Source organism: Mytilus galloprovincialis, chromosome 9 (genome assembly GCF_965363235.1).
Source record: "Mytilus galloprovincialis chromosome 9, xbMytGall1.hap1.1, whole genome shotgun sequence".
Classification (NCBI taxonomy): Eukaryota; Metazoa; Mollusca; class Bivalvia; order Mytilida; family Mytilidae; genus Mytilus; species Mytilus galloprovincialis.
Genome location: NC_134846.1, coordinates 20,068,021 through 20,356,378, shown reverse-complemented (window position 1 = coordinate 20,356,378; position 288,358 = coordinate 20,068,021). Strand labels below are relative to the sequence as shown.

Below are 288,358 nucleotides of genomic sequence, written 5' to 3'. Positions count from 1 at the left end.
ATTCATAATATGTTTCAGGTACTAGATTTTGAAGTTGATACATGCGTTGTCCATCATCCCCTTTCAATACATCTTCAGAATAGAATGTTCTAACAGACCAGTCATTTGTTCCTTGAGGACGATGATCAAGTTCATACGATATGCACTCGTCTGGAACATCACTTAACCATTCAATGGTTATTGAACAATCAGTGCATTCAACTATGTCAAATTTTCTAGGAGCTGTAAATAGATACATAAAAGTGTCATCAAACTACCTAGAAATGTTGAGAGAGTGGAAGTATTATATTGACAATATCTCAAACCATCCGACTTCAAACGTTTAAAGTTCGATGCCGCAAAATCATTCAGTATCTGTTAATTAATTCGACATGTCATATCGATGCATGGGTTCAATAAAGATCTGAGGAACCTCGTTTTTTATCATATTTACGGAATGAACCGTAAGAACAATATGTATACTCAATTGTTCTAAAAATAACAAAAACGACCTTATCACTAAATCGTAAATATGACATTTTCTACTAGTTTCGCTGCGTCAAAAGCGACGAAAAAAGGACGACAAGAAAACCTCCCGACTGTGTTCACAAAACATCTGATGATATAATATACTCGCATATCATGAACATTTCAGTTAAGTTACACTAATGTTTTTATCCCATTAGGATGTTCGCTACACTTTTTCAAAATAACAAGCTTTTTAAAAGACTGTTATAAATTCATAGTATATGAATGAAGGAACTAAAAAAGCATAAAAATGAAGGGTCCGTGTGCTTGTTTTTGATATATAAGCCATTGGAAGTTTGGCGGGACATGACTCTCTATATTTTTCATACTTTTAACATTTGCACTTTTTTATTTCAAAAACAATGAAAAAACATCATGGATCTTATAAGGTTTTCAAATATGGCTTTGTAAACTATATGTCATAACATTATGAAAAATAGGGGTTAGCGGACAAAATTCTAAATGGCACTACATGAATAAAACCAGAGGATTTCGAATATTTGGCAAAAAATCAAAAACAAAATGAGCGAACATCCTCAATATTGTTTTTCATAAGAGGGCCACTGGATATACATGCATAAATACAGTCTTATACCACATCTTCTTTTTTATATTTGCTTGATAATCATCAATTTTAATAAAGGGAAAACAAATAAGATGTCATCTGCAATTATTATTGAGGGTTACTGCTAACTTTGACAGACGTTTTTATTAATTGTTTACTGAATGTCAAGTGCAAACATATTTTTACATGCTATTATAACATAATTTGTTAGTTGGTTCAAACCCGATTTCGGGAGGGAGAGGGCGTAGACGGCTTGGTCTTAAAAAGATATCACATTAATGCATAATGATACAGCGCATAGCGAAACAAGACGAAAACAATCGTCAAAAGCTTTCTACGTCTTTGCTTTAAAGGTCTAGACATGTAAGTATTATTTAGTAAAACATTTTTCTACAATGTGAAGATAGAGAAAAAACATTTCTATGTGTGTAACGCTTAATAAAATTAAACAACGTTTAAATTAAAATGTGAGTCCTTTATCGCCATCCTTTACGCTTAGTTGGCATTACATTATTTTCTGCAAGGATTTTTCTTCAGGTACATGTTATTTTTATTATCGGAGATTTACCGATTTAAAGTTCCAATGATTAATACATATTAAACGAAACAGAACAAAATATTATCTTTCTTCCTACTTCAACTATTTTTGTGTGTTATTCTGTTAAATATTGATCGATTTATTTTAGATCTTTTCGAGTTTGGCTATCGTTCTTGAAGGAAACAGGTATCGCATGTAGTAATCTACAAATGACCATAGACGTTTCCGTTTTTATTTACCCCGTACTTGAAAAAATTGGTTCACAGATATGGCGTGATCGTAAGTTTACAACGAATTCCGCTCATACTGGCATCCCAGACGCTCCCTTAGGAATTTTATGCGACTGTCATACAAGTGAGAGGTTAAGCTAGCTATAAAACCGGGTTTTATCCACCATTTTCTACGTAAGAAAATGCCTGTACCAAGTCAGGAATAGGAGAGTTGTTATCCATTCGTTTGGTATGTTTGAGCTTTTTATTTTGCCATTTGCTTAGGGACTTTCCGTTTAGAATTTTCCTCGGAGTTCGGTATTTTAGTTTTTTTTTTCAACTTTTTAGGATTAAATGTCCATAAAATGTGAAAAATTAAATGACGTTTGTTTTCATTCGATGCTACTTCTTCGGGATTCTATGTTATTAGGCTATTGACACATTGACTATATGTTGAATATTCAAATAAGTTACCAAACAGTTAGTGTAGTGGGATTTACAACAACAAGAACCCCAAAAAAAAACGATGGTGTTCGGTGCTTTATCTATGGGGACAATCTTTGAGAGCATGGAAACCAAAAATACTTAAAAACAGTAACAGGCTGATACCCAGTTGAAATTAAACAAAAGAGTAACAGCGGGATATTCAGTTAAAATTAAACGAAATAAGTAGAACTCTTTATTAGAGAAGGTAAAAAAGGCCACGATGATGTATTTGAATTGTTTATATCTGTTTCTATCGGCTAGAATTGTTTAATGAGGGTGCAAAATTTATGGTTTTATGCATCTTATTTACGTGATTTTACTCAAATAATAGTATGGACCTTCGAAGTATTTGTTAACTCTGGGTGTGGATTACATTATTTGAGTCAATACTCTTTGATGCTGCAAAATAAAATAGCATCTGTAGGGTTATGCTATTACATATCACATCGGAGTTCAAGCGAGACTTTGTTACGTCCATTATGGACTTTTAACTATTAAATCAAGTTAAAATGTTAACCAAATTCTGAATTACTTAACGTATTTTTATAATTTTGTTATACATACTTCCAATTCATTTTACTTGTTTCTTCATAAGTCTTTGACAGTTAAAAAGAAAACCAAAACAATTATCACCAATATATATAAAAATGAAATATATAATACTCCCTACGGTTAAACAATATTTTGCAAAAAATAATTACATGAAAAATTGCATTCCGAGAATAAACTCGAACCCCATATAATATGTATTTACCGTTATGATTTTCGTATCCAACTACCTAATGGTGACGGCTATTAGCAAGCTGGTATAACAAACAGTAAAATTAAAATATTTACACATAATTGCCTTAATCTTAGGTATATTGAATGTCTAATATTTATGATAAAATATACTCTTGGACCAATCGCATAATCAACTTGTAAATTATATTTAACTGTTGTTAACCTGTCTGATTCCTAAATCAAAATGTGAACGGTGTGGATATAATCCTTTCCAACCATTAAATAACAAAATAGACCAGATATCAGATATGAAATTATCTCTATGTGAATCTCTTGACATATTGTTAAAATGTAGTCAGTCTTTTTACCAGAAATGGGTTAAGTTAGAGAATTCATTAGTACTGCATTCCATTACTTCTTATAAATTATCTAGTACTGTCATAATGGGCCAAATTAATATAGTATGAGGGCAATTAATTAAGTTATTTTCAACTTGTCTATTTTTGAGATTGCCATCTCAAAGAGAAAACAATATCCTGGTCTAACTGGTACTTTAAAGTATTTCCAATTTTCTTATTAAGAATATCCAAAATATAAAAAAATACCTGATCTGTCTGGTACATTTAAGTTAACATATAATTCTGCATGTTCTGTTGTATCGATTTCCGCTTCTGATAGCATCGTTGACATAAGTTTGTTAATTTCGGAACGAAGCTGATGAACATTACATAGGACCTGTTTTGCTATTTCTGCATACATGTTAAGGTCATCAATTGAAATAGCTTTAATTCTGATATTCATGTCTGGTGTTCCGGTTAATCTGAATTCATCTATAGCGTCAAAAACCTTTGTTTTATTCCACGAAGTCGGAATGTCAAGTTGCATGAAAACCGGTATAAGGATTCTCTTGTTGTCTGAAACATCAGAGTAAAAACTTATCAATAGTTTTCTATATATCGTGTTGATCTACAAAGATCACAATACATTGACATAATCTAGTAGGATATTTGATATTCATAGTGTACCACTTAATTCGAAATAATACATAATTTAGAATATTGAAATAAAATCTTCTTCGTTGAATGCATACCTTCCGTTACTAGTTCAGTATCTTCAAATATTTCCACATTCTCCCCTTTATCAAATATGTTAACCATTACATTTATCTTGTCAACCATACTATCAATAATTTCTGTAAAAATAAGAAGGTACTTGCGATATTCAATAATAACGCGGTTGGTGTTTTGGTATTTTAGCGTTCAAAATTTTCAAACAATACAGCAATGACAAATGAATAAATGATAATTCATGTCAACTTAAGAGGCTTCCTACTGGTCTGGTGATATCCTCGGAGACTAAACGTTCAACAGCAGTGGCATCATCACAGTGGTTGTAAAAATGACAATTCATCATGTAGATACCCGGCTTATAACTGTGCACGATATACGCGTGTATTATCTACATATTCATCGGTGACACTCGAATCAAAACAGTTTAAAGGCAAATCTAAAAAAACAAGCTTTTGATTCTTGACAAAACAAGGTTTTAATTGGGTTTTGTGTCCATTGCAAAATAAGCAATATAACGTTGGGTGTTAATACTCGATCATTTTTAGGTTTTAAGAAGAGAAAAGAAAGAGTCACTTGTTCATGTTTTGCTGAAATTCTAGTTGGACAAAATTGTATATTAATACGATTATTTGGGACTTCATGTTGGTTTATATACTTTGTTTCTATATGAGTTGTAACCCCCCTTTTTTGTGGTAAAAGCAGTACACAACGGAATCAATGAATTGTATATGTCATACTAATACTCATAACACTTGAGTGATTTTAAACCATATAAAAAATACAGACATTCTTTTCTATACAAATTGTAGAACTCAATCTGATAAAAGTCATAAATATTTAACCAAAGATACATTGAAATTGAACTATTGATATGTTCGTGAACTACAATAAGAGTGAGTACAAGTGTTTCGAAAGGGTAAAGGTCTGCTGCTATGAGTTCGGCCATGTGAATCCACACACAGACAACATGTCACATTCAAGAATAAGAAACAGATCAGACAACTAGTAGAACATCTAAGATTAAATACTTAACAAAAAACAAAACAAACAGGAAAGCAAGAAATAAACGACATCCACTGAATTGCATACGTCTTACTTGAGACAAGCACATTCAGAAGGTGATGGGATTCATCATGACTGACTGATTCGCGACTGCTTATTCCTTGTCATGACTTGAGATACTGTGAAAGTACTTTGATTCGTGGGTTTCAATTTTCGTGGTTTGAGCAATATTTACATGTTCGTGGGTTTTTAAAGTCTTGGACTTCTTTAAAAAAAAATGAAAAATTGAAGCCAAAGAAACGAAAGACACAAATTGTCTAGATTGAAGAAACTTGCAAAGTAAACATTGACCCGGTAAACTGGTTAATCGTAGTGACAACACTAATTAACCCAAGATAAAGTGATCAACAGATTCGAGACCTTCAAAGGTGTTATTTAGGCCATAAATATGTCACCTAAAGAAAACAGTAACATAAACAAATGCTATAAACGTATCTTGAATTGTGAAATGATTCTTATCAAAATTAATCCCAGCATGAAATTATTATTTCCATTATGTACGAGAATTTTGAGGATTTAAAATGAACACTTTATCATACAAGCATATCCATACCGGAAATCTGACTTTCATCGATCAAAAATATTTTTATGAGAATTAACAGATCAAAAGTTGTACAGTTAAGGTTATTCTAAAAAGATTAAATGGGTATCATCCTTCATGCAGATGTAGTTCATAGTGCGTTTGCCCTGTTACTACTAGTTTAGTATTTTCAGATTTGGCATTATTCAATATATTCTCTAGATCATATCAGTAGTCAAACCTATATGGGGATCTTTCCATGTCGTGATTTGGACAATGGTTGTTTTATTTCGTTGGACACTTAAATTGGACACGAAAACCACGAAAATGGGTACCCAAAGAATAAAAGTACTTTCACAGTTGTGCAGTAAAACTACAACTTAGAACTGTACGAATCAGGTAAAAAGGCTTGATCATCTGCCTAAAACTATCATGTGCCACATCACGGGTGTCACATGTGAAGCAGAATATCATTACCCTTACGGAGTAAGTAAGACCAACCTTGTTTTTTTTTTATATAGTTCGTATTCAGTCTAGTTATCCATAGTAGTTCTGTAGACCGTTATTTGCCTTTTTATCATGTCATGGTGTTGTATGGGTCTCTTTAACCTATACTTTTAAAAAAAACTACAAACCGCACATAGTATTGATCTACTAGAAGTTACTATAATCTAGTTCAAAGACAATTACAAATTATAAATCAAGTCAACCTATCATCCAGTACGATTCAAATGATTTTTGTATAAATACTTGATAAACAGCCCGATTGAAAAATCTAGTTGTTTGAATAAATGTTTAGTTATACATATTAAGTTATGTTTTAATCTATTGAGAACAAAATCGTTTTGAATACCAATAAATATCTAAACAATACTTAAGGTTTATCTAAAGTGTTTGAAAAATATGGCAATGTTTACACCCAAAAAAGTACTATGAGTACAGACAAACTGGTGCATCTTGGAAAATTGTAAGGCTTGCCTGAACCTCGGTATATAAAAGTTATACGAAGTCTATGTTTCAGGAAATTAATGACTTACCTGGATTTTGACGTGCATTGTATTTTCAGTCTGCAGGATATAGCAAAATAAGCCAACACACGAGTTTCATTTGATATGGTCCACTAAGTTACACAGTTAAAATCACCTATTGTTTACAGGTGTCTATTGTCCATATATTGTTCAATTAAATCAATACTACTCACAACATCGTTTATATGAGGGCAGCTTCGCAAACGTTTTCCCAACTTAGTTTATTTTTGCACCTTCTGCAGGAATGACAAAAATGAATAGCAAAATCGAGAAAAGTGTATAATTTTCTGAACCATATGCATTTAAAAATTAATTATCTAGGTCCAGCCATGCCTCAAAACTTTCGCAAATGCACATGTTTTGCTGTACTTAGAGTAAAATTGATGGTGTAAATACGGATATTTTAGCCAAAAGGTTATGATGAATCTTAAATATATTACCACCGTGTTAAATTAACAGCTATAAGTATAAGTTTATCCAAAGTATAAGAGAGTTTAATTTGAATTGTATCTCAGTTTACGGACTATTTTAACGTCATATTTCTTTCATCCTATTTTGTATGACTTTCCTGTATTAATTGTTGGTAGTTTCTCGTTCTGAATATGCATGAAATCATTACAACTACTTTAAACCAATAAGCCGCGGGTGTAGCGAAAGGGATGAGAAATATACACACCGTTAGAATGGATCAAATTAACAACATTGGAAACCTTTTACTAAACAGTCATGAAAACTAATGGTAGAAGTCTTGTAATTTTTTCCATATTTTCTTTACAATAGAAGTGTAGTTTCTTTACTCTGTTATGTGTTATGTTTATGTTTAGCGCCGTATGGAGACAGTAGAGTGCCTTCCCGTGCTTCAGGTTAATGTTCTTATAATATACTAGATTATGGAGTGTGTGTCCGACCTCTCCGAGTGCGGGGGTTTATCGCTGCATTGAAGACCCATTGGTGGCATTCGGTTGTTGTCTGCTCTATGGTCGGGTTGTTGTCTCTTTGACGTATTCCCCATTTGCATTCTAAATTTTATGTTTATATGACTATGAATATACTATTATTATGTATTCAATTTAGGATTTGATAATATTAAATGAGGTTTAGATTTTACTATGATGTTCTTGAATATGCATGTAGTAAGTTACAGAAATTATCCGCAAGATAAAAAAAAACAGAAACAGTAACAGAACCGCGATAAGAACACTGCAAACCACAAAAAGCAATATGAGCCCACAAATTGCTACACATGAAACTAACAAGTGAGTAACACAAACCCTAAACGAACTATAATGGGCTCCAGATAATCAATAGTCAGTCAATCTGAAAGAATTTATTCATATCCGAAAATTTAGGAAAATAAAAGAGATGCTTTATGTTTTTTTTCCATATAATATTCACATTTAAGAACATAAAGTGTTTTGAATATTTCACATTAAATGGACATTCCATTCACAATAGCTTTTTTTAAAATCCTGAGGTAAAAGCACATTATAATATTTGTGTTATAAAATAGAGCATATTTACGTATTCTTCTCATAGTTTGATGGCAATCTTTTTCCAACGATCTACTAAACAGCTGAGGCATGGTATGTTGTAAAGCAGCTGCTTTCTCTTCAATGACTTGATTTTGTGCTCTCTTGATAACATATACACGATATGAATATATGCAAATATAAATACACAAAATATAACTGCAACAAGAGGAATTAAGATCAAGACATCTAGTCGATATCCTTTCATGCCTTTGTTGGACTGATAAATAATAAGTTTATGTGTTATTGTTGTACAGGTTGGGGACAACTCGACGAATATGGAACTATTCCCGTAGAGAGTAACTCTCACTTATTTGAGTCATCTTTTGATATTGCCATAAACTATTTTTTAGCTTGAGTCTCTAAACTTAAAAGTGAAAAAAAATATAAAAAAGAAACATCCAATTCCATATTTTTTATTTTTTTTTTTTATTTTGGGTTTTAAAAAATTTAGCAGCCTGAAAAATTTTCTTTCCGGTTGCTATTTCGGCTATACTGCTTTTCACTGCAATGAAGCTTTACAAATATGATATAACAAATCTTACCTCGAATTCAGCACATTTATTTCTCCAGTAATCTCGACAAACGATTTCATACTTTAACATGTAATCGCCAATTATTGTTAGTTTTTTTGCTTGCATAATATTTTTCTCTGTTTCTTCAGCACATGCACGGCTTATTACTTTAGCTATTCCCATAATGGATCCTTCAAGTGTTGTCCATTTTCTGCTAAATTCATAATCCCTTAATTCTTGTATATCTGACAGATGGAATATTTCGTTCCGGACGTTTTTAATTTGTTCTATCCAATTAAATATCCCTAACGCGTGTTTTCCACATTTCTGAATTATGAAGTTTGCTAGTGTGATATCAACCACTCTGACATCTATGTGTGCTTTTGCAGAATATTCACAAATGCAAATTTGAGTCAATTTGCCTCTGGCATATCTTTTGTGATCACGAATCAGGTTCCCTTTGTCTGATTTATACAGTATCAGTAACTGCTTCCTTGTTATCAATTTCTCTTTGTTGATGCTTGCTATTTTGCATTCGCAACATTGAGATGTTTCGTATATATGCACCAACTTGTGTTTCTCCTTATTCAGAAATGTTTCAAAACTATCGGATCCGAGTATCTTTTCTTTGATATACTTAGAGATAACAAGGTATGCGACATCAACAATGAGGGCCACTAATTTAAAGTAGTTGTTTCTATGTTGTTGTGTCATATCTATATCTAAAGAAAAATATTGATTTTCATCAAGTAGTTCTTATATTAGAATAGAAACCATACCAAGAAAGTTAAACATAAATTTTAGTTAACGATTTATCATTATCTAATGTGAGATAAGGAACTGTATGATTGGGCAAAGGTTCTCCAACATAATTACGTTACCGATACGAATCTGTTGACCGATACGATATCTGTACGTCTCAACACACAAGCGACTTTTTAGCGGCGGCAATATTTTGTTATATACCAGAATAGTCGTCTAATAAGATAATTCATCGCTTGTGACATTTTCACTTATTTTGAATTCGCATGACAAGTGATGCAGGCAAGGCAAGAGACGATTACCATGTATACAAACCCTGTTTTGCTTGTTTTTCAGTTCGTTCGATTCCATTGATTTTTATGAATTAATCAACTCTCAACATAAGTACACAAAAACAGATAACTAAATGTCCCTTTACGGAATATTTGATATCAGCAATGCTATCATTGAGCTTCAGAGAACGTACTTTCTTTGTTTATCATGAAGAGTAAAGATAGAATCTTTACATGTGTATACGGTTAACAATATGTGGGAGGTGTCGGGTGGGTATGAAGTTTTAATGCCATAAATTCTTTTAAAAATGTTGTGACGATCGAAATGTACTTTCACGTTTTTTGTATAGCATATCGAGTTTACAAATTTAGCAATCATACGGAATTTATTTTACCGTCATGTACTTAAAATCATTCGAAAAATGGTTGAAATACTCACGGGGTCAGACATTAACGGATTTATCAAGATATATAACTGCAGATAATCCACATAGAAGTATAAGATGAAGATAAGGCTTCTTTTTAGGGATTGGAATCCATAAAGAGATACACCAAATAAAAGTCCTTAACTCTGACCTAAAGCAACCAATGTACCATACATGTACATAAAACTGTCAACTACAACTCATTTGCTACTGTCAAATGTATTTGATAAATGACCTAGAAGGATTGTCAATAAACGCTGTATAGGTATCGAAGGTTGTCCAGGTATGACGAACATAACCGTTTTAAAAATACACATTTAAAACACCACTATTTACCATAGTATAAATAAACTCTTTTTCTTGTAACAAAAGAAGCGATAAAGTCGGTTTGAAAATTGTTTCGATCGTTATGTATACGTGTTGTATTTGTTGAAGTAGGTATTCGTCTTCAATGCAGTGCGAAAACATTTTGTGTTCCGTCTGTTCAATATTGACAAAACTATAACGATCCTCAAATTCTTTAAAATGATTAAACGAAAACAAGTTTGAAGACACAATTATGAATTTACAAAAATGACAAAGTTCTTTGATCATGTTGATAGAATCGTAGTGTATTTAATTGTTTGAAACGTTTACAACATTGTTTTTCAAATATAAATATATCATATTTGTACTGTAATGCCATATCATAATTGTTTATTGTATTCTAAATTGTATATAATCTTTATATATCATTAATATTGATGCATTGTTTATTTTTAATGTAATTATTATTGTATTAAGAGAGCCTTATTGAAAATTGGTGTAATCGAAATGAGTTACTCTCTCTAAATAAAGATATTATTATTATTATGTCTTTCCACTTTTCTGTGGAAAGAACTATTGTATTTGTTCTGATTATTAGGTATTTTCACTTTTCTGTGGAAAGACGTATTGTATTTCTTCTGATTATTAGGTCTTTCCAATTTTCTGTGGAAATACCTATTGTATTTCTTCTGATAACAAGGTCTTTCCACTTTTTTGTGGAAAGACCTATTGTATTTGTTCTGATTATTAGGTCTTTCCACTATTCTGTGGAAAGACCTATTGTATTTGTTCTGATTATTATTTTTTTTTTCTTCCGCCAAATTTTGTTCTTGCGATAAATGTTTGTTTCGCAATATGTCGCTTAGATATTTCTCATATTGTATCGAATAGTTTATGCGCTTTTAAATTTCACCCTGCTAAGCCAACCATTTTCTTTGTAAGAGTTATCTCCCTATTCACTGTTTATCATCAGAGTGCATCCCCTTCGTAACAAAAACAGATATCGACAAGATTCTTTTTACAAATTGTCAGGAACTTTTGGCTAATTTGGATCGAAGCGATTCGATGACATTTTATAGGAGTTATCTACCTTTTCAAAAACAAATTGTCGGTATGTTTTTTTAACTCATAAACAATTAACCGTATAACCCTGGAATATTATTTTTTTGGGGGCCCCTAGGTCCTAACTTAAAAAATGAAGTCAAGGTCAAAGGTCAAGGTCAAATTCTCAATTGTGACTTTTGCTTGTTTTTGCATTTTCTCCGACATTTTGAAAGATACATATAAAGAACAAGTGCAAGATGTCTGCTTTATTGTAATGAAGATATGCTACATTTAGTCTTATACAATTTAATGGCATCTTATAGGAGTTGGTGCCCATGAAATGTCTTGTTATGAGGTTATATCATAATAACTTCAACTAAGTTCATTATAAAGTCATTTGACCTTTTGCAAAAGGTAAGGTGATAAATAACCTTGAAAAATGACTACCGGAGGTGACCTTGAGAAAACCGGAAGTAGCCTTTTTTGCAATTTTTACATATAAAAGTACTCAGAATCCATATATTTTGTCATATAGATACATAAACTGATTACTGAAGACTAAAAATGACTTCCAACAAACCAGAAGTGACCAATTATCTCCCATTCTACATACAAAAGTATATAGAAACTATATATTTTTGGAATCAGTGTGAAAAAAGCTATCATATGAGACCGGAAGTGACATTCATTTTACCGGAAGTAGCATATTATCTCCCTTACATCACTCATAAATATAATTAAACCATAATTTATCGTATAAGTATGAAGAAACTATCTTCTTATCAAAATTTCTTTGATGTGGAAAGACTTTCAATTGTTCTCTGAACATTTGGTTTTTAATTAAGTCTTTCCACTTTTCTGTGGAAAAACTTATTGTATTTCTTCTAATTATTATTTTTTTTTTCTGCCAACTTCTGAAATTTTTGTTATGCAATATGTCGCTTCGATATTTCTTGTATTGTATTGTATAGTTCATGCGCTTTTAAATTTTATCCTGCTATGTCGAACCATTTTCTTTGTTAGAGTTATCTCCCTATTCACTGTTTATCAAGTAAGTGCATCTCCTTTGTAACAAAAAAAGATATCGACAAAATTCTTTTTACAAATTGTTAGTTACATCCTCAGTAATTTTTGGCTTATTTGCTTCGAAGCGATTCAATGAAATTTTATAGGAGTTATCTATCTAAACAAAATAAATTTGTCGGTTTGTTTTTCTAACTCATAAACAATTAACCGTATAACCCTGGAATGTTTTTATTTGAAATCCCTAGGTCCTAACTTAGAAACTGAGGTCAAGGTCAAAGGTCAAGGTCAAATTCTCAATTGTGACTTTTGATTGTTTTTGCATTTTCTCCGACATTTTGAAAGATACATATAAAAGAACAAGTGCAAAATGTCGGCTTTATTATAATGAAGATAAGCTAAATTAAGTCTGATACAGTTTAATGGCATCTTATAGGAGTTGGTGACCCTGAAATGTCTTGATATGAGGTTATTTGATTATAACTTCAACTAAGTTCATTATGAAGCCATTTGACCTTGTACAAAGGTAAGGTGATACATGACCTTGAAAAATGACTACCGGAAGTGAAGTGACCTTGAGAAAACCGGAAGTAGCCTTTTTTGCAATTTTTTCATATAAAAGTACTCAGAATCCATATATGTTGTCATATATATACATAAACTGATCACTGAAGACTAAAAATGACTTCCAACAAACCGGAAGTGGCCAATCATCTCCCATTCTACATAAAAAAGTATGTAGAAACTTTATATTTTTGGAATCAGTGTAAAAAAAGCTATCATATGAGACCGTTAGTGACATTTATTTCACCGGAAGTAGCATATTATTTCCCTTATTTCACTCAAAATTATAATTAAACCATTATTTATCACATCAGTGTGAAGAAACTATCTTCTTGTCAAAATTTGTTTGATACTGAAAAACTTTTTAATTATTAAGTCTTTCCGCTTTTCTGTGGAAAGACTTATTGTTTTTCTTCTGATTATTAGGTCTTTCCACTATTCTGAAGAAAGACCTATTGTATTTGTTCTGATTATTATTATTTATTTATTTTTTCCGCTACATTTTGTTCTTGCGATAAATGTTTGTTTCGAAATATGTCGCTTAGATATTTCTTATATTGTATCATATAGTTTATGCGCTTTTAAATTTCACCCCGCTAAGCCGAACCATTTTCTTTGTGAGAGTTATCTCCCTATTTACTGTTTATCATCAGAGTGCATTTCCTTCGTAACAAAAAAAGATATCGAAAAAATTCTTTTTACATATGTTCGTTACATCCTCAGAAATTTTTGGCTAATTTGGATCGAAGTGATGCGATGAAATTTTATAGCAGTTATCTACCTTTACAAAATAAATGTGTCGGTATGTGTTTTCAACTCATCAACTATTAACCATATAACCCTGTAATGTTTTTATTTGAGGCCCTTGTGTCTTAACTTGGAAAATGAGGTCAGGGTCAAAGGTCAAGGTCAAGTTCTAAATTTTGATTTTGCCTTGTTTTGAGATTTTCTCCGACAGTTTTAAAGATATACATTGAAAAACAAGCCCAAAATGTTTGCTTTATTGTAATGAAGATATGATCTAAAACAATTTAAGTGCATCTCATAGGAGTTAGTGCCCCTGAAATGTCTCCATTAATTAAATTGATTAAACCATTATTTATCGCATCAGTATGAAAAAACTATCTTCTTATCAAAATTTCTTTGATGTGGAAAGACTTTCAATTGTTCTCTGAACAATTGGTTTTTAATTCTATATACTATCGGGTTTTTTTTAAAGGTGCTAATATCTATTATATTTCTTGTAGATTTAGGAATGTTTGTTATATTTCTTGTAGATTTAGAAATATTTATTATATTTCTTGTAGATTTAGGAATATTCATTATATTTCATGTAGATTTAGGATATCTTATTATACATTCATTCATATTTTGACACTATGGCCGATGAGAAATATTAACAGCTCGTCGACACCCTTAAAGGAAATGCATATAAAACCAAAGGCCGATACACCTGAGGCATTACAAGTGGATTGAGGCTTACGCAATAAAACACTACAGATATGAAAACAGACGCAACCTATTAAGAAGGAACCATCAACATCAACGTTATCCCATTATACTCACCTAGAATCAACCTTTTATCTGGTAGTGGTGAAAAGAAAGGAGGTGAAACAACATATGAACTTTGGAAAGTACTTGGACTCATGAAGGATAAGATCCACTCAGAGGAAGCTATCATCCAAGCCATACGCAGAGCTTTGCGTGGGGAAGCAGGATTAGTAGCAATGCGTTTAGGAACAGATGCATCATTAACTGAGATCATGAGCAAGATGGAAAGCATTTTTGGCAATGTAGATGAACTTGAAACCATCATGGGTGACTTTTACAATGCAAAGTAGAAGGAAACCGAGGATGTTTCAGAATGGAACTGTCGCTTGGAAGGAATACTTGATAAAGCCATCCATTCAGGGAAAGTCAGTAAGCCACAAGCAGATACTATGATGCATGACATGCTTTGGAAAGGGTTTAGACCAGATATAAAGCATATCAGACACTATGAGAAGGAACGCTTTAAGACATTTGAGCATTTGCGTGTAGCTTTGAGAAAGATTGAGAAAGAACATAATCTTGATGAACTACCAAAAGTGATAGCAAGATCAAAACAGGTCATTGCTAATGACATGAATGAGAACGAGGAGGAATCTGAACTTGTTACAACACTGAAGCAGATGAAAACACGCCTCGAACACTTAGAATCTAGACAACATGATAAGCAACAATTTGAAGATCAACCAAATCAACAACAACAAGACACACAACCACAACCGTACCAAGAGACATTTAATCAGTTTAGAGGAACAGGATATAGGTGGTAGAGGACATAGAGGTTATGGAAGAGGTTATGGCAGAGGTTATGGTAGAGGTAATGGCAGAGGTTTTGGTCAGAATCAACATCAGGCAACTCAATCGATTACGTGTTACCGTTGTGGTAGAGACTCGCACATTGCCAGAGGATGCCGAGCCAACACTGATGTAAACGGCAAACCTTTAAACTAGATGATGTCATCGATAAGGGGCAGCCGATCGACATGAACATACAAAGCCCTATTCAACAGAATTTATGCATATCAACAATACCACCAGGACTTTGTGGACAACCAACTGAATCAAAAATTATCATCAATGGCATTGAAACTTCATCTCTTCTAGATACAGGGTCCACTTATCAACGTCTTATGCAAGATTGCCTCAGAGATCTTCACATGCGTATATGTTGCGTATTTATAGACGATGGCATCATAATTGCTAAAACGTATGAGGAACACCTAGAGCGACTTGAGATGGTCTTTGGCAGATTTCGACAAGCCAACTTAAAGCTTTCGCCATCAAAATGTTCTTTTTTACAGCCAAAAGTCAAATATGTAGGACATATTGTATCTGAGGAGGGAGTAGAAACAGACCCAGAGAAAGTTGAGAAAGTAATGAATTGGTCTACTCCAAAGTCACCTGAAGAAGTACGTAGATTCATCGGATTCGTAGGATACTACCGCAAGTTCATCCGTAACTTCAGTCAGATAGCAAAGCCACTTACTTCCATCATGCCAACTTCAAATGTAAAGAAAGGAAAGAAGAAGACTAAGAAACAACAAAAAGCAGCATTTCAGTGGACTGATAAGCAAGAACCAGGTTTCACAACATTAAAACAACACTTATCATCAGCACCGATATTTGGATATGTCGATTATTCCAAACCATTTGAACTACACACCGATGCCAGTGGTCAAGGACTTGGTACCGTACTATATCAAGAGCAAGACGGACATCAACGTTTAATCGCATATGCTAGCAGAGATTTAACAAAAGCGGAACAGAACTATCCAGCACATAAGATGGAATTTCTTGCGTAAAAGTGGTCTATAACCGACAAGTTCCATGATTACCGCTATGGCCATGAGTTTAGAGTACTCACAGACAACAACCCACTCACAGATGGACTTACGTCTGCAAACTAGATGCTACTGGACACCGTTGGCTCGCTGCACTAGCCGCTTACGATTTCGACATCATCTATCGTCCAGGTAAAACCAATGCAGATGCAGATGGACTATGCAGATTGGCAACTGTCAGCAAAGACTCCATTAAAGGAATATGTGGAGGCATATATACACCGTTGATTGACTCCTATGCCATATCACCAGATTCCATCGACATCAGTAATTTGGATATGCACCTAGAGGTTTCAACTGACACCAACTGGTCAGAAATCTAAGCTATGGATCCACTACTCCACGCATGGAAAAAACAGCTGAAATCTTGACAGAAACCAGTAAAAGGAAAGATATCATCAAGTCCACTGAGTAAACAGTTCAACCATCTCAGACTTATAGATGATATACTTTACAGAGAGTTTACCATCGACGAAAAGATCATCAGCTCATCATACCATCTTCACACATCAAATTAGCATTAGAAGCACTTCATGACGAAATGGGACATCCAGGCAAAGACAGAAACACCAGTCTAATAAGAGAACGTTTTACTGGCCATGGATGAATAAAGATATTGAAGAATGGATTCAACTTTGCGAAAGATGTATTAAGAGAAAGAAAGATCCAGGAAGAGCACCACTAGTCAATATCACAACAACTCAGTCAATGGACCTCATATGCATTGACTACTTTACTCTAGAGCCGTCAAAGGGAGGAATTCAAGCCACTTGGTAATCACCGACCACTTTACACGTTATGCACAGGCCATACCAACACGCAACCAGACTGCAAAGACAACTGCAGAAGCATTGCTCAACAACTTCATCGTGCATTATGGTTTACCTAACAAAATTCACTCAGATCAGGGTCCATCCTTTGAAAGTAACATCATTCAGGAACTTTGTCGTCTAACAGGAATAAAGAATTCAAGAACCACACCATACCATCTGATGGGCAACGGCATGACTGAGAGAATTAACTGAACATTACTGTCAATGCTTGGAACTTTACAGCCAAAAGATAAGACCAACTGGAAAGCGTACGTAGCTCCGTTAGTGCATGCGTACAACTGCACTCGACACGAAGCAACAGGACATTCACCTTACTTTCTGATGTTTGACCGACAACCAAAGCTTCCCATCGATTTAGCATTTTGACTTGTAAAGGACAAAGATAGAAAACCACAAACTAAGTACATCCAAGAATTGAAGAACAGACTAGTAGATGCATACAAGCTTTCTTCAGAATCAGCAAAGAAGGCACATGAGAAACAGAAAGAACATTACAATTTGAAAGTTAGAGGAGCAGTCGTAGAAAAAGGGGATAAAGTATTAGTGAAGAAAGTTGCGTTTGATGGTAAACATAAGCTGAGCGATAAATTGGAGAACGATATTTACCTAGTACTAGAACAACCAAACAAAGATATACCCATCTGCGTTGTACAGAAAGATAGTGGCAAAGGGCGTAAGCGAACATCACATAGGACTCTTTTATTTCCTGTGGGATATATTTCAAGTCAACCACTAACGACAGAACCATTACCTAGACCAGTTCCTAGACCGAGAACAAGATTGCAAAAAAGATCAACAAGAACAACTCGAACACAGACTGTACCATGGAGGAAACCGATATCGATAGCGATGGTGATTATGAGATATTTGTACATCAACGACCAATGGTTGACAACACTCCATCCAGTGTTGATGATGATGAAACAGAGAGTCTTGATGGTCACGAAGAAGAAGTACTACAAACTCCGGAGTCAGATGGGGACGCCTATGATATAGATATAGATGTACAGGAACTAGATTCCTTACACGAAGATGAAGAGCAGGAGTTGCCTTTAGAACCAGAGACGCTTGATCCAGCTCATGATGAAGATGACACACCTCCAGTTTTGCCTCGTCGATCAGGTCTAGAGAAGACACAATCTAAGTGGTTACAGTCTGGTAATTTTGTGACGAAGTCTGCAGTTCCACCTACTGATACATCTGTAGTGACACCAGCTGAGTGGCGACAGAAGGCAGATTACCTATCTAGCTGTATTGCTAGAGGTTTATTTTCAGGGATAAAGCTAGAAACAGGGAAGGCTTCATTAGCCGATCATTGATGTTTTATATTTTAGCTTTTCTGTTGATACTATAAATCTTATATTTGATAATATTTCAGTGGATTATCCTGATTGATTCCTACTGTATTTATTAGGGATTGTAGTAACAGTACATTGCAGCTTCAGATATAATACTGTTTCATTTTTATTTTTCATAGATACTATGTTGTATACTCTGAAATGACGTGGACGTCATTTTAGATGCCAGGGGATTATGTAGTACAGTGTTTAGCATTAATATTTATTTTCTTTTAGAATAATTGATATTAATTAGTAGTTTTATTATATGTTTATTAAGAGTTCATCAATTCTTCTATTCTCTTATATCTTCTTAGTACAGTTCTACTCTACTTTTCTGGTTCATTAGACAGTCAGTCATGTGTCATTATCTTGTCTACTATTGGTCACAGTCATTGAGTTCATAGTTTTTGCCACTCTTTTTGATATACCTTGAGAGAAAGCTTTACATATAGCAGCCATATTTAAAATAGTTATATAGTTTAATATTCTGGACACTTATTTCATATTAATCAGGTCATTTACTAATATTTCTAAGTCTTTAATATTTGCACAGTATTCCTTTAGTTTGAATCTGAGAGAATATGTATTTTGAATAAGGCAGAATGATTGTGCATGAATGATAGATATTTTATTTTAAAGAAGTATTCTCATGAACTCAGAGAAATAATATATCATATATATATTGATGATACATGTATTGGTACAGTTATTTTATTATTATAAAAGGTCTTAAGCAATGTCTACTGAACATTTTACTTATTGTTTATAAATGCTATGCTGATATAGTTAGTTCATTAGACTTATGTAGGCTATATTTGTATTTTAACAAGACCAGAATATCTTCATATTATATTAATCTGGTGATGTTTCCAAACAAGAGGAGATAGACCTTTGTACCATATACATGGTAAGATCAGTGTAACATGTATTTTTAGTTTACTGTATTGCCTGTGTTTGTCTATTTAATTTCAGTTCAGTATATGTATTGTTTGTGTCTTGTGAATAGTAGTTACTTGTATGTCAATTATTACATGTAAAAATTATAGTAAGAAATTATAGTTCAATGAGTAGCGTAATATAATTGGACATCATGTAGCACTTAATCCTGACTTGGTTGATAATTGAGTTTGATTGAATTCATATATTTATAATGTATACACTTCAATAGTATTGGTTGTATTCTTACAGAAAAGAGCTAGTTTATCGTATTTTATACATGTACTTTCAACATGTCCTTTCCGTTTTATGATTTCGAGTTATATCCCTTTGTACACTGTACTGTCTATGTATTTACGTTTTGTTATTTGTGTACTTTCAGGGTTAATTTATTTATGTCGTATGAATAAAACATCTTAAACTTGACGAATCCTTTTATTCTGTCTAAGAACCCTATAACATATAAGTCTAGTTTCTCGTACACTTGACCAAAAGTGTGGAATGCTCTTCCTAATTCAATAAAAAAAAATCAAATACAGTATCAGAATTTAAACATACATACAAATATATGTACTTTTAACATTACCATCGTATTTGTACTGTAATGCCATATCATAATTGTTTATTGTATTTTAAATTGTATATAATCTTTATTTATCATTATTATTGATGCATTGTTTATTTTTAATGTAATTATTATTGTATTAAGAGAGACTTATTGAAAAATTGGTGTGATCCAAATGAGTTACTCTTTCTAAATAAAGATATTATAATAATTATTATTATTATTATTATTATTATTATTATTATTATTATTATTATTATTATTATTATTATTATTATTATTATTATTATTATTATTACTGTAAATTACGACGCTCGCTGAGTCTAGATAGCACTCGACAATAATGTTGATATGCCAAATCTAACTGTATATAAAGACGCACACTGAGTCTAGATATCACTCGACAATAATGTTGGAAGGCAAATTCAAACTGTATATTACGACGCACGCTGAGTCTAGATAGCACTCGACAATAATGGTGGTAGCGCAAATCAAATTGTATATTAAGACGCACGCTGAGTTTAGACATCACTTGATAATAATGTTGGTAGGCCAAATCAAACTGTATATTAAGACGCACGCTGAGTCTAGATAGCACTCGACAATAATGTTGGTTGGTCAAATCAAACTGTGTATTAAGGCGCACACTGAGTCTAGATAGCACTCGACAATATTTTTGGTAGGCCAAATCAAACTGTATATTAAGACGCATGCTGAGTCTAGATATCACTCGACTATAATGTTAATAGGCCAAATCAAACTGTATATTAAGACGCGCGCTGAGTCTAGATAGCACTCGACAATAATGGCCGTGGTAACCCAAATCAAACTGTATATTAAGACGCACGCTGAGTTTAGACATTACTGGATAATAATGTTGGTAGGCCAAATCAAACTGTATATTAAGAAGCACGCTGGGTCTAACTAGCATTCGACAATAATGTTGGTTGGTCAAATCAAACTGAGTATTAAGGCGCACACTGAGTCTAGATAGCACTCGACAATATTGTTGGTAGGCCAAATCAAACTGTATATTAAGACGCATGCTGAGTCTAGATATCACTCGACTATAATGTTAATAGGCCAAATCAGACTGTATATTAAGACGCGCGCTGAGTCTAGATAGCACTCGACAATAATGGCCGTGGTAACCCAAATCAAACTGTATATTAAGACGCACGCTGAGTTTAGACATTACTGGATAATAATGTTGGTAGGCCAAATCAAACTGTATATTAAGACGCATGCTGAGTCTAGATATCACTCGACTATAATGTTGATAGGCCAATTTAAACTGTATATTAAGACGCGCTGAGTCTAGATAGTACTCGACAATAATGGTGGTAACCCAAATCAAACTATATTAAGACGCACGCTGAGTTTAGACATTACTGGATAATAATGTTGGTAGGCCAAATCAAACGGTATATTAAGAAGCACGGTGGGTCTAAATAGCACTCGACAATAATGTTGATAGGCCAAATCAAACTGTATATTAAGACGCACGCTGAGTCTAGATAGCACTCGACAATAATGTTGGTAAGCCAAATCAAATTGTATATTAAGACGCACGCTGAGTCTAGATAGCACTCGACAATAATGTTGGTTGGTCAAATCAAACTGTGTATTAAAGCGCACACTAAGTCTAGATAGCACTCGACAATATTGTTGGTAGGCCAAATCAAACTGTATATTAAGACGCATGCTGAGTCTAGATAGCACTCGACAATATTGTTAATAGGCCAAATCAAACTGTATATTAAGACGCGCGCTGAGTCTAGATAGCACTCGACAATAATGTTGGTTGGTCAAATCAAACTGTGTATTAAGGCGCACACTGAGTCTAGATAGCACTCGACAATATTGTTGGTTGGTCAAATCAAACTGTGTATTAAGGCGCACACTGAGTCTAGATAGCACTCGACAATATTGTTAATAGGCCAATTCAAACTGTATATTAAGACGCGCGCTGAGTCTAGATAGCAATCGACAATAATGGCCGTGGTAACCCAAATCAAACTGTATATTAAGACGCACGCTGAGTTTAGACATTACTGGATAATAATGTTGGTAGGCCAAATCAAACTGTATTTTAAGAAGCACGATGGGTCTAAATAGAACTCGACAATAATGTTGGTTGGTCAAATCAAACTGTGTTTTAAGGCGCACACTGAGTCTAGATAGCACTCGACAATATTGTTGGTAGGCCAAATCAAACTGTATATTAACTTAGACGCGCTATGTCTAGATAGCACTCGACAATAATGGTGGTAACCCAAATCAAACTGTATATTAAGACGCACGCTGAGTTTAGACATTACTGGATAATAATGTTGGTAGGCCAAATCAAACGGTATATTAAGAAGCACGGTGGGACTAAATAGCACTCGACAATAATGTTGATAGGCCAAATCAAACTGTATATTAAACATACATACAAATATATGTACTTTTAACATTACCATCGTATTTGTACTGTAATGCCATATAATTGTTTATTGTATTTTAAATTGTATATAATCTTTATTTATCATTATTATTGATGCATTGTTTATTTTTAATGTAATTATTATTGTATTAAGAGAGACTTATTGAAAAATTGGTGTGATCCAAATGAGTTACTCTCTCTAAATAAAGATATTATAATAATTATTATTATTATTATTATTATTATTATTATTATTATTATTATTATTACTGTAAATAACGACGCTCGCTGAGTCTAGATAGCACTCGACAATAATGTTGATATGCCAAATCTAACTGTATATAAAGACGCACACTGAGTCTAGATATCACTCGACAATAATGTTGGAAGGCAAGTTCAAACTGTATATTACGACGCACGCTGAGTCTAGATAGCACTCGACAATAATGTTGGTAAGCCAAATCAAATTGTATATTAAGACGCACGATGAGTCTAGATAGCACTCGATAATAATGTTGGTTGGCCAAATCAATCTGTATATTAAGACGCATGCTGAGTCTAGATAGTTCTTAACAATAATGTTGGTAGGCCAAATCAAACTGTATATTAAGACGCACGCTCAGTTTAGACATTACTTGAGAATAATGTTGGTAGGCCAAATCAAACTGTATATTAAGACGAAAAAATCAAATAAAATATTGAACGGATAGTGTGTTAAAAAAACTTTGCTGTAACAACATTGTGGAATGTATTTTACATTCAGATATAATTATATCTCTTCCATGCAAGATATGTTTCCTAGCTCGGCCCTCGGTCATACTTTAAAAGAGAGATGGAAGATACCAGAGGGACGTTCAAACTCATAAGTAATAAAAAAAAAAATCCGACTGCACCATTGCTAGAAAAAGACCAACAGCCAAACAATAGTACACAAAACACAAATTATAAACAAAAAGACTGAGTAACACGAACCAAACACATAATTGAAATAATCGCATGAGCTCCAGACGGATTATCAGATCATTTATGAAACGAATAATGCAATACGGCCAACCAACTTGTGATAGTTTTCGTTAAATTGACAAAGGGATAAATTCGATTTCATTACTTGAAACTCATGTTTTGTATAGCTTCATTGTGAGCAGCATCTCTTTATCAAGGAAATCGTGATAGGTAATACAAGCCCTGAAAAATTGTATTAACTGTGAAATATATAATTCGCATGTAGACGCTGCTGGAATGATGCTACATAGAATTTTAAAGTTCGCAATTGGGAAGCAGAAACCATCTCTTTTACACCGACCATGATTGTCAATGTATATTTGTAAGTAAATACTTGTATAGCTAAGGTATCTGTTGTATCCTTTATCTCAAATTCGATGGAAAATATACGTTCAACATAGTCACCAAATTTTTAAATATTTAATGATAGAACATCACCTATATAGCAGAAAGTAAATGTAAGATAATTCCAACTTCTTTTGCTACTCTTTTGTATGGAAACAGTAGGACTAATTTGTCTTTTAGTTTGGAATGGGGAACAGTTGTATAAAGTGTGAAAAGTATATAAAAAAAGGTTTAATACTATGGAAAGATGAAAGACTTATATTCTAAGTACTCTATAAAATATTTGAACTTGATTATTTTTCTCATATGATTCACGACACCTTTAGAAAAGGGTTCTGTCGCAATACGTATTTGGTGATCATCAGTTTGCAAAAAAATGGTAGAAGCGTCTTAAAAGGACATTGAAAAGATGGTGTTTTTGCTTTTGCTCCATTGAAAGACCTCATTGTGACTTTGAAAGAACAACAATTAAGACGATGATCGATTCCTTTTTTGTTGTTTTTGTTGTGTATTTACGGATATGGTGTCTTCTCTCATATCATTTCTTTTTCGACTACATTACAATTTCTATTTCTACAAAGTTCAATATTAATGTCACAACTATGTGGTCAACTTCCTTAACCATACTCTTTAACCCGAAACAATACGTAAAGTTATACATATGTGTCAGATATAATTGAAACATACCTGCAGAAGGAGAGTCAGTGGTGTTTTAAATGTGTATTATTAAACCGTATAATACACATTTATAACACCACTATTTACCATAGTAGTAATAAACTCTAATCTTAATAATAAAATATGAATATCCAATATTCATGTATGCAAATCATGATACATTTCTTTACCACACCATCTTGTGTTGCATCTAGTTTAAATCGCTCGATGTTTTGTGGTTGTTCATATAACCACTTGTAAAAAGAATATGAAGCGATCGATCATATTGTTATAACTTCAAATATATAAGTCAAACAACTTGTAAAAATACCAATTTGAAATTACTTATAATTTGTTCTAAACTAGATAATTCGAGTTAAATGTATGGTCATCAAATGTTTTTTTTTTTAAATATAAAAAAAAATGTTGAGATTGCCAATGAGACAACTCTTCACAAGGGACCAAATAACTCAGAAATTAACAACTATTTATCACCGTACGGCCTTCAACAATGAGCAAAGACCATATTGCATAGTCAACTATAAAAAGTTCCGAAATGACAAATATAAAATAATTCAAACGAGAAAACTCACTGCCCAGTTTGTGTTCAACAAAATGAACAAAAACAATGTATATCACAGCAACAAACGACAACCGCTGAATTACAGGCTCCTGACTTGGGTCAAGCACATATTTTAGCCAGGTTAAGACTTGTAAGTTAGATAACAAAATTTACAGAAACACCCCATGAAAGATATTAAATACAGTATTGGATTGGTCACATCTGTCATCTGAAACGTCTAACAATAGAGATATCAAAGAGAAAAAAGAAGGTTGTAATGTTTGTATACCTGCTTCAAGTGTCATGACATAAGACACATTGGTGGTGATACAAGACAAATTAGTTAGAAGGTGTTTGGTTTTTTTTGCAGGATTGATAAACGTGTTGAGAAAGGTTATAACAAGTCTTGATAAGACCATCAACATTTTAATCCCTAACGTTTCAAATGATTTTAACATGCAAGGTATTTTAACCCAAAATGACAAAAAATATAGAAATAAATTTGGTATAAATATTTGATTCACAAGGAAGACGAATGTATATACTAGTGAAAATATCGATATGCACATTTCTATATTGATAGTAAGTTTAAATTCCACAGACTGTTTATGACTCGTGAGTTCAGGTATTGATTAGAATATAAAGCATTGTAAGTACGCCATATACTTTAAATCTTTATCGTAATTTAACAAAACTAGAGGCTCTAAAGAGCCTGTGTCGCTCATCTTGGTCTATGTGAATATTAAACAAAGGACGCAGATGGATTCATGACAAAATTGTGTTTTGGTGATGGTGATGTGTTTCTACATCTTACTTTACTGAACATTCTTGCTGCTTACAATTATCTGTATCTATAATGAACTTGGCCCAGTTAAGTTTCAGTGGAAAATGTTAGTAAAAATTTACAAATTTTATGAAAACTGTTAAAAATTGACTATAAAGGACAATAACTCCTTAAGGGACTTATTTTTAGGTCTTACTTTGTTGTACATTATTGCTGTTTACAGTTTATCTCTATCTTCAATAATATTCAAGATAATAACAAAAAAAGGCAAAATTTCCTTAGAATTACCAATTCAGGGGCAGCAACCTAACAATGGGTTGTCCGATTCATCTGAAAATTTCAGGGAAAATAGATGTTGACCTGATATACAACTTTACCCCATGTCAGATTTGCTCTAAATGCTTTCGTTTTTGAGTTATAAGCCAAAAACTGCATTTTACCCCTATGTTCTATTTTTAACCATGGCGGCCATCTTGGTTGGTTGGCCGGGTCACCGGACACATTTTTTAAATTAGATACCCCAATGATGATTGTGGCCAAGTTTGGTTTAATTTGGCCCAGTAGTTCCAGAGGAGAAGATTTTTGTAAAAGTTAACGACGACGGACGACGGACGCAAAGTGATGTGAAAAGCTCACTTGGCCAGGTGAGCTAAAAACATGAAAAATAACACAAATACCGAACTCCGAGGAAAATTCAAAACGGAAACTCCGTAATCAAATGGCAAAAATCAAAAGCTCAAACACACCGAACGAATGGATAACAACTGTAATTTTCCTGACTTGGTACAAGCATTTTTTAGCTAGAAAATTGGTGGTTTTAATCTGGTTTATACCTAGTTAAACCTCTCACTTGTATGACAGTCGCATTGAAATCCTGATGCCTAAATAGGTGAGGTGGTTTTAGTATAAAATTCTATCTCTATGTAGATCAACTATAAATATCTGAATTATCATTTAAATTACATAAGACTAATCAACCACTGGTAGATATTTGTCTCATCGGAAATCATACCACATCTTGTTTATTCATTCATTATTGCAAAGTAAAGAGGCAACACACTTATTTTATAAGTAAACAAAAATGTGCTGATACGAAAGATGCATCTATAACCTTCATGTTTTTGTTGTCCTCTGTAAATACAGTCAAATGTATACTGTTATACAATCAACTCATTGAGGCACTGCCTCACTAGTTTTTTTTGGCAAAAAAAAAAAAAATATGAAATATTTTCATGTACTTGACACTTAGTTTTATTTCAAATAAGAAAATACTAGATCATCGTCTTTTTCTGTGAAGCTTTTTTACGGAAACATACATTGTCACCCGTCATTGGTATTATAAATTTGTAAAAAGTTGTTGACGATCCAAAATTGGAAATCATGGACAAATATCTTATTAAAAAAAGAAAGACAGTCACTGCAGAATCCACGGATAATATGGATCCGGGTAAGTTAATATATAATAGTTCTTTAGTATCATGACAGCATTATATCCGATTTATTGTGTATAGATCGTAGATCTTTAAATTGTGTATGACACAGGCGCGGATTCAGATGGAAGAAAAAATGGGGGAGGGTCGGACCCGGCATACGCCCCCTAAACATGCACTTTTCTCTTTTTTTAGCATATACTTGTCATTGTTTCGCCCCCCTAGTATTTAAACCTGGATCCACCCCTGTGACATACTAATGTGTGTTCCCAATAAAAAAAAGAGAAAGTCCGCGGTCGGAGACTTTTGTTTTTAAAGTCGGTAACTACATGTACAAATAACATAAGCTCTGTAGGGCTATTTTAAACCGACACACAAACATGAGACAAATATACAAACAGTACAATATTAAAAATATATAACATGTATGTCTGTCTGTCCGTCCTTTATAACACTTTGATAGGCAATATTTCATTTTCTTACGGAAAGACGGTCGTATCAGACGTTCATGATGAGCAACAAAAAAACTGTCAACGATTAACTTGCATGAACTTATTTTACAATCTGACTTTTTTTTTTGCAGTTATATCCAAAACCCATGAAGAAGCTTCATGTAGCGACTCTCAAGATTCTGAAACAAACCCAAATACAAAAACACAAACACAAACACAGTCTTTTATAGGAAAATCTTTAAATGATACACTTAAAAGTACAATTCTTGGTTCAAAATGGACACCAGAAAAAGGAAAATTTTCATTTCCTCTTACACACGGTAGAAGATATAATGTAGCCTGGGAAGATAAATTCAATTGGCTAAGGTATTCTCCTTCTACAGATTCTGCTTTCTGTGCTCCCTGCATAGCGTTTGGTGAATGTAAGTCTTCTGGTGGCTATTCAGACAAATTTTCCTCGTCTGGAATGAAAGACTGGAAAAATGCTGTCGGGGCTAAAAGAGGAACTTTTTTGATACATCAAGAATCTAGTGGCCACAAGGACGCTTTGCTCAAATCGTCGAACTTTCTACAAATCATTGAGGGAGGGGAAAAAAACATCAAGTGTAGTATTTCTAAGGCTTACGAAGATAATATTAAGAAAAATCAACAGATAATTCTCAATAGATTTGTTGATGTGAAAAGTATTGTGAATGAAGATTTCATTGGATTTGTCCCTCTAGATAAGGTAGATGCAGCATCCATATCAACAGCCTTGCTTAAGATAATGGAGGATTGTAAATTAGATTTGCGAAATTTACGGGGGTCAGGGATATGACGGAGCAAGCGTGATGTCTGGGTTAAAATCTGATGTAAGTGCCCGAATTAAAGAACTACAATCCCGTGCAGAATACCATCATTGTAGAGCACATGCGTTAAATTTGGTTATTTCGTCATCATGTAGAAGTGTTGATATGATAAGAACCGTATTTGATGATGTTAATCAATTAACGTGGTTCCTTGGTGGCAGTCCAAAGAGAACAGCAATTCTTAATCGACACTTGCCCGATGCAAAACAAGTTGATTATTTAGTAGGGGATACCGATGACGAGAAAGTTGAGAGTAACATCAATATTGCAAATGCCTTTTCCAAGAGTTTGCTTCCGAAATTGTGTGAAACAAGATGGTCTGCTAGAGTTGACACACTGTCCGTTATTTTGGCTAAATACAAGGCAGTTCTTGCATCTCTTGAAGATGTAAGAAAGGAGAGTACGGCAACCGAAGCTCGCACAAAAGCCACTGCATTTATACATATGATGGAGAAGAGCACTTTTGTTGTTGCAATAGTAATTGCCCATCATATTTTAAGTTATACAAAGCCCTTAAGTCTTGCATTGCAGAATGCAAAATGTGATGTGTTCAAGGCCTTCACAGATGCTCAGACATGTAAAAAGGTAGTTGCTGCTCAAAGGTCGGACGAAGTGTTCAACAGATGTATAATGGATGAAAGCAGCTGCGATCGCCGAGAGCATAGACATCGAGCTCGGTAAACCAAGAACAGTTGGGCGAATGCGTCATCGGGCTAATGCTGCATTTTCCGACGATTCGGTACACGGCTATTATAGAGTGAACGCATACTTTCCGTTTGTCGATCACTGTTTGAATGAGTTGAATGAACGATTTCCTGAACAAACACGCCCATCTTTCTTGGCGTTTCAGTTGCTGCCATGTCGCCTTCAGAACATAACTGAGGAGGAAATTGCCGATATCCAAGTCAGATATGAGGAGGATATGCCAGACTCTCCAGGGTTTGTTAGAGAACTTGAACGGTGGAAACTGTTCTGTTCCGGACTCCAAAACAGAGATAAAGATACCGGTAATCAGTCTTTGGAAACGGCAATTCAACTTGCAGACCCCAATTATTATCCCAATGTTCATGCAGTATTTAGAGTGCTGCTCACAATGCCTGTAGGATCCGTGCCCTGTGAGAGGTCTTTCTCTGCGATGAGACGATTAAAACATTGGAGCAGATCTACGATGACCGAAGACCGACTTTCTGGACTGGCTAGTCTCTTCATACATAGAGATATCGCCGTTTGTAGAGAGAAGATTATGAGAAAATTTGATGAAACCAAAAAACGTCGCCTTGGACCATTACATTTCTAACATTAATGATAATTTGATAACTACATGTACTTGTACACAGGTGTTAACTTATTAAAATTGCAAAAAATAGTACACTGTCATATTATTTACATGTGAAAAGAGAATCCCATACAATGCATAAGAGGTATACTTTCGAGACGAATACACTATTTATTTAATATTTAGTACTTGTCATCCCAAAAGACAGTGTTGTATCAAGACTAACTTTCCTCATATAGATATGTTGCGATATGGCGATATGGCATTAGGTTGTGATCACAAATCATACATTTAAATCCAGGAAAACGCGTTTCAGGCCCTCAAACACCCCTAAAAAAAATTTCGCCTCGCTTCGATCGGCGAATTGCCTCACTATATATAAGACCCAAGCTACGCCCCTGCATCATAGAGACCACCATAACAGGTATGTACGCTACACGTCCTTTTCGTTTTCAAAAAATTACATTGACACTCGAACCGATTTGTTTAAACTCTGAAATAAAGTGTTGTCTGCAACAAAATCAACAGGTAACAGTTGTCATTAATATGTCTCTGTATATCACAGGCACTCGTCTCAGATTGTTTTCCCCCTATATACCTGTTATATAAAGGTATATAGGTATCATTCCTGTTTTGGAATATAAACCAATAAAATTATTTGATTTGATTTTTATGTAAACCCATTTAAGTTCAAAAAAATAAATTCTATGAAAATGAGAATCTGAATACCACTTTTTAAAATAAAATTTACAAATTCAGCATGTAGTATAAAAATTATGTCTATGAGCTGATAGACAAATATCTTTCGGCCAGTCACATGTGACATGCAAAATCAAATTTCATGTATTTAGTGCATATGAAAATGAAAATAATAGTTTGAACAACATTATAAATTTCGTTGGTCTGAACCCCCTAAGCTGTATTTACTTTCATCATGCATGGCCAAACCCAAAAGTGTGAAAGCCAATGATTATAAAAAAGAAGATGTGGTGTAATTGCCAATGAGACAACTCTCCACAAGAGACTAAACGACACAGACATTAACAACTATAGGTTACCTTGCGGTCTTCAACAATAATTAAAGCACATACCGCATCGTCAGCTACAAAAGACCCCGAAATGACAAATGTAAAAAAAAAATCAAACGAGAAAACTAACGGCCCAATCTATGTACAAACAATGAACGAAAACCAAACATATAACACATCAACAAACGACAACCACTGCATTTAACGGGATCCAAACCCTCCCAATAACCTGGGACAGTGGTGTAACAGTACAACATAAGACCGAACTATAAAAATGTATGTATATGTATATACTTTAAAAACGGGGCGCTTTATAACTGATCATAACTCAAATGAATCTAAATCGAACAGTCAAATCCACTTAAATTCAACTTTGACTAACAGTTAAACACTTCTTCTTAATACATATAAAATATCTAAAATTATATATGGAATTATCAGAAAATTAACATGTGTAAGAAAGTTTATGCTATAAATCATGTAAGTACTGAAGAACTGACTAATTCAAAATCTCATATATATAATATATTATTAGCACAAATTATAATTGTTAAATCTATAGTAATCTACTCATGGCACTTATTCTAGTATATAAAAAACCACAATACATTTAATAATATCTAAATAAATACTAATACTTAATTCTAAATTGGTATTTAAAATTAATTAAATATCACGATTATTGCATTTTATAAAAGTCTTTAATATGTATACTACTCAGTACTTAGTGCAATTGCTAAAAATAGTAACTTCCACGTTACAAAAACCAACATTGAACTGACTATGACATAAACTAGACAAGGCAGTATTCATCTTATTATCATTCATTTAAGTTACCCGTCATTTCTTTTTAAAATAGATGATTCCACAAATACATTTCTGTGTAGTTCTAACCTTATGTATTGTAGTGTATAAATTAACTATTCTAAATTTATATGTATGTCTCGTTCATATCAATAACTGTGTAAACTAATGGGGAACGTTCTTTGCGATGAAGAACCGCAATAATAGCGCTGTTGCTTAATCCTATTGTGTTGTTTGATGTGCATTTACTGATATATTTTTTACGTGGATGGATACCAAAATTCCTTTCTTTTTTATTATATATGTAGTCTTGTATGCATGTTTCATAAAAGCGTTTTGTTTTTCAAAATCAAGTAATTAAATCATTCTGACATCTTGAATATTAGTTGCATAAATTATCTATAAAACATGTACTTAGTTGAGAGATTGTCGTGTTGTATTAAAAGGGCTCTAGCTCTAGAATGTCTTCAAGATCAGCATTAAAAGCATTGTAACGGTTATTCTATATGGGTGAAATAGAATTACATTCTGTGTAAATGTGTTGATACACGATCAAAATATCTTCTCTTTTCGGGCCGCTCTTTTCAATGTTTTTTTTATGATGTTCGGGTTGCTCAGTCTTTAGTTACCTCGTACTTCGTATTTCATGTGCTGTTGCCGTTTTGTCTTTTTCTTTTCTTTTTTTTTTCTTTTTTCTTTTTTGGTCGTCCATGGCATTGTCAGTATGTTTTTGACTAACGAGTTTGAATATGCCTTTGTTTTTAAATGCTTCGAAAATTATGTTCTTAATATTATAATGCTTTTAGTAATTTCCTCGGACCTTTTAAGATGTCATATTTATAAATTCTCACTTTGAACGCCAAAATTATGATGAGTTGGGTATTGCTTTAATGAGAATGAATAAAGTTAAATGCCAGATACATTTTGTTGTATCGTTTCTTTTGTTGACTTGTATATATAGGTTGCTAGCAGCAAACATTTCACTTATAGGAAACTGACAAAAATGGTTTACATGAAGTACATCATATGCATAGGGCACAACATTTTAAGACCGCCACCGGGCTCCTCATTGTAATAATCCCTTGGTTAAATTTAGTAGTCAAAGTGATATTCATGCACACTCCACATCGGAGTTCTACTGACACTCGGAAATCATGACGCTTTTGTGCGAACTATCATAATTTTCCCAATATGATCTTTTATCTTTACATATATACAAATTGTTCAAAAATCGTTTTCATCTTTGTCTTCTTTAGAAATTGCTTTGTGAGTAAGGTGTGTCTATCTCATTTTGTACGTAAAATAGATTTACAGTGGCGGATCTAGAACTTTTCATAAGGGGTGGGGACCGGTCCCGCTGACTGACCTAAAGGGGGGCGCTCCAATCATGCTTCAGTGATTCCCTATAAAATCAATAATTTTTCCCCCCTCAAGTTTTGATCCGCCTATTTATGATATGGGGCCGATATGTTTTATTCATTGTATGTCGATAGAGGGTTTCCGTAGTTATATCAAGCTATGCTAATCTAAAATATTTCAGATCAATACATCTCAATATAAATATATACGGTATGAGTTGACAGCCATGTTTCTTTTGAAAGGTTTAAGAAGAGGCGTCCTCATTGCCATATCAACACAATTACTATCAAATGAAATCAGAGAATTACAAAGAGACTCTGAAAGCATATGGGCAGAAATAAACAATCCAAGAAAACGTATATTAGACTGTTACTATAGACCACCTTCAGATAATGGCATATCACTTGAAAATCTAAACATCTCACTTAATCGCATCAACAATAATACAAAAACCACTGTGATGCTAGGTGGCGACTTCAATCTCGACCACATTGACTGGGAAGTACCATACATTATTCCAGGCAAACCAGAAATTAAACTGCACACACATTTCTTAGACATCATAAATGACCACTCTTTAGAGCAAATTGTAAATAAGCCTACTAGAGGTGACCAAATAATTGACCTCCTACTCACGAATACATCAAGCATAGTTAACAAGACCGAAACCATGCCCCCTATTGGGAATGCGGACCACGATATTGTCTGTTCTGGATGCAATGTATCTTTAAAGCTCTTTATTTGCAAAACCAATTTTGGTTATGGCAAATACATTGACAAAACAAAACATGATCAAACATATTGAAAACTCGACAATATTATAAGAGATATGATAAAAACAGTCATTGTTCTCCTTTCCTCAGTTCTAATGACTCTTTAATAAAAGAAACAACTGCTTTTACATCATTTGGTGTTGATGGATTTAGTATAATCACGAGTTTATCAGTAAAATTAAGTGTATTAAAATTTACATATTTTTGTATATAATATTTTAGAAAGATTTCTCTTTTATTTTTATTTATTTTACAGTTAAAGAAAAAATGGAATTCATCGTCCAAGACATTACATATTTAACATTTTCTTATATTTCGTGGTATTTTGGTATATCGTCCAGTTTCTATTAAGAGGCAATGATCGCTTATTCTAAATTTGGTTAACATTTTTCTTGTTTCTTTACTTGGGTGCGATAGGTAGTATAAAAAGAAACAATAACAACCAATTAAAGTACTACAATACATCAAAGCTGACTGGAGTAAAATAAAAACAGATTTAGGAACACTTTTATGCAAAATTAGAGAGCAATTTAAAGAATCAACCTCAAATACTCTATGGAATACAGTCACAGAAGCTCCCACACAAAATCGTTACCAACAAGAAAAAATAACCATGGGTTTATAACAAACTTAAAATTGACATCAACAAAGCTAAAGAACTTCATAAAAAGAACAGAAAAATGAACAACTGAAGAAAAAGTACAAGCATCTAAAAAAATCAATTCAAACAGATATGAGAAGATCTTACTGGAATTACATCGAGAACATGATATTTGATCTCCCAGTAAACGAACCAGATAATAACATAATTAAAAGACAACCTAAAATTTTGTACAGTTACATTAAAAACATGCAAAATGACAGTTCAGGCATTTCAGCATTAAGAAAAGATGGCATACTTACTGATTACATCGAAGAAAGGGCCAATTTGCTAAACAACCAATTTCAGAAGGCATTCTCAACAGAAACATCCAGTGAAACAATACCTGACATGGGAATTTCTAACCATCCAAAAATGAACACCATACAAATTTTAGAGAAAGGCATACTCAAACTATTAGAAAAGATTAACCCACACAAGGTCACAGGGCCAGATGGCATATATGGGCGTGCTTAAAGAATTAAGTACTGACATCGCACCCATAGTATCGTTGATCTTTGAAAAATTCCTGAACACCGTAAAATTCCTATTGACTGGATGCATGCCAACGTTTGCCCAGTATTTTAAAAGGGAGATAAACATAACCCTATCAACTACAGGCCTATATCCCTAACATGCATCCTATGTAAGATCATGGAGCACATATTAGCAAGCAATATCACGGCACATCTAGAAAATAACAACATTCTATACGATCTACAACATGGGTTTCGCTCCTCAAGATCTTGCAAAACCCAGTTAGTATCATTCATACAAGAACTGGCAAAATATAGTAATGATAACATTCAAACTGATGTAATTATGATGGACTTTGCCAAAGCATTTGGCAAAGTCCCTCACAAAAGACTACTTCATAAACTTAAACACTATGGTGTCGATGACAAAACATTAAACTGGATAGAAGACAAGTTTCTCTCACTTCACACAAACGGTGTTACTGGAAGGCACCGAATCTGAACAAATACATGTCACATCAGGAGTACCTCAAGGAACGGTACTAGGTCCTATCCTATTCCTGGTGTACATAAATAAACGATCTGAATGATTATCTAAAAAACATGGCACTCTTAGACTTTTCGCAGATGACAGCATAATTTACCAAACCATAAAAAATAAACATGACTCAGAAAAATTACAAGAAGACCTAAAAGCAGCAGCATAGTGGGAAGAGGACTGGCTCATGTCCTTCCATCCGGACAAGTGTTCAGTCTTCCAAGTAACATCTTACATGGGCACACTTTGCAACAAGAAACATCTACTAAATATCTTGCCGTAACAATACAAACTGATTTAACCAACGCAATCATAGGTTTGAACGTAGTTTTCAATTTAGACTCGTTTATATATATAAACAAGTCTAAATTAAGTAGAATAGTAGAAAAGAATGATCTACAAATAAATGAAAATTATATTTAGCTGTTCTACAAATATTATTGATATAATATCTAACAATAAACCAGAGTATGTATACCATCAGATAACAGATGATTATATCACTACAATTAATTTAATAGTTATTACAGTGAGGTTAAATTCCCTGTCATTTATTCATCATCCACACAGTAACGTTTATGTACTTTAACCTTACTTTCAGGTATAGAGATACATTCATTTTTCTGAGACAAGTGCTTGTGACCATCCACCAGAACTTGCGTCATCCGATGTTCAGTATTTCAGTACTTTGATCCCGTTACGTTTATCGCTTGGTGTTATCTTTTGACCTATGAAAGTAGTATTTAAATATTTACTTCCATGGTTGACCTGTATTTGTATATCATACGGGAAGGTAAATTGAAGATAAAATCTAAACAACTTCCTGATAAGAAAATGGCGCAGATATCGACAACTAAATGTGGTTTGTGTAATACAAACAATGGCATGAATTTCTGCTACGAATGCGAGGCAGCAATGTGTGGGCCTTGTCGAACGACTCACGATAAAATTCCTGCGACTAAATACCATTCAATTACAGACTTGAAACGTATAGATCGGTTAAGTTTTAGCTCAATTTCTATATGTTCCACCCACAAGCAAGAATTTTCTCTGTACTGTACAACGTGCAAAATATTGATATGCAGTAAATGCGTGGCTATCAAACATAACGGGCACGACTTTTCTGAAATAGAGACTATCGTGAATGACGTTCGCAGTTCTGTAAAGAGACAAATTGCCGAAATGAAAGTAAAACTGCAAAGTCTTACAAGCGCTATCGACGAAATTCGTTCCGTGGCATTGAAATCAGTTGGCGAAGATGCACAGCACCTTCGATCAAAAATAGATTCGGCGGTTATGGATGTTCAAAGCGTAATTGAACAAAAAAAAGCAATACAAATTTCAGAAATAAATGATTTTGAGAAATTTGAGAAACAAGAAATGCAGAATACAGTGGAAAGTAAAGAACGAGTCCTGGCTTCTTCAACCGCTATATGTTCAAGTTTAGAGACAGTTTTAGCTGAGGAACATGGGGTAACATTTTTAAATGGATACAAAGCTTTAAAAGTGGAAAATGACGAACTTGATGATAGTTTAAACATGTTAAAGGAACTAAAACCATACAGCTGTAAAGAGCTAAACCTATCTGCTTTCTACAAGGAAGTTATAAAGGCAATTATCCAGGCGGCAAACAATGCGTAAGCTATACCTTATAAGTCAGTTTATCGGAAACAACCAGAAAAGTTCCGCAACATTTGAATCTACACACGATATCAGAATAAATCAAAACTTGGATAAGAAAGCTGTCATATTCACGTTTACTTAGATATAGGAAGATGTGGTATGCGTGCCAATGAGACAACTCGCCATCCAAGTAACATTTTTTAAAAGTAAACCATTATAGGTCAATGTACGACCTTCAACACGGAGCCTAGCTAGCAAGCTATAAAGGGCCCGGGATTAACGTTTAATGGTACCAAACCTTCTGAAACAAAAGTATACCATCACAACATAGAAAGGCACACTATAAAATATCAATTGAAAGGCTTAACAGAATCAAAATTAACACACAATTGCAATTAAAGAATAAATTTGATCTGTGATACCTGAATGCAAATTCATATGTTATAAAAATTATTACTAAAAAAAATTAAGGTCACAAGTCAATAAACAGGTTTAAACATAGTTAAAGTATGATATAGCACTGTTAAATATTAAACAAATTTTAGAAAATCATCACTTTTGAAAAATCCTGCGTCATATTATACACAGGTAAATGAAAATAATTTTGTTATATTGTTAAGTACTTCTGTGTGTATAAAATCTTCCGTTTGGGAAGAACAAGAAATTTCTTTGATATCAATAAAACTAGTCTAACACTTGGTACATATAGAGTGAATATTAATTTTCTTCCTTGAAATAGTACCAGGTTACTTTGACGCATATACGAATTTACAATATTCCATCATTGGGAATTGTTATAAATTCAAACAGAAGTATGACAAAATTCATACAAGATTCAAACCAGTCAGTCTCAGACACGAAGGCAAACAGCAACCCCCCCCCCCCCCCCCCCCGCCATTTTCATATCTAAAAAAATCCTAGCCACAGTATTTTCTAGTAAGCCTGAATCAATTGCATAGGAGAACTACTACTTCTTGATTTATCATTTGGGATATTTAAGATGGAAAAAGGACCTGTTCTCTGCAATTTTCATTTATACTTAATATTTTGTCATTCTCATTTCCAAAGATTAAGGGATGATGGAAAAACCGAAGCTGATCTACTGCAGGAAGACAAGTTAGAGTCGATGGTAAAGTATCGTTGATGTTATATTTGTCATATGATTAAATTGAGATTTTGAGATATTTTAAGTTTCAGTATAAACTAAATAAATTTGAGAAAGGAAATGGGGAATGTGTCAAAGGGACAACAACCCGACCATAGAGCAGACAACAGCCGATGGCCACCAATGGGTCTTCAATGTAGCGAGAATTCCCGCACCCGTAGGTGTCCTTCAGCTGGCCCCTAAAAATATGTTTACTAGTACAGTGATAATGGACGTCATTCTAAACTCCGAATTATACACAAGAAACTAAAATAAAAAATCATACAAGACTAACAAAGGCCAGAGGCTCTTGACTTGAGACAGGCGCAAAATTGCGGCGGGGTTAAACATGTTTATGAGATCTCAACCCTCCCCCTATACCTCTAGCCAATGTAGAAAAGTAAACGCCTAACAATACGCACATTAAAATTCAGTTCAAGAGAAGTCCGAGTTCGATGTCAAAAGATGTAATAAAAGAAAATAAATAAAATGACAATAATACATAAATAACAACAGACTACTAGCAGTTAACTGACATGCCAGCTGTAGACCTCAATTAATCTGATTGAAATATTATGTCTTCATCATATGAATATCAGGCACAATCCCTCCCGTTAGGGGTTTAGTATCATACTATCATAAAATATATGAGAAGAACATATCCTGTGTCATGCCAATAAGTATATAATGCACCACCTCCTGCCAATTAAACACTCATTCTTATATATCTGTTCAACCCCCTCAAATCATGTTGTCCCCTGTGTTTTTTTTAAACTAAATTATTCAAATAATATCCAAATTAATTAAACAGGCGTCCGATTCTCACATATATGATATATTATATAATAAAATTGCCCCTAATATGTCTTTTTAAATGGTTTTATATCACACCTAAAGCATGTAATAAAATTTTGCAAATTTAAGAGAGAAAAAAATTGTCTCCAGGGGTAATTTCCTTCCTGCTACCACTGGGGTTTTTTTTCCTGTGGAAACGTTTACAAGACCAAGAGTTATTTTCACATAATGCATTGTGAAGAGCATCATTTCCTGAATGCATTAGTACAAAGAAATAGTTGGAGAGGCGGCCAGTTTTGAAAATTTAAGCCCATCCAAGGTACGAATTTATAGAAAAATAATTATTGGTGTTCTATCCTGTTACAGCTTTTTCTTGCACTTTTTGATAATATTTTTAAGTGTGCACCACAACAGAAAGTGTTTTTGTTTTATATCATCTTTTTAAAAGTTATATGTAACAGGAAATACACTTACATTTAATGTGATAAAAAGGACAAAAACTATCGCGTAATTCCTTTTCTGTCATGTTACCTGATAAAAGGTAACAGCATAAACATAATCAGTAACAAGAAGGACGTTAAAGACAATTTCACTGAAGAATCAAAAAAGTTAACCTACTATATGCCAACCATTTCATTTAATATAAGTTATCACCACTATATCAAATAAATTTCAAAATAATATACAGTATATTGAATGAAAAAATAGGTTTTTTTGCTTTTGATAACAGCAGAGAACATTGTGCAATTCTAGTATAGTAGATAGTAACAGAAAGGAATTTAATTTAGAATTTTTCATTACCTATGCAGATTTTTCATCTTGCAAATACATTTTCAAAGGATAAATGACATTGTTTGCTGTTATCTTCCAATTCTGACCAATCTAAAATAATGTATTTTTCTTAAACTATAAAATAAAGCAGAAAATTCCTTTCTGTTACCAACTCTGACCTGTTACCGTTGTCCTGTTACTCAAGATTCTTTCATGTTACCGACATATCTGACTATAATAAGTATATTTCTAAACCTTTTGTATTGCGAATGCTAAAATCAATAATTGGCATTTGATAAACTATTGCAGGATATACTAGTAAACCACAAATAGTGTCTAAAACTTATACCTTTTTCCCATTAGAAACTTTTTAAAATTGTTTCACTTTGGTAACAGGAAAAAACTGGATTTTTTTTGTACCATTTTTAAAATTGCCATTGTTTCCTTATTCAACAATTGTTTGAATTACAGACAACAGTTCCTAGATCCCCAATGTGTGTTCTTCGATTTGTGCTATTAAAATACCGGGTCTAAAGATTTTTTTTGTGTTTTGTCTTATTGCCAAAAATTAGACTTTTTCAGATATTGTCTCATATACCGAAACTTTTCTCTACATACAACATAATTCCGGAGACAGTAAAATAAGTTGAACGATGCGGAGGCTTCGAACTAATTGCTTTCTTACTACCGAAAACCTATTAAAAAAGGGGGGATTCAGCTTGTAGCTTATCAATCCTGTACATCGTTTCATTTATAGCTGAAACTCCTGCAAGTTTGTAATGTATTACAAACTTAAAAGCACATGTGATAATTCAACACCACTGTAAACATGTTTAGTCATTATATGAAGCTAAAACTTTTATGAAAACATGGGGACATTTTATTGATTAAAAGAATAACTGATCCAAGAAATTATTGTTAAAAAATATTCAACTTATCGTCAAACAACAGTCACTGTGATAATTAATTCATGTGAACTAATGTGCTGTTTTGTCACTTGTTGAATAATTTTCTATATTACTTCTTGGGTCAGTTATTGTTACAGTTATTGTTAAACTACATCTCTTGGATTTTTTCATATTAGGCTATCACATTTTAGAATTGATTAAAATATATTGGATCTCATAGATTTCGATGAAGTGAGATGCATTTTATTTTATGTTTTTACTTTTGCAGCATGTAAATATCATTGAACTAGTCTCTGGAACTTTAGGTAATAACAGTTATAACATATCACAAATAAATATTAACACAACAAAACCATTAATTTTGCAATTTTGACTTTTTGAATGTAAGCATTATTTAAAATGAAAAGAATATAAACAAGAAACATAAATATTACATTGAAAAGACAAACATAGTTATTATAGTTCATATTTAAGAACCTACACTTTTTATAAACAGAAATCATACAGAAAGAAAAATGTCACAGGAAAAACCCTACAAATTTGTTTTTTCCCAGGTACTTTAATCATGTACAATGTTCAGGAGCAATAGTTCCATACTGTGCTTTGAGTTTAGGTCACGTTACAGTAAAACGGCTATGACATGGGTTTTTCTTAAATTTTGCATACAACTTTGGCACGTTAAATATAATAACATAAATAATAAGGAGATGTGGTAAGATTGCAAATGAGACAAATATGAACAATTCAATCGAGAAAACTAACGGCGATATTAATAGCAATTTATTTTTGGAAAAAAAACAAATATGACAGACATGAACCAACGACAAGCACTGAAGTACAGGCTCCTGACTTGGGACAGGCACATAAAGAAAGTGGCTGCTTAAATCCCCTAACCTGGGAAAGTGATTTAACTGTACCACTAAAGAACACACTATAAACTATAACAGCTAGTTTCTGAAAGTCGAAACAAAATATGCATTTATCTTTTTTATTATCTGAAATATTAATGATTGAAATCTATCAAAATCAGTGATTATTTATAAAGCACATAAAACCGGCGATTTTTTTTTAAATGTGTGTCCAATGGACACCATTGACCGATGGTAAAGTAATGCCAAAGTTATTTTTTTGTTTAATCCAAAATCATTCCAGAGAGAGTCTATCCTCCCCAGAACAAGCAATGTTGTGGTCTGTGATTGTAATGGTCAATTGGAAATTTGCCTAAGTATGGCAAGGGTATCTCAAATTTCGACTGAGAGGATGATCTTGCATTCATAGTAGCTACGATGTCAGTTCATTCGTTTATGAAATGGATGTTCTGATTCGCCAACATACTATGTTTACCACATTAACGTTGTAGAAGATACACAGCATTTGTAGCCTAGCACTAGAAAAAAATCTGTATCAGTATCTTTTCTTTTGTAGCACCAATTTTTAGGTGTCTGCCAATTTATTGTTGTCGCCTTTTTGCATTATCATTGGTCGAGCAAAGCCGTTTTATTCGTATGACCTGGTTGTAGGTAATGCTTGTGGTGCAATTTTCATGATGATAACTCAAAGGAAAAACATCTTGATTTTGTCAATCATAAATTATATGTTAAACAAAATAGTTGTTATTAAAGTAACATGGCATTCAATGTTAATGATCAAACACAATAGAGATTTCAAATTAGTTAGGTTTTAGTGCTCTTCATTAGAACAAAAATTATGAAATTCCACTTTATATAAAATTATTGTGATGAAAGCAGAGATGAGGGTTGAATAAATTGATAATAAGAATATACTAGATTAATATTATGTTTTAGGTTTTGGTTTTAGTATTGCTGGTGGAATTGGTAATCAGCACAACCCCGGGGACAATGGAATTTTTGTAACAAAGATTATTAAAGGTGGAGCTGCTGAACAAGATGGCCGTCTGGCAATTGGTGACAAACTCATAGCTGTAATTATTAGGGGTTACTTTGATCATTGCAATTACATATAATGAACAAGATGACTATCTGACAACTGGCGACAAACTCATAGCTGTAATTATTAGGGGTCATTTTGATAATTATTTATTACAATTACATATAACGAATAAGATTGCTATCTGACAACTGGCGAAAAACTCATAGCTGTAATTAATAGGGGTTATTTTGATAATTATTTATAACAATTAAATAAAACGAACAAGATGACTATCTGACAACTGGTGACAAACTCATAGCTGTAATTATTAAGGGTTATTTTGATAATTATTTATTACAATTACATATAATGAACAAGATGGCCATTTGACAACTGGCGAAAAACTCATAGCTGTAATTATTATGGGTTAATTTGATTATTACAATTACATATCATGAACAAGATAAGATGACCATCTGCCAACTGGCGACAAACTCATAGCTGTAATTATTAGGGGTCACTTTGATAATTATTTATTACAATTCATATAATGAACAAGATGACTATCTGACAACTGGCGAAAAACTCAAAGCTGTAATTATTAGGGGTCACTTTGATACTTATTTATTACAATTTCATATAATGAACAAGATGGCTATCTGGTAACTGGTGACAAACTCATAGCTGTAACTATTAGTTGTTATTTTGATAATGACAATTACATATAATGAACAAGATGACTATCTGACAACTGGCGAAAAACTCATAGCTGTAATTATTGGGGGTTATTTTGATAATTACAATTACATATAATGAACAAGATGGCCATTTGACAGCTGGCAAAAAACTCATAGCTGTAATTATTGGGGGTTATTTTGATAATTACACTTACATATAATGAACAACTGGCGAAAAACTCATAGCTGTAATTATTAAGGGTTATTTTGATAATTACACTTACATATAATGAACAAGATGACTATCTGACAACTGGCGAAAAACTCATAGCTGTTATTATTAGGGGTTATTTTAAAAATTACACTTACATATAATGAACAAGGTGACTATCTGACAACTGACGAAAACTCATAGCTGTAACTATTAGGGGTTATTTTTATAATTACACGTACATATAATGAACAAGATGACCATCTGACAACTGGCGACAAACTCATAGCTGTAATTATTAGGGGTTATTTGAATAATTACAATTACATATATTGAGCAAGATGGCCATCTGACAACTGGCGAAAAACTTATAACTGTAATTATTATGGGTTAATTTGATAATTACAAATACATATCATGAACAAGATAGAATGACCATCTGAATACTGGCGACAATTTCATAGCTGTAATTTTTATGGGTCATATTGATAATTACAATTACATATAATGATTAATATGACTATCTGACAACTGGCGAAAAACTCATAGCTGTAATTATTAGGGGTCACTTTGATAATTATTTATTACAATTACATATAATGAACAAGATGGCCATCTGATAACTGGTGACAAACTCAAAGCTGTAATTATTAGTTGTTATTTTGATAATTACAATTACATATAATGAACAAGATTGCCATCTGAGAACTGGTGACAAACTCATAGCTGTAATTATTAGGGGTTATTTTGATCATTACACTTACATATAATGAACAAGATTACTATCTGACAACTGGCGAAAAACTCATAGCTGTATTTATTAGGGATTATTTTGATAATTACAATTACATATAATGAACAAGATGGCCATTTGACAGCTGGCAAAAAACTCATAGCTGTAATTATTGGGAGTTATTTTGATAATTACGTTATAGTTATTGCTAACATGTCGTCACCCTAGTATTGGACAAAGTATCGTGTTTTAGCTAAAAATAGTCAATATTGTTTTTAGTCTCGCTACACTCGGCGATATTTTTTCAATTTGATAGAATAACGCCCCTTCAAAATCTAGGAACTGCCCCTAAAAGTAAAAATAGATTTGAACTGTGCAGTATATCTGAGGTAGTTAATGCACACCTTTGCTGTGCATTATTCATATTATAGCACAGTAAGAACAAAGAGATTTTACTCATGTCATGTGTTAAACTTACATATAATGAACAAGATGACTATCTGACAACTGGCGAAAAACTCATAGCTGTAATTATTAGGGGTTATTTTGATAATTACACTTACATATAATGAACAAGATGACTATCTGACAACTGGTGAAAAACTCATAGCTGTAATTATTAGGGGTTATTTTGATAATTACACTTACATATAATGAACAAGATGACTATCTGACAACTGACGAAAAACTCATAGCTGTAATTATTAGGGGTTATTTTGATAATTACACTTACATATAATGAACAAGATGACTATCTGACAACTGGCGAAAAACTCATAGCTGTAATTATTAGGGGTTATTTTGATAATTACAAATACATATAATGAACAAGATGACTATCTGACAACTGGCGAAAAACTCATAGCTGTAATTATTCGGGGTTATTTTGATAATTACACTTACATATAATGAACAAGATGACTATCTGACAACTGGCGAAAAAACTCATAGCTGTAATTATTAGGGGTTATTTTAAAAATGACACTTACATACAATGAACAAGATGACTATCTGACAACTGACGAAAACCTCATAGCTGTAATTATTAGGGGTTATTTTGATAATTACACTTACATATAATGAACATGATGACTATCTGACAAGTGGCGAAAAATTCATAGCTGTAATTATTAAGGGTTATTTTGATAATTACAATTACATATATTGAGCAAGATGGCCATATGACAACTGGCGAAAAACTTATAACTGTAATCATTATGGGTTAATTTGATAATTACAAATACATATCATGAACAAGATAGAATGACCATCTGAATACTGGCGACAATTTCATAGCTGTAATTTTTATTGGTCATATTGATAATTACAATTACATATAATGATTAATATGACTATCTGACAACTGGCGAAAAACTCATAGCTCTAATTATTAGGGGTCACTTTGATAATTATTTATTACAATTACATATAATGAACAAGATGGCCATCTGATAACTGGTGACAAACTCATAGCTGTAATTATTAGTTGTTATTTTGATAATTACAATTACATATAATGAACAAGATTGCCATCTGAGAACTGGTGACAAACTCATAGCTGTAATTATTAAGGGTTATTTTGATCATTACACTTACATATAATGAACAAGATTACTATCTGACAACTGGCGAAAAACTCATAGCTGTATTTATTAGGGATTATTTTGATAATTACAATTACATATAATAAGCAAGATGACTATCTGACAACTGGTAAAAAACTCATAGCTGTAATTATAAGGGGTTATTTTGATAATTACACTTATATGTAATGAACAAGATGACCATCTGACAACTGGCTAACAACTCATAGCTGTAATTATTAGGGGTTATTTTGATAATTACAATTACATATAATGAACATGATGACCATCTGACAACTGACGAAAAACTCATAGTTGTAATTATTAGGTGTTATTTTGATAATTACAATTACATATAATGAACAAGATGGCCATTTGACAGCTGGCAAAAAACTCATAGCTGTAATTATTGGGAGTTATTTTGATAATTACGTTATAGTTATTGCTAACATGTCGTCACCCTAGTATTGGACAAAGTATCGTGTTTTAGCTAAAAATAGTCAATATTGTTTTTAGTCTCGCTACACTCGGCGATATTTTTTTAATTTGATAGAATAACGCCCCTTCAAAATCTAGGAACTGCCCCTAAAGGTAAAAATAGATTTGAACTGTGCAGTATATCTGAGGTAGTTAATGCACACCTTTGCTGTGCATTATTCATATTATAGCACAGTAAGAACAAAGAGATTTTACTCATGTCATGTGTCAAACTTACATATAATGAACAAGATGACTATCTGACAACTGGCGAAAAACTCATAGCTGTAATTATTAGGGGTTATTTTGATAATTACACTTACATATAATGAACAAGATGACTATCTGACAACTGGTGAAAAACTCATAGCTGTAATTATTAGGGGTTATTTTGATAATTACACTTACATATAATGAACAAGATGACTATCTGACAACTGACGAAAAACTCATAGCTGTAATTATTAGGGGTTATTTTGATAATTACACTTACATATAATGAACAAGATGACTATCTGACAACTGGCGAAAAACTCATAGCTGTAATTATTAGGGGTTATTTTGATAATTACAAATACATATAATGAACAAGATGACTATCTGACAACTGGCGAAAAACTCATAGCTGTAATTATTCGGGGTTATTTTGATAATTACACTTACATATAATGAACAAGATGACTATCTGACAACTGGCGAAAAAACTCATAGCTGTAATTATTAGGGGTTATTTTAAAAATGACACTTACATACAATGAACAAGATGACTATCTGACAACTGACGAAAAACTCATAGCTGTAATTATTAGGGGTTATTTTGATAATTACACTTACATATAATGAACATGATGACTATCTGACAAGTGGCGAAAAATTCATAGCTGTAATTATTAGGGGTTATTTTGATAATTACAATTACATATATTGAGCAAGATGGCCATATGACAACTGGCGAAAAACTTATAACTGTAATCATTATGGGTTAATTTGATAATTACAAATACATATCATGAACAAGATAGAATGACCATCTGAATACTGGCGACAATTTCATAGCTGTAATTTTTATTGGTCATATTGATAATTACAATTACATATAATGATTAATATGACTATCTGACAACTGGCGAAAAACTCATAGCTCTAATTATTAGGGGTCACTTTGATAATTATTTATTACAATTACATATAATGAACAAGATGGCCATCTGATAACTGGTGACAAACTCATAGCTGTAATTATTAGTTGTTATTTTGATAATTACAATTACATATAATGAACAAGATTGCCATCTGAGAACTGGTGACAAACTCATAGCTGTAATTATTAAGGGTTATTTTGATCATTACACTTACATATAATGAACAAGATTACTATCTGACAACTGGCGAAAAACTCATAGCTGTATTTATTAGGGATTATTTTGATAATTACAATTACATATAATAAGCAAGATGACTATCTGACAACTGGTGAAAAACTCATAGCTGTAATTATAAGGGGTTATTTTGATAATTACACTTATATGTAATGAACAAGATGACCATCTGACAACTGGCTAACAACTCATAGCTGTAATTATTAGGGGTTATTTTGATAATTACAATTACATATAATGAACATGATGACCATCTGACAACTGACGAAAAACTCATAGTTGTAATTATTAGGTGTTATTTTGATAATTACAATTACATATAATGAACAAGATGGCCATTTGACAGCTGGCAAAAAACTCATAGCTGTAATTATTGGGAGTTATTTTGATAATTACGTTATAGTTATTGCTAACATGTCGTCACCCTAGTATTGGACAAAGTATCGTGTTTTAGCTAGAAATAGTCAATATTGTTTTTAGTCTCGCTACACTCGGCGATATTTTTTTAATTTGATAGAATAACGCCCCTTCAAAATCTAGGAACTGCCCCTAAAGGTAAAAATAGATTTGAACTGTGCAGTATATCTGAGGTAGTTAATGCACACCTTTGCTGTGCATTATTCATATTATAGCACAGTAAGAACAAAGAGATTTTACTCATGTCATGTGTTAAACTTACATATAATGAACAAGATGACTATCTGACAACTGGCGAAAAACTCATAGCTGTAATTATTAGGGGTTATTTTGATAATTACACTTACATATAATGAACAAGATGACTATCTGACAACTGGTGAAAAACTCATAGCTGTAATTATTAGGGGTTATTTTGATAATTACACTTACATATAATGAACAAGATGACTATCTGACAACTGACGAAAAACTCATAGCTGTAATTATTAGGGGTTATTTTGATAATTACACTTACATATAATGAACAAGATGACTATCTGACAACTGGCGAAAAACTCATAGCTGTAATTATTAGGGGTTATTTTGATAATTACAAATACATATAATGAACAAGATGACTATCTGACAACTGGCGAAAAACTCATAGCTGTAATTATTAGGGGTTATTTTGATAATTACACTTACATATAATGAACAAGATGACTATCTGACAACTGGCGAAAAACTCATAGCTGTAATTATTAGGGGTTATTTTAAAAATGACACTTGCATACAATGAACAAGATGACTATCTGACAACTGACGAAAAACTCATAGCTGTAATTATTAAGGGTTATTTTGATAATTACACTTACATATAATGAACATGATGACTATCTGACAAGTGGCGAAAAATTCATAGCTGTAATTATTAGGGGTTATTTTGATAATTACAATTACACATAATGAACAAGATGACTATCTGACAACTGGTGAAAACTCATAGCTGTAATTATTAGGGGTTATTTTGATAATTACAATTACATATAATGAACAAGATGACTATGTGACAACTTGCGAAAAACTCATAGCTGTAATTATTAGGGGTTATTTTGATAATTACACTTACATATTATGAACAAGATGGCTATCTGACAACTGGCGACAAACTCATAGTTGTAATTATTAGGGGTTATTTTGATAATTATAATTACATTTAATGAAAAAGATGACCATCTGGCAACTCGTGACAAACTCATAGCTGTATTTATTAGGTGGTGCTTTTTGTGTTGCCTTCTACGAAAGTGGCAGAATGCGAGACATAAGGGTTATATTCCGGTGGCAGCAGTGGCGTACACAATTGGTATTAAGTTTTATTTGTCAGAGGATAGCAGGCATTGAGGCTTTATACATTATATGTTTAATTTTACGAAGTTTTCGTTGTATTTTTCCATATTTTCATGGTTCAGCAACTGCTTATTAGTTGGGTTTTTTTTCAGGTGAATTTCTTACTTATTATGAGTAATAGGATAATTATTTTTGGTGTATGGCTACATGCCTTTCAGACAAGAGTTCACCTTACTTCGACTTCACCTAATATACTAATGATCAAGGCTAAAATTACGTTATTAGGTCCAATTATCAGAATGTATAGAAGTAGGTCAATATATATGTGGTGCGTTGAATGATTATAAGGTGTGCATTTCCTAAGACCTTCTGGAAGGGTTCATCAGACCTTGACTTCAATGATCAAAAGCTTATGTTCTTCCTTACCGAGTACAGTTTTGTATAGCCTGATGCAGTTTTTTGTATTGCCTGATATAGTTTTGTCTGGCCTGCAACAGATGTGTATCACCATTTGCTACATTTACCATTGGCTTATAAAGAGAAGATATGATATGATTGCCAATGATGGGGTTGTTCAAACCCGGACCCCCTCCTTGATCCGCCACTGCAAGCTGATACAACGCTAGCCAATTAATCTGAAACAATTAAATGAGTTTGCATATAATCATAAATTGTGTCTCAATGATTCAAAATAAGAATTGTATGGTTTCAGGTAAATAGTTCAAACTTAGAAAATGTCACACACGAGGGTGCAGTGGCAGCATTAAAGACAACAACTAAAGTTGTACGATTAACAGTAGTCAAACAATCTGATCAACCTAGTAAGCCTAACGAAGAACAGTCTCCACCCAGTAAGTAACTGGCTACTACTCGATGTCAGAGCTGTTATATCAACCATAGTGTTGCACATAATTTTTGTAATTGTGATTTGTAAGGTTGTAAGGTACGCCTTTTTCTATCATATGTTGCATGTTTCCTAATGAATCTAAGATGTTACTTGAAAACTCAATGATTATTGTTTTTTTTTTTTCTATTTTTTACTGAAAATTGTTTTTAGTAATCAAGTAATCCGGTTTTAGACCATTTATAATTGTCTATATTATATTTTATCTTTTATTTTTATTCTTTCTGTAAATGATAACCACTTTAAATAAAAATAAATATAAAATCAGACAGAACAGTAATATCACATTCAAGTATGATTTTTGCTATTTAATGTTTGAATATTTTTGGAATAAATTTCTCTAAACTATACTACAATAGTCTATATATGACAGAATAAGCACTTGTTTTGAATAAATGAAAATTTGCATTCCAAAAACTAAATATACATGTAGTAGTGATGAAGTTTATTTTTAAATTTAATTTTTATGTGACAAAATATTCTATTCTATTTATTTTTAAACACCATCTAGTATGGAGTATAGTTATTTAAGCATTTGTATTTAATGTAATGTATCTTTACAATTACTGTATAATTAATGTGTATATGCTCGGAAACGGGCCTTTAATTAGATTCAATAAATATTCTTATTCTTATTCTCATATGTAACCTTTTTAGCTCACTGGCCCATAGGGCCAAGTGAGCGTTTCTCATTACTTTGCGTCCGGCGTCCGGCGTCGTTAGCTTTTACAAAAATCTTCTCCTCTAAAACTACTGGAGTTATTGCCCTTTATAGTCAATTGTTAACAATTTTCATAAATTTTGGTTATTTTTTTGTAAATTTTTAGGAAATATTTTCCACTGTAATTACTTGGCCAAGTTCATTATAGATAGAGATAATTGTAGCAACAAGAATGTTCAGTAAAGAAAGATCTACAAACACATTACCATCACCAAACACCATTTTGTCATGAATTTATCTGTGTCCATTGTTAATATGCACATAGACCAAGGTGAGCGACACAGGCTCTTGAGAGCCTCCAGTTTTATTATTCAAGAATTCATATATTAACCTTGTAAATATATGACTTTCTAAAATTTTAGATATGGTAATTATTATAGAAATCGTACCGTAACGATAATTGTAGGGAACAGCTGTTGATCGATCCTCCTTTATGTATAGAAGGTACTCAAGCATTGTTTGAAAAAAATCGAAAAATGATAAGATGTTATTGTTTTGTTTATTAGAAAAGGTAGTGATCAAAATCTGCTCGATTATCTGTGATATTTCTAATGTTGATGCCAAATTAGTGGCTTGATCCCAATTCCACGATCCACTGGATATAGAAAAATGACAGTGCGAAAGGATCCTCTGACAAGACAAACACTTTATTCACAACTTGTTACATATAAAATATACAGCTTTTTAAAATACAACTTAACAGGGGCTATAAGGGGCAAAATCAGCACCACTTCAGAATCTATTGATATTTCTTTAAATTGATGTCTATGATATGGAGCTTATAAATCACCAAGAATTTTATAGTTATCTCTTGCTGTTTTCTTGTTATAGCGTCATAAAAATGGTAGGCCGACTAAGCTAAAATATCACATTTTTACGTATTTTATCCTTTTTTATGTATTATGTACATTTTAAAATATTTTACACCTTAAATAATCAACGTGAATACATTATGACTAGTGAATCATTGTATTAATACAAAGAAGAACAAAATTGATATAAAGTTTAACTATTTAATATCAGTAATATAGTTGCTATGGTAACAACAAAGATAACTTCTATGTATGACTAAATTATAGAATTTTTTCACAAGAGGAAATCTACAGTTATTGTTTGTACAAAAAAGAAGATGTGGTACAAAAAAAATGTATGATTACCAATGAGACAACTGTCCACAAGAGACCAAAATGAAACAGACATGAACAACTATAGGTCACAGTACCGCCTTCAACAATGAGCAAAGTCCATACCGCATAGTCAGCTATAAAAGGCCCCAATATGAAAATGTAAAACAATTTAAACGAGAAAACTAACGGCCTTATTTATGTTTTCTTTTAACTTGAATAAAAAGAAACAAAAATGAGTTTGTTTGTACTGTTATGTACTTTGCTGATAAAAGCACAAGAAGGTAGGACATATCACGTACTAGTATACATATAATATAGATTCAATATTTTATTTGCAATTTCATAAACTTTACATTTCAACAATTAAAGTGTTTAACCAACCAACCAAACAATCAATCAATCAATCAATCAATCAATCAATCAATCAATCAATCAATCAATCAATTAATCAATTAATAAATCAATCAATGCATGTTTCCGTTTCATGTGTCCTACAGATATGTGATTGTCCTACTAAGGCTGTCATAAAAACATGTATAACACAGCTCACATTCTTATATATCTACATTCAAAAATTTAAGTTAAGATTTCATCCCAAATCATTAACTATGAAACCGTTCTGAAAGTGGTTTTGCATCTTGACTGAAATTTGAGATAATGACATTATTCCTATTTATCAAAACTAATTGCTCGTTTTAGAAAACAAAAGAAAAGATAAAAAAAAATATCGATACTTCTATGTTATTCTATCCAAAGTAGTCGTTTCATATCTTCGGGGCGAAACCCCTCAGATATAAAAGCATACATCTAATACTTGTGACATATCACATTCAACCAGATTATACGTTACATCTTGGAAGAGTATACTTAACAATATATGTGCTCCTGGTTACATACATGCGCTTGCGCATGTACAAAATGTATGTAAACAGACATTCTCGTTATCAACATCGACATGATGATATAAGGAATCTTATATTAATTTATTAATTTTTCAAACAAGAAGGGGGGGGGAATACCTTTTTGTGTTAACCTGTTATGGCCCTTTTCAAGGTGTTGTTAACTGTTATCTGAGATCCATTTAAGCTGTTAACTGTTTTCAACCCACTTTGTTAACTGCTATCAGCATTTCTGCATTTTGTTTAATTGTTTTTGCCAAAATCGAGGTGTTGTTGTTAACATGTTAACGGACCCCCTAATATTGTCCTCCCTCAAGAAGGGATTTAATTTATACCCCATTTCGATGCATTCCGCTCAAGGCCCCCAGAAGATCTGAGAAAAATAACGCAAAATCGTGCATTATGAGCGTTTCCCGGACTCTTTCTTCCATTAAAACGCAATTAATTTTTAGCTATTTCTTTCGACAATATTCTTGTCTCAAAGCAAAAACATAGATTCATTGTAATTTTAGACTTTTATGTTTACGGGGACAACATTAAAAGTAGACCGATATGTAGGATAAAGCAAAAACCGGAATTCTCATAATCATTATGTCTGTCTGTTCTTGTGCTTAATTCAGACTTTGGTGATTTTTTTTAGTGTGACTAGATTTAAATATAGTGACAATGCAGTATTATACTTTAAGTACTAGTACTGCTTAAGCATGTTAAGTCAACACTAAGGACCATCTTGACCTTGTTTTGCGGTATTAATGATTCTTTTATTGTTGAAGACCTTCCATCAACTATCAAGATGAAGAATAGGAAAAAAAACTTTGGCCAATGGTGATTTGTATTTTTTTTCTATGCATTGACTTTGTGTGAGATTAGGTCCTGTGCACGTTTACTCCATATTCTTTTATTTTCTGTTAAAGAGTCTGCATGAACAAGACTTCATGCAAGTTTAATCCTTCAATGTAAAAGGTCATATGGCAATACATTGACGTTTTTTTTAAAGATGATTTGATACCGGGAAATTGGTGGTCTGACTTTAATTTATACCATGTCAGCTATCTAGTTTTATCTACAAAAAAGAGCCAGTTTTGTATTCTTTGATATCAAGTTCAATTCTCCATGCAGAAACGACATTTTTTTTCTATGTCCAGTAGCATCGTATATTCTTAAAATAGTTTCTCGTACAATGTCTGGACATCGGTAGACTTGCAACATTGCAAAACCCCACTTTACAAATGAAAATCAACACTCTGCAGACTATAGTTATAAAGTAGGACAATAAATGAACAAAAGACAAACCCGGAACACAGAAGTACAAACATTTTTTTTAGACCATCAACTCTGAAAACTAAAAGTAAAATAGAAACATCATCGGGATCACAAAAAACATACAGGGGCGATATCAGAGAGTGAAGAGAACTTGCTTCTTGCAAGACACTTTCCGTGAAAACGATTCAGATTGATATGAAGATAGTCTTGTTTCAGGGTTTTTTTTTAAATTTCCCACATGAGGCATTTGCCTCATTTGACTCCATGTAGTTACGGCCGGCCTGGCATGTTACTGGTTTAATCGGGAGCGTAGCTATAATCCGAACTTAGAAGAATAAGAACAAGACTTATATTTTTCTTCACACCACCAAGTAGAAATATGCCACACGAACTTGTTAATACCATCAGACAGTCGAGCAAGACAACACACTCACATTCACTCAGGCAAAAAAAGACTCATATAAATTTTCATTCTATCCAAGGACAATCATTCAATGGAAACTTTTACCAGTTACTGCTGTCCAATGTACCACAGTTGAAGCCTTCAGAGAACAGATTCCTATATATCTGTTCCTAACCAATACTACACCTAATTGTAACTGTAATCTGTAATATACATTCTGCCAATGTAGGCACACCTCTTCCGAGTATTGGTTTTTCACATCATGAATAAAAATATATCTTCCACCAATATCACTATACACTATATACATTGTACATCATATTCTTGACGATAAAATTGGGCTTAATGTCAATATCATCAAATCATTAAATATTTTAAAATCTAAAATATTTATCTAAAGATATCACTGTTTGAGAGTAGACAACCAATCGACACTTAGGATTCATAAAATGTTATTATCTACTTTCTTTTCTTTTTCTTTATATCATCTAATTGCAACAGTCTATATCTTTCACAATGGAGATTGTAACATAATCGCCTACATTTTGGATCTATAATGTTCTGTATCACTTTAAAAACTTTTTCATTTCTTAACATTGTCATGTAAGTAAAAGGATCTATGATCAGTTGTAAAATGTCAAAATGTTCACCTTTCATATTAAAAGCAGCTAACTCTTCACTACAGGAATTAATTAAATCTTCCAAAATTGGGTTTCTGATATCTTCTAAACTTTTACACGTTAATAAGAAATGTGGTAAAGTTTCTTCTGTTTCATTACACAGTTTGCATATAGACAGTTCTGTATTACTTTTAAACTTGGCTCTAACTGTTTGCAGAATGTAACTCCCAGTAGCTATTTTCAATTTTGTAGGAATTCTAATCATTTCCCTTGAATTCATAGTATTTGTATTTGCAATAGGATGACATTGGTAACAACTTGTAAATAGTTTTATCTTATATTGGATATGTAAAGTGAAAATCAAAAAAACAAGTTATTATTTCTTTATTTAATTTTTGATGTAAATATATAATTGTAAATGTTACCCAATATTATGATGGAGTGCGGAAACTGAAAGAAGAAGAAGATTCCGAAGTTAACGTAACTCGAATAATTCAGCGCCCTCTATCCACTACTTTTCTCGAGGAAATGGAGTGATCGAAGTGATCGTAATATAACGACTGGATTATTCGGGTTAAAGTTAACGCTGAAAGATTTTTAAAAAGCCCGCGCACCTGCATTGAGATGGGAGTTAACTCTGTGTTGTACAAAGTCCGCTCTCGTTTTCTACGAGACTAGCAGATGATATGCACATAACTAAATATAAAACACTTCAGACCTAATTCACTTTGTGATTTATTTGATCAGTTAAGTTGTGACAAAATGTCAGAACTAAGACATAGAGTGAAAGATGGAGAAGTTAGCAGTTCAGATGAGGTGAGGCATCAAACGTTTATTGTTCTGTTACAACGTCCCAAAACATGACCACCTGAATCAAAAACATTGATGCAAAAAAATCAAAACAAACAATTTTGAACATGTTTTGAACTGAAACAATGCTTAATTAACATTTTTAAAGTTGCTGTTGTGCATATCAAATGATGTTAACTTTATAAATTTTAATCAGGAAACTTGATCATGTTGATGGAAACTAGATTTTGGAATTATCATGATCATGTTTTTGCTCCAGGCAAATAAATGTGGTAATTCTTATAGACTATTACTATTTAAGACAGCTGTTGCATGGGACATCATAACTATAATGTATTTGTACATAGGATAAGATCATAAATAGATATTGATACTATCATTCCTTGAGGTACATGCATTTTCGAAGGGAATATATATTTATGACATGTATGAGGGTGGAAATGGGTAATACATTTGTATATAAATGTTGATGAAAATGAATGTTATTCTATATCAAAATATAAAGCTGCGAAAACAGTAACTCCAATAGTCCTTTTGCTATTTTATGATTTGTGTGGACCTTGAATAAACGTATTTACACTTATGGCATTTAGCTGTATTTTGACTCCGAATGACCTTATATCACCTCCGAATAACCTTTTGACGTCAAGCAACAATCACTTTTTAGTTGTGACGTCAAATATTTTGAATTATGAAGTCAAAGTTTACAGGAACCTGTGTGATGTTATGTAATGGCGGACAAATTTGCATTCAAGTGTAAATACGTCTATCTGCAAACATGGCAAATTGTCAAAATCTATCAAAAGAACCTAAAAGCTAGGGTACTGCAACAGCATACAGCTCATTGAAGGTTTCAGAATAGAATAAAGTACATTTGTACCTGTCATCCCAATAACTAAATTCAGTTAAGATTATTAATGTTGCATGCATAATAATACAGTGTTCTCCCCAGGATTTTTGGATAGCGCTGTGGTAAGCGCGTAATTTTCGACAATTCTCAGTAACTTTATTGCGGCGCGCGGTTTGTTTGTAATTGCTTTGTTATGTGTTTTTATTATATCATGCTGTTGATGTTTCCTCTTGTTATGATGTCCTTGTCATGCTCATGGAAGTTACAGTGTATCCCTTAATGATGCTTTGTTTGTTAATGTTATTGTCTGGATATAGAAGTCTGAAGAGTCTTTTTTCTCCATTGTAAATTCATATATTAAATCCTCATACTATCTATGTATAAAACTGAAGGAAAAGTCTTTTTCCATGATGGATCTACACCAGACTGCCTGTGCCAAGATTTCTTAGCATCCATCAGGTAATGTTGCAGAACATGTAGGACCAACAATAAAGTCATTGACAGCTTCTGTTTGGGTTTGTAACAAACTGTAGCAGTGTACTGTTTACCTTACGACGTTTGACAGGAATTTACATTTTTTAGCATAAAGATTTCTCATTTTTATGACCTAAACGTTTTATAATATTGAAATGGCCTCATCCAAGCTGGACATCGAGAAAGTAAAATTTCTCAAGTCGTATCTGCTTGGGGTTTGTTTTGCTAATCATATCCTCTCAAATTGTTATCAAATGGAAGAATTTCTGACTAAATTATAAGTTCGAATAGCGGATAATTAATATTTAAAAGACTTGATCATTTTCGGGGTTCGTATGGATAGTAAACCCGGCAAATAATTTGTAACAAACCCCTGTGTTTGATCGTTTTTAAAATCATCGTTTGTTCAAAGTTCGTAAAACAAGTTTGTGAGTGACGTCGGGAAATGCGGTCAATTCATTTCATCACATTTCATTCATATATGCCTCCATATTTTCTTTAAATTAAAAAAATCGATGTCAATGTTGAAATCTTTGTTTATTTTGATCTTTCAAAAACGCCATTTTGTAAAATTTATTATACTGGTCCCGCGAAGTTACTTTAATACAGCGGAAATAATTCATTCAAAAATCGTAAACCAGTCGATCACGTGATCCGAAGTGAAAAATAAGCGGGAATTTTGAAAAACATTGAAAAATACGGAAAAAAAATATAGCGACGCGGTTGCATTGGATAGCGCTGCGGTCAGTGCAATAGGACAGCGGGGAATTGCAATAGCGCTGAAAAGCGCTGTGCTAAAACGGCCTGGGGAGAACACTGTAATATCAGATTATTACATGGCATTTTTCATATCGCATGTATTATCAGCCCTAGGTTCAATATCAGCCCAAGAGCCGTATGGCTCGAGGGCTGATATTGACCGAGGGCTGATAATACATGCGATATGAAAAATGACATGTTATGATCTTTTTATCATATGCTTCAACAATGGAGAAAAATAATCGATTCATATAGTGAATACAGATCCGTTCATGTGGTTCCCAAATAGAAGTTAAAGAGTTAACATTCACGAACGTCGGACCTCAAATTTAGTACATTGGATATGAAATATTTCTATCATATGCATCAAAAGAGAAGAAAAACATTTTAATATGGACGAATCGACAAAAAAAAAATAATTTAACAATCTACATAATGAACACTGTTTGGAAAAGTCAAATTTTATAAAAGTTACTTTCTAAATTATGTTTGAAACTTTTAAAAATGCATTTATTTTGTTTTTTTTACACAATATACTTTCCACTATCCAAATAATTGTTTTGTACACTACTTTGTGATGTTTTTCACTGAAAACGTAGCATTGAGGTGTATTTTCCGGAATTTGCCGAGTATCACCGGAATGCCATGCGATAACGTTACGGAAAGGCATGTGATAACGTTCGAAGCATGTGATAAACTTTTCATATCAGCCCGCTAAGCACCAATTCGAAAAATATGAAATTTACGTTAATTTTATGCTATTATCATACAGTAAAAAGCATATGTTATTTAGTCTAAGTATATGATAACATCTTTTTATTTCATGTTCTGCTTGATACAGATATACATGTATGTGTATAACTTATTAGGATGGATATTTAGTGCCAGAAATGTGTTTTTTTTTGTCATTCAGTAGTGGTTGTTTATCTTCCTCTAAATAAGTGCCATAGATCATGTATATTGAGTTTGTTGTTTGTCTTTGTCTTTATAAATGGCTGAGCCATAGATTGAGTTTGTTGCTCATCTTTGTCTAAGTATTAAAGTGCCATGCATTGAGTTTATCTTTCAACTTCGTCTATATATATACAAATGCCGTAGATTTGGTTTGTCAAATTAAAACTTATTGCTTGGTCCTGGAAAGAATGTGTCAAATATTCCTAGTTCCTGAAAAATGAATTAAACATGTCATAGGATGAAAGGTGCTGGTATTTTCAGAGTTGAGAAATCAGTATCAGAAGTGAGATAGTCATACATCAATGTACATACATATATACATGATAAACGAGTCTAAATTGAAAACTACATTCAAACCTATGATTGTGTTGGATAAAAACCGCAATTTTTATATGTGTGCATGTAAAACAAATTTCGTTGTAGAAGGGTCTAAAAACAGTACAAACAACATTTTCCGAAAGACCAAAAAAGTGAAAAAGTATATTTAAACAAAACGCATTTGACTAACAGGTCAAACAACTGATGTTCTTTAACCCTGCTGACTGCCATTGGTGATTGCCAAATAAAATTGATCACAAGATGTAACAAAATGGATCTTAATATAAATTTAATACTAAACAGAAAAAAATTAACTTGTGGCCACGATGTTATGCCACAAACATACAGTGTCAATATTTTTATATATACAATGTATGTAAACCTCTATTAGTCCAAATCAGAGGACTGTACTTAGTTTCAGTTACTTGTTCACAGCCTGTTTGACCATGTAAACTAGATGCTACCCTAATTTCATAATTTGCATGGAAAGAATATGTAATGAACCTTTCTTATCTATGGAATATATATTATAATTTATTTCTTTTATTTTCAGATAAATCAATAATATCTCAGGTTAAAATTTTTGTATTTGAACATGTTGAAATGCAGACTTAGCCATTCATATTAAGAATAAGTAATGGAAATTAATATCTGAAAAGTGACTTTAATTGTGAGATTAAAAGTCTGTTCTGATCCCCACAACATCATGAACATAGGCCACATTCATTTTGGTTCAAGTATCTGCATGTAATTTTAATTTGTTTACATTTCATATCAACAGATTATGAAAATTCCTATCAATTTATTTGTAAAATAAACAAACATATAGTTTTTTATTACAAATATATACATCTATGTGCATTTTGTACATGCAGATTTTGTCTGCTAACAATTGGCATAATTAATGTTAGATTGTAGATTTAATGTTTTTGACTCTCGCTTTATTAACATGTTTATGTCATTAAGGATTATATTAAGCTAATCAACTAAATTCAAATATTTACTGCCAATTAACTATTATTAAGTAAAACAAGTTTGTTACATCCAAAATACTTTCACACACAAATCCCTTTTAAGACATACGTATATATACATGTACAAAATAAAAAAGAAATCAGAGATCAAGCAATTATACATAAATACATGTAGTCCTTACTTTTTATTTTCAAGAGGAAAACAAAATGTACCAGTTGTTGTATCCCACTTTGACTACATGTATGAAATGACTGCTTTTCTTTCATTCATACATGTATTTAATAAGTAGAAAATGAGTTTTCAATTTAACAATTCTTTTTGGAGTATTTCAAAAAAGAGGCAAACGATATATATATATATTTAAACTCATAAGCATGATACATTGTAAGTAGAAAACAAACTGACAATCAGAATGCCATTCATTTTCTATGTTCATGATGATCAGTGGACCGTGAAATTGGAGTAAAAAATCAAATTTGTTATTAAAATTAGAAAGTAATAAAAGTCAAATGAAACCTCAAATTAAAAATAAAAAAATATGCATATGTTTTTTATAACTAAATGGATAGTTTTCATTATACAACTTATGTACATATATACTTTTTTCTGAGGAAAATTCTTTAATTTTTCAACATTTAAAAAAAGTTTACTTATTTTTAATTGCTTGCTTCAATTTTAAGAAGCAATTCGCTGACATATTTTCCATATGCATAGTGACCTTAGCGTGACCCTGCTCGTAAAAATCCGGTGATCACACATGGATCTGTCATTAAAATAAACATTTATCTTATTGTACATGTTAAACACGTGCTCAATACCCATGCTTTTTGATGATTGTTTACTATAAGGTGACAATCGGTAAACTTCGGCTCCAAAACACAGCATTTAATGAGCAGCCATATTTGTTAAATCATAACAGATAGAGAGAAAAAGTATTGACAATTATATGATATACTTGCGTAAAAAATGATAAAATCGTGCACAGAGGACTAAATTTATGATACATACATGTACATGCATTGGTTCAAGAATTGGAAAAACATTAATTTTCACCAACCACTCGTTTCATATGACTATAAATATCATAGGAAACGTGTGTAGTAAGTTTCAAGTTGATTGGACTTTAACTTCTTGTCTTCATCAAAAACTACATCGACAAAAAACATCAATCTGAAGCAAGAACAGATGATGAACACACAATCTGAAAAGCATATTGCCCTTAGGTCAGGTGTACGTGTAGGGCATTAAAACACCAGAAGACACTAGTGTACAAAACACATCATAGGAAATTAAGGACTTAGCAAGTGGAACCCCACTAAAAGCTGGGGGTGGTCTCAGGTGTTCCTGGAAAGTAATCAGATCCTAATCTACAGGCGACACCTTCAATGTATAAACTAGAACAGTTTTGATATCAGAAAGCTCAATTCAGTTCAATATAGTCATGAACAACATAACATAACTGTATATTGGATCATCTACATTTTGTACAGGACAGCTAGCAGACCTAAGTAACTTTATATTTAATTTAAGATTATTATGATAATAGGATCAGATCTGATAATGTTCAGTAATTTTTATCTTCTTCAGTTTCATGTTGGTTTCTGTTAAGTGGAAGTTACTATTTTTAGCATTATTACTAAGTAACTGGTACATATATACATACAATGAAATGTAAAACAAATAAAAAGTCTGATGTAAGATATACATCTTAAAAGTGCAATAATCATTATATCTAATAAATTTAAAATACCGAATTTAAAAGTATTAGTATTTTATATTTAATTTCACACGTATGTCATTGTACGTGTGTATTTTTAATTATATATAATATGAATGGTAGTTTTTTAAATACTAGAATTAGCATGATTAAAGTTTAAATTTGATAATGAGTTGGGCTAAAAATATATTAGTTTTAGAATTAGTCAGTGCTTCAGTACTGAGTGACAGTGATTTATTAAATAAACTTTTCTTAAAGCATGTTAAATAATCTGTTTTTTCATGTAAATAATTTTAGATATTATTATACATTTGTATACATGCATTAATGTATTAAGAAGAAGGTTATCTTCAGGCAAATAAAGCTCCCCAAGTATTTAAGTAGGGCAATAATAAGGGCATATATACACCATTGGCTTTTAAACTTTGGGGTAAATCCAGTTAATTGGCTTCAGCTCTATCAAATCTTTAAAGTTATTTATAAATTATTATTTTCATTTCACAAAAGAAACATGGAAAATAAAAAAAAATGTACCGTGTAGTTATTTATTTTCCAGGGTACCAATTTAATTGGTTTGAGTATCAGGCCTCTACAATAACTTTTTTTTCAATTTGTCCAGTAGGACAAGAACATACCAAAATTTACTTGTCCGATTTGAAATTGTTACTTGTCCAAATTTTTTTAATTAAAAATAACCTTTTTACATTTTTAAGTTGATTAAAGGAACAAAATGAATTTAAACAATAGAACAGAATTTGATGTATTTCTTTTGAAATACTTTTCAAAAATATGAGTCAAGTACAACTGAATCAAGTCATGTCACAGGACTTAGGTTCTAGTTTTCATCAATGCCAGTCTCATCAGACTCTAAACATGAGGCACCATCTGATAGGCCTGTACACTCATGATCATTGGATTAAATTTGTATCCTGTTTTTTCTTTAAGTTGAAAATTTTTTATTCAAATGCAATTAATAAAAAGAAGAAGATAAGGTCTGATTGCCAATGAGACAACTCTCTACAAGAGACCAAATGACACAGAAATTAACAACTATAGGTCACCAGACTGCAAGTATTGTTTTTTTCTACTTATGATCAAATATGATTTGGTAAATTTTATGAAATTATGGTAAATAAAAAAAAAATATTTTTGTGAAAAAATTATGGTTGTCTTGGTCCCGAAATGTCTTGCCTTGCCAAAGTGTCTATCAATTATGTCTACTGAATATGTCTCCTACGGTGCCAAACTGTCTATTAAACTTTGAGCTAAACCTAGGTGAGAACTGTCCTGTAAAGTTACCTTATCTACAAAGCCCAGTATTGATTCGATCATAAAATATTTGATTTGATTTGAGTTGATTTGATTAAGACTGGTTTCCAGAATAGTATACCTTTAACCTGTTAAAAGGTACCTGTCAAAGAACCAGTTAAAAATAATCGATTGCAAGTAAACATGAGATTTTGCATTTGAATAAACAAAATACAGAAACATGTCAAATTAATATTTGTTTTTTTTGTTTTTTGTTTATAATTATACTTTGTTCATCAAAGTTGGATGAAATTTATTTTCTTCAGAATACGCGTTAGCGGAGACAGTAAACGGGTATTTGCGACCTTCAAATCCCCAATTGATGCCGTCGGAGCTTAAAATACAATAATGTTATCTCTATTCTAATGAAACTGACAGAAAACAACGTTAAAACATGTATTTAATATACCGTCTGCGCTTGCGCGTAAGTCCCATAGCATCAATTGTCAATTGATGCCATGTAAATAAGTGACGTTAATACGGTTATCCAATCAAAATGAACGGTACAAACGTTGTTGCATTAGAATTGTATTTGTCCCTACGGACAAGCTTGATACAGCTTTTACTTGTCCGACCTTAAAATTTTCCCTCTGGTACCGGACAATCGGACAAGCGTTATTGTCGAGACCTGAGTATAATTATAAACTTGCATATACATGTATGTGAGGTTTTGGCAAAGTCGGCATACATTCTGACATTAAAAAAAATTGTAATTCGTTGAACATTGTGGTTCCCCTGTACCCTTTGAAATACGCGAAAGTTGGTATCCAACGAATATTAATGAATTCACAATAGTAGTTTTAATAGACAAAAAAAAGTATAATTTTAGGCCTTTATTGGTGACTGGCAAACAAACTCAAAAATTTATTTATTTGCTACATTGAAATCATATTGATATATAACAGTCTGTACCAATAGCCACTTACAAAATGACTTACATTTAAGACCTATCACACACTAGACTAGGAAAAATTATTCGGACTATTAACTTTTTGCAATACTCTAATGTTTAGACACTTAACAAGAATGTTTGAATATTAAATATAGTCTTTGGACTAGCAGTCAGAAAAGATTTTGGTGTAGACTTAATTTTTCCCCCAAGCATGTTTAGCATGGATACCATAGACGCCATGCCATTTTTAAATGATGCCATGCCCTTATTTCACTTCTTTGGATGGCATCATTGTCTTTAAATTGCCCCAAATAGAAGCCTTTACAAAAGAAAATTTAAAATGTCTGACTGTAATAAAGTTCATTTTTAACACCCTTTTTATGTAATTTTAGAAGCCTCCACCTCAGAGTAACCCTGAATCAGAAGAAGATGAGCTGCCACCTGGTGCTGACCTGACAACAACACGACAGTTGTCACAATCATCAGACAAAACAACCGAAGCTTTAGATTCAGCTCTTAAAAACCTCAACCCAAGGTAAAGTTTTTTTTAAAGTTTTTGGGCAAGGTAGTCTTTGATGAAGTTGAAGTTCGATCAACTTGAAGCTTTGTGCACATGTTCCCTATAATATGATCTTTCTAATTTTAATGCCAAATTAGAGTTTTGACCCCAATTTCACGCTCCACTGAACATAGAAAATGATAATGTGATTGGGGCATCAGCTAAAGGAGTTGATAAATTCTACATGAAGATAACTTTTGTTATTTTCATCAATATTAAAAATAAAAACTAGAATTTACTTGTATAAAGATAAGAATTATCTCTATTTTCTAAAAATAACTTCCTTCATCTTTCTGTATGATAAGTTGCAACTCACACTCTTTGAGTGAGATAGTGAGTTAGAAAAACAGTGAAAAACAAATTTTTTTTTTATTGTTTATCATGTTTATTGAAACTTGATACATTTATCATCCTCATAGCATCTAAGGATTGTCACTTAGATAAGGAAATGTATATTTCTTTCTTACTTTAATAATCTAGAAATTTCAAACATTGTTATATCAGATCTAGACAACATTCAAGAAATTACTATTGTATTGAAAATATATGATGGTAACACACACATGACACAGGACTGTTTGAATTGAAGATTTTAATATACATGAAGACCCCTTTGTGGCCTATGGCTGTTTTCTGCTCTTTGGTCGTGTTGTTGCCTCTTTGATATATTCCCCATTTCCATTCTGAATTTAATGAGTCATGTACTAAATATTAAATCAGACTAAAAATATATTGCATCTTTTGCAATTATAATAATCTATACATCATCATTACCATGCGTAACCACCTCAGGTTGGAAACATTGTTATAGAACTTGACATTTCATTGGAATAAAATAACATTATAACATTTAAGTACCAGCTTAATTTTATTGTGCATTAACATGATTAAGATATAAAGTAATTACATGATATAGATGCAGGTAGCTAAATGTTTGTTACAACTATTAAGCAGATGATCATATCACATTTTGTACATTTTTCTGGTTAGCTGACTGTTCCATTGTTTAAATGATAAACTAATCTTCCTTGATGTAAATGTATAGATATAGGAAGATGTGGTGTGAGTGCCAAAGAGACAATCTCCATCCAAATAACAATTTTAATAAGTAAACCATTATATGAGGTCAATGTACGGCCTTCAACACGGAGCCTTGGCTCACACCGAACAACAAGCTATAAAGGGCCCGAAAATTACTAGTGTAAAACCATTCAAATGGGAAAACCAACGGTCTAATCTATATAAAAAAACAAGAAACACGTATAAATTACATAAACAAACAACAACTACTGTACATCAGATTCCTGACTTAGGACAGGTGCAAACATTTGCAGCAAGATTAAATGTTTTAATAGTACTAAACCTTCTCCTTTTTTCTGAAACAATAGCATAACATCACAACAAAGGCTTGTTAATTAGTGCATTATATCGTTGATGAATTAGTTTATTGATTCCTGCCAATTCAAAGTCTTTATATGATGGAGAAGAAGATTTTGATTCATTTCAGATAAAAATATCATTTGTGCATTGATTATTAGAGTTTGACCTTTTAAATTAATTAACCAAGGCCTATAAATGAAGGTGATTGAAGGTTAACATGGTTAAAATATTTTGCTTTATAACCCTGCTCTATGATATATCTTGAATGTATCCCTAGCTTTTTGTGACCTTACTACAAATGTATATGGTTATGATGGTATGGGTTTTATTGAACTCAATGTTAAAGACTGTACAGGTAAATTTCCTAATAGAACAAACAAAGATTATGAGGTTTACATCCATGACACTAAATCAGTACATGAACACCAAATAAACACATGAAAATCAAATTAAAGGAACAGTGCTTTCATTTGCTGCTCTTGATCTCAAAGTCACAATGAGGCCTCCAACATGAAGCCAAAAAACCTCACCTTACAGCTAACTTAAGTCTGCTCCTAGCATCGTTTGAAGAGAAATTCTTCGCAAAAATATTCTTTGTAAAATGTAACACCTAAATGATTGAATCGGGTCCAGTATATGTTTTCTTATGGTCCTTTTGAAAGTTGTTTTGGCAATCTCCCTATTGTTCTACTAATAGGTATTTCAAAGTAACTTAAATCTACACTTCATAAGCAACTACTAAAAATTGAAGGTAAAATATTGAATTATTAAAAACATAAAAAATGTATGTATCAGGCTTTATTCAATTTTAGATAGCTGCATTTTTTCACAATACAGGACCTTGATTGTGTTAATGTGTTATGAATTTGAAACTTGTTGGGAATGAAGGAATGTGTCAAAGAGACAACAACCTGCCCAAAGAGCAGAAAACATGGAACTATGGAACTTTTTTTTTTAGGCATTATAATTTCTTTTTTCTATGTGGAGCAATTTGATTTTGCAATGAGTCTTTACATGGTGATAGAGTTTTTGAAGGATTCGTTCTAAATGACTAAATACTAAAGGGAGTTTTTGATTAATGTATTATTTTTTCCTATATTTTCAGATGGAGAAATTGGATTATAAGAGGAATTTTCTCCTGGGCGATGATTTTCTTTTTCTTTTTAATCATCTATTTAGGACCACTGGCATTGGTTATAGTTGTAAGTAAAATTATCATTTTTTTTTACATACATGTAAGTTATTTAAATACAATTGTGTCGATTGTAATGTATTGATATTAAAAGCCTGGCATAGAAAATTAAGGGTTCATTATGTTTTCCAGTTTGTCCTTTCAACCAACCATCCATTATATCTTCAATTTGTTATCCAGTATATCAGGTTACACATTTTTCTAAAGATAGTTTACCATGTAGTAGTGTCACATCAACTTAAAGCTTTGTACTCATGTTCATTTATATGATGTGAAATTTTCAAAAAATATAACCTCACTTCACATGGAAAAATAAAAGTGTTAGCCGGTCCTGATGCAATTGACACATATTCTTGATTACTTAATGGAATTAATTATTTTCATTAATTTTTATTATGCCTCCCTGGCTAGAGAACATGGCCCTATTAGTTTAATCTGTTTTACTGTTGTTCATCTCAGAATTATTTCTACTCTCTAACTTTGGTTTGCCTCAACCGAATGTAATGAAACTTATACACCATGCTTATTTATACCACATTTTTCTTTTATTTATTTATAGACACTGATGGTACAGATCAAATGTTTCCATGAGATTATTACAATCGGGTATATTGTTTACAAATCCTTTAACTTACCATGGTTCCGTATGTTGAGTTGGTACTTCCTGTTTACATCAAATTATTTTTTCTACGGAGAAAGTCTCATCCAGTACTTTGGTGTTCTGCTTCAGCGAACAGTGAGTTTTGTATTATTACAAATTTTGATTGATTATAAAAACAGCTTTTAGATTCAATTGGCCATTAAAAAAATTTGTTTAATAATGTTATTTTTTAACTACATAATTATAGTCTTACATCTAATTTATAAGAATTCATGAAATCAAAATAGATAGATAAACTGACAACATTATGGCTAAAAAGAAAAAAAGACAAACAGACGAACAACAGAACACATAACACAACATAGAAAACTAAAGACTATGCAAAATGAACCCAACCAAAAACTGTGGGTGATCTCAGGTGTTAGCTGATCCTGCTCCACATGTGGTGACTGTCATGTTGCTCATGTTAGTACAAACCCAGTAATAAGTCTAATTTGGAAGTTCCTATTCAGTGAAAGGGGACAGATAGTATTGCAGTTACCACATTTGACATCAGCTGTGAATTTATTATTGCATTTCATATATTTGACTTAAATGTATAATATGTTTTGGATAATGAATTTTTATTATATGACCGCAAAATTTTTTTCGTATATTGGTATCACGTCAGCATCATCCGAAGTCGGATGGTTTCCGGATAATAACTTTAGTATAAGTGAATAGAAATCATTAAAATTTTAACACAATGTTTATAACCACAAAAGGAAGCTTGGGATTGATTTTGGGGGTTATGGTCCCTAAGGTTTAGGAATTAGGGGCCCAAAGGGGCCCAAAATAAGCATTTATCTAATGTCAGTACAAAAAGTTGTGTAGAAGTATTTCAATTGTTCTGAAATTATACCACAATGTTTAATACCATAAGTAGAAGGTTGGGATATATTTTGTAGGTTATGGGGCAAAACAGTCTAGGAATAAAGGGCCAAAAAGGGACCAAAAACAAGCATTTTTGTAGTTTCAAGACAATAAATTGGAGTTATCTTTCTTTGTCCAGAATGATTGTTGAATCACCTAAACCCAATGCTTTATGAAATCTTCTTTGAAAATTCTTTGTCCAGAATAGTAGTTGAATCAACTTAAATCAATGCTATATACAATATACAATGCAATATTCACTTTACTACCAACTGATTAATTAAAGCAGTCTTTACCATTCAGTGATTACAAGCACTTTGATTACCATTCTAGGGTTATGTCCCTTTACAAATGGAAAAATGTTTTTGTTCTCTTAACTTAAGTTTGTCTCAACTAAATTTAATGAAATGTGTATATAATGCTTATTACCTCCAAACTCAGTTTAAGTTCAATTTTTGGCAGCTTCACTTTTACAGTTCTTGAGTTATTTCCCTTTATAACGTTATATGCTAGCGGAAGCATCATCTGTGACTCTGTGTCCCTTTGGACACATTCTCCATTTATTTTGTTGGAAGTTACTATTAATTAATATTAATTTTAACCATGACTGTATGGCATTTAATATTTCAATATTTTATGATGTATTTAAATGAGTAGTTATTGTTTCAAACTCCATTAGAAATTTGAATTGAGATCATTTTTGGAATAAGGGAAAGGGGGAGCTGAAAACAAAATTTGGGGGGGGGGGGGGGGGTCAATTTTTTCATTTCAGATTTCAGAAATTAAAAAGAAAATTTCTTCAAATTTTTTTTTTTTGAGAGGATTAGTGAATTGCTCAATAGCAAAACAAAAAAAAGTTCATTAGACCACATTCATTCTGTGTCGGAAACCTATGCTGTGTCAACTATTTAATCACAATCCAAATTCCAGAGCTGTATCAAGCTTGAATATTGTGTCCATACTAGCCCCAACCGTTCAGGGTTTGACCTCTGCGGTCGTATAAAGCTGCGCCCTGCGGAGCATCTGGTTCCTAATATATTTGCTCTTTAAAACAAAGCACAACAAATTTATGTGTTACCTTTACCGTTTATGTTTACAGGAATTTTTACGTCCCTTAGTATCGTACCACAGATTTATATCATTTTCCTTGTACGTGGCTGGCTTTGTTGGTTTTGTTGTCAGCTTGAAGAAGAAGCACTACTTAAAACAGTTTACCTTGGTAAGTGTATGAATAACATAAAGTAGTACATGTAGTAACAATTATTGATGTTTTCTTAGGTAAAGGAGAAGGTTACATTTTTGGCCTCTTGGTCGAATGAGAATAAAATAAATTTCACATCAAGAAGGAATATGAAAATCAAAAAATATCTTTCAGATGCTCATTAGTCACAGTGTTCTCCCCAGGATTTTTGGATAGCACCAGGGTAACCTGTGTCAAAACTATTTGTAAAATATGTCGTGTTGAATTGCATCGCTTATTTTTTTTTTCTTGTTAGTTTTTTGTGTTAGTAACCTTTTTGTCTTTTGTTTTGTTTACTGTGGTACTGTGTTATGAAGACTTTTGGTCAAAAAAACAATCTACAATTTTTTAACCGAAAATTTTATCACCACAGAGAAAAATTAAACATCACGGTAAGAATGATACCATCACGTAAAAAATTACACAATAAATTAATCATTGTGCATCTGTGTCATATAGGTACCATGCATAGTCGCATTTGTCATCCTTTCTTATGACTATTCAGTTTAGGTTATTTTGGGAGAAAAACGAAAATAAAGGTGTCCGAATATTGTTTCCGTTATCAAACCGACTTTTATGTCAGACATGACTTCCGGATTAAACATTGAGAACCAATTGAATGATAGATAACAAAAATGAAAAATAAATAAGCCAATCAGAGCGTTGTCCATATCTTGGTTTTCATATTGTAAGAACCACTACTTTATACCTCGGTTTTAACCTACAGATAATTTTCATAAGTACTCGGACGGGGACAGGACAATTATTTTCGCGTTTATCTGCATGTATACTGTGATCAAAATACTACTATAATATATAGAGACTCTCTATATAATATAGCAGTGATGGCCATGGAGAAGACACCTTGAATTGATAGTTAAATTAGAAAATTAAATACACTTTAATATTTATAATATAGTATACGTTTGTTCATAGTATACAGAAAAGCGTAAATAACAGAATTTAACAGAAAAAAATAACGAACTTTGGAAACAAGGGAGCTTAAACTGTTTCCAAGTACCTATGAATTTTGACACCATTTCTGAAATACTCTAGATATGAAATTGTTTCAGGCCGAAATTCCCCAGACACAAAATCTCACAAGCTCTATATGCCCGCGATTTCGCTGGTGTGTTCTAGTTATATTTATATATGAGGAACAGCTTTACTCAAAAAGACTTATTATTTATACATTTGTAATATATCATATTAGAAATTATAATTTATTGATATTATTTTAGAAATTATAATGTTATTACACAGAAGCTTTGTACTAAAAGCCTTACTGTAACTTAAAGATTAAATGTAACAATTAAAGAGTTGTTTAAGTGTCAATATAAAAAAGAAGATGTAGTATGATTGCCAATAAGACAACTCTCCACAAGAGACCAAAATGACACAGAAATTAACAATTACAGGTCACCGTACAACCTTCAACCATGAGCAAAGCCCATTCCGCATAGTCAGCTATAAAAGGCCCTGAAATGACAATGTAAAACAATTCAAACGAGAAAACTAACGGCCTTATTTATGTACAAAAAATTAACGAAAAAAAAATATGTAACACATAAACAAATGACAACCACTGAATTACATGCTCCTGATTGTTTTGAAGTACAAAATTTATGTTAAAAATTAAATAAATATTAATTTGTTTGAATCACATTTATTAATCCTTCTGTCTTTTATTTATTTTCAGTTTGGTTGGACACACGTAACCTTACTTATAGTGGTCACACAGTCACACTTAATTATACAGAATGTTTTTGAGGGACTCATTTGGTATGGGATATATATATATCTTGTAGTTTGTAAGCAGTAAGAAATAATTGGTTTAATGTTTCCCGTCTTCGAGAACACCATTTATTCATATTAAGAAATAATTCATGAGGGCTTGAATTTATACTGATTTTACAATATCTGCATAAAGATCCAACTTGTGGTAAAATCAGTATGAATTCAAGCCCCCATGAATTATTTCTATTCTAATGGGACAAAGACTGCAATTCTTTTGGATCGAAGCGCTCTAGGTGGAGGAAAATATTTGCCGTTTTTGTAAATAAACCCACAATAGACAACTTTCGAGTTCGATGCATTTCCATCAAAAACTCTGGTTTTAGTGAACGTCATTTATGCGTTTAGGGGCGTAGTCACTTCCATTCCAATGTTGAGCGAGTGGTTGGAAAACTAGATATCTATGATGTACGAATTATACGGCAAATTGAATTCTAAAAAAATTGACAATCAGCACTGCTGTCATTAGGGAATAATCATTAAGTACCTACAGAACAACCATTATTTCTAGTTTATCCTGCACAATGACGATCACTAAGACGCTTGATGAACGTAAATAGTGCAAGGATACAGGCGATCCCCCCTATCTGGTAAATGACGTCATAAAGGCGTGCATAATTGACGAGTTTTTTCCTGTGACAGATGAACTCGAAAGTGGTCTATTACATTGATAAAAAAGAATGAAGCAAACTGAAGCAATGACATGACATGCTTATAAAAGATACTTATAATAATGTATTTAGTTAGGTGGGGTATCTCATTCTTGAAAAAAAACATATGACGTGTCAGTATGGTCAGAACAACCCATACAAGTAATATATTCATATTTTACCACGGGTCTGTACTAAAACCCTTTGAAGAACGTCATATAAGAATTTGAATTAAATATCCCCAACACACATGACTTAAGTAGGCAGTTGACTCATCATATGAGTTATGCTCTTAAATGGTGGTTTTTACCCGTTTTTACCCATTTCTTTGTGTTTTGGATGCAATTTGGACTAATGTTCAATATCTTTATGTCCCATGATGATATTGCATGATGTACAAATTTATGTATATTGTTTATAATATTTTTTGTTATTTTTCAGGCTTTTAGTCCCAGTCTCCATGATTATTTGTAATGACATCATGGCGTACATGTTTGGATTTTTCTTTGGTAAAACACCGCTGATCAAACTGTCTCCTAAGAAAACATGGGAAGGATTTATTGGTGGTGCTTTGTCTACAGTACTGTTTGGATTAGCAGTAAGTATATTAACTGCCTCGGGTGGAATTTCAATCATATCCACAAAGATACAAGATCATTCCAAATGGAGTGAAGATGCCATTACTTTTCTTTGGTCATTACAATAACACTCACAACACCCTGTTAAGCATAGTTGAGTTTATAAATTCCCTATATTTACAAAATTTTAGGTTTAATGTTAGTCCTTAGTGTTTGGCTGCCTGAAAAGACAAAAGAAAAGAAAACTGACCAAGGCCATGAATGTGTCATCAGAACAGGAAGAATCCCAATGGGGAGGCTGGCTTCAGCTGGCCCCATAACAAAAATGCATACTAGTTCAGTGCAAATGGATATCACACTAAGCTCCAAAACATATAAATATCTAAAACATACAAGACTAACAAAAGTCAGAGCCTCCTGACTTGGGACTGGAACAATAATGCAACAGGATTTGACATGTTTTGTAAGATCTCAACCCTCCCTATACCTCTAGCCAATGTAGAATAATCAAACCCACTGCAATATGCACAGTAAAACTCAGTCTAATGTCAGAATAGGTAAGAGAAGAAACTAAGAAAAAATACTATGAAAACATCTATTAACAAGGGACTACTAGCAGCTACTGACATGCCAGCACTTAAGTTTCCTACCATCATCAGATATATGGGTCATAATGAGAAGAACATTACCGTTGAATGTCATGCAAACAACAGGTTTAAGAATAAATGTGTTTATGTAAGCATTTTAATTTTGATATCAAGCAGCCTGGCATTTAAAAACATTAACTGTTTTAAATTCAAGCAACCAATGAAATTTACTGAAAAAAGTTTTGTTTTTTTCAAATAAACCAATGAAAATGGTCACAGCCATGTAATAAACCAATGAAAATGGTCACAGCCATGTAACAAACCAATGAAAATGGTCACAGCCATGCAATAAACCAATGAAAATGGTCAGAGCCATGTAACAAACCTGGATATTAGTTAGTCATTTAGTCTGATTTCTGTGTCAGAAGTTAGAACAGACAAAATCAAATACAAAACCATTAACAACTGAGCACAAGGCATTAAAAGTCTTTATGCTGTGAATTTCATTTTGTATGACACTTGATATTGTTTATATTTTGTAGTTGTCCTATTTTCTGGTGCAGTTTGATTATTTTGTTTGTCCGATTTCTTACGATGATGTAAATAACAAGATATCGTATGAGTGTGAGAGACATCCTGTGTTTATATTAACAGAAGTCAATCTGCCAACAGTAGCACAGAAGATATTCAGTGTAGTAAGTTTATTTTAAAGTGTTCAATATTTTCCAGAAATTTCACAGTCTTTTTTAGTTTTTTATGACATATTTTTATGTAAAGATTTTCATGCAATCAAAACCAGGGGCTTAGCTACCTAAGGCTCGACTAGGCACGTGCCTATACATAAATTTGCCGATAATACCCCCTTTGAAAAAAAAAAATTAAAAAATTTAAATTGTCTTTGTGTGTTAGGTTCTTAGATAAGAAAAACGATATCATCAGCATACGAGAACAATTTATCGGTTTTAAATATGCCAAAAGTGTAAAAGGTGTTGCCATTTCTAATACGATCGTTGAGTTTCTTGAACATGTAAACCTTGATATAAGGAATGATCAATCTCCGTGCCCAGTGGTATGTAAATATAGTAGTTTTGTTTGATGATCCTTTATGAAACAAATCCTGCTTTATTATCTTTTCATTTACACCTATTTTATATGGGAAGGGTTGTACTTCAAGTTTAAAATATATTTGTATTTTATTTATAGCACAACACAACACAAGTTTATGATTGAGCTATATTTTAATAAGATTTGCATGTCTGTGATAAATAAGTGCATTATTAAATTCACTGTTTCAAATTGAGTACTCATCATAACATACATTAAAATTAAATACTTAACACAACCAAAAAGTCACCATTTTATATTTTCAGTTTGAATACGTTTACATAATATGCAATCCAATATTGCAAATTAAATATTAATGGTTATTACATTGGTTGCAATGAATTACATTGACTTCCCAGTGAAATAAAAACCGATAATTTCACATGTGAAATAAATATGGTTATTTCACTCCTCTGACGTCATACAACAATAGGCGTTGTCAAGACGTCGATAACGGCAGATCAAAACAAATTGTGAATGCGTAGAAAAAAATATATTGTTCCTTACATTTTCTACTTTAAATTCATAAAAAAAAGCTTTTTACCAATGTAATAAAAAGAATAACTAATCAAAGAATTCCAATATCGAAAAATTTTCCTCTTGTGACCGAACAACACTGATAATTAACTCATGCACTGTATATCAAAATGGTTCTGACTTATATCTTTAAAAAATGGTATGCTTGAAAGTATCCCAAAGATATAGTTTGTACAAATCAAGATATTTATCATGTGAAGGACTAATTTATCTTTTGATGCACAAATTAAACTCCCATACTAGAAGTTTATGCTTTGATACCACGAAAATATTCCCATTTATTATGTTTGAAATTGCGCCATTTTAAAAACTATTATTTTAAGCTCATGTTCAAACAATTGATATTCATATTTTGTATAAATTTTTTCAGAGCAAAATTGTGAGTATACAACATGTAAAACACACCAGATAGAAACATGCTTTAGATACTACTCCGGTGCATTCTCAAACTTCTTGGAAATCCTTATATAACATAGTCGTATATGTTTAGCTCACCTTGATATGTGAGATACATGTATCGTCTTCATTTGTAATCTGTCTTTGTCGGTTAACTTTTACCATTAAAATTGTCAATTTTGATAATGTATATATATAAACTGGTCTATTTGATTTTTGAAAACAATTATAACTATTTTAAAAGATGCATTATTTCAAAAATTGTTACAATTCAGATATTCTGTTTTCTAAGTCATTTTATACACATAATCAGGTGATGAGACATCAACTTTTAGTTATTTAGGTCACCGTAACCTATGTTTTCACCATGAAAAGGAGGACAAAATAGAATAGTGTTAATATTTTGTGGAAATCTATTTCAGTCCCTCTAATTTGCATGATTCTCTATCATGTCTATTTGGGAAACTAAAAAAAACGTCACATTTTTTAATCACTACAATGAAACAACAACTATTTTGGAAAACTCCATTTAATGACTCAATGCAACAGTTAATCAGTGCCATTTACAGCTCTTCTATAAAAGCATGCAGAGCAAACTATTGATCAACTTGCTTGCTATGTTTGTTTGGATGTTTACTATATACTGGACTTTGATTGGACAATAAACATTAACTTCAATTCATATCTAATCAAATCCCAGTATGTATTGAAACTCCGCCTACCTATTGTATGCAAACATCCAAGCAAACATAGCAAGCAAGTTGATCAAATTTTTGTTTTGCATGCTTTTATAGAGGAGCTGTAAATCTTTGTAGTGTTTGTCAGACATTGTGGCTGATCGAATGTTTTCTTTATTATGTACATTGATTATAAATGACTCCATATTTCCACTTGTCTACAGCAGAATTACTGCTAAGATCACATAGATTGTACACTTTTCAACTTTGTTGAACTTTATAGTTCTCATCAATGAATTTATAGAAAGCACAAAATCTGTAAAGATCATCTTTTCTTACACCATCATTATCAATGAAATCCATTATTTTTTTGGCAAAGATGGGAGGTGAATGAAACAGGTTCTTTTGAGCCAATAGTTACTATGTGGGAAATTTTAGTACATTTAGTATGAATATATTTAATGTAAAAACTTTAATGCTTGGTTCACATTTCCAGATTTGCTGAGATTTTTTTGTACCGACTTTGTGGATTTTGTGGGTATAGATAGGTAAACCAGAAGTTTAAATGTTGAACAAAATATACATAAACTTTCTATCAGCTTGTCCACAAAATTGGGAAAATAACCAAAATCAAATATGAATGATAATACAATTTTTCCTCACTCTATAGAAACTGATACTCACAAAAAATGTCTGAATTAACATTAATCTGTAAGCTATCTTCTGTTTCAATGTCATTATCTTAATTTTTGTATTTTTTTCTGATATTTGCAGAACAGTTTTCATTCTTTTGCAAGCTTGACATTTTCTAACCATAGAATAGTTTCATCAGCACTTTCACAAACATCTTCTATTCTAAATGCATTATTTCATGTAAATTTATTTTTGATTGGACCACATTGCAACACTTCATGTAAAGTTACTTTTGATTGGACGATATTTACCGTCAATTTCTATGTTTTCATTTTGAATCATTAGCAACAGTGTTTTGCAAACACAGTCAATGTCTTGTTAATTGAACATTTTGATAGTATTGCATTAAAAAAGCAATAACTGTACTGAGTTTTAAGATTTGCCACTATCAATTGGGAGTTTGACTGTTGCAAGTATAGTTTTACTAGTGACAAAGAGTACAGACAAGTAAAATGTATATTTACCACTGTCAAAGCCCTAATTAATGGTGGCAACTGTTTCATTCCTCATGTGTAAACATAAATGACAGTACATGTACTAGCTAGTATTTTATCTTATTGTTAAAAATCAATTTCATTTTACAGTCCGTCTCATTTAATATATATTTATATATATATATTGGTTGTACATTCATGAAAAACAATTACATTTCATCAAACAATATTTTATCTTTTTTATAATTTGGGAAATATTCCATAGAAGACCAACACATTTATGACATTTATCCAATCATGTTTTATCTATTTATAGTTTGATATCCAATGGATGACCTTTACAGATTATTCAATCATATTTTTTCTATTTATAGTTTGGTATCCAATGGATGACCTTTACAGATTATCCAATCATATTTTATCTATTTTTAGTTTGGTATCCCATGGAAGACTATCACACTTTATCCATTCATGTTACATTCTATCAGTATGTCCCTGTTTGCCTCAGTCATTGGACCATTTGGTGGATTCTTTGCCAGTGGATTCAAAAGAGCATTTAAAATCAAAGTAAGTAAAACCAGAAGTTAAAAATAAATTGTACGGTCTTAAGCAGACTGATTTTATGATGAATAAAAGAATAAATAGTATTCAAATACTTAATTATATAAAAAAGAAGATGTGGTATGATTGCCAATGAGACAACTATCCACAAAAGACCAAAATAACAATGACATTAACAACTATAGGTCACCGTACGGCCTTCAACAATGAGCAAAGCCCATACCGCATAGTCAGCTATAAAAGGCCCCGATAAGACAATGTAAAACAATTCAAACGAGAAAACTAACAGCCTTATTTATGTAAAAAAAAAAAATTAACGAAAAACAAATATGTAACACAAAAACAAACGACAACCACTGAATTACAGGCACATACATAAATAATGTGGCGGGGTTAAACATGTTAGCGGGATCCCAACCCTCCCCCTAACCTGGGACAGTGGTATAACAGTACAACATAAGAACGAACTATAAAAATCAGTTGAAAAGGGCTTAACTCATCAGATGGACAAAAATACAAGTGGACGTGGCCGGGTACTTATACATGCACGTATATTTTTTTAGAAATTAAAAGATCTGGTTTATTTCCAACTACAATGTATTTCCAAATACTAAGAAAAGAAAAAAATTGATGGAAAAAAAAAATTGATTGAAAAAAACACATTTAATTTATTTGAGTGCGTTCCGTCCTCTCGCCCATAATTTTGGAACAGCCCCAAACCATAAATTGTAGGTTGTACAGATATTGCTTGCACTTTCTGTATATTATTAGTTCCCTACAGACAAAGTAGTCCGTCTGTCTGTCCATCCATAAGTCCGGCAAATCAGTTTTCCACATTTTTTATGCCCCACCTACGATAGTAGAGGGGCATTATGTTTTCTGGTCTGTGGCTCCGTTCGTCCGTCTGTCCGTCTGTGGTTCCGTTCATCCATCCAGGTTAAAGTTTTTGGTCAAGGTAGTTTTTGATGAAGCTGAAGTCCAATCGACTTGAAACTTAGTACACTTGTTGCTTATGAGATGATCTTTCTAATTTTTAAGCCAAATTAGACTTTTGACCCCAATTTCACAGTCCACTGAACATAGAAAATGAAAATGGGAGTTTCAGGTTAAAGTTTTTGGTCAAGGTAGTTTTTGATGAAGCTGAAGTCCAATCAACTTGAAACTTAGTACACTTGTTGCTTATGATATGATCTTTCTAATTTTAATGCCAAATTAGATAATTACCCAATTTCACGGTCCATGGAACATGGAAAAGGATAGTGCGAGTGGGGCATCCGTGTACTTTGGACACATTCTTGTTTTGTCATTCTTACAGATATTGATTTGATAATGGTTATATAGTTTTATCATGACAAGTTACAGTTCAGTTATGAATTTTGTTCTGTTCTGATTATTTGATGCAGAGTTATGACCTTGCACTTCGAAAATTTACTCAAATAATCAGGTTTCTGTACTTTTTTTTTGTCATGCTGAAAGATATTGATTTGAAATTTGTGCTATAGTTTTATTATTTTTATCATAACAAGTTACAGATCAAGTTCAAATTTTGTTACGATCAGATAGTATTGTGCAGAGTTAATAATTCAGTTTAATAATCAGTTTTCAACACTTTTTTTCATCATGCCTAAAGATATTGGCTTGATATTTGTTATATAGTTAAAACCATGTCAAATTATAGATCAAGTTAGAATTTTGTTCCAATACAAAGAACTTGTAACTGGTAGGAATGCTTGTTACTCCAGGACCATACTTGCCAGTAAATTTTATTAAGGAATGACTGTAATATTTTTTTCTGTCTATGAAGAAATAACATAAAAAATCTGGTGCACACTGAATAACGTGCATAGCGGGTTATTTAACAGTGTGCACCACATTTTTTATGTTATTTCGATTAGACAGAAAAAAATATTACAGTCATTTCTTATAATTTAATTCTAAATTTCATTTTAAACAGTAGAAAACCATTAAAAAAACATTGATGACGTCACGGTCACATGACTAAATTATGTCTATGGGCTCATAACAAAATAACGTCAGCCAATCAGAAGACGCGTTACATCCAAAATTAAATTATTTGCAAATAAAAGCTCCATTTTGAGACATTAACAACAATTATGACCATCTATTTGTAGGATTTTGGAGACACTATCCCTGGACATGGTGGTATCATGGACAGATTTGACTGTCAGTTCCTCATGGCCACATTTGTTCATGTCTACTACACAAGTTTTATCAGGTATAGTATAGCTAGATTGTATAGATCTAATGGTGTTCATTTCAGTCCAAAACAGACAATTTTACAAATTGATAAAATATTCGTCTTTTCAATAGTTATTACAAATAAAGTTCTTTTTCTGAATAATCTGATGGCTTAGGAGTTGTTGTCATTTTTACTGAGGAATGCTGTTAGATAATTACCTCAGATGGTTTGTTTATTTATTATATACTGATTCATTAAAAGATCTGGTTACACAAAAACATTTCCAGAAATCACTAACTTATATGAATACACATATACAGCTTATGAGGTTCCTGTATTGAAGAGGCACATTTAGTTGTAAAAAAGCATCAAAGATAATAGTCAGGCTTACCGTATTTATTCTATTTAAAGCCCCCCTTCTAATTAACGCCCCCCTACCGAAAATAGTGTTCAGAACTTTTGACTTCTAATAAACGCCCCCATTTTGTAGTTAAAAAAATTAATTTAAAACTTACCCATTACAATATTTCAAAGACATCGACCCGGTCACTCAGAAACATGAAACGAAAAATTAATAACGTCCATGGTGGGTCTCATTGGGGTCTAAGCGTGACGTGGGATTGCAGATTTTTTGTAAGCGTAACACTTGAAAATCAAATTATTGTGCCGTGAAAACGGGAAATAAAGTCTAGCGGGACACGGGAAATTGCAAAAAAATTGAGAATTGCTTACGTACATAGTGTAAGCGAGAAACGGGAATCTGACAAAACAGTAAGTGGGATCCGGGATCAGAACCCTCCAATGAGACCCCCTCCATGTTTTAATCCACTCCGATAATACAACACAGTGTGTACAAGTTCCAAAAATAGATCTGTCAGTTACACAGTACGTTATAAATTTTAACAAATTATTAGATGAGGTCACATTACCGATAAACGCTATTTATAGATTATGAAGACAATAAGAAACACGTGACAATGTATGTTACTATAGTCTGTTTCAACAAAATTCAGGTAAAGGTCAATGAAGTAAGGTACGAAATACGTTTCTCTAATTGACGCCCCCCTTTCGGAAATTGTCTTCGCCCCCGGGGCGTTTAATAGAATAAATACGGTATTTATTGTTTGATACACTAGACACATATTTCATCTACACAAGACCCATCCATAAAAGTTGTCAATAAGATAGAAATTATCAAATATCAGCTGCCAAAACTGAATACTTAAAATAACAAAAAACATTAGAAGTTCGTCCTGTTATCGACCTGTCCACTATACATATATACCTACAGGTTGACATGTAAAACAAAGCGATGAATGAATCATAGTATATTTATATTATAGTCTCCTTGTAAACCCCTACTGCTGCAAACGATTTTCAAATCCCTGTATTTGTCACAGCTCAGCATTTAAGTCTTGTTGATTTGTTTCAGGAACAAATTCTACAAATATTGCAATGGGAAACAAACTAAATGTTTAAGCTCAATATTAAATTGCAAAATGAATACAATATTAAGACAGTGTAGGAAAATTTAATTTATTTGTTCTCAATATGAAACCGGAGAAAGCTTGGCGAGCTTTGGTTTTCTTTCTGTTTCTAATGCTTGTCAAACATATTTTCCTACATAATGAAAATTGTATTTGTATTTCATTTGCATTATTACCTCTAATAATATTTTTTTCAGAGCACCAAACCCACAGAAGATCTTACAGAGTATTTGGTTACTTACAACAGAGGAACAGATTCAGATATATAATACACTGAGAGAGAAATTAACACTGAGGGGACTCATTCTCGACAGGGCCACAAATACGTAACACCATTTTCAACTGAATTTTAGAAGATTTTAGATCAATTTTGTAATTTGTTTTAGAAATATATAGCAATATTTGTTACTAGTTTTATGAATGTTTTATCCTGAAGGTACATGTGATATGAATGGGGGGCCAGAAGAGGTGAATGCTTCATATTTTATCATTATTTATTATGGGTGTACATTTTTTTATCATTTTCAGTAATGAAAGAACTGGTGATCATATGATTGGTTTAGATATTTGCTAATTGTGTATATTATATTATATGTATATGTGTAAATTTTAAATACAAATTGAAGTTTTGAGGATGTTTGTCTTTTATTCTATGCTTTGAGTTCATATGAATTATCAGAATGTAGACCCTACTAAATGTTTTTAAAATATTTTTTTGTTTACTTTTTTTGTAGGTTGCAATTTTTGATAAAAGAAATATTATAAGCATAAATTGCCAGAATTGATAGTAAATGTTAATAATCTTAAAGCATTATTATTTTCAAATGGCAACTAATACTGTCTGTGATGTTTAGTTACTTATTTGGTGGTAATTCTTATTCAAATGATTATGAAAAAATATTGATCTGTTGGGAATGAGCATGACTAATATTTTATGAAAAAATTACATTTTACAGTCTTAAGGTGGCTTGGGCCTATTCAAAGTTTCTATCAGAAGTGTCATATTTTTATACGACCGCAAAAATTTTAATTTTTTGGTCGTATATTGCTATCACGTTGGCGTCGTCGTCTTCGTCGTCGTCCGAATACTTTTAGTTTTCGCACTCTAACTTTAGTAAAAGTGAATAGAAATCAATGAAATTTTAACACAAGGTTTATGACCACAAAAGGAAGGTTGGGATTGATTTTGGGAGTTTTGGTCCCAATATTTTAGGAATTAGGGGCCAAAAAGGGCCCAAATAAGCATTTTCTTGGTTTTCGCACTAAAACTGTAGTTTAAGTGAATAGAAATCTATGAAATTTTGACACAAGGTTTATGACCACAAAAGGAAGGTTGGGATTGATTTTGGGAGTTTTGGTTCCAACAGTTTAGGAATTAAGGGCCAAAAAAGGGCCCAAATAAGCATTATTCTTGGTTTTCGCACCATAACTTTAGAATAAGTAAATAGAAATCTATGAAATTTAAACACAAGGTTTATGACCATAAAAGGAAGGTTGGGTTTGATTTTGGGAGTTTTGGTCCTAACAGTTTAGGAATAAGGGGCCCAAAGGGTCATAAATTGAACTTTGTGTGATTTCATCAAAAATTGAATAATTGGGGTTCTTTGATATGCCGAATCTTACTATGTATGTAGATTCTTAATTTTTGGTCCCGTTTTCAAATTGGTCTACATTAAGGTCCAAAGGGTCCAAAATTAAACTTAGTTTGATTTTAACCAAAATTGAATCCTTGGGGTTCTTTGATATGCTGAATTTAAAAATGTACTTAGATTTTTAATTATTGGCCTAGTTTTCAAGTTGGTCCAAATGGGGGTCCAAAATTAAACTTTGTTTGATTTCATCAAAAATTGAATAAATAGGTTCTTTGATATGCCAAATCTAACTGTGTATGTAGATTCTTAATTTTTGGTCCAGTTTTCAAATTGGTCTACATTAAGGTCCAAAGGGTCCAAAATTAAACTAAGTTTGATTTTAACAAAAAATAAATTCTTGGGCTTATTTGATATGCTTTATCTAAATATGTACTTTGATTTTTGATTATGGGCCCAGTTTTCAAGTTGGTCCAAATCAGGATTCCATATCAAGTATTGTGCAATAGCAAGAAATTTTCAATTGCACAGTATTGCACAATAGCAAGAAATATCTAATTGCACAATATTGTGCAATAGCAATTAATTTTCAATTGGAGTTATCTTCTTTTTCTTTGTATAGAATAGTAGTTGATAATATATGTTGGAAATTTGCCAGACATGACTATGATGTCATTTTCTATTTTTATTTGCCAATAACTTTATGTAAATAACTTCATTGGAAATTTGCCAATATAAAATGTTGCTGATGAAGCTTTTTTTCCTTATCTTATCTAAAATGTTTTTAGATAATGTATGTTGGACATTTGCCAGACATGACTATGATGTCATTTTCTATTTTTATTTGCCAATAATTTTATGTAAATAACTTCATTGGAAATTTGCCAATATAAAATGTTGCTGATGAAGTTTTTTTTATTGTTTTATACAATAAACAATGTATATTCACTTTTACTACCAACCAATCTTTACCATTCAGTGATAACAAGCACTTTATTTTACATTTTAATATTTTATGATGTATTTAAAAGAGTAGTTATTGTTGCAAACTCCATTAGAAATTTGAATTGATATCAGTTTTGGAAAAAGGGAAACGGGGATGTGAAAAAAAGGGGGGTTGGGTTAAATTTTTCTTATTTCAGATTTCATAAATAAAAAGAAAATTTCTTCAAACATTTTTTTGAGAGGATTAATATTCAACAGCATAGTGAATTGCTCAAAGGCAAAAAAAAAACTTTTTAAGTTCATTAGACCACATTCATTCTGTGTCAGAAACCTATGCTGTGTCAACAATTTAATTTTAGATTTAAAAAGTTTGAAGAAGAAATCTTTAATTGATTTGTAAAATCTTGACATTTGTTTTGTGTAAAAAAAAACCATGTAATGTCAAAAATTTGATCACAATCCAAATTCAGAGCTGTATCACGCTTGAATGTTTTGTCCATACTTGCCCCAACTGTTCAGGGTTTGACCTCTGCGGTCGTATAAAGCTGCGCCCTGCGGAGCACCTGGTTTGTTATTTTATTCATTTCAGAAAGTTCATCAAATTTGTTGAAAAAAATAGGGGCTACGGACCACTTAAGCTCTAAATTTTATTTTTATGCATGTATGTAAAAGGGACCATTTTTAAATGAAATGATAGGGAAAAAAATAGAGGTGTTGACATATTTTTATCAGTATATCAAAAAAACGTTCTATGACACTTGGTCCAAAACTGTAATATAAAAAGCTGAAATATAGCTACAAAGAATGAGCAAATAAAAAACATAGGTCAATTATAATGGAAAAAGAATATTTTGCCTTAAAACCCAAATTATGGCGGGAAAATGGTGAAAATGGGTGAAATGACATTTTGGGCCTTTCACAGATACACCTAATAACGATTATATTCTTTTAGTGACATAACTACAATGATTTAACATTTCTAATCAATCAAAATATTTTAAAAAATAATATCGAATTTATGACACATACTTTTTGTGTGCATTGTAATATATGCATGAAATTATGCGCAGTCGAATGGTCCCGATCCACCTTAAGTAGATATAAAGGTAGCATTAAATTCTCTGAGATCTCTACAAAGGGGAGATAATTTCATTTATATTGCAATATGCTCTTAATTCCATTGAGAAATTGTGGTATGAGTAGGGCTTTTTTATTTGTTTCATTGTCTTTTTTTCTAATCCAAAAAATACTCGCTATTTGTTGTATCATTTCATCTGTAGAGATTTTCATTTTTCAAGTGATATTCAGTGGCTGAGTATTATTGATAGGTTGTTGTCATCTTCATTTACTGATCACTATATCCTCTAAATCCATTGAAATTGATAGTTTACCTAATAACTTATTTTAGATTGAGGTCCTAAATATGCTTGAAATATTTGACACTGGAAGTTAAACAGAAAACTTGCAATTGTAATTAATCAATTGCTAGGGGATGGAAGTTTTTTTTAAGTGGGATTGAAATTAAGATACATGCCTATATTTAAAGGTCACCCTCATTACCAAAATAATTCTGACCTTGCAAGAAAGATGACGTATGATTGGAAGTTCAAATTGCAAAGGTATTACTACAATTGGACAACGAAAGGGTGACCCAACATTGACCTGTATAGCATGTTTGCTTTTGTTTGATTTTCAATGTATGGGTATATATTGTGGAATTTCTTTTCATTTTCTTTTAATTGAGGGATGGGTAGGTTTAAGATATATTAGCATGGGAAATTGGGTAATCATGGTTTTTAAAACGGGTCATGTTAATAATATTTTTGCATACTTTTTAATGGTGTATATAATTATATTATTAAGCTAAAATACTTATTTATATATATATATATATATATCTACTTAGGGGTGTAGATATTCTGAGCCACATTTACAAATCCAGGGCTCTCGGTCATAAAACTTTACTCAGTACTCCGAGTACAAAATAAGTGCTCGAAACACAGAATCCAGTATTTTGATTCTCGAGTCTTGAGTACAAAAATTGTGCTCGAAAGTTTTATGACCGCACGGCCAGGTATTTCATTTATATAATTCATATAGGTATGCAACATAAATTGGATAAGATTTTTCCTCATTTTACTGAATTTCTCAAGTCAAGCTGAGAAAGAACAAAGATACAAATCATGAAATGACAAATATGACAAAATCAGCTTTGAAATAATATTTTTACAAGGTGAAAAAAAATCTACCTTTTTTCATGCAGGTCAATTTTATGAAATAGCATTATATAACAGATAGGTCTAATTTGATATATTTTATGTAAATCATTTCTTTTTCATAGATGCAATATTTTAATTTTATAACATGTGATTTATAATCATTTTAATAATTTGTTTTGAAAAAACTGTCATCATGTAGGATGCCTGTATCAAAAATATAATGAATTGTTTAAAATGAGGGAAGACAGGCCAGGTTATTCACTAAATTGTATTACCTCATAAATTTATGTAGAAAAAAATCAAATTTTATTACGTTTATATTTTAGTTTTTCATAGAATTTTATAAGAGTTGCATTCAAATCATGATTATTTGCTTTAATTTGAAACTAAGGGCTTTTCTGTTTAAATGGATGTGCAAAAGATGAATAAACGATGAATTCATTAATTTAAAATTCAATCTGTACAGAAGATTTAATGCAAAGTAGCATGGTTTTATAATACTTGTTTTTTGTCGTTCAAGTTTTAATAGTCACAAGTTTACAACTTAGAAACACTTCTTAAAATCTGGTAGCACCAAAAATATTTCAAATTGACTACTAGCTAAAAAAAAAAACAAGACTCAAACTTCATATCATTTTTATTTTTTTTTGTGACAACTTTATGTATGAAATAATTCATTAGTCTGCTGAGGCCAAATAAAAATATATGTGTGGTTCCAGTAACCCTACCGTCCCTACTTTTTCGGCTTGAAAATAGCCTCCCCTAAAGATTTTATTGTCATTTTTCATTAAGCAATGTTAAAGTCAAAATGTTGCCCCCATAGACTCAATGTAAAAAAAAACATAAAATTAAAAAAAATCCCTACCTACCTACCTCAACTTTTTTTCAGATGTAACTGGAACCACACATACTTTTTGATTTGGCCTGAGTGAATTAACTAGCTTGTTTTCATTGTCATATCTATCCCCTTTGACTTTCCTAGGTACTTTGTGAAAGGTCACTATATTGTACTCTACTGAATCGTGTTCTTTTAAAATGTGCATTTAGTGTATTGCTTATCGAAAAAAGGAAAATATTTAGAATATTTATTTGTAAATATATATGGTATTGAATCCAGAAGGTGCAATATTCATCTGCTTCAATGTATACAGGAAATTTCACATTTTATAGAGGACAGTGTTTGTAGTATTTTCTTGAAATCAGTTATAATAACCCATATGTTGTGTATAAAAATTATGTGAATTTGCTATTTTATTTTTCAGGGGGAAATCCATTATACAAAACTTCTTACTTTAAAAAATCATTGAAATAAAAAAATTGAAAATCATATAAAAATATAAAAGTTTTGTATTTTCATCATGGCATTCAAACAATTTAAGAATCCAACCTTTTGTATTGCTGTCTCATTGGCATATGCCCACATTATCTTGTATTTATATGATTTGAATTTTGACAACATTTGGATAGAATTTTTTTTCTTAATAATTTGCACCATTATTATGTTTTTAGTTATACATTCTTTGTGTAGAAAGCACAATCATCTTATGCAATAAACTGCACATTTATCTTAAATTCAATGAAAACGATTGAAATTTAAATAACATGGCAGAATTTTTATAAGCGTGTGTGTGTTTGTTAATTATAATTGGAACATAGAAAATTTGCATGTCCAGAAAAATAAATACTGTGTATGTAGTGTAATTGACAATCAATTAATCCAAAGGAAAAATTATAGCATTTATTACTAATGGGCTGTTTTGCATTGACAACATAAATGTTATCACAAATTGTTCAATATTTCAATTCAAATCAGAAATTCAATCAGTTTGCCTCCAACTTGAGGTAAAGGTTGATAACTTCAACCTCAAATTATGTTAATTAAAAACTATCTTTACAGTGAAACCTATATAAACTAAACCCTTGTGAGTCTTTAAGTTGATATCAAGATATCTTCCCTTTTCACAGGTTGGATTACTAAGTAAATTAAACTGCAATGATTGTTCTGATACTACTGGTGTATAGTTATCTCCCCTTTTTATAGTTATCTCCCTTGTAACAAAGAAGTTTCAGAATGTTTAACATTAAAATTCCAATCCAGTGTCAGTGGTTTAAACTATTTCAGTGGCGGATCCAGGGGGGGTGTTGGGGTTAGAACACCCCTTTTATTGACCTATCAATGCATTTGAATGGGGACATATAGTTGGATCCCCCCTTTATCCTGGGTTGGGAACCCCCAGTTTTAAACTGGCTGGATCCACCCCTGTATTTGTATAAACTGTTGTATTTTAGTACATAGAGAAACCTAATGCTTTTAAACCTAGAATAATATGCCTTTTGTTTGGAAGTTTCTTTCTGATATATGTTGATTGTTTATGACCTATTTACATTGTTTAGAGCCACCAAAAAAAATCGAGTTTTATGTCATGTTAATTACTTACTTATTTTATTTAGAATATGGAGACTGTTCATGTTTGTCTGAAAGGATTCATCTAACTTCAATTTCATTTCATAGGTCAGTGATCAAAGTTAACTTTTAATAGTAGATTCATTCTCAGATACCGAAAGCAGTTGGTCAACAATATTTGATTTATGGAATGATTGGTAGGTGTAAATGTCCACTGGCTGGGTTCATCTGACCCTTGACCTCATTTTGATGTGTGATTGATAATGTTAAGCTTATTTGATACTTAAATGTACTAAAACTTTTATCTTTAAGACTTTCAACATGAATTCAGATCATTAAACAAGTCCAGACTTTTCAGCAAAATTACTTGGGGTTTGGTTGAAACAGGTTTAATTGTATGTTTACTCAGGGTTTGGTTGAGACTGGTTTCATTGCATGTTGATAGATAATTTACAATATGTCATATTAAATAAACTCTCATTCACCGCTGCATAGGGAAAAATTCATCTACATGTATGTGCTTGTATTTATTTACAGTTCGAAATAAATATGATTTTGTGTACAGTGTTTGAATTTTATTCCATTTAAGTGACTTCACTGCTTAGTTCCACACAACTTCTTTATATGGTGTTTCTAGTATCTATATGAATAAAATGTTTGGACAATTTATGTCTTTTAGTTCAACAGGAATCCAACAGTACAGTAAAACAAAATAATACAGTCTTCAACAATAGACAACTTTCGAGTTTGATGCATTTCCCTAAAAAAAATCTGTTTTTTGTCGAGCCTGCAACTTTGGCGGCGGCGGCGGAGTTAGCCAACTTCTAAAAGCTTTATTTTTTAGAAGGTGAAAGACCTGGATGCTTCATACTTTGTATATAGATGCCTCATGTTACGAAGTTCCTGTTAGTCACATGTCCAATGTCCTTGACCTCATTTTCATTGTTCAGTGACCACTTGAAAAAAAAGTTCAGATTTTTTGTAATGTTGAATTCTCTCTTATTATAAGTAATTGGATAACTATATTTGGTATGTGCGTACCTTGCAAGGTCCTCATGCCCGTCAGACAGTTTTCACTTTACCTCGACCTCATTTCATGGATCAGTGAACAAGGTTAAGTTTTGGTGGTCAAGTCCATATCTCAGATACTATAACCAATAGGGCTAGTATATTCAGTGTATAGAAGGACTGTAAGGTGTACATGTCCAACTGGCAGGTGTCATCTGACCTTGACCTCATTTTCATGGTTCAGTGGTTATAGTTAAGTTTTTGTGTTTTGGTCTGTTTTTCTCATACTTTATGCAATAGGTCTACTATATTAATTGTATGGAATGATTGTAAAGTGTACATGTCTAGCGGGCAGATGTCATCTGACCTTGACCTCATTTCCATGGTTCAGTGGTCAAAGTTAAGTTTTTGAGTTTTGGTCTTTTAATCTAATACTAGATGCCAAAGGTCAACTATATTTGGTGTATGGAAATATTTCATGATCTATATGTCAGTCCCGCAGGTTTTATTTGACCATCATCATAACTTACGTTCCAATGTTGAGCGAGTGGTTGAGAAACTATAATGTTATATTGCATGAGTTATTCGGCAAATTAAATTCTCATAATTGACAATCAGCACTGTTGCCATTTGGGAATTGTAATTAAAGTACTCACAAAACAAATTTTATTTCAAGTTTATCCTGCACAATGACGATCACTAAGACGCTTGATAAACATAATATGGTGCAGGGATACAGTTAAGGTGTGCTTAATTGACGAGTTTTTTTCGGTGACAGATGAACTCGAAAGTGGTCGATTAGACTACAGAGTTCATGGCTTTTAAGTCATCTTCATTCTCATGCTACAAGAGAGTTCCTGATTTTTAAGTTATCTCCATTCTGATGCTACAACAGAGTTCATAGCTTTTAAGTTATCTTCATTCTCATGAAACAACAGAGTTCATGTCTTTTAAGTTATCTTCATTCTCATGCTACAACAGTGTTCATGACTTTTAAGTTATCTTCATTCTCATGCTACAACAGAGTTCATGACTTTTAAGTTATATTCATTCTCATGCTACAACAGAGTTCATGTCTTTTAAGTTATCTTCATTCTCATGCTACAACAGTGTTCATGACTTTTAAGTTATCTTCATTCTCATGCTACAACAGAGTTCATGACTTTTAAGTTATCTTCATTCTCGTGCTACAACAGAGTTCATGGCTTTTAAGTTAGTTATCTTCAGTCTCATTCTACAGCAGTGTTCCGTACTTTTAAATTATCTTCAGTCTCAATGCTACAAAGTGTTCATGTCTTTTAACTTATCGTCTTTCTCATGCTATAACAGTGTTCATGGCTTTTAAGTTATATTCATTCTCATGTTACAACACAGAGTTTATGACATTTAAGTTATATTCATTCTCATGCTACAACAGAGTTCATGACTTTAGGTTATCTTCATTCTCGTGCTACACCAGAGTTCATCCCTTTAGGTTATCTTCATTCTCGTGCTACAACAGAGTTCATGGCTTTTAATGTATCTTCATTCTCGTGCTACAACAGAGTTCATGACTTTAGGTTACCTTCATTCTCATGCTACAACAGAGTTCATGACTTTTAAGTTATCTTCATTCTCATGCTACAACAGAGTTCATGGCTTTTAAGTTATATTCATTCTCATGCTACAACAGAGTTCATGACTTTTAAGTTATCTTCATTCTCATGCTACAACAGTGTTCATGGCTTTAAGTTATCGTCATTCTCATGCTACAACAAAGTTCATGACTAGGTTATCTTTATTCTCGTGCTACAACAGAGTTCATGGCTTTTAAGGTATCTTCATTGATCATCAAAATAAGTTTAAAATGCCCTGGTGTGGAATAAATTTGTGGTAAATTACTTATTAAAATATTGAAAACAACACGTTATTAATTTCTTGCGTCCGAAGCGCTTTTCTGGATTTACCTTCATCAGGAACGCTCAAAGCCAAACATTTGAAATCCGAAGATGTATAAGTACAGAAACCGTTGAAGAGCTGAATGTAAAAAAATACCTAAAATAATTAGCCAAATTAATCTAAAGCCAACTTTGCCTGAGGGAGTTGAAACCTTAGTTTCTTAATAATTTATAAATTTATAAACGGACAATTTTAGTAAAGTTTGTTAAATCATGTCAGTACCGAAATACTGACTACCGAGCTGATGATACCCTCGGGGACTGATAGTCCACCAGCAGAGGTACCGACCCAGTGATGTAAAATATTGAAAACAACACGTTATTAATTTCTTGCGTCCGAAGCGCTTTTCTGGATTTACCTTCATCAGGAACGCTCAAAGCCAAACATTTGAAATCCGAAGATGTATAAGTACCGAAACCGTTGAAGAGCTGAATGTAAAAAAATACCTAATCTATTTATTTCAATCAGTTTTAAATATTGAATACTGCCTTAATGATAACATGAATTTAATAACAGTTTAAATTTGTTTGCTGGGCATTGCCAATTATTGATTCGGTCATTTCCGCTAAAAAAAAACCCGACATTTACCGAATCATCTCATCATACATCAATCTCATCAAACATCAAACATCATCATCATCACCTTCATCACTTTCATCAACAAAAAACATATAATGTTGTGACCACTGCATATAATGTCCCTACAACTGCATATAATGTCCCGACAACTGCATATATTGTCCCGACAACTGCATATAATGTCTCGACAACTGCATATAATGTTAGGACCACTGCTTATAATGTTGTGAGCACTTCATATAATGTTGTGAGCACTGTATATAATGTTGTGAGCATTGCATATAAAGGTGTGAGCACTGCATATAATGGTGTGAGCACTGCATATAATGGTGTGAACACTGCATATAATTTTACAAAGAACTAGACTGCGGTTTATAATGCTGATCATCAACATAAGGCAGTCATGGCGTTCCATAATAATGGATACAACCATAAATATAATAGCTGTTATATCTATGATAAAACAGATACAGTTAAGTCTGTCTCATATCTTGACTTACATTTATAAAATGACAATGAGGGTCGGTTAAAAACAAAACTTTACTATAATAGAGATGATGTCAGCTTCCCAATTGCGAACTTTCCATTTCTAAGGCATTCCAGCAGCGCCTTAATACGGAGTATATATCTGCCAATTGATACTATGTTCCCGGGCTTGTATTTTCCATCATAATTTCGTTGATAGAGTGTTCGGTTGTTCACAAGGAAGCTATTAAACCATGAAAGAGTTCCAAATGGTAAAGTTGAAATCATTCCTTCGTACATTAGCCGTTATGGAATATCCGTTTCACAGATGATATTGGATATGTTCCTTATGTCGTAACTACAATCCCGTCCAGGGGCGGATCCAGTCATTTTAAAAAAGAGGGTCCAAACCCAGAGTAAAGGGAGGGTTCCAACTATATGCTCTCATTCAAATGCATTGATCTTCCAAAAAAGGGGGGTTACAACCCACAGAACCCGCCCCCCCCTCTCCCCTGGATCTGATAATGCCGTCCCCTTTTCACATATGTGACCTACCGAATTAGACTATTTACCGGATTGTTAATAACATGAGCAACACGAAGGGTACCACATAGGAAGCATGAGATCACCGCCAGTTTTTGGTAGGGTTCGTGTTGCTTAGTCTTTAGTATTCTATATTGTGTTTTGTGTACTTTCGTTTGACTGTCTTTTTCTGTTTTTTTATCTATGCGTTTGACTGTCCCTCTGTTATATTTCGCCACTTTTTGACAAGCAGTGCAACGTTTCATAATTAAAACGTATAGTTATGATTAATTTATTACATACAATCTGAGTTCAGTATATGTATTGTGACATATTTTATCATATTATTAAGCTTTGGACATACGAGGGTCATACAATTATCGCGTAACTTTAATGTTCGTCAGAAAGGTAAACATTTTGTTTATCATGTTAATACCCGATACCTTCTTCAAACATATCTTCGGACAGTTATTATGTACACCTGCGAAAATAGAACACGCGTACTATAAGTTGAATGGATTTATCAGTATTCACGTCTCAGATTCACGTATCCGGTCAAGGTTGTTATAACCTCCATTGTCGTGTTCACGTACATTATTGTGTTCTTGATTATCCCATAGTAATTCTAGCTTTTTCTATGATACATGTATGTGCATGAAAATTCATTGAATTTATAATTTTGTGCACTAGTAAAATTTTAAACTTTAAAATCTTAAGGTTTCACATCGAAATATTTAATTTAACTTTCTCCTCTCAGTTGTTTCTGGATTAAGAGATCTACCATTTTATTTTGATGAGAGGGTGGACTTTGATGAAACAGTTAGTTCTTTTTTCTAAGTTGTATTCTCTGTCCTGTCTTTTTATTGGTAGTCTGTTTGGTCCTGCCCATTTAGTGTTTATTAGTTTGTCCTTTCTTTTTTCTTTTTTTTTTTTTTACAAAAATCGTTATTCGGCCTGCTCATTCTGCCTTTCTATGTCATGTATATCTTTCGCAAGTTTTAGATATTCGACTACGAATAGTGTGTTTTTTTGTAATTCAGTAATTCAGTTTTATACTTAATTTTGAGAAAAAATCCCGAAATTCTAAGTAAATTCAGAACATGTAACCAACCATACTTTATTTGGAGAAAAATAGAGATGGCAAACCATGGTGCAGTGGAAAGATATGTACTTTATAAACTCCAGCGATATACTTTATGAATTTTATAGGTCAACTGTTTTGCTATTCTCGGTTGAAGTTATAATCGAACGTAGATTATGTATTTGTAAACATAGGTGCTTGAGGACTATAGTCGAGATTCACATTGATAGAAAGCATGCATATTTAAAGTAATTAACATATGGTATATTAGTATATATATATGGTTCAAATAAGAGATGTATATTAAAAAATATGAGATTTATGATAATAAGGGGGAGGGACTATAGGGGGCTCATAACATGATCCTGTCATCAAGTACCTATGTACTATGTTTGTAAATATCTAAATAGTTACAGAAAAAACGATCAGTTTTAAAAGCGTGTTTATTCATTAAATGTATTGATAAAAGGGTGGACCCCTTCTAGTACATGCATGCAGTCATACTTATAAATAATTTCTTAATATTATGTTTATCACGGTTTATCTTACATGTATGATTTTGTATTTCATTTTAAATACGCATGCATACTTCACGTCACTTTTATCAATGTTATGCATATCACTTTCTTACGGTATTAAATTAAAGGAGAGGTTTTTAGCCAATTTAAATCGAAAACAGTACCTTTATATTGTTCCTTATAAACTACGATAAGAATATTTTTTTTAGTTCCACACATACAGAAGAAGAAATCTTCTCCGATGTAACATTTCAATCCTTTATACACCAAAATGCCTTCACTGAATTCATTTGAATTTCGTGGTGATCATGATAGTACATTGACGGCGTGCATAAAGCTGAGTCCACAAAAGTAACGTCTTCAAATTACTAATATCATTTACGACGACGCCCTCCAGAAAACGAAAGCGTAACAAAAACACTGGACACTTAGTTTATAACATATTTTTTTAACATAAACGTTCAACATATTCTTTTTTTCGTACAATAAAGCACAGCAAATGCACATTCTGGAAATCTAAAAAAAAAATATTTTCTAAGAGCATTGTAATGGAAATAAAAAGCGACCTTGTCGTGGACCCTATTCAGAAAATAGCGTTACACGTCGTTTCTTTAAACTGTAACATAATAGCTGGGCATTTAAAAAATTCAGGTGTTCGGCCTGGACTATCGAATCATTCATAATTTGCAGATTTTTTAAACCCCTTTAAATGCACATTTTGAATGTCAAGTCTATTTCAAAATAAGAAAATAGCAAGTACATTTTTTTTTAACGATTCTTCCAGTTTCTGATATTAATCCTTCCAAATTACTACTTCTTACACATAACGAACTACATTCCAAACGCATCAACCATGGCCGTTTTTATTTTGTTTTTGGTAAGTTCGTATGACGCCATAGTCCGAATCCGAAAAATTCTATTGTACGAAAATGCATGACAATAAGTTTAATTTGTACAAATTTCAGGTAAAAAAAAAATAGTTTATGCTTATTTAATGTTACAAGTTTCATACATTTTTGCCGTTTTCTCCATGTTCGTTTCATACTTTTTAGGTTTAATTTTGATAACCTTTTTAATTATGTGGATTTTAATGGCTAGCTTTAATCATTTCATCATAAAAAAACTTCCCATTTAAAAAAATATGTTTACCACGGTTGTATAAAGCTACTTTTAAGGAGGTTACTGGTAGACCTAGGTTAAAGGAAATAACTCTTAAAATCATCAGTACGTTTGTGTCAGCCATTTTCATAAATATGTTCAAAGCTTCTAGGATACATAGATTATTTCCAATCTGTTTCAGGTAAATGCTTAAAATTCATTGACGAAACTTGACTTTTACAAACGCATAACTGATCTAAAGAGTTATCTCCCTGAACCAAGGTCTACCCCTTTAAAAGCGCATTTATATAACAGTTGCCGTCAACTTTGTGCACGCCGTCACATGTATTTTATTTTATCCTTATATGTTTCATAATGCGGTACATTATGTACACGATAATTATGTTGCTGTAGTATAATATTTCGACACAACAATTAGAATTCACAAAACATTTATTAAATTCTGTTGACCAAAGATTTGTAAACTATACATTAACAAATCCTTGTTTTTGCATTCGTAGTATAGTACATTCTATAGTCAGTCACCTGTGTCAAAGAATTCACGTGCAAACTACTGTAACAATAGTTATCAAATGTACCAGGATTATAATTTAGTACGCCAGACGCGCATTTCGTCTACATAAGACTCATCAGTTACGCTCAAATCAAAATATTTATAAAAACCAACCAAGTATAAAGTTGAAGAGCATTGAGGATCCAAAATTCCAAAAAGTTGTGCCAAATACGGCTAAGGTAATCTTTGCCTGGGATAAGAAAATCCTTAGTTTTTCGAAAATTCAAAGTTTTGTAAACAGGAAATTTATAAAAATGACCACATGATTGATATTCATGTCAACACAAATGTTGTTGTATTTGAATATTTCGGCCAATGAAATGAGACGTTACAAGATGTTTGTTTGTGATACGCCAGAATGTTACCAATGAACTATCAAACGCTAAAGTTGACTGCGATTTCAGTGTCTATTGTATGATGGTCGTCGAAGTGACCTCTGTTATACATGTTGTATTTAGGACGCTTACTTATACAACAGCTTGGCTTGATCCTATTTCAAACTCTATTCATATTTGTTAATTTAAAATTTTAGGAGCCTGTAATTCTACCTGAGACGGTAGGCTTGAATTAAATATTAGTAGGTATCAGCCGACCCTGACCTGCCTCTACATCACCGACAGGAATGCCATGTAGCTAGTTTCCCCTTCAAAGTTCCAATATCAGCCGTCACGGAAGTATATACTAACTTGAAAGTCTGCATTGATGGAGTATATAATAATGAGCCAACGTGCAGAATAAAGGACATAAAAATTAGTGAAAACTTGTCCACAAAATAAAGATTAGGGATTAATAGTTGCTAAAATATACAGAATGTACAATGATTGGCACAATAAACAAAGAATAGAGTCCATGGTCTAAAAATATCTTGTAAAATAAAGAATTGAAGGATCCCGCCTCCATTCAGATCCTCATGCATACCATACATCACATACGCATCGGCTACATTTTTGTCGAGTCTGCGACTTTTGTCGCATAAACGAGGCAAAGCGGTCAAACATTCGGTGATCGTAGTCGTCGGCGGCGGCATCGGCGTCCACCAATATTCACTCTTTGGTGAAAGTTTTTGAAATTTTAAGAACTCTCTCAAACTATCAAGTGGTCGATTTCTTTCAAACTTGGACATCTTGTTTATGATGATAGTAAGATCATAAGATAGTATTCAGAAGTAGATTTTGTAAAAGAAAATCATATGTAATTATCCGTACTTTGCTTTTAATGGACTTGTGATTCTGCCAGTTAAAATTACATAAGTCAGCTGTTAAAATTTTAAAAACATTTATTAAATTCATAATCCATTTTGGATTTTTACCAAACTTAGACAGAAGCTTCTAACAATCAAACTGGGATATCTATAGTATTTAGATGATTTTAAAACATTGTTTCCACCAGTTTTATGGAGCCTTCGTCTAAGGGGACAACCATTTCACATTCTGGGGGGGGGGGGGGGGGGGGGAGGATTTGTTTTGGATTGGTTATTGATTTTTGTAAACTAAGAGGACAGATTATTTGTTTTCTGCACTGTTGAAGCAAGATTTTTCATTTTCATTAAAACAAGGGACTGATTATTCATTTTCACAACTATATTTTTAATATTTAAAAACATACAATTTTTAAATGAATTTTATTATACATGTTATTTATAATACATATAACTTTTATGTATAATCATTGTCATTAAGTACCATTTAATTAGAATTAACCATTATCCTCTGCAGGAATGAATCTTGCCAACTGCGTATACATGTATTTCATACATACACAGTATTAAAATTTTGCTGCAACTTGCCTTTTTATTAGTTATTGCCAAACATTAATAAAGCTTTCGGTGGCCGTGTGTTACCTTTCCTCGTCAGTTTTAATCTAGCGGCGTACTACAGTAGAAGATATATAAAGTTCATTAGCATTTAATCTAGCGGCGCTAGACTTAAAACTGACGAGGAAAGGTAACACACAGCCACCGAAAGCTGTATTATTGTGAAGCCCAGGTGGTCGTGTGGTCTAGCGGGACGGATACAGTGCAGGCGATTTGGTGTCACGATATCTCAGTAGCATGGGTTCGAATCCCGGCGAGGGAAGAACAAAAAATTTGCGAAAGCAAATTTACAGATCTAACATTGCTGTGTTGATGTTTAGACGAGTAGTATATACATAATGTACACAGCCATGTATCACCATCATTGCTGGTGATCCGATGGATAATATAAAAAAGAAGATTTGGTATGATTGCCAATGAGACAACTATCCACAAAAGACCAAAATGACACAGACATTAACAACTATAGGTCACCGTACGGCCTTCAACAATGAGCAAAGCCCATACCGCATAGTCAGCTATAATAGGCCCCGATAAGACAATGTAAACAATTCAAACGAGACAACTAACGGCCTTATTTAAATCTGTTTAAGAGTTGTCACTGACTCAGACGTACTTATTAATGTAATTATTTTCTGTGACTGTATCTTGCATTAAATTGTAGGATCCTTTACTATAGATAATTGACGGCTAATCTGTAACATTAACATCTCCATGCCTTATATATCATGTACTGTAGTACGCCACTAGATTAAAACTGACGAGGAAAGGTAACACACGGTCACCGAAAGCTTTATTATTGTGAAGCCCAGGTGGTCGTGTGGTCTAGCGGGACGGCTACAGGGCAGGCGATTTGGTGCCACGATATCTCAGTAGCATGGGTTCGAATCCCGGCGAGGGAAGAACAAAAAATTTGCAAAAGCAAATTTACAGATCTAACATTGTTGGGTTGATATTTAGACGAATTGTATATTTGCAATTATTGTATAATTTATATCATCTGTTCAGTTTTTCCATCTTTGTGCGACGATATTCAACACTTTTTAGTGTTTTGTTTTCCATCAATTTATCGGTATTGTTACACAATCTTTTAGACTCATATAATTTTTCCTCTTTGTGTAGTATTGTCAATTTTGATGATCCAATACCTAGTAAGTTTACTGGTTGGTAGATATATACGAGTCTAAATTGATAACTACGTTCAAACCTATGATTGCGTTGGATAAAAACCGCAATTTTTATACGTGTGCATGTAAAACAAATTTCGTTGTAGAAGGGTCTAAAACAGCACAAACAACATTTTCCAAAAGGCCAAAAAAGTGAAAAAGTATATTTAAACAAGACGAATTTGACACGTGTTACTGGCCTTAAAATTTTCTTTAAAAAATATTGCAACAATTTACAGTTGCTCTCGAAAAATACCGGACAATAACAAACACTGATTGTTTTTATTAAATACAAGGAAATTGAGCTTCTTTGTTGATCAAAACATAATGTAGTATTCAATATAAGATGGGTAGTAATGTTAAAAACTGTTATAATTACGAAATATCCGTTAATTGAACTTATCGCATGTTTTATCACTCGAAAAGACCCGAACTACACTCGAAAAAAAATGGACCAAATCACTCGAAAAACCACGATCCCAACCACAAACTATACCTAACGTGTATGATCGTGTATATACTTGAGTATAACGAAATCGGATATCTCCGTTCTATATATAAAACACCATACAGTATACTATAGCTGACTTGTTTCAAAAAGTCCTAATTCCTCAATATCACATAGAAATATATAGTGTCTTTGCAGAAACAACTTGCGTGCATGCGAGTTGGATGTTAGTATTATAAAAAAAAAGGTTTAATTTTGACTATATTTAGAATAGACCCTCCTTTCTAAAAGTTGTCACATCGATGCTAAAAACCGTGAATTTAAAAACATTATAAACCTATTTCAGAACTAATAGTTTTGCACTTGTTGTATCGAACAAACAAGACAAATATATTTAGACCAAAATTTAAGTCCGGATACGTCACAATGTAAAGAATGTCACACTCCTTCAAATACTACTAAAATTTTACATAGCGGAATTTAAAACTTGTATCTATTTTAGAATGACAGTGTCAAAACATTTCCAACTCCGACAAGCTGGTCCTGAAAGGTGTTACTTACCATGTATCTATTTTTATTGTGATGTCCTCAAGCATTTTTAGGTTACATATATATACATACATATATAACCGTGATAAATAAAACCGCGTATCGAAATAATCTACATTTGTCTGATCTATCTTTTTCTTGAAATCAATAAAAATTCAATTATAGATTACACATGAAGACTTAAAAAAGGATTGGACTTATAGTTTCTTCACACAATTAAAACTATTTCTACTGTCCGCATTGAAACTACAGTAATACCGACAATCACAATTCTCTCTTTGGGATTTACCATCCTAAAAATAAATAAATAACACATTGATAATGATGTAATATATATTTTTGTGACTTTTGTAGAATAGCGAGACAAAGCGATCCTACATTCTCCACAACTATTCACTCTGTGGTTATTTAAAAAAAAATGTTAATCACTTTCTTAAAATATCCTTGCCCGTGATCTGTACCAAACTTGGACAGAAGCTTGTTTGTTGTTTATGATGAAAAGCTATAGTAACTCAGTTTTTGTAAAACTTTATTTCCTGCTCTTCAGTTATCTGGTTATATTACTTATATAAATGGACTTAGATTTTCTCCAAGTTAACATTACATACAGTCTGAAGTTAAAGTTTTAAAAACATTTTTTAAATTCATAAACCATCCTGGATTTTTACCAAACTTGGACAGAAGCTTCTTACAATCAAAAGATAGAATCTAGAGGGAAACAAATCATTTGTCCCTATTTTTGTTGAGCCTGCGACTACTGACAACAAAAGTAGGAAAGACACTGGGTTCTGCTGTACTCTTACGATTTTTAAAATGAAATGAGCAATTGATTTCAGAATCAGGCCTCATTTTTTATAAACTGTCAATATCAGCAGAGATTTCATATAGTACGAAAGTTCATCCTGCTCCACACTTTCCCTTTCGAATGCGGTCTTTATCATGAAACTAAACCTCAAGCAGTAATGGCAGTTTCGGACTGTAATCTTTTTTTTTAAATTCCATGTGTGCAGTAAAAAAAAGTCAACAGGGAAAGGGGTAAAGCTGTTTTGCATATAGTTATATTTTCAAATTTGATCAAATTGATCTGAAACATTTTCAAAATAAGCCGGGCCCCCTTTCCATATTTAATCAATTTCTCCTGACGACTACAAAGACTAATATCATGCATAGATCTGCAAATCATGAATTTTTTTTTTTATTTGAACTTATTCCAATATTTTTGCGTATGCTTATAACTTCCCCCCAAACCAATGTTGAAATAAAACGCGTTCGAAAATACCATGCATTGAGAAATCAAACGATAAACATAGTCTGTAAATGATTAACAGGTCAAGCATGATAACGGCAGAGGTCTCAAAACTTTTCTGATCGTCTGCATTGTCATGTTTCTCAGTGAGATGTTGGTTTAAACTGAGGCAGGCATTGAACATGCTGAAGGCTGCAGGGGCGGATCCAGCCATTTTAAAGGGGGGGGGGGGTTCCTTACCCAGGACAAAGGGGGGGGGGGTTCCAACTACATGTCCCCATTCAAATGCATTGATCGTCCAAAAAAAAGGGGGGTTCCAACCCCCGGAACCCCCCTCTGGATCCGCGCCTGCAGGCTTACGATTTGGTTTTCTGTTCAGTAAAATGTTTACTCATCAGATTGAAATGATCCGGCCCATATTTTCTTATTTTTATTTGCAAGGTGTCTGACCAATTGCAAACTGATGTCTGTTAGACATTATAATAATTCTGCCAATAATGTCATAGTTATTTATTTAAGTTAATTGTTATCGTAATGGTCACATCAACGATTTTGACTCATCAACTTTCACACTTAGGTACTTTGAGACAGGACAGTTTTTTTTTGCCCCTCCCCCTTTTTCAATATCTGTTATTTTTCGTTTTCTATTAGTTTCAATTTTTTCGCGCTTTTCTGTATCACGAGAACATAAATATACTACAAATAACTTGTATTTGCTATTAACTATTAATTCCAAGAAAGTGACCGATGTGGATATAGTAACTAATAGTCTATGCCGCTCATCTGTGATCATCAGTCAAATATAAGAGTAGCTATAACCACTTTATTTTATACTTCCTTCAATTCGATTTACAGAATAACAATACTTCAAGAAAATCAATGTACCATACTCAAACAATTTACGTCCGGTTGTCATATGATGAGATCTTTGACATTGTTCTATTTGTTCACACGCAAATCGGAATTGTAAGTCCGGAACCGATTATTTTTTATACACTCTCCAACTTCCTATATAGATGGAAAATGCCAAATCTCACTCTCATCAACAGTTGACAAAAAATGACAATGAAAAGTGACACAGGATTTTGTGATTCTCCATTTTTGGTAAGTAATTCACGAAATAACATTATGTAATACAAAAAGTTGATATACTTTAGTTTACGTTCATGACGAAATGCTGACAAAAACACTATCATCCCATCATGTTTCCATAATTTTGCCGGCATCGAGGAAACAGAGAAACCATTACCGCCTCTTTTCTGGAATAGATTATATATAATTTTTGTTAAATCTTTTCCCATCTATTGGTTAATTATTTTTTTGTTAATTTCTGATTAACCAACAATTAGATAACAACAGAACTGTAGTGTGTAAGGTCATAATGACATTTAATCATCAAACTCATGGAGTCCTCTTTATTTTAGATGACCCAACCAAATTTGGAATATGGTAGATTAACACCAGTGCCTATACTTAACCTAATAAAGGAATACTATGACCTGCATCCTTCAGGCTGTGTCCTTCTGTCTTCAAACATGAAGAAAATGTGCCCTTGTTATTTGTTACCAAATACACCTTATCACTATTTGTCCGCCATTACTGGATATCACACAGGTTCCTGTAAAATTTTGACGTCATAAAACAAAATATCTGACGCCACAATGGAAAAGTGATTGTTGTATGTGTCAAAAAGTTCAAGCGGCCGGGTCAGCCTGGATTAGCGATAAGGTGTATCCAATGGCAATGCTCAAATTCAACCAATGTCCATAATTAGTTTGACCAACCCCTGTCAAAGGGGGGTGGGTCTTTTCACCACCGAACACCCTTAAAACCACCAAACACTAAGAAAAACTGATGATTTTACAATAAAACGATGAAATAATTTGAGTTGCGTATATTTTTATCAATTTTTATGATTCATGAGCATCATTTGTATTGTAAAGTCGAAAATCAATATAAAGAAAAATGTCTCCGGATTCACGGTGTGTATTTAGTATTTATAATAAAATTCAGAAACATTTATTAAATATTAATTTAATAGTAATCAATTCAAGTATCTATCCTTTGTCTATTTCATCGGTTAGATTTTGATATTTTATTTTATAGAAGACATAGTCATAGAAGGGAAAAAAATGCAATAATAAATAACTAAAATATTATTTTGAGGTCATATTTATAACGATAAAATAATTTTTTGGGGTGTTCGGTTGTTTTAGGCGGTGTGCTGTGGTGTTCGGTGGTGAAAAGACCTACCGGTCAAGGGGATTCATGATTTCAATACTATGTTTATTCAAGACTAATTAGGATTCATTGCTTGTGATAACTTTTTTTTTTGTGTTTTGATAAGCACAACAAATTGTACAAATAATGCCAATAATAATGGTGATAAATGCATAATTATAATTTTAAAGTGACAGAAATATTTAAAATATACATTGAGTACATTATTAGAAGAATATCCATACTTTTTTTCTTTGAAATAAAAATTAATGTTTACTGATAAACATGATAAATTGATACATATACATGATAAACATAATAAACTAATTACATTAAAAAAATTAATTTTATTTTATTTAGAAATGTTTAGGCAAAGAAAATAACCATTTATAAACAAAAAAAGAAAATAAAGGGACTATTACACATTTGTGTGCAGTCTTCACGATGAACTGCTAAATCTACAGGCCCGGGGCTCAATTTTTGAAAATTTTTAGTTAGATTCTGTTGGCCTGTAGATATGATTTTTACAGGCCCGAGAGCAATTTTACAAGCCTGGGCTGCCTGGGCTGCCACTCAGCGTGAAGACTGTGTGTGTATTAGTCAATGTTAGAAAAAAATCTGTTGTTAAAAAGATTGCTGTGCTTAGGGGACTTTTTTTCTTAGACTGCCCTCTGAACACTGTTTCTACATTTTTGTAGCTAGACCACTGACTGAACATCAACGCTTACCAATACATGTAAACCACCTAGCTGTAAAATCTAAACCTTTAATATTGTGAAAATTCATTGAATGTTAATATTTAAGAATTGAATGCTTCTTTTTGTAAATTTATTGGGGTGTAAAAGCGTTGACCGAAGTACATTTTGTATGAAGCGCGGAAGCGCTTCATTCTAAAAATGTGCGTACGGTCAACGCTTTTACAACCCTATAAAGTTACAAAAAGAAGCATTCAATCCTTATAATTACATTTTTAGCTATGATCATGAAAACACGAATTTTATATATTTTTTTTATTTAATTCACCTGTGCACTTTGTTGTTGGACCACGTGTTATCATGAATGAAAAGTTGTATTGAGCAATGCAACTGCTTACAGAATAACACGTGATGTGAAGTTAGCCAGTCAGAATAAAGAATTATAATGAAACATACATCTAATGTAATTATAATATTGTGATACCATTAGCTGCAATATTGTGATTTGAAGGGTGTGCTTTTAAGGAGTATCAATTTAATTCAAAATAAGATCTTCCTTAACTCAACTTTATTAGACTCTCTTTAAACCTACAATTGTATGTACAGCAATAAGTGAAAGTCAAGGATGAATTGCACAGAAAAAAATGTTTAAATAAAATGTAAATAAAAAAATCATATATCAGAGACTGAAATCAACTAAAACACATCCTTGGAATATTTTTATTTTTCAGGCCTTAAATGAAACATGGAACACTGTAGATCCAGATTTTTCACCCTGTTTTCAAAAGACAGTTATTTTATGGATACCATGTGCCATTCTAGTCTTAGGAACTCCAATACGTATATTCCAGCTGAGTAAAAGCCAAGTTCCTGCCTTGCCATTTACATGGCTTAATATAGGAAAAACAGTGAGTAAATCATAATGAAAAAATACCTTCACATTTAGAAACTGGAACACGAAAGAAGGAGGTGTTGTCTTTTTGACATGAATATGTCAACTAGCTAGACAGCAACCAAACCAATATAAAAACTGAAGGTTAAAATGTGCTGTTTGTCTATGGACTGCAATAAATACATTTACAAGCCTCCGGGTGCGGGAATTTCTCCCTACATTGAAGACCTGTTGGTGACCTTCTGCTGTTGTTTTTTTCTATGGTCGGGTTGTTGTCTCTTTGGCACATTCCCAATTTCCATTCTCAATTTTATCCATTATCGATCGAGGTACATATGGGTAGTGAATAGATTTTTATACGACCTCAAAATTTGAAAATTTTTTCGTCGTATATTGCTATCACGTTGGCGTCGTCGTCGTCGTCCGAATACTTTTAGTTTTCGCACTCTAACTTTAGTAAAAGTGAATGGAAATCTATGAAATTTTAACACAAGGTTTATGACCACAAAAGGAAGGTTGGTATTGATTTTGGGAGTTTTGGTCCCAACATTTTAGGAATTAGGGGCCAAAAAGGGCCCAAATAAGCATTTTCTTGGTTTTCGCACTATAACTTTAGTTTAAGTTAATAGAAATCTATGAAATTTTGACACAAGGTTTATGACCACAAAAGAACGGTTGGGATTGATTTTGGGAGTTTTGGTTTCAACAGTTTAGGAATTAGGGGCCAAAAAAGGGCCCAAATAAGCATTATTCTTGGTTTTCGCACAATAACTTTAGTTTAATTAAATAGAAATCAATGAAATTTAAATACAATGTTAATGACTACAAAAGGAAGGTTGGTATTGATTTTGGGAGTTTAGGTCCCAACAGTTTAGGAATTAGGGGCCAAAAAGGGACCCAAATAAGCATTTTTCTTGGTTTTCGCACCATAACGTTAGTATAAGTAAATAGAAATCTATGAAATTTAAACACAAGGTTTATGACCATAAAAGGAAGGTTGGTATTGATTTTGGGAGTTTTGGTCCCAACAGAATAAGGGGCCCAAAGGGTCCAAAATTAAACTTTGTTTGATTTCATCAAAATTGAATAATTGGGGTTCTTTGATATGCCGAATCTAACTGTCATGACTGTGTATGTAGATTCTTAACTTTTGGTCCCGTTTTCAAATTGGTCTACATTAAGGTCCAAAGGGTCCAAAATTAAACTTAGTTTGATTTTGACAAAAAATGAATCAGTTAGGTTCTTTGATATGCTGAATCTAAAAATGTACTTAGATTCTTGATTATTGGCCCAGTTTTCAAGTTGGTCCAAATCGGGGTCCAAAATTAAACTTTGTTTGATTTCATCAAAAATTGAATAAATGGGGTTCTTTGATATACCAAATCTAACTGTGTATGTAGATTCTTCATTTTTGGTCCTGTTTTCAAATTGGTCTACACTAAAGTCCAAAGGGTCCAAAATTAAACTTAGTCTGATTTTAACAAAAATTGAAATCTTGGGGTTCTTTGATATGCTGAATCCAAAAATGTACTTAGATTTTTTATTATGGGCCCAGTTTTCAAGTTGGTCCAAATCAGGATCTAAAATTATTATATTAAGTATTGTGCAATAGCAAGTCTTTTCAATTGCACAGTATTGCGCAATAGCAAGAAATATCTAATTGCACAATACTGTGAAATAGCAAATTTTTTTTAAATTAGAGTTATCTTTCTTTGTCCAGAATAGTAAGCAAGAAATATCTAATTGCAAAATATTGTGCAATAGCAAGATTTTTTTTTAATTGGAGTTATCTTTATTTGTCCAGAATCAACTTAAATCTTTGTTATATACAATATACAATGTATATTCACTTTTTACTACCAACTGATAAATTAAAATAATCTTTACCATTCAGTGATAACAAGCAGTTTTTTTACATCTTAATATTTTATGATGTATTTAAATGAGTAGTTATTGTTGCAAACTCCATTAGAAATTTTAATTGAGATTAGTTTTGGAATAAGGGAAAGGGGGATGTGATTAAAAAAATTGGGTTCAATTTTTCTCATTTGAAATTTCATAAATAAAAAAGAAAATTTCTTCAAACATTTTTTTGAGAGGATTAATATTCAACAGCATAGTGAATTGCTCTAAGAGAAAACAAAAATTTTAAGTTCATTAGAACACATTCATTCTGTGTCAGAAACCTATGCTGTGTCAACTATTTAATCACAATCCAAATTTAGAGCTGAATCCAGCTTGAATGTTGTGTCCATACTTGCCCCAACCGTTCAGGGTTCAACCTCTGCGGTCGTATAAAGCTACGCCCTGCGGAGCATCTGGTTAGAGATTACTGAAATTTATTTCATAACCCCCATTCAAACTCTCACAAAACTGTGCATTTGAAGTGTACTGAAGTCCTTAAAAAAATCCACTTATGTACTGGTCAGGCGATAAATAGATTGAAAGATTTTCCGAGTAACCAGTAAGTCAAAATTGTTTAATTTGACAACACTACTTTGAAGTCAACCAACCAACAGGAAATTGAAACCTCCATCAAAAATAGTGTAGAGCAAGTTATCAAAAGACTATCAAGATGAGATTTTGTATACATTATCTTATATAATTTTTGTCGAGCCTTGAACTTTTGTGAAATAGCAAGACATTAAGCGAATCTTCATTCAGTTGGAGGATGTGTCCAGAAATATTCACTCTGTGGTTAAAGTTTTTGAAATTTTTATAACTTTCTTAAACTTACCTGGTTTTCTATCAAACTTGGACAGAAGCTTGTTAATTAATGATCATAAGATAGTATCCAGATATATATATTTTTTTTTAAATCCGGTTTTACCGTATTTTATTTATAATTAGACTTAGTTTTTCTGCCAGGAAACATAACATTCACTCTGTGGTTAAAGTTTTTGAAATTTTAATAACTTTCTTAAACCATCCTGGATTTGTACCGAATTTGGACAGAAGCTTGTTTATGATCATAAGATAGTATCCAGATGTGAATTTAATGAAAAAAAAAGAAAAACAATTTTTTTCCCCATATTTTACTTATAAATGAACTTTCTTCCAGTTAACATTACATACAGTCTGCAGTTAAAGTTTTTAAAACATTTATTAGATTCATAAACTATCCTGGATTTTTACCAAACATGGACAGAAGCTTCTTACAATCAAAAGATAGTATTCAGAGGAATTTTTTCCTCGTTTTGGTTGAATCTGCGATTAACAGCAAAAGTAGGCAAGACACTGGGTTCTGGGGAACCCTTACACATTGTTGTATATTGAAGACTCACTATTGTTTTTGTACATTTCAGATTTTATCTATACTAATAGCCCTGTTAGCTGTAGCCAATATAGGGAAAAGTATACATGAGTTAGCCACTGGAGATTTAGTGCCAACAGTAGATTTTGTATCACCTTTAATTTTATGTCTTTGTATGGTAAGTATTGACTTGGAATTACACAAAAGTTAAAAGTGTTAATTTGACAAATTTTCAATAAAGGGAAGTAAGATATCAATGCTAAATGTCAACTTGGTCATGTTCCAAAGAAATTTGATAAGTCAAAGGTCCTGCATGCATGCTTACATATCTGAAATTTTCTTATCTAATAATAATTATCATGATTATATATCAATCAAATTGTTTTAGAAATTATCTTACTAAAACATAAAAAAAGCTTGGGGATCCCAAATATTTAAAAAGATAAATGTTTACCATCTTTGGTATAAAGGTTTTTAGCTTATTAATTAATGTTAGTGTGTCTTGTATATTTATATACTTTAAAGGAAATAATACATTTTTTTTGCAAGGTAGTTTTTCACGATTAATATAAAATCATTATATATAACATCTAGAAATATTAACCCTCTCCTTGTTTCTGTTAGGGGAAATAATTCACCGTTTTAGAATCTAATGCATTCTTGGTAATATTTTGTTGATGGAATCCTAAACAATGGATATCTAATTACCAATTGGCCGTTTCAGAATTTAAAGCACTATGGGTAGTTTCATTGTTCGTACCGCAAAAGGAAAATAATGTCACGTCATTGGTTAAATTTTCATTGTTTATGACATTTTTAACCAATCACTACGTTTTGGAATACACTTTTGAAATGATTACCCAGGATGCAATAGATTCTGAAACGGCCAATTGCATAATGTTATTTCCATTTTGAAATAATTGTCATTCCTTTAGACTTTGACATAGTAAATCTAAATATTTTTGTCAATTACTAGATGTCTAGTGAATTAAAGTTGATCTCAAGATTACATTAGTGAGACAGCAATCCAACAACAGAAAAAAATAAATATAAAGGTTTATTTGTACCAGATTTCAAATTAAAATGGTCACAACTTGAAATGAAAAGGTATGACATCACAACCTCTGATGAAAAATGATCACCTCCCCTTGTTAATCTTGATCAGTGGGTCAACAAAAACACACAAAAAATACATTAAAAGTCAATACATGAAAGAAATATATTCATAATGTTTGATTATTTTTTTGATTATTTTACAGATATTAACAGTATTAGTGATACATCATGAACGAAGAAGAGGTGTATTTTCTTCTGGATTTTTGTTGTTTTTCTGGTTGTTACTATTTATAGCAGGAATATTTACATTCCAGTCGTTAGTTAGATCAGCTGTTAAGGTAAGCATCAACAAGGTTATTATCTAGAACATTACCATATATGGTACTGGTCATTTGGATAATTCTGGGGTCAAGCTTTACATTTTAAATTTTAAACTTTAACTGTCTCTAAATGAGAAACATATCATATTTGATGCAGTGGAAGAATCTATGCATTTAAACCAGCTCTGACCTGTTGGGTAAATTTTGATAAACCACACGTTGATTAAATTATTCTCTTATAATTTCTGTCATATCCAGTTGGAACAATGACTACATTTTCCTTTAAATTATTTTAAAAAAAGATTCTAATTTTCTGTTAACTAAAATATTTGTTCACCACGATAAAACTTTAGAACTGAGGGGGTCAGACCAATGTCTGACAAGCTTATGATTGAGTTTTTATTTACTAAATGAGAGTCAACATCTTCCTAGGTTTATATCTTTAATAATAAGGATGACCGATACCTGAAATATATATATACACATTAGTAAGTGATTAGTTATTTAACATAAATTTGTTAATTGAACTGTTAGAATATGTTCTAATACATGTATATTGTATTCTATTGTATCTAATTGTATAATTGTTTGTTTTTGGGATACGAATGCTTTCAAGCAATCTGTAGACTTATACCAGTGGCTCAGGACAATGCCCTCACGTCAACCGTTTTATTCTAAACATTAAGGACCATCTCAGATTCTTATGATTGTCTTGGTTTAAAAGGTAAAAACAAACAAACGGATTGAACTAAACAACTTTCCTATAATGTTCTTTTCATAATCTTCATGTTTGATATTTCCCTTGACTTATATGCATGTTTTTAACAACACAGAAAATCAGAATTAAGCAGTATTTATATTTAGTGTTTTTATAAATTTAGAAACATGTCAGAGGGAATTCCCCAGTTGTGATAAAAATGCGAGAGTTTTCTGAATTCCGATAAATCTATTTCTGTCATATAAGAACTGAAGTGGAGTTTTACTTATATGTCACTGTTATTTAACTGATATTTGATATTGTACTTCCATAAAAAATAGAGAACCATTTAGGTTTAATATACGTTCTTACTACAGGGTTTGTTTAGGTAATTATGCACATGCGTATAGTTTTCTTGACTTCAAGGGGTACTAGGTTAAATGGTTGCTCTGGATTCCCCACTCGATTGATTAATTTATAACTCATGGGATCCTTTCTATGTATGTCTGCTATTGAGGTTATTGTTGTTGCATAATTTTAATCATATGCATCATTTAAATTAAAATAAATTAGTCCACATCATTAAGGTTTATATTCAACACCCCTTCAGGCGAAATGGAGTCTTCCATATTATCGTTTCGAGTTGTCTCCCTTCCGGACGTCACTTCCGTGAATTCTGAATGAAAACATTATGTTGAGAAAAATTAACTCGTTCTGTCGATAAACGTCGTATTATATTAAAAACGATCGCAATTTAAACCGAGGAATTTGTACGGAAAGGAGTCATGATCACTGACCCAAAGGAAATTAAATATTTAAAGAGATAGGAATGGTAGAATTAACGTAGGAAAATAGGTGATAAAATACGAAGTGAAATACTTCTCTCACTGTGACTAGTGAGTCTCAGTGACTGCTGTCGAAAGTAAACTTGGAATTGATAGTACAAAAATAAAACACAATAGGCCTAAGTACATTGTTCATACACTTTTAACCGGGATTGGCTATTTTGTAACTATTCAGATTACGTAAATTACATTTTACATGTGCAGTTGAATTAGTTTTGAAAATAATATTATCCAGCTACATGGATACATGTGTCAATGAAAACAATCGCAATCGTATCCCTCAGAGCATTCTGCTCTTTGATTTATTGCTTGACCCTTATGGCGTAATTTTGCAGTAAAGAAGATATATGGGTCAGAATTTACTGTCATGGAATTTGTGTTACATCTGACAATTTCTTAAAATGTATAGCCAATCAGATTCAGAATGAATAAAACATAAAAAGGAAGAAAACTTGCATGATGATGATATCAATTTCCCCAATAGATTTCCACTTTTTCTGATGCAAGTGTTGCTTATGATAAATTCTCAATCCATTAATTATTTCATGTGTTCTGTATTTTCAGGATGGGGTATCAGATGTGTTCCGTTTTGTTATATTTTTCCTGTATTTTCCGTTAGTTGTTGTACAGCTAGTTTTTTCAGCATTAGTAGATAGTGGAGATGGTATATATCAAGTTAGTCAAAGTGAAGTAAGTCACAAATCATTTATATATACTGCAGGGTTTAAGGAAGGATTTTGAGGGCTTTAATCACTTTTGCACGCTATGAAAATCAACATTTTTTTTGGTGTAACAGCAAGGGACCAAGGATTTATACTACTAGCTTCATCTTTAACTATGTCAGATTTTAAAGGACTTAGGCATGATTGGCAGTCAGTATTGTTTTGACATTCCTGATCAACAAAAGTTTGGTTAATTTTTTTAAACAAGGAATCACTGCAGAAATTAACTTGCAATGATTATATCACTGCATAACCTGTATCCTTAAAAACATCTAAATCGATATTTGGAAATCATTTCTATTAAGTTGGAACTGTATAAAATCCTTTTTGGAACGAGTATAAAGACTGAAAGGAGGTTGTAAACAAATCAAGAATAGATCACGTTTACTACTTTCGGTTTTAAAATGAAACGAAAATGGGAAGTCACACGTGGATGATAAATTCAAAACGAGTCTGGATTCATCAGGAAATTATAATTTTTCGGTTTAATTTCTTATAGTAAGAGATATATATTTTTCCCTCTTGTTTAATTGATTCTTAATGATTTCGTATTTTACATTTTAATCAGGGTCTATACATGCTATAAATAGTCATAAATACTTTCATGCATGCGTAGCACACAGTACAGGAAGCACCTGTTTAACTCGTGAAGAAGACTTCTCTAAAAGTTTTGAATAATAAACTCATCATAGATACCAGGACTAAATTTAGTATACGCCAGACGCGCGTTTCGTCTACAAAAGACTCATCAGTGACGCTCGAATCCAAAAAAGTTAAAAACGCCAAAAAAGTACGAAGTTGAAGAGCATTGAGGACCAAAATTCCAAATAAAGTTCTATATTTTAAATGGAAATTGTCGAAAATTTTTGATGGCAATTTATATTAATTATGACGAAACGCATTTTCGTAAAGGGTTCAAATGACAAATCTATGACAAACAAACTTCAAATTGTGATCGTTTGAGAAATATTGAAATTCAAATGTGAACTGACCGGGGGTAACAATTTCGATCAAATGACGAAACTATAGTATACTCCTGGTTGTTGAAATGCCAACTGACTGATTTTCCTGGGGAAATAATATGATGGTCAATTAAGAGGTTTATTAATAATATAAACAGATTAAGTGACCTATCTGATGACGATAATCAGATAAGTTGTAATCACAACTTGTAACACCTGTTGAAAATGTTAATTACCTGGGGTCATAAACTTGTCATAAACATAAAGACAGGTAGATTTATAGTATTTTAATGCGAAAATATTTTTACACTTTCAAAATTTAAGTGACGAAATTGATTTGAAATACTTTCGTCAATGCGAAAACCCTTTCGTAAATTATGAAAGTGATAAGCGCTAGCAAAATCACTGATATACTGTCAGGAAACTACAGTCAAATCTGTACATTATGGTCACCCTTCAAACCAGATGAAATGACTTTATGATAGAGGTGACCTTTCAATTGATTGATTGGTTTTTTATGCCATTTTCAACACTATTGTGATATTTCTTGGTGTCAGTTTTTATTAAGCTAGAATTCATAATTGTAGAATTTATGCAAACTGTATGAATGGTAGAACGTTTTTGTTAAAATTCTAAAGTCAGTTTTCATTTGTAAAGATACTTTTACAATTGAGGCAAATTAAAAATTTTGGGAAAAAAATGATATTAAACTTAAGGTAAAAAGCTAACTACTCCCTTTTAAACAATAAAAAAGTGGAAAGATTCACTGTTTTACAACATTTTACCATTTTCCTTTTTCAGAATCCTTGTCCAGAAGAAAGAGCTTCATTTTTATCAAGATTAATATTTTGGTGGTTTAATTCGTAAGTACTTTATCAGTGTATGCAGTGTATTAAATATATTGAATGGGCTCTCTGTATTGCTAAAAAAACTACACAGTAACTATTTATTAACTGTCAGTCTTATATATGTATAAGAAAATAGTAGAGATTAAAACTGCAATTTTTGGTAAAAATTTAAATAGCAGGTGTTTTATTCAGAATTCTCATAGTCAATACACTCATCATAGATACCAGGATTGAAATTTTGTACTTGCTCCAGATGCATGTTTCATCTACAAAAAAAACTCATCAGTGACACTCTAATAAAGAAAGGTTGAAAAGGCCAAATAAAGTTCGAAGTTCAAGAGCATTTAGGACCAATAAGACAAATTTGAGGTCAGCCACAAAAGCAAAAACGATATGTGGACCTTGAAACCAAATAAGGTTTAAAAGTTTGTGTCTTTTTAAATGTCTTTTTATTTTATTTTTCAGTATGGTCATACAAGGATATAAACGTGACATAAAGAGGGAGAATCTCTGGTCGTTAAATCACGAAGACAACTCATCTTCCGTGTTTCCTCGATTTGAAAAATACTGGAAGAAGGAAGAAGAAAGAGTTGAAAAGTAAGTTACTGCTTTCAAAAAAAAAAAAAAAGAAGACATAAATTAAATTATGATTTTTTCTCATTGTTGAAGACCAGTTGGTAACCTTCAGGTGTTTTCTGCTTTGGTTTGGTTGTTGTCTCTTTCATGCATTCCCCATTTCCAATTTCAATTTTATAAATAAAGATGAGATTACAGTAGACTCCACCTAATCGGATATCGGTTAAACGAATATATCGGCTATTGTAATATTATTTCAAAACACCGAACCATTCCCGATACATTTCAGTCAAAATACATCGGATAATCGAATATCGGTTATTAGAATATATCGGCTAATTGGATAGGAATATTCATGAAAAATGTGTGAAAACCATGTACAATCGAATATTTTGAAATAATTTCATATTTTTCTTGACAGGAAATGAAGCCGGAAGTTGCGCCATTATGAAGTTTAAGAAAACTTCAGTACAGAAATGTTTCATTTTATTAATAAAACGATCTTTTTTGGTCAAATAAAACATGTTTTTTTCTTGTTGTCTTGTTTATTTTATAAATCTGATATTATATTTTGCCTAAGATGTGTTTGTTATGTGTTTATCCAAATGTGATCGTTATCATTTACTTTACAAACAAGGACACGACAGAAATAATAAACTGTGCGTGATGTTCATCAATATTTTTTAAATATGAATGAAAAGAACCTCTTTCTCAACAATTTATTAAAATATATATAAAAGTCCCGTGTAAAAATAAGGAATCGTGTGTCAATAGCATATCCCAGGTGAAATAGAATTATGTAACTTGTACACACGTACGCCATTTTCCTAATTTACATAATATTCAGCCTTTTATTTTGAACCACGACAGATAAGATAGAAAAGCAAATTAATTTTACTCATCTTGATGTCCAATTTTATAATCATAAAAGTAGTTGTATTACTTGAAATTGGAAATTTGTTTCATAAATAAAAAACTAGAAAGTTCGATCAACTTCTTAAGCTATAAATAGATTTACCTGTGGCCTACTTCCGAGAATTCATAGTTATTTTTAGCTTTTACCTGTTTTAACACACAAATGAAACAAATCACGCAAAAACAACAAGTCTCATTATTTAAGACAAGGATTTGTTTAGTGAACTTTTACAAATCCTTGTTTAAGAGGTACATATTTTATTCAGATAATCAACACATAATAAAAAAATCAACAGACTGACAGATAAACAAAATACATTTAATATAATCAACTGATCGATCTATTACTCAATCAACCGAATTATCCGAACTTGTACCTGAAAAAAACATTGAGATTAGTTACAAATTTCCATTAATAAAGCAGCTATAATAGCTATTGGTATCTAAGGGTTGTGTCTGTCAATTTTGAAAAAAAACCTTGGAGGAATATACGTTCATCGGCTAATTGAATATATCGGACAATCGGATATTTTTAGCTGACATTTTGGGTATCCGATTGGCCGGAGTCTACTGTACTATATATTTTGACCTGCAACATGACATATCTGTGTCATTATCCCAACTGTGCCTCACAATGACAAGCAAAAAATCTCCGTTCTTTCCATCACGATTTTTGATTATTACAAAAGTAATTACCCTGGTTTAATTATTAAGAAAAGCTCCTTTAAGTTTATTTTATGAGTTTCTGTTTTGACATTGAGGACAATGGATCTTTATTTAATTGAAATTATACAATTCTTCCATTTTATTTTTGCAGGAAAAAGCAAAGACGACCTGAGAATGGTGAGGTGGCTGACACCAATGGCATTGAAATGAAAACAAGAACAGAAGATGGACAATTATATACAGAGGTCGAGGTCAAAGATGGAGCAAACAAACCTCCAGAGAAGAAACTTCTAATCTGCTTCATTAAAGTGTTTGGACCTATCTGTCTCTTACATGCATTTTACAAGTTGTTATTTGATATACTCCAGTTTATTAGTCCACTTATTTTGAGGTAATTAAAAATAAGTTGTTTTGGAAAAATTCTCATAAACCTTAAGAAATATTAGTTGCATGACCTAACAATTATATACTAATACTATACTGTACTTGTTACAGTATACTCCACCCCTTCTGATATAGGCTAAAGAAATATATCCTCTACTGTAATGTTATTTCAAATCACCAAACCATTCCATTTTGTTTTGATATTTATTTTATTGATGGATTTTGGATATAATAATATATCTGCACATCCAATGGACATGTATGCAAAATTTTTGTCAAAACCATGCACAATCACATATTTTCAATATTTTCCAAATTCAGAGCTGTATTCAGTTTGAATGTTGTGTCCATACTAGCCCCAACCGTTCAGGGTTCAACCTCTGCTGGCGTATAAAGCTGTGCCCTGCGGAGCATCTGGTTCTAAGTTAACCTATTTCAAAATAAATTGATATCTTTATTTCATTGTTTTTAGTATTCACCTTTTAAACAACAGAATAGATGTCGTCATGGTTACATATTTATTTTCAGATTGTTAATTCGGTTTACCAAAGACAAGGAAGAGTATGAATGGAGAGGATATTTATACAGTGTTTTAATGTTTCTTGTTGCTGTTGTACAGTCGTTAATTTTACATCAATACTTTCATGGTGCTCAGTTGGTTGGAATGAGATTGAGGACTTCTATTATAGCTGCTGTTTATAACAAGGTATGTTTCCCTAGGAAAACAGTATAGGAAAATCACTTATCCATGTTATCTCTGTAGTTCTCGTATACTGGTAAGTACTATGGAAGCATTACCAGTTTTTTGTTTGTTTAGAGACTGACCAATTTTTATACAACCGCAAAAAATAGTGAATTGCTCAAAGGCAAAAAAAAAATTTTAAGTTCATTAGACCACATTCATTCTGTGTCGGAAACCTATGCTGTGTCAACTATTTAATCACAATCCAAATTTAGAGCTGAATCCAGCTTGAATGTTGTGTCCATACTTGCCCCAACCGTTCAGGGTTCAACCTTTGCAGTCGTATAAAGCTGCGCCCTGCGGAGCATCTGGTCTATGGTTTGTATCCATACTTTGGTGAAACTATGAATTCCAATATCCATGAAAATACAAAATTTCCATAATCAACATAAAAATGATACCCATGATGATGTAAATTACTTCTGTGAAAGTACTTTTATTCGTGGGGTACCACTGTTTTTGTGGTTTTTTGGATGATTTTATCCACAAATTTAAGTGTCCAAGAAATTAAACAACCGTTGTCCAAATCAAAACATTAAAATATCCTTATTTAGGTTTGACTACTGATTTGATCTAGAGAATATATTGAATATCGCCAAATCTGAGAATTCTATAATAGTAGTCACAGAGCAAACGCACTATGAACTACAACTGATTGCAGGATTATACATATTTAATCTTTTTTTTTAAATAACCTAAACTGTAAAACTTTTTATCTTGTAATTCTCATAAAAAAAATATTTTTGATGATGAAAGTCAGATTTCTGGTATTGATATGCTATGATAAAGTGTTCATTTTATATCCTCATAGTTCTTGTACAATGGGGAAATAATAATTTCATGCTAGGCTTGCTTTTGATAAGAAATATTTCCCAATTCACACCGAACAGCAAGCGATAAAGGGCCCAAAAAATACTAGTATAAAACCATTCACACAGGAAGACGAATGGTCTAATTTGTATAAAAACTCATAAAGATGATTCTCCTTCTGAATAGTTTTATTTATGATACAAAGATAATCATAACAATTTAAACAGCTCAAAGACCTTAAATCTATTAAGCATGTTTAGGTATTTATGACACTTGACTTTAGAATTTCTACACTTGAACACTTGACATCATACAACAGTCACTTTTAATTTGTAATGTCAGAAAATTTATGCTGTGAAGTCTTAATTTTCCAAGAAAGTCAGTGATGTCCATGAATGGTGAAAAAATAGCGATAATTTGAATTCAAATGTTAAAGATAATCAAATGACAGAATGTCTGATATAAATAAATTTCCTTGTTTTATTTACAGATGTTGAAGTTATCCAGTTCTGCCAGGAGAACTGCTACTGTAGGAGAAATAGTCAACTTAATGGCCGTCGATGCCCAGAGATTTATGGACCTGATGACCTATTTCCATACTATCTGGTCTGGACCATTTCAGATTGCTCTGTCTTTGTACTTCCTGTGGCAGCTTCTTGGACCGTCCATCTTGGCAGGGTTTGGTGTTATGGTGCTACTGATACCTATTAATGCAGTCATTGCCAAAAAGAATAGAGATTTACAGGTATCAAAGCTGTTTCATGAAAGTGTTTGAAAACTTGATGTATTGTTACAAAGTTATAATAAAATTGAAGGAAGGGATTCAATCAACCTCAAATTCTTTGAAGAAAAATTAAAGCATTAAGATAAGAGTAATGTAAATCACTAACAAGATTCATGGGATAGGCCATAAAGCATGCTTTTATGAAATATTGTAACCTAACACTCATGATATAGAAAATATAAAAATCTGTACCTCTCAGAACATTTCAGCAGGGTCATGAATAAATGAAATACTCAAAGGAAACAAAACTTATGTTTAAAATTTTATTGAAAGTTTATTTTCAGTTTTGTGTCACTTATTCTGTGTTCCACAGTTTTGTGTCACTTATTGTGTTTTCCACATGAATTGACTGTCAAACTAAAGTATGTTCACTTGGTAATTTTGCTTGAATTTGAAGGATTTTATTAACAAAAAGATGAACTTATATTTTTCCAGATGAAGCAAATGAGATTAAAAGATTCGAGAATCAAACTGATGAATGAAGTTTTAAATGGTATAAAAGTAAGTAAAATTAACAGATTGAAATAAGAAATATTATATACATGTTGATAAAACACAATTTGTGTTATGATATACCACAAAATGAATTATACCAACCTCTTGCTTTGACCTCAGTAAGTATATATGATATAATATTTTGTTTACTGTAATAAAAATAAATCTTTGAAACGCCAGATCATAACTAGAATTCCTAAATCTAGATTGATGGGACCAAGAAAGTCAGCCATTTAAATACATTTATTGATTTGTTTATTTGACAAACAGAAATACAAAGATAAATTAACAATTTTTATTGGAAATGATATAAAACTCCTGATTGATTTAAAATAAAAAAAAATTGATATATTCTGCAAAAAGAGTTCAGGGAATTATATTGGCTTAGATAGTACTCTCAACAGTCAGGGGACTTACTGAAATAAGTGATTTTTAAATCACTTATTTGAGTAGCAAATTCGAAGTTTTGTCACAAATTTGTGATTTTGTAGTTTTACCAAAATTTTAAACACATAGGTTTAAAAAATATCTTTTCATTAGTAAAATTGAAAAAAAAATGAATTTTTTGCTTCTTTTAAGTATCAAGGTTAATGCCTTTGATGCTTTCATTTAGCTGCAAATTCTATTTTAGTTGATAAATGCTATAATAATGGCTTTACATAATGAACTGATACTTTCATAACAGATTTTTCCCAGCAGTGGGAGTATTTTTCCTGTAAAGTTCAAGGTTTCATATTTCAGATTATGTAATAAAATTCTACTGTTTGCGATAAAAATTTCACTGTTCGCAGGGGGGGGGGGGGGGGTTGAAATTAGTGGGGTTAATAAAAGAATGATACTTAAAGAAGTGATTTTTGGGAAGGAAATTGAAGTATGATACTTAAACAAGTGATTTTTATGTCATTATCCTAGATTCAGTACAAGGTCATCACCTGAAATGACCTGGTCATTCTAGACAACACAGATGTTGGTTCTGATAAGTTTAGAAACATAATTGGTCCCTGGATCATTAGTATTCTATATTTAAAGCTACAGTAAAATTAAATCACTTCTTCTAGTGATTATTTTGTACTACTTAAATAGGTGATTATTAAAGAAAGACAACTCTTACTTTCAACCTTTATGGAAATAATGTTACTTGAATCAGTGATTTAGAAAATCACTCATTTAAGTATTAAAGTCCCCTGACTGCTCAAGAGTTTTACCTAAATAAAGGAAAACTTACAACATTGTATGTGACAAATCAAGTGGTATTTTACTCTAGTTTGTATATGGCCTGTATTTAGGTATATAGCTAATGGAATAAAAGGAAATGAAAAATAACAACTTTTCACAATTAAAATGTTTTTTCAAAGTGAGCTTTGAATTATAAACTTTTATTTCATTTTTAGGTCCTTAAACTGTATGCCTGGGAGCCGTCATTTGAAAAGCAGATTTTAGATATACGTAACAAAGAATTAGTCGTCCTGAGGAGAATGGCATATCTAAATGCTGTTGTGTCATTTACATGGACTACAGCCCCATTCTTGGTAAGATTGTCGTAGGATTAAAAAATGTCCAATCATAGCTGGTTGAACTTTGACCCTGTGACTGGGTGACTTGACCCAAAAGAGGATATCTTCATGATCTTAGAAATCAATCATACGTTGTAGGTTTCTATTAACAAAATGTGATAGGTATATGTTTATATGTTAATGAGAGAGAAACTTTAAACAGCATAGATACCAAAAACCAAAAGGCATTTGTTTATTTGGTACTGATAAACATGTATGCTTTTTATCAATAACTGTTTAAAGTCCAATTTGGCACAAGGGAATCTGTTTTATATCAAATAACACAATCATCACACAGACTCCCTGATGGATGATGGCTGTATCATCAATAGTTAGCTAATACTATGAAAAATATACAGATGCTATGAAATAACAAGACCTTTTTATGACCCATGTTTTCAGCTGTATATCTGATCAGGGCTATTCCAGAAAAAAATGTATGGGGGTGTTGGAAGGCAGTTTTTGTCAGCACCCGCCACCCAGACAATTGTATTTGAGAATTATAGTGCATTATAGTCTGAAAAGTTGCTCTGATACCCATCACCCATGTATTATTAATATAATGTGCCTTCCGATCCCCCATACATTTTTTTCTGGAATAGCTCTCAGCAAGCTTAGCTCTTTGTCTGACAACCTGTGGTGGTGTTCAATATCTCTTTTACCCTTGGTTAAGTTGTAAAAAATCAATGTGATTTTGCAATATTATTTTTCCCATTCTGGATAGACAAATTAACATTTTGATATGCTCACTGGAGCATGAATTTAAGAAAAAAATAAAGTTAGATACCTTCTTAACTGAGAGGAGTAATTTAGTATTTTACTCCCAACTAAAGTCAAATGTATATTATTTTTTTCTTAACAATTTTCGAAAATTCTGTGAACCATACTTGAAAATTTGTGAAATGTATGTTTTAGGTGTCTTTGGTGACATTTGCTGTGTATGTAATGATAGACCCAGCTAATATCCTGGATGCTGACAAGGCTTTTGTCTCGCTCTCTCTGTTTAACATTCTGAGATTTCCCCTATCTATGTTACCTCAGGTCATCTCAATGTTAGTACAGGTAAGTCATACTTTGATATTTCACCTGTCTGTGTTACCTCAGGTCATCTCAATGTTATTACAGGTAAGTCATACTTTGATATTTCACCTGTCTATGTTACCTCAGGTCATCTCAATGTTAGTACAGGTAAGTCATACTTTGATATTTCACCTGTCTATGTTGCCTCAGGTTATCTCAATGTTAGTACAGGTAAGTCATACTTTGATATTTCACCTGTCTATGTTACCTCAGGTCATCTCAATGTTAGTACAGGTAAGTCATACTTTGATATTTCACCTGTCTATGTTGCCTCAGGTTATCTCAATATTAATCAATTGTAAAAAGAATTTTCCTCATTGGAAAAGTAAGTTGGTTACCCCTCAAACAGGTGCTTGATAAGAAGCTTTTCATCACGTCACTTTATGAGATGAGGGGCATTGAATCTGTGATTTGTTGAAATTGGAAAAGTGTAATCAACACAGTATGGCATTTAAAATTCTATTCTTTTCGTGTGAATTCACTATTGTTTATAGATACCAGTATTTACTGATTTTGATTGATAATATAGGGTTATTGCATGAATATAGGGGAATATTGTCCCGAGTAGAATTTTATATTGCACGAGCTTGAGAGTGGCAATATATGTTCTACGAGGGACAACATTCCCCAATATTCATACAATAACCCTTTTATTGTATAGCAATATAATATTTGAAAGTAAAAATTGGTTTAAACTAAGATTTTGTTGTTGATGACGTCATGAATTTTGAAGATTTATTGCAATAGTGCAATATTGGAATTTATTACATGCTAACTTTTGGTTACTTTCTGTATGAAATATTATATTGCTATACAATAAAGTAAATTACAAATTTTAATATTCAAGGAAGTACAAATTTTCTAAAGCATTGTCACACATTGTCACACATTGTCAGACTTTTGCCAAACCACAAAATTAAATATCTACAAATATACACTTTTTCATCAATCCATGAAAATTAATACCCCTGAAAAATAAAGAATAAACAGTATTAGATTTTATTGTATAAACATTAAATTTGTAAAGTTTTGGATTAGCAGTAAAAATTAAGTATAGAAAAGGTAACTGAGGGCTTTTTCAGAAAAAAATGTAGGGGGGGGGGAAGGCAGTTTTTGTCAGCACCTGCCACCCAGACAATTGTAATTGAGAATTATAGTACATAATAGTGTGAAAGTTGCTCTGATACCCATCACTCATGTATTATTAATACAGTGTGCCATCCAACCCCCCCCCCCCCCCCCCCATACATGTTTTTCTGGAATAGCCCTGATTTATCTTTTGTTATAGAATTATAGTAATATTTACACTAAAAAAGAAAGGCTCATGACATACACTATGACATAGTTAAAGTAGTTTAATAAATGAATAATTCTCATATGTTGTTGAGTTACTGCCTCATTAGCATATTTTATGTAAATTGACTTGTTATTTTTCAGGCAAGTGTATCATTGAAGAGAATACAAACATTCCTTAACAATGATGAGTTAGATTATAGTGCATTCTCAAGGGATATCAATGCTAGTAAGTTCTATTAAATGAGCCTCATCATGGGGTTCTTAATTAGTGTTTTACCTGGCTGTTTTTATAGTTATTATTTGATCATAAGACCAAATATTTCATGATTTTTTGTATTATTTGATAATCTAGAACTGTATTTTTGTTTATTTGATTACTTTGTTTAAAAAAATGATTAATGATTATGTGATTATATTGACAAAACATTTGTGATTATGTGATTACTTAGACACCCCATGAGGGACCTCTTAAACATTTGTGATTATATGATTACTTGGACACCCCATGAGGGACCTCTTAAACATTTGTGATTATGTGATTACTTGGACACCCCATGAGGGACCTCTTAAACATTTGTGATTATATGATTACTTGGACACCCCATGAGGGACCTCTTAAACATTTGTGATTATGTGATTACTTGGACACCCCATGAGGGACCTCTTAAACATTTGTGATTATGTGATTATTTGGACACCCCATGAGGGACCTCTTAAACATTTGTGATTATGTGATTACTTGAACACCCCATGAGGGACCTCTTAAACATTTGTGATTATGTGATTACTTGGACACCCCATGAGGGACCTCTTAAACGTATCTTTTCTTTTCTTTGAAGATGTTATACAAAATTCTGTTTAATGACCAGCAGTCAATATAATGAAAATAGCAGAAGAGGCTGGAAATGCTTTCTCCTCTACACCTTCTAAGCTTGACATGCTTGATGAGAGTCGGTATTGGTTAAAGTTTTGAATTCGATGCCCAGATATAAAATTTCCTTTTCTTTTAATATCTATAGTCATTTATAGAGCTATTTCTCATGTTCATGTTCTATGTTCATGAATTTGTGTAGGAATACATCATGAAATTGGTTAATACTCTTTTTAGTAGCAAAGTAATTTAGATTTGTATCTCCATTTTATATTACAGAACATGCCATTACGATAGAGAAAGGAGTATTCTCATGGGAGAAAGATTCTACAGCCACACTGAAAGAGTAAGTTTGGATTGTAGTTCTATAAATTAAAGTAGTATACCAGCAGATATCAATATTTCAAGGGGCATTAGCTTTAAAACTCATGTTCACCAATTTGACTCAAATTCTAATATTGGATTGTTGTTTTTTTTGTTTCTTTGCTTATTTTGACAAATTGAACCAAACTTGGTAAAAGCAAATCCTATCTTTAATATTCTTGTATATATTGTAGGTAATGCCCCTTTAAGATCATTGGTTAAGTTGAAACAATTGCAGAAAAAAACTGAAGAGCTGTTTTGTTAATAAAAGAACAAAAAAATCAAAATGTAAAAAGGTTAATCTACAAATGCATACAAGATTGAGATTTTTAAAAAGCTATAAAGTGCTTCGCTCTGTCCTAATTTAATGTAATATGTATGCATGTGATTGTTGATTTAGTATTGGAAATGTGGTATTTTTAGATATTGATTGATATGAAATGAATGAATTTCAAGAGTGTGTGTTATACACCCATGCTTTTAAATTTTTTAAATTACTTGTTGAAAATTACAACAAATATAAATAGACACAATTCTTCAGGTGTGCCTAGATTGTCAGAAGTTATAAAATACAGATAATAAAATTGAGAATGGAAATGGGGAATGTGTCAAAGAGTCAACAACCCGACAAAATAAAAAACAACAGCAGAGGGTCACCAACAGGTCTTCAATGTAGCGAGAAATTCCCGCACCCGGAGGCATTTTTGTAAACATTGTATAAGGAACTTTGTTCAGCAAAGGAAATCATGCATTTTGCAGAGTATATCAAAGCAAATAAACACATATTAATAATTGATATTTCAATTTTGAATTTATCTGTGAAATATATGTATATATGAAATATATGTATAATTATATAAAATGAACATGAATAATTGACAGTTGATAGGAACTGAAATTGAAATTCACACAAATAATCTAATTGCATTTGACGAGAAAATTTGATGAGTACTGGTTTACGGGGATTCACGCTTCAGACAGCTGACGATGAGTCCTGTTTTACTGGGATCGGAATACCTCTTTTATATTTCCCACTCAAAACAGTGCATACACAAGTTACCTTTCTTTGTTGAATACACGGATGAAAGTGTAAACATGGTGCTTCTGTTTGTTGAAAACTGTGTAAAAATCAGAGGAAATTTATGGAATTTACGAGAATTGGAAATGAGGGAACATTTTTTTTGAAAGAATATGGAAGAATTGAAGCCAAACTTGTATACCTTTTTAACATAAATGTCGTTTTATGTACAAAACACTTGGAATGGACATTGTTCAATGTAAGGAATTTGTACAGCCTCATTATATTTTTCAAAACTTTGCCGTTTTGGGTTAAAAAATTACGATTTTGGGTCAAAGAGCAGAATTTTGAGAATTTCACCTAGATAATGCTGAAAATTTGAAAATTTGAATATTATATGAAGAAAAAATTATCAAAACACGAACAAAACTGGTGTTAGTGAATGAAATAAAGACACAAATAACTACAGACAAGTTTTTATTGACATTTATTATGAAGATCTCCCACTTGAGTAATAGTAGCCAGGGAAGCCATCGTCTCAGAGAAGCTTCTGTCTGGGCAGCTATTGGTGAAAGGGTTAAGCCAATAGTTGTTGCTGTATCTCAGCCACATCATAATGCAACCAATCAGAATCTATTTGTGATAAGTAATTAATTCAAGATGAAGTGTATGGCGACTGGAACTTATAGCTCTGCACCCTGATGCGAAGTAATAAAGCATGAGGCCAAACAAGAAATCTTTGTTGAAAACATTATTGATGATTGGACAAAAGTTTAAGGTGGTACCTTACACTACATCATGTACATGGAGATTACTCTGTAAAATTAGCTAAACAATTTAATTATGTTGTGTTGTTAGGGGAATATTAAGATTCTCAATGATCAAAATAAGTGTTTGTCAAACTGCTATATAACCAGTGTTATTTTTCTGATAAAATGGTTGGTTCGAATTTTTTGAAATTTTGAAATTTTTGTCAAAGATTCAAAGTAAATACTTCGTCAAAATTTTATGAAAATTAAACGAGCCAAATAAATCTTAGCTAAGGTGTTGGGTACCACCTTAAGGGCATACGATACAGTTACATGGGAGGTAATGACATTGCTACATAAAATGTTATTTTCGCGACATCAAACTGTGACATATCGGGAAAAGATGCATTTTTCAACTGATTTTTATCATTCAAACTGATTTAATTTGAAAACGAGTGCATGGACCCTGTATTTTTCAAAACGACATTTTGTTTCATTTTGCAGGGAGATTATTTAGACCAAATTTCATAAAACTGTAAATAGTGCATTTTTTAAAAATTTTATAAATATACATGATATACAGCAAAAAATGACGTTTTTTTAACAATTCATGACCATTTGATAAATATGTGTTATTTCTGAATAAAAAATGCATAAATTTTTATGATACTTATAAAATACAGAAATTACAAATTATTAACAAAAAACAATTTGTGTTTATCTTTTAAAACAAAAAAAAATTTTGAAAGGAAAACTACGGCCACAAATCTGAATTTTGAGCAAATATACAAAATTTCAACCTTATTTAACTCAAAAAGTAGCACATGAAGGTTTATTTTGTATTACATATTTGATTTAATCAGGTAAAAAATAGCCTATGTGCAAATTTTCATCAACTTGTAAATACAGGATCAAATGGTAATTTTTGAAATCTCAAGAAGAGATTTTATATGAATTTATAGGGTTAAATATACTTACCATTGCGATGAGAACATGTTGTGAAAGCAAACATATTCTATATAATATAAATGTAATTTCATGGTAAGTATATTTAACCAAATTCATATAAAAACTGTATCATATGCCTTTAAGGTTAATGATACTATGATTGCAGAAAATGCTTCATACTAATAATCCAAAACAAATTAAAATTTTTAGTCTTTTTCTGTCAAAAAAACTCTTTTGCAGTGCTCCAAATGAAAAAATCACCACAAAATAATTTTGGAAATTTGTAGTAATTGTAGAATAAGTGAAATGTACACATCAGTTGAATAAGTTGCATCTGAGCATAACATATCTTTTATTTATATTTCAGGATGTCAATAGAGATACCTGATGGATCCTTGGTAGCAGTAGTGGGACAGGTGGGTTGTGGGAAATCGTCACTCCTGTCAGCCATATTGGGAGAAATGGATACTATTTCAGGAAAAGTTAATGTTAAGGTTTGTTTATTTACCAATGATTGAATAGAGAAATATATTGAAATTAGTTATTAAATGAATCCAAGAACTTATTATATAGTTTACAGTTTTGTAATTAAAGGATGATATATTTATATAGATTTTCCATAATTTTGTGATTTGTCATTTTATGATAAGTTACAACAGACCAAACTTGATTTTCATCGTTTTTATAAACAAATAGAAAAATAGAAAAAGGTGTACCTCTTCAGCTTGAACATGTCGAAGAACATATGTTTTCACATTTGTACATCTTGTTAAGTTACCAATTTGTGTTTTTGTTTCAGTTCAAACTTTCTATTGCCTGTAGAAAAATATGATAATGTTCATTTTCAGATATTGCTGTAGTTGTTAATTGGAATTATTTATGAAATGATTTGTTTTTTTTTCAGGGAAGTATGGCTTATGTTGCCCAGCAAGCCTGGATTCAAAATACAACTCTACAAAACAACATCTTATTTGGTAAAAATCTAAACCAGAGTGAATATGATAAAGTTCTTGATGGCACAGCACTCAGACCTGATCTGGAGATCTTACCTGGGGGTGATCAAACAGAAATTGGTGAAAAGGTAGAATTAATAATTCAATGGTGTGACTTTTGTACTTAGTTTTTTCTTCTAAATTTTTCTAAACATTGCAAAATATGCAGTATTTAGCTAAAGTTTGACTTACATTAACATTTTATACTTTATCCATGCTTAGGACTTTGAAAAAATGTGCAGTTTTAGGTGTTTGATAGACAGATATGAATAGTTCATCCACATAACCAGTTTTAACAAACATATGAAACTTGACATTCAATTGATTCAGTTCCCTGCTCAACCATCAACAAATTTAGAAAAAGAATATGTATATCCTATCACAATCACAATTTTGTTTCTTACAGGGTATAAATTTGAGTGGAGGTCAAAAGCAGAGAGTCAGTTTAGCCAGAGCTGTTTATCAGGATGCAGACGTGTATCTCCTTGACGACCCTCTCAGTGCTGTTGACTCTCACGTTGGAAAACACATCTTTGATGAAGTTTTGGGACCAAATGGACTTTTGAGAAATAAGGTTAGTAGTGACCACAGTTTTGATAATGGCTTTTATGAATATAAGCATTGGTCATATCATAATTACTAACTTTCATGTTGATTAACTTTTTTCTTTGGATTTTTCAGACACTCTTTTTCAACTAATTACCAATGAAATATTTAAAGAAGTGTCATCCAACCCCCATCAATCTATTTTTTTTTTTAAAAGTATACATGTATCTATAGCTAAGGAGTGAGTAAAATCACTTTTTAAGCCTCATTTATGGGCATAATGTTTTCTGGTCTGTTCGTCCGTTCGTCAGTCCATTCTTCCATTCGTCCGTCTGTCCTGCCTCAGGTTAAAGTTTTTTGTTGAGGTAGTTTTTGATGAAGTTGAGGTCCAATCAACTTGAAACTTAGTAAATATGTTCCCTTATGAACTTTCTAATTTTAATGTCAAATTAGAGATTTTACCCTATTTTCACAGTCCACTGAACATAGAAAACGATAGTGTGGATGGGGATCTGTGTACTTTGGACACATTCTTGTTTCAAAACAAAATTTTCTATTTTTCCAGACAAGAATTTTGGTAACCCATGGAATTAGTTTCTTATCTAAAGTAGATATAATTATAACCTTAGTGGATGGTAAAATAAGTGAGATGGGATCATACAGCGATCTTATCAGCCATGCTGGAGCATTTGCTGAGTTTCTCAAGAATTATCTTAATGAAGAATTAGAAAAAGAAGATCTAGAAGATGAAATTGAAGGTAAAGTATGATGCAGGGTATTATAAAATCAGTTGAATTAAATAAATAAATAAAATCCATTTTATAAAGATGAAAAAAAAAACAGAAATTGGGTGTAGATATTTTTAAAGCTTTATTTTTGTATTTGGGAATAAAATTGCAGTAGTAAATGAATACAATAATCACTGAGAACATAAAATACAAAGAAATTGAAAATGACACTCTAGATACTCATGATTGCCAGTAGCACAAGTTTATGAATACGTAATCTGATATTTTTTACCTTATAGCCTAGTATAGGTATTCACTGGGTTCTTGAATATTTTATACAATTATATTTGCATATACACATGCTGCAATTCTTGTCAGCTTTTTTTTATAAAATTTATATTAAAACATCTTATCTGCAGTGTCTTGGAAGATCAGCACCAATGTCTATTTTTTACTAGAATTATGCCCAAATGAAATTTAATCAATATGGAAATTTGTTATACAATATATTTATATGAATAAGATATTAAACTAGTTTAGAAATCAGCACAGAAGAACTATTGTGAAAGAAGTTATGTCCCTTGAAAATATTAATTACATGGAAAATTGCATTGTAAGTAATTTCACAGCTACATTTTGTAGGACATTTCTACAAGTATATATTGCTGAGATACTCACCTTATTAAGGAAGCTTGCTTGTCATGTTTTGGAATTTTGGTCAGATTTTAGGAATCCTCTGGTTTTATACATTTGAATGCCTTCTAAAATTTTGCCCGGTGACTCCCATTTTTATACAACCCCAAAAAAATTTTGGGTTCGTATAATGGTATGATGTCGTCGTCTGCGTCGTCGTCATCCGAAGACACTTTGGTTTCCGGATAATAACTTTAGTTTAAGTGAATAGATCTTAATGAAATTTTTCAGAAGGTTCAATACCACAAAAGGAAGGTTGGGATTTATTTTGGGGATGATGGTCCGAACCGTTTAGGAATAAGGGGCCCAAAAGGGGTCAAAACAAGCATTTTTCTAGTTTCAGGATAATAACTTGTTTACCAGTATTTCAATTGCTCTGAAAGTATACTGCAATGTTTAAAATCACAAGTAGAAGGTTTGGATTCATTTAAGGGGTTATGGGGCCAAAGTTTAGGAATTAAGGGCCAAAAAGGGGCCAAAACAAGCATGTTTCTAGTTTCCAGACAATACCTTGTGTGTAATTGCATGGATCTCTGAAATTGTACCACAATGTACCATATAACAAAGGGGAGGCAGGGATTAAGTTTTGGGTTAATTGCCCAAAATATGTAGGAATTAAGGGCCAAAAAAGGGCCAAAAAGAAGCATGTTTCTAGTTTCCAAACAATCATGACAATAACTTGTGTTTAAGTGTATGGATCTCTCTGAAATCGTACTACAAGGTTCAATATTACAAAGGAAAGCATGGGATTGAGTTTAAGGGTTATTGCTCCAGGGGGGGGGGGGGGTTTCAATAAATTGGGGGGGGGGGGTCTCAGTTTACCATTTTTTTTAAGGGATTTTTTTTTTTCAACATTTTTCAAATTTCAAATTTTGAAAAGTTTCAATAAGAAATATTCAATTGCACAGTATTGTGCAATAGATGTGTTTGATCTTGAACCACATTAATTTTGTGGCAAAAACCTATATTATGTCAAAAGTTTGATCACAATCTAAATTCAGACAGTATCAAGCTTGAATATTGTGACCAAATTTGCCCCAACTGTTCAGGGTTCGACCACTGGGGTCGTATAAAGCTGCACCCTGCGGAGCACCTGGTTCTTTTTATAATTCTTTTACATGTATAATGATAAGCTGTCTGTTAAAATCTTATAAAATTTTATTAAACCCCCGCTTTAAAAAAGGGGGGGTATACTGTTTTACCTCTGTCTGTCAGTCCGTCCGTCCGTCCATCAGTCCGTCCGTCAGTCCGTCCGTCAGTCAGTCAGTCAGTCCGTCCCATGAAACTTTCGTCACATTTTTCTCAGGAACTACACATCCACCCTTTCTGTAATTTGGTATCAACATTTATATATGTCAGCCACACCGTGTGATGCGTTTTCAGATTCATCACTTGACAACTTCCTGTTTACCGAACACTTGTCTGATTTTACACATGATAGCCAAGTTGAAAATTTTCGTCACATTTTTCTCAGGAACTACAATACAAGGATTTCTGAAATTTGGTTTCAGGATTTATATAAGTCAGCTATACCGTGTGATGCGTTTTCAGATTCATCACTCGACTACTTCCTGTTTACCGAACACTTGTCTGATTTTACACATGATAGCCAAGTTGAAAATTTTCGTCACATTTTTCTCAGGTACTACAATACAAGGATTTCTGAAATTTGGTTTCAGGATTTTTATAAGTCAGCTATACCGTGTGATGCGTTTTCAGATTCATCACTCGACAACTTCCTGTTTACCGAACACTTGCATATTTTTACACTATTAATATTATCCACTTGCGGCGGGGGTATCATCAGTGAGCAGTAGCTCGCAGTTTCACTTGTTTAATTATTTAATAGTTTTTGAGGACTTAAACCTGTCAATGATAAAGCTATGAAAAGTCAACAGAGAACATTTTCCCACCAAAATTTCAAGGCTAATACCTCGAAAACAAGCATGGTGACTATATATTTTTTTTTCTCTTTTGATTCCTTTATTAATCCCCTATCAATATATGCTAGTGTTTTGAAAAGTTAATTATTTTGAAATTGATAAGCCAACTCCCTTAAAAACTTTGTTATAATTTTCGAATTTACAGTAACTCAATTTTATTTTCAGATTTACAAATAGCTGAAGATATGGTTAACAAGTTAGAGAATGTAATGGACGACAATAAGACTAAGCTACTCAAACAGTAAGTGTCAGCAATGGTTCATTGATTGTTCAGGAAGTTATGTAAAAGCTAAAATTGCATTGGTGTTATACGTTCAGTAGCAAATATTACATGTTTTATTAGGACAAGAAAGTACGAGGGGCTGATCTAAATTTGATCTTTAAGGGGGAAGGGAGACACTCAAATTAATTAAATATTGGTGGTTGCATTTTTCTTAGAAATTATTAAAGTGAAATTTTATATTATAAGTGATTTGGTCGGGGAAAATTACCTCCCATGCTACTGTACATCAAATTTAGGAAAAGCTTTAATAATTGGAAATGAATATGAACCCTGATTTGTACAATTACAATAAATTAAGCAAGACTTTCATTGTGCTAGTTTACAAGGTAGCAGTCTTCAGGAGACTCCATTCTGATTTGAGTGAAATAAATGAAAAGTCTCTCTTTTGTCTTAATTAAGTAATATCCTGTTTGTCTAATAAAAAAATCTCATCTATACTTTAATTTATATAGCAAATTGGAAACAGATATAGAGAGGTAGCTATGATTCACAATTTACAGCCACAGAAACATCATTATATCATATCATATTTATTTTTATTTTGATTTGTTTTTGATTTAGTTTGTTTTTCCTAATTTTAACCCATTCAATATTAGTCTGAATAATAGTGTTAGTGACAATAGAAAATGTAGCTGTGTATACATATACTATAGAAAAAAACATTTCTAGTATTAAAGAAAAATATCTTCTAAGGAGTCATGTATTCTCCCATTTTCTTTTTAAATGTGACAGGGTATTTATCAATTATCATTTTTTTGGTGTTATTTTGTTTTAGTAGCATGAAAACACATGTTGTACGGAAATTATTTTAAGGTGGTACCCAACACCTTCACTAAAATTAATTTGGCTCTTTTAATTTTCATAAAATTTGAACAAAGTATTTACTTTGGCCCTTTGACAAAAATATAAAAATTTAAAAAAATTTAAACCAACAATTTATCAGAAAAAATACACTGGTTACATAGCAGTTTGACAAACTCTAATTTTGATCATTGAGAAGCTTAATATTCCCTTAACAACACAACGTAATTAAAACGTTTACCTGATTTTACAGAGTTATCTGCCTGTAGTGTTAGGTACCACCTTTTTTTTTTTTTAAAGAAAACATTGTTGTTTTGCAATATTTGATTGCATCAATTAAAGATTATTGCAAATTGTTTACTGGAAATAAATAAACAGATTAAGAAAAAAGTAATTTGCTGCATTCAAATCAGATTTATGTGCACAATTTTTAAATGCAATACATTTATATCCATTTCTAATTGAAGTTTGTTCACCATAACTAAGAGTGATGTTGACTAATGTAGAATATTTCATTGGTTCCAATTTTCCATTTTAATGTTTGTAGTTCAGATTTATACACAATAATATGAATTATTCCATTTAGGATATATATGTGACTTGTCATGAATGTCAGATGTTTGTAAAAAGGGCAACATTATAACTGAAAAAAATGAGGAAAGAAATACCAAAATATTGGCATCTTAAAGACTTTTGCTGTTTTGTATTTACAATTTTTGTTTGGTTTAAAAGTGTCTAATTGTTTAAGAAATATTCATATTTCATCTAAGCAGGAGACATTTTTTTTTAAAGTGAATTTATGACATTAGGCTGTTCCATATTTATGGCTATCTAAGCAGGAGACATTTTTTTTTAAAGTGAATTTATGACATTTGGCTGTTCCATACTTATGTGCTATTCCTTTGAATTGAAAATGTGAGGGTTCAAGGGTTGGACTGTAAATTTAATTATTTGACATGAGTCATTGTGGTAAGATATATATCCATTGAATGGGTGCAAAATAAGATAGGTGATAGTTGAAGGGAGATTTTGAAAGTTTGCTGTTTAAGAAGGGAACCAGAATGTGTTGTGCAGTTAAATACTTAGGGTATTTGAAGTTCTAACTAAATATAATGAAAGTGATGATGAAAGTTTGAACAGGTCTGATACATTTGAAGTTTTCTCCAATCTAACGAGGCATGTCCAGAAATATTTAATTTTCAATATTTCAGAGTAAAAGTAGTATAATACAATTAGTTTTTAGAATAAAACAATTTGCATGCCTCTAGCTTCCCAAATATCCTTTATTTATAGTGTCAGGCAGGTTGTAGAATTTTTATCCTATACATTTTGTAGTTTTACAAAACAATTTTATCATAAAAAAAAATTACATATATTAATTGAAGCAAGTATCCATTTTGTCATTTTTGTAATGTCAGGGTTAACTAATTTTCTAGTTTAGAATATACAGGTAACTTCATTGACGGTACACCAAAATGAAAATAAGGACATTTCATTGGTTATGTTTCCATTGTTTGAGATGTTTCTAGCCAATTGCAACATTTTGATGTCTGATTTGGAAAATATTACCCAGAATGCAGCAAATTGTTTGATTACAGTTAAATATCGATTACAAAGTTTAAATCTATATTGTTTGGTTATTGTAGGCAAGTGTCTGTTCTTTCTCAGAGAACAAGGACAGAATCAGAAGTGTCTGAAGGTCAAAAGTCAGACACTTTAAGCACTTCCTGGAAGGGTTCCCATGGAGCGCTGACATCTAAGATGGCACCTAAGAAACAGAAGTCAGTAATTGCTGCGGACACTGAAAATCAGAAATTGAAAAAACAAGTCAAAGAAAAGAAAAAGGAAGAAAAATTGATACAAGCTGAAGGTGTAGAGACTGGCAAGGTAGGTAGAATTAGGTGCAAGCATAGATGTTGAATTAGATAATGTCTAAAACGCCAGCAATCAATCAATCAATAAAAAAAGTTTAGAGTTCTGTATGAAATAATCATATTACAAATATCACAAAAGATCCAACAGTGAACATTAAGCCACCACCAACATTAACATGTATTATACAGAATCTGCTCAGGCTGTTCTTGACCTTGGACAAGCAAATAAACACATGTCAAGGTTAATATAAGCTAGTTCTGTGATTATACAACTACTCCATCCTCATAAAAAATGTATTTACAAAAATACCTTATATAGAAAAGGCCAAGGTAAATTCATAAATTCCACAAAACCTGACAAAATCAAATGCTCAACTATATCAACCAATCAAACAGCTGCAAAACAACTGACATACTGATGAAATTGGTGGGTTTAACCTGGTTTTATAGCTAGCTAAACCTGCCTCTAATATGACAAGTTTTTATACGACCGCAAAATTTTGAAAAATTTTTCGTCGTATATTGCTATCACGTTGGCGTCGTCGTCTGCGTCGTCGTTGTCGTCGTCGTCGTCCGAATACTTTTAGTTTTCTCACTCTAACTTTAGTAAAAGTGAATGGAAATCTATGAAATTTTAACACAAGGTTTATGACCACAAAAGGAAGGTTGGTATTGATTTTGGGAGTTTTGGTCCCAACATTTTAGGAATTAGGGGCCAAAAAGGGCCCAAATAAGCATTTTCTTGGTTTTCGCACTATAACTTTAGTTTAAGTTAATAGAAATCTATGAAATTTTGACACAAGGTTTATGACCACAAAAGAACGGTTGGGATTGATTTTGGGAGTTTTGGTTTCAACAGTTTAGGAATTAGGGGCCAAAAAAGGGCCCAAATAAGCATTATTCTTGGTTTTCGCACAATAACTTTAGTTTAAGTAAATAGAAATCAATGAAATTTAAACACAATGTTAATGACTACAAAAGGAAGGTTGGTATTGATTTTGGGAGTTTAGGTCCCAACAGTTTAGGAATTAGGGGCCAAAAAGGGACCCAAATAAGCATTTTTCTTGGTTTTCGCACCATAACGTTAGTATAAGTAAATAGAAATCTATGAAATTTAAACACAAGGTTTATGACCATAAAAGGAAGGTTGGTATTGATTTTGGGAGTTTTGGTCCCAACAGAATAAGGGGCCCAAAGGGTCCAAAATTAAACTTTGTTTGATTTCATCAAAATTGAATAATTGGGGTTCTTTGATATGCCGAATCTAACTGTCATGACTGTGTATGTAGATTCTTAACTTTTGGTCCCTTTTTCAAATTGGTCTACATTAAGGTCCAAAGGGTCCAAAATTAAACTTAGTTTGATTTTGACAAAAAATGAATCAGTTAGGTTCTTTGATATGCTGAATCTAAAAATGTACTTAGATTCTTGATTATTGGCCCAGTTTTCAAGTTGGTCCAAATCGGGGTCCAAAATTAAACTTTGTTTGATTTCATCAAAAATTGAATAAATGGGGTTCTTTGATATACCAAATCTAACTGTGTATGTAGATTCTTCATTTTTGGTCCTGTTTTCAAATTGGTCTACACTAAAGTCCAAAGGGTCCAAAATTAAACTTAGTCTGATTTTAACAAAAATTGAAATCTTGGGGTTCTTTGATATGCTGAATCCAAAAATGTACTTAGATTTTTTATTATGGGCCCAGTTTTCAAGTTGGTCCAAATCAGGATCTAAAATTATTATATTAAGTATTGTGCAATAGCAAGTCTTTTCAATTGCACAGTATTGCTCAATGGCAAGAAATATCTAATTGCACAATATTGTGCAATAGCAAGATTTTTTTTTAATTGGAGTTATCTTTCTTTGTCCAGAATAGTAAGCAAGAAATATCTAATTGCAAAATATTGTGCAATAGCAAGATTTTTTTTTAATTGGAGTTATCTTTCTTTGTCCAGAATCAACTTAAATCTTTGTTATATACAATATACAATGTATATTCACTTTTTACTACCAACTGATAAATTAAAATAATCTTTACCATTCAGTGATAACAAGCAGTTTTTTTACATCTTAATATTTTATGATGTATTTAAATGAGTAGTTATTGTTGCAATCTCCATTAGAAATTTTAATTGAGATTAGTTTTGGAATAAGGGAAAGGGGGATGTGATTAAAAAAATTGGGTTCAATTTTTCTCATTTGAAATTTCATAAATAAAAAAGAAAATTTCTTCAAACATTTTTTTGAGAGGATTAATATTCAACAGCATAGTGAATTGCTCTAAGAGAAAACAAAAATTTTAAGTTCATTAGAACACATTCATTCTGTGTCAGAAACCTATGCTGCGTCAACTATTTAATCACAATCCAAATTTAGAGCTGAATCCAGCTTGAATGTTGTGTCCATACTTGCCCCAACCGTTCAGGGTTCAACCTCTGCGGTCGTATAAAGCTGCGCCCTGCGGAGCATCTGGTTTTGAGAGGATTAATATTCAACAGCATAGTGAATTGCTCAAAGGCAAAAAAAATATTTTAGGTTCATTAGACCACATTCATTCTGTGTCAGAAACCTATGCTGTGTCAACTATTTAATCACAATCCAAATTTAGAGCTGAATCCAGCTTAAATGTTGTGTCCATACTTGCCCCAACTGTTCAGGGTTCAACCTCTGCGGTCGTATATAGCTGCGCCCTGTGGAGCATCTGGTTGTAATATATTGTTTTAATAATACTACTGATGAATTACTGTATTTCAGGTTAAGTTGAATGTGTTTATGGCATACCTGAGATCTGTTGGACTGTTACTGAGTATGCTTATAATATTTTTCTACATATTATATAATGCTGCAAGTATTTACTCTAATATCTGGCTGGCTGAGTGGAGTAACGACAACAGTACTGTAGTAAATGGAACATATGATACGGATCAAAGAGACCTGAGACTTGGTATCTACGGTCTTATTGGCATCATCCAAGGTAGGGACCATGAGCTATACAAACTGACATTATACTGATTTTTTGCATTGATTTTTTTGCTCGAAAAGAGTATTTTAGGGTTTCCTTAACAAAATTTTATTTTGAAGGATGACCTCTTACATTTTCTGAGGATTGCTTTAAAAAAATACCTGTATACCTGTGTTGTAACCTCAAAGGACACTTATATTCCAAAGGGAAGGGACCTTGTAATTGTGATGACCATCTTAAGAGGCAATTTTAGAATTTCTTTTTACACTTTTACTGTACAAAAACACCCATACTTGGGTGATATTTTTAAGTGCCTTCAGTGGATCCCATGCATTTTTTTTAATGGAACAGCCCTAACTTGTTTCATCAAAATTGTGAGGCAAAATTGATAAAAAAAAAAATTGTAAAAATTGTGACTTGCCTTGGGATTATTTATAACTTGCAATTTTCATTTGTTTGTAATATTTTAATCTGGTTATAGGTCAGTATACTCAATATTGTCACTGAAAAACCCCAGACATTTTATTTTTACAGAAGGAAACCCTAAACACAAATGAATGTTTTTTTACCTAATAATGTGGAAAAATGAACTGATGTGTAACCCATTAAACGGAGCTTTAATTTTGTAATCTATTCTTTTATCACAGCATTTCCTGATATAGTATAATAAATACAATACCTCTGTCTTAATTCTATTTAGCAAGTGGCAATTATAACATGTATGAATCCACAAAGTCATTCTTTTCTTTGATTGCCAATTTATATACATGAAATGCTGTTAATTCAGGAATTATTGCTAAGTTTTATAAATGGCAACAATGCTACTGGGTTAGTATCGCAATACATATTTGTAATGAGAACTCACATAATGATATTTGATACAAACAGGAGTATGCAAATTTTTCTGAAATTGTAATTTTTAATCTTAAAATTTTTGTCCATTTCGTCAAAAATCCAAATAATAAATGTATGCAATAATTTCTGAGTTCAGTTAATATAATTTAAATGTTTGGCAGTTTTCTAATCATAACTATCAATCCTAATAAATATTTTTTATTTATGCCAAAAATCGGATACTATTTATAGACATATTTTTCTATTGGGTATTGTTACTTATAATAATAGTAGATATAAGTAAATTATGAAATGTAGCAATTTTTTTTTTAAATTACATAATCAGATCAGCTGGTCACATGACCAGATAAACTGGTCATTGTCTAGAGGTAGGTTTTTGTAGATTGTGTATTACCCAGCTTATACAGATAATCAGAACTATTTATTTTCAGGTATTTTTATTGTTATATCTTCTATCATGCTTTATGTCGGTAATGTAATGGCGGGCCAGCGATTACATTCTGGCATGTTACAAAACACAATGAAAGTGCCTATAGCATTTTACGATACAACACCTCTGGGACGGATCATGAACAGGTTCAGCAAAGATATAGATGTGTTAGACACAGTCATACCAAGAGTGGCTGAATCCTGGCTGGCTTGTTTGTTGAGAGTGGTCTCGGTGCCGTTAATAATTGGTTACACTACTCCCTGGTTTTTGGCGGTTTTATTCCCACTGACGGTCCTCTACATCATGGTCCAGGTCTGAATCTTTTGGACCCTTTTACATCATATTCTGGAGTCTAACTGTTGTTTTGTGTGTTTTACTAATATCTGCTGTTTTGTTTATTTTTCTGATCTTTCTGTAGAAGTCTTGATATTTTTTAGATGCTTCATAGTTAGCTTATGCTTTACTTTTGATAAATACTTTTAGAAGAAAATTGTTAATGCTTAAACAGTGCTGTTTTCTTATCAAAGGAATGATGACAAGATATTCTTTATTTTATTAAAAAAAGTGCATATTTATTTTATATGATACATGTTCCATTAAAACAAATTATTCTTAATTACAATTTTTTATTCAGTAATTTCCAAAAAGTAAAATCTCAAAATTTCTACACAACTTATATATTGTTTTATTTATTATATTCACTCACTTGAGAATGGCATGGTGTATCTTTGTAAAAATCACTGAATTGAAGTGCACAAGTCGTTTGTCACACAGTTTTGTATTATTACCCAATTTTTACAAGGTACCAGGTCAGTGGTTAAATTTACATCCTTCAAAAACATTGACATTTACTAAAAACTATCTGATTGTTTGTATTTATTATAATCTCTCTGTCTCTCTCTCCTTCTCTCTTTCTAATCCCCTTTTTTGCTCCATCAGTCTAACAGTCCATTTGTCTAATCTGAATTTGCTTCAGGATTTTACAAATTATAAGAAATTGTCGTCTTTATTTAACCTAGATATAGACACACACATATTGATACACAGTTTCGGGTATAGTTTTTCCGAGCACAGGGCATGTGTCAAAACTTGCAGGAAGTAGCCCTTAAATGCATGTTTTGGTAAATTTGCTTCAAACCACATGAAGTAATACCGAGCACAGGTCATGTGTCAAAACATTCAGGAAGTAACCCTTACATGCATGTTTTGGTAAATTTGCTTCAAACCACATGAAGTAATACCGAGCACAGGGCATGTGTCAAAACATTCAGGAAGTAGCCCTTAAATGCATGTTTTGGTAAATTTGCTTCAAACCATATGAAGTAATACCGAGCACAGGGCATGTGTCAAAACATTCAGGAAGTAACCCTTAAATGCATGTTTTGGTAAATTTGCTTCTAACCTCATGAAGTAATTCCGAGCACAGGGCATGTGTCAAAACATGCAGGAAGTAACCCTTAAATGCATGTTTTGGTAAATTTGCTTCTAACCTCATGAAGTAATACCGAGCACAGGGCATGTGTCAAAACTTGCAGGAAGTAGCCCTTAAATGCATGTTTTGGTAAATTTGCTTCAAACCACATGAAGTAATACATGTAATAGTTTTTGAAAACAAGTCAGAGTAACCTCCCTTTAAGAGATAGTTTTCCTTTTCATATGCTGGTTAGATTTTTGATAGAGAGATAATTCAATAATTGAGGCAAAGGATAGTTTTGATCTTTGCTTGAGTATTTACATTAAGAAAAAATTCAGACATACGATCCTTGTTTAAAAAACATTTTGAAATTTCAGGTGGTGCGGTCTTTGCTATAGGCTGCACTGTCAATCTTGCTGGTGTTTATGCTGGAAAAATCCTCCATTGTAACCTACTAGCAACAATATTGGCAGCTCCAGCTTTTTTCTTTGATACCACACCAGTTGGGAGAATTCTAAACCGCTTTGCTCACGACACAGATGTGATTGATATAAATCTCCCACGGAACTTCAGGAGTTGGTGTTTCCAGTTCTTGAAGGCTTTGACTGTTCCCATCGTGGTTGGATACAGTACCCCTCTTTTTCTCACAACAATCCCTCCAGCTATTATTGTTTATTACTTTGCCCAGGTAAAAATGTGCAGAGTTGTCTATAAAAGCCAAGAGTTATTTCCCTTTAATGTTTGTTTTTGTTTTCTGTGTTAAATTATTAGTATTACCAGTTACCACCTGTGTATAGCTTAAGAACAGAAACATATCTGAAAATTGAAAATGGAAAGAACTAAATTTCAAATTAACATGAATAAAGTTTTCAATTTACTTTTAAAAGCGATTTTTCATATGCTAAAAGAGGTTGGTTGGGTCAGTAACCCCTTTATTTTCGTTAGAAGTTTGAAATTATTTTAAACCTTGTAAAATTTAATATTTAGACTGAATAGTATTCTTCTAAGTTTATTACAACAAATTTCCATATATAACCATATAAAAATCAAAACGTTTAATGAGTCACATGGCCATAGTTGCTATTGTAGTAAGACAAAAAGAAAAGCAAAAAAAAAAGGGTTATAATATTAGATTTCGAAATTTTCTTGAAACAATTAATGGTTAATGCTGAAGAAAGTTCTTATTATTATTCAAGTGTCTAAGAAATAGGACGTGACAAGCTTTATTTGTCGTCTCTGTCAAACTCGTAGATGGGTTGCATGTGGAAGCCGTCATTGTTGCTTTATTTCCCTGAAGAACAGTGTACTGCTGGTTGGCTAGAGAAAATGTAAAACTGTAAATTTGTTCATTATATTTCGATCATCAATCAAAAAAAAGCCCTGTCCGGGTTAGTTTGCCATATTGAATAGGGGTCGATTTTCATAATGGAGGTAAAAATGGTCTGAAAAATACATGAAAACATCATTAAAACAGAGCAGTTGATTGGAAACATGTATAGGGTTTCCCTTACTATCACATGTATCATAGCAATTTATCTCATTCAAAAAAAATCTGCCCATATTCAATATGGCCGCAATAACCATGAAGTGGCCTATTCAAAGTCTCCAGTAAATATATGGTTAAAAAGAATTGTTTTATCAGAAAGGAAATGAAAAGGTTTTGAATAAAAAAAAAAAACCCAATTGGAAGCAAAGGCATTCATTTCTAAAATATGCTAAAGCTTAATCTTTGTTCGTATGGTTAGGGGAGTGTTGACACTTTCAAACTAGTTTAACACTGCCACATTCTATGTATGCCTGTCAGAAGTCAGGAGCCTTTAAATCAGATGTTGTCGTTTGTTGCTGTATATCACAATTTTTTTCATTCATTATTTTGTACTTAAATCAGGCCATTCTCGTTTGAATTAATTTACATTTGTCATTTCAGAGTCTTTATAAATCTGACTATGCCATGTCGTACAGTGGCCTTTAATGGGGTTTTTTTCTGTGTCATTTGGTCTTTTGTGGATGGTTGTCTTATTGGCAATCATACAACATCATGTTTTTTTTTTCTTACCTTGAGAATCAAAATAACTGTAGCTCATCTGTACATTTAAGAATGTTGAGTTATGGACCTTTACTTGTCTTGCCATTTCTCATGAGTCATCAGCACACTAAAACTGTCCTGACTATTAGATTACAGGCATTCTGTTATTTTCAATAGTAAGTATATAGTACTATTTTCATGCAAACACTTGATTTTGGCTGTAGATAAGCTCAAGTCAAAGGTCACAGTGCACTGATGCAGTCAGTCTTCAATCCTCTATTTTGACCGAATGCTCACACGAAATAATAATTCTGTTTCCAGGTTTTGCCATTCTCCTTCAAGGCCTAATTCACCATACTGCCTGTGTTGATGCATCAAGGAAATTGCATCATGGCATTCTACACAGAATTATGCAAGTGCCAATGATGTTTTTCGACAGAACTCCAACAGGCAGAATCATCAACAGATTTAGTAGAGATATTGATGTGATAGATGTAGTCCTGCCAGACAAGTTGAAATCCTGGTTTGGTTGCTTTTTGAAGTGTATCAGTGTACCAGTAGTGATAGGAGTCGTTACACCATTGATTTTCGCTCCTCTTGTTCCTCTAGCAGTGTTATATATTTTCGTACAGGTTCGATTTTATTCCTCCCTCAATTTTGCAAGTTTTGAATGGTAGTAGTACATATTTGTGTTAGATACATGTACACTTTTGTTTCCCCTCACATATTCCTTTGGTTTCCAAGGGTTTATATATGTTGACTGTATGAACTGAGATCAGTATTGATGATAAAGGTACCATCATGTGTAGCAAGGAAATTGTTTGCTGCTTTGTTTCAAGATCATGAACTTTCATGCCAATAATCTGGAAAACTTAACATTTTTACATGTAAAAATTTTATTAAACAAAACCACTTCAGGTTTTCAAGATCTCAATTTAGTATCTTATTTAAGAAACTTAAAAGTCTGTAAAGACACTGACAAAAAGATACAGTATTTGCAGTGAACAAATACCAAACTCAGCCAGGCTTTAACATGTATAGTTATAACAGCAACAATATTATTAGCTATATATATGGTGTAATTCTCTATGTTTCTGTAGTGTGATTCAATATGAATTAGCAATTTATGTATTTAGTTCTAATGATGCCCATTGGAGGATTCTAAATCCTTTTTTATTTTTTTTTCATTTTATCATCCGTAGAAATCATTCAGCATTATGAGACTGTTTATTACTACTCTATTATTTTTCTATTGTCATTTTTCGTTCAATGCCTTAAAATAAGGAATTTTCAATGTTTCTATTATAGCATTCCAACAAAAATTCAGTCAATTAACTGCAATTTCTGTAGAAGTAAAAATAAAGGAATTTTTCTATGACCTTCATATGTCATGACTGATCAAATTGATTTTCAAAACAAATGAAAAAACAAATGTTTTCTTTCGTTATGTTATCTTTCTTTTAATCTGACTATCTGTCATTTATTCTTAATGAAAATATTGAAAGCAAGATTAAAGAAATTGATTAATTCTCTGTATGGACAAAGCAGCCAGGCAGATACTGTTTGTCATGTTTGTTATTAAAGCATGTTCAGTACAAGTGCAATTTGAGACCCATTTTTGATAAATTTAGAAATAGTCATTATTTATGATAAAATAACATGTTTATAAAAAAATAGACATTGAAAATAATTGAAATTCTAAATTTGATATCATAGAATTAGTAATTCTTATACAGAGACCACTATCATGACTATGCCAAAATTTCGCTAAATATCCAAATTGCACATAAATGTATATGGGTCAATTTTTGTTTGTAATTACATAGCCTAGAGCAATACATTGAAATGTTTGCATAGGGTAAATTTTGAGGTAAAATGTCTTCTATGTAAGAAAATTCATCATTTTATACCACTGTTCTGGAGAAGGACAATTTGGGGTTCGTGTTGTTTATTCTTTAGTTTTCTATGTTGTGTCGTGTGTGCTGTTGTTTGTTTGTCTTTTTCATTTTTAGCCATGGCATTGTCAGTTTGTTTTAGATTTATGAGTTTGACTGTCCCTTTGGTATCTTTCGTCCCTCTTTGATTGTCTATTTCTCCACCTCCATCTGTCCCTAATTTGGTCACATTTTTCTCTGCAAGTCATAGCTTTTCTGGTTATACTATATGGTGTGACACAGTTTGACATGTATTTGTTTCCTTTCATGTTCTTCTTCTGTTTACCATAAACTAAACCTCTTTTGAATAAGCAAATATGACATGATTTTTTTAAAACATTTTTGTAACATCCATTAGTTTTAGTTCATTGCTCCAAAATACATTCCTTAAACTCTTGGTTTGTTTCATATTGAATCCTATGTTTTATTGTGTTGTGTTTTTGATCCCTGCACTTGAAATACTAACAGAACAGAACCTAAAAAAAGGTTTAGAGTTTTTTGTCTATCAAAAAAAAAAGGTGTCAGGAATAAAACAGTCTATCTTAACTTGCTGAAATAGTTTCTATCAGTTAGTTTAAACATTATTCACTTATAATGAATTTGGAAACAAGTTATTACAATTTATATTAATCCCTTTCCACTTTGCTGGTGTTAGAGCTGCTTCGTAGCGGAATTAGTCTGCTCTTTTTCAAATCTACATTCTGAACGTGTATGTCAACTATTTATCATCCCCTTCCAAGGGACTATCATCTTAACGTGTATGTCAGCTATTTATCGTCCCCTTCCAAGGGACTATCATCTTAACGTGTATGTCAGCTATTTATCGTCCCCTTCCAACGGACTATCATCTTAACGTGTATGTCAGCTATTTATCATCCCCTTCCAACGGACTATCATCTTAACGTGTATGTCAGCTATTTATCGTCCCCTTCCAAGGGACTATCATCTTAACGTGTATGTCACCTATTTATCGTCCCCTTCCAAGGGACTATCATCTTAACGTGTATGTCAGCTATTTATCGTCCCCTTCCAACGGACTATCATCTTAACGTGTATGTCAGCTATTTATCGTCCCCTTCCAACGGACTATCATCTTAACGTGTATGTCAGCTATTTATCGTCCCCTTCCAACGGACTATCATCTTAACGTGTATGTCAGCTATTTATCGTCCCCTTCCAACGGACAATCATCTTAACGTGTATGTCAGCTATTTATCGTCCCCTTCCAAGGGACTATCATCTTAACGTGTATGTCAGCTATTTATCGTCCCCTTCCAAGGGACTATCATCTTAACGTGTATGTCAGCTATTTATCGTCCCCTTCCAACGGACTATCATCTTAACGTGTATGTCACCTATTTATCTTCCCCTTCCAACGGACTATCATCTTAACGTGTATGTCAGCTATTTATCGTCCCCTTCCAACGGACTATCATCTTAACGTGTATGTCAGCTATTTATCGTCCCCTTCCAAGGGACTATCATCTTAACGTGTATGTCAGCTATTTATCGTCCCCTTCCAAGGGACTATCATCTTAACGTGTATGTCACCTATTTATCGTCCCCTTCCAACGGACTATCATCTTAACGTGTATGTCAACTATTTATCGTCCCCTTCCAACGGACTATCATCTTAACGTGTATGTCAACTATTTATCGTCCCCTTCCAAGGGACTATCATCTTAACGTATATGTCAACTATTTATCATCCCCTTCCAAGGGACTATCATCTTAACGTGTATGTCAACTATTTATCGTCCCCTTCCAACGGACTATCATCTTAACGTGTATGTCAACTATTTATCGTCCCCTTCCAAGGGACTATCATCTTAACGTATATGTCAACTATTTATCATCCCCTTCCAAGGGACTATCATCTTAACGTGTATGTCAACTATTTATCATCCCCTTCCAAGGGACTATCATCTTAACGTGTATGTCACCTATTTATCGTCCCCTTCCAAGGGACTATCATCTTAACGTGTATGTCACCTATTTATCGTCCCCTTCCAAGGGACTATCATCTTAACGTGTATGTCACCTATTTATCGTCCCCTTCCAACGGACTATCATCTTAACGTGTATGTCAACTATTTATCGTCCCCTTCCAACGGACTATCATCTTAACGTGTATGTCAACTATTTATCGTCCCCTTCCAAGGGACTATCATCTTAACGTATATGTCAACTATTTATCATCCCCTTCCAAGGGACTATCATCTTAACGTGTATGTCACCTATTTATCGTCCCCTTCCAACGGACTATCATCTTAACGTGTATGTCAACTATTTATCGTCCCCTTCCAAGGGACTATCATCTTAACGTATATGTCAACTATTTATCATCCCCTTCCAAGGGACTATCATCTTAACGTGTATGTCAACTATTTATCATCCCCTTCCAAGGGACTATCATCTTAACGTGTATGTCACCTATTTATCGTCCCCTTCCAAGGGACTATCATCTTAACGTGTATGTCACCTATTTATCGTCCCCTTCCAAGGGACTATCATCTTAACGTGTATGTCAACTATTTATCATCCCCTTCCAAGGGACTATCATCTAAACGTGTATGTCAACTATTTATCGTACCCTTCCAAGGGACTATCATCTTAACGTGTATGTCAACTATTTATCGTCCCCTTCCAACGGACTATCATCTTAACGTGTATGTCAACTATTTATCGTCCCCTTCCAAGGGACTATCATCTTAACGTGTATGTCAGCTATTTATCGTCCCCTTCCAACGGACTATCATCTTAACGTGTATGTCAGCTATTTATCGTCCCCTTCCAAGGGACTATCATCTTAACGTGTATGTCACCTATTTATCGTCCCCTTCCAACGAACTATCATTGTTTCTTAAGACCATACTCACAAATGGGATAAAAGGAGAGCTGAAAATTCAGTCCCTGAAATTTTCTCCCTGGTATGGGGATCTAAACCATGTGCTTGGTCTATGATGCACTAACCACTTCACCACAGCTCTCTATTATTTATATTATCTGGTTTTGTCTAGGTATTTAGGCTTTAATGTAACCTTGAACCATGAAGGTTAGGAAGGCTAACACCCAAGAGATACATATATTTATCTGATGTAAATTAGGTCAGCATCTTTATCAGGCCTTTTTTCTCTCTCACAGGTCTCTTGGTAATGTTGTCTGCCTATGTGATGGCCATTGGTGGAGTTATTGCCTCCAGGAAGTTTTATCGTCGTCTGCTGTTTGTGTTGCTTCGGTCACCAATGTCATTCTTTGATCAGACACCAATGGGGCGTATCATGAACAGATACACGGCTGACATTATAGAAATTGACCTTGTGGTGCCATTTACAATGAGATCCATGTTGAATGTGATTCTACAAACCTTTTCAAATCTGGGTGTGGTCATTTACACTACACCTTTATTTGCAACAGTGCTGCCATTTTTTGGAGTTGTCTACTTTATCATTCAGGTAGTCTTTGTTGTTAGAGTTATCTCCCTTTCATGAACTCTTCAGCAGCATTTGAATTACTAACAAGTATACATTTGAAAATAGACAAAATATCAAAAGAAAAGGATAGATTACTGAATGGAATTTACAAGATGTTTAAAAATATCATTGAAAGTTAATTATCTTTTAAGGATCAGCATAAATAGTTCTCTTGGTTAGTTGTTTTCATCATGAATGTGTTCTCAACTAAAATTTGTAATTCTCATATGCTTAAAGAGAATTTTTTGACAATTTTTGAATTTTTAAGGTAAAATTATGTTGTATTCTAATAAATTTTTCAATGTCCAGAGAAAATGTTACGGCCATGTTCCATATTCAGAATATTTCTACTATATTGCATTTGTTTAAGTATCAACATATGCTCATTTTACCAAAAATCATACTGATTCATTTATTTCTATGAATAGTAGATGCTACATAATGAATTTTATTGGGTCTTAAAGATTATGGATGCTCTTTTGATCATATTAACAACTTTTGTAGTTGTGAAATTGTTTTGTATAAAAAGCACTTCTTATTTCTGTACATAGCATATTTCAAAAAAGTGTCTGCGGATAATGAAGAAAACGATTAAAATTGCATCTTCACCTTTGATAGATGCTGATGTAATTCTTTTAATTTCATATTGAATACCTCAACGTTTGGATGCTGGCTTCCAATTATTTATAGATTCTGGCATCCCAACATATCCGGAAACTGACATCCCAACATTTTTGGATGCTGGCATCCCAAAATATCCGGATGCTGGCATCCCAATATATCTGGATGCTGGCATCCCAAAATATCCGGATGCTGGCATCCCAATACTTTCGGATGCTGGCATCCCAAAATATTCGGATGCTGGCATCCCAAAATATCTGGATGCTGGCATCCCAAAATATTCGGATGCTGGCATCCCAATATATCTGGATGCTGGCATCTCAATATATTTGGATGCTGGCATCCCAAAATATTCGGATGCTGGCATCCTAAAATATCGGGATGCTGGCATCCCAAAATATTCGGATGCTGGCATCCCAATATATCTGGATGCTGGCATCCCAAAATATCGGGATGCTGGCATCACAACCTTGCAGACATGTACCATTTTCATTATGACACGAATTTAAATGCTGCTTTCTAATCAATTGGATTTAGTATTAATCCACCAATATAACACCCAGTACATTTCCTAAGGTTTTGATGTGTGTTGAATGCATATGAAAACAATCAAGTGAACATTAAAAAAAAGCTACTGATGAATGCCGGGAAGATTATATTTTTAGTCTTTGTTCATGTCCAGTGGCCAGTTTAATGCATATTGAGAATGTGACATCATAGGTCAGAGTGTGAAATGTATACTTGACCAACAAACTGAGTCTGAATTGTAAAGTGCTAGTTGTCCATGTGAATGCTGATGTCAACAATTTGATATTTATAAAACTATGTCAATGTACTACCGGTAAGTTTCCAATAATTAGCCAATTTTAATGTTATTTTTCTGAATTTGATTACCATTATGTAAGACATGAGTTATACATGTTATTGACTATTGTGGTCTCGAGACAATACATTTATATATGATGACATCAGGACTATAATTTTCAAATCTGATAAAAATTGCTCATGTTTCGAATGTTCATAGAATATTTTTTTTTAAATAAGCTTAATGCAATTGCCAGCTGAAATCATATCAAGTTTAGTAGTTTCCAAGGCTTTCAGAAATCAACTGGACAAAATTTAAAAAAAAATGCTGCTCATCTTGTATGGCATTTTATCAATCAAATGAATTTGCCCAATGACCATCAACCTTGGGAATTTCTGATGAACTAAGTCATCCAGGATAAACACTCTACAAAACGGATTTGTGACTGTACCTTTATTAAAATGCTAAATATGAGGTGCGTTATATTTAAACCTGCATAATAATTTTGTTTTGTGTCTATGAGAAACCCCATTGGCATCCAATGTATAAATTAAGGAGATTTGTTTCCCGCAATTGCCTGTATACAATAAAACGTGTACCACAATGCAATATTTAAAAATAATCTGTTATTGATACTAGTGCACAGTGTCTATGATCTGTACGTACTGGATATTGTCAGTATCTCTGGACTTGCTGTATACATCTTCCAATGAGTCAGTACATCATGTCAGGATCTTCTAGTACTTGAGCCTTTCATTTTATTAACAAATCTTACATTTTCTTTATTACAATCATTATTAAACTTGTATCTTTTTTCTGTATTTTAAAATTTCAATATTCGTTAATCATTTAATCAAATCAGTTAAACGAACTGGAACTTTCAAACTTTTTATTATCATGTATTGCTAGTGATCTGAAATCAGCTGGAATCACAAAAGATCTGGTGCCGTTTGGATGATTCGTCGTCTGAGTTTAACCTGTCCAATAACTATAAAGTGTTGCGATACATTAATACACAACACATGAATAGTAACCAGAAAGGTGAAGCCACTTCTTTACAAATGCTGAAAAGAGAAATAGATAATTATATGAAATGTTATCAACAATAAATTTTCGTTGTAACATCACACCACTAGGGAACGAAAAAACGCATTATTATTCGAAGAAAACCTTCATTTAAACTTCTTTTAAATTAAGTTTTCCACACCAATATATGCCTGTTGTTACTATTCAAAACACATACATTTGACATATGAACCACTAGTTCAATTGATTTTTTTATGGAACAACATCCAGGTCTATACTGTACATTATGAAAGGGAGAAAAGTGGTTTTTTTTAGAAATACATCCTACATGTATTTAGCGACTCTCGTGAAATTTAATTCCCATCTAAGGGTGTATTCGGTTAACACCTTTTTTGAATTTGTGTGTTGTTTTTTTAATTTTAGCCTAGTCCTGGAACACAAAACTCTTGTAGCGATATTTACATTTTCCTTAATTTTCGTATTTTCTTTTCATTTATTTTGCAAATTTGCTATATATATGCATTGCTTTTATTATCAAGCTTCCACCGAGCTCGTTTAAAAAAAAGGAAATAAATCACGAAAATATCAGCTTAAAATTATTTATGAAAAGATGACTCCGAGGCATATTTGTAAGACTAGCTTGACCCATAAAACTATACATGTAACTTATTATTATTAATTCCTGCCAGTAAGCTAAGTACAAAATGTATATATATTAGAGTAAATTTATTTTGAAATCGGTTAATCTGTAAAAATTTTACATTCAATCTGATTCATATATGACTATGCAGTATGAGTTTTGTTCATTGTTGGAGGCCATATGCCGACATTTAATTGTAAACTGCTTTAATAGTCATATTAGTGCTATATTATTTGGTCTCAGTCCGGTGGAGAGTTGTCTCATTAGCAATCATACCATTACTCAAATATTACTTGGACTCCAAACGGCTGTTTTGCAAGACAAGCTAGGCCCATGAGCGTAGGAAGTCAAGACTCCGAGTAATCTCGGACGGGCACAAGTTAACTGGTTTTAGACCCTTGCAAAAAAAAGGCAAACACATTCAATTTTCTAGACCGAAAATCAATCTGAAATTAAGTTTTTCATTCTTTATTTTTCTTGAACTCAAAGGACTCTTACCAGTGATGCATTTTAATGGTTTTCTTATAGGTTGTCTAGGGGTAAACAAATTAATTTTGCGGACCCAATATTTTTACTGGCCATGGCCATATTGTATTATTGATGGTGGTTAATCGTCTCGGTGGGGTTTATGTCGATAATATTTTTGTCAAAACTATTCATAACTTCATGAAAAAGTACATATTTCCATAATGCAAAATAAAAAAAATATAGAGTGGGGTGCTCATATTCGCCGGGGACACAATTTCGCCGTTTTATGATTTTAAGGTGTAAAAACTTCAAGATGGCTAAAATGGAAGGAATTTGCCGGTTCATTATGTTTTTATAACAAATATGGTTATTTTTAAAATTTAGACAAAATTTCGGCACTTACCGCAAAGGACCGATAAACGGACTAGGATTTTCGGACAATTTCCTGAATGAAAAACATGATTTCAAAGAAATATTTCTTAGTAATTCTTTGACTGATTGCCCTATAAATTTCAGTTGTTTACAATTTTGAAATGTCTGCTATCCATCTATAATAAAATTGATTTGATAAATATTGTTTAAAGCTGTATTTATTTGGTTTTAAATAGATGTGTTGACAAAAAATCAGGAATTTTTATACAGCCTTTCATCTAACTTTTCAGATGAATTTTTTAAAAAGAAACACGTTTTCAAGTACAGTCATAATTTCTCTCTCATAGACTCGATGTAAAAAAAATGGTATAAACTCTCATAGTCATATTAAAGTATGTCTGTCTTGGAGGCTCATCGCTACCATAGGCGGATCCAGCCCCCCCCCCCCCCCCTCTTTTTTCGTGTGAAAAAAAATGGTTTATTATACAGACTGAGGTAAACACTAAAAGATGACTTTAGCGGGTCCCTTTGTTATGGCAGTCAGTGCCCCCCTCCCCCCAATCCCATTTATAGAAAGTTCTGGAATCACCATTGGCTACCACAAACGGATCGAAGTGCATCGGCCTCCCCGACAACATGGGTGAATCTGGCGACTGACATTAATCATTGTTGCCTAACCATTTAAGCCTGTAATTTTCCCTCTGGAAGTAATCAGAATTATATTATCCGGCTGGCGTATCAAGTCACTGAAATGCGTCCGAGATTGCTCGGTCTTCAAACAGCTGTTTTGCAAGACAAGCTAGGCCCATGAGCGTAGGACGTCAGAGTAATCTCGGACGGGCACAAGTCAAATCGTCTCCTATTGAAAAATTCGACATCTGATAATATATATATATGAAACCATTAGGCATTACAGACATACAGTTGTCGAGTTGAGTAGAATATTCCTTATGAATGGCTAAATCTGAGAAATCTCGGACTACGAAGTGCATGTAAAATACAAGCAAATATACTTTGTCTTACCTGTATGAGTAGCGTTCGTTTGCGTATATGTTTCTGTTATATCAAAATGATAATAAATTGCGGCATACTGGCCAAAGAAGTGTTTTTCGTCCTTCCCCTTGCAACCATGTTCACTTCGCCGATTTTAAACATTCTTTTTACATGACGTCATGCGGGTGGGATTTGCCGCAATAAGCGTAGAAAAATAGTGCAAGCGCTTTCAGTATTAAACATAAGAAAAACTAACAAATAAGAGAATATTAAAAGGGTTACCTGTTTTTATTACTTTTCAAAAAATATTTATATCGGTATTTAAAGAGATTCTTGAGATTTGATTTCTTATCATGTTTACTGTCTCTGCATGAATCTCTACGCATGATGGTAAAACACCTCTTACGTCATAATATCCCTGACGTCATTAGATAAAGTGTTGGGAGGAAAACAACAAACGGATTTTTGTTGTTGTTTTATTTTTTGCATTACACAAAATTATGCAATGGAGTACATCTATAGAAATTCGGCCAACAGTATATCAAACAGAAGTTGTAGGATTACTGCATTCGGATATTTTGCGATGCCTGCACTCCTACAGTTTTGGATGCCAGCATCCAGCTTTTTCGGGATGCCAGCATCCCAATATAACGGGATGCCAGCATCTCAATATAACGGGATGCCAGCATCTCAATAAAACGGGATGCAAGCATCCCAATATGACTGGATGCCAGCATCCCAATAAAACGGGATGCCAGCATCCCAAAATAAGGGGATGCCAGCATCCCAAAATAACGGGATGCCAGCATCTCAATATAACGGGATGCCAGCATCTCAATAAAACGGGATGCAAGCATCCCAATATGACTGGATGCCAGCATCCCAATAAAACGGGATGCCAGCATCCCAAAATAACGGAATGCCAGCATCTCAATATAACGGGATGCCAGCATCTCAACAAAACGGGATGCAAGCATCCCAATATGACTGGATGCCAGCATCCCAATAAAACGGGATGCCAGCATCCCAAAATAAGGGGATGCCAGCATCCCAAAATAAGGGGATGCCAGCATCTCAGTAAAACGGGATGCCAGCATACCAATATGACTGGATGCCAGCATCTCAATAAAACGGGATGCCAGCATCCCAATATGACTGGATGCCAGCATCCCAATAAAACGGGATGCCAGCATCCCAATATGACTGGATGCCAGCATTTCAATATATAGGAAATCCAGCATCCCCAAAAAATAAAAAAAATATTTAAAAAAAAATATATGCAAAACTAGCATCCTAGTAAAAGTAAGATGCTCCAGTACATTATTATTTTAACAACAGCATCTACATCAAATTTTAATGCTGGAAGCATATAAAATCAAACAGACAGCATATGTACTATAAAAAGATGCTACCTTATACAAAATATGAAAGCAATTAAAAAATTGAGAAATACTTTGACAAATTATTCAAAATTAGCATCTTTCCATTGACATATGCTATTTCCTAGTTATTTCACGGAATGTATGAAAAAAACTGTACATGAGAATTTGAAATTTTAGTTGAGAACGCATTCATTGAATAAAATTTGCACTTCACTGCAATTCATTTGCTATCATTTTATTGGGTCAAGTAAATTATGATTTGTAAATAAATAAAAACTTTTAGAGGTAATTGTGTTGCTACTCATATTTTCAACAATGTCTTAATATATAAACCTTTCTTGGTTTAAGAACTGTTTATCAGATGTTGCTGTGGATGTTATTTGCACTCATGTACAGCTTCTTAACAAATATCAGCATTAATTTTAGTTAAATATAGACATGTCTGGAATGCTTAGCTGACTTATGCCCTTCCTGATCTTTTGTATATTTTATTTCATAAACATTTATTTTATTTACGGTTTTTAGTCAAGATTATTTCCTGAATTTGAATGTAATTTTTTATATCCACATCCTAAATACCTAATGGCATTGCACATAAATAAAACACTTCAAATATCAATGTAAAAAATGGTTATAACACTTTTGGTGTATACCTTTCAAATGTGTTATAAATCTCTTCAGGAAAAAACATTATTATGGTCTATCATCACATTCTTAGTTTCTTTTATAGTTTATTTTAAGTAATGAGTTTCCCTTTATTATTGAAGGCCTTAAATGACCGATAGCTGCTTTGGTCTCTGGTGTAAAGTTGTCTCATTGAAAGTCGTTCTACATCTCTTTATTTTCATGTGGATCCCATTTTAAAATTATTTATATCTATCTAACGGGCCTTGGTAAATGCATTTGAAATTCAAGTTGAATCAACTAGTATTGTTAGTTTTTCTGCCAGAGGTTGTTGTCACTAGGCACCCTTTCTTCATCCACCTGTAAAAACTGACAGTCGCCATATAATTAATATTGCTGTTATTGTCATTTAACACCAACAATCAATCAAATCTTTGAAAGACTTTAGATGATGTCAAACTTGACATGCCTATTGTTGAAGACCTTATTTTGGACTGAAAAAAAGAAGAAAATGTTTGATCCCTGTCCTTGTCTGTATGACTGTTGTTTAGAAGACTTATTTTGTTTTTGTGTTGTGTCAGAGACTCATGGTCATATTACTCACATCTCCTTTTAGTCATACTAACTGATTCGGTAGTTGATATAACTTCTAACATGGTGCTTTGTAGCTTAACATCATCATGACCAAAGCTTAGAAATATTCAGCATGCTTGCTTTAAATGTGTTCCTCAAGCATTTTCCTTTTAGCAAGCAAAATATTGAATAATGCAAATGGTCTTTTTGACATTGGCAAACTACTTGAGAGAGCTGTCTACTTATTCCATTATCATGATTAATGGGTCATTTTGGTCTCTTGTGGAGAGTTGTCTCATTGGTAATCATACCACATCTTTTTTTTTTGTAATTAGTCCAATAAACTTTGTTCTAACAAGTAAAATATGGCTTTTTGCTGGACCATCATTTCAGTAAACATGAACTTCATACTATTACGATTATTTCTTATGAGTTCAGGTAGCTAGCCTGTGTATTTCTTGGATAAAATGTCATGTTAAAAAATATGTGAAACCTTTGAACTTGCTGTCAAATACTAGCAGTTGATTGCAAATTGTTAATTTATCAGATGCTTTGTTTTTCTGTCTCTCTGTCTTACTTCATGTCTGTCTCATGTCATTTACAGTGTTTTGTTGAATCTTGTTTCAGTCGTCTTGAAAGAAATGCAGGGTTTGTTTGTAAGACCATCAACATTAGTTATTTCTACTGTTAATCATGAAGTGAAGAAACCTAAGACAAGCTTTTTACAAAAGCTATATCAATTTCAATGTTGTGCAATAAAAGACTGATAGAATTGAAATAAGCACATGCTATAAAATTGGTTGACATTATTGAATTAGTGTGAAATGGAACAAAGATTAACTATCATAGAATAATGATTTTTTTCTCTCCTTTGAACATCATTACATTTTATTTTTCCATGCAGGCATCTTCACGTTGTTAGCTGGAATCTGTTTAGCAGTTGGTTCCAACATGGCTACCTCAAAGCTTCACCGATCTCTCCTGCTCGGCGTTCTTAGATCACCCATGTGCTTTTTCGATACAACACCACTTGGAAGAATTATAAATAGATTTTCAAAAGACGTGGATGCTATTGATATCCAAGTCCCGGAAATGTTTAAAAATTGGTTCTTGTGTTTTGTTAATGTGTTAGGTGCCATGATTGTGATTACCATGGGAACACCATTGTTTATAATAGCTCTGATTCCAATGGGTGTTTTATATTTTTTTGTCATGGTAATTTTCTTTTTCTTTTTTAAATCTGAAATAATCTAGCTTAGATATCTATATCTCTAGAGGGCTGTTGTACACACTTATAAAACAAAACTAATTATTTGCACCCAGTCATTTTGATTATTGTGAGTAAAGAAATTTAACTTTAGACATAAAACAGCTGAAACACTAAAAATTCATAATGATATCAATATTTTATGAAATGAAATATCCCACTTTTTAATTAAAATAAATATAACAGCACAGGTCACTCAGTTTTGTGTACCAATTTCCTAGCAACTGATCAGGTCTCATTATGATGTTTAAAAAATACTTGCTGTTGAAATCTGAATTATAGAAAAGTCAGACTTGTGTCTCACCTAAGCAATTTGGATTTCAATATGTAGCAATTGATATTTTCAATACCTTAATTTTGTAATAAACTGAACAGAAATGACCAGTTGCAAGAAAATTTGTTAACTAATGAGTGTTTTTTGCTATAAATAATAAATGTATTTATTAATGTGACGCTTTTGAAATGCAATGATGTGCCTAATTGCTTTCTTCTGGAAGAGAAATTAAATCTTTTTAATATATGCTTTTATGGCTTACAATTAACATTTTGGGTCTTATGTTGTCAAAGTGTCTGCTGAAAAATAAATGAATATCTTGCTGCATGATTAATAAGAACACTTATCATTAGAAAGCATGGTAGTTCCCTTGTAGATTTTTTAAGGATCTAATTTTTTAATTAAAAAAAAAAAACCTATGAAATTAGTTACTAATTCTGCTCCATTTATTTGTGATATATATTTGTAATTTGAAAAATCTTATTGATAGAAAAATCCCTGCTTTTTATACGACCACAAAAATTTTAATTTTTTTGTCGTATATTGCTATCACGTTGGCGTCGTTGTCCTGCGTCGTCGTCGTCGTCGTCGTCCGAATACTTTTAGTTTTCGCACTCTAACTTTAGTAAAAGTGAATAGAAATCAATGAAATTTTAACACAAGGTTTATGACCACAAAAGGAAGGTTGGGATTGATTTTGGGAGTTTTGGTCCCAACATTTTAGGAATTAGGGGCCAAAAAGGGCCCAAATAAGCATTTTCTTGGTTTTCGCACTATAACTTTAGTTTAAGTGAATAGAAATCTATGAAATTTTGACACAAGGTTTATGACCACAAAAGGACGGTTGGGATAGATTTTGGTAGTTTTGGTTCCAACAGTTTAGGAATTAAGGGCCAAAAAAGGGCCCAAATAAGCATTATTCTTGGTTTTCGCACAATAACTTTAGTATAAGTAAATAGAAATCAATGAAATTTAAACACAAGGTTTATGACCACAATAGGAAGGTTGGGATTGATTTTTGGAGTTGAGGTCACAACAGTTTATGAATTAGGGGCCAAAAAGGGGCCCAAATAAGCATTATTTTTGGTTTTTGCACCATAACTTTAGTATAAGTAAATAGAAATCTATGAAATTTAAACACAAGGTTTATGACCATAAAAGGAAGGTTGGGGTTGATTTTGGGAGTTTTGGTCCCAACAGTTTAGGAATAAGGGGCCCAAAGGGTCCAAAATTGAACTTTGTGTGATTTCATAAAAAATTGAATAATTGGGGTTCTTTGATATGCCGAATCTAACTATGTATGTAGATTCTTAATTTTTGGTCCCGTTTTCAAATTGGTCTACATTAAGGTCCAAAGGGTCCAAAATTAAACTTAGTTTGATTTTGACAAAAATTGAATCCTTGGGGTTCTTTGATATGCTGAATTTAAAAATGTACTTAGATTTTTAATTATTGGCCTAGTTTTCAAGTTGGTCCAAATGGGGGTCCAAAATTAAACTTTGTTTGATTTCATCAAAAATTGAATATATGGGTTCTTTGATATGCCAAATCTAACTGTGTATGTAGATTCTTAATTTTTGGTCCAGTTTTCAAATTGGTCTACATTAAGGTCCAAAGGGTCCAAAATTAAACTAAGTTTGATTTTAACAAAAATTAAATTATTGGGCTTATTTGATATGCTTTATCTAAACATGTACTATGGGCCCAGTTTTCAAGTTGGTCCAAATCAGGATTCCATATCAAGTATTGTGCAATAGCAAGAAATTTTCAATTGCACAGTATTGCACAATAGCAAGAAATATCTAATTGCACAATATTGTGCAATAGCAATTAATTTTCAATTGGAGTTATCTTTCTTTGTATAGAATAGTAGTTGATAATATATGTTGGAAATTTGCCAGACATGACTATGATGTCATTTTCTATTTTTATTTGCCAATAACTTTATGTAAATAACTTCATTGGAAATTTGCCAATATAAAATGTTGCTGATGAAGCTTTTTTTCCTTATCTTATCTAAAATGTTTTTAGATAATGTATGTTGGACATTTGCCAGACATGACTATGATGTCATTTTCTATTTTTATTTGCCAATAACTTTATGTAAATAACTTCATTGGAAATTTGCCAATATAAAATGTTGCTGATGAAGTTTTTTTTCCTTATCTTATCTAAAAAGTTGTGTCCGTACTTGTTCTCATTTCAGATTTCATAAATAAAAAGAAAATTTCTTCAAACATTTTTTTGACAGGATTAATATTCAACAGCATAGTGAATTGCTCAAAGGCAAAAAAAATTTTAAGTTCATTAGACCACATTCATTCTGTGTCAGAAACCTATGCTGTGTCAACTATTTAATTTTAGATTTAAATAAGTTTGAAGAAGAAATCTTTAATTGATTTGTAAAATCTTGACATTTGTTTTGTGTAAAAAACCCATATAATGTCAAAAATTTGATCACAATCCAAATTCAGAGCTGTATCACGCTTAAATGTTTTGTCCATACCTGCCCCAACTGTTCAGGGATCGACCTCTGCGGTCGTATAAAGCTGCGCTCTGCAGAGCACCTGGTTGGAATTATGAACAGACAATAACATAAAGTCACTGCAGAGCCCAATTAGAAACAATTAGGAAATGTTAGAAAATGTATACATATATATATATAGACAATTATTAAGTGATGAGTTTGATCTCTCTTTTTTAGATTTTTCAATAAAGTTGTGAATAATAGTATGAAGAATTAAGACCCTCTCTGATTATGGATGAATGTTTTATCATTTGATATTAAATGCTTTGTTTGTCAAATAATTATAACAATCAGTTGCATTGATGATAAGCTTCTTTCTTTTTATATCAGCAATTCACTAATTCATATGATTGATATGGTATAAATGTATATGGGATGAAGGAAAAAAGGGATCAAAGTGAACCCTTGTATCATATCCAGACATCAGTACCTAATCCCCTGTTAGGGTTGTGACAAACGGAGTATGGCCTATCAGGAACAGGTTTTGCCGTGTCCCAAAGCATAAGATAGAACCATATATTTTATATATTCCAAGTTTTCTCAAAAAATGATACACTTTGGAATGGATCATAAAACTTGGCAGAACCTTTATATTATCAATAAGATTTTTTTCTTCCTTTTTCTTCTTTGTTATTTAGGAAGGAAAAGGGTTTGATATATATATTTGCTTTGAGTTTAAAGAAAACTTTATATGATATCAGCTTTGTTTTGGGTTTTTCAGTTGCTTCATGCAAACAGACTTTTGTGCTCTTTCCCTTACCTGTTGACCTATTGTATGGGATAAATTCAGAAGCACTTATTTTGTATTTTGTCTTGAAAGTCTATTTGAATTAAATTTCAAGCTCAGTTTCCATGTTGGTTTTGTCTAAACAGAAACACTAATTGTGGATGAACCTCATCAAAGTTGAATTATTCAAGTTGTATCATTAGTTTCATGTTGAAAAAATAAGTTTTCTTACTTTTCTTGAAATGAAATGTTATTCTTGCTTTTTGTGTCCGTCAGAATAAGCCTTTGCATCTGATTGCTTGTGGCACTATTGAAATTTAAAACTTGTACTAAAATTTTCTACATTTTTTTGCAAGATTGTTTCACATTTGTGTAATATTATAATTATTGATCCAGTATATTTTGAAAAATATAATTTAAGCTAGCCTAAGACAGTTTAAAACTATGATAAATTACTTCTTATACAAATTACTTGTTAGTACCGGCCATTGTTATATTTTACATATATATATCTGCATGTGTATGTTTCTAGTCTGATATACAGTGAGAAAAGTATTCAAGATGTCAAAGATACATTCTTTACCTAAATATTATTTGAAAATTCAGTAATGGGGGTTGAAGTCATAAAACTTTGCTCATTGCTCAGAGCACAAAAATCATGCTCGAAACATGAAATCCAGCATTTTGATTGGTTGATTTTGGAGTATGAGTACAAAAAACTGACCAAAAAGTTTTATGACCGCTTAAGGCCTGGTATATTATATTCATTGATCCTAATGACCATATATAGCAAAACATTTTAATATAAGACAATTTTGTTGCATAATGCACTTCCTGTACAATTAACAACCAAAATAATAAGCAGAGTTTTTACACATCATAAAATGGAGTCTGACACATACCTGCCAACTGTCACTATTTGCAGAGTTTTTACCCATGGAGGCTCCCAAATTTGAATTTTGAAAGAGCAATTTTGTCTACAATTTAAACAAAACAATTAATTTTACAATGACTTTAGGCTTATAAAAGTATGAAGAAGCCAAAAAACAACATTAAAATGTATTTGTTGGACCCTTTGAAGTTTTTTTTAGGACTATGACAGACATCTTGCATGCAAAACCCCAATGGGCATTTTGAAAAGTTGGCAGGTATGCTGACAGTTGCTATGGCAATACTTACATTGTTCGAATAGCAATGTTTTTAGCTCTGCTAAGTTTTTCTCTTGAACATTTTTCCTTTTCTTTCCCTCTCACTTTTTTTTATATGTTAGCTTTTGATGATATTCTGCTCACTGTATATCTTTGTATTTATGCTTGTGTCTGATTTTCCTAGCTTTGCATGCTGCTTTGTACTAACCCAAATATATCCTGCATCAATATATATATTAGTATTCAATTAATTATCATCAGTTTACAAATGTAGATATTCAATTAATTATCATAAGTTTATGATTTTAGTAAGATAAATTGAAAGTGAAGTTAATTGAAATTATTGAATTTTTATAAATATTTTACTTTTGTATTTAAATCTTGATTCAAATACATGTATGTATTTTTTAATGATGTAATATTTTAATTTAAAAATGTAGAAAGAAACAATTATTGTATGAAGTTAAGATATTTTAATTTTAGCGAAAATGTCAAATTGTTTTTTAATAAATTAAATATTTATAATTTACAGAGGTTTTATGTTGCCTCATCTCGGCAGTTGAAACGATTAGAGTCTGTGAGTCGATCTCCTATTTACTCACATTTTGGCGAGACAATCACAGGAGTAACAACAATCAGAGCATATCAACAACAACTAAGATTCATTGCAGAGTCAGAAGAGAGGGTAGATGAGAATAATATCTGCTATTTTCCCAGTGTGATAGCTAACAGGTCAGTAGGAGACAACCATCTTTTTTAGGGGGTAAAGATAGCATGAAGACCCTATGGTACTGACTTGATATTTAAATCTTCATTCTAGTGCAAGAATCTAAATACATCTGTTTTGCTCCCCCCCTTGAAAAATTAAAATCTGCATTGGTTTAATATTACTTTTGAGATACACAAAATGTATTGCATTAATCAACATTCTTTACATCGTATTCCTGAACATTTCCATAAATTTATCAGTGAAATATATGCTCAGGTATTCAGGTCACAAAATGATGTTAATACACTTGTCAAGAAAATTACATAACTTTTACCAGTTGCAGGAATCCAATATCTGTTCTAAACATATAAACGATGTCGTTGTTAAAGTTGTCTTTTAAAAATTGGAGTTATCTTCCTTTGTCCAGAATTATAGTTGAATGAACTTCAACCAATGTTTTATCATGTTTGTACATGGTTATATACCACCAGAGTTTGTTTGAAATTGTATTGTACTTTTGCCTGTTTTGTTTTTTTAGATAACAAGCTATTGGACTGGAGTTCGTTGGAAATTATTTTGTATATTTTGCCTGTTTTGTTTTCACATAACAAGCTATTAATTAAACTGAAGATCTTTGGAAATTGTTTTTTATATTTTGCCTGTTTTGTTTTTTAGATGGTTAGCCATACGACTGGAGTTTGTTGGAAATTGTATTGTCTTTTTTGCCTGTCTTGTTTTTCAGATGGTTAGCATTACGACTGGAGTTTTTTGGAAATTGTATTGAATTTTTGCTGGTTTTATTTTTCAGATGGTTAGCCATACAACTGGAACTTGTTGGAAATTGTATTGTCTTTTTTGCCTGTCTTGTTTTTCAGATGGTTAGCCATATGACTGGAGTTTGTTGGTAATTGTATTGAATTTTTGCTTGTCTTGTTTTTCAGATGGTTAGCCATACGACTGGAGTTTGTTGGAAATTGTATTGTATTTTTTGCTTGTTTTATTTTTCAGATGGTTAGCCATACGACTGGAGTTTATTGGAAATTGTATTGTATTTTTTGCTTGTTTTATTTTTCAGATGGTTAACCATATGACTAGAGTTTATTGGAAATTGTATTGTATTTTTTGCTGGTTTTATTTTTCAGATGGTTAGTCATATGACTGGAGTTCATTGGAAATTGTATTGTATTTTTTGCCTGTCTTGTTTTTCAGATGGTTAGCCATATGACTAGAGTTTGTTGGTAATTGTATTGAATTTTTGCTTGTCTTGTTTTTCAGATGGTTAGCCATACGACTGGAGTTTGTTGGAAATTGTATTGTATTTTTTGCTTGTTTTATTTTTCAGATGGTTAGCCATATGACTGGAGTTTGTTGGTAATTGTATTGAATTTTTGCTTGTCTTGTTTTTCAGATGGTTAGCCATACGACTAGAGTTTGTTGGTAATTGTATTGAATTTTTGCTTGTCTTGTTTTTCAGATGGTTAGCCATACGACTGGAGTTTGTTGGTAATTGTATTGTATTTTTTGCTTGTCTATTTGCTGTGGTTGGAAGAGATACCCTGACAGCAGGAATTGTTGGATTGTCTATAAGTTATGCTTTGAACGTAAGATCTTTTAAAATCAATCAGACAACATAAAGTGTTAATCTACTATATAGATATAGGAAGATGTGGTGTGAGTGCCAATGAGACAACTCTCCATCCAAATAACAATTTATAAAAGTAAACCATTATAGGTCAATGTAAAGCCTTCAACACAGAGCCTTGGCTCACACCGAACAAAGTTTTGCAATATTCAGAAAAATTGATTGTTAACCTTGTAAGTGCATCTGTCTGTCCAAAAATTTGTTTGAGTTCTCTAACTTTTTTTGCCCAATTCAAATGTTATGAAAATTATACACACTGCTTATAACCAGGGTTTAAGCTAGGATTTTGAGGACTTTAGTCACTTTTGCGCGCTCACCTGGCACAAAGAGACAAATTCCTTTAGTAAGAGATATATATTTGCAATTTATGGCAATTATGACGAAAAATGCTTTTGAATGACGAATCTACGTTAAACAAACTTCAAATTGTGATCGTTTGAGAAATATTGAAATTCAAATGCAAACCGTCCGGGTTACAATTTCGATCAAATGACGAAACTATACACCTGGTTGTTGAAATGCCAACTGACTGATTTTCAGGGGGAAATAATTATGATGATCAATTATGAGGTTCATTAATAATTAACGGATTAGTGACCCAACCAATGGCGATAAGCGGATTAGTTATAAGCACAACTTGTAACACCTGCTGAAAATGTTAATTACCTGGGGGTCATAAACTTGTCAAAAACACAAAGACAGGTAAAGGACAAGGTTCACTTATGGCACAAAATGGCCTAAAATATCAACTTTATCATAAAACACCAAAAAGGTCTCAATTTGGTTCGTGAATGGGTCTATTTCAAAAGTCTTACTGCTAAATATATTAGTTCTTTTCATAAGAATACATAATATTCTCCAAAGTAAGCCCAATTTGGACATTTTGTCAAAATATGATGATTTTGTGCATTTTTCAGACCTATAAGCTTTAGAAACACCTTGGCCGCCACCTACAATCTAGAATGTGTTGTAACCAAAAGATCCCAATTTTGATATAGATTTCATCAATATAAGAACTTTTTGGATCGTAGATGGCGGCCAAGGTTAATTATGCCAAAAACAATTAAAATTATGAGAAAAACGTACCAAAATCGACCTTTTAATACAAATTATGTTTATTGAAGGGATCATAGCTCCATAAATTGTAAAGGAAAGTATCAGAAACAATATTTTTTTCTTAATAGTATTATCACAAGTATTTCTACGTGAAATTTGTAATTTTTTGGCCCGATTTAAAAAACATAAAAAATTCAGGGCCAATTTTAACCCTTCATGAACCTTCTCCTTTATAGTATTTAAATGTGAAAATATTTTTACACTTCCAAAATTTAAGTGACGAAATTGATTTGAAAGACTTGTGTCAATGCAAAGCGCTAGCAAAATCCCTGCTTATGACAACACAGATCAAGTTTGTATATGGTTTTCTGTCACGTTTACAGTTCTTTAGTTATTTTCTTTTAAAATACAATGATATCTATCAGTGGAGGCATAAGCTCCATTTATATTATATTGTTTTTATGTCACTCTCTTCATTATTAATGACAATTCCTAACAATCTGTAAATACTGGACAAATAATAGATATGTTTATACCATTACAGGTGACACAAACATTGAATTGGTTAGTGAGAATGACAACAGAATTAGAGACAAACATTGTGGCTGTAGAGAGAGTGAAGGAATACACAGAAACTCCTACAGAGGTAAATAGTTCTTATTTTATATCCTTACTCTCAAAAGTTTGGAACCTCTAGCATGGCAGGAATACTTGACTCCAATCCTAATTTTCCTATTGAAGGTGTGGCTTTTTCCACCAATAAAGTCTGACCACAACAAAATAACCAATAGCGCTGTCAATCATATAAGGAGTCGAGTGATTCCATCATCAAACTCAATAAACGGAATCCTAAGTTTCCATAGTTTTAATGAATGATACTTTATTGTTTTAGAGATGTCATTTAAGAAAATTTGTGATGAATTTCAGTAGCTGCCATTTTATATACCAGGATGAACAAGAATGTAAGAACAGAATCATTGATATCTGTTTTCTTCTGTATATAAGTAAGTCGGATTCTGCAAAATTGTTATGCTAATGTTGGATATACTCTGCTTTTTTAGGCTGCCTGGGAGATAGAGGATAAGAAGCCAGCCTCCTCTTGGCCTGATAAGGGATGTGTAGAGTTTAATGACTATGGTGTCAGATATAGAGAAGGTCTGGACCTGGTACTCAAAGGAATATCATGTAAAATAGACCCAACTGAAAAGGCAAGTTTTTACAAATGGAAGCAGTACAAATATTGCAAACAAAGAATTCAAATAATGTCTTTTCCTTATTTTGGGTTACCTATTGCAAAACTTTTGACTTTGACCTATGAAAGGGGTAGCCATCTTTTTTCTTCAACCCTTCATAAATGATGATCTTATTCAATGAAACTTTCTTAGAATCTTTCTTAAACAGGCTATTATTTGAACTTGGAATTATTTTTAATTATGGAATTTGCTTGTTTTCTTGTTATTGAAATTTTTAATAAACTCCCATGTTTATTCTGTACTAAATTGTTCTGTGCTGCCCACAACACTTTCTATTACAAAGAAAAAACTTTATTTTCAATAGAATGTACTGTGCCGCGCACAACACTATCTAACCAAAATACATTTTATGGAAAGTGTTTATATTAAACTCTCAAAAGATTATAAAACCAAATAAACATGGAATTTATTAAAAAAAATTTAAACACAAGAAATTATGCAAATTCCATAATTAAAAATAATTCCAAGTTCAAATAATAGCCTGTTCTTACATTATGCCAATATCCTTTTGCTCTTTTATGTTTCACTCCAAATAATTTTAGGGGTTTTTGTCGAGCCTGCAACTTTTGTTGCAGAAAGCTCGACATAGGGATAGTGATCCGGCGGCGGCGGCTACGGCGGCGGCGTTAGCTAACTTCTTAAAAGGTTTATATTTTAGAAGGTGAAAGACCTGGATGCTTCATACTTTGTATATAGATGCCTCATGTTACGAAGTTTCCGTCAGTCACATGTCCAATATCCTTGACCTCATTTTCATGGTTCAGTGACCACTTGAAAAAAAAGTTCAAAATTTTTGTAATGTTGAATTCTCTCTTATTATAATTAATAGGATAACTATATTTGGTATGTGCGTACCTTGCAAGGTCCTTATGCCCGTCAGACAGTTTTCACTTGACCTCGACCTCATTTCATGGATCAGTGAACAAGGTTAAGTTTTGGTGGTCAAGTCCATATCTCAGATACTATAAGTAATAGGGCTAGTATATTTGGTGTATGGAAGGACTGGAAGGTGTACATGTCCAACTGGCAGGTGTCATCTGACCTTGACCTCATTTTCATGGTTCAGTGGTTATAGTTAAGTTTTTGTGTTTTGGTCTGTTTTTCTCATACTTTATGCAATAGGTCTACTATATTTGTTGTATGGAATGGTTGTAAGGTGTACATGTCTAGCGGACAGATGTCATCTGACCTTGACCTCATTTTCATGGTTCAGTGGTCAAAGTTAAGTTTTCAAGTTTTGGTCTTTTTATCTAATATTATATGCCAAAGGTCAACTATATTTGGTGTATGGAAATATATTATGATTTATATGTCAGTCCCGCAGGTTTTATTTGACCATGACCTCAATTGCACGGTTCATTGCACAGTGTTAAGTTTTTGTGTTTAGGTCTATTTTCTTAAACTATAAGTAATAGGTCAACTATATTTGTTGTATGGAAGCTTTGTTAGCTGTACATGTCTGCCTGGCATGGTTCATCTGACCTTGACCTCATTTTCATGGTTCATTGGTCTTTGTTTAGCTATCTTGGTTAATGTTAAGTTTATGTGACAGTTGTAATCAAGCTTTATACTTAGGACTATCAACATAATATCAAGAAGGCGAGACATTTCAGTGTGTGCACTCTTGTATGTAGCAAACATGGACTTTGACATTTCATACAAAAAGAGGAGCAACAGTATTAAATTTTAAGCCTTTGTCACAGTTTTTTTGTAGTTAAGTATTTTATTGTTTAATACACAACATTAGAATGTTTGAATAAAAGGAGATACCTAGGTAAACATCAAAAAGATAGCAACCAATGAACAAAACTTAAATACATACAGAGGGCAACTTTCACAACAATACAATAATACTATATGTCAAGCTTTGAATTATCCAGTCAAGAAGAATTGTAAGAGACCTGCCATTGACACCAAATTGTTAACTGTAGAAACATTGTATTTTTATGGATATTTGATTTCACAGTTTTTGCCAAAGTCTGTATACAAACCTATTGTAAATATTTACTTTATTGATATTCACATATGACATAACAATTAATTATGATGAGCATTTTTTTACTTTGTATTTACAGATCGGCATAGTAGGACGTACAGGTGCTGGTAAATCCTCCCTGACTTTAGCCCTGTTCAGAATTCTGGAGAAATCTCAGGGTAATATCATTATAGATGGTATAGACATATCAACCATAGGTCTTCATGACCTGAGGGCAAAGATCACCATTATACCTCAGGTAAGTGTCAAAAGTCAAAGGTCACAAATATGTATAGGTTAATAATTTTTAATTATCCTTATGATAGGATTGCCTGAAAACACAGTTGTTTCAGTAATACTTTATAAAGGATCAAATATCATTGTATTTATGATTTGTATGAAATACCTCCCTATTACTGGTTTACCTTGAATTAGTGGTAAAAGAAAAAGTTTTTCAATTTATTTTTTGGGCATATAAGAACCACCCTATGTACTTCTTCAGACCAACTGATAGAGGGGAGATAATTCTGGTCCCAGCATGTTCAATGGGAGATAATCCAATTCACTAAATGGAATTGCAATTGTGTGGAATCCGTGTAATTGTGAGTACACTCATAATTGTGGGTCATACCTCTTCTTTTTCAGGATCCAGTGTTATTTTCTGGAAGTCTGAGGATGAACATAGATCCATTTAGTTCCTACACAGATGAGGACCTATGGAAAGCTTTAGAGCATGCTCATCTTAAAACTTTTGTCAGTAATCTGGCTGAGGGCCTGCAGCATGAATGTAGTGAAGGTGGTGAAAACCTCAGGTAATATTGTATGAAACACAGGGAGAAAATCTTATATAAAATAAGAAGAAAATCATCATGAATGCAATAGTTTTCTCGTTTGAATTGTTTTACATTGTCATTTCAGGGGTTTTAATAGCTGACTTTGTGGTATGGGCAATGCTCATTGTTGAAAGCCGTACAGTGACCTATAGTTGTTAACATCTGTGTCATTTTGGTCTACTGTGGAGTTGTCCCATTGGCAATCATACCACATCTTCTTTTTTTATAAAATCAGAGGTTTGAACTGCAGAAATTGTTGGTTATTATAAAAGAAATATAAAAGAAGAAGTGGTATGTTTGCCAATGAAGCAACTCATAACAAGAGACCAAATCACACAGAAATTAGCAGCTATAGGTCACAGTATGGCCTTCAACAATGAGCCAAGCTCATAGCCAATTAAGGATAACACTTCACAAAATATGCTGGAATTTTAGACAATTGAAACATATTTGCTTTTGGTCAGTCAAGTATTGACCATTCAGTGGTCAGAATGTAAAAGTGTGTGATCCCATATTCAATTAACCAAATCAAAATAAAAACAATGGAGGAGGTTTTTTAAAAGACGATTCTGAAAAACGACAAATATTTGTGTATTTTACAGGTAAAAAGGCTTTTTTTTTGCTAAGTTGTCTAGATTTCATCTTATTAAGTTTCCTGTAGAGTTAGTTGTGTTTAATCAAGATTCATCATCAATTCTGTTTATATTTCAGTGTTGGTCAGAGACAGTTGGTGTGTCTAGCCAGAGCCTTGTTGAGGAAGACCAAAATACTAGTTCTAGATGAGGCTACTGCAGCTGTCGACTTGGAGACAGATGACCTCATACAGAACACGATCAGGACAGAATTCTCTGATTGTACTATATTGACTATAGCTCATAGACTTAATACAATAATGGATTATACACGGTAAGAATAGGAACCAGTATGTCTAGGGTTCAATTTAGCCTGGTTTTTTAAATAAAGGGAATACCAGTATACTTTGATGAGACAGCAACCAAATGAAAACAAAATAAATGATCAAACAAAGAAAATAAACAGTGAATAACAAATTGTAAAAAAAAGATTTTAGATTGTTTATATATGTGACATATTTTAATTTGCATAAGAAAGAAAAATAGAAAATGAAAATTTAGAGTAGTCTTTTTAATTGGTGAATAATATTTGTCCCAACACATGTTACAATAGAATGTTGTCAGATTTTTGCAAGGGAAGCGTTTGATCAGATTTATTATAAAGCTTATTCATTTTACTTTCAGGGTAATGGTATTAGATGCTGGCGTCATCAAAGAATTTGATTCACCAAATAACTTACTGAAAGATTCAAACAGTTTATTCTTTGGTATGGCTAAGAATGCCGGACTTGTGGCTTGATAGAATATGGTGCAAGACAAATTGAGCTTAAGCTGTACATGTTGAATGCCTATCATGGAGATCTCTTGTAACGCCAACAACTTGTATTTATTATTAAGAATGCATATGAAATACTGTAGAATGAATAATGAGAGTCAAGAAGAGTGAATTGTGTGTTACATTTTGTGAAAATATGTTTCAGTTTTGTATACTGTGAATTCAGAAATTAATGTGGGGTTTTTAATATTGCGACAAAGTTGTAAACACAATAATTTAAACTCATATTTTGAAATATTTCATATGAATTATACAGGATTTTTTTCAATATCATAAGAATTAAAATCGCATTAAAGTCTAAACAAAATCGCAATAATAAATGCACGCAATAATTTCTGAATTTACAGTAAGTTCCTGTTGTGTAAATGACTTCCAAATGTTTGAACTGTCAAGTATCATTGTAAACAATTTGCATAAATTAAAAAGCAGAAAAAAGGTAGTTTAAGTTAGAATTATTTTGCTTGCAATAACTTTTGTTAAATTGCTGGACACATCCTGGTTCTTTTTGTTGCAAAAAGAGTGGGAGGTTCCAGCATCATCCATAACTTTTTGAAATCCCTTTTTATTATTCATAATAGTGTGTATTCTACAAAGTTATTTGAAGTTATCACTTATCCTTAAACATATAGATAACTAGTATCACAGGAACAAAGAGCTTAAATATCACATATCTCAATGAATACAGGAGTTGAGCAAACACTTGTTAAGGCTATTCCATCAAAATGGACGTGGGAGGGTTTAAAGGGACTGTCAAACCCTTCTACAACTTTAATACTGTTGTAGTAATTTTGTATACATCAATTGACATACTATTGTAAATGACACATTACTTACGTCCATTGATAAAACTTTCCTTCCTGCCCTCCCACATTAAGTCTAATGGAATAGTCCTTGATCAGAGTCAATTGTTCATAAAATTTTATTGTCTAGTCTATTATTATGAATGAATTCCTTTTTTCTGCATGTGTGAGAGGGGCCTTTTATTCTGTGAATCGTTAAGAATAAAAGTCATTTTGTTAATCTACATGAGAGGGGCCTTTTATGCTGTAAATTGAGTTGGATTGTTAAGGATAAAAGTCATTTTGTTGATATTCATGAGAGGGGCCTTTTATGCTGTAAATTGATTTGGATTGTTAAGAATAAAAGTCATTATGTTTGTTTATTTACATATTGTTTGTTATGTTTATTATATAATTTGTTGTTTCAATTTTAAAATAATTGCTTTAACTTTAAGGAAACCTGGCCCACTCTGAGGCAAAGAAATAAAAAAAACTTTGTTGGTCCCTCTTGTTGTACTGAGTAGGACAGAATATTGATTTGATTATTTTTTTTTCCCTCTAAAAATGGTTTTCAAATTTAGCAGAGGGAGGGATAACTGAAATTTGACATGTTTAAATTCTTGCAAAACAATGACACCTTAAAAGAGATAGCTTAATGTGCTACAGTAAATATTTATTACCGAATAATGTTTGTAAATTATATCATAAAATGACTTGTTTCATTCTAATTACTTAGAGATGTACTTGAGTATGAACTGTACAATTAAAACCTTGACATTCTCTTTTAACATGGATAGTTATTTTATAATTGATACAATTTTTTTTTAACTTAACTTGTTTTTCTGGTTGTACAAATTGTAAAAGAGAGGTAATCATGTTTCACATTGAAATATACAAATATTTTAAATGAAAGAATTTGTTTTTAATGTCATCTGAATTTTTGATAAATTTGTTTTAATGTCATTTTAAGTTTAGATTCTTTGTTTTTATGTTATTTGAATCTGGGTAAATTGTTTAAATTTCATTTGAAGTTTGGATGATTTGTTTAAATGTCATTTGAATTTTGGATGATTTTCTTAAATGTCATTTGAAGTCTGGTTTCTTTGTTTAATTGTCATTTGAAGTGTGGACAATTTGTTTAAATGTCATTTGAATCTTGATAGTTTGTACAAATGTCGCTTGAAGTTTTGATTATTTGTTTGAATGTCATGTGAATTTTGAATTACCTACTAAGTATATATCATTAAAAAGTATAGGTCTAATAATTATTGCCCCATCTTGCCTGACATTTTTAGGGAAATTGGAAACTTTAATTTATATATTAATATGTTGACACTGTAAAAATAAAAACACATCAATTATATATATCCACATAATTTTCTATGTAATACGTCAATTTTAAGATAAAGATTTAGGGCCTTTGTATCTGTGTTTTATAGGGTAAATGTGAGTTGAAGCCAAGTTATTGTATAACTCTGTCTTTGGGTGATGGTATATTAGTGAGTATAGTATCAAATGAATGTAGGTTAAACAATATATTAAATTTAAGGCATATCAAAAGAAGAAAAAATGTTATTTGTCTATTAGTTTTAGGTTTATTTTATATTGTTCTCTAGCTAGGAATAATTAAAAGAAAATAGTACTTGTTTTTAGAAATTTTTATATTATTTTATCTTGAATTCTTAATAGTCCTCAGTTGTATAATTGTTTATATACAATCCTACGTATCTTTTATGTTTTAATGTCTGTTGATCGCTAGTTATGTAAGAATTCTTGTTCAATTAACTGATAAAGACTGGATTAAAGGTCATGGCAGTTTAATTTACTGCTCTCTTGGATGTGCTCCAAATTCTAGATTCCAAAGTCTCCAATGTACAGTTACAAAGATATAACTTCCATTTTACATCTTGGTGGTGTCAGTGAAAAACTATATGAAAATTAGTTTTTTATCCTACATTGAACTTTTCATGTTGTCCTTTCAATTGTAAGCTAGAGCCATTGATCTGGTAACTTCCTTAAGTGTGAATGGTTAATTGCATTTAATATGTGTTACAGATTTAACAGCTGCTGAAATCGTAATATAGAGACATTCTACAAAATATTTTATTTAAAAATCCTACACCATCACATTTTTATTCCTCCTAACATTATAAAGAATACATTGTAGATAAGAACAATAATAAGCAATTCAATTTGTGAGGCAAATTTTACCGTAGATGGAATGCAACTATTCTTTAAAGGCTGACATGTTTGGGCAGCTCTTTACTGGTTTATTATTTCTTTGGATCCAAAAATTATCTTTAGCATCCAATCCCTGTGTTAGGTTAATCCAGCAAATCACTTTGAAGGAATAATGGCCCTTGATATAGTATCATTTGTAATGGTCTTGAAATATTGTTTTCATAAAGTAATTTCACTGTCATAAATGAGCTTTAAGATATCATTGATCATTAATTAGACAGTGAATATTAAATGATTTTTTTATATACAGTGAAGACATGAACATGATAAATATTTTTAAGCATCAATTTGATCTTTTACTTGAATTGCATATATGCAGGTATAATATTTAAATTTTTATTTCTTTACACTGAGTTGTTAGATTGCTGTTCTAAGTTTTAGTTTGATTAAGTTTTGCTGAATGAGTTGTTGATTTTTTAATTTGTTAAATAATTTTTGGCAAGTCAAGTACACTACTTTTATTAATTGTTTGGGCGTTTTTATGATATTTTTGAATAATAAACATCCCTTAGCTACTAATGATAAGGTACTCTAGCTGCTGAAACTGTTAGTGGAGTACTCATGTAAATAAATCATGGTTGAAATCATAGTTTTTACAACAACAAAAATCAAAATACCATCCAAACTCTACAAGGTTTGATACCCAAGAAAATAAATGAGTCCAGTGTAATTTAATATTATCTTCAAATTTATATATTGTATTTTTTTACTGCATTATTTTCCCCCCTAATCATAATTTTTCTTGAACCATTAAAGATTTATTAAAATATGGAAATCTGTATAAGTTTTGCTTTGTTCTTTCTCTTTTCCAGAGATATAGCTCAGGTAAATCAAATATTTAGCGAAATGGAAATATTGTATTTGTTTTAAATTTAATTGATAAATGTGAAGAGTTTTAGTTCATCTTTACTTAACTGCCGTTATATTACTCATCTTTAAGTTTAAGATTTGAGTGTTACTATTTCATCAATGGAAGATTGTTATCAGGAATAACTGGGTTGTAAGGAATGCTTTGTATGATGCGAGTTTTACTAATAAACAACATCTCTGTTTGTGCTTATTTTTTCATAGAAATAGACCAAATGCCAAAAATACCAAAAGAGGGATTAAAAGATAGTTCAAAGAAAAAGAAGAACAACCAACATTGGTCAACTAACTGTACAGACAAATCATAAGATTATAGCATAAATTCCCCACAAAAAGGCTTAAACTTGTGTGCTCTGGAAGATAGATATAAGAAGAGTCTGCATTTCGTTCTGCACTAATTTCATCGACTGTTACTCCTCCAGAAAGAATTGTTATGAAACACCATATCCAGTGGTCATGCATCTTATGGAAGTATATTGATTAATGGCACCTGTCATATCTGAAGCTTTTGGTTATAACAAACATACCATAGCCCTATATATATACAGTTCAATACGTTTTATAGAAGAATATGATTTTCATACTTTCTAACAGAAAATAATTTCGCTAGCACAGTCCAACAATTAGTACTGACATACTAAACTCTGAAATATATATATAAAAAAAAACTTAAATTAAAAATCATACAGAACTAACATAGACCACAGGCTCCTGACTTAAGACAGGCGCAAAAAATCGGCCGGGATAGACATCTGTTTTGAGATATCAACCCTCCCCTATACATCTAGCCAATGTAGAAATGCAAAAACAGCAATACACGAAGTAATACTCAGTTTAAATGATGTCTGAGTTCGAGGAGACCGATTGATTAGAAGATGTTTTTACATTTATTTCAATGGCCTCAGTAGGCAATATAAGCAATCTTGTTATAAAGACAAAAAACAAGTTAATCTACAGTGATCACACTATAAAACTTAGGATAAGTGGAGTAAACATTGATTACTAGTAGATAGCAAGCCAATGGCACACAATTTGTAAAGACATCTAGAGTTCAGCATATTTTGTGATGCTTTCAACGCTACCACTTGAAACATTTGGTTAAATAGCTGCCGTGTAAGAAGCAACTCTATATACTTGAAAAAAGTGCACGATAAAAGACGCAAGCTCTGGCCAATCAAATCAAATCAACTTGGAGATGTATTTTTACATGCAGGGGGTACTGGAATATTAACATTGCAGAACAGAAATATAAATTCACAATTGAGAAGCCGAAATTATTTCTTTTATCGTACACTTTTGTTTTCAACTAACGTTCATTGACAATTTCTTACTGTGACCTGACTGCAAGTGTTTCCCCCGCCTTATGCAATGTATTCAAAACTCTGAACAAATTGCAGTTTGTTTTATAAACCAAACTGTTCAACTACTTTTCGTTATTTCTACCTATTATGCTTGTTTGTCCTGTTCACCATTTGGAATTCTTGGTAAAAAATCTTCCTTGTTAGCAATAACCCTCTATTCCCTTGAACAGTTTTTACTATTTTGACATCGGCAAAGAAGAAGGAGTAATAAAAGCCATTGTTTGAACCATGAAATAACAAAAATAATGAAACCTTTCAAAATTGTGTTAATTGTTATTCACAGAGGAACATGTTGATTTAATCTGGACACTTTTAACAGATATTCAAGTTGGTCTTTTTAACTTTTTGGATTCGAGCGTCACTGATGATTCTTTTGTAGACGAAATGCGTGTCTGATGCAAATACTGCTTTTCAATCCTGGTAGCTGTCTTGAGTTTATTTAGTGTAGAAAGTGGACTAGTGGTATCAATAAGACTTCAGACATGACAAACATTGCCATTTTATACACACTGTTTTGTAAAGATAAATCTGAACAAAGTCCTTACCGTACACATATTGTATACACCTAAGCATCTTAGTAAAATACATCAGGTGGCAAAGCAGTCGCGCATATTAATCACAAGATCTCATAATGAATCAGTTGGCTCCTTATCTCAAGCAGTTTAAAGACCTGTGGCAATTATGCAAGACAAACTTTACAAACACACATATGTTTCATCCGGAGGATATATTAAACAGATTTATGGTACTTTTAATTTTCGAATTCAGGGGATTAAAACATAATTCCTTGTGATTTATTCTTACATTAAAGCATGAACAACAACTACCACTCTCTACAATACAATACATTTAATGGAGTTGAGATGTCCATAATTACTGTTTAATTATATTCATTTTTTACAAAATCTTGAACTTGCTTGATGTTCTTTAAAAATGAAAATACTCTGCCATAGAAACAGTTATGTTCTTCTAATCATCATGATACTAGAGACAATGGATAAAGAACCCTGCCAATACATTTTTCCGGACTTGTATATTTCATTTATCCCGGACCATCTGCAGCCTCCATACCACCATGCTCCGTGGAAATTTTGAGCACAATTGGAATTATAGGAATCGTTATCTCTATCTTTGGTTGTAAATTTATTCATATTACCACCAAAAATTCCACCGGAACTAGACATGTCATCACCTTGACCATAAAAAAACAACATGTATCGTTAGTTCTAAAAAATAAGATATTTTGAATTTTTATTGATGTTAAACTGTACTAAAACACAAAAAACAACTCAATCAATCTGCCATTTTTGTGTACAGTGCCGAATTATCAGTGTTTTCCCTCCTCACCTTTCAAAGAAAGATAACTTAACAAAACATGGAAAAGTATTTACACGTGAAAAAGAACGAATTAAAGTTTAAGTCCTTTATCAAATGGAAAAACCAAAATCTCAAACACATCAAACAAAAGAAAAGCAACTGCAATGTTCTTGACTTGATACATGCATTTTTTTTGTAGAAAATGATGGATTGAATCTGGTGTTATAGCTTGTTTAATCTCTCCTATGTGTGGCATTCACAGTGAATTTCATTTCATTTAAAACGATGTATGTGCAAAACAGGTATTATAGGTGAACATGTAAAAACACAGAAGTCATCATTATGTTATAAAGTGAATCATTATAACATGTATAAGGGACAATGACAAAAAGACAGACCCAAAATCATTTACAATACATTTGTAAGTACACATTTTACAGGTTTTTCCTATTAAACTTGTTTACTTTCACATGCATTTAGGACAACAATAAATTCATATTTACATGAATTGGTTCACACATGTTCAATGGTGTCAAGAACAGTCTTGAAATTAGTTATCAAAGGGTACCAGGCGTATAATTAAATACCTCAGACGCGCATTTCGTTAAAATAAGACTCACCAGTGCACTCAGACCAAAATAGTTACAAAGCCACACAAGTACAAATTGAAGAGCATTGAGGACCAAACTTAACTACTCTTTACAAAATATGACGTACATGATTCATATTAATGTTTGTTTTCAAATTTGAACAATAACAATGCCAATATAAAAACAAATAGAGCTCTTTATTAAGTGCTACTGATAAAGTGCTATATTCCAAGCCTACATGATATTTCTTAGAATACCGAAAAGTAGAACTGACCGCGGTTAATGTATGCTATATATACATAAACGAGTCTAAATTGAAAACTACGTTCAAACCTATGATTGCGTTGGATAAAAACCGCAATTTTTATACGTGTGCATGTAAAACAAATTTCGTTGTAGAAGGGTCTAAAAACAGCACAAACAACATTTTCCAAAAGACCAAAAAAGTGAAAAAGTATATTTAAACAAAACGCATTTGACTAACAGGTCGAACAACTGATGTTCTTAAACCCTGCTGACTGCCATTGGCGATTGCCAAATAAAATTGATCACGAGATGTAACAAAATGGATCTAAATATAAATTTAATACTAAACAGAAAACGATAAACTTGTGACCAAGATGTCATGCCACACACACAAGGTGTCAATTGTTTTTTTTGTACACCAGATCTAGATTTCGACAATATATGTCTCTTCAGTGATGTTAGGGATCGAAACGGTATTTGGAAAGCCATATAATTTACCCTCAATTTCAGATCGACTCTTGAATTTTAAGAGTCAATATAGGATGAACGGATCATATAAACCGGAGGGAAAATATGATACAAGCCCAAACGAAAAAATATAAACGAGTCTAAATTGAAAACTACGTTCAAACCTATGATTGCGTTGGATAAAAACCGCAATTTTTATACGTGTGCATGTAAAACAAATTTCGTTGTAGAAGGGTCTAAAAACAGCACAAACAGCATTTTCCAAAAGACCAAAAAAGTGAAAAAGTATATTTAAACAAAATGCATTTGACTAACAGGTCGAACAACTGATGTTCTTATATATATATACGACTGACGAGGAAAGGTAACAAACGGCCATCGAAAGCTTTATTTTGCAGCCCAGGTGGTCGTGTGGTCTAGCGGGACGGATACAGTGCAGGCGATTTGGTGTCACGATATCTCAGTGAAATGGGTTCGAATCCCGGCGAGGGAAGAGCAAAAAATTTGCGAAAGCAAATTTACAGATCTAACATTGTTGGGTTGATGTTTAGACGAGTTGTATATACATAATGTACACAGCCTTGTATCACCATCATTGCTGCTGATCTGATAGTTAAATCTATTGTAGAGTTGTCACTGACTCAGACGTACTTATAAATATAATTATTTTCTGAGACTGTATCTTGCAATAATTTGTAGGATCCTTTACATGTACTATAGATAATTGAGCTGATCTATAACAATAACATCTTCATGCCTAATATATCATGTACTGTAGTACACCGCTAGATTAAAACTGACGAGGAAAGGTAACACACGGCCACCGAAAGCTTTATTGTGAAGCCCAGGTGGTCGTTTGGTCTAGCGGGACGGCTACAGTGCAGGCGATTTGGTGTCACGATATTTCAGTAGCATGGGTTCGAATCCCGGCGAGGAAAGAACAAAACATTTGCGAAAGCAAATGTACAGATCTAAGATTGTTGGGTTGATGTTTAGACGAGTTGTATATATATATATATACACAGAAATGTGTTCTTATCGCAAAAAAGCCCAAACAGAGTTATGAGGAGAACATTTTATGACCCGTATCACGATTTGTTTGATCTATGCAATGTGTCTGTTTGTAATCTAATAAACGATACTTTTATCATATCGTAGATTAAGGTTAACCATTGTCGTCGTATAGTCTGCTTAGTTCCGAACGTGACCTATTTTCGAACTCGACTTATTTTGCTATCCGCCTTTTTGGTATTTTGTTGTTACTTTCTTATTTGGTACATTTCACGTTTGTGCTATTTGTCAGTATAGTCGATTTAACAGTGGTTTGTCTACACGGGTTTTGTTTTGTGTTGTTTGGTTTCGTGTGTTTTACATTTTGTTTTTACAAATTTCATATTCTATAAGTATGTTAAAGTTATGATATAAAATCAGCTAACTTATTTCTTTGATTTTAAATTAAAAACAACTGCACATACAGAGAGTTTTTGTTTATAAACAGTTTTGATTGAGAAGAAACACCGTCATGGTAAGAAAATACAAATCATTTTTTTTTTTACAAAAATCATACGAAAACTTTAACTTCGAAACGAAAATATATTAACATTGTTCCATCAATATCACATTTTGAGTATGCTATAAACTATCTGGACATAATGTGTTCTAGATGACATTTGTCATGATTTGAAAATAATTCATCAGGACTAAAACTTGAAGATTTAATGCTTAATAATTGTCAACTCTTCATATATTACAATCAGTACCATAGAAATTGTTTTGTTTTTCTAATCAACACAATACAGGAGACAATATATGTAGAAAATTACCGATACAAGGTACCGGACTTGTATGTTTCTTTAATTTCGGATCACTGGCAGAATCCGTACCACAATCCTACTTTGCCGTAACTGTTAACACAATTGACTTCATCATAGGAATCTTTATCTCTATCTTTGGTTGTAAAAATATCCATATTACCACTTAATATCTCCACCGGAACTTTGCATATACAAATGTCAAAGTTTATAATGGTATATCATGTATATGGGTACAACATTTGATGTTATTTTAAGTATTGTTTGAATATTCTTACCTGCATCTCCATGGTAACCAGTTAAATGTAGAAGAAATTGACTGTGCTCATCTGCGACACTAAACTTCGAATAGTTTGCATATTTCTTAATTCCGTATATATCTACCAATAATACACTGAGTTCGTGAGCTCCATATATTAACTATTTCCTGCAAAACAACATTCTATTATATATTTTCGCATACACATTATTTGCAAAAATATTCCTTTTTTCCATGTTTTTTGTTAGCGAAAAATGATTATACCATTGATTATATAGATATGGTTCTGATGTCGTTGATGAATATATTTACTGTAAGATGTTTGTTTCAATCAGATTATAATGTCGTTATAAAGGAACGCTTCTTACAAAGCAACTTTTTTTTAAATATTCAAAGAGCAGTCATGTCATACTTCCTGATTTACAGCTTGTTGTAACGGAAAAAGTACGTTAAAATGACGACATTGCTAATGTTCTAAAGTAATATAAAAAAAATTGTATGATTGCCATTAGACCATAAACTTTCAATCAGAGTTGACACAACACTTATATGATAACTGAAATCTCAATGTCCGATTTAAACAATGAGAAACACTTTATATGTAGTACATGTAGTAAGCTATGAAAGACCAAGACATGAAAAATATTTAACTGCTAAACGAGAAAAATAACGACCTTATAACTTACATTAATACAATTCACGAAAATAAAACAAGCCTAAAATGCATGACGAAACCCTTAAATTACAGGTTCCTGTTTTGGAATATGATACCTATGATTGAGTACGTTGTCTTTTATCAAAATTAGTCCAGTGAATAAAAAAAAATTGATCACTTTATGGTAAAAGCATGAAACACTTGGTATAGTAAAAGATAAATGAGTATAATCAGAATATAGATACGAAGCCACGGAAAACAAAATTGCCGCCAAATCAAAATGGCCGACATTAGGTACTGCAAATACAACATCAAACACTCGATGAAGTTTAAATATATGCAATAGTTCAGCAGATATTATAAATTCAAGGGAGTACATTGAAGATATGCCAATAACTATAAATACAGAATTAGTCAAAATGGCTTCTTAATTCACATGGCACCGCCAAAAATATCGGAGTTTGGCGATTTTGATATATATGCACTATCAATGTGTTATATAAAGTTAACAAAACTGTGAAACTGTTGTTAAAATAAGGACGCAGGACTACAATTTATTTATTATATCAGGCAACATAGAATATATTTTCAAAAAGGCGCCGCCAAAATTATCAAAATTTGACGGTTTTTGTTATGATGCGGTATTATATATATCTATTGATACAAAAATAAGGAAGCATTTATCTGGATGCAAATGCAAACCAACATATTATTTTGTTTGTAATAGTTATTTCAATGTATAAACTATGGAATAAAAACGACCGACACATTTCAAAATGACGTCTTTGAAAAGATGTTGATTACCACTGTTATAGTGAATGTTTACATGACCTCAGAAATCTTTCAAATTATTACCAATGAAAAATATGCGTGGAACCTTACAACGATACAAGACAAGTATTTCTTGTTTCAATATGGCTGCGACAATAACATTGGTCCCTCAAAAGCAACTTTAAAGAACATTGATATCTTAAATTTGATTTAACTTGCTGGATTTTCAGTCTCAATCCATTTTTTTGTACCAGTCTGGGGAGCAGTTACATAATGCCTCCATTCCAGTTATGCTTTCAAGAATGTATATGTCCCTCATAGAAACAGTGAATGTGCTCTTGACTTGACATTGCAGCGTCAACAATTCCTGACCAGAATGGTACTAACGTACCATATTCGTTTTGCTATCAAATCTGGTGATGGCCTACTAGCATTTGTTATTAAATAATTACTTCAAATAACACAATATAAGTAAACTATACGTTTCGTATGTTGCAGAAGGTCCGCTCTTGTCGCTGGATTATTGTTGTTATCTTTTGAATGAAAACATGCTTACTTAATTATTCACTGTATTAAATAAACATCGTGACGTAGTTTTTCTCATCATACATAGGCCAGTCCCAATTTTTTAGTGTTACTACTGTGAAAAGTGGTTGGTGAAAAACAACAAACGGTATTAAATTTCGTACTACGAATACGTTCAATGCATGTCGTATAATTGCAAAATTGCAAAAAATTGAGCCTGTTTGTAAAAAAGAAGTAGATATAGGGCAGACATTATTGGTAGTTTATTCTCTTCTGATAATGGTGGAGCATGATAAGCGGACTTTGAAATATTGGCCTAGCCTCAGCCTTTATACTTGAAATACCGCTACATATTTGAGCAATTCGACTTCCCCTTTTATTGCACTGGGACTGTAGACATATCAAATGATAGTTCTCCTTCCATTAATAGGATGGCTTTTTATTCAAAAATGTTCATTGGCAACATTACTAACACTGCGCAAAATTTCATGTTTATAATATAAAAAGGAAAATTATACAATCTATTAATTGGATAAAACCAACTATTGGCGGCTATTTTGAATTTGACAGCCTTTTAGGAATTTGTTTTAGATAGCTCTATATCCCAAACTGATTATAAGAACCAAACTAACACCGTCTGTGCAAAGTTTCATCATTTTACTTTTAACTGACCAATCATACAAACATATAGTACTTTATCTCTTGAAGGGTCGCGGTCATCTTGAATTTGGTAGCCATAATCGATTGTTCTCTTTGCTCCATATATAAAACTGTTGATAAACATCGAAACAAAAGTTGTAAAAAGTTTCATGCTTTTACTATAAAATAATCGATGATACAAATATATTGGACTATTGGCGGCCATTTTGAATGTTTCGGCCATTATTGAATTTGTTAGGTGGCTCCATATCGTGCATGAATATGCGCATCATAACTAATGCTGTGAAAAGTTTCAAGATTTAACATTAAAGTGACCAATTGTGTCAAAATATTAGACTTAGCAGCCTGACTATAGTTATACTCTAGATAAAGAAACTTCTATATATGTTCACTTGGCCCATGATATTGTTTTTAGACCAAAACTAGGAAATACTCTGTCTGTAATCACAAGAAAGTTCGCTAAGTTAACGAACTCATCAAATTGTTTATCTGATTGTCCTGGTTGTCTGGACGGTTTGAAGTTGTTTTTCTGAATGTTGGTAAATCATTTGAATTTCATAAGGTCTGCAGACGTGGTATAGATATTCATTAAAAGAAATTTACCCCATGCTTTCCCTACTTATAAAATACTACATTTCAGTTTTGTTCATGTAACACGATACATGAGGTCTTTGGTTTTGTAAGTAATGGCATATGATAAGGAACGGAAAAAGTTAGTCCGATTTTTATGTCATGCATACAATTTTTCTAGTTGATTGAAATAGCCACCAAAAAATATTTCTATTAGATTTTGGGAAAAAACGGAAAATGCATAAACAAATTCTAAATTGTCATGAAAGAACGAATGATACAGGGAAGGTAATGACATTGCTGACATTAAATATAATGTTTTTGAGACACTTAAGACATATTATCAAAAGTTATTTTTTAATGAATTTAATAATTAGTTTTAAAACGAATAACTCGACCTTTGTTATTTTTAATGTTATTCGGTTTGATGATTAGATATGAAAAGTATTTGTAACAAAAAAAAAATCACAAAAATACTGAATTCCGAGGAAAATTCAAAACGGAAGGTCCCTAATCAAATAGCAAAATCAAATGATAAAAACAAGTGTCATATTCCTGACTTGGTTAATCAAGAAATCACTGATGAATTTTTATAAGAAATTAGATAAATATACAACAAAAATACCTGCTGTTTATTCAAACAGGAATATATACTCAAACGAATTATGCATTTTCCCTTTTTTTCTCAAAATTTAAAAGAATTAAAAAAACTTTAAATGGCAAAATGATTATTTTTGCTATTTGATGTCTCTCTCTCTCTCTCTCTCTCTCTCTCTCTCTCTCCCTCGATCGATCAATCTCTCCATCCATCCATCCATCCATCTATCTAATCTCTCTCTCTCTCTCTCTCTCTCTCTCTCTCTCTCTCTCTCTCTCTCTCTCTCTCTCTCTAACTATCTATCTCTCTTTACAAATTTGATTAATAACACTATTAATTGTTACATTATGATATGGTACAAAAATCGAACACAAAAATCAACTCATTTTATCCCCAGATGACTTTTTTTTAGAAATGTTTACATCATTGAAAAAGCTCCAAATTATCTCCCTTCGGTTAAAAAATGCCATCTTTTTTTTGCATAAAAATTGAAATAACTTTTTTATTTCATCGGTGACCTATATTTTTTTATTATTTTATTGAACTGTATTAGACTAAACTGTTGTAAAATTTAAGCGATTTCTGTCATTTAGTTCCTTTTTATTTCGATTTTACCTTTTTTCTCCTATTAGTTCATCAGATAAAAAGGACGTTAACAAAAATGCATGCTTCTTTCATAACCAGATTGTGAGCTTAAATGAACGGTGACCCCATATTTGTTTTTATTTTTTTCCATTAATTAAGTAAAGTATAAAGTTTTTTTGTAGAACAAAAATAGCGAAATCCTATATTTAAAAAAAAATGATTTAGACCCGCGAGCCCCCTTATGTTAATTTCAACAACGTTTGATTATAATAAATGTATTAAATTCAGAGGAGATCATTTCTGTTAAAGTTAACAGCCGACAACGAAGGACAACGGACACCAAGTATGAGAAATATTCACTTGACCTTCATGTCAGTTGAGCTGAAAACATATTATTAGTTTTTTTTGTGCAATAGATGTTTCAGAACGCATACATAATCAAAAAGGAGTCCAAGAAACTATTTAAAAAAATACATAACAAAGATTTGGTTTAGTTAATGTATTGAAAGCTTTGAGACACTTATAATATACGGGGTCATTAACATGTATCCTGGATGTTTCAAAGAACTATCATCGTTTCTATAGAATATTTCGTACATTTCAGGTTACATGGATACTACAGCTTGTACACAGAAAAGAAATGGTTGAAATTTGATAGGTTAACTTCCAGTGATGGTTATTTTCTTATATGCAATGAAATTTTATGTGATATTTTGTCTTTAGTACTGGATTTCGTACAACTTTACTAATTTCAAGTATTTTTGTATTCAAAACAGAGATAAATACTTCACGATTTTCTGAAGTTTGGAAATTGCCATTTTGGTCCTTTTTGTTAATCTTAATGTTAGCGGAAGTTGACTTATCTATTGATGTTTATAAAAATATAGGTTTTAAACTTTAGAAATTAAGTATTAAAATTTATAACATTCCACTTTTAATTTGAATGAAAATCGGGGCCGTACTCTGATGCATATCGTACCATGTCCTTAAGCAAGGACTAAAAGACGGAAATCAATAGTGGTATTACACCTTCACTACATGTAGTTTATAAATTCGAACAAAAGTGTAAAGTTATCACTGGAACCGTGTTATATCGCAAAATAAATATGTCATACATGTTTACTTAAGGTATGATTTCGTTTTGTATGTTTAGGAGTATAACTCGTTTTCATAATAGTTATATAGTTTTACGTTTGAATCTTTGGGGATTGTTTTTTGACAACTTAATGATTTCAGATTATTTTTTTTCCTGGATTATTCCAAATAATTGGTAGACTACATTTGGTATCTCATGTTCATCACAATAATAAAGTGAATTAAAATGGACAATATAATGAAAATATAAAAAGAAATAGGTGTAGGAATTCAAAGATAGACACGAAAAAAACTGTCAAAGCAACGAAATAAAAGTGAAAAGACAAATATGCAAATACAAAAATCTACCTAATTTATGAATTGTCATGTTATGATTCCTCTTTCTATCTGATATACATACGTATTTATCTTTGTTTTTTTTCTCTTTGAAATTATAAGAGAAAGTAAACAAATGACACAAAAACCAATGGTTGCATAATAGGGTAAAAAATACTCAATGATTTTATAACTAAGAGTTATAATATGTAAAAGCTAATATTTATAAGACAATTACAGAAGCTTATGGCTCATCAACTGGTTCGATTCTTCAACATCCTTTGGCCCTCAACATTTGGCTTTGAGCGTTTCTGATGAAGTAAGATACAGAGAAGTAGATTCAGAGGCATGCAATTTATAACGTGTTGTTTTCATTCTAAAAAAAAATATAAACAACTTCTGAAATATGCTTTTTGTTTTTCTATTTATTCGAAAGTCAATTATACTGTGGGAAGTGGACTCCCTTACTCGGTAGTTCTTCATTTTTTGGTATCATAATCGTTAACCTAGTAACAAGGATTTGTATAGTAATAATAAATTTTGTTATTTCATTTTATCTAGACAGTATTTTGACATCAACCTCTTAGGGTATTTACGTGCATTTGGACTAATATAATATCTATCACCATCACAAACATTTACTTAACTCATAAATACGACGACACTTACAGTCCATTTTTTTCCGTTTTCCATGATACATAAAGCTTGTACCGGCTGTTGATCACTGGTAGGGAAAATAGTGTAAACTCCACTCTTGTTGAATGGTAGATCTTCGCATTCTTTAGCAACTAAAAATATACAATATAATCGTGTCATTATGCATTTGGAAATGTGCCTCTTGTAAATTTTTGCAAAAACATATCTAGAAGTTTATCAGAAATTTTGTAGCATGTTAATTATTATATTTTGTGTTTCGCTATAAACCATTCTGTTATCTTAAGTTAAAACAAGAACTATCTTTAAAAAAGATATCCGACGTATTTAAATTTGAGTATATGTTTAAAACTATCATTTCGATAACCTTCAGAAGCACAAAGATACCATTTACATAACGTTTTCTCTATTTGTGTTCAGTATTCTCGGTACTCGTATCTTTCTGTTTACATTCACAAAAACCCCGCTGAAATCTCACATGCGTAGATGCGTTCTAAAAGTCATATACGTTCGTACAACAAAGTTTACATTAAAAATTATATAATTGTCCCGAATAAACAGCTGTCACGGATGCAAAGAGCTATCGGAGAAACAATTATTTTAATAAAAATATAAATCTTTGTAAGATCTAGTTCAGATATTTATAGTTTTTCACTTGCTTTCCATCACGATATAATTAACGAGACGTTTTTTTTAAACACAACCAAATCACCCACTATGACAGCATTTTGTCCAATCACAGAAAGGATTTTCGAGCATGCGTATTCTGTCGCCACAGTTAAGCGACCTTAAGTTCAAAGGGCACAATCCGAAACTATACCGACTACGTCGGAAAAAGGGACGAAAGATACCAGAGGGACAGTCAAACTCATAAATCGAAAATAAACTGAAAACGCCATGGCTAAAAATGAAAAAAGACAAACAGACAAACAATAGTACAAATGACACAACATATAAAACTACAGAATAAGCAATACGAACCCAACAAAAAAACTAGGGTTAATCTCAGGTGCACCGGAAGGGTAAGCAGATCCTGCTCCACATGTGGCACCCGTCGTGTTAAAGATTGCCTGTTATGATGACCTTGTATCTTCTTTTGTGCTATTTGTTTTATAATCTCCTGGTTCAAAGGTAAAACGGGTGCGACAACATACAGTTTTACCCTGCCACATTTTCATGTGCTCATCTAGATCTGAATTCAGGATTTTCGTGAGTAGTTGTCGTATGTCATACTAGTGTTTTTAATTGTTTTAGAAATTTCGATAATTTTCAATGGCAGACCTGATAAATTCATTACCACCTTTAATAGTAATTGGACGAATAAGAACTTTTAAATTGTATGAATAAATGTTAAAACCATAGGTCAATTGTTTTTTGTTGTTATGTGGCTCTTTTGACGTATACCTTGACAATCTTGGATTATATAAGTTACAGATGACTACGGATGTACTTCGCCTTTAATGGATAAAACATCAAATGCAACTGAAGCCCATAGCAAGTAACTTTGTAATTTTACTTACATCTGTGTTGTTTACCACATCTCATATTCCCGTTACAATAATTGCTTCCCGAACAACATGATCCACATATAAGATGGGTACAGATGCGCATTAGTTTTTCCATAGGCCGTAATGGTAACGTTTTCTTCTGTTGCTCAGTCCATATCGTTAACTTGGATATGTGTGATGGCTCGTTTCGAAGCTGAGACATTTTGACATTTGTGGTTAAATTTTCGGGGTACGAAGTGAGATTACTTTTTCCGTAAATTAGCAAACCCCGAGTATCCTTTTGTGATGCGGCTCCTCATGGTAAATAATCCCATTTTTAACACAAAAAGTTCTTTGAAAATTTAATACTTTGAACACATTTAATAGCTCCATAGATTTTACACATTTATTCTGTGTTCCCCTACTTTCTAAATTAACTCAAATGGTTAAGCTCAGTCACTTGTTTATCATAGAAAAGTGTCAAATATCACTACACAGAGAATTTTTGTTTACACGTGACTTTTGAGTTCCTCATTTCAAGGCGCATTAGGGATCTTGTCCCATATTGAAATCCATACTTCTGATTTTTCCAAATATTTTTATGTGATCTTCATCGGTATAACATTCTGAATAAATCTGTGTATTTTTGTCCATTTCTGAAAAAAAATAAAGTTGTTTTAGCACTATAAGGCAATGACACTTTCGTCGCTATATTCATTTATTTTGAATACAATGAGTATGTATAAGTAATTTCTTCCAGAATACCTTCACTAGTCAAAACAAGGACAAAACTTCTGATTATAACCTCTTATTACAATACACAGACCCTGTTAAAGCATTCTACAAAATTTTCTTGTGCCTTAAAGTGCATTTTGACAGAGAAATTATGCAAAAATGAAGGTTGTATAAAAAAAACAACACCAAAATAATTATTCTTACTAGTGGAAATCTGGTATTTAATACTGTTAAAACCACTCTAAACTACTTGGAAATCATCCATATCATATAATTAGAGTACAATATAGTGCAAATTTTCAAAACTTGTCCTTTCACATAATTCTATTTGAGAAAAAAATGTTTTTTACATGTATTTCAGTGAAAACCTTTTATCAGTGAGAAATCCACAAGAGGTCTTAACGGAAACATTGTGACATCACATGTATAATGGCGTCATTAAATAACGACAGATCCAAGTAGTGCTAAATATAGTTTGCAGTGTTACATGAGAAACAGTTGCCGCAAGATTTAACTCGAAATATTGAGTCGTAACGATCTGTAACTAAGCCTTTTCATTTAATACCAAGACCATAGCAACAGTTTTCATATTAGCATGTTTTTAACATCCCGACTGTAATTTCAATTGCATAAATATCATAAAAAACAATTTAGAGCTTGCCTAATAAAACAAAATGCTTACCAGTTATTCAGGACTTTTTAAAACCTCTAGTTTGCCATCTCAGGTTGAAAATAATGATACGTCTGGAACTGAAATAAGACAAAAAAAATACTCAGGCTTTGTTATCATTTGATTTAAATACATAAGTATTATTGAGAGAGAAAAATCTTATTCTTGAAAGTTTAATCACAAAGAAAGACAAATGCTTCTTCCTTGTGGCTTAGCCACCTTCATTTAAACCTTTTGTATTAGAAGCAATGGGTAGTAGCTAACTAGCTTAATAATTGAATAGGTGCAGAAATATTGTTTTCAAAAAAGTTTGACCCTCCCCCTTTTTCAGTGCTGAGAAATGACAATATCTTTTGTTTTGCTCATGTGCATTAAAAATAATAATTCATGATTTTCTTAAAGCATGTAAATGTCTTCCTTCTGATGATCGATGACCAAACACATTTATGTTGTTGTTCAGACATAACTGTAATAACAAGTCTCATCAAGCAAACCATTGCAAACTGAACTTAACTTTATCAATTGGTAACATATACTTAGATATCGTGTTTGACAGCTTGATAAACTGTATTAACTGTTTCCGGATAAAGTATGTCCGTAACGGATTCACAAGGCAATCCATCGTTACAAAACATTCAATGTACTTTGAAAGAATTTTTTTTCAAATCTAAGTTTTTAAAGGATCAAAGTTACGCTATAGGTGTAAAAACAAAATATTAGGGAAATAGATTCTGAAAAATGCAAACCTTGAAAAGTTTGAGATCTTTTGAATACAGATGAATAATACCTCTGCCGAAATAAAACTTTTCCAAAGAGTCGTTTAAGCCTTAGTCTGTTCTATTTTCATATCGACAAAAAACAAAAGATATTGTGTGGTATATTGACTTGGACCTTTGAATTTCTTCATGGAGAAATCCATCACTCATTTGTTAATTTACCTGAAGAAAACTATATCTTCAAATAAAATGAAAACACTCTGAACAACCAAAACAAACTGCATAGGTTGTTGTCTATATTCAATGACAATAACATATTTTCAATCTTTTGAATATAAACATTGATTTAAATATAAAAAGTTCATATTGAAAAATCTAGTTTAATTTGTAAAAATACCAAAAAAAAAAAAAAAAAAAAAAAAAAATTTCAATAGAAATCAATTTCTAGTGTTTGAATTTGTGTTTCCATTTATCTGATTGAAAATATATTATTGATTTCGAAGAAATACAGCATCACATTCATTTAATTGAGTTGATACATGTATTTTCATATATTTATAAGATAATGATAGATTATCGTTGAAATGATCAATGATAATCTGTTTATCGCTATTTTACCTATGACGACGTGTCAATTTCATGTCAATTTCGTTAGCAACGCCACTTGCCTGCTTAGTTTCTAGCAATAATTTTCCATCTCAAGCGAGTAGAATGATATGAAAAATTATCACAAAAACAGATCAAAGAAAAAATGCACAAAAAAGCGATAAATTGAATTCTGAAATAAATTAATCAATGGCAGATGTATCTCTCTTAGAAGAAATTTCGAGGTCAAAGTGCATAAACTATACAGAGAACAATAGCTATTGTTTCATTCAATTCGACAATAAAACAGACAAAAGTTTTATTGGATTCAGCCTAACTCTCACCGCTACCAACCTTTGAATAACTTTCTCTTCTTCTTAAAAACTGTGGACACGTGACTCTGGGGAACGACTGTGGGCATTTGATTTTTTGGAACGATCGAGGACATTTGATTCTAGAAAATACTTGCTGACATTAAATACCTCAACCAAGAGAATAAGACTGTGTGAAAAGTTACAATAAGTTGTTGAGTTGTATATATTATAAAAAGTAAAACATTTCCATACAGTTATATTCTGAATGTAGAAGTTTCCGATGAAATATCATGACATGACCATTTTCATATACGATGTTTTAATTGCCATCGTGCTTCTATTTATTGTTTAAAAAAAAAATAATATGAAAATATTGTTATAACATTGTAATTTTAAAGCAAGAATTTTTTACTTGTTTTTATTTGTACGAGTTCAATGTTTCCTAATTTTACCATGTCCATTTCATATAAATTATACTGTTATCAGAAAATTTAATGAAATATTGTTATATGCCATTTATTTTTAAATATATTTGTTTTAAGATTTCATAATATATATTAATTATAATACTATATAATGCGCTGTTATACATACTGTATAATAATAACAATAGTAATAATGAAAGCACTGTGGTAAACAGATATTATAATATGATCATACATTTAACTTAATTATGTTCTAATAGTCTGGGTTTGCCAGAACAGATCAGTTAATTGATTTATAATACAGTGTTTTAATTCATAAAATTGAGAATGGAAACGGGGAATGTGTCAAAGAGACAACAACCCGACCATTGAACAGACAACAGCTGAAGGTCACCATTAGGTCTTCAATGCAGCGATAAATTCCCGCACCCGATGGCGTTCTTCAGCTGGCCCCCAAACAAACACATACACTAGCTGAGTGATAATGAAAGCCATACTAAACTCCAAATTATACACAAGAAACTAAAAATAACAATAATACAAGACTAACAAAGGCCAGAGGCTTCTGACTTGGGACAGGCGCAAACATAACTGTTTTTGGTTCGTTTATTTATCTCTTATTTGTTGTCATTTTGACAGGAACAAATAGCGTACTGGACTTTTACGTGGCTGACCACTCTTAATCGTTCTGAAATGATTGTGGATCATTACAAAATACCTGCTTTCTGTTAAGACTTAATTTAATATAACAAGGTCCTCCGAAGTTGTTAGCCTGTATGTGTTTAAAACGATGAATCAAAGAATTAAAATGTATATACAACTAATAAAGGACAATGCTGTTGATTAAAAAATTACACCATTCCAGGCTCTTTGGGTTTCAACATAAAATTTTACCAACATTACCAATAAAAAACAAATTACAAGGCGAAACCGATACCGATACGAACAGTATATGTCTCCTGTTATCTATTATCTAATGTTTACGTTTTGCATCTATCAAGTGCATCACCCCATGGTGTATTTGGGATTTGACTTATACACGGGTCATCATCACACCTCACTTTGTCATTATGCAGAGTTTACAGTACTAAATTCAATCATTGTCTCATTTCGTCCTATTGAAGTGTTTTAATCTACATGACTTTTTAAGATGACTTTACGAATTCGGCGAATGAAAGAATTCAATTTTATACATATTACTATAATAAGCCCTTCTGTTTTCAAAACAATTAATATTACCAATTATTAATCCAGGTAGATGGGTTCAGGCAGAAGGATTTTAACAGAAAAAAACTGTGCATCTTATAATCAGCATGAATTTATCAGATACCGATACTAAAAATGCAGGCTAAAAATAAGGCTTATATACATAATCAAATACTCTAATGTTGGCATTGACCCGCGGGTGTGTTATAGTAATATGAAAAAGACTTCCATCGTTGTGCAGATTAAATGTAACTTGCTATTACTAATTATATAAACAAACTTACTGTTGCAGGTTTACAACCAAGATCATACATCTCTCGGGTGGATTAAGTCCTGTAGTAATGCACATAACATGCCTAGAATTAAGATTTTATGTAAATGTGAATTTATATTTACAATGTATATCACATTGTAAAAAATACTTTATATGGATTGTCTAAAATGGTGATAGGTTATAAGATCTTTCCACTCTTGTTTGGAAAGACCTATTGGTTATTATTATTTTTTATAATTCTTCCGCAAAACATTTTCTTCAACTTGCGGTATAAAGTTGTTCCGCAAGATATTGCTTATAGATATGTTGAATATTATATAGATAGATAGATAGTTTGTTCTCATAAAACCATGCAAATACAAAGGTTACAGAGAAGTTAAAAAATAATATACAATATACATAAAAATAAAAATGCATTAAAAATGCATAAAATTCAAAATTTCGGATGAGATATCAAATAATCATTGCTCTTTTAAATATTATCTTGTTTAGGGGAATACTTTTTTCTTATTGTAAGAGCTCGAGTGATCTACCCAAATACTGTTTTTCTTCTTGGTGTATCTCCTCCTTAACCAAACATTATTGTTCATATGTGTTCGTTACATCATCAGGATTTTTTGTGGCTGATTTGGGTCAAAACGGTCCATTGCTATCTTTTTATAGTCATCAACCAAAAATGTTTGTCGTTATGTTTTTGTAACTCATTAAACAAGCTGTATAAATACACAGTCTCTTTATTTGACGTCCTTATGTCTTAACGTAGAAAATGAGATATGTATGTATTTTTTAATTCTGAAAAAAACTTTGTCGATAAAATGGTTTACAGTCACACATAGACCCATGTAATAATAGTACAAGACATATGACGAGGTAACAGTAAATAAAAACTTCTTAAAGGAAAGAAAAGAATGCATAGGTATGAAGGCTCAAATTTTATCAGAGAGACTCCATCTATTAAAATATACGATTCTAATGAACTTAGAATTTAGTACTTTGACATATAATAGTTTACTTTTAAAAATTTTGACTTGAATGAAGGAGTTGTTTCATACAACATCTTCTTATACCTATTTATACAACTCTTTAATTGTTGATCGTTTTGAAGAATTCATAACTGCTTTAAACTTCAGATGAATGTGAAAGTCATGTTTTCAATTTTGAATTTTGTTATATGAATGAAAGGGACTTTTTGGTTGTGTTTTTGATGTCAACAATGCCCGAAGGAGTTAGAATTGTAATTTCTTTTTATTTCATGAATTTTAGACAACATTTTATAAATCTTGTCCGTACTGACGGAATGACTACTGAGATGATAACATTCTTGTGACTTACTATCTATCAGCAGGGATGTAGTCCTAGTGCTGGTGAATAAAATGGACAATCATCAATTACTCGAGTTTAAATCACTTTATGGCCAATAACGTCTTATCTGGATATAGGAAGATGTGGTGTGAGTGACAATGGGACAACTCTCCATCCAAATAACAATTTATAAAAGTAAACCATTATAGGTCAATGTACGGCCTTCAACACAGATTTTATCATTACTGATAATTTTGAATCATACACATAGTACATGTTCTTATATGTTATTCTATACAAAATTAAAACATATTCGGTCCTGGTATTTATGATGAGTTTATTAAAAAATGTGTAAGTTTTTCACAAATTGCAAAATGATGGTAATGTACAGTTAATCTATTTATAAGTCTTTGCTGAAATTGTCGCTAGTCAAAAAAATGTAAATACAGACAATTCACTCATGATGCAGTCAAAGTTGTACTTATCCGCATGAATGTAATACTTTCTTATTAAAATGGTAAAAAAGGAAACAAATACATGATAGGTTTTTCTTTCAGAAGAATTTTGTATTTGGCTCATGCTTATATACATTAAAATACAATGTAACCTCTTAAAAGTGTATTCTAATGATAATCAGTTGGTATTTACAATTAATCATATGTGTGTAAGTTTGAATTTTAAATTTAAAAAAACAAAGCTCAACGCAGACGAAAATTTATCAACAGGACAATGATAGTATGTACTTTTATTTTACCTACATCATTTGCTTCACAAGTAACATTAGTATGGCAAGCTGACGGCTCAACATCAGAGCAGGAATAACAGCTTTGTCTTGAACCTAGTAGTGAAGTTACAATTATACATAATGTGTTATTACCGATCGATCAAATACTTCAATATTAAACGTGTAATATAAACAATTGAACACAAAACGTTTTTATTCGCTCGTCCTCATAAATCTGTTGAAACAGTTTTTTTGTTATGAGCACAATTATGTGCACAAGCAAAAACGTCTTAACTGAGAAATAAAAACGCCATCGGAACAAATGGAATGTTACTCAGTCTTTAGTTTTTTTAGACTATTATTTGTCTTTGAGTTGGCTTTTGTTTTTGCCACGAGTTTGTCAATTTGATTTTAAAATATTGTAGCCTATCTTTTACTGCTGAGAAATTGGAAGTTGACAATACGAAAATTGAAATCATCTTGCTTATCATACATGTAGCTTCTAGTTTGAAGTGATCTGTTAAGGTCAGAATCGAGGCAAAGAAAAAAATGATAGAGAAGACCTAAATGTTTTGTCGGCAGAAGCTTTCTTTTCATAAGAATATATTTTTTTCTTCGACTGATGATTGTCACATTCAAATCTTTTCGTAAAACTGAAACACAATGGTCAAACAAATAAATGGAATCTCCGCTGTCTCTCCCAGTAAATATGCTAAATTTGGTGCTCCATATGTGGACTTGCTTACACTTTCGTAGTACATAAGACTTTTTTTCTATGCTTTGTTTTGTTAATGTTCATGTGGACCCTTTGGCTAAAATTCTCACCTCAAAATTTAATCTGAATACATACAAACCTGTGCACTTGTAAAAATTTTAAAGCATTGCATGCCCTGAATAAATAAATTTCACATAGGTTTATTGTTTTAGAAAAATAAAAACCAGGATTTTGTAGTGCACTTTTTTTCATTCCTCCAAAAGGTGCCAAAATAAACTAAGTTGGGAAACCGATTTAAGAACTTCCCCACAGGTAATAATTGAAGTGAGCTGTATTGATGGACAATAGATAGACAAAAGATACCTGAAAATAATTGGCGGTAAATTTAAACTGTGTACGTGTGTGGACCATATCAAAGGAAACTCAACTGTTTGTAAATTTTATCATCTTCTGCAGAGCGAAAAAAAGTGCACGAAACAATCCAGTTAAGTTATGAATTTTCTAAATCATACAATGCATTTGAATTCTATTTATGTAGGACATGCTATTCCTTAAAACTTTTCAAGATGCACAGGTTTGCCTGTACTCAGAGCCAAAGGGTCCACATGAATCTTAACTGTTGTTTGTTGTTTTTTTTGGATATTTTTTTGGCATGGCGGTGTACGTTTTCTAACTTATGATCTTGATTTTCCCTATGGTATATTTTGCTTCTCTGCATACTTTTAAAACTGAAACAGTTCCTTCAATCATATTAATTATTATCCTTCTTATATTCAAAATAAAGGTTTTGAAAACGCAGCGTTCCTATTACGCATAAACTTTTATACTGTTCTCAAAATTTAATCCAAAATTTACATGCCTTCATTACTTGTGTCGTTATAGACCTTGAAATCAGACTTGGGGTCAATTACATTGGAATGTAATTAATTAAATTACACATGACATTGCAAAAATGATCAATTACATCAATTACACTGTTTTTGAAATGTAATTAATTAAATTACAATTACCTTACTAATGTTATTAATTAAATTACACATTACATTTCAGCTTAATATTTTTTAACAATATTATATATACATGTATATATAACGCATGTGTAAACTATTTATGTTAGCATAGTAAGGGTTGCATTTGATGATCATTTGTAATTTTAATGTTTTTTTCATATAGTCTACAACCCCCTGGTCTGAACACTTTGACAGCAATTCTAAAAAGTCTTTTGACAGGAGCTAATGTGGCAGATATTGCTTTATTAGAACATGGAATTAATATACTTCCATGATAAAAAAAAATGTGTTGATAGGAGATGGAAATTGTTCCTATTAACTTGCCAATACATTAAGGGGTATTTTGACATCTCAGAAATGAAGTCATTTAAATTAAACATAATATAAATTAAGAAATTATAAATAAATCAATTTTTTCTTTTTTTTACTATGAAAATATTTTAAAAAAGTATGCTTGTTACAATATTGAAAATAATTTTAGTACAAACAATGTAAATAATGTCTAAATATTAGCAATATTTTGCTAATTAGATAAAATACATGTAATAGTGGCATTGTCCCTGGACATTTTAATCTGATTAATTGCTGTTTGTTTTTACAGCGGTTTATTTTTATTTGCATAATCCTTTTTGTGTCTATTAATTTGACAAAATGATTGTGTACAGTGATTTTAAATTCTAAATGAATTGTCTGAGAAAGATTTTTCACACATTTTGTTTTGTTTTTGTTTATATTAACAAGGTGTTTAGTTACTTATCAATCTATTTAGTTAAAGATCTTTCTTAAAAACTGAACAACACTATTATAAGATTCTCACATTTTTTTTTTAGATAATAAGGCTATATATTCAGAAAAAAAATCTGTAGGTTAAATAAAAACTTTAGAATAATAATACAGACTTCATATATTTAAAAAGTATGTGATATCAAGATTTGAAAATAAATATAATTTTACAATTTATATTATTGAAAATAAATCTGTATCATTAACACCATAAAAGTACATGTAATTGAAATGTAATTCAAAAGTAATTGAGCATTACATACTTTTTTCATTGTAATTAATTAAATTACCATTACATGTAATTGAAAAATGCTCAATTACACATTACATTCAATTACATGGAAAATTGTAATGCATTACACTTAATTACCATTACATTTTCAATTACCCCATCCCTGCTTGAAATGTTGAAATTTTCAGTTTGTTTGTTTTAATCAAAGACTGTAATTGAAAGGAACATCGAATCAAATCTTTTATAACCCTTGATTCATACAATTCTAGATAAAGAAAAAAAAACCAACAAAAACAAACTTAAGAAATTGCAAACAGAGGGAGACTGCAATGTACGCATCGTCTACCGCGGAACTTGTTATTAAAAAAAAACATGAATTGGAATGAAACCCAAAGAAGCCATAGCAATATTAATTTCAAGTGCATGAAAAGTGTTGTCTTTCCTTTGCAATCTTATTAGATCAATCAAAACGAAAGTTGCATTTGTATCTGTTATGTTTAACATTGATTTCATTAAGCACTTTTCATATTAAATTGGAGATTAACTGAAAAGTAGTAAAATCACAAAAATATTGAACATACTCCTGACTTGGTACAGACATTTTCTAATGTAGAAACTGGTGGAGTGAACTAAAAAACCAACAAATATGTAACAAAGAAGCACAAAATAGCATATATACCAAGCATATAAGCACAAATTAAAGACAAGAATACACAAATTTACTATAGTACAATAAAGGGATGTATAAGGTCAGAGCCACGCTATATGTATCGAAGCAACAAAAAAAGGCATATAGACAAAGCATTAAAAAATATGATAGATCAGAATACAAAATTTATAATAGAACAATAACACAATAGCGGGATGTAAGTAAAGAGCCACGCCATATGTATTAAATGAAACACAAAAAGTCAAACGTTAAAAGCAAAAAAGAAAGATTATACAAACAAGACAATGACGGGATGAATAAGTACACAGCCATGTCAAAAGGATATCATTAAAAAAAGTCCAAACAGTAAAAGTAATATTAATAAAGACATACAAAAAGGTGGTTTTAAATCTGACGATTTTAAGAGCATATTTGTGCATATTTTAGTATGTAAGTAAAGTCTTTGTTCTTTTATGTAAATCGTACTACTATTACCAGTGTCTTGTAAACTAATAAGGAATAAATGAGCAAGGTGATCCCACATGCAAAAACATATCATTTGACAAGACATTTTAAATATTCTACAGCATGATCTTCCTCTAATATTAGTTCTATGAAAATATATGATGTTTCAACCCTACATACCCCAATTCCTCATGTGAAATTGAAAAATTGTCTAAAAAACATAATCCAAAAAGATTTTGAAATGGAAGCATATGCTTAAAATCGATTACTAGGGGATACCATACGACAAAAATGTAAAACATCCTACAAAGAGGAATCAGTATGCTTGAGTATCTTACTGACAACATATTTGTTGAATTTTGGTGACGACTTTTTCAACAAATTGCCAGCATTCCTAATGGAACGAACTTCGACCTCTTCTAATTGCATATGTGCCAGAGTTGATTCAGACATTTATTAAAAACAAAAAGATAAAAGAAGCTAGATCATTTAGTTTCACATTCGGATATATTGATGATGTTATTTCTATCAACAATTTTAATTTTTTATGTTGGGTTCCATTAAAATGTCCTCGATTCTAAAATTAAAATAAACAACAGATACGGCTCATGTTTAGACTGACACCTCGAATTTGACATAAACAGTCATCTAAATACTAAAATCTATGACAAACAATTTTAACATTTCAAATAATCAATTTTCCCCAACTTAGTAGCAATATAACAGTTTCACCTGCATCTGGGATATACATTTCAAAACTCATTCGGTATAAATGAGCTTGCAGCTGCTACTTTGACATTGTAAAATGTCACCAGTGTATGCGAAGCAAGATGATGAACCAGTGATATTCCAAAGAACGTCTCGTCCTTTTTCAAAAACATAAAGTCATTGGAAGATACCAAGACCTTGTTGATAAATAATCCGTATCAACTTCACAAATAATACGTGATGGTTTGAAATATAGATTATAAGTTCTGACGTTGGGTATCTAATCAAGAACGTGTTAAGGTGCTCTATTATTTGTCTTAAAGTTTGTTAATCATTACTTTTAATGTTAAGTCTAATTTTTTTTCTAATATCCATTTGACGTAGCTCGGTACATGAACATCCCTCATTGTGTTATGGTGTTATGCTAATTTTTTGTATTCTTGACTTTCGTTTTTTTTCAATGTGCTTCATCTACATGCGTTTTATTTTGATATATTTGTTTTTTATTTAAATTTATGAAGATTAAAACACAATGTTGCCGGTTGTACCCCTATTTTGTACCTATTACATATTTTGTTCACACTCATTCGTTTGATGTATTTGAGCATTTTATTTTGCCTTTTGATAAGGGACTTTCAATTTTTCCTCGGAGCTCGATATTTCTATTTACTTGTTTCTTACTATTATTCGGGTTAACACATGTTAGATCTCTATTACATATATATGTATTATTACAACATCGTTGACATAATATGCGACTATGGTCACTTGTTCTCTTCCCAAAAGTATTTTGCAAGTCCTGCACAGAACACATCTAAAACAAATCAATTTTTAGAGAATTATAACAAATGTAACAGAACACAAATACATATGTTTAGATGTTTATACTAAAATATTTTTGATTCTTTGCACTGATATGAAATAATCTCTTCTAAATGGACATGAGCAAACAATTAAATATGAATAAACAAGTCGGATGTAGATACCTCAATTTATGTAAAAAAAACTTTCTCTCATGGAAAGTGCGAAATTTTTGGCACATGGTAATAAGAAGAACGAAATAATCATTATCCGAAGTTTCACATTGTCAGCACTACACAGTTGTTTATCGTAGGTAAGAGTCTAAACTAAACAATCATGTGTTAGATTAGTCTTTTATTCAATTTGTTGTCGAATACACTGCTGTATATTCAGTACTGTTTTAATATTTCTTGGGTAGTAATACCCATTCGTTCTTTGGTGTGCAAAACGTCAACGATATCTTCTAGTTAACAGTGGAAAATTGTTTCAGCTGTATCGACCTCCTTAGTAAGGTACAAGTATATCAAAGTTTACACAAAATAACCGCATTTATTGCATTCGTACATAAGCGTTTCTTCAATGTATTGTAAGCATATAATATCGATATCAATGTGAACATTGAAAATGTGTTAAAAGTCTTATTTGCTTAAGGGATCTAATTTTGTAAAAAATATTACCTGTTGGTCTACACATCCAACATCATAGCGTGTTTCTCCTTGTGATGTTGTATACTTCTCAAGAAAACAAACCTTAATAAAGATAAAAATTGATGATCAATTAATTGAAAGTTTGATTTCCATTTGAAAAGTCCAGTTACGAAAAATGGGTCACATTGACAGCGATCCATATAAGGAAGAATATTCAGATAAATAAAGGCAACAGTAGTATACCAGTGTTCAAAGGTTGTAAATCGATTAATACTAAAACAAATCCGGATTACAAACAAAAACCGAGGAAAACACATCAACTATAAGAAGAATACAAAGGAACAACAGGAACACTGAAGTGCAACAAAAACAAACTCCAACACACATAGAAACATAATATTTGATAACCACTGCCATATTCGTGACTTGATAGATGACATTTTAAGAAAAATTGTGTGTTGAACCGGTTTAATGGCTTGCAAAACCTCCCGCTTTATGACAATGTTAAGAAATATTGCTAAAAACACTACTTGACAGGAAATACATCACAAATACACACATGAACATTCATTACAGAGAAACATACAAACAAATAATATACCGGTAATAGCCGACACAACATGCAAACCGCAGAACAACAACGAACATATTCCATCAACGACAAACAGTACAGAATATAAAAATAAGTGACGCGTAAGAAGCAGGCAATATCGAACTTAATCATTCAATACAATTATTTTAAATTATTCGTTCAAACAAATTTCATAAAAATAACTGTATGGAAAGGCAACCCTACAACCACCAAACATCAGATAAAACAAAATTATCCAACCGAAACCCTCACAGAAAAATCCAAAATCAATCCATGAATGATGTACAAATCACCGAGACACGTCGCAGAGCAATGCAAATTCATATCATAATAACAGTTGTAATCGGGAATATGACAAAGTTTGATGATCAAAATACTCAGCAATGTAAATTCACTCGCAGTATAACAGTCATATTCGGGAATAGGTCCAATGCGGTGCTTAGCAGACATACGACATAGATGTTAAACCACAATCGAAGACGTGGTAAAAATATCATTAGTTAGTTTAGACACAGAAACATCGTAAAGATCAAACCATTCTTGAATTTACGGAGTAGCATTTTTAATTTTTCCTCACCATGACTCTGTATATAGTGTGTACATCCGCGAGCATGACGTATCAATTGCAATATGTACACATTTATCAATGGTATCAGGATAATAATTTAACTCGCCGGACGCGCGTTTCGTCTACATAAGACTCATCAGTGACGCTCAGATCACACCATACGACGGAGCAGAGGGTATGTTACTGCAAATCTACAGAAATGGGAAATTGATAATTAGGAAGTTGAATCATACCATGCTTACTAGAATAGAACTTTGCGTGAAATACAATATCACCATACAATCACCAAAGCTTATCTCTAACAATTAGTAGGATACATTCAGTAACACATTCCCTATTTTTGGATCAAAGTAATATAACTACACTGGGATGGTACCTCTGCTGGTGGAATGTAGATACTCTAAGTGTTAATTATATGGTACTTTTAATAATATTGATATATGGCGTGGTAATTATTCATTGTCAGAATATTTTGTGGTTCTAGAAAGAAATGACGATAACAAGCAGTATAAACTAGAAATTTGAAACAAACTAATACACCTGTTTGCTTTGAGTGGTCCTAATTTTTCCAACGATGGTTAGTAGGAACCCTTCATTGATACTAGAATCATAATCTGGTACGATAGACGCTAGTTTCGTCTAAATAAAATTCATTATCGGTCGTCCCACTGTCCATATATCACTCTGCTCAGATCCTAACAAAATTGCGTATCGTCCTTCCATATGCCTTTATCACCCTGCTCAGTCATTCAGTAATTCTGGCTTTCTGCCGTGAGAAGGCATTATCAAGGACGTCACAATGTCTGAGGAGAAGCTATCAACGATGTCACATTGTGTGAGGAGACGTAATCAAGCTGGCTTTCGTTAAGCGTAAAACTGTGATGGCGATTGGGAAAAGACCGCTTCGCGCACTCGCCCAAAAGCATTGTGACTCTCAGCTAACATTTAACAATATCAATATGTAGACAACCTGATATAATCGGTGCGTAGTAAAGTACGATTCAAACAAGTTTGAAGGTAAATCAAATACGAAGTTGAAAACAATACTTTACGACAAACGAGATGATTTCAGATTCCCAATTGTGAACTTCCCCTTTCTATGTAGCAACATTCCAGCAGCGCCTGCATATGAAGTTTATATCTCCCAATTGATACCGTGCTTGTATTTCCTATCATGATTTCCTTGATAGAGGGTTGATGCTCACAAGGAAGCTATTAAAACAAGAGTTCCAAATGGTGAAGTTTAAATCATCCCTTTGTAAACTTTACGGACGCCTTCACGAGTTGTTTGACCGTTATGGAATAACCGTTTCACAGATGATATCGGATATGTTTCTTACTACAATCCCCTTCCATTTTCATGAATGTGACCTACCGAATTAGACTATTTACCGGGCTTTTAATAACATGAGCAACACGACGGGTGCCACATGTAGAGCAAGATATGTTTACCCTTCCGGAGCACCTGAGATCATCCCCAGTTTTTAGTGGGGTTTGTGTTGTTCAGTCCTTAGTTTTCTATGTTGTTTCTTGTGTAATATTATTTGTCTGTTTGTCTTTGTCATTTTTAGCCATGGCGTTGTCAGTTTATTTTTCGATTTATGAGGTGCATTTTTTCCTGGTATGTTTCGCCCCTCTTTTGAAAAGGAAAACGAAATCTTCAAGTTGTGCCGAGTACGTTTACGGCTATCAATTTCTGACTTTGAAAACCTTTAGTGGTTAGAATTGTTCTCACATTTTAAAACGAAAAGTTGTATTTTTTTTTCTTCCTAAAATAATATCTTTTTTAATATTGCACTTTTCTTTGCTGTTATGACAAATTACTCGACCTACAGCAGTTGGCCGAGTATCCCTGTGAATTACTCACTGGATAACCACGGAATTTATTCAGTGAATTCATATTAATAGATAGTTTGTTAGTTTTACAATTCATGGTTATTACATACATTTTGCAAAATATATTGTCTCATGATTACGGAAAGTGTACAGTTTTGTCCGGTTCTGTTTATAAAGATCAAAACTTTATGATCATTGACCTTAACCTTTTTGTTGAAACCGTTAAAGCTGGTTGATCAATTGTCCTGATTAATTTATAAAACGAAAAGTTAAAAAATGAAAAATGGACAAAATGATATTATTGTACAGCATGTCAACACAAAAGTATTGAATATTAATGTGCTGAATAATTGAATATGAAGGATGGTATTCATTTTTTTCTTGGTAGTACATCAATTGATTTTGTCGGTGTGAAAAAAAACGTGTAGACAGTCTAACTAAGTGTTGTGCTTATGATAACTGTGTATCAAGTGTAAACAAAAATTGCTATCTAGCTAAAGGATTCACTTTAGAAATTGATATACGATCATTGATATGGAAGCCAAATCTTGAGTTGCACTTCTAAAGTTCTTTTAAAATCTTCATATTACATTGTACCTCATTATCATGACAGGTAGCTATGTGTTGGCATTGTTCACCTTCTTTCAAATCTGTACACGAAAGGCATACGTTGGAGCAATCTGAAATAAAATAAAAATGCTGAATGTTTTGCATTTCATTTATATTTTGTGTCGTCAATAAGTTTCACAATATTGACTCTGTATAAATGTACCTTCAAAGGTATAAAAACTCATTGAATACATATCTTCCTTTATATGTGCTGTACCAAGTCAGAAATATGACAGTTGTTATCCATTCGTTTGATGTGTTTGAGGTTTTGATTTTGCCATTTGATTAGGGACTTCCCGTTTAGAGTTTTCCTCGGAGTTCAGTATTTTTATGATTTTACTTTTTACATATATATTGTACTTTCTTAAGGGTACACTAAATTGAAAAGACAATGGAACTAGGTTTATTTTGAATGTATTAAGTATCTCAGACCCATACGTAGACTCTTACCACAGTTAATTGCTAGCGTTGTAAACAATAGGAAGGCACATCTTAAAACTGTAAACAAAACAAACATGGATGAAAAGAAGAAGTAAAAATTCATTAATGTCAATTGCAGATCAGTACTAATTTAGTTAAAACTCAACATAAATACCAGGCTTATAATTTTATCATTTGATACTACAGACGTGCGCTATCCATCTAATGCATAGGACTAATAAATAGTGCTCTAATCAAACAGTTGAAAAGGAAAGTCAAATGCGAGGTTAAAAGCATTGCAAACTCAAAAATCCGAAGAGTAGTTAAATGAGTTTGAGATAAATAAAAACCTAAAAAGCATAGTGAATATCGTTATAATAGGTTTGTTTGAACTTTATATCATATTGGTAATAAACTGTGAAATAATTCAAAAACACAAATCTTCGTTTTCCTAAATATCACGGTAGGTATAGTGTCCGGCTAGGATCGTGGTTTTTCGAGTGATTTGGTCCCTTTTTTCGAGTGTAGTTCGGGCTTTTTCGAGTGATAAAACATGCAATAAGTTAAATTAACGAATATTTTGCAATTATAACAGCTTTAACATTACTACCCATCTTATATTGAATACTATATATGTTTTGATCAACAAAGAAGCACAATTCTTTTGTATTTAATCCAAAAAAATCAGTGTTTGTTATTGTGCGGTTTTTTTCGAGAGCAACTGTGAAATCGTCCGGGTTTTTAGACAAATGATCCGTTTTTTTACAGAAAATTTGAATAAGAAAAAACGTACTCTAGACTTTAAAAAATGACCTTTTTTTAGTTTATAACTGTAATTAAGTGAAGGACAATATCATATATTCCCAATAAGTCATCAAAAACATATCAAAATGAATCTTTTTTTCAATTTAATACAAATTTTCTGTTTGGAGAGCGTTATACATGTTATACAACTACTTTCCAGTGTTCACGTAGAAATTACTTGATCCTTAACAAAACGGTGTCTAGAACATAATGCAGGGAACTCATATTCACTTTAATTTCATTTCATGCTACTTTTAATTTTACAGTTAATAATATTTCTTGTGATGAACTCCGGAGATTAATAAAAGAAACCTATTTATAAAAAAACCCCATAAAAACACACACACTTAATCGACCCCATTTTTATTGCCATTGAACACAAAATTTGAATAAAATTCAGATAAAATCAACAATGAATTGAAATGGTTAGTTCATTAGCCTAGATATGATCCTTTAGCAATGATAGACAAATACAAAATGTGTATATTATATGCTATCACCAGCTATATTGTCCAGTGCTTCGAACGACACCAGGAACAGCATTGTAATGTCTTGATTAATATTCATAATTTCCACTTTTTAGACACTTTTCTTTTATTGAAAGGAAGTTCTCATGGTGTTTAGTTGCTGTATGATCAATTATTATAATTGCATAATCAGACTCCTCATCTTATATAATATATGTATGTACGTCTTAATTCGAATTGTCTATGCTTATGTTCCGGACCATATGAGTATTAGGACCATACGCGTATGGTCACGACCATATGCGTATACTCATATGGTCAAACTGTATGCGTATGGTCGGACCATATGATAGGTATAGGAAGATGTGGTATGAGTGCCAATGAAACAAATCTCCATCCAAATAACAATTTATAGAAGTAAACAGTAACAGTTCATTAAGACATTTTTGGAAGTTATCTTCCAAGTCGACATTTTACTTTTCAGTAATAGTTATCCCATGAGGTCCAAATACTTTTATGGTCCGGAACACTCACATTAGATTGTTGACATCACGGATATATACTGTACATGCAATTTATGAGATGTGAGAAAAAGAATATATACAAACGAACGATACTTGTTTATAAAATGCAAGTGTTGATAAACCATGTGCCTTGAAAATACATTTAATTTGAGCCTTTAATTTTATAGTTCTTAAACGTAAACACATAACATTTTAGCTATAAAAATGTGTATAATCACTCGATAAAAAAAGGACACACTCGAAAAAGCCCGGACTGCTCTCGAAAAAGCCCGGACACGAAAAACTTAATTTTGTCTCAAAATATAATTTTCAATGCAATAACAATAGTTTTTGTAAAGTGTCTGTATACAGATATATAGATTCCATGTATGCATTTCCGTCGACATTTGCATTGGTATGTGTAGGAAAATGGCTTTATTCGGTATTTTGGAATAAAAGCATTTTAAGCCTAAATTACTTTTTTAACGAAAAGCAATATGTCAGAATGATACTATCTTCATACATTTTATCTCAAATACTAACATATCATGTATAACCTTGTATATCAACTCAAGCTTTTATATCACGTCCTGTTTCACATTTTTGATCATATTCACTCGAAAAAAAGTGGTCACACTCGAAAATGCCCGATCAAATCACTCGGAAAACCACGATCCTAGCCGGACACTAAACATACCTTGAATATATCCCAAATAAATGACTGAAACATGCAAATAAAAACTTAAGTTGCATGTTTAGTTCATAATATTATAACTTGATGATTTCTGTTTTGACATTCATTTTATTAACTGTCTCGAACAGATTTGATAGTTAATTCGAATTGTTTTGTGTGGTTTGGTTTATTGTTGATGGGGAAAAGCAAAATAAGAGAAAACTTACCACTAGCCATATTGTAAATCTATGTTTTCCTATGTAGACAACCAGACAGAGGCTTATCAATTATATTTCTATTTGAACTAGGACACATCTTATCATCTGCAAACTATATACTTCTGGATTATACATGTACAATTGTATGATTTCAAAATATCAGTTCATATTTTTACTAAAACTTTGCTGTAGGGTGAAATCCCCCTTCAGTCTCTCGAGCATAACGTTAACCCTTAAATCATATCTGACCGATATTTGCAATTTTAAATTAAGTTTATTTATTTAGTTTTTTTAAATCTTATCCATGGTTTAGGGGACTTTGAGCAAGTGTTTGTTTGTATGTGTGTTGTCTGAATCTTTATTCCCCTGGTTCCTGTATGTTTTATCTTATTCTGTTATACACTCTGTTTTTGTTAACTTCTTTCTAGTAGTATAGAAGGATATGCTTACCCTTCCGGAGCACCTGAGATCCACCCCAGTTTATGTTGGGGCTCATGTTGCTTATTCTTTGGTTTTCTATGTTGTGTCTTTTATACTATCATTATTTGTAGCACTATGTAATAATCTATTATTACATGATTCATTATTAAATCAAATATCTTGTTACTAAATAAACATTGCTTCAGAGTACAATTAAGTGCAAAATATTCAGACATTATCTATGATACATACTGAACAAGAGCCTAGATCATATAAATTTAGAGGATGGCCGAGTGGTCAAACTACTGTTTCAATTCCCTTTTCTCTTGACGATTGCGCGAATTAAGAACTACTTCACCGGACATCGATATCTCTTTCGATTGTAAGATATATTGAAATGATTTTTCTTAACGAGTCCGGCTTGTCAAAGGTTGAATAAGCTATTGTACCTGCCTTCACATTCAGTTATAAAAATCTGATTTTGTTCAAACTTAAAATTCATCAATTAAATACACAAATGTAACACCATCTTCTCGTAACGTTTACGCTGTTTTTAAGTCAAATTATTTAAAACATTTTCATATTTGTAACTTATGTATAAAACACAAGTCATATGTTTAATGCGAACAACTATACCTTGTTTGTAATTTGGCGCAACTTCAACAGCTGTCTCTTCATAATTGAAGCCATGACGACAAGTCCATACGTTATTGACATTATCTTTGGGTAAAGGAATTGTTAACTGCGTTTCATTAAGCAACAAGTCTTGAGTAATAACAACATTATTATAGTACGCTTTACATATTGATTTCGGAATGGACACGAAACAAAAAGCATAATCTCGTTGAAGATAGTCTGAAAACAAAACCTTGAATCGAAGATTGTCTGTTTTGCAGCTTAAGTTTATATGGTTGTTGACAATTTCCCAAGTCATGCAAATATTGCAGTAAATAGGTAAAACTGAAAAGTAATGATAATCAAGCATTCTGACATTTATTAGCATCAAGAACTTTAAAAGTCATGTATTTCGAAGAATATAAAAGGTAATTAAAACATGTTTTATAGCGTTTTGATGGTTATGAATTGTCATTTAAAACATTTTGGTAAATTTAATTTAATTTTCATTAAACATATTTATTTATAGTGGATTTTGGAAACAAGTTATTACAACTTAAATCAATCCCTTTCCACTTTGCGGGTGCGAGTGCTGCCTTGTAGCGGCATTTGAAAAATCTACAAGGGCGTCTTTTACGTGCAAGAGATATTGCTCTCTCTAAACACGGGCCATCCATTTATCGTCTCCTTTCGATGGACTATCATCGTTTATCAAGACCATACTCGCAAATGGTGTCAAGGGAGAGCCGAAAATAAAGTCCCCTAGACCGGGGATCGAACCAAGAACTTTTGTGTTTGTAGTCTATCAACTACACCACGGCTCTCCATGTTGTTTTTGCCGAAGGCTATGTCAGAATCGCGCATTGTGAACTATGCAATTGGTTTGACGTGTGATACAACTGCTAGTTGACTATAAGTCTTGAACTCACATGAGCAAAATTACCCCATGCCTGTTTTAGATTAATGTTTACTCTCTAAACACGTTGATATGGGTGATTACGATTTAGCCGTAAATGACCTATCGGTCAATCCAGACATATGTCCCGAGTTCCGATTTTTTTATAATTCCAAACAACTCAATATTTGTGCTTGTTTGTTTGTCGCCTTCAATGCTTTGGGGTGATTTGGACCTTATCTTTTGGTTAGACTTTTTTTAATTGGTATATCGGACACTATTTTTCACAGTATCTGTTTTATTTTCTTTTGTGTTTTTTTATTCGCTGTCTTATAAACATACATTCTAAGTCACACCTATACAGCTAAAAAACAAAACAATCAATTTCAAGGATATTGATCTAAATTTAATAACGATAATCATAATGAATGGATACTATTTGCTATATATTAATCGTACATTTACTTTAAAGGGGCACTAACTACGAGAAATATAATAAATTTAAAATACGATTTTTTTTCTTCAATCATTAATGAACGTGAAATAGTGAATAATTCATTCGCTCTTAGCAGCCAGTATGGTTCAATTTCTAAATAAGATAAGAAACATCGATGAGGAATTATTCACTTGCAAGTGAATAATTCTACCCCATTGAATCCGTATTGATGTGACCTCAATTTTACCCCTTACGCTATAGATGAATTACGAACGACTTATGCGTGTTCAGTTAGTAAAAGGAAAATAATGTCAGTTTTGAAAGTGAAACAAAGGAAAATCATTTGATTGACTGATTCGATTAAAAAAATCATTCTTTTACAGGTAAAATCGATGGTTAACATATATTTTAACCTATAACATGAATAATATGAAATTAAACAGACCTAGAAAAATCCAAAATGCTCGAGTCCATATGTTTTATTTATGTTTATATCGCTTATATGACTGTCGGCAGCCCTCGGATGCCAACTCGATATTTACTTAGATGGTGTCTAGACTAAAATACACACGACACGATGATACATATTATCGAGTCGATGCCTTGTAAATTGTTTATTTTAGACTTTTTTTTATAATTACGATATACATTTAAGTATGCTATAAATCAAATATGAGAATTTGAGTAAATACGGTGAATATTAATTTGAGAGACAAATCCCCTTTAACTGGAATGACATTAAATTGTTAAATATTTTTTCCTATAACTAATAGTAACAACAAAAATCGTTTTTACATCAATTTAAAAGATGAAGAGAAATACACGAAAAATTTAGGAGTATGGCTACAAAAAACACGAAGAGATTAAATATTTCGTATAATCTATTATAATATTTAATAGGAAATAGACACCCTTTTTATTTCGATTCTTCATGATCATCTTCCAGATCGAATCAGTAAATAATGCTGTAAACTCTAACTACCGTTAGAAATTGTGTTACCCTTCTCATTATATATACCATTAGTTTCGAATTTTTGGGCGTTGGATGACATACCGCAAGCTTTGTTTTACGGTAACGAATAAAATTATAGGCACAACAAATTAAATGAATTCAAACTAAATGTAGTATACAAAGCATTCACTAAACTGTTGCGCATGCACAGATGTACATGTAATGGCATAAAAGAAACGTACATACTATTTAACGTAAGTCTAAAACATCTTTAAAAGGGAAGTATATTTATGCCAAGTTAATAAATTTCACCATAGAAAAGCTTAACTCAATTAGGAATCAGTGCTCATCAGTTTAGCTATTGAGAAAGGTAGATATAAAAAGATCAATAAAGATATTATGGGCAGTGTAAAAAGATGCAGGTTGAAGATGAGTTTCATTTTTTAATTGAATGCACTGCTCACGAAATTCATTGCATTAACTCTATGAGCACTTTTGAGAGTACTAGGCTTACATTTTCACAAATGATAAAATTAAGAATGGAAATGGGGAATGTGCCAAAGAGACAACAACCCAACCATAGAAAAAAACAACAACAGAAGATCACCAACAGGTCTTCAATGAGCGAGAAATTCCCGCACCCTTCAGCTGGCCCCTAAACAAATATATACTAGTTCAGTGATAATGAACGCTATACTAATTTCCAAATTGTACACAAGAAACTAAAATTAAAATAATACAAGACTAACAAAGGCCAGAGGCTCCTGACTTGGGACAGGCGCAAAAATGCGGCGGGGTTAAACATGTTTGTGAGATCTCAACCCTCCCCCTATACCTCTAGCCAATGTAGAAAAGTAAACGCATAACAATACGCACATTAAAGTTCAGTTCAAGAGAAGTCCGAGTCTGATGTCAGAAGATGTAACCAAAGAAAATAAAGAAAATAACAATAATAATAAATAACAACAGACTACTAGCAGTTAACTGACATGCCAGCTCCAGACTTTAATTAAACTGACTGAAAGATTATGATTTTATCATATGAACATCAGGCACAATCCTTCCCGTTAGGGGTTTAGTATCATACCATCATAACATATATGAGAAGAACATAACCCGTGTCATGCCAACAACTGGTTTTTGAATAAATGTGTTTAGTTCCGATGCAAAGACCCTATAAGTGAATCAATATTAACGCCAAAATATGCAATCTTTAATGACCTGACAACAGTATCGTAACTATATCCCTTCTTAATAAGTCTATTTAAAGGTTTTGTTAGTTTTTGAGGTGAATACTGACACCTTTGTGCTTTATAAAGAATATTTCCATAACAAATTGGATGTGAAATACCCGAACGTATAAGAAGTCTGCATGTTGAGCTATATTTACGAATGATGTCCTTATACCGATGATAAAATTTAGTAAATGTTTTGACTAGTTTGTGATATCGAAAACCCTGGTGTAATAATTTTTCAGTAATACATAAATTTCTCTCGTTAAAATCTCAAACATTGTCTGTTTACGGTTACCCGACCTACCCTACTTTAGAGCGCCAAAATTGCCGAAAAAAGCTCACACTTTCTTCAACAAGATAACAAGCTCAGAAGCGGAAAATATGCATCATGATGAAACTACAGACTAAATTAGGTTTTCGAGAAACATAAGCGATGTTTGCTCCACTATGACATCCGCCCGGCTGCTTAAATAAACATCCGATAGAAAAATATCAACTGAGAAGATAAGGAGGGGTTCTGACAGAAAATAACAAGCTATAAATTGGCACACTATTTTATTGCAGTCACATATCCGTGAAAAGTGGTGGGTTTGTTCTGTTAATTTCTTAAAGGAATAGTAATTATAACCATATCAAGTTTGTGTTAGCAAGACAACTATAGTCTGATGATTTTGTTTACTGTTTGCATGTCGATATCGCTTAAACATTTAGTGATTGACATATACAGTTTGTGTGCATGTATTATCACTTGTCTGTCATTGAAAACCATACCTATATACATTGTATATTCATATATGTCTTTTCTGTATTTTCATTCTCGTTAAATTCGCGTCTTTTATATAAAATTTATGTTCTTTTTTTTGGGGTGTGTATGTAGGTCAAACGCCCTTTTCCTGCCTAATTGAAGTTTAGCCAATACGATATATTGATTCAAACGAAATGTTAAAACCACGAAAACAAAATACACATAAAGCCTTATAGTACTAGACTAAATATTTACTATACGCTGAAGATTTACTTTACCAGTAGTTCAGACAAATAATGTAATACACAGTCCAACTTTTGTGTGTATGCACATTTTCATTAGTATGTGAAACATAAATTCTAAAAGAGGGACGAAAGATACCAAAGGGACAGTCAAACTCATAAATCTAAAACAAACTGACAACGCCATGGCTAAAAATGAAAAGGACAAACAAACAATAGCACACACGAAACAACATAGAAAACTAAAGAATAAACAACACGAACCCCACCAAAAAACTAGGGGTGATCTCAGGTGCTCCGGAAGGGTAAGTAGTAAAAGGGTAAAAATAAGGAAATAAAACAAAACAAAAATACATATAATTGAATTTCACTTCCTGTAATGTCAATAGCAAAATGAATTATACTATTAAATGTCCGACAACTACAAAATAAAAAAAAAGGATTTCCGCTAAACAAGAATGACATGAATAATTCAAAAATGTAATGAAAAATATGAAATTTACTACATATTATGATTTTAGCCATTTGTTTTAATTTTAAAGAAAATTGGTTTCATCCTTTAAAATAACACTTGCTATGTAATAAACTGGGTGGAAAAACTTTTCGGATTAGTATAGAATATTTTCTTACTTACTTTATTTCATATTAGAATATTTTTTTGTAAGAATATGCTATATGTGTTTACTTGTATTTTTATATGTACAGTATATAATCCCTTCAAATGTATCCCAACAGTGTTAGATCTACACATTAGCGTTTTTGTTCTTCTCACTGCGGGATTTGAACACTTGCTCGACCAACTATAGGCTTTATAAATATATACAAATATATCTTTATTGCCGAGTAATGTCTTTCATCGTCAACGTTACCTCGGGTTGAAACACAGTACATGCCGTAAAGTGGCAAGTTGAAAGTGGAAACCCGGATCAGCTATTATATGTTCTGTCTGTCGTAAAGGATGGTAAAGTTTATTACCATGCCAACACACCAAATAATGATTTAATCATATACGTCTAAACATGTGAAAACTTTAAAACAAACATTGCCAATCGGATTTCATGTAGTTAAACAGTGCCACCACTTTAATATGTATATATAATTCGTCAAAAATTTAGTCTAACAATTTTAATACGTATTTGCATTTAGCCATTTTTCTTCCCTCAGCGGGATTCACACCCTTGCTTCTGTGACATCGTGGTAACAGCGCCTACACTATTTGCAGTGCCCAAGACAACTCAACCAACAAGACTGAATGTATAAAAGCTGAAATTGCTGTTTATGGATTTGTTTCCTATTTATGTAAAGACGGTAAAGGTACACTATCATTAATTATTTAAATCATTATTTAACTTGAACAGTGTATGTAAAGTGCGGATCCTAAAATACCATTTTCATTGTATATGCCACGCATTTCTGAAGTAGAATGGTAAATAGACAGACGAAAAAATTATGATATTTGAAGAAAATGAAGAAAAATAGTTCACATGTAAATGTTTAGTAATAAATAATAAATAAATTTGGTGTATTTACTGTCTTCTGATAGGTTAAAATTATTAGTTTTATTTTCAATGTTGTCAATTTTTATGGCGACACGCCCACTCTGACGTTGTGTATTCATACGCCAACATGTGTGTACGTTGTTATTGTTAATATATATAATATAAAAAGTTCTTTGAGCCTTATTTTTGATAGAAATTTATTTATAATGAATGACAATAATTTATTTTGATTTTATTGAACCATAAAACTAATTTTTGACTCTTCACATTTTACATAATCCGCTTCGCGGATTATTCAATGTGAAGAAACAAAAATTAGTTTTATGGTTCAATAAATTCAAAATAAATAATAGCCATTCATTAAATACAAGTTAGACAAAATAAAAGATAGGAACGGGTTTTAATAGCGACGAGAGCCATCCATATGTGAAATATATACCGAAATAGGTGAATATTTAGGACGTTTTACGAACAAATCGTGCAGGTGATTAAAAACTAGCAGGAAAGATGTCGTTGAAGAAAAATATTCATTTCAACACAATTATTAATGTTGCATAACGTAGAATAGCTTTTTTTATTCGGTTTGTCCATCCCCCAAGGGTGACTGGGGTATAGAAATATGGTCACTTGGTCTTCTCCCGACCGGCAGTAAAACGCTTGCCGAAGTGGGGCGTCCGTTTGGCTGTGCGGGATGTATCAAGTTCGCAGTCACGTCCGGTCAGAAGGGGGACGTTAAATCCGATGCCTCGTATAAAGAGAGTGCCACGCTCTTTGCATGTTAAGAACCCTTGCAGCAACTCTTTTGAGGGGTCCGTAGGTGGCCTGTTGCAACGCAAAATTTCTGTCCCTATCCAAAATACCCTCATTTTCCAGTGGTAGTCCAAATTTCCCCGACCATCATCCCGGATGGCCTCTATCGTATCAACCTACCTATTGTATTTATTGTGAACTTGTTCTTGTCCTGAATATGCATGAAATATTTGCCACTGGGCGTTAAGCAACCAACAATCAATCAATCAATCGGTGTGTCCATATTGTATTTAATTCCACTATAATGCTATCTTTATGCGAGTCATGTTTACTGTTGAATATTGATACTTTACTTTCATTTTCACTGTAGAGCGATTTATTAGTATTGTATAAGCGGTGCATTTTCACTGTATGAGTTTTATTCATTTTTATGCAATAAATTCCTAATTCAGCCGACTTGCTCAAACAATGATTAAAGTAAGAAAAGGGTTTGGTAGTACTGACTTTGAGATGGAAAGTTTGATTGAACAATCCATTTAATTCAATAGAATTATAAATATTTATTTTATATATAATACATTGTAGTCATGATATATAAACAACATGTAGATCATTTAAGAGTTGAAAGTGTAACTGTTTTAGATTAAAGAAATATATTTTAAAATGCACGCCAATGTGATAAAATTCATGTTTCTGCAGTAGTCATTATACGCATGTGCAAACAAATTTTATCATTGGATTTCGAGTATGGGTCTATTTACAAAGCAGAAGAAGCATGTCATAGATATTTTTATAATTCATCAGCATCTTTATTTAAAGTACAGTTATATTTATCCAATGCAATGACACTTCATCACTGAATACGTACATCTATCATGTCTATCGAAATAGAATGGGATAAAGAGGGATAAAAAACAACAATGCTTTTCTAATATTTTTTTATAAATCACTTCTTGACCAATTTCAACGAGGTTTTGACGTAAGATTTTTGATTTTGGGTCCGGTTTTAAATTGGCCCACAGGGTCCAAAATAAAACTTGAGGTTCATTGGTAGGCTGAATCCATACATGATTGTGTTTATTATTTTTTTGGTCCATTTAACAAGTTTGTGGGGTCCTAACTGTCAAGAAATAAATTCTTTTGGATTTCAACAACAATTGAATATTTGGGGTACTTTGGCATGCTGAATCTCACCGTGTTTTTAATTTTGGGATTTGGGTATTTTGGGCCAAGTTATCAAAATGGTCCACATTGAGGTCCAAAGGGTCCGATATTCAACATTTTCTTTGTTTCATCAAAAATGATGTCTTGCTTAAATGTTGTGTACATACTTGCCCCAAACTGTTTGGGGTTCGACCTCTGCGGTAGTATCAAGGGTGCTCTACAACACGTACATCAGGTACCAATGCAACTTTATCAGTTTATATTTTTGACAGAAAAAGTTTGCCCTACACAACTTGACTTGCATTTCACGCTTTGATGACTTCGGATAATTTATATGTCACATGTCGTTTCATTTTATACAGTAAAGAACATGCAAGCAATGATCGAGCTAAAACTATCTTTCCTTCAGAATATGAATATTGAAGCATTTGGGGTTCTACAATACGGGAAGCAAGTGAAGATGAACCACAGAACTAAAGTTAAGAAGGAGAGGTCTTCATACTAATGCACTTATTGTCCTTTCAAGACAAAATAGGTAGCTAGTTTTCACAGGCATAAGAAGATCCACACTAATGAGTTACACAAATGTGACCAGTGTGAATTAAAATGTTAAGACTTCTCAATGAGCATGAAAACTGATAGCATGGAGAAGGCCTGATTTGTACTCATTGTTCCAAACACTTTAAAAGCAGAACTGGGCAGTGGCGGATCCAGAACTTTTTGTAAGGCGGACCCGATGGATGACCTAAAAAGGGGGAGGGGGTCTCCAGATACGCTTCAATGATTCCCTATATATATAATCAACCAAATTTTTGCAGACACCCCTTGATACGCCTATGCTGGCCTGGCTCACCATATGAAGAAAGCAACAGGAACTTTTAATCACATCAGCTCGTTTTGTAGTAAAACATTTAAAATGCTTCGCTGACCGCAGAGGTCGAACCCTGAACATTTGGGGCAAATTTGGACACAATATTATGGGCATACGATGCAGTTACAAGGGAGGTTATGACGTTGCTAACGTAAAATGTTAGTTTCGCGACGTCAAACTATGACATATCGGGAAAAGATGCATTTTTCGACTGATTTTTATCATTCAAATTGATTTAATTTGAAAACGAGTGCATGGACCTTTATTTTTTAAAACGACATTTTGTTTCATTTTGCAGGGAGATTATGTGGATCAAATTTTATAAAACTGTAAATAATCCAATTTTTTTAATTTTGATAAATATACAGCAAAAAATTACGCTTTTTACTCAATGACCATTTGATAAATATGAGTTATTTCTGAATAAAAAAATGCATAAATTTTTAGGATACTTATAAAATACAGAAATAACAAATTATTTAACATAAAACAATTTGTGTTTATCTTTTAAAACAAAAAAGTTATGCTTTTCTTTCGAAAGGGAAATACGGCCACAAATCCGAATTTTGAGCAAATATACAAATTTCTACCTCATTTAACTAAAAAAGTAGCACATGAAGGTATATTTTTTATTGCATATTTGGTTTAATCAGGCAAAAAATAGCATATATGGACATTTTCATCAAACTGTAAATACAGGATCAAAACTGTATCGTATGCCTTTAAGGGAAGAAAGAAAGACATAACTTTTTTGTTTTAAAAGATAAACACAAATTATTTTTTGTTAAATAATTTGTAATTTCTGTTTTTATAAGTATCCTAAAAAATTATGCATTTTTTATTCAGAAATAACTCATATTTATCAAATGGTCATGAAGTGAGTAAAAAACGTAATTGTTTGCTGTATATTTATCAAAATTAAAAAAAAAAAATGGACTATTTACAGTTTTATAAAATTTGATCCACATAATCTCCCTGCAAAATGAAACAAAATGTCGTTTTAAAAAATAGGGGTCCATGCACTCGTTTTCAAATTAAATCAGTTTGAATGATAAAAATCAGTCGAAAAATGCATCTTTTCCCGATATGTCATAGTTTGACGTCGCAAAACTAACATTTTACGTTAGCAACGTCATTACCTCCCTTGTAACTGTATCGTATGCCATTAAAAAAAGCTTGATACTATCTGAATTTGAATTGTGAAATGACGTTATATAGGTTTCTGACCCAAGGTAAATGTGGTCGAAGATTTTACAAATCATATGCGCAATACTGTGCAACTGAAGGTTTCTTCTTGAAACTTTTCAAAAATTTGAAATTTAAAAAAAAAATAAAAGCGATATGAACCCCTTTAAAAAATTAGAACCCGACCATTACATTTTGTTTTCCATCTAGGACCAATAACCATCAAACCCAATACCAGTCTTTCCTTTGTGGTAATGAACCTTGTAGTACAATTTTAGAGAGATCCATACACTTAAACACAAGATATTGTCTGGAAATTAGAAAAAAGAAATCGCTATTTCTTTTGCCACTTATTTCTGCATGTTTGGGACAATTATCCCCGAACCTAACCCCAGTCTTCCCTTTATTTGTGATATTGTTCCTTGTGGCACAATGTCAGAAAGATCCAAAAACTTACACACAAGTAATTGGCCAGAAACTACAAAGTTATTAATAACAGGATTGGTTTTTGTCCCTTTTTTTGTTCCTTCATTCCTAAACTGTTAGTACAAATGTACCATAACCTCCAAAATGAATCCTATCCTTCTACTTGTGGTATTGAACGCTGTATTACAATTTCAGAGCAATCGAAATTCTTATACACAAGAAATTATCCTGAAACTAAAAAGAATGCTTCTTTTATGCCCCGTTTTCGTAAAAAGTTGGAACCATCATCCCAAAAATAATCCCAACCTTCATTTTGTGGTATTGAACCTTCTTTCAAATTTATATAGATCCATTCACTTAAATTGTAGTTGCCTGGAAACCAAATGTGTCTTCGGACGACACAGACGATGACGACATCATAGCAATATACGAACCGAAAAAAAATTGCCCTCGTATAAAAACAACTCTTTGATGGCCAAGTCAACAAGCACCTAAACAACAAGCCCTATAAATTTAAGAAAGTATTTTTTTTACAAACATAATTTGAAACAACATGCACCAAGAAAACAACAAAAAGTATCAGTGTGATTTGTGTAATCAGGAATTTGCAACTTCTAAAGACCTAGCGAATCACAAAGCAGGGAAACATGGCAATACAGTTCACACATGTCAATACTGTGGGAAAAGATATAAATGGCCAGCCAGTTTTTATAGACATAAACAAGTTATAAATAGATATAAATATTAAAGCAATCTAATAAGTTTTTTATTTGTTGCAAGTCTAATTATCACATTAATCTACAATAAAAATTCATCGCATCTTCGAAAATTCTACATCAGAAATGAATGTCATACAGTGATAATTCATCGCATCTATAGTGAAAATGGATCGCCTTTAATAATTGATATTCTATATTATGTTGCTTTTATAACACATATTTGAACTTTAATACATTTATTTTACATTAAAAAGACACATCATAATGAAAATATGTTAAAATTTAGTTTCAAATCAATTATTTTGGTAATTTTAAAACGTAAACAAATAATGTTTTCCCATGATCCTTTATTCTACAATGAACATACTCGCATACAACAGTGAAAATGAACTGACTGGATTCGCACTTTATATACACTGTTGAACGTAATCGTGTAAATATGTTTACACTAAAGTTAATGCTCTGAAAACCTGGAGGAGGATCAAAGTTGTGATCCAAGTTTTCGGTTTAGTTCATACAATATAAAAAGGCCTTAACAAGTATATATTATTGGGTGCATATTTTCGGATTGAGTGAGTAATCTCCTCGATTTGCTCCAGCATCAAATCATATTTACGCCACAGTTTCAGAGTAAGAATTGCTTGACAATACAGGCGGTGGAAATATTCTTGTCAAATGCGTACCTCTGTTACTCTGTAAAATCAGTTGAACGTTTGAATAACTATGTATATGTTCTTACAGGACCATAAAGCAGTTAAAGGATCAAAATCTGTGTTAGCCAAAAAGAAAATATGATGTTCAGACGAATTATATATATATGTCACGATATCTCAGTAGCATAGGTTCGAATTCCGGCGAGGGAAGAACATTAATTTCTACAGATCTGACATCGTTGCGTTGATGTTTAGACGTATTATATTCATTTAATTCGTCTAAACATCAACCTAACAATGTTAGATCTGTAAATTTGCGAAATTTATTGCCACCTTCGCCGGGATTCGAACTCATGCTACTGAGATATCGTGACACCAAATCACCTTGCACTGTATCCGACATGCTAGACCACTCGGTCACCTAGGCTTCACAATAATAAAGCTTTCGGTGGCCGGGATTTTCCTTTCCTCGTTAGTTTTAATCTAGCGTTATAAGGGAAGGATAATTTAACTTTTCAAAGATTAAAGAGAACTTGCAGCTGAATTCGTCAACTAGGAAGTACATCAATATTGGAGATAAACATCATACCTGACGATGGGACAAAAGGCAAAGTAAGCCAAAAAGGATGTTTTAGTGACTTCAACAACTGGCGAGGATATGCATTAATCAAATATTTGCTTTACTTAACTCCTTCAAACAAAGTTTATAATCTGAATGGCATAGGAAGCTTAACATCAACTTTGTGGATGTCCACAAAGCTTTTGGCAGAATCAACAGACAGAGCAAATACTACGAGAATATTGAATTTTTAAATAAAATAAAAATTGTTTGGACGAATATTGTGAAAATAATTGTATCATTGAAACATGTTAGTTACGTTAGCGCGTCACTGTTTTGATATCATGTGGTGTTTGTCGTTAATGGAATAGGTATGTTGTTGTTTTGAGGTTTACATGTTGTGTCGACTATCATATTATTTGTCATTGCGTTTCTCTGTTATGAAAAAAGTAAAATCACAAAAACTCCGAGGAAAATTCAATCGAGAAGTCCCTAATCACATGGCAAAATCAAATGACAAAACACATCAAAAACGAATGGACAACAACTGTCATATTCCTGACTTGGTACAGGCATTTTCAAATGTTCTTGCGGGTGTTTGTGCTGTATTTCTGTCACGTAATGTTTTAGCGATATTGTTTATCATTGTCATAAAGAGGGAGGTTTGGAATGCCATTTAACCAGGTTCAACCCACCATGTTTTTTAAAATGTCCTGTAACAATTCAGGAATGTGGCAGTTGTTATCAAATAGTTCGTTTCTAAGTGTGTTGGCGTTTGTTTTTGTTGCACTTCGTTGTTCCCGTTGTTCCTTTGTTTTCCTCTTATAGTTGAACACCCATTTATGAAATGTGAAAGTAATTGTCAATTTAAATAATTTTTGGACAGCTGGGGGTTTGTATGAACATCAATGTTTTTTTACGTGTCTATGGGCTATTTTCTGTTTAACAGTTCATATTTTTACATCATAACCTATAGGTTCAGAAAGTATTGCAATGTTTAAAAACACTTTTTTTCACTCGAAATTTTTGACGTGAAACAAAATACATGATCTCTTGAGAGATACATGTGAATAATTCCAGAAAAGGTATTACTAACAAGATTAAAATTCTACTTTCGGTCAAACTTTGGTGAAACATGTGACATGTGATATCTTCACAGACCTTTTAGCAATATTGTAGAGCAATAACCGCGGATTGTTTCCAATGATACACAAAAAAGAAATCATATGTACTCAGTTTAACGACTGAAATCAATTTCTGGAAAGATCTGATTACATATGCACAGATATGTAACACACAGTTAACTTGATGTGTAAGCAAGTAAGAAAAAGGGGATTGTAAAACAATGAAGGTAAATTTAATTTTTTTCCTAACTGTAAACTGTAAACCAACTTATTTTCGCAGATCCTTTATTTCGCGTTTTACCTTTTCTAGTCCATTTCGTAGCTATTTAATTTTGCGATTTTCTAATTTACTTGAAGTTTTTTAGAATAGTTATCAAAGGTACCAGGATTATAATTTAGTACGCCAGACGCGCGTTTCGTCTACATAAGACTCATCAGTGACGCTCATATCAAAATATTTATAAAGCCAAACAAGTACAAAGTTGAAGAGTATTGAGGATCCAAAATTCCAAAAAGTTGTGCCAAATACGGCTAAGGTAATCTATGCCTGGGATAAGAACATCCTTATTAATTTTTCGAAAAATTCAAAGTTTTGTAAACAGGAAATTTATAAAAATGACCATATTATTGATATTGAAGGAGATATATAGAAGATTCAAGCTTTACATATTCGCGACAAAATAAGTTTGTTTACAGTATTGCTACCTTATGCAAGTAGAAATCTGGAGATGTCTCATTCTGTGTTGCCACAATCAAGAAGAAGAAGACGGGGTTGTGGTTACGATAATAAAAAAATAACCCTTGTCATCTTTGACACAGATATTCTATAACGGTTAACTCGTGATGGCCTCTGTAAAATTTACGAATGGATGCTTTCAACTTTACCACTTGGAACATTTGGTTAAATAGCTACCTTGTAAACATCTTTATTAGTCCTGTATTATTTTAATTTTAGCTTCTTGTGTACAACTTGGAAATTAGTATGGCGTTCATTATCACTGAACTAGTATATATTTGTTTAGGGGCCAGTTGAAGGACGCCTCCGGGTGCGGGAATTTCTCGCAACATTGAAGACCTGTTGGTGACCTTCTGCTGTTGTTTTTTTCTATGGTAGGGTTGTTGTCTCTTTGGCACATTCCCCATTTCCATTCTCAATTTTATCTCTCTATAAAAAATGCATGATAAGAAACGCAACCTCTGGACAATAAAATAAACTTGTAGGTGAATTCTCGCATGCAGTGGGTACTGAAATATTAACATTGCTGCACAGAAATGGAAAGTTCACAATTGAGAAGCTGAAATCATTCCTTTTGTCGTATACTTTTGTTTTCAACTAACGCTCATTGACAATTTCTTACTGTGACATGACTGCAAGTGTTTCTGTCACCTTTTGCAATGTATTCAAAACTCTGACCAAAGTGCAATTTGTTTTATAAACCAAACTGTTCAACATTTTTACCTATCATGCCTGTTTGTTCTGTTCACCACTTGGATCTCTTTGTTAAAAATCTTCCTTGTTAGCAATAACCCTCTATCCCCTTAAGTAGTTATAACCATTTTAACTACGGCAAAGGAGGAGGAGTAATAAAAGGAATTGTTTGACCCATGAAATAACAAAAATAATGAAATTATTTAAACCTTTCAAAATTGTGTTAAATGTTATTCATAGAGGAACAGGTTTATATAAACTGGACACTTTAGTGTAGAAAATGGACGACTAGTGTTAAGACTTCATAGACAAGGCAAACATTGTGTTACGTAAAAATAAATCTGAGCAAAGGCCTTATCCTAAAACATATTTCATACACCTTAGTATCTTAGTAACATATATCTTGTAGCAATTATACGTTCGGGCAAAGCAGTCGTGCATGTTTAAATATTAATCACAAGATCTCATAATGAAGCAGTTGGCTCCTTATCTCTAGCAGTTTAAAGCCCTGTGGCAAATATGCAAGAATAAGTTTACATATATACGTATACGTACATCTGGAGGATAAATTAAGCAGATTTAGAGTTCTTTTTTAATTTTCGAATTCAGGGGACCAAACACATAATTCCTTGTCGTTCATTGTTACATCAAAGCCAGAACAACAACTACCACTCTCTATAATACAACAGATTAAATGGAGGTGAGATGTTCATTGTTACTGTTTGTCATTTTCATTTTTATAAAACCATACATAATTTCAGTCTTACAGTTTTACGTTCCCTTCGAGATAGTAGGGGAAAAATATAATATGAAGTGTTAATGTTGCATCTAACCGAAAAAACTTGAGTCAATGTGACTGTAACTTCTAGAGGAAAATACTTCATTGTACCATCAATATCACCTTTTGTGGAGCAGGATCTGCTTACCCTTCCGGAGCACCTGAGATCACCCCTAGTTTTTGGTGGGGTTCGTGTTGTTTATTCTTTAGTTTTCTATGTTGTGTCTATGTTGTGTCATGTGTACTATTGTTTTTCTGTTTGTCTTTTTCATTTTTAGCCATGGCGTTGTCAGTTTGTTTTAGATTTATGAGTTTGACTGTCCCTTTGGTATCTTTCGTCCCTCTTTTCTTTGAGCATGCTTTAATACTATCTGGACAAGTTGTGTACTAGATGACATTTGAAACAATGCAACAGGACTATAATTTGAAGATTTAACGCTTGATAATTATCAATTCTTTAAAATTTAAAATAATCTGCCACAGAAAAAAGTTATGTTCTTCTTATCATCATGATACTAGAGACAATGGTTGGAGAACTCTCCCAATACAGGGTACCCAACCTGTATATTTCATTAATCCCGGACCACCGGCATTCTCCGTACCACCATCCTCCTTTGAAAGTTTGAGCACAATTGTTGATGTAGTCATCGTTATCTCTATCTTTGGTGGTAAATCTTTTCATATTACCACCTAGAATTCCTCCGCTGCTACTCATAGAATCACCTTGATCATAAAAAAAGAAAAAAATCGCTAGTTCCACATGTTCGGTACAATCAAAAACAAAAAATCAACAGCAAATATTACCAAAGTACATTTTGTAAAATTAAAAGCAATTCGTTATTTTTGAAACCAGTATTTTAAAATATTTGGGAAAAGTTAACAACTCATAATTACAACAAATAAAAAAGTATAATTTAAAACAAACAAATGAATAAAAACACTATAGATAACGGATGTAATTGTCTTAAAAAAAACCTGACCTGTGACAAAGCAAGTTACGGACCACGAACCCGAAAAGACCCCTATGTATCTGAAAACTTACGTGTCGATGTATTCAAATTTCAATAGTTTCTTTTATTTTCAAATAAGTTCCATTAAATTAAATTTTGGTAGAAAAAGATTGATATTTGACTAAAAACCTGTTTAAACCAGAAACAGAACGTGATTCAGACACCAAATGCTACGAAAAACCAATCCTTTTCATAAAGCAATATTTAAAAAAAAAATAAAGGGGCATTTGCTGTCAAATTCATGTTCACCGATTTGACGCAAATTATCATATTTGATTTATAACATACTAAAACGTATATCCAAATTATAACTAGAGGCTTTAAAGAGCCGGTGTCGGTCACCTTGGCTATATGCACATTCAGCAAAATGCTCTCTCCAACATTATAGATTAGAATTCATGACCAAATCTCTGTTTTGCCAATCTTGTATTGCTAATTATTTAGTCTGTTGAGTGTCTTTCTATCTTCTTTAGTTTTTGCTACATGTAATTCTTATTTAACGGCGATCACTCATATAAAGACTGACAGTCTACTAACTGTATAGCCAACATTTGACTTGTTAGTAGATCTTGTCTTGCTGATCATGTTTGCTTATTTAAGTTTCTATCTATCTATTATAATTTCTACCATATAAGGGGGAAAAAAACAAAAAAATGATAAAAATGTCATTAAAGGGCAATAACTCCAATAAGGAGTCGTCGAATGATTTCCACCATTGATCATAATTGTAGATCTATTCTTGTTGATAATTTTTTGTTATCTAAGTTTATGATTCATAAGATATAAGGCAAAAACGCAAAAAATTGATAAAAATCGTCATCAAAGAGCAACAACTCTAATAGGGAATCGACTGACTGATTTCAATCATCAGACTTACTTGTACAGGTTGTCTTGATGATCATTTTGGCTATTTAAAGTTACTGTTTATATTTTTAAAGATAATAGGCAAAATTGAAGAAGAAAAAATGGTCATATTCGGGAATAGGTCACGTTCGGTACTAATCAGACCAAACGACGTAGATGGTAAATCTTAATCTAAGACGTGGTAAAAATGTCTTTAGTTAATTTAGACATAGACATATTGCATAGATTAACCAATTCGTGATGGTGTCCATAAAATTTACGGAGTGTCATTTTTAATCTTTCCTCCTCATAACTCTGTAGGATCAGTTCTGCGTAAAGAGCACACTCCATGGAATTCATATACAGGAGTGTGCTCTTTACTCAGAAACTGCTCCTACAGAGTTATGAGGAGGAACGATTCCCGAATATGACTTTTTTGACTATCGGGCATTTAGTTATTACTTTCTTATTTTGGTTACATTTCACATTAGTCTTATTTGTCAGTATAGTCGAGGTTATCGTGGTTCGTCTACAGGGTTTTACATTTTGTTCTTACATGATTTTGCCTTATATTACTGTTTTTTTAATTTTCATTGTCTATATGTATGTTAAAATTAGCTATTTCATTTACATGATTCTATGTTTAAAGCAACTACATGTATATTCACAGGATTTTTTTGTTTGGTGTCATGGTTAAAAAATACAAATAAAAACACCATTACAATTCCATTTCAATATTCTTCTCATTGTTAAAAAATACATAAAATAACACAATTACAAACTCAATCCCAATGTTTCCTTGTACGTGTCTATTTTTCAGAAATTTACCTATGACAGAATCTATGACAAACGAGACGATTTTAATTTTAAAATTATCAATTTCCCCCACCTTAGTAGCAATATACCAACTTCACATGCATATGGGATATACATTTCCCAACTTATTCGGTATTCAAGAGTTTGCAGCTCCTACTCAGACTTTGTAAAACGTCACCAGTGTCTGAGCAGAAAGTTGATGAACCAGGGGTATGTCAATGAACGTATCGTCCTTTTTCTAAAAAAAGTTCATCGCAAGGTACCAAGAACTTGTTGATAAATATTCCGTATCAACTTCACAAATAATACACGATGGTCTTGAAGTATAGATTTTGCGTACTGACGTTGTTTATCATCTTTATAACGTGTTATAGTATTCTTTTATTTGTCTTTATTAATATTACTTTTACTGTTAAGTCTGTTTTTTTAGATATCCATTTGACGTGACTCTGTACTTATGTATCCCGTCATACTTTGAAACACACAATTATTTTATTTATTATTATTACTTTTACTGTTAAGTCTGTTTTTTGTGATATCTATTTTACGTGACTCTGTATTTATGTATCCCGTCATACTTTGAACGACAAAATTATTTTATGTCTACCTGTGCGAATTTCAAACGCGCAATTTTACACCAGTACTTAAAACCGTTCATCCTTTATGGGTGGATTTTACATAGATAAATAAAATCGCATAATATAAGCAAAATGAGGATGTTAAATTTGATGTATGCCTTTTTGTGCTTCTTCGTTACATTTGTTGTTTTTATAGTGATTAAGATGATAACACAATGTTGACTGCTGTACCCCTATTTTTGACATTTTTACCTATTATGTCTGTTTGTTTTGTTCACGCATCGTTGACAATATAATTGAATTTGATGCGACTGTCATACAAGTGAGAGGTTTAGCTAGCTATAAAACCAGATTCAATCCACCATTTTCTACATAAGAAAATGCCTGTACCAAGTCAGGAATATGACAGTTGTTATCCATTCGTTTGATGTGTTTGAACTTTTGATTTTGCCATTTGATTTGGGACTTTCCTTTTTGAATTTTCCTCGGAGTTCAGTATTGTTGTGATTTTACTTTTTTTCTGTCATAATATAAACGTCACAAAAAATACAGTCATCTTTTCATGCGACATATTTTATATTTCGTATTTAGGTGTCCTGATGTGCTGTCGTCAATTCATGGGAGTTATCGTTGTTATCCTGGGTTTACATGTTGTAATGTACTACTACATCATTTGTAAATGTATTTCTCTGTGCTGATTGTTCCTGCATTTGAATGTACTTTATTCCTTTCACGAAGTGTTGTCATTTTAGAAATGATTTTAACATTGCCATATAAGCTGCAGGTTTTGCTAGCAATAAAACCATGGTCAACCCATTTTTTTTAAATGTCCTGTATCAAGTCAGGAATACGGCAGTTGTTATCTACAGTCCGTTTCTATGTATACTAGTCAACAAAAGTAACGATACACAAGTTTGAATTCTAATTTATCATAAAATATAATAAATAGGAAAAACTGTTAAATTTGCCAATGATCAAGAATGTGTCCCCAGTACACGAATGCCCCACTCGCACTATCATTTTCTATGTTCAGTGGACCGTGAAATTGGGGTAAACCCTCTAATTTGGCATTAAAATTAAAAAGATCATATCATAGGGAACATGTATACTAAGTTTGAAGTGGATTGGACTTCAACTTCATCAAAAACTACCTTGACCAAAAATTTTAACCTGAAGCGGAACAGAAGGACGGAAGGACGGACGAACGAACAGACGAACGGACGCACAACCAGAAAACATAATGCCCCTCTACTACCGTAGCTGGGGCATAAAAACATTCATTTGCAAAGGAAATTTAAATGATTAAAAGAATCTGACCAAATTGGAAAGTGAGAAAATACCGTGTTATTGATTGCAGGATTCAAATTGATTTTGCAAAAAATGATGACAAAAGTCGGCACTTAATTTTTAAGATGAGAATTAAGTATTCAAATATCTGCAAAGGCCTTCAACATTTTAAGCAGACCATGTTTAAGTTTAAAGTTTTAAGTTCTGATATCGATTTTTGAAATAACAAAAATTCCCAAATTGTTTTTTTGCGTTTTTGCCTGAAATCAATAGTTTTGATAATAAAATAACACTCTGTAAATATTAGACCAATTGGACATTTATTTACCTTGGTACAGTGTATCCAATTTCATTATAATATAATTGTATGGAAATTGCATTGTCTTGTATCGTTTCTTTTGTTGACTAGTATATGTTAGCGTTTTCTTTTTTGTAGTTTAGTGTTTCTGTTGTTCCGTTGTTGTCCTTTATAGCGTGTTTAGTTGATGACTTTCTCTCTCGGTTTTAGTTTGTAACCCGGATTTGTTTTCGCTTATCGAATTATGATTATTGAACAACGGTACACTACTGTTGCCTTTATTGCATTCATCAATATGAATACAATATAGTGAGTTATTTTAGCGGATGTATAATTGAGGGGCAAAAAAGTATACGAAAAAATTTTGGTGGTTTATATTTTGACGGATTCTTAAATCTCAATTGAATATTTTGGCGGAATCTGAAATGTTTGCAGTTAAAAAGTTGTAATAATTGACAAACAAGTGTCAATTGTTATGGTTTAAATAATTGTTTTACCTGCATGTCTTCTTATTTATTGACAGTATATTTCGATACAGTTAATCAATAGAATTGTACTTAGACATTTGACTCCGGTGTACAAACTTCTTGTAAAAGTTACTGTTGATTAGTTAACAAATTCGCCTTTGATATACTAATTAGTTTAGAAAGTTATTAATCACGGTGGGTATGGTTGTCCTGCGAGAGAACGTACTGTGCTGGTGATTTGGTCCTGTCAGGTGCTGGTGGGTCCTGATTCTGTGCTGGTGGGTTTGTTTACATTGTATCAGAACGGCAATAAAACGACTGTTTTGTTGCTTAATTTTTCTCTGATGCGTCATAAGTACTATGCAAAGTATATTACAACAATATTATATTGCAAAAGTCGTACAAGTTCGTTAAACGGAATTGTCCTGACGCTGTGCTGGTGATAAGAAAAACGGTCCTGGTACTGTGCTCCAATGTCCTGGTTCTGTGCCTTTATATTTTAGTTAAAACAAGCATATATTCAAGATCATTGATGCTGCATTGTTATTGACTAATTAACTGTTGTCTGCTTTCTTGAAATTGACATTGTTGTGAATCTGTTTACTGTTATTATGAGAGAAAAAATACACCTATTTTTTTTAATTTTTTTTTTTAAATTAACTGTAATTTTATTTATTGGCCTGTTGATGGAACCCTTCTTGCCCCTTTTAAGATAAGAAAATATGTTAACGATTTTCGGGATTACGATCATTTTGCAAGATTACCAAAATACGTTGTAATTTATACAATACTTATATAATGCATATGATGTGGTATGTTTGTTGTCAATGGAAAAATTTCCATAAGAAACCAAAGAAAGTATGTGTTAACAACCATACGTCATCGTACGACCTTCAACAATAACCGATAAAATAAAAATGTAAAATGTTTTGATAAAAATGGAGAGCAAAAATATCGAACAAAGGACTTACTGGGCGTTTGAATCATATGTCTCTAGCAGCTTTAAACACATTTGTTTGTGATCAATTGAGTGCTGACTATAAGAATGACAATAGTATTGCGGGTTTGCTGGTTTGGGGTTTTTTTTCGGGGGAGGGGGGGGAGGGGGGATAAGTTAATGCGAGGTTACAGTGAAAGTTTTAAGCTTGGAATAGTTTCCCGTAAGATTTAAAAGTTGTATTTTAAAAGAAAAATGTATCTTATAGCTATTAAGAATCACTTGCTGTATCTGTAAGATATTTTCAACATTTTTTTTTGTCTGAAGGGTTATCAGGTATTTTTTTCGAAAACCTAGTACACACTAACAAAACTAAGATTTCTTAGCTTTTTCATTTCAAAATTCCAAAATAGCTTGTTAGCTAAACCGTGAGGTCATTGTTAGGTAAGGTAAAGTACCCTCCTTTCGAAGTAGCCTGGTCCTACAGACAGAAAGATGTGTCATTTGTCGGACTAGTCTACTCTTAAAGTAGGGTAGTTTACATAACTTACAATGACTTTTCTGTTCAGAAAGCAAGATAACCAAAGTAATCCCTTTGTCTACACACTCATTGAAATTGGCTGTAATATTGCAAAAGTTCAAGCGATTGGGGCAAACTTACCGAGTAAAAAAAATCAAAATGTCTATCTTCCTTGCACATTTTAGAAAATTCAGATCAGATAACGAAACTGGGTCCAGCAACATTTATAAGCAATTTAAGATTTTGACCCTCACAGTTTCCATTCACCACAAATATTCTCGTTACAACGAATCATTTAAATACAAAAATACGAGTTGCAGCCTTTGGTTATCTATTTTAAAATAATTGTATACGGATAAAGTTATGAAAGGCAGCAGGGTCACCTGGGTGAGGAGTCCATGTCATCTGAAATAAATGCTAAGCATATATCTAGATAGCGACAGATAACCATGACATTAAAAAACTCTCTTCTTTTCGATTTTTTTCCGAACAAATTGACACATAAAATCAATTAAATAGTATTGTGGAATTTTTAACTTGTGTTCAATTCATTGGTTACACCTTTTACTAGAATAACAATCCTGTCAAGTATGAGCTGGGTAAAATATTTCAGAAAAGAAGATGGAAATGTGAAAGTTTCAGTGCGTCAGGTGCAACAGCATACGAACAGCTAACATGCCTCGTCAGGGTGGAAGCTAAAAAGTCCACGGAAATTTGATTTAAAACCTTTATTCGTTCCAACAAAGTTAATGATATTTTGTTGAGGATTTAACCATCTACGACAACAAGATTTTTTTTTTTTTTAGAATTTACAGCTCTTCTATAAATACATGCAAAGCAAACCTTGATTAAATTGCTTGCTATGATTGTTTGGATGGTTGTAAACGAAAGGTAAGTAGTATGTTTACTATACACTAGAATTTGTTTGGACAATAAACATTAACTTCAATTCCTGTCAGTTTGTATTTGTCCAATCAAATCCCAGTATGTATTGAAACTCCGCTTACCTATTGTTTGAAAATATCCTTGTAGCAAACATAGCAAGCAAGTCAATCAAAGTTATTTTTTGCATGCTTTTAAAGAAGAGTTTTACTATATAATGCAAAGAAGCGTTTAAGTCTTTCGCCAAAAAATACTATCAATATTTTTTTTGTCCTATGTAAACTTCCGTACCATTTCCTTCCATTCATGATCATTAAGTTGAACTGTAAAATATTTCTTGGTACCTTCTTAATTCCTTTATAAGTCTTATGTAAACATAATTATGACAATAACTATTGTGAGCACAAGATTCACTGCACACTTTTAATTATAGTTCTGCTTAATCAAACATTAAAATGTGAACTTAAATTTTGAGACTTTTTAATCGACACGATTGGGATTTTTGCATATGAGAACATGGTTTATCTATTAGTTGAAAATGCGGCTTTGAACTAGCTTTCAGTACCTGTGAGCATTTGTTGTTCAATAATGTGTGTCTTTGTGTTATTATTTTTGTGATAAATTGTTGTGTTGCTACACCACTGTAACAATGAAGGAGGAAATGGGGGGGGGGGGGGGGGGTTGAGTTAGTGGGGAGGGGTATGCGGAGCGCTAACAAACATGTCTATGCAGCATGGGCTTTGATCATTGTTGAAGCATCAATGTAAGGGGCATTTAATATCTTAATAAAACTATTTTTATTTCAGATAGTATATATTGTTATCTGATATTGGACGAAAGAGGTTGCCCTGTTATGTAATTGTGTAATACAAGTAACGATCATTTGAAAACACATATTAAACAGCCAAATGGATGCACAAGAGCTAAAATAGGAGTCATAGATCCTATTGACAATAATTATCTGCCCAATTTTATTGATTTTGTAACATTTGTTTCAAATATGAGCAACTTCTTATCCAAAATCACCAGCACCGTATCAGGACCCACCAGCACAATGACAGGACCCACCAGCACAGTATCAGGACATGAATAAATTGAAAAAATGCTAAATTTTAATAAATTGCAATGTTTTTTCACAAAATAGTTTTGTCGTGTGGATTGCGGTATAGAAAGCGGACTCTATGAGCATTTTTGTTTTATTTTTTCAGTTCGAGATTTTCTGAAAATGAGCATTTTTGTGTTACGCTTACTGAAACAGTTTAGAGGGTCAACTTTTTAATGGTTTACATATGAACCCATAAGAAGCAAAATTGAAAAATCTCAACTGTTTTCTTCTATTTTTTATGAGTGAAAACGTCAAAAATCATCATTTTCGTCTTTGTTTACATTTTTTCATTGATCACCAGCACCCGTCAGGACCGAATCACCAGCACAGAACATTCTCTCGCAGGACAACCATACCCACCGTGTTAATAGTGACTTGCAATTCTTATATAATTTGACTCTAATAAAGAAGGGTAAATACCTGACAGAGTGCATTACACTCTTATATTATTTAACACTTGACATGCAGCGATTTATATTTAAATTATATGTGAATAATGCACTTTGACATTTGTGTTTTTTAAACTATCATAAACAGTTATTGACCCGTCGACCGGGAAACATAGATCGTTTACAAAACGTTTTAGCTATTAGAAAGTAACGAATAGATGCATAAATTTTCGAGGAATATATTTTCGTGAATTTGCTTTAACCGCCAAAATTTACGAACATAAACACCCCATGAAAATTACACGCTATACGGTATGAAAAAAGCTCATTATGGTCAAATTGAATTATGAAAAATAAGATAAAAACTCATTTTCAGCCATTCAAAGGAATGAGCGAAGCAAACAATGGGCGTTGAAGGGAAAATAGCCTTATTTGTGTTACAGGTTGCTAGTACACTAAAGATAGTTACATATTTGTGCAGTTAAATGAACACGGTGAATAAGGACACTAAAGATGTATGTTATTTTTAAATGAAAATAGATATATTACGCCCAAAGTGTTGGTTGATAATTTCCATGTTTTCTTCAGGGACTACGCTCTGACTATACTGGCATACAACGGTGCCAATAAGTCCTAAAAAGTCTGCCAGAAATGAGAGCAATTTCGGACTAGTTAGACAGGTGAAACATATTAATTGGGTAAAAAAAAACCGATAACCTTTACCAAATTTTGTCGTATTTTGCAAATAATTGGTTTGTTATTACGGCAGTTCGTGTAAAAAACGTTTTACTACCAGGATATTATATCTAAATTTTTCACTGTGATTTTATTGATAGAGCTTGTAAATAAAAACAAAATTCATAATAATTTATATACTGATCATTTTAACATTATGTTAATTTGGAATATGGCTTTTATCGGTAATAGAGAGGCAAAAGATTGTGCGAAGATATCACAACAATAATAAGTGATATTAGTTGACTAAAATCTACCAATGTAGGAGGAATACTGCTCATTTCAAAGTTGTTTTAGACAAACAGATGGATATATATGAATAGAAAGACGATTCCTACATTACCGCTATATCATATAAAGATAGAAAGGGAGAGAAGAACGAGGTTTATGACATTGTTTTCCATTCGTTTGTTTATTTGAGCAGAATGAATGATCAGTTTTGACATTTGACCTTGATTTAACGAAAATTGCACCGTACGAATTATTGACGACCGGGCAAAACGGAAGGTACGATTAATAAGCTTTCGAATGATACATAATATAGTGGTATGGTAGGTGGGTGCATTAAAGTCGTTAACTAAGCGTCTTTTTGAAAACTGTCACTCGTCTATATATCTTCACTAATATGCCAGAACTTATTTCTATATTTCAATTTAACTTAAGCTGTGTCATCAAAGACGGGGGACGATATTTTGATCTTTTTTCCCGTATAAATCAATTATCACTAGATCTTAGACATTTTAGGGTATCCAGTAACAACACGGACACAAAGATCTTGGGTTTTCTTACGTCATATCTTAATGTTTTTTTTTACTTTCTGGAGTAATGTTGTTGATGGAAAATCTGTTATAGCTTCGTGTTTAGTTAATTCATATAGTTTCGAACAATGGAGAGCACCTGGGTCCGTGTATATCTGTGTCCAATCGTTTTTCGTTTTGAAATATCAAAAACAAAAAACAAAAAACGAAAGTGTTTTCATTTTTCGTTTTTGATTTCATAAAAACCAAAATGAAAAACAAAAGTGTTTTCGTTTTTTGTTTTTGATTTAACGAAAAACAAAAGTATTTTCATTTTTCAATTTTGATTTCTCAAAAACTAAAATCGAAAAATGAAAGTGTTTTCATTTTTCATTTTTGATTTCACAAAAACAAAAACGAAAAACGAAAGTGTATTCAATTTATCTTTCCCCCCCCCACACTGTTTAATTGTCATTCAAAAAGTGACAATGTTGTCATTTGTCATTCATTTAAAGATCGTTAAAGTATACATGCACAGCGGTTGTCAGATCAATTCTACTTTAATCGAAGATAATGTCGACGGATGCAAAAGTCTTTATCAAACTTAACAATAAGGGTGCGTGATCCTTACTTTTAAGTTTGGAGAGGTTAATCTAAGATGATAATAAAGAAGCGTAACTAGCCTCTTTTACAAATAAAGCAAACTATATATAGTTGGCGAGGGAAGGGCTCAAAAACCCCAGAAGAACTGGAAAAAATTATACAAAATCTTTCAGACCCTTTCTTAATCTAAAGCGCAAGTTTTGTTTTATCTATTTTATTATGCTCTGGTCTCGGAGCAAAATATATAGATACAGTGTAAGACTTTTAGTATTTACATGTATGAACAATATCAAAAGACATATGTAGGATGAAGAAAAAAATAATGTAATCCATAAAGTCAAGTGTGTGGCTACTGTTAGTTTAAACATATTTATTAATAGTGGATTGGAAATTTTCTCCCCGGAACGGGGATCGAACAAGGAACTTATGTTTTTGTAGTCCGATGCACTAACCACCGAACTACATGCTCCTGAGTTGGAGCAGGCACATGTAATATATTGTGGCGTTTAACATGCTTGTTAGCAGCTGGGACAGTTTTGTTACAGCACAGCATAAGAACAAACTATACAAATCAGTTGAAAGGGCTTAACGCATGAGATCGATACAAAACAGAAGAAAAAAAAGGTCTAACAAAAACACATACCGAATGTGGCAGGGTATTTTTACCTCGTTTTCAAACAATCAAAGCACTGAAGTACTGAACATCGAATGACTACAAGTTCTTTTGGATTGTCACAAGCACTTGTCTCAGAAAAAAAATCACATCTCTATACCTGAAAGTGAAGTTAATGTACAGATATAATTTTTTTGAAAGAGGGACGAAAGATACCAAAGGGACACTCAGTACACATATTCTATATCATATGATCTTTTTAATTTTAATGCCAAATATAGAGTTCTGAATCTCAATTCAACGGTCCACTAGACATGGAAAATGATAGTGCGAGTGGGGCATTTATGTACTATGGACACATTCTATTTCAAATCCTTTATCGTCGTAACTTTTACAAAAATCTTCTCCTCTGAAACTACTGAGCCAAATTCAACCAAACTTGGCCACCATCATCATTGGGGTATCTAGTATAAAAAAATGTGTCCGGTGACCTGGCCAACTAACCAAGATGGTCGCCATGGCTAAAAATAGAACACAGGAGTAAAATGTAGATTTTGGCTTATATCTCAGAAACAAAAGCATTAAGAGCAAATCTGACATGGGGTAAAATTGTTTATTAGGTCATTATCCTTTATCATGTTTATAGTCAATTTTTAACAATTTTCATAAATTTGTACATTTTCACAAAAAAATGTCCACTGAAACTACTAGGCTAAGTTCATTATAGATAGAGATAATTGTAAGCATCAAAAATGTTTAGTAAAGTAAGATCTACGAACACATCACCATCACCAAAACACATAGACCAAGATGAGCGACACAGGCTCTTTAGAGCCTCTAGTTATATATATAGTTTAGACCTTTGATTTTCCCGTTTGAATGGTTTTACACTAGTCATTTTGGGGGTCCTTATAACTTGCTATTCGGTGTGAGCCAAGGATTTGTGTTGAAGAGGGTACTTTAACCTATAATAGTTTCCTTCTACACACTGTGACTTGGATGGAGAGTTGTCTCATTGGCACTCATACCACATCTTCTTATACCTATGTATTATATGTTTAATTGGGGTATGGAGCTGGCATGTCAGTTACTGCTAGTAGTTCTTTGTTAATTTATGAATCATATTCATTTTGTGTAGTTTCTTTTGTTTACTATTTTGTCATCGGACTCGGATTTCTTTTAAACTAAGTTTTTTTTGTGCATATTGTTGTGTGTTTGTTTATTCTAAATGAGCTATATATACATTTGTAGTTGTATAGCGGGAGGGTTGAGATCTCACAAAGCATGTTTAGCCCCGCCGTATTTTTGCGCCTGCCCCAAGACAGGAGACTCTGATATTTGTTAGTGTTTTTTATGTGTTTTTTTTATCTAAGTTAATGCGCGTCCATTTTCACATAACTAGTATATATTTTTATTTAGAGACGAGCTGAAGCCCGCTTCTGGTTTCAGGATTTTCTCGTTGTGTTGAAGACTCATTGGTGGCCTTCGGTTGTGCTCTTTGGTTAGGCTGTTGTTTCTTTGACACGTTTTTTATTTCCATTTTCAATTTTATTGATTGATCAATTGATTGATTGATTGATTGATCATTTTACTACAAGCAAAAGTCATGATCATTTGAGAATCCTTTATTTGTATTGTAGTGTTAATTTCACCAATGAAGCTCTACATTAATTTTTGTCTTAATATTAAATTTCTTTGTAAACTCTTAAATTACCGTCTGATTATAATAAGACACGCAAGAATAAACAAAAATTATTTGGCCTTTAATGTCTCAACCTTTTTTAATGTGAATAACTTCATTGTTCAGTTAGATTTCGATTTTGATATTGTTTTTGCAAGTTTCTATAATAGATTTCCGGTAATTGTTCTGCATAAAACCCTATGGGAAAGCACATTGACTTAATTTCCCAAACGTTTATTAGAACCCAATGATTTGGCAAGGTGTTGCAACTTGTAATGTAAAGAAGTGACAGTCGATTGCATTGAGTGTGTAGGCAAAGGTAGCATATCCTTGGTTAGCTTGCTTGTATTATTAGGTTAGGTGAGCTACCCTCCTTTAAGAGTAGACTAGTTCGACAGATAACCAATCAATCTGTCTGTAGGACTAGGCTTCTTCTACAGGAGGGTGGTATACCTTACCTAGTTACTTCATAGTTCAGCTAACAAACATGCGAAGTTTGTGATACCAGGCTCAAGCAGCCAGTCGGTAGCAGCCAGTTTTCAAATATATAAACACAAATTTTGCATAAGACTCAAACGTAATTCATATATTTTTATTTATATATAACCACTATATCATCAGTTTTTAATATATAATTAAGCAGTCAAAGACACTATTCAATGAATTTTAAAGTTTCATTTCTGGTTCATTTAAGAATTGAATGCTTTTTTTTTGTTACTTCATTGAGGTGTAAAGCGTTGACCGAAATACATTTTGTATGAAACGCGGAAGCGCTTCATTCTGAAAATGTGCGCAGGGTCAACACTTTTACAACCCTATGAAGTTACAAAAAGAAGCATTCAATATTTAGAATTACATTTTTTAGCTAGGATCATGAAAACACGATTTTTATCAAGTTTTTATTAAATTCACCTTTGCAATTTATTGTGGGACCTCGTGTCATCATGAATGATGAATTTCATTGTGTAATGCAATTGCGTAAGGAATAACATAAGATGTGCAGTTAGCCAATCAGAATAACGAATTATAATGAAACATACATCTTATGTAATTATTAGTTACATAAAGGCAAAATCAATTGCTTTCGATATATTACACAGCGTCCTGCCCGCTTTACATTTTAAAAAGTCAACACTTTGAGTGTTTATAGAATCGTAAATAATTATGATTTTTTTAATGATGGCAAAATTGCACTATTGGGTGAATTCCTTATTATCGGCATCCTGTCAAATAGTTCATGAAAGGTAATAATAATTCTGCATTAAAAGAAAAGAAAGTCACACTCGTGCTTTAACTTTTTTTTGCCACACAAAACTGTTTTTACAAAACATTCTACCTCTGAACTAGTGGATTTCGCTGAAATATGACTGGACAAAAGGTTTATTTTTTGTATTCAAAGTATGGTGGGCAAGTAAATTATTTATTAGCTTAAAAAAGATTGATCCGTGCTATAAATTAACTTGTAATTTTGATCAAGTAGGCCCTAGATCTCTAGCTTACGTTCTCACCTAGTGCAGATAAAAGTATTGCCGCAGAATTTTTTTATTAACAGTCCGGTAAGGGTTGGGTAGGGTATACGACCTCAACTTTAGACCTACTTTAGAAAAAAAACTAAGCAGAACAACACCCTGGATTTTTCTACTGTAGACCCCAGCTACCCAGCTTCCCTTTGCACCTAGTGAGGACAATTCTTATTACATTTTCGGTAAGGGTGGGGTGTTCGACCCCAACTTTGGACCTATCTTTGAAAAATTATAAGCTAAACAGCAACCTTGATTTTTTTCTCCAGCAGACATCAGCTAAACAGCTCCCCTTTACATATTGTGCGGACAGATGTATTTCCGTAGACATTTGTTTATTAACTTTTATGTAATGATGGGGTAGGGTGGGTAACTGAGGTCCACTTGAAAAAAATTACAGGGACTCCAATGTGGTGTGGTCTATGCAGAACAATTACCGGAAATCTATGGTAGTTTGCAAAATAATAGTCTTTTTTTATAATGTGATATGTAAAATGTTGGCAAATAATGAAAGCACGCTTCTCAATTAATAGACATAGAAATAAAGAAAAACCGTATAACCAATAACAATCTCCCAGAGACAAACTAACGTTCATTAAAGCAACTAGTATGATGGTTTGGATTCGGGGTTCTTAATTTCTGTATTCTTTGATATTTTAGGCCATATTTCTCTATTCTTTATACTTTTTGGCAATTATTCTCAATTCCATAATCCCCCATCAACGGCCTCTAGTTAATGTCATGATCACCTAATAGTCTTCACAAATAAGCAAAATTAACACCTTATAGGCTCTAATGGCAAACCAATTGTAGGCTTTAATTGTGAAATTGCGGAAATTTTTAAAATTTGATCAAGTAAAATACATTATCGTCCTCGTAGTTCGTAAAATACTGGCAGATGGACCTTGGTCATCAACTCTAATAATCTTTGATCGACCTTTCTAAACTTAAAAGTAATAAAGTTCACGCATTCATATTGTTCCGATTGCTAAAGACGTTTGCATCCGTCGACATTATCTTCGATTAAAGTAGTATTGATCTGACAACCGCTGTGCATGTATACTTTAACGACCTTTAAATGAATGACAAATGACAACATTGTCATTTTTTGAATGACAATTAAACAGTGTGGGGAAAGATAAATTGAATACACTTGTGTACGAATCTGATCATGGGTACATCACTACATGTGACTAAAAATCTGTCAATTTCTATTTGTTCCATATGTTATTACCTGGATAACTGTATATGGCAATAAAGATTAGAAACCAAGGAATCTGAAAATACCAGAGATGGGAGAAATAATTCTTCTATGTTTTTTTATTTGAACATTTTTTCCAAAAAAATGGCTAAATTTCGAACCGGAAATGTTACATTGCACCATCTTAGATTTTTAGGAGGCTCTGTATTAAATATGTTTCTGAATAATGAACAGCGCTTTACGAAAATGAATAAAACTGACACATGAATGGCCATTTCTTGTACTACAGTCATATTCTATCATTTAGTTAAGTCAGAATATATCGTCAAAAAAACTAATCATGTTCATAACAGCGGTGTCCAATAAAACGTAGGAAGAAAATGTCAAAATTATCTTTATGTTTACATTCTTATTAGAGCTACAACTAAAAAAAATCATTGTTAATCGAATATCATCGAGCAAGAAGTTGAATTTAAGCACGTAGTCTTAAAAAAACAATTATCATTGACCAAATTGTCAATCAGGTTTTCGAGGTGTCCAGTTGTTATGAACGTAAAAATACGTAATAAATCCGTTGTTAGCCATACAATGTCCTCCACCAAAATATGGAATGGAACATTCCAGTACACATAAGGTTATGACATAGTTATCATTTTGATGTGACAACACACATAGATGTGACCATCTACACAACGTTGGTGTCCGTCCATAGAATGCGTAAGTTATGAACGCCAGAAAAGAAAGAGTATCAGTTTTAATGAATTTTCAAGATTTTCGTGAACAGTATCAGTGTCAAATGAACTTTTTATCAAAGTATAGTAACTATTTAATAAAAGTAATGTAATAATAAGTGTTATAGTCTTTGCAGCTTGCAAAAATTCAGTTTTTTATACCGACTTGGCGGAAAGGGTCATGGTTTCCATAGTTTTGAACAAGAAATATATTAAAATTTAAACTTGAAATGAAACTTGTTCAACATTGAAATCGAAAACACAACATCCTTTTTAAGTCTACTTAATATTTTAATGTCAAAATTGTAAATCTAGGGCGTACAATAAACTTTAAATAGAGTGAAATATGCCGTTCATAACTCTAACACTAGCTTACAGTATTGGTGTTATGAACAAATGTTATAAATCTGTTTTTTAATAAATTAAATGGATTATTGGTGCTTCTTTTAAAGATAATCGAAAACATTGTCTGATTTTATTTTATCACGTCACACATTTATAACTTTTGGCATGAAGATTAAATTTTCGATATCAGCATTGTTAATAATTTGAAAACACACTTTTTTTTGTGTCTGTTGTTATAAACGATTATTATTTGATTATTTTTATTTGATTTTGAGCAATAAATGATAAATTAGTTGTATTTTCAAGAAATCTTTTGTTGTCTTTAAAAGAGGAGTTGTTGAAATGGCTAGCAATTTGCGACTTTCATTTGAATTTTGGGAAAATGTTTTTGTTCATACATGTAACCATGATAACGACGGAAGCACAGTTTTGAAATATTGTTATGAACGTTTTAAAAATGTCTATAATCATGGTTTTATTAACAGAATGTAACTTTTTGTTTACTTCTTAAGCTATTATTGTTAGGTTGTTGGTATTGTTTGATACATTAAATTCACCTATAAAGCGATTGCGATGTTTGTTTATTCACACAGGGAACATAATGATAGATTTGAGAACAATATTTCTGTTCATAACGGTGTCCAAACATTTTATGTATTTTATTTATTACTGTTTGCTAACAAAAATTACAAAGTGGATAATAGTGTGTTAAGGTTGTTCTTGTAAACAGTATACACACCAATTATTCTACTCAATTTGACCTGGTATCGGTATTTTGGAGCAAATAAGGACACTGGTTATGAACATAAAAAATATTTTTCACATTAAATAAAAGTAAGATACAGATTTTCTACAGCTCTATAAATTTGGAAACAATTACTTCTGATATTGGGCTAAATACATAACCCATAATATTGGTGATTGAATGACTTATATTTTTCAGATATTCTGTAACATAATGTGACCCATGATCAGATTCGTGCACACTTTCGTTTTTGGTTTTTTGTTTTTGTGAAATCAAAAATGAAAAATGTGTTTTGTTTTTTGTTTATGATATTTCAAAACGAAAAACGAATGGACGCAGATATACACAGACCCACCTGCCTGCTACTGTTGATGATTGTAAGTAATTTGATTTAAATGACGTTCCAGTTAATGTCAAAACATCTTTTATTTATAAAAATAAAACTGTTAAAGGTCACAATTGTATTGAAGCAGCTTAACATGTGATTTTCAAGTATTATTTTACCTGCATCTCCATGGTAACCAGTTATATGAAGAAGAAATTGGCTTTGCTCATCTCCAACGCTAAATTTCGAATAGTTCGCATATGCCTTTATCCCATTTTTTTTTACCAATAGTACACTAAGTTCGTGAGACCCATTTATTGACATTTGGTGAATATGACTATTCCCTGCAAAACAATTTTGTAAAATATAATTTCGCATACGCATTAGCTGCAATCATATATTACTTTTATTTTAATTTTTTCTGTTAGCGCAAAAGATTATCTATTGGTTAGAAAGATATGGTACTCGAGATGTTGTCTTATACAAAATGAACAACACTGACACGACTTTTAGGTAAAAATCAGAAATCTGAAATCTGTGGGACTATTTGTTCAGTGGCTGTATTGAAAGGCGACCCTCTAGATAATATAAAGAAATGATGATGGAAAACGCAAGCCTTTGAATGTCATATCACATATGTACTGTTGGAAGATTATGGGAAAATGGGAAAATAGTAATATAAAAAAAGACGTATGTTATTGTCGTTAAGACAATTTTACTGTTTTTATATAAATCAATATATACAAGAAACCACCAAAACAATGAATATAAATTTAATATTGACCAATGCACAGTGGATATGAGGTCAAGGTCAGATGAATCCTGCCAGACGTACAACTTACAATCATTCTATGCATCAAATATAGGATATTTTGCTTAAAATGAGTGAAAAGAGAACCTAAATACTAAAACATAAATATTGACCAATAAAAATGAGGTCAAGGTCAGATGATGCCTACCAGACAGACATGTACACTTTACAATCATTCCACACACCAAGTAAAGTTGACCTACAGCTAATTATAGTATTAGGAAACAGACAAAAAAATGACATTGACCAATGAACCAATGAAATAAGGGTCAAGGACAAAAGACACTGCCAGACAAATATACACCTTACATTTATTCTATACACCAATTAATGTTTACCTACTGCTTATAGTATTAGAAAAAAAACTAAAATTGACCTATGGACAGTGAAAATGAGGTCAAAGTTAGATGAAACTTGCCAGACTGACATGTACACCTAACATTCATTCCATATATACCAAACATACTTGATATACTTCTTACACAAATAGTCAGTCAAGTTTCTACTTCGTCAAAATTATCTCCCCATTACACCAGTTCATTTTCACAATCATAGAAATTAAAGCATTGTAGGGATGACGCGTTGCCAATTTTGCTCTTGAAAACCGATAAATTTATCCACATAGCACCATTACGATCATTATATGTCAGTTGTATTTTAAAAGACAAATGTATCTACTAGCTAATCAAATGAGCATCGGTTAATGATCTTGTCTGCATTGATTCAAATTAAAACTATTGTCTGATCAGTTGTGATGTCAAATTTTCGAAAATGCTTAAACATTTAAAAAAATTCTAATTAAATATTTCGTGGAAGGGTAGACTAAACATTTTCAGTGGTTGCAGATTATAAACCCTAGTTATCACACACAAAAAACTATATTTTTCGAAGATATGCATTTTCATCATCAAACTTAAAAGACTGTCGTCAAGTACTTTTAGTAAAAAAAAATAGCTATTCGAACACACCTACTCTGTTTTTGTGATTCATTAAATAGGTATTTCACTTGACCCATATATTTCATCTTATCGTACAGTGATTTTTTTTATGTTTTAAAGTGGACCTGTAGCTTTGATATATGGGTCATTTAAAAAAAATGTCGAATTTTCAGTACACCCATGCTAATTTTTTTTTATTTCTAATAGAAATTTCAGTTGTAATGGTTTAATTGAAAGCTGTCGGATTTATGACTCAGAATATTAATAATAAACAGGATTTACATCTATTTTGATAAGATTAAAATGTATTTAAGTCCAATTTTGGGGCTATTTGTGTGCGTACAGTGTCAGAAAAACATTTCAAATGATTTTTTTCTGATTTTCTGATCGCCTAAATGCCCTTGATATCCCAAAAAGAACTTTTTAAGAACGTTAATAATTACTCTAATGAAAAATCGTAGCTTCTTTATCATTACAAGTACACACCCGTGATATCGCGGGTCCGTGACTGAATTAAAGTATATAACTATGCCTAAGCCTTATTTTAGTAATTGGTATTGTCATCTGATAAAGTCATGTCGATTATAAGATACACAGTTTTCTCTGCTTTCAAATCTTTCTGTTTGAACCCGTCGACCTGGAACTTATCAATTATTGGAAATATTATTTATTTGGAAAACAAAAGGTCCAGGCTATCCAGGAATGGGGTACTTTTTAATCAACAGCATTGTCCTATATTAGTTATCTTAGAAAGTCTTGCTGATTGCTGAATAAAGCTACAATAGGGAACAATTTGACAATGATTGAATTTAGTAGTGTCAGCCCTTTGATTATGACCCGTGTATATAGCAAAATCCTAAATACACCGTTTGGTGGTGCGCCTGTCAAATGCGGAACGTACAGATAAGGTAATAGCTAACAGGTGAATATACTATTGGTATCGGTATCGGATTAGACCCGGAACTTGTTAATTATTGGCAAACAAAAGGGTCTGGAGTGGTGTAATTTTTAATCTACACCATTGTCCTATATTAGTTATATATAGAGTTGAATTCTTTGATTTGTCGTTTTTACCCGATGACGGCTGACAAATTGGACCTCGTAATTTTAGTATTATAGATACAACGGTCGGGCCTCCTGGTAGGCCTGTATATGCTGTTATTTGAACTTCAATATGACTCAAGCGATGAACATAGTCACAACATTTAAATTAAACATTGGCAATAGATCATCCTTGTTGCTTAAAATGAATGTGTTGCATATGTATTTTTTGACGACATTATATTCTTATTCACCAAATATGCTCGTTACATTTGTTAAATCAAGAGTCCAAGCTTTTCTTGTAATATTCAAATGATTACACAGGTTAGAGATGATTTCAGCTTTCCAATTGTGAACTTTCCATTTCTAAGTAGCAACATTCCAGCAACACCTGCATACGGTGTATATATCTCCCAATTGATACGATATTCCTGTGCTTGCATTTCCTATCATGATTTTCTTGATAGAGGGTAACTGCTCACAAGGAAGCTATTAAACCAAGAGTTCCAAATGGTGAAGTTGAAATCATCCCTTCGTAAATTTTACGGACGCCATCACGAGTTGGTTGACCGTTATGGAATAACCGTTTCACAAATGATATCGGATATGTTCATTACGTCGTAACTACAATCCCCTTCCCTTTCATGAATGTGACCTACCGAATTAGACTATTTACCGGATTTGTAATCACATAAGCAACACGACGGGTGCCACATGTGGAACAGGATCTGCTTACCTTTTCGGAGCCCCTGAGATCACCCCTAGTTTTTGGTGGGGTTCGTGTTGTTTATTCTTTAGTTTTCTATGTTGTGTCATGTGTACTATTGTTTTTCTGTTTGTCTTTTTCATTTTTAGCCATGGCGTTGTCAGTTTGTTTTGGATTTATGAGTTTGACTGTCCCTTTGGTATCTTTCGTCCCTCTTTTAGAAATCAGCTGTTGCTATATGTGTTTAAACGCATTTCTTGAAATACAATTGTACAAAGGTTTTACCCATTATGTTTTCATCTATTCAATCGTGTATACATGTACTTCTTTTTAGTGACTTCAGTAATTGATTTAATTTCATTGTTCTGTTTTCGTCATATCTTTTTATGTAATCTTGAACAAAAATTTGATAACATTTACATTTGTCAATATCTGGTTAGATACATAATATGATTTTTATACAGAAAACAATTTAAACCAAATATTATTTGTCAAAAATCATATATCTAAAGACTAATTTCTTTAACGATACGCTAAAATCTAAATTCGATTTTCTCATTAGATCATTTTTTTCTAAAAAATCGACAAGAAATATAAAAGTGGTTTAAATCTTCCTCTTAGTTATATGCATTAAATAGACCGTCGTTCTTCTGTTTCCACTTAAATAATGAGTGTTTTGTTGGTAATATGAATTGTAAAATTTCATATATATATAGTTTTAACTTATTCTCTTCTAAATAATCGAACTTGAAAAATATAATTGATGTACAGTAAGGTTCTCGTTTATTTGTAAAATATGCATCAATTTGCTAACACCAATTGAGAGTTCAGTTTTATCTTTACAAATTGATTTGTATGATATGTTCATTGTAAAATTTGAATCCTCAATGTAATTACCTTTCCAAATAAATGTATGTCTAGGAATATCTACAATACTCTTAAATGAACTTTCAGACGTTAACACCTAAAGCCAGTCTTATGGGATGGCCTTTTTTTCGCAACATTTATTTCTGCTATCTTATTATTCTTACGGACTTAATTTTTGCAAAATAAAATTTTCAGATATATCACCTGTATCATCCTTGATATCAAAAATCAAAATTGACAATTATCAAGTTACTCATTATCCAATTTTCAATAATACTGGTTTTCTTTTCAAAATTGATCATTTTGCTCCTCTTACCTGTTTTCTTATTTCTATTAAGTTTTTTTTTTGTGTTTATTCACCAACTGATATTCCCCAATATTAAAATACTTCACTATGAAATTGAGGGATGTGTTCGATATAATTTAGAATTTCTTCTTTTCAAAATTCATTTGATGTTTACTTAAACTAACCAACAAATTGGCAGACATGAAACTTTTGGTGAAAGAGAAATATATTAAGACCATTTTGAGCTAAAATTTACTTGTTTATGAGTTTGCATTCAAAATTGAGGATTAATGCACCCCATAGTATACTAATCTAAGATTCCAGAAAACCAGGGGTTATTTTTAGTGGTACCTCTATTCGGAAGACCTTTTCTTTTTTATATGATTTTAAACACCTGTTGAAAATTGGCATGTAGAAAGCTGATACATGTACAATTCAGGATATACCTGGTTTCTATGAAGTTAAACTTAAGGTAAAATATTTAGAAAGCTGTGAAAATTGTAAAATTTGGTTGAACAGATAGGGACTTTTAATTGGTGGTATGACACCTTTTAGTTTGTTACCGGATTTGTTTTTATTTAATCAAATTATTGGAACAGCGGTATACTTCTGGTGTCTTTATTTTCCATCCCAGATGTATTTATATCATTTACTTTTTTGTATCTTTTCTACATTTCTCTGGAACTGCACATGCATTTGCCAGAAATGAAAAAAAGTGGTAAAACTGATGTTTTTATTAAAAGTATGTCCCCTATAAATGAAATAATTAATCCATTTTCTTAAATTTATTCTCCAAGATTAATTTTTCACATTCTTCACTCAGTGTATATAAAGTGCGAATTCAGCTAGTTCATTTTCACTGTCATATGCGGGTATGTCTATTGTAGAATAAAGGATCATGGGAAAACTGTATTTGTTTACGTTTTGAAAATACCTAATTAACTGATTTGAAGGAAAGTGTTTACATATTTTCACTGTGATATGTCTTTATTATGTACAAACATAGCATTAAAGTTCAAATAAGTGTTATAAAAGCAACATAATATAGCATATCGATTTTTGAAAGCGATCCATTTTAACTATAGATGCGATGAATTATCACTGTTAGTGCAGTCATTTCTGATGTGGAATTTTCGAAGATGCCAGGAATTTTTATTGTAGAATTATGAGATAAATGCACTTGAAACAAATGAAAACACTTAGTTAATGACTTTAGAATTTATGATAAATGTATTTTCAAATTGAAATACAAACTCTTCATTCATTCTTTACCAAATATATAGCTTTTCAAACTTGTAACAAAAACGCTTCTCAAAATGTCATATTGTATTCTTCAAATTACGTTTTTCCTTGATTTAAAAAACAAAATTAAAAGATATTTCTGTATTTTTTTTAAGTCAAAGATTGATATTGCGGAGTTTAAGTGCAGTCTGTGTTAAATAGAGACGAGTACATTTGAGGACGTTATCGTCCACGCAATAAATACACTTGCGAACAGAGAATTATGCATCTTGAAACGCAATGGTGACAGAAAAGCTTATAAAAGATTAACTTTCCCCAGTTGTACCCTCAACTGCTTCAATTTCCATATTCTGAAAAGACAGTTTTGGTAGAACAAATGTTCTTGACTCGATTGTTGCTTGCATGATTTTAACTGTATAAGTTGAAACGGTATGTGACATAAATTATCCACAGTCATTAAAACATAAAATGTAAGGTGTGGGCGAACTTTTTTGTTTGCATTGGTACGTGAAGTAGAGCACCCTTGATACAAAAAAAAAATATCCGTAGTGAACAGCTCGATACCAGAGGAGGATTTAGGGGGACAGGGGGTTGCCCCCTTTATGGGAAAATATTTGGTTACTTTTATATGGAATCACTGGAGCGGGCCCCCTCTTAGGTAGCCATTGGACCCCTACTTATAAAAATTTCTAGATCCGCGAGTGGATACTACCACAGAGGTCAAACAATGCACATTTGGGTAATTGTACACAACATGCATGCTACAATTCATGTTTGATGATCTTAGACCCTTTGGACCTCTATGTGGGCTATTTCGGTAACTTGGTAAAAATCCCCAAACTGGATACAAGGTTAGATTCAGCATGTCAAAGAACCCCAAATATCCATAAGGTCTTTTGTCTATAAAAATGCATGCATGGAATACATTTGTTATTGAAGGCATGACTGTAACAATAGGATGAAGATAAAAAAAAATATCTTATTCTGGGGTCTCATTGGGGGGGGGGGGGTCTGATCCCTGATCCCGCTTACTATGCAGTTCTCATTTTTTTTAATTTTCCGTGTCCCGCTATACTTTATTTCTCGTTTTCACGACACAATCATTTGACTATCACGTGTCACGCTTACAAAACAATCGGCAATTCCGCGTCACGCTTATACCCCAACGCGACCCACTATTCTACTCTTTTCTGACTCATATTAAGCCCATTATAAATATACAGGACTCAAATCTATGGTGGGTTCCAAATCTATGGCAGAATCCTAATCTGTGGCAAATATGACGTCATGTCATCCGAAATCTATGGCTGATTTTTTTAAACCCCAATCTATGGCAAATTTTGTAATTTCCTAATATATGGCGGATTTTTGTTGTTTCCAAACCTATGGTAAAATTTGTGCAAATGGGAAACAATGCAGTATATATACGACCAATGGCTTGTCTTAAACAAGTGGAAATATACGACAACGGGAGCATGTCTATAAACATTTGTGAAATAAACTTTTCATAATGGTCAACCAAAACATTTCATAAATGATGAATTCATATATCCTAATACAGACTTAAATATTTAAATGATGCGCCCGGTAAAAATAATAATTTTTTAATGCATGATACCTGTTTAGCCCATTCATTAAACCAACTAGTTGAAGTCCCTTAACAAACAAGAAGGCAGGTTTTTATATAAAAAAAGACAACTAAAAATGAACAGTTTTCATCAAGAATTTTCACATAATGTTATTTTGTAGTAAAATAATTGTTTATGAAATATCCGGTACTGAAAACCATCGATGTCCTTATTCATCGCGGGCTTCGATCGGTACATCACAATTTGTCCCTCTTTCGGATAAACGGCCACATATTCCTTTAAACCATCTGCAAAATGTTGTCAAGTGAAATACCTTCATCTGAAATGGTGTTCAAATCCATCGGTTCCGTCGTATTCGGCAGCGACGATGTAATATGGCGTTATTCAATTGTGACGTTATGAAAAAGATCTGCCATAGATTTGGAGAAAACAAAAATCTGCCATAGATTTGATTTGTTTGACGTTGGTAACGTTACATTTGCCATAGATTAGGCATCTGCCATAGATTTGGAACCCGCCATAGATTTGAGTCCTACAAATATATTAAAAAAGTGTGTTTTTTATCCCTTTTTATCCCGTCTCGTTTCGGGTTGAGCCACAGATAGATAAGATGTCATATGTGACAATGAGACAACTCTCAAAACGAGTCACAATTTATAAAAGTATACCTTTATACGTCAAAATACGGTCTTCAACATGGAGTCTTGGCTCACACCGAACAGCAAGTTATAAAGGGCCCCAGTGTAAAACCTTTTAAACGGGAAAACCAACGATTCAATCTTTATCAAGATGTACGTAATTAGTGGTGAAGTGTCATGGAAATGGATAAAAAAAACAAGGATATGGAAATGGATAAAAAAAAACAAGGATAAAGATCCCTATACGATTCATAAGAAATTTTAAAAAAGGAATACATTTGAAATAAATGTTATTTCTATTGAATTTATTTAGAGTGTTTTAAAACCAAACTTTCCTCCGTAAGTTAAATTTTATCAAATCCGTCTCTTACTTTATCTATTGTTTGAGCAAGTCGGCTAAATTAAGGCTTTACAGCTAATTTCCTAATGCATGTAAAGCAAAACGTTGGTTGACTTGATTGCTTTGTTTGTATAATTGTTTATACAAACTTTGTAAATAAGATTGACATCTTTAAACAATATGTATCGGCATAGTTTAACCTGTATTTATATAATTATAATATTTGAATTAAATTGGGTGTTATCATAATGATTGTACAAAAAAAAAAACAAAGCAAGCACGCTTACTAAAGTCTTGCTTTACATGCTTAAAAAAATACGCTGTAATAGATAAAAAAATAAATATATCATACAGTGAAAATGCGCCGCATATACAATACTAATGAATCGCTCTACAGTGAAAATGAAAGAATAGTATCATTATTCGACAGTAAGCATGACTCGCATAAAGAAAGCATCATAGTGGAATTCAGTTCAATATGATGAAACTGAATGCCAAAACTTATTCTACGTTATACAACTTTAATAATTGTGTTGAAATGAATATTTTTTCTGCAACAACATCTTACCTGTTAGTTATAAAACACCTGCACGATCTGTTCGTGAAATGTCCTAAATATTCACCTATTTTGGTATATATTTCACAGCTATTTGGATTTAGGCGCGAAAAAAACCCGTTCGCATCTCTTACTTTGTTTTATTAGTATTATGTGTTTCTTAACATATACTTTTTAGCTCATTTTCTTCATTTTCTTCAAAAATAAAAAAAAAAAGTCGTCTGTTTATTTACCATTCTACATCAAAAATTTCTGGCATATACAGTGAAAATGATATTTTAGGATCCGCACTTTACATACACTGTCACTGTTATGAAAAAAAAATACCCAATGCTTTAACTGGTTTATTTGTCCAATTAATCCCGGCTCAATTTTTTCAGGTTTCTTATCCATATACCCTCTGTTTTAATTTTTATTCAAAATTAACCTAGAAAATGATCCAATTGTCCATTTCTTTCATTGCAGCTTTAATTTCTTTTTTATTATTGCGAAATAAAGTCGTCTCATTAGTTATTGAGAAATGTTAATGCTATATGTTTTATCATCTAATTTAACTACAAACCCCTTGAAATAATTTCTCGAAGACTAAAAGCCATGATCTCCACAGATAAAACAAAAAGGCGAGATGATGAGGAACACCCTAGCCTTATTTCTCTTGAGTTATGAATTTGTTTTGAAATCCACCCATCATTAATTACACAAGTTTGTAACCCAGTAAATAATGTTTTTACCCAGTTTATAAATGGTACGTTGAATCCAAAATGTTTCAAAAGTGATAAACATAAAAGCACATTCCAAAGAATCAATACCTTTGGTAAAATCTACTTAAACTATTGGACCTTCAATCTTATAAGCTTCCGCATAATCAATTATGCCTTGAATCTGTCTCAAATTAAAACCAATAAATTTGTTTTTGATGTATCCTATTTGGTCTTCATTAATTATTTTTGGTAGTATCATCTTTAAGCGTTGTGCTAGAACAAAAGACAATAATTTTAAATCTACAGTTAGTAAACGAAATTGCCCTATAACTATCGAATAATAAATGATCCTCCTTTTAAAACAATAAAGTCAAAATATTTGAGCGTTGAGTGTGTGATAAACTTCCTTTTTCATTATCCTTTTTTAAAAGCTTGACTAGAAACTATTTAGTTTTTTGCTAAAACATCTGATAAAATTCGACTGTAAGAACGGATGCTTTATTTCATTTAATAGCATTAAAAGCAAAAGTACATTCTTCTGTTGTTACATCTCAACGTTGTCAACGTTATATGACTGAATTGTTAATTATTGCCTATGTTTTGTCAATAAATCGGCCCGATCTGTTGTTATATTTTCATTCTCCTCACTCAGTTTACTTAACTATTGTTTTTCTTGTCTCTGCTTTTTTAGTCACACAAAATATGCATGCCCCCCTGTATTCCACCCATTTCTCCCTTGATATAACCTGTGCACCTCTAGCTTTCTGTTCGTATATGCTACCATTTGTATATTCTAAATCTTCTTCTAGATATTGAATGTTAAAAAAAATGAAGCTTCTTTTTATTTTCTTATAAAAACCCTATAATGATTGATTGATTGATTGGTGTTTTACGCCACTTTCAACACTATTGTGCTATTTCGTGGCGGTCAGTTTTAATTGTTTACATCCGCAGTGCCCGGAGAGAAGTATTTACCTTCGGCAGGAAAACTGATAATCCTAGTCAATTCAGATTGGAGTCATGAATGCCTACTATTATCTATAATTCAGTTTGCAACCATACGTTTGTGTTAGTGGGTTTTTTTAAACGAGAATTGAATTTGTAAGACTTTACGAAATAGTATATACATATTTAATCTCCAACAGTCAATGTATACACAGTATTCGCGTATCGGTACACAGATAAAATTACATATAAATACACACACACAATTTACAGTAAACGAACGTTACAAACATATAAAACTAACAATGGTAAGTACAAAACATACAGAAAACATAGAATAAGTATGCAAGAGTTACAAGCTAGTAGTAAATATCCACTCAGATAAAGATATTTTCTAAATATATAACCTTGTTGGGTAGCCATTTATTTCTAGAAGGATGATTTATATTTTGTCTGAACTATTCGATTGTAATATCATGAATATATTCTTATGTTTCTATTACGTCAATCTTATATTGTGATCATTAGCTGGTTCACATCCAGATACACTTACCTATCCAATATTCCCCATAAGCCGATCCAAAGCCGTCCTTATACTCATTCCATGTCCTGTTGAAGTCAACACTTCCATTATATCTTCTTTGGATCACCTGTCAAAAAGTCAAATGCAATCTATGAATTATATGTTTTGTACATAATAATTGACAGAGCCTTCGTCAATTTATATTTTGTAGACAATTTTAATTTTATTTCAACCTTTCACTTTTTTTTCACTTGATTTTGAATTCGGGGAACAAGTCGTAGATATAACACCAAATTTCACAAATGTTTCAATTGAAAATTCAAAGGTTCCTCTGTATGGTTATTCTGACAATTAGTTCAATGGTTCTTATTATTTTTCATAAATAGCTAAATAATATTCTATAAATACCTAAATCAAGAATGTTTAATGCTCGTAGTCTTTAATTTCGAACAAAAGTGTTGAATGACTTTCATTGAAACTGTGTTATAATGAACACATAACTATTCTCTACCATACAGTGTTACTTTTAAGTATGTTTTCCTTTATGTACGTACAAAGGAAAATCTAGTTTTTATCATATTCAAACAGTTAAACGTGTGTATCTTCAAGGAGTGTTTTTACAATTTATTGTTATTCAGATTATTTACATTGATGTCCTTTTGTACCATACCGAAATATATGTAGACTACATACATTTTCTCGTGTTTATCACAATAAAAAGATGTATAGAATTGTAAATTATGATAAAAAAAAAGGCAAAGGATACCAAAGGGGCATTGAAGACTCATAAAAAAACTGGAAAAAAAAAAACATGGAAAAAACGAACAAGAGGTGACAAAAAGACGAATATGGAAATAAAATTGAATTTTATCTAAATTATGAACTGCATGTTTACACATGTCATGCTGCATTTGTTTTCACTTTTTATCTATCTAATATAAACAATCCCTGTTTTGTTTTGTCTTTGAAATAACTTTTAAACATTTTAAACAACAAATGACACACGAAAAACAAAGGGTTGTAATTACGGTCAAAGATAAGTCATTGCTTCTAAAACTGAGTCATGCCATTTATGAGTAAAATTTAAAAGACTACCACAGCTAAACCATCTATGAACAATTTAACTATTTATCCAAACATACATCCAAACAAATGATATAAATCTTGCTCGCATAAAAACCCGGACCCAACAGATTTTTATTATTTTTAAAAGGCTGTAAAATTACTTCCCTTTTTGACAAACTTTGTGTTGTTTTTGAGAAATTTAAGTTATCATAAGAACTTTAAAATAAAAGAAACAATTTTTACGATAAAACATTTAATTGCAGGAAAAATATGTTAAAATGTATCTTTAATATCACATGTATCAGCTGCAACTCATATATGAAACTGTTTTTTGAGATAATTGATTGAGCATGATAGTCAATTTATTATAATAACAGTAAACTCTCTTTGCATAAAAGTTTTTATTATTGCGAAGAGTAACCGTTATTATGTTACAGAAACCATTTCTATGTATTATATCATTTTATCAAAATCTAGATTACTGCTTATTATGAAGTCAATATGTTTATAACATTTGTGGATTAGATCAATTTAATAGCCAAAATATGCCAACTTTAATCTTATTTAAGAAAGTTTATATTTTCAATTGATATGTCTTTACTATACGGTATGAGTTTAACGGAAAAAAAACCAAGTAAGTGCAGGAAAAATGTGTTAAAATGTATCTAAAATATCAGCTTCAACCCTTATATAAATCTGTTTTCTGGTGATAATTGATTGAGAATGATAGTCAATTTGGAATAATAACTGTAAACTCTCTTTGCATGAAGATTATGGGATTGCGAAGAGTAACCGTTTAATGGCCGTGCGGTGAACTTAACTTGTTTACAGCTTACTAATGTGATGGAAAGTTTTCTTAAAGGCGATCATACAACATCTCATTATTTCATATTGGTGAAAGAATCTTCAAGCATGCAAAGAGACATTACGTTTTTTACATTTCATCTCCTTTAGGATATGTCAACATTATAAATGAAATAACATGAAACACAGCTTGATTCTTTTCCACATGTTTCAAAAATAAATATACAGACTGAAATATTAAAATAATATCTATTAAGATTTCAGAAATAAATCATTTTCATAAAAGTGTGAAGCTTATACCTCATCGACTGTTTTGGTTCTGATGCATCCATGGCTTTAAATATTCGGCTTTGATTGTTCCTGATGAATGTAGATCCAGAAAAGCGCTTCGGACTCAAGAAATTTATAACGTCTTGTTTTCAAATTTTTATAAAAATTTAATCTATGACTGAACATATGCCATTCTTTTTCTTTTCATTAAAACATCCACAATACTGTGGGAAGTGGTCTATTTGACTTTTTAGTTCTTCATACTTCGTTATTATATATATATATATTTATATTTCATTATATCTGTATTGTATTCTGACATCAACCCTTCAAGGTATCTATGTCCGTTCGAATTATTATATTATCACCATAATTGACAGCAACTTCATTTCCTGAATACAACGGTACTTACAGTCCATTTTTTGCCGTATTCCATGATACAAAAGACTTGTACTGGCTGGTGTTCATTGGTAGGGTAAATAGTGTAAACTCCACTCCTATTGCTGTGTAGATCTTCACATTCTTTAGGAACTGAAGATATACAATAGAGTCGTGTTATTGTGCACTTAGAAATATGCCTCGTTCAATTTTTTGAAAAATATCTAGAAGTTAATCAGAAATTTTGAAGCATATTTCAAAGATTTTATAGATCTTTAACCCATCTTTTATTGAGGTGGATACTTTTTAAAAAGAGAAGCGAAAGATGCCAGAGGGACATTCAAAATCATAAGTCGAAAATAAACTGACAATGCCATGGCTACAAAAGATAAAGACTAAAAGATAAACAATAGCACACGAAACACAACATAAAACTAAAGACTGAGCAACACGAACCCCATCAAAAATTGGGAATTATCTCAGGTGCTCCGGAAGGGTAAGCAAACCCTGCTCCACATGTGGCACCCGTCTTAATCGGGTTAAGGGGCACTTAACAGACTCTCAGCGGGTTTTCTTCACTTAAGACTAAAAGAATCCTCAGTTTCTTTCTGTCAAATGATGTACCACTTTGTTCCCGAAGTGTACTATTTTTATAACTAAATATTTTTAACGACACTCAGATGGAACCGCTGCTGGAGGATTGTCAGTCTTCAGGGGTCCAACCGCCGTTAAGTTGTTGTTTTAGACGTGGCACAATTTTTATGACTAATTTGGTTTCGGTGTTGACATGAATATCAATAGTTATCAAAGGTACCAGGATTATAATTTAGTACGCCAGACGTGCGTTTCGTCTACATAAGACTCATCAGTGACGCTCATATCAAAATATTCATAAAGCCAAACAAGTACAAAGTTGAAGAGCATTGAGGATCCAAAATTCCAAAAAGCTGTGCCAAATACAGCTAAGGTAAAATCTTTGATAACTATGGTTTATAGTGAACAAAATTATAAAACATGCCTCATAGCGGGAGAAGTGATCAGTAAACTGGAGTTTCTTATCGACAACGTATACTTGCCGACTTCTTTGCATTTTCGTATGAGTCGGAGTTCCTTCAGACATTTGTCAAAAGCAAATAGATTAAAGAAGCCAGATCATTTAATTTCACATTCATTTATGTTGATGATGTTCTTTCCATAACAATCCAAACTTTTCTGTTTGGGTTCCATTAATATATTCTCAAAAAGTAGAAATTAAATAAACAAAAGTTTCGTTTTATCTGCCTCATTTTTAGGCTTATACCTCGAATTTAACATAAGCGATCGTCTCAGTAATAGAATCTATGAGACATGAGACGATTCTAATTATGAAATGTCACCCACCTTAGTAGCATTATTCCAACTTCACCTGGATATGGAATATACATTTCCCAACTTATACGGTATTTAAGGTGGTATGGGAGTCTTAATTAAAACTGATAGAATTTGTACATACCTTGCCAAAACGTAGAATATATTGATACATGTTCAAAAATATAATGGATTATACAGGAAAAAACATCACTATTTGATTAGAAGCTAAACTAAATTATAGAATAATTATTGTAAAATAAAATACGAGAATATAGCTTTTAGAAAATGAGAATATCAAAAGAAAAGAAAGAGTGCAGAAAGAGTGCATTTTTTCCGGCTAATATACAAAAAAGCCAAAATGCCAATTTTAAAACATTAAAAATAAAGCAAAAAAAAATCTACACTTTTAAAAATATTAATATTTATAAGTTAGAAACTGATGATATTTTTTAAATGCAAATTCACATTAGTTATCTGCATTCCTGCATCAAATATTGTAAACTTGATTGAAATTCAGAACCTAAGGTTCTCTGTTTTTTACAATCCAAGATGGCAAAAGACATCCACACCACCTTAAGAACTTGCATCTGCTACTCAGACTTAGTAAAACGTCACCAGTGTCTGAGAAGAAAGTTGACGAACCAGGGATATGTCAAAGAACGTGTCGTCCTTTTTCTAAAAGGTTCACCGAAGAAACCAAGATCTCGTTGATGAATATTCTGTATCAGCCTCAAGTAATACACGATGATCTTAAAACATAAATTCTAGGTACTGACGTTGTTTATCATCTTAATAACGTGTTAAGATGTTTTATTATATGTCTTTGTAAATTATTACTTTTAATGTTAAGTCTGTTTTTGCTAATATTCATTTGACGTTGCTTGGTACTTCTGATACATTTAACCATTGTTTTATTGTGCTTTGGTAATTTTTTTCATTTTTGTCTTTTGATTTGGCTAATGTCCTTTGTCTATATGCTTTTATGTTGTTCTTTGTTGACACATTTGTTTGTTTTATAGTGATTAAGATTATAACACAATGTCAATGAATGTTGACTACTGTAACCCTATTTTTGTGATTTTGACCTATCATGTCTGTTAGTTTTGTTCACACCTCGTTGTCAATATTAAGAAATTGTATATGACTGTCATACAGGTAAGAGGTTTAGCTAGCTATAAAACAGGTTTCGTCCACCATTTTCTAATTTTCTAAAATAACATGCTTGTACAAAGTCAGGAAAATGACAGTTGTTATCCATCCGTTTGAAGTGTTTGAGCTTTTGATTTTGCCTTTTGATTAGTGAATTTCCATTTTGAATTCTCCTCGGGGTTCGGTATTTCTGTTATTTTACTTTACTCTTACTATTATTCATGTTGTCACAGTTGAGATCTGTATTACATATATGTGTATTATTACAACACCGTTGACATGATATATGACTATGGTCACTTGTTCTCTTTCCAAAAGTATTTTGCAAGTCCTGCACATGACACATCTGTAACGAATTGATTTTTTTATAAATTATATAAAATATAACAAAACAAAAAAAGCAATGTTCAAATCTTAATACAAAGATTATTTTGAACCATTACATTAATTTAAAATAATCAAACAATCAAAACCTGAATAAACGAGTCGGTTGTAGGAACATCAATTAACGTAAAGTAAACTTTTCTCACTTAAAATTTTGCCAAATTTTTCCACATAAGTAAGAACAAAAATAATCACCATGATCAGGACAGAGCTGTTTTACATAATATCGCTTGTTGGAATCTGAACTAACCAAATATAAATGTGTTAGACAAGTGTTTTAATCAATTTCCCGACGAAACACAGCTGATTATTCAGTACTGTTTTAATATTTCCCTTGATGTTATATACTTAAGTTCTCTCATGTACAAAGCAACGATATCCACGGATAGAAAACTGTTACAAACAAACGACCACCTTAATAAGGTAAATCAGAATTTACAAACATATAGATTTGAGAAAAGAAATGAGGAATGCCTCTCAGAGAAAACAATCCGATAAAAGAGCAGAGACCAGCCCAAGGCCATCAATGGTTCGTCAATACAGCGAGGAGGAAATTCTGCACCTGGATCCTAAACAAAAGTGTGTACGTGTTATATGCATGTGTTGCAATTGTATTCGAAAGCATTTCGTCGACGTATTGTAAGCGTAGCATATCGATATCAATGTGCACATTACTTCCCTTTCATGAATGTGACCTACCGAATTAGACTATTTACCGGATTAGTTATCACATAAGCAACACGACGGGTGCCACATGTGGAGCAGGATTTGCTTACCCTTCCGATGCACCTGAGATAACCCCTAGTTTTTGGTGGAGTTCGTGTTGTTTATTCTTTAATATGTTGTGTCATGTGTATTATTGTTTGTCTGTTTGTCTTTTTCATTTTTGCAGTTTATTTTCGATTTATGAGTTTGACTGTCCCTTTGGTATCTTTCGTCCCTCTTTTACTAACTTGTTAAAAGTCGTATTTGCTTCAGGGATTTGCATTATGAGATTAATGCAATTATCTGGTTTTGAAAAAATTAAACTACCTTATGTTCTACACATCCAACATCATAGCGTGTTTCTCCTTGTGATGTGGTATACTTCTCAAGAAAACAAACCTAGATTAATATAAAGATCAATGATATCAATTAGTAGAAAGTTTGCTCTATATTTGATAAGACCAGTTAAGGTAACACGATACCGAATTGCATATCTCCCGATTTCAAAACATTTGGCATACTTTTTCTTTGAATCGGGTTACATCGGAATATGTACGGATGTCAAGTAGGTTCAATATTCAACATTCAACATTCAAATTTATTTTTTATTTTTTTCCCCCTTGTATCCATTTTTAACATTAAACATTCGATTCCAATATTCAACATTCGTTTTCAACATTCGATTTTCAACTTTCCACATTCGTTTTCAACATTCAACATTCGTTTTCAACATTCAACATTCGTTTTCAACATTCAACATTCGTTTTCAACATTCGATTTTCAACTTTCAACATTCGTTTTAAAAACGAATGTTGAATGTTGAAAACGAAAGTTGAATGTTGAAAACGAATGTTGAATGTTGAAAACGAAAGTTGAATGTTGAAAACGAATGTTGAATGTTGAAAACGAATGTTGAAAGTTGAAAATCGAATGTTGAAAACGAATGTTGAATGTTGAAAACGAATGTTGAATGTTGAAAACGAATATTGATGTTGAAAACGAATGTTGAATGTTGAAAACGAATGTTGAATGTTGAATGTTGAAAACGAATATTGAATGTTGAAAACGAATGTTGAATGTTGAAAACGAATGTTAAATGTTGAAAACGAATGTTGAATGTTGAAAACGAATGTTGAAAGTTGAAAATCGAATGTTGAAAACGAATGTTGAAATTAGAAAACGAATGTTGAATGTTGAATGTTGAAAACCGAATGTTGAAAACGAATGTTGAATGTTGAAAACGAATATTGAATGTTGAAAACGAATGTTGAATGTTGAAAACGAATGTTGAAAGTTGAAAATCGAAGGTTGAAAACGAATGTTGAATGTTGAAAACGAATGTTGAAAGTTGAAAATCGAATGTTGAAAGTAGAAAATCGAATGTTGAAAACGAATGTTGAATGTTGAAAACGAATGTTGAAAGTTGAAAATCGAATGTTGAAAACGAATGTTGAATGTTGAAATGGATGCAAAAAAAAAAAAATAAAAATGAATGTTGAAAATTGAAAATCAAATGTTGAAAACGAATGTTGAATATTAAAAATGGATACAAGAAAAAAAAAAAAAAAAAATTTGAATGTTGAATGTTGAATGTTAAATATTGAACCAACTTGACTTCCGTGGAATACGGAATTAAAAAAATGGGGATCCCTATTTCATATTCTTTGTAATTCTCATAGGAAAACGTCAATTTTGGTGACAAATTTATTATTTATTATGCATGAACTCTTATCATTAGTTTTTAAAAATGACTGTAATATTTTTTCTGTCTATTCGAAATAACATAAAAAAATGTGGTGCACACTACGCGGGCTATTTTAAGTGTGTACCACATTTCTTATGTTATTTCGAATAGACAGAACAATATTACAGTCATTTCTTATAATTTAATTCTAAATTTCATTTTATACTGAAAAAAAAAACCATGAAAAAACGTTGATGAAAACTTATGGCTATGAGCTGATAAACATAACAACGTCAGCCAAAATTATTTATACAGGTATATAGGGAAAATGCCATTTTTCGACTTACCCTATAGATTTTCCAATTGATGGCTATGTTCTAATATACGGAGGAAAACAAAAAACTAACACAAAATCAAGAATTGTATACTAAATCCATACACGTATAGAAACTCATATGTCACCATCCTTGTTTTAAAGAAAAATGGCTTTAAAGTTGATCGATACGCCTAGAACTTGACTGAAAACATGTGACGTTATTCAATACAGAACATAACATTATTTCTACTCAGAGGTATAGAAAACTAAATATTGTCGGGATCTGAACGGTGTCTATTTTATTTTCATTTCCCCTGTCGATTTTCGTAAATTTCCTGTTATGCAATGCTATAATTTAGTTTCATCCTGCACATGGAAATTTCACTCACACGAATTAACATTAATTTCGTCTGATTTTCACATCCTATTTATACTTAGTGCGGTATAGATGGTCAGACAGACACGGGTTAAACAATATGATGATGCCTGCTGTTTTTGGAATTCAGTGACAATACATATTTTTGAATAAGCAGTTCATATAGTTGAATTGTACATTTAGAGATCTAAAATGTAGTAGCATGTAAGCAAGCTAACATTTCCGTCTTTGATTGATTAATTGGCAATTTTACCGCATCTCCTTATTTCATTATGGTTTGAATTTCTCCAGAACTACAAAAGTTAAAAGACTTAAACAAATATGTACTAAGAGACTGAAATGTTTTTGAGATAATAATACTTAACATATCCATGAAAAATTTCCAATTTAGGGGAATAACGTTAACTAAAACTACAAATAAGAAACAAAAAGATACTCGTCCAAAGAGCATTATTTACGTTTTTCTTGATGTCTATGGTTTTGATGTTGTTAAATGCCCAGATGTTGCTATCTTTTAAATAGTATATTCCGTATCTCCATTTATCCTTCAATCAGCCAATGAGTGTACAAATAACATGTACACAAATAAATGTTTGTTTTATTTGTACTTGTACTTATCCAAAACATGTCTCGTGTTACCCCATTTCCATAATGAGCAAGCGGTAACGTAGAAATTTCTTTTTGTGTACCTGTTCATTGTTTGTCCTTTTTGCGGTCATCGTTTAAACTATGTCTATTTTCTAATAAATAAAAAATAGAGACAATGATCTCAACTTTAACAACTTAAGTTAACGACAAAATAGACGATTTTTCATTCCCTATTGTTATTTTTCCTTTTTAGACTGCGATGTTCCATTGGCTCCATCATGCGGTGTTCATATATCCCAACTCGTTCATGTTTTTAAAACTCGCACAAAAACATTTTATATTTAACGACAATGTACATATATTTATCCATAATAAGAAATACTAACACTTCATTTTTACATGTAAACTTGTTTAAAAACTCGTTATAAGACTGAAATCCTCGGGCTTTTCCGAACGCCTATGCGAGCAATATGCCCATCGGGGGCCCTATAAGGCATCTTTGTTAATCGTCTTTCAGTCGTTTGGTCTCCAAACTTGTACTTGTACATTATTTCCAAATCAAAGCACAAATAAAACACCACCGAATACCCATGTAAGCGTAAAATAACACGAATATAAAATCTATATGATTTCAAGATCTCACTTTTTTTGGTCTTTTTCTGCCGTTTGAATAATAATTAGTCAGTTGTGTCCTGGTAAATTTCGAGAAAGAAAAAAATTGTAACGGAATCATTCTCACTAGGGCCAGCCCAAACTATCGACTTGCGTGTATACGCAAGTAGATACTGATGTCTGGCTTTATTCAAACTGTAAGGTGACTTAATTTTTGGTATTTAATTTTATTTCTGCCTAATCAAGTGCACATGCATTTCTCAGCCTTCGTTAACTTTCTCAGGCCTCATTCCCATGTTGTCTGTCTTGTGTAGACTTGGTTTATACGATTACAAAGCTAGCATTTTTTTAAAATGTTTCCGACAATATATCGGATTTACCCTGTACAGACCAATCAATTTCCAGAGACTGTTTAAACCTGGAACACAGTGAAAGTGATTCTGCCAAATAACCCAGTTAAACCACTTTTTTTACATTTTCCATACTAACAATCTATTTTCTGTATGAGTTACAACATCTGCTTGTATTGTGCTTTTTCGCCTTATTCTATCAGTATTCTCGTTCAGAAAAATTTCCATTTTGCTCGAGCGGTGTTTTTGACGACCATTTTAAAATGAATTAATAGTTGTACAATTACCCGTTTTTTCACACATCATCCTAAGTTTCTATAAAATAGATTTCCACTTTAAAAAAAATCATGGGCATACGGCGTGCATCATGAATAGTTATTTATTGCAAAAATAAACTAAGAATACAAATAAAGTGATAAAACTCAGACTGTTATGAATATATATTTCTTAAATTCTTTGACAATTTATACCTTTCTGCACTCATTGTATAAACAAAATACTCAACGTGTGGTTGCCGGTGATCTCTGAAGATGATTGGATGAGTGTAAGGGTCATAACCTTAATCAGCTAACTGAATGAATCAAAAGATGCTTACAGGTGTTTAAATGAAATTGACAACTTTGTGAAATGTGGAAGGGGATTTTCGTTCAACAAAAATGAAAGTTTATTTTTTAATCATTAGATAAACAGATTCTTACATAGTTACTCGTGGATTATCGGACTTTAATATTGGTAATTTAACTATTTCGATTGGATAAATCCGATAATCCACTGGTATCAATGTAAGAATCTATATATAACAATTCCATCTTCATATCATGTAATGTATTACGACTGACGTGGAAAGGTAACACTCGGCAACCGAAAGCATTATTATATTGACGCCTAGGTGACCAAGTAGTCTAGCGTGTCGGATACAGTGCAAGGCTATTGGGTGTCACGATATCTCAGTAGCATGAGTTCGAATCCTGGCGAGGGAAGAACATCAAACTTACAGATCTAACATTGTTGGGCTGATATTTAGACGATCGAATTATATATTCATTTTGTTGTACTTAAATATAGTTGGGACATGATATAAAAAGATTTTTCACGTTCAAGGAATGCAGTCAAAAAATGACATACCAACTGAGACTACAAATGCCAGAACACACAGTTTATACAAACAAAAGACAATTTTTGTTATATTAGGCAGCAGTTTGAATATTGATTGTTGCATTTCTAGAGGCGATATTTATATTCGTTAAATTAAGTTCGTGATGTCAAACAATTGCAGACAAATTGGAATGGGGTGTAACATTTGGGCCAAAAATAAAGTCAAGGTCTACTTAGTTATTACTGATAATTGACCAACATTTATGACTGGTATTCATACAGACCAATTTGATAAAAGTTCATATTTCAGAACAAGATTATTTGGAATATAATTTGGAACATTTATCAGGATAAGGATAAAAGCGATAGTTCGTGATTTCCTATGTGAATAATTGAAATTTAAATAAGAATCTTTATCAGTACACGAGGTGAACTATGAGAATGTTAATCGGAATATCCATTATGAGTGCCTCTGATGACTTTCACTTAGACGGAACGCGCGTCTTTCGCGCAAACTTATAAGCCTCATACATTTGATGCGTTTGTAGTACAAGTAGAAAATTGTAATCAATTGACAACTTAGTATGTGCACACGAAACATATTTCCAGAATAAGCTTTAACCTATGCTCATTTATTTCAGTTGCAACCAGGGGTCAAAATGATGCTTGGTATGATCCATTATCTCAGAGATAATTGCCTCTAGCCATACAAAGCCTTCCGATACAAATTTTGAGTTACATAGGAGAAGATAGGTGATACAAAATGCTTTTTTTTAAGAAAATGAAAATAAAATAATGTGTAACTTGTGAACTTGCTACTACTTTCCTTTATATAGATATAGGAAGATGTGGTGTTAGTGCCAATGAGACAACTCTCCATCCAAATAACAATTTTTAAAAGTAAACCATTATAGGTCAATGTACGGTCTTCAACACGGAGCCTTGGCTCACACCGAACAACAAGCTATAATGGGCCCCAAAATTACTACTTCTATTGTTGTACCCGTTCTTTATTTCGGGGATTGGACTATCATTTACCTGTAAGAAACCATTATGTTACCTTTTATTTATTTTATTTAGCTGTCCAATATTTTTAAGAATAACCCTCCTCTTTCTTAAAAGTATTGGACAGCATAACTGATTCTTACAGGTAAATGATAGTTCAGTCACTGAAATAAAAAAAACTATTAATTACACCAATTGTTTTCATCATGTAAACAAAAATACAACCAAAGAACAAATGACAATTTTTCTTTTTTTTCTACTAAGGTAACCTTTCAATGCAATAATTCTGTGACTCATCAAAAAACTGTATTACGACGCTAGATTAAAACTGACGAGGAAAGGTATCAACTGACATACGAAAGCTTTATTATAGTGAAGCTTAGGTGGCCGAGTGGTATATTGTGTCGGATACAGTGCAAGGCGGTTTGGTGTCACGATATCTCAGTAGCATGAGTTTGTATGATATCCCGGCGAGGGAAGAACAAAATATTTGCGAAAGCAAATATACACATCTAACATTGTTGGGCTGATATTTAGACGAATTATAAAATCCTAAATTGAGGTAAATTGTATGACCTTTCAAATACTGTTTCGATCCCCAAGATCATTGAAGAGACATTAGTTGTCGAAACCCGGATATGGTATAAAAAAATAAACTGTTTACGGTTTACCATCTTTGCTGCAAGTTAATTGTTTTCTGTTTGGTATTAAATTAATATAAAGATCCATTTGTTACATCTTGTGACCAATTTATTTGACAATCGTCAATGGCAGTCAGCAGGGTTTAAGAACATCATTTGTTCGACCTGCTAGTTAAATGCGTGTTAAAATATCCCTTTTCACTGTTTCTGTCTTTTGGAAAATGTTGTTTGTGCTTAACTTAGACCCCTCTACAAAAAAAATTGTTTTACATGCACACATATAAAAATTGCGGTTTTTATCCAACTCAATCATAGGTTTTAACGATGTTTTCAATTTTGACGTATTTATATATCATAGATTACTATTAAATCCATCATTCCAGTATGAATAGTTTTATTTCACTAGTACTTTCATCTTCAGGTGAAACTATATATGATGAGAAATGTAACTACTAGCATGTAACGGTATAGTGGTCGCTATATATATATATATATATATATATATATATATATATATATATATATATATATATATATATATATATGAGTCTGAAAGATTGTGTAACAATACCGATAAATAGATGGAAAACAAAACACTAAAAAGTGTTGAATATCATTGCACAAAGATGGAAAAACTGAACAGATGATATAAATTATACAATAATTGCAAATATTTCGGCTCAACAAATGGCCTTCTTCGGTGACAAAAGTTTTAACAATAATGAGATATAATGTATAAGGTGTAAACATAGATCACTAATAATACAGGTAAGTTTTTTGTCGATTGATTTTAATCCAAAATCCTGAATATAATAATATTAACACTAGACTGTAAATTTAATTATTTCTTTCTATTGATTCCATCTGGATGGAGGACACCCAGTGTTTTTATCCAAAACCTCTCCCGATTTTCTCTTTGCCTATTTTGCCATGTACAATCCTGTTCGATCACAAGGATCTTCATGTGATCAAAATCTTTCAGCTTGTGATCAGGTAAGAAGAAGGCCATTTGTTGAGCCGAAATATTTGCAATTATTGTATAATTTATATCATCTGTTCAGTTTTTCCATCTTTGTGCAATGATATTCAACACTTTTTAGTGTTTTGTTTTCCATCTATTTATCGGTATTGTTACACAATCTTTCAGACTCATATAATTTTTCCTGTTTGTGTAGTATTGTCAATTTTGATGATCCAATACCTATTAAGTTTACTGGTTGGTAGATTCTTATAGACTCTATATATATATATATATATATATATATATATATATATACAACAGATATATCCATCGGTTCGCCATCAATGATGGTGATACATGGCTGTGTACATAATGTATATACAACTCGTCTAAACATCAACCCAACAATGTTAGATCTGTAAATTTGCTTTCGCAAATTTTTGGTTCTTCCCTCGCCGGAATTCGAACCTATGCTACTGTGATATAGTGACACCAAATCGCCTGCACTGCAGCCGTCCCGCTAGACCACACGACCACCTGGGCTCTGTTGTAGAGTTGTCACTGACTCAGACGTACTTATAAATATAATTATTTTCTGTGACTGTATATTACATTAATTTATAGGATCCTTTACTATAGATAATTTAGCTGATCTGTAACAATAACATCTTCATGCCTTATATATCATGTACTGTAGTACGCCGCTAGATTAAAACTGACGAGGAAAGGTAACACACGGCCAGCGAAAGCTCTTTTTTTGAGAGCCCAGGTGGTCGTGTGGTCTAGCGGGACGGCTGCAGTGCAGGCGATTTGGTGTCACGATATCACAGTAGCATAGGTTCGAATCCCGGCGAGGGAAGAACCAAAAATTTGCGAAAGCAAATTTACAGATCTAACATTGTTGGGTTGATGTTTAGACGAGTTGTATATATATATATATAGTAAATTTACAGATCTAACATTGTTGGGTTGATGTTTAGACGAGTTGTATATATATATATATATATATATAGGGAAGAACCAAAAATTTGCGAAAGCAAATTGGGTTGATGTTTAGACGAGTTATATATATATATATATACAACTCGTCTAAACATCAACATATATATATATATAATATATATACAACTCGTCTAAACATCAACCCAACAATGTTAGATCTGTAAATTTGCTTTCGCAAATTTTTGGTTCTTCCCTATATATATATATATATATATATATATACAACTCGTCTAAACATCAACCCAACAATGTTAGATCTGTAAATTTACTTTCGCAAATTTTTTGTTTTCCCTCGCCGGGATTCTAACCCATGCTACTGAGATATCGAGACACCAAATCGCCTGCACTGTAGCCGTCCCGCTAGACATATATATACAACTCGTCTAAATATCAACCCAACAATGTTAGATCTGTAAATTTGCTTTCGCAAATTTTTTGTTCTTCCCTCGCCGGGATTCGAATCCATGCTACTGAGATATCGTGACACCAAATCGCCTGCACTGTAGCCGTCCCGCTAGACCACCCGACCACCTGGGCTTCATAAAAATGAAGCTTTTGGTGGCCGGGTGTTACCTTTCCACGTCAGTTTTAATCTAGCGTCGTACTACAGTACATGATATATAAGGCTAAAAATGAAGCTTTCGGTGGCCGGGTGTTACCTTTCCACGTCAGTTTTAATCTAGCGTCGTACTACAGTACATGATATATAAGGCTAAAAATGAAGCTTTCGGTGGCCGGGTGTTACCTTTCCACGTCAGTTTTAATCTAGCGTCGTACTACAGTACATGATATATAAGGCAATATATCGTGCAGATGCTTTAAAAATGTAGTATCAAAGAAACAGCATATTTAAAAAGTATAGTAATACATTTTTAAAGGTGAACAATTAGCAGAAAAATTGCCGGAAAACGACAAAACAATCAAAGTCAAATAACCGTTACGTATTGCATCAAATTTATCGGCACTCTGCATCAAGGGAAAGTTACCGTTTAGAATTCATTTTAAAGGATTTTTATCAATTAACCACTTTGTGATTGCAGAACCTGCTGCATAACTGTTTATACGATAACGTTAGACTGACTGTATTTGGCCTTTTTAACTTTTTTTAGATTCGAGCGTCACTGATGATTCTTTTAATGGACATAACGCGCGTCTGGCATGAATACAAATTTAATCCTGGTATCTATGATGAGTTTACTCACATTGATAGCGATCCATATATGGGAGGACATTCAGATAAACATAGAAATAGGGAATAGAACACTGCATGACATACATAATCACCATACAAACATTAAAGCTTGTTTTTAACAATTAGTAGGAATATACAGTAACAAGTTTCCTACTATTTGATAACAGTATTATCACTACAACACTGTGTTGATACCTCTGCTGGTGCACTGTAGAAACTCTAAATGTTAATAATATGATACTTTAAAAAACATTGATATTATGATTATTTAGGGCCGGACTAGTGAGCTATTTCCTGGTACTGTTTGTGGTGCTATACATAATATATAAGAACGAATTGACGATACCAAACAGTACAAACTAGATTTTTTTAATCATATTTATAAACCTGTTTGCTTTGAGTGGTCCTAATTTTCCCAAAGATGCTTAGTCAAAACCCGTGAAAGATACCAGTCTTTGGTACGGCTATTTTCCTCTAAAAAGACTCATTATTGGTCTTCCTAATGTCTGCATCACTCTACTCAGCTCTGGATGAAATTGCAAATCACGGTTTATGACGTCAAATACGTTGACCCGTCCTAAAATAACTTTGACACGAACATGTCAGTAACGTCATAATGTATGATCCAATGTTGATAAGTTTGGCCCGAACCTATCAAGTATTTTTCGGTTTGCTGATAAATACAAAGAAAACACTATTTTCTATCATACAAAATATGCAAATACAACCCGATAAATCGATTATCTGGTTGTCTGCATATTCACGGCCGACACTCGGCTAACCGAGAGATAGGTCGGTTAATCTATATTGAGTATGCGGCTATATCGGCGGTTGGTCTGTTAATCGGGTTGGTTATACGTCTGTTAAGAGTAAAACGCACAATTTTAATATTAAAATCTATTTAATATACAGATTTTACGAACATTATAAGAATCAAATCAAAAAAAGAAAAGTGTCTGACAAAATGATATATATCATAGAACATTTTCCAACTGTAAAAACATTTCATAGTCTGCGCAGTTTTCAGTAAAACTAAAAGGCGTCGCGCAAGTATGTAGTATTTATACTTATACGCATAGCAATTTTTGTGATGAAAGGCGAAAAAAACAATTTTAGATATCATTTAAAGGACACAAAATCGTACTTTGGTTCTAAAATATAAATTGAAATTAGTAAATATTTCATAATTGTAATATAACGTGAGTAATACCACGTTTTAGTGAACATTATGGGAATAAAGTCTGTTAATGGGTTGGACAATTGAAATTGTGTCAGTTAAGAGTTATTTAGCCACGACAATACATGTAGTTGTGCTACATTTATATTTTCCCTTTGAAAAAGTTAAGAATGAGATGCTCTTGAGTAAAAAAAAATGACAATACGCTGCAACAGTATCCTTCTAGTAAGAACATTTTTATTTTGACTTCCTTTGCATTTTATTAAGGGGTGTGTCACTTCAATATATGGATATGGATTGCCTGCTGGAATATGCATGAATATATTATTAACGTTTTCTTCAGTCTTAATTTTTGTGTCTGTTCAAAGTAGCACGTTCTCAAATCCGTCCGAAAGTGTCTTTCTATTACAACAAAGGGTACATATAACGTGTTGTCGTTCTCATATGCACATGATATTTGTCACTGGACCGTAAACTCTAAATCGTCAACATCATCCGATTGGTTCTTTTCTTCTATTACTGAATCATCTGTTGTTTACAAATCAGTCTAAAGAAGTATTAACTAAATGGAAAGGAGCGAATGCAGCTACATTTGGTTATCTTAAGTTTTAATTCATTTTATTCCGTTTAGTTCCTTTCTACATAAGTGCAGAGGAGAACTGCAGTTGTCCGCATGTAAACTTTTAGCATTTATTACCAATATGAGTACATAGCAATCCGTTACTGTTTCAACACCCAGGGGTGTTTCATGTCTTTATTCTCAAACAGTTATTATTTTTTTCTATTTTTTTTATTAATGCGTCACTTCCTACTGTCCTTATCTATTATTCTATATATTCTGTGTTTCCATCCAGATTCTCGTGTATACAATGAGGGTCCGGATTGGGGGGTGTTGTTTATTTCTATATTCTTTAAATTGTCTGTTACTTTTCTCTACATTTTATTTTATCTTACTCATTATTATTTCTTTATTCTTTATATATTCTAGCATCCCAATATATTTTACTTACTGATGTTTAGTTACATTTAAGAAATAATTGATGCCAGCTATACTTTATTGTAGTTTTAACATGGGTAGGCATTATATTCGTGATTATTTTTGCCAGAGCGATAGCGAGGGCTAAAATAACACGAATATAATGTCTACCCATGTTAAAACTACAATAAAGTATAGCTGGCATCAATTATTTCGATTCTGATTAGGACAATTACGGTAATTTCTATGTTCGCTGTGTACATAAGTGTACCGTATTAGTGTAGGCTCTTCCATCAACCTTCCTGTCGATTTTTATCCAACTTGTTCAAACCAGTTTAATTTGGCAAAGTTGTATTTCTAAAATTCAAAATTGAAACAGAAATTAACAAATTAATTTATTAACTAAAACAATATTTGTGTCACAACAGTCTTTTCCTTTGAGGTCAATTTCTGACACGCACATTTTCAAGTCAGTTGTCAATGGCGGTGGACGCACAAGGATAGTCGGGTAGGTCTTTATTTACTAAATTAATCGTAAATATTCCGCCGGTTAATATTGTAGCATTGGTAGATATGTTCATATCTGATAGAAGATTCCTTGATAAAGTTGTGCTGACATTCAAGACTTGGCAGGAGGGGCCCTTTGACAGAGATCCATTTATACTTGCGGTGGCTACACCTTGTAAAGTTGATCAAAGCCAAAGGGCACGCCTTTGTGCATCTGACGATTTCAAATGCTGTATTACATGATGATTAAAATTAATACTGGGTGACAATCTTGTTGCATTTGTAAAATGGATTGGAATCCTTGGTGGTATATTGGTAATTACGCCTATTTTTTTTTTATAGGAGAATGGGGTTCGATTCCCTGCTAGGGTCAATCCATTTTATCAGAAATATGAAACAATTTTGTCATTTCAGTACAACAGTAATAATAACCTATAAAAAAATACTTTATTTTATATTTTATCGTCGGAACATATGTTTCAATGAAATTATTATATACGATGACGCCTTTTTAACGGGAGAGATGAAACGTGTTTTTGAGAGGGAGGGGTTTTGAAATTAGAACAGCCAACATGAACGTTGTGGTATCTAGGTCAAATATGTCAATTACGAATTGTAACACATTGTTGCCATTGTAAAAGTATTAGCAACAAAATGTGTATCATTTTAGTGTTTGAAAGTGTTTTAATTTAAGGAAATACATTAAATGCATACCAATTTGACGAAATTCATTTTTCTGCCGTAGTCAATATACGCATGTGCAAACTAATTTTATTGGATAATAAAGTATGGTTTCTTTACAAAGCTAAAGAAGCACGTCATATTAGAATACGACGTTTATCTCTGATTTATATACTGGTTAATACCAATCTAGATACAAATTAGTGTTATTCATGACAACCTGAACAGAATCCACATGATATATGCGACCATTCTTGGATGAAATCAATATGTATAGATTATAACATGCCCTTTTCTATATTAGCCCTGGTATCATCCCGAGACTCCCATATCGGCCTCGAGGCTTTAGCCGAAGGTCGATACAAGTCGAGGGATGATACCAGGGCAAATATGGAAAAACATGTTATAATCTTTAAGCTATTTATCACATATTTAAGTGTTGCAGAAAAGAGGGAAAAAAAGTTCAATTATAACAATTTAATGAAACATAACAGATAAATCTTAAAAAATTATCCGTATCCGTAACAAATATGTGATAAGATATAAATAACACATAGCTGAGAGGGTGATAGAGCAGATTGGGATACCGATCTGCTCTATCACCCTCTCAGCTATGTGATATTTGATTTATTATAATGTATGTCCTATCATCATTTTCTTTAACAGATGAGTTTTATCATAAAGTATTTTCTATGTAGTCACGTACTTGACAGCGTAATGGGTATTTGAAAAATCATCAGAAGTGAAGTAAATAGACAATAGAAGTGCATTGACTTGACATATAAACGATACAAGGATTAGGCCCGAAACGGGAAAAAAGCTCTGCTATCAAGAAAAAAAAATATTTTCAATTGTTGTTATTTTGTTATTGTTATTTATTTTATTTAAATTTTGGGTAAATACCCCTTTCAAAAGGCCTCATATCTGGCTGAGAAATATACATCACAATGAACATGATGAAATGTACATCACCGGTTGAAACACATCGATGGTGAACGAATGTGTTTAATATCAATAATAAGCATAACACACAATGATTTATAGGTTTTAAAGTAAAAATATTAACAAGTGAAATACGTTTTTCCAACAATTGTAAAAGAAATAAGTTTGAGTCGTTCCACGCTTCGTTGTATAGTAAATTAGAACTTTAAGCATTGTCTATAAAATAACTTGATGTAGATTAAATTCATTGTCGTTTAAACTGTCGATTTTTGATTGGTCTAGCCGAGAGGGTGACATTCCAAAAAATTGTCACCCGCTCAGCCATGTGATAGAGTAAATTAACACCTTCGTATTAGGCAATAAAAATATGGCATTTTAACATGATGTATAATAGTACTTTAATATTACACTTTTTTATATATCAGTTTTCAACATTCATTGCATAAATTCATTGTTCATGTCAGTGTTTCCGTATATATTATGTTTCATTGCTCATGTGTTGTTTCCGTATATTTTAGCCACTCGTCTTTAGCCTACCCATTTGATCCGATAACACCCCATACAACAATAAAATTATACTTTTATTGCCATTCATAACTCTTAACAGACCAATTAACAGACCGGGTTTTATACATCCGACCCATTAACAGACCAGGTTTTAAATAAAGATTGATTTATGTCACCAAAATACAGATTTTTGTGTAGATTTTTCACACAATGATATCAATTTGGTTGACAAACATAATGCCTGTCTTTGTTCGATGTTCAAAATATCGCATGCAAGTAAATTCAACCAACGTGTCTTTTTGTGTACATTTTGTGTGTGTAAAATGTGTATAAATTTATTGATGAGTAACACGCCTTTTCATTTTATAGATCGTACATCGAAGCTAGAAAAATAATAATTACACCACTGGATTCAGTACATTGAATTGTTTTGTTAGACATGAATACTTTTTATGATAAACATATATTTAAAAAGTTATACAATGAAACATGCAGAATTTCCAATGATTTCCTCGATAACACCTGATTAACAGACTTTAGTCAACCCGATTAACAGACCCACCGCCGATATAGCCACATACTCAATATAGATTAACCGACCAATCTCTCGGTTAGCCGAGTGTCGGCCGTGATATTGATACATTGTATTGTAAAATATTAATATGCAGACAACCAGATAATCGATAATTAGCTATGTACGATTCAAACCAGCTGGAAGGTAAATCAAATACGAATTCTTTCGAAATTGAAGAGTAAAACGAAAATCTGCAAAGTTGTGTCAAAAACGGTTACGGCTATCAATTGCGAAGAAAACCTTTAGTATTTCGAATTGTTCAACATTTTAAAAGGTAAATTTACAAAAAAAAAAAAGAAAAAATAATATTTCACAACATATCAACACAAAAGTGCTGACTGCTGCGATGAATAAGTGATTATAAATGATGGTATTAATTTATGTCTAGGCGTGTTATCGATGGATTGCAGCATTAAGTTTATTTCTCCTTTAACCGTTACTTTTGATCGAAGATAAAGTAAAGTTGATACAGGTATAGAAATATTCCAATTTACGTTGCTTTCATTTAACCGTAATGTCAACAGAGCTTTCAAGATTTTAAGGAATTCGTGTTTGTACACAATCAAAAATATGAAAGGTTATTGAGTCGAAGACGTGAGAGAGAAAAACTGTTTCCGCGGTGGGAAAAGAACTATTTCCATGTTAGACAGTCTAACTAAGAGTTGTGCTCTAAATGAATGTGTATCCTATTAAGTTTTAAAAATAAATTGCAATCTGACTTAATAATTCATCTAAGAATGTATATCATATTAGATCATTGATATGGAATACAAATCTTGAGTTGCACTTGAAAAGTACTTTTAAGATGTACGTTAATTTGTACCTCGTTATCAGGACAGGTAACTATGTGCTGACATTGTTCACCTTCTTTCAAATTCGTACAAGAAAGGCATCTGCTTGAGCAATCTGAAATTTAAAAAACAAATGCTGAATGTTTCGTAAATTTTTCAGCATTTCATTTATATTTTGTGTCCTCAATAAGTTTCACAATATTGTCTCTGTATAAATGTACTTTCAAAGGGAATACATATCTTACTTTGTATATGCTGTATCAAATCAGGAATATGACAGTTGTTATCCATTCGTTTGATGTGTTTGATCTTTTGATTTTGCCATTTGATTAGGGACTTTCTGTTTTGAATGTTTCTCGGAGTGAAGTATTTTTGTCATGTTACTTTTTTTTTAAAATTATTATACATTCTTTAGGGTACACTAAATTGAATAGGCAATGGAACTAGGTTTATCTTGAATTAATTAAATATCTCAAACTAGAACTATCTCAAACCCGTACGTAGATTCTTACCACAGTGAATTGCTAGTGTTGTGAACAACAGGAATGCACATCTTAAAACTGTAAACAAAAGAAAAATAGATGAAAAGAAGAAGAAAAAATATTTTTGTTAGTAATGTATGATTTTTTAATTTTAGTTTCTTGTGTATAATTCGGAGTTTAGTATGACGTTCATTATTACTGAACTAGTACACATTTGTTTAGAGGCCAGCTAAAGAACGCCTCCGGGTTCGAGAGGTTCTCGCTGCTTCGAAGACCAATTGATGGCCTTCGGCTATTGTCTGCTCTATGGTTGGGTTGTTGTCTCTTTGACGCATTCCCCATTTCCATTTTCAATTTTATTTAATGTCAATTGCAGATCAGTATTCATTTAGTTTAAGCTCATTATAGATACCAGGCTTATAATTTTATCATTTGATACTACAGACGTGTGCCATCCATCTAGTACATAGGACTCATGATTAGAGCACAAACAGTTGGAAAGCAAAGTTAAATGCGAGGTTAAAAAGCATTGTAAACCGAAAAATCCGAAGAGTAGTTAAATTAGTTTGAGATAAAAAGAAGAAAAGTGAATGTTCTTAGCATAGGTTCGCTTGGACTTATTATCATATTGGTTATAAACTGTGAAATATTTCACCAAAATAAATCTTCTTTTTCCTAAGTTTATGCTGAATAAATGACTGAAGCATAACATGCAATGTAAACTAAAAGTGCATGTTTAAGTAACCATATTGAAACATGCACATTTGAATTATTATTTTATTTTATGTTTCTTTAATCACTCTGTAATGTTTATGTCATGTTGTAATTAATGTTATGCTCTTAATGGGCCCTTTAATTTGGAAAATAAAAATATTGTATTGTATTGTAACTTGATGATTCCTCTTTTGACATTCATTTTATTAACTGTCTCGAACTGGATTGATAGTTAATTCGAATTGTTTGTGTGGTTTGGTTTTATTGCTGATGAGGAAAAGCATAATAAGAGAAAACTTACCACTAGCCATGTTGTAAATCTATGTTTTCCTATGCAGATAACCAGACAGAGGCTTATCAATTATATTTCTATTTGAACTAGGACACATCTTATTATCTGCAAATTATATACTTCTGGATTGTACATGTACAATTGTATGATTTCAAAATGTCAGTTCATATTTTTCATCTTTGCTGTACGGTGAAATCCCCCTTCAGTCTCTCGAGCGTAACGTTTTATTAAATCATTTCAGACCGATATTTGCAATTTGAAATTAAGTTTATTTATTTTGTTTTTTTAAAATCTTATCCATGGTCTAGGGGACTTTGAGCAAGTGTTTGTATGCGTGTTATCTGAATCGTTATTCTCCTGGTTCCTGTAGGTTTTATCTTATTCTGTTATACACTCTGTGTTTTGTTGACTTCATTGTAGTAGTATAGAAGGATATGCTTACCCTTCCGGAGCACCTGAGATCACCCCCAGTTTATGCGGGGGCTCGTGTTGCTTATTCTTTGGTTTTCTATGTTGTGTCTTTTATACTATTTTTTGTATGGTTGTTTTTTTTAAATTTTTAGCCATGGCGTTGTCCGTTTATTTTCAATCTACGAGTTTGGATGTCTCTTTGGTATCAGTCGTCCCTCTCTTATAGAAACTAATTTAATTATGATCAAACCGTATTGTTGATATCCTCAGGTTACTAGAAAAAATATCAATTTAAAAAGTAAAACGTTTTACAAATATACATGTAGGCAGGGCAATACTTAGAGACATTTAGTGTGCGTTATATTTTATTGTTTTTTTTTGTGAACCATAATAAAGTAAAGAAAGTCAAATCTGTAGAGCTGTGTATATGCATATTGCGTTACAGAAAACTCCATCTAGCTTTTTCATTCGAATCATTGAAGATATGGATGGTGGGTCCTTCATTTTTCTTTTTTCATTATTCTTTAAATTTTACCAACCAATTATTCTCTTTTCTTATTTTCCCCTACTATGATTTTTTGGTTGATATTTCTTTATATTTGGTGCATTATTCACTATAATGAATTCCCGAGATATGAAGTTACCCTAAAAAACGTTCAGTTAAAGTTTGAAAGTATTTGGCTCAGTAGTTGTAGAGGAGAAGATTTTTTAAATAGTTTACGACGACGACAGACGACGGACTCCAAGTGGTGTCATAAGTTCTTATGGGGTCTTTCTAGCCAGGTGAGCTTAAGATGAGCTTTAAAATAAGAAGATATGGTATGATTACCAACGGGAAGCTCTTGATCAAATGACATAGAAATTTGCATTATAGGTAACCGGATGACCTTCTACAATGAACAAATCTATTCCCATCCAATATTCAATTGATTTACTGTAGAGACGTCATTTACAGTCAGAGAAAAACACGACCTTGTGTTTATCATACATCACCTTTCGAAACCCTAAAAATTAAAAAAAAAAATGTGGTTCTGTGAAATATGGCAGCCCCCATTAACAACGATAAGCTAAGGACAAAGGTCTTTAGGTTGTCATTTCTTCAGGTATACAAATATAATGCCACCTATTATTTCCCCCTATTAGCCTTCGTTAGATTTGCATTTAAAAAAAATTGTGCAGATTTATCTTTGTATAATTTAATTTTGGATGTAACGCATCTTCTGATTGGCTGATGTTATTTTGTTATGAGCCCATAGACATAATTTAGTCATGTGACCCTGACGTCATCAACGTTTTTTCATGGTTTTCTACGGTTTAAAATGGAATTTAGAATTAAATTATAAGAAATGACTGTTATATTTTTTGTGTCTATTCGAAATAACATAAAAAATGTGGTGCACACTGTTAAATAACACGCTACGCGTGTTATTCAGTGTGCACCAAATTTTTTATGTTATTTCTTCATAGACAGAAAAAATATTACAGTCATTCCTTAAATCAAATAAAAAAAATACTTGGCATGAGTAAAGTTTTATCCTGGCCAACACATGCAGTAACTATATATAATGATGCAAAAATGCGTGATATTTAAAGATAACATTTATTAATAAATTACAAATACAGTTTTGTTGGATAATGGAAAAATGCACACAAGTTCAAGAGAATATTTATCATTTAATTGCAAAATTAAATGACAGAAAAATAAACGTAAATAAAACAAATTAAAGAAACTTGTTTATAGAACAATTTCCTAAAAATATAAATGTAAAGTGTTTAATCTTTTAAGCATATTTGATAACGTTGTCTCAAAAATGTCCAACTAATTGATAAATGTGTCAGCTTCGAAGGCATAAAGATAATTGTATATACTTTTAAAATTAATAGACTTGAACAATTAAAACAAGTTGCTTTCTTTAAAAAAAGAAAAGCAATACATGAACCTAAGACTGCTGACTGCCGGGTCACCAAAAGATTGTTGCTGAATTTGTGTTTGCTTTTGAATTGAAATAATTGACTGTGAATAGATGAAGCCAGTTGAAAGTATATATTTACAGCTTCTGTTTGAATAGTTATTTTAAAGCTCGACTATTTTATTTATTACTTTGGAATGTACATAATTTTTCCGATTATAACCCTTTGGCAAATCCTAATTTCTACTAACCGGATGACTTATGCAAATCGCACAAACCTATCGCACTATAAATTTGTGCACTCAGTTTGCAAATATAATCAGGAAATTCTGGATGCATTTATTTTATCTATCATATCTCTATATTTTGATTTCTACATGAATGCCTTTATATTCTCAACTCGTATTTGAAGCTGTCTTTACTTATGGTAGATGTTGTATGCGGTGAAACCTAAGGCATGCAATTGATTCGGACCTCTTATGAAGAGACTTATTTTGGTCTCATGAAACATCTCAAATTTTAAGGATTTCCTTATTTTACTTAAATCAATTCAAACATTCTACAGGGAAACTCAGTTTTGCCGAAGAATTTCTTAATTCAGGAGTTTATGAATACCTTTACGCACTTTGAAAATAACCAATTTATATAAAAAGGTATTTAGATATAAAAATATACCAGAATTAAAATGATGTACGCCAGATACGAGTTAAGTCTACAAAAAAAAAAGCATCAGTGACGCTCGGATGAAAAAAGTTAAAAGGTTAAATACATTTCAAAGTTAAGGAATGTATTCCTTGGGAAGACAATCCTTAGCTTTTCAAAAAGATCAAAGTTTATAATAGGAACGTGACTCAAAAAAGGAACAAAAAGAGAAACAACTCGAGGTCAGAATACCGTTAGTAATGATGACCGTGCTTGAAAGTCGCATGTAAAGCTCTTTCTGCCGTGTCCTGAATTTAGAACGAAAATACGCTTTCACGAGTGAATTTAATAGTATTGCATGCAAGTAGTATTTTAGCGCACGAAATAATAAATAGAAAGCACCTCACTGATACTCAGGAAAAGAATACGTATTTGCGTCAGCACATATCTTAATATAATAGTTGAATTCGAATGTCAAACGGCCTACATTAAATTGTTTGACTCCGGATTCATTGACATTTTATCCGGAATTGAGAACGCAAACCGATAGTGTGCTTTTGAAATGTGATCTATAATGTGAATAAATCAAACCAATCAAGACGTGTAGGATTGTTGGTCAACACAAGGAGGTCAATGAATAAAATTTTCAAACCGTTACCATAGTACAAATATGAAGATGCTATAAGGTTAAACTATTAAAACAAACAAACAAAAATTGAATTAAAATTCTATAATAAACTAACGTTCCTGTTAGTATTTTTTTCAAATTCTTTTGAATATTTATAATATCAATAAACACGAACGTCCTGTATTTACGGATGGACATTTTATTTATCGAATGAATCTATTTTTAAATTCTAACATTTCACTATGTGAATATATTACTATACAAAATATAAGCAAAGACTTCTAAATCCATACTAAAACAGTATAAAATAATCAATATTATGGTTGTAATTGAATTTTGTTGTGATTATTGTAAATTATTTTTACAGTTGTTGTGACCTGCAAGGATTTAAAATCATGCTTTATGAATTGAAAACCCTCAGGGGGTTCATGCAATTAAACAATTCTGCCTTTAAACGATATAGTACATTGTTTATTTAATAGTTATCCCATAAGGTCATGGTGTGTCAGTGTAAGATCACCCCGATGGCCGGAGGCCAGAGGGTGATCTAACACTGACACACCAAGTCCGAATGGGATAACTATTTTACATCCCAGCTGTTTTAGATTAGACGGAAAACCATTTACAATTCATAAAATCTAGTTTAGAATGCCACACAACCATTATAATATACTTTATATATTACTATATGATGTATATATCCTTAATGAACCTCAAACACGATGAGTAGAAATCAAATTATGTAAACTCGCCCCACTTGCCAATCGGCCCACACTATATCGCCACTTCATAAAAAAATCGCCCCACTCTTGTTTATCGACTCGTCCCACTTTTGAAAAAGTGTAAAATCAAATTGAACAATCTGTCTGAAAACTCACTTATTCATGTTAGTATAAACGAAAAAGGTTAAACCCCACTGCATAAAGGTTTGACAACTCGCCCCACTTATAAAATGTTCTTGCTTCCTTTAAGTATGTCAAATTACTATTAATTCGTATCCAGTCGTCCTGGAGTATTGGTATGTGTCGTGGCTTGATATGCTCAAGGTCTTGATTTCGAATCCCAGCATATACACTGGATTTTTTCTACGTGAATTTTGATAGATAGTCTTTTCCGTATAATTAATCATAAGTTTTATAGTGGATTTGACATTCCCGCCAAAATGTTACAGAACAAAGGAAAGCATGCATAACAAAGAAACTCAAACTGGGGTGATCTGGTAGAACAAAGGAGCTGGGATGTAAAACAAGAGATCAAAGAAAGCCATTGTATTGAGTAACAAAATATTACGTGTCAAATTAAGTCCAGTCTGCTATATAAAGTCGTGCAAAACTATTTGGTTCATTAGACTGTGAACCAGAATAAAATGTAGTTAGCAGACTTGATTGTCTTTGAAGGTCCCGTTGTCATGCCGAGTCCAAGCTAGTTCCCAAATAATGTAACATCAACGTGAGAAGTTCCCCGCAAAAAGAATTGATAAAACCACGAAAGAAAGAGCACAACACGAATTACAAAGACGGAACCAAGTTCCCGCATAATATATTGACGAAATTTCACACAGCATTTTATTGGATATAATACAATAACCATCACTGGAAGTTCATCTTTTTTTTAACCTGTGTACAACCTTTATATCCATGGAACCTCAAGTTTCGAAAATATTCTAGAGAAACACCAAATAAAACAATAATGATGGTGTTTTTAAACACCCAATCAATATATATTTATGACCAAGATTTTTTTTAATAGGATGAAATATAGGATCAATTTCCTACAATTGACAAATGCAAGGGACAATTGTTTCCGACCCATTTTCGCATGCAACCTGATGTGATGTACTATCATTTGTTAGTCATTACAACTTAATGATATAGGCATCTATACTATTGAACGAGAAGACCTCATTTTGTGTGTCGCTTCTATTCCTTCCGCAATAAATCAATCATCATGCCTGTGTCCTATCGGTAACATGTATTGTCGCATTTGTCATCCATTCTTATAGTTATTCAGTTTGGGTTATTTTGAGAGAAAAACGAAAAAAACTGCGTCCGGATATTTTTCCGACATTGGACGAATTTATAAGTCAGACTAGACATCCGGTTTGCGTTTTGTCTGTACTTTGTATATATCAAAGACTATGAATAACGTGTATTTGCTTTTTGCTATCATTTTCAAATTTACTATCCACGGCAGTCACTGAGTTTAGTAAATAGAGAGGGTCTATATAATATGCCAATGACCGCCGTGGATCGGTTAGTAAATTGAGAGTTGATAGTAAAAAGCAAATACACTTTATTTATAGTAATGTATATTCATAATATACAGATAAACGCTAACATTATTGAAATCAATAGAAAAAAAAAATATAAGAGTTTTGGAGGGAAAAAAATTAGGAGCCGGGCTAGAAAAAACAATTGTCCTGTCCCCAAGTACCTATAATTAACTTTTATTACCTTTCCTAAAATTCTCCAGCCATTAATTTTTTACACTTTACATACTTTCAACCACGCTCTTGATGCCTGCGATTTCGCTGGTGTGTCCAACAATTACCATCCTTGCTTGAAGTATTTCAGTTAAGGTTATTTTGGGAGGAAAACGAAAATATAGGCGTCCATATATTGTTTCCGACATCGGACTGACTTTTTGAGAAATGTAAAAGACTTCCGCTGCCCTAAAGGCCTGTTTTGAAATTAAACATAATTTGCATAAGTACTTAGGACAGAATAACTATTTTTTTTGCGTTTTTCTGTATACTATATGATCATACATATACTATAGATAAAGTGTATTTGCTATTTATATATATTATCAATTCCAATAGTTTTCTATCCACGGCGGTCACGGAAATATTTCTGTATACTACATACATATATACTATGAATAAAGTGTATACATTTGCTATAATTTACTATAAATTCCAATAGTTTACTGGGTTGACTTTTGATATATCAGTGACCGTTTTGTATAGTAATTATATAAAAGCAAGAATAACTAAGAGTCCCCTGTCCACAGCTCTAAAGACTGTTAGACTGTTTTATAAAGGAACCTGTTTTTTCACTTGGTTTAAATTTGAGGGATTTAGCAGGACTACTAGTTTGTCAGTATCAGACAGATTTGAAAACATGGGATTATCTATTGCGATGTCATTAAAAAGTTTTATACGTAGTATATTATTAATTTGACAGTAGAGGAGAAAATGATTTTCATCTTCTAAGGTTTTACAAGTTAGAAATGTTCTTTGGTCTCGATGTTTTTTTTTTTAGATATCTACCCTTTTATATGAGTAAATTATGGTCACTAATTCTAATTTTTGTAAATAAACGTCTAGTTTCAAAATTTGCATATCTTAGATAAAATTCTTGGTCTTGTTTGACTTTAATATTTTTATAAAGAAAAAGTTTGTTATTTTCGTTTATTTTAAACTGTTTATTTTATTTTCCAGTAATTCGGAATAAAAGTTGCTTGAAATATTCTTAATCCAAGTCTTGAGTTTTTTTCCTTGTTCCATATTTTAATAGGAAACTATTTTTTGTAAATCGATATCCATTTCTTGTGTAGAATCTTTGATATTAGTAGACCAAGTATAAACTCTTTGTGAATCAAGGTGTTTACTTAGTGTATAAAAGAGGGACGAAAGATACCAAAGGGACAGTCAAACTTATAAATCTAAAACAAACTGACAACGCCATGGCTAAAAATGAAAAAGACAAACAAACAACAGCACACATGACACAACATAGAAAACTAAAGAATAAACAACACAAACCCCACCAAAAAACTAGGGGGGATCTCCTGTGCTCCGGAATGGTAAGCAGATCCTGCTCCACATGTGGCACCCGTCGTGTTGCTTATGTCATAACAAATCCGGTATATAGTCTAATTCGGTAGGTCACATTCATGAAAGGGAAGGGGATTATAGTTACGACGTAAGGAACATATCCGATATCATTTGTGAAACAGTTATTCCATAACGGTCAACCAACTCGTGAAGGCGTCCGTAAAATTTACGAAGGGATGATTTCAACTTCACCATTTGGAACTCTTGGTTTAATACCTTCCTTGTGAGCAGCAAAACCTCAAGAAAATCATGATAGGAAATGCAAGCACGGGAATATCGTCTCAATTGGGAGATGTATACCCCGTATGCAGGTGCTGCTGGAATGTTGCTACTTAAAAATGGAAAGTTCACAATTGGAAAGCTGAAATCATCTCTTTTGTCGTAAAGTTTTGTTTTCAACCGACCCTCATAACTTTCTTTCAGTAATGGGTTTATGTTTTCAGTATTTAATCTAGCCCAATTAAGAATTGCTTGTGTTTTTATATATTTTTCTATTGGTTGTTTACCAAGTTAGGCTTTAACCCCTAAATTAGCAGATGTTTTTTTAGTACATAAAATATATTTACAGAAATTAACATGAACCTTTTCGAAAGGAATCTTATCCAAATATTAGAAATTATCTATATCTTTGTTTTGGGATTTTAATCTGACTTCTGCTCTATAATAAGATAGATATGTATCCATGTATGATATTTCTGCATTATATGTTAAAATTCGTTTAATAAGAGAATAAAAAAGATTACAGGATACATTAAAAGGGAAATTTCCCAAAAAGGCTGCATGTGATTTTATTGAAAACAGAGCTTTCCTAGCTTTTTTGGCTAAATCTGTTAAAATTGCATTTAGATTTCCATTATTTTTTAGTAGAGTGCCCAGAAATTTATATTCAGTAACGTTATCAATTTTTTCATTGTTGATATGGTTCCAGTTTTGTAGTTCTTTGTTCAATGATCGTTTTTTTTTAGTATTTAGACATATTTGCCATTTTTCACAGTTATTTAAGCTATTCTGAAGACCTTCTTTACTTTCAGATAAAATGATCAGGTCATCAGCAAATAAAAGATTTCCTATATCAAAATTGAATATTCTCAAGGGTTTTGAATCTTTATGGTCAAAATGTTCAACTATGTCATTTATAAATAAATTGAAGAGTGTAGGGCTAATACTGTCCCCTTGTTTTACTCCTCGGTCAATAGAAAAGAATTAAATATGTTTATCATTATATTTCAGTAACATTATCAATTTTTTCATTGTTGAACCTAACTATGTATGGTTCCAATTTTTTAGTATTTAGACATAACTGCCATATTTCACAGTAATTTGATAAGTTATTTAAGCTATTTTGAAGACCTTCTTTACGTTCAGATAAAATGATCAGGTCATCAGCAAATAAAAGATTTCCTATATCAGAATTTAATTTTCTCAATGGATTTGAATCTTTATGGTCAAAATTTTCAACTATGTCATTTATAAATATATTAAAGAGTGTAGGACTAATACTGTCCCCTTGTTTTACTCTTCGGTCAATAGAAAAGAATCTAGAATGTTGATCATTATATTTTAAAGATGCTTCAGTATGAATAAACTGTAGTTTTATTATTTCAAACATATGTTTTCCCACACCCATTTTGGCTAATTTATAAAGCATTCCAATTCTCCAAAGCGAATCAAAAGCCTTTTTAAGATTACAAAAGAGACATAAAGTTTTCTTTTATTTTTATGAATATATTTATTAGTTAAAGTTTTAAGGATAAATACACTGTCTGTAGTTCTATGATTAAATCTACATCCAATGTGGGAATTAGTTATTTTTTTCCATAGTTTTAATCATTCTTTGATTTAAGATACTGCTAAATAATTTGGATATACAGTTGATTAAAGAAATTCCTCTGTAATTGCTTGAATTACATTTGTCACCAGATTTATGTACTAAAGTTATGTATGCAGAATTTCACGAAGTTGGATAGTATCCTGTTTTTAACATTAGATTAAATAATTTAGCATACGCTTTGGTAGTTACTGGACTACTAAATTTATTCATCTCATGCAACACGTAATCTTGACCGCTTGCTTTTCCATTTTTTAAGTTTTTTAAAATACATTTAATTTTAGAGCAAGTTATAGGACTATCAGTGTCCGGGTTAAAAGAAATAGTATCTTCAATATTTTTAAAATTGAAAATCATTATTTATTTTTGAAAACCTTCCTTGATTTTGGAAATGTTTTATTGTGCTTTTACTGCCCTTTAACATTTCTTTTAAATCTTCATCTGCATCTATATT

The 288,358-nt window shown here is 32.1% G+C and overlaps 6 protein-coding genes and 1 long non-coding RNA gene across 12 annotated transcripts in view; 3 read left to right on the top strand and 4 right to left on the bottom strand.

Annotated features, from left to right (window-relative positions):
* The window catches only part of LOC143044590 (uncharacterized), a 16,605-nt gene extending 11,273 nt beyond the window's left edge, over window positions 1-5,332 (bottom strand). Inside the window, exons 1-3 of the mRNA XM_076216653.1 lie at window positions 4,119-5,332; window positions 3,634-3,942; window positions 1-222 (exon numbers count right to left, since the gene is read on the bottom strand). The exon at window positions 1-222 is cut by the window's left edge and continues 75 nt beyond it. Of these exons, the coding sequence (XP_076072768.1) occupies window positions 1-222; window positions 3,634-3,942; window positions 4,119-4,206 (619 nt within the window). The 5' untranslated portion in view covers window positions 4,207-5,332. The remainder of the gene's footprint in view (window positions 223-3,633; window positions 3,943-4,118) is intronic.
* Window positions 5,333-36,418: 31,086 nt separating this feature from the next.
* On the top strand, window positions 36,419-51,090 carry LOC143044589 (uncharacterized). The gene is made up of 5 exons (XM_076216652.1): window positions 36,419-37,250; window positions 38,305-38,365; window positions 41,123-41,159; window positions 42,660-42,796; window positions 50,263-51,090. Exons 1-5 carry the CDS (start codon window positions 36,448-36,450, stop codon window positions 50,407-50,409), a joined length of 1,185 nt encoding a protein of 394 aa, XP_076072767.1. The 5' UTR covers window positions 36,419-36,447; the 3' UTR covers window positions 50,410-51,090.
* A 5,047-nt stretch (window positions 51,091-56,137) lies between these two features.
* Window positions 56,138-83,129, top strand: LOC143044588 (phosphatidate cytidylyltransferase, photoreceptor-specific-like). Its single transcript, XM_076216651.1, has 11 exons — window positions 56,138-56,303; window positions 64,937-65,079; window positions 67,589-67,685; window positions 68,235-68,411; window positions 70,288-70,407; window positions 72,128-72,210; window positions 73,314-73,470; window positions 74,580-74,732; window positions 78,311-78,445; window positions 80,572-80,675; window positions 82,324-83,129. The coding sequence occupies exons 1-11, from the start codon at window positions 56,250-56,252 to the stop codon at window positions 82,454-82,456; spliced, it is 1,356 nt and encodes a 451-aa protein (XP_076072766.1). The 5' UTR covers window positions 56,138-56,249; the 3' UTR covers window positions 82,457-83,129.
* Window positions 83,130-103,241: 20,112 nt separating this feature from the next.
* On the top strand, window positions 103,242-175,396 carry LOC143044587 (multidrug resistance-associated protein 1-like). 6 transcript variants are annotated; one of them, XM_076216650.1, is made up of 31 exons: window positions 103,242-103,392; window positions 105,935-106,111; window positions 109,401-109,526; window positions 110,608-110,742; window positions 112,831-112,956; window positions 114,752-114,813; window positions 115,264-115,395; window positions 117,107-117,346; window positions 117,868-118,045; window positions 119,382-119,636; window positions 120,111-120,176; window positions 121,562-121,699; window positions 122,639-122,785; window positions 124,241-124,325; window positions 125,250-125,316; window positions 128,416-128,542; window positions 128,953-129,129; window positions 129,447-129,614; window positions 130,152-130,344; window positions 133,116-133,191; window positions 135,681-135,921; window positions 138,663-138,882; window positions 157,411-157,721; window positions 162,982-163,181; window positions 164,633-164,759; window positions 166,401-166,502; window positions 166,918-167,064; window positions 169,185-169,343; window positions 169,730-169,896; window positions 170,629-170,823; window positions 171,174-175,396. In XM_076216650.1, the coding sequence occupies exons 1-31, from the start codon at window positions 103,348-103,350 to the stop codon at window positions 171,286-171,288; spliced, it is 4,704 nt and encodes a 1,567-aa protein (XP_076072765.1). In that variant the 5' UTR covers window positions 103,242-103,347; the 3' UTR covers window positions 171,289-175,396. The 6 variants fall into 6 exon arrangements, with proteins under 6 accessions (XP_076072765.1, XP_076072762.1, XP_076072763.1 ...); XM_076216647.1 differs by lacking the exons at window positions 169,185-169,343; window positions 169,730-169,896; window positions 170,629-170,823; window positions 171,174-175,396 and adding an exon at window positions 133,686-133,709 and having other exon boundaries at window positions 166,918-167,249; XM_076216648.1 differs by lacking the exons at window positions 157,411-157,721; window positions 169,185-169,343; window positions 169,730-169,896; window positions 170,629-170,823; window positions 171,174-175,396 and adding exons at window positions 133,686-133,709; window positions 148,674-148,984 and having other exon boundaries at window positions 166,918-167,249.
* A 2,010-nt stretch (window positions 175,397-177,406) lies between these two features.
* On the bottom strand, window positions 177,407-181,419 carry LOC143046684 (uncharacterized). The gene is made up of 2 exons (XR_012969229.1): window positions 181,283-181,419; window positions 177,407-177,764 (listed from the first exon to the last, which is right to left on the bottom strand). It is a non-coding gene; the product is annotated as an uncharacterized LOC143046684 (long non-coding RNA).
* Window positions 181,420-187,704: 6,285 nt separating this feature from the next.
* LOC143044586 (uncharacterized) lies at window positions 187,705-208,897 on the bottom strand. The gene is made up of 10 exons (XM_076216643.1): window positions 208,839-208,897; window positions 206,195-206,242; window positions 205,733-205,815; window positions 202,170-202,241; window positions 201,373-201,505; window positions 196,164-196,243; window positions 194,114-194,185; window positions 190,996-191,049; window positions 189,212-189,287; window positions 187,705-187,825 (listed from the first exon to the last, which is right to left on the bottom strand). The coding sequence occupies exons 1-7, from the start codon at window positions 208,846-208,848 to the stop codon at window positions 194,156-194,158; spliced, it is 456 nt and encodes a 151-aa protein (XP_076072758.1). The 5' UTR covers window positions 208,849-208,897; the 3' UTR covers window positions 187,705-187,825; window positions 189,212-189,287; window positions 190,996-191,049; window positions 194,114-194,155.
* Window positions 208,898-225,969: 17,072 nt separating this feature from the next.
* Window positions 225,970-277,714, bottom strand: LOC143044585 (ficolin-2-like). The gene is made up of 8 exons (XM_076216642.1): window positions 277,672-277,714; window positions 277,192-277,274; window positions 261,510-261,581; window positions 260,307-260,439; window positions 257,629-257,747; window positions 255,108-255,204; window positions 244,074-244,238; window positions 225,970-226,249 (listed from the first exon to the last, which is right to left on the bottom strand). Exons 4-8 carry the CDS (start codon window positions 260,437-260,439, stop codon window positions 226,017-226,019), a joined length of 747 nt encoding a protein of 248 aa, XP_076072757.1. The 5' UTR covers window positions 261,510-261,581; window positions 277,192-277,274; window positions 277,672-277,714; the 3' UTR covers window positions 225,970-226,016.
* Window positions 277,715-288,358: the final 10,644 nt, after the last annotated feature.

Coding starts and splice junctions, on each gene's coding strand:
- LOC143044585 (XM_076216642.1), bottom strand. CDS start 260,439: ATGTGTCATGTGCAGGACTTGCAAAATACTTTTGGAAAGAGAACAAGT. Junction 244,239..255,107: donor TTATGGGGAATATTGGATAG/GTAAGTGTATCT, acceptor ATTGTTTTGCAG/GGAATAGTCATATTCACCAA. Junction 226,250..244,073: donor TGGTTACCATGGAGATGCAG/GTAAAATAATAC, acceptor TTTATGATCAAG/GTGATTCTATGAGTAGCAGC.
- LOC143044589 (XM_076216652.1), top strand. CDS start 36,448: ATGGCGCAGATATCGACAACTAAATGTGGTTTGTGTAATACAAACAAT. Junction 37,251..38,304: donor ATCCAGGCGGCAAACAATGC/GTAAGCTATACC, acceptor TCATTTCCAAAG/ATTAAGGGATGATGGAAAAA. Junction 42,797..50,262: donor TTGGTGACAAACTCATAGCT/GTAATTATTAGG, acceptor GTATGGTTTCAG/GTAAATAGTTCAAACTTAGA.
- LOC143044586 (XM_076216643.1), bottom strand. Junction 201,506..202,169: donor TTGGATGTGTAGACCAACAG/GTAATATTTTTT, acceptor GATTTGTTTTAG/ATGTGTTCTGTGCAGGACTT. Junction 194,186..196,163: donor TTACTTGTGAAGCAAATGAT/GTAGGTAAAATA, acceptor TCTTAATTCTAG/GCATGTTATGTGCATTACTA.
- LOC143044588 (XM_076216651.1), top strand. CDS start 56,250: ATGTCAGAACTAAGACATAGAGTGAAAGATGGAGAAGTTAGCAGTTCA. Junction 78,446..80,571: donor AAAGAGCATTTAAAATCAAA/GTAAGTAAAACC, acceptor ATCTATTTGTAG/GATTTTGGAGACACTATCCC. Junction 80,676..82,323: donor TACTACACAAGTTTTATCAG/GTATAGTATAGC, acceptor TATTTTTTTCAG/AGCACCAAACCCACAGAAGA.
- LOC143044587 (XM_076216650.1), top strand. CDS start 103,348: ATGACAATGAAAAGTGACACAGGATTTTGTGATTCTCCATTTTTG. Junction 130,345..133,115: donor TCTAGAAGATGAAATTGAAG/GTAAAGTATGAT, acceptor TTTTATTTTCAG/ATTTACAAATAGCTGAAGAT. Junction 164,760..166,400: donor CTATAAGTTATGCTTTGAAC/GTAAGATCTTTT, acceptor ATACCATTACAG/GTGACACAAACATTGAATTG.